General features: G+C 36.9%; 2 protein-coding genes and 1 long non-coding RNA gene across 9 annotated transcripts; 2 read left to right on the top strand and 1 right to left on the bottom strand.

Moving 5' to 3' along the window:
- Positions 1–70,462: 70,462 nt before the first annotated feature.
- On the bottom strand, positions 70,463–92,843 carry LOC141585105 (uncharacterized). Of its 3 annotated transcripts, XR_012518415.1 has the most exons (3): positions 92,184–92,843; positions 80,684–83,254; positions 70,463–80,544 (listed from the first exon to the last, which is right to left on the bottom strand). It is a non-coding gene; the product is annotated as an uncharacterized LOC141585105 (long non-coding RNA). The 3 variants fall into 3 exon arrangements; XR_012518414.1 differs by having other exon boundaries at positions 70,463–83,254; XR_012518416.1 differs by having other exon boundaries at positions 70,463–80,890.
- Positions 92,844–93,373: 530 nt separating this feature from the next.
- Positions 93,374–201,410, top strand: CNOT2 (CCR4-NOT transcription complex subunit 2). Of its 5 annotated transcripts, XM_074402558.1 has the most exons (17): positions 93,374–93,472; positions 129,087–129,229; positions 144,319–144,376; positions 156,564–156,686; positions 165,179–165,245; positions 175,276–175,423; positions 176,141–176,323; positions 178,615–178,694; positions 181,186–181,311; positions 183,133–183,257; positions 184,197–184,317; positions 184,417–184,573; positions 188,480–188,541; positions 188,631–188,680; positions 190,495–190,595; positions 192,831–192,975; positions 200,259–201,410. In XM_074402558.1, the coding sequence occupies exons 3-17, from the start codon at positions 144,356–144,358 to the stop codon at positions 200,343–200,345; spliced, it is 1,596 nt and encodes a 531-aa protein (XP_074258659.1). In that variant the 5' UTR covers positions 93,374–93,472; positions 129,087–129,229; positions 144,319–144,355; the 3' UTR covers positions 200,346–201,410. The 5 variants fall into 5 exon arrangements, with proteins under 5 accessions (XP_074258659.1, XP_003927841.1, XP_074258660.1 ...); XM_003927792.4 differs by lacking the exon at positions 144,319–144,376; XM_074402557.1 differs by lacking the exons at positions 93,374–93,472; positions 144,319–144,376 and adding an exon at positions 93,730–94,174.
- Positions 201,411–213,793: 12,383 nt separating this feature from the next.
- KCNMB4 (potassium calcium-activated channel subfamily M regulatory beta subunit 4) lies at positions 213,794–287,944 on the top strand. Its single transcript, XM_003927794.4, has 3 exons — positions 213,794–214,200; positions 252,841–252,968; positions 284,762–287,944. Exons 1-3 carry the CDS (start codon positions 213,865–213,867, stop codon positions 284,928–284,930), a joined length of 633 nt encoding a protein of 210 aa, XP_003927843.1. The 5' UTR covers positions 213,794–213,864; the 3' UTR covers positions 284,931–287,944.
- Positions 287,945–288,358: the final 414 nt, after the last annotated feature.

Raw genomic sequence — 288,358 nt, 5'->3', positions numbered from 1 at the left:
GGCTGGGGAAGGGATAGAGGGACTTGGGGAAGTGACAGGTTGAATACTTTTTTTTTGTCTTTGTAAATCAGTGTCCTGCTTTTAGCCTCATAAAAGGAGGGCAGAGAGTTTTCCTTTATGCTCTTAATTGTCTTCAGCTCAACAATCCTTTATATTTTGGGGTGGCATATTCTGCCCTCCCACATTAGAATGCTCAAGTGAAAGAAGTTGTTAGTTTTGGGTTTTTTTTTTTTTTTCTATTTTGCAAAGATTTTCTTTTTCTTTTGCAGTCTATTGCTTATAAGAAAAGGCTGGAAATCATGATGGAATACGTACTCACTTAGAGGGATTCAATCAATTGTGGGTATGTTGGATAATATACAATAAACCAGAAGCCTAACCAGAAGCCATTTCCTCCTCTTTCTTGCTAACCATACCCTGATTTGATACCAGTAGCAATGTACTCAATACAGTAGACACTAGCACAGCTGCTGCAGGTAGCCAGCTGCAGAGACTCAGTATTCAGCTCCCATCCTGCTTGATCCTACTTCAAGAAAATTTTCCAGTCTCGAGGCATTTCTCTTTTTACTTCTTGCTTATTTGGCCTTTGTGGCAGCCAATGAAGGTTGACCGGTAAATAAGTGGTGACAAGGTATGTGACATTATAAGGAGGCTCTGAATCAATTGAGTTCCTTAAGGCTAATTTATAAATAGCCTCACCAGGCTGATTAACATTTAAACATTTCAAGGGAAAGCATTTCTTCAGTCGCTTTAGAAGACAGTTCACCAGGCTTATCAGTTTTAATGTCAAGATGTAGCATACTTATTTGGTTCCCCTAAGCAAAATTTCTCTCTGTAAAGTGGTGATATCTCACTTTCAAAATATTTTTAAGCTTGGGTGATGATGTGTTATCGATGAAAAACCTTATCTGATCTGATTTAATTAAATCGGAAGTCTCGTTCTATGGTTTAGGTATGCATCATCTTAGAATATGATCATTTTGGCTTGTTACTAATTTAGACTGTGTTGAGAACATCATTTTTGTTGTTAAAAGAACCTGCGTAATTTATTCTCTGAACTGATTACTTTCATTATCAGTTTCTTTACATTTCCTTTGGAAGCATTCTTTCAAACATCAAATCATAAAAGCCAGAACTAGAACTGGTATTCTGACTAACCTAAAATGCAATGATCCGTAGGCACAAAATAAGAAACAGTTTAAAATGCTGTTCCAGATAAATTTGAGATATAAAAGTATAATTTAAAAAACATAATGAAAGGGAAATACCTACCTCAGCTCCATCATTGGGAGACATGGCTGAAAAAGGAATCACAATGACACCAAATAAGAAACATAAAAGTCCTTTACTCTAAACCATAATTTCATAGAAAGAAGTGGAAATAGGCTCAAAAAGGCTGAGTGATTAACTTTAAATCACATGTCTTATCTTTGGTAGGAGATTAAACCTAGACATCCTAACTTCTAGTCCTGTATTGTTTTTTCTTTAAATTACCTCTAGTGGAGCTGATAACATCTGTTATGGCCATCTTTATAATGAATGTCAATGACCAGTCTAATTGGCCAGTTATCATTATTAAAGTGAGCAAGACCGTTAGAGAGGTTAATACTTCTATCTTATTGACTTCTGATTAATGAACTTCAACCCAGTCACAACTGCTCTGGTTTTTAGGCTCGGTTGTGTTAGCATAAGACTATCAGTCTTTCCAGTTTTCTCTTTCAATCCCCAGGGAAAAGAATTAATAGATATTAGCCTGGGGAACATGGCAAAACCCCGTTGTTACAAAAAAATCAAAAATTAGCTGGGCATGGTGGCATGCACCTGTAGTCCCAGCTACTTGGGAGGCTGAGGCAGAAGGATTGCTTGAGCCCAGGCAGTCAAGGCTACAGTGAGTTATATTTGTGTCACTGCACTCCAGCGGGGTGACAGAGACCCTGTCTCAAAAAAAAAAAAAAAAAAAAAAAAAAAAAGGATTAATAGGTTTTTAAAAAAAGAATTAATAGTTTAATTTTAATAAAAAAATTTACTATGTAGAATTGTGTAAGTATAGGGACCAAGGGAAAACTTCTCCCTTACCTTCTGAAGGTTCACTGAAAACTGACAAAAGTCAGAGTAATGGGAAAAAAGGCATACACATTTTTATTTTAACATTCATAGCATGGGGGATTTGAAAGACAATGATTACCCAATAACCCAACGGGGAACAAAAGCCTATTTACTTGCCCTTTTCCATAGCGGAGAGATACATGGACCTGAGAGGCAGGAGGTAGAGCTTTACAGGAAGAAAGTTTGTCTTAGTGTGCCAATAAAGTTATTCAGGTCATCTCTTGGAGCTTCCTTTCAAGGAACAGATAAAAAGTCTTTAGCCAGGTGTGAGGGCAGTGAGCCCAGGAGTTTGAGCCTATAGTGTACTATGATGGTGCCTATGAATAGTCACAGCACTCCAGACTAGGCAACACAGCAAGACCACTTCTCTTTAAAAAAAAAAAAAAAAAAAAAAAAAAAAAAAAAAAAAGTCTGTCTGGTGTGGTGATAACTGCCAGTCTCTTCTCTTCTCCACATGTTAATATTTCCTGGTATTTGATAAGAACCTTAGGGAGACTGTTTAGCACAATTGCTTTTTTTTTTTTAAAGACGCTTTTTTGGTCTGATAAGGAAATTTCATAGAGAGTCCCTCCCTGCATAGGCAAGGGGCAGGGCTGTGGGAGAACAAGACAAGGTTAGAAAGACCATGATACCAAGGCAGCTTCTAAGGTCTCTCGGTATGTCAAAGTGTCAGTCCTTGGGTATATTGCTTTCTGAGTCCCAACATTAGTTAATCAAAGAATGAGGAAATCTCACATTTGTAAAGCACCTCACAGATGATGAAGTGCCTCAAATATATCACAACACTATGAAATATTATTCTTGCTTTGCACATAAAGGACTTGTTAAACTGACTTGCACAGCCAGACTAGAAACCGGTTCTCTGTTCAAATCTAGTGCTCTTTCTTTGCAAATCACTTAAGAAATGATTAATCTTCCACTTGTGAATAATATCTGAGACAGGTTTCAGTTAATTTAGAAAGTATATTTTGCCAGGGTTGAGGACTCACACCCACGACACAGCCTCAGGAGGTCTTGACGACATGTGCCTAAGGTGGTCAGAGCACAGTTTAATTTTATACATTTTAGGGAGTCATGAGACATCAGTCAACATGTGTAAGATGAACATCGGTTCTGTCCGGAGGTGGGACAACTGAAAGCAGGGGAAGGGGCGTCCAGGTCATAGGTACATAAGAGACAAATGGTTGTGTTCTTCTGGGTTTCTGATTAGCCTTTTCAAATTAGGCAATCAGATATTCATTTATCTCAGGGAGCAGAGGGGTGACTTTGAATAGGATGGGAGGCAGGTTTGCCCTAACTAGTTCCCAGCTAGACTTTCCCCTTTAGCTTAATGTTTTGGGGGCCCCAATATTTATTTTCCTTTCATACACTATAATGGACACAATTAACTCATGTCCAGAAGGAAAATGTGTGAAGGCCAAATGTTTTTCTCATCTATTATTGTTCTAATACTTGAAAAAAAACAAACCTAAGCTAGGAAGGTTTGAACATTTAGAGATGGTTGTATTAATTCACAACAAACATACACTGAGCACCTACTATGCACCACACATTGTTAGGTATGAGGGAACAAGCCTGCTGCTAGGAATGATTTATAAACTATAAACACTAAGGTAGAGTGTTATTATTTTAAGAGAAAACTCACAAATTAGTTAGAGCCTATAAATCCTTGAATATTACTAGGCCAAGGCCTCAATGAAAGATTCAAAAATGCTTGGTTAAAAGGAATCTTCCCAGTCACCTATTTCAATAACCACTTCTTCAAGATAAGGAAATCTAGAAGGAAAATGTTAACTGACTGGCCAAACATCACTTCAAGCATCTGTTAGTGGCTGATAAAAGCCAGATACCTTTTTTAGAAAAGGTTAAAGTATCGGGACACAGGGAGAGAACTTGAGAATTTGGAGGGACTCAAGAATTCAAAGCTCTGTCAATGATTTGACTTGCCTACAGAAAGTAAACATAAAACACAAAGGAAACCTCTAGTTGTTCTTCAGTAACATAGCAACTCTGTGGTCCCCCCTCTCACCCCCAACTCCCTGCACACACCCTCTCTTGCCATTGCAGAAAGATGACCAAGATGACTGATGGTTTGTATACAAGAGACAGCAGTAATATAAGGCACATGATGTTACACAATAATTAGGCAAAATTAGAGTATTTACTTTTCAGCTATTTTGGGTTTTCTTACAAAAGTGAAAAATAGTAATGGGTTGATACAACCCCCTGGTAAAGCTCAAGTTATCACTTTCAACTGTTAAGCAGGATACTTTGAACTGGGAATTTTTAAAGTTGTTATTTTCACAGGACATTAGCATAATAAACACACATTACCTTCAGTCAATGAGCATCACCTTATGCAGAATTATACGTGAGATGTGATCAGTAAGTGAATGTTTTGCTATCAGTCCACTTATATCAAAAATTTCCTCATATTTCAAAACAATGTCAACTATCTGTCATTAACTTCTAGTGTAACAAGAACAGAAAACCAAACACCACATGTTTTCACTCATAGGTGGATCTTGAACAATGAGAATATGCAGACACAGGGAGGGGAACATCACACACCAGGGCCTATGAGTGGGTGAGGGCCAGGGGAGAAATAGCAGGGAGTAGGGGGACAGGGGAGGGCATTAGAAGAAATCCCTAATGTAGATGACAGCGTGATGGATGCAGCAAACCACCATAGCACGTGTATACCTATGTAACCCACCTGCATGTTCTGCACATGTATCCCAGAACTTAAAGTATAAGAAAAATAAATAAATAAATAAAATGGCACCAGTATATGCTAATAAAAAAAAATTCTAGTGTAAGAAATGAGGTAATTCATTAATGAGCACTGTTTGTCAAATGTCAGTCAACATTCTTTTCGATCAGTGGAACACTATCCTGTATAGAACCCTAGGGTATATGATGCTGTTAGTAATTGAGTATCCATTCACCTTAGTGAATGGCAAATCACAATGGCAGGCAAACAGATGTAAAATACTGGCCAACTCTACTGTTCTTTGAAAAAAAACCTGTCTCAAAATATCCTGCAAAGTGTTTACAGAAAGATAAAAGGAGAATGAGGATAAAGATAAAAGGCAAAGGAGAAAATCAGATCTAGAAGGATCTGTGATGATGTCGACTTCGGCTGCAGCACTGACTTGGCCGCTGCTCACTTAGTTTGTCTACCCTGGGCAGCAGAGTCCTGACTGTAAATGTTAATGGTATCTATCAAATTTGAGTATTTTACCTATAAAACTTTTGAGGATTCTTTTGCAAAAGGGCCAGTTTAAAAGAATAAAACCTCCTCTGTGTAGGTTTAACTAACAAGCATAAGTATACATACATAGCATTATAATTCAAGTATTAGAGGTAAGTATTAATGGCAAATTGCAAGTAACATAGAAATAGCAATACTACTTCAATGGTTATTAATGAAAAATAAATCTGAGTAATGAGGATGGACTACTCTTGTTAAAGTATAATTTTCAAAAAGTAAAACCATGACTCTCAAGCAAATATAAAATTATGAGAGAATCAGTAAGATGTTATGACAGGTTAAAAGCAGTTAAGTTAAGCAGCTGGATTATTTATGGGAAATTTAACAAACAAATGTCAGGGCAAGATTGCTGGGTTAGATATAAACTGATAATGACCAATAGGCCATAAATCTCTATAGTCATCTCTTTCAGCAGAAATTACCACCATCTCTACCTGACAAAGTCTCTAAGTTAATGAGTGACTTACTAAGTCTGAGCCTATAATTACAGTAGCATTGAGAAGAACAATACTTGGGTGGCCTTTTCTGCTGTTTCATATTGAAAGTCATGCTGCCACCATTTTGTTTTGTTTTTGTTTTTGCTTCATTTCCAAGTTTTGTGTAATTTTTCTAAGGTGTCTTTTCATTACTACATAACCATAATCTAAGTGAGTCCAAACAATTCCATAGATCAAGACTAATATTCAAACTGGACAAGAATTCTCATTCTCTCTGCCTGCCTTATTTAATAGTCATTAAAAGTATAACTTTCAAACCAAGCTACATGGATTTCATCAAGTATATTTTCTATTGCCCTAGGTTTTCTGTTCTTATTTAATTTTGCACAAATGTGGACTTGCACTAAGGAAATATTGGAGATGGGCCCATTATGTAAAAATATTCTTCATTACAGCTTCCTGAAAAATGTCTGAGAGTGCTTTCTTTAATTGTGTTTAGGATAACCCTATAGCTCTCACTAGCTTTAGATAGTGGGAAGAAAAACAGCATCTTTCAGACTAACATCTAACAGAAAGACTTTCTTCCATTACTCAAAACCCATCTCCTTTGGTTATTTCTTGCCTTTTACATGTTCCTATCTCTACTTACTTGCCTTTCTCTATATACAATCTGATAAAGAATTTTTCTAGAATTTTGATGGTAACTATTTTATAGCCTCTGTATTTGTCCGTTCTCACACTGCTATAAAAATACTACCTGAGACTGGGTAATTTATAAACAAAAGAGGTTTAATTGACTCATAGTTCTGCATGGCTTAAAAAGTAGAACTAATCCAAATCGCCAGCAACTAATGAATGGATAAATAAAATGTGGTGTATCCATACTAATACATGCTATAACAGGGATGAACTTTGGAAAATAAAAGAAATGGGTCACAAATGACCAAAATATATATACAATTCGATGTATATGAAATAGGCTAATCTATAACAACATGTTTAGTGGTTACCTAGGTCTGGGGAGTAGTGGGAGGCTAGAGAGTATGGGGTTTCTCTTCAGGTTGATGAAAATGTTCTACAATTGATTGTAGTGATAATTTTACAACTCTATGAATATATTAAAAACCATTGAATCATTTTTTATAAGGAAGATAAAGAGTATTATTAAATAAAACTATAAGCTCAATCTGAAATCCTTACTCAGCCCCCAAATAAAAGACTAGTGTAATTTTTAACATGACTTCAGAGAATTATCTTGTTAGGTAAATTTCTGTCTAAATTTCTGGTTATTCCTTATTGATCTTTTTCCAAGAAACGGAATTACTGCTTCAAAAGGTGTAAACTCTAGACTCAGATGCCAGATCATTCTCCCATCCCAGATCTCTTACCAGCTTTGTGATCTGGGTAATGAAGCCCTTGGTTTTCTCATTTGTAATGTGGGCATCATATTATGGAGCTGTTGAATAATAATACATAAAAAATTTAGCCCAGGCCTGTAACTCAATAATTGTAGCAACCAAGAGCACCATCGCCCCCCCACTTCATCATGCATTCCATCTATATGTCATCTCTTGACAGGCGTCTTCTTTGCCTATCCCCTTTAGCCCGGATATTCCCTACCAGAGTTCCCTGTTTGTTTTTTAAAGAACTTTTATAATTTGTAATTATTTATTTAATTTGTTTAACTTATAAGTGTTCTTAAATGCAAGAGATTTATAAAGGTGACCATTCCTTCATTACTTACTACGCTTTTGATAGATTACTAGATACACAAATTATAGGTGCCCATCACCTTTATTTTTCATCCAGGATTTAGATCTCCTCTGCATTTAACACAACCCACACCTTGAGCTAACTCAAAAATGCATCAGTATAGAAAATCCATATGTGTTCATTTGAAATGCACACTGTAGTAAATATCCTGGGTGTGGGGCTGACAGAGCTTGGTTTTGCAAAACATGTATTTAGTCAAATGATATCTACAGAATTACTTGATAAATCCACAAATCTGATAGCATTTGCCCTCACTATCCTTATTCAATCTAGGAATTCCAGCTCACTTCATCAAAATAAAACTAAGTGGACATTTTATCCTCATCATTTCTATCCTAATGAGAAATGTTCTTGTTTTATTTTGCATCCTAATTATTTTAAGTAGTCAAGCCCAGAGGCTCAAGATAAAGCTTATGGTTAAAAAAAAAAAAAAAAAAAAAAAAAGGGTGGGGGCGGGGAGTAGAGTCTGAAGGTAAAGTGGTTTAAATGCATGGTTTTGAGTTCTGGATTGAGGAGAAGCACTGGAGTAACGATGGGAATATTCAGAATGAACTCTTTCGAGGTTAAGTACATTTAAGAGAAAATCATAGGGATTCAAACCGGCATAAAACTATACACCTCAATCTAGCTTTTCTTTCTGGACTGCTTCCGTAAACTAAAGGAAGAGACTGTGATTTTTTTTTTTTTTCAAACCTCAATGCATTTTATTCCTATGATTTTTCTTTTTTTTTCTTTTTTTTTAATTGCATTTTAGGTTTTGGGGTACATGTGAAGAACATGCAAGATTGTTGCATAGGTACACAAAAGGCAATGTGGTTTGCTGTCTTCCGTCCCCTCACCTGTATTTGTCATTTCTCCCCATGCTATCTCTTCCCACCTCCCCACCCCCCGGCCCCTCCCCCATTTCCCCCCAACGGACCCCATTGTGTAGTGCTCCCCTCCCTGTGTCCATGTGTTCTCATTGTTCAACACCCGCCTATGAGTGAGAATATACGGTGTTTGATTTTCTGCTCTTGTGTCAGTTTGCTGAGAATGATGGTTTCCAGGTTCATCCATGTCCCTACAAAGGACGTGAACTCATCGTTTTTGATGGCTGCGTAATATTCCATGGTGTATATGTACCACATTTTCCCTATCCAGTCTATCATCGTTGGGCATTTGGGTTGGTTCCAGGTCTTTGCTATTGTCAACAGTGCTGCAATGAACATTCGTGTGCACGTGTCCTTGTAGTAGAATGATTTATAATCCTTTGGATATATACCCAGTAATGGGATTGCTGGGTCAAATGGGATTTCTATTTTTTTAGGTCCTTGAGGAATCCCCACACTGTCTTCCACAATGGTTGAATTAATTTACATTCCCACCAACAGTGTAAAAGTGTTCCTATTTCTCCACATCCTCTCCAGCATCTGTTGTTTCCCGATTTTTTAATGATCACCATTCTAAGTGGTGTGAGATGGTATCTCAATGTGGTTTTGATTTGCATTTCTCTGATGACCAGTGATGATGAGCATTTTTTTCATATGTTTGTTGGCCTCCTGTATGTCTTCTTTTGTAAAGTATCTGTTCATATCCTTCGCCCATTTCTGAATGGGCTTGTTTGCTTTTTTCTTGTAGATCTGCTTTAGTTCTTTGTAAATTCTGGATATCAGCCCCTTGTCAGATGGGTAGGCTGCAAAAATTTTTTCCCATTCTGTTGGTTGCCGATTCACTCTACTGACTGTTCTTTGCCGTGCAGAATGTGTGGAGTTTGATTAGGTCCCATTTGTCTATTTTGGCTTTTGTTGCCATTGCTTTTGGCGTTTTGGTCATGAAGTCCTTGCCTACACCTATGTCTTGAATGGTTTTGCCTAGATTTTCTTCTAGGGTTTTTATGGTGTTAGGTCTGATGTTTAAGTCTTTAATCCATCTGGAGTTAATTTTGGTGTAAGGTGTCAGGAAGGGGTCCTGTTTCTGCTTTCTGCACATGGCTAGCCAGTTTTCCCAACACCATTTATTAAACAGGGAGTCCTTTCCCCATTGCTTGTTTTTGTCAGGTTTGTCGAAGATCAGATGGTTGTGGGTATGTTGTATTTCCTGTGAGGCCTCTATTCTGTTCCATTTGTCTATATCTCTGTTTTGGTACCAGTACCATGCTGTTTTGATTACTGTAGCCTTGTAGTATAGTTTGAAGTCTGGTAGTGTGATGCCTCCTGCTTTGTTCTTTTTGCTTAGAATTGACTTGGCTATGCGGGCTCTCTTTTGGTTCCATATGAAGTTTAATGTGTTTTTTTCCAGTTCTGTGAAGAAGGTCATTGGTAGCTTGATGGGAATAGCGTTGAATCTGTAAATTACTTTGGGCAGTATGGCCATTTTCATGATGTTGATTCTTCCTAACCATGAACATGGAATGTTTCTCCATCTGTTTGTATCCTCTCTTATTTCGTTGAGCAATGGCTTGTAGTTCTCCTTGAAGAGGTCCTTTACGTTCCTTGTTAGTTGTATTCCTAGGTACTTTATTCTCTTTGTAGCAATTGTGAATGGCAGTTCGTTCTTGATTTGGCTCTCTTGAAGTCTATTACTGGTATATAGGAATGCTTGTGATTTTTGCACGATTATTTGTATCCTGAGACTTTGCTGAAGTTGTTTATCAGTTTCAGGAGACTTTGGGCTGAGATGACGGGGTCTTCCAGATATACAATCATGTCATCTGCAAATAGAGACAATTTGATTTCCTCCTTTCCAATATGGATACTCTTTATTTCTTTTTCTTGCCTGATTGCTCTGGCTAGAACTTCCAGTACTATATTGAATAGGAGTGGTGAGAGAGGGCATGCTTGTCTAGTGCCAGATTTCAAAGGAAATGCTTCCAGTTTTTGCCCATTCAGTATGATATTGGCTGTTGGTTTGTCGTAAATAGCTTTTATTGTTTTGAGATACATTCCATCAATACCTAGTTTATTGAGGGTTTTTAGCATAAAGCGTTGTTGAATTTTGTCAAAAGCCTTCTCTGCATCAATTGAGATAATCATGTGTTTTTTGTCTTTGGTTCTGTTTATGTGGTGAATTACGTTTATGGACTTGCGTATGTTGAACCAGCCTTGCATCCCCAGGATGAATCCTACTTGATCATGGTGGAGGAGCTTTTTGATATGCTGTTGCAATTGGTTTGCCAGTATTTTATTGAAGATTTTTGCATCTATGTTCATCATGGATATTGGCCTGAAATTTTCTTTTCTTGTTGAGTCTCTGCCGGGTTTTGGTATCAGGATGATGTTGGTCTCGTAAAATGATTTGGGAAGGATTCCCTCTTTTTGGATTGTCTGGAATAGTTTCAGAAGGAATGGTATCAGCTCCTCTTTGTATGTCTGGTAGAATTCAGCTGTGAACCCATCTGGACCTGGGCTTTTTTTGGGTGGTAAGCTCTTTATTGCTGGCTCGACTTCAGACCATGTTATTGGTCTATTCAGGGTTTCGGCTTCTTCCAGGTTTAGGCTTGGGAGGATGCAGGTGTCCAGGAATTTATCCATTTCTTCCAGGTTTACTAGTTTGTGTGCATAGAGTTGTTTGTAATAATCTCTGATGATGGTTTGGATTTCTGTGGAATCTGTGGTGATATCCCCTTTATCGTTTTTTATTGCATCAATTTGGTTATTCTCTCTTTTCTTTTTTATTAATCTGGCTAGTGGTCTGTCTATTTTGTTGATCTTTTCAAAAAACCAGCTCCTGGATTTATTGATTTTTTGAAGAGTTTTTTGTGTCTCTATTTCCTTCAGTTCTGCTCTGATCTTAGTTATTTCCTGTCTTCTGCTAGGTTTTGAGTTTTTTTGATCTTGCTCCTCTAGCTCTTTCAATTTTGATGATAGGGTGTCAATTTTAGATCTCTCCTTTCTTCTCATGTGGGCACTCATTGCTATATATTTTCCTCTAGAGACTGCTTTAAATGTGTCCCAGAGATTCTGATATGTTGTGTCTTCGTTCTCATTGGTTTCGAAGAACATCTTTATTTCTGCCTTCATTTCATTGTTTATCCAGTCAACATTCAAGAGCAAGTTGTTCAGTTTCCATGAAGCTGTGCGGTTCTGAGTTAGTTTCTGCATTCTGAGTTCTAACTCGATTGCACTGTGGTCTGAGAGACTGTTTGCTATGATTTCTGTTCTTTTGCATTTGCTGAGGAGTGATTTATTGCCAATTATGTGGTCAATTTTAGAGTAGGTGTGATGTGGTGCTGAGAAGAATGTATATTCTGTTGATTTGGGGTGGAGAGTTTTGTAAATGTTTATTAGGTTTGCTTGCTCCAGGTCTGAGTTCAGGTCCTGGATATCCTTGTTGATTTTCTGTCTGGTTGATCTGTCTAATATTGACAATGGGGTGTTAAAGTCTCCCACTATTATTGTGTGGGAGTCTAAGTCTCTTTGTAAGTAATTAAGAACTTGCCTTATGTATCTGGGTGCTCCTGTATTGGGTGCATATATATTTAGGATCATTAGCTCTTCTTGTTGCAGTGATCCTTTTACCATTATGTAATGTCCTTCTTTGTCTCTTTTGATCTTTGTTGCTTTAAAGTCTATTTTATCAGAGATGAGAATTGCAACTCCTGCTTTTTTTTTTTTTTTGCTCTCCATTTGCTTGGTAGATCTTCCTCCATCCCTTTATTTTGAGCCTTTGTGTATCCTTGCATGTAAGATGGGTTTCCTGGATACAGCACACTGATGAGTTTTGGCTTTTTATCCAATTTGCCAGTCTGTGTCTTTTGATTGGGGCATTTAGTCCATTGACATTTAGGGATAGTATTGCTATGTGTGAATTTGATACTGTCATTTTGATGCTACCTGGCTGTTTTGTTGGTTAGCTGATGCAGCTTCTTGATTGTGTTGATGCTTTTTTAACATTTGGTGTGTTTTTGGAGTGGCTGGTACTGGTTGTTCCTTTATATGTGTAGAGCCTCTTTCAGGAGTTCTTGTAGAGCAGGTTTGGTGGTGATGAAATCTCTGAGTGCTTGCTTGTTCACAAAGGATTTTATTTTTCCTTCGCTTATGAAGCTTAGTTTGGCTGGATAGGAGATTCTGGGTTGAAAGTTCTTTTCTTTAAGGATGTTGAATATTGGCCCCCAATCTCTTCTGGCTTGTAGGATTTCCGCTGAGAGATCTGCTGTGAGTCTAATGGGCTTCCCTTTGTGGGTAACCCGACCTTTCTCTCTGGCTGCCCTTAGCATTTTCTCTTTCATTTCAACCCTGGTGAATCTGACGATTATGTGCCTTGGGGTTGCTCTTCTTGAGGAATATCTTTGTGGTGTTCTCTGTATTTCCTGGATTTGAATATTGGTCTGCCTTGCTAGGTTGGGGAAGTTTTCCTGGATAATATCCTGAAGAGTATTTTCCAGCTTGGATTCATTCTCTTCATCACATTCAGGTACACCTATCAGACGTAGATTAGGTCTTTTCACATAGTCCCACATTTCTTGAAGATTTTGTTCATTCCTTTTTGTGCTTTTTTCTCTGTTCTTGCCTTCTCTTTTTATTTCATTGAGTTGATCTTCGACCTCTGATATCCTTTCTTCTGCTTGGTCAATTCGGCTGTTGAAGCTTGTGCATGCTTCACGAAGTTCTCGTGTTGTGTTTTTCAGCTCCTTCAATTCACTTATATTCCTCTCTATGCCGTCCATTCTCATTAGCAATTCGTCCAATCTTTTTTCAAGGTTCCTATTTTCTTTGCATTCGGTTAGAACATGTTCTTTTAGCTCACTGTAGTTTCTTACTACCCACCTTCTGAAGTCTGATTCTGTCATTTCATCACCCTCCTTCTCCATCCGGTCTGGTTCCCTTGCTGGTGAGGAGTTGTGATCCCTTTTAGGAGGAGAGGTGTTCTGGTTTCGGGAGTTTTCATCCTTTTTGTGCTGGTTTCTTCCCATTTTTGTGGGTTTATCCACCTGTTGTCTTTGTAATTACTGTCTTTCAGATTGGGTCTCCGAGTGAGCTTCTAGTTCGTGGATGCTGAAGTTACTTCTTTTTTTTTTTTTTTTTTTTAAGCTTTCCTTCTAACAGTCTGGCCCCTCTGCTGTAGGACTGCTGAGATCCTCTCCAGGCCCTGCTTGCCTGGGGATCACCTGCAGCAGCTGCAGAACAGTAAGGGTTGCTGCCAGTTTCCTCTTCTGCTATCTTTGTCCCAGAAGGATGCTCGCCTACTGTCAGTCCATTCTCTCCTTTATGAGGTGGGTCTTTGGATCTATGGGGGTCAGGGAGCTACTTGAGGAGACAGTCTATCTTTTATTGGGGCTTAAGTCCTGAGTTGTGAGCTCCGTTGTTCGTTCAGAGCTGCTGGGCAGGTATGTTTAGGTCTGCTGCAGCTGAACTCATAAAGCACTTTTTGTTGCCAGGTGCTCTGTCCCAGGGAGTTGGAGCTTTATGAGTTTCCATTGCACTACTGCCTTTTTTGATTTTTCTTTCAGGTCTGACCCCCCCAGCTAGCAGCAGGCCTAGCCACTGCCTGCCCGCAGGGGCTTTGCTGAGCTGCTGTGGGCTCCGCCCAGCTGCCCTGAGCTCTTCCCTGCAGTCCTGTTTATATGGGCGTAGTTAGAACTGTCTCGGCAACAGTGGCCCTGCCTCTGTTATGGGGGACTCTCTCTGTTGTGGCAGGTTGCCTCGGCAATGGTGGGTTGCCTCGGCAACGGCAGCCTGCCTCCATAGTGGTGGAGAGTCTCAGTAATGGCGGAAGACCCTCCCCCACGGAGCTGGACCCTTCCGGTTCAGCTGTGCTTGCTTTGAAGGGCTCAACCCAGAAGGTTTCCAATTACTGTTTTTGTTTTCACTGTTGTTGGGGGTGGAGGGGTGGGACCAACCGAGCCTGATCACCTGGCTCCCTGACTCAGAGTCTTTTCTTTTAAGTTGAAAGACCCCGCGTTCCAGTCGCTTGTTGAAAAGGCGCTGGGATCTCCCGTGCTGCGACTCACTGAGTCGGCTCGGCGCCGGCTCCTGGCAGATTTTTTGCCTAGGAATCTCCTGGCCTGGCTCGCTATTTCAGATGAATGGGCAACTCTGCTGTCTCAGGGCTCCGATCACCAGCTAAGAGGGCTCCCAGACCAGTGGCTTTTGTCCGGAGAACCGCAGCAACAGGGCGTGGTCACAGCAGCCGCGCGGGCGGAATCAGCCCCACGGGGGCCAAAACAGCCGCACCGGCTGGGACTGCAACGCTGGCGACCCCTCTGCCTGGGTATCTCCTGGGCTGTGGGCAATAAGAGTTCGTCTGGAAATGCGGCGTCCACTCACCCTCTGCACTTTCACTGGGAGCCGAAGTCCTGAGCTGTTCTTAGGTGGCCATCTTCACAGCATTCTCTGAGACTGTGTTTTATACTGTTGTTTCATTTGGTTACTCTTTGTATTCAACACATGTTTCCATTTTAAAAGTTAAACCTGAGAGCCAAATAGAAAAAAGGAACACACATTGAAATGTGAAACCATATCAGGCATAACTTCTACCTTATCAACTACCTAAAAATTATAACACATAGATGGTACAGGAAAAGCTATGCATTGGTTAAATCTCAAGTGATTATGATAAAATATCAAAAAGTTATAATATTACAAAGCCTATAAAGTAAATATTAGTCACTATCTGGCTTTGACCTAAAATAACTGAACCTAGAGAAAAATCATCTAGCAGATATACAAGCAATACTCTCTAAAGTTAATTCAAAGTCATTTTGCTTCTTCAGATTTATCTCCATTACGAAACAAAAAGGTCTTGGTGTTTCCAGGAATCTGTAGATTCAAAGAAAAAGGAACCCAGATTCTAGGCTGCAGAATTATAATTACAATGCTCTATTATTGACAAGAGATTGTAACCTCATCTCTCCAGGCCTCAGTTTTTTAATCTGTAAATTGAAGGAATTAAATTAGACTATACTAAGTATACTGTGAGCTCTAATGTCCTAGACATCAATGTTCCTAATGAACATCATAACGTTCAGAGCATCCCACCCACCTTAATACTTAATACAGAAAGCCTTTGATGAATACTCTCCTTCTCATCAATTCTATGTTTCCAAAATGGGTTTCTATTGACTGGGAATTGAGGGCACAAAACACAAACTTTTGTCTTCTTCACAATTTTGTCTAGGCATGGCCATTGTTTTTTCCATAGTCCTTATATGTTGCAATAGCATAGTGATTTTGGAATCAGGTAGGCCTGAGCTGAAATGTCAGCTTTACCAGTAACTAGCTTATGACCATCTTGAGCAAGTCACTTAATCTCTTGGAAATTTAGTTTCTTCATCAGTAAAGTAAGCATGTGAATAATATCTATTTCATAAGGTTTTAGTAGGATTAAACAAGATGACACATGAAAAAAAACCTTTGGATTTAAGGATCAACCTATTTGTGTGTGTGTGTGTGTATGTGTGTACATATATATATATATATATATATATATATATATATATATAGCTTTTGATGTGAAGCCTGCCACATAGTAATTGTTCAATTATTATTGACTGTCTCTTCCTATTTTAATGCGTGGATTTGTGTGGTTGGAGGGGCTTTGGCCTTGCACTTGAAGGTGAGCAGAGATTGGTGCAATAGAGTGGGTTAAAGAGAACGGGTTTGGAGGGGGCAAATGTAAAGTGCTAAATTTAAGCTTCAAACAGAAAATTTGTAGAACAGTGATTTTTAAAGTCTATTTATAAAGCAAAATCAAAGGATACTAAGGGTACTCTTATTTCTATTTATCAAATTGGTGACCAAATGCATGTCTGCAATTAAGAATTTCCAGATTAAGCTCAGTAAATTCCAAATTTGGATTCTTTCATTAAAAACTGCCTTCTGCAAATTAAAGAAAATGTTCAAAAATGTTACTTGTTAATAGCTGTGAGTGGTAAGAGTATAGACAACATTAATTTGTTCCTTTATATATACTTCATATATTTTTCAAGTTTTTATTTTCTAAAATAATAGTATTACTTTATAATAAAACATTAGTCATTAGAAATTTTGTAATAACTGGAGAAAAAAAGATGTGAATCTTTCATGGATATGTTTTTAGAACTTAGATTCTCCAGCAGCTATTTAGTATCTGCACATTGTTTCCTGTTAATAATGTATTCATTTAGCCCTCCTCTGTGTCTGCAGCATCAAAGCAGCTGCCTCAAGGACTGTGAAATTCTAAGATGATTTCGATACATCAAACACTCCCACTGGGATACAGTAGAAAGATCCAAGTTCGGAGTGAGGAGGGAAAGCAGTCAAAGAAACCAAGATTTTAAAAAATTTTATACACTTACATTATTATGCAGATACATACATTTACACAAACATACACATAAATACATACATAAACTTACATACACATATATACACACACTGCTCCTATATCATCGCTTTCTGTTGCTTTTTATACTGGATACGGTTTGATTATTGCTAATGATACCCAGCTGTGCCAATTCCTTGAGCTCTTTACCCATGTTTTACTTTCTCAGATCTAATTTTTTCTTGCCATTTAAATAGTCTTTCAAAATGAGGGCATTCTAACAGACCCTGATCTAGCATGTGGTTGGCAAATACCCAATGAGTTACAGGATGCTTAGCCAGATAATTCAGATACCACAGATGTGGCCTCTGCCTAAATGACCTTAAATGGACTCCAGGGCCTAGAGGCTAAAGGCGTGCTAAGAGACCAAATTAGAAGTCACAGTTGATGGGAAAGTGCATTAACCCCCAACTTATTCATCTAGGAATAGGCATATGTTCAGAATTATTAGCGGCTTTTAAAGAGGGCTAGCTTTATATATTTATTTCCCTTTAGAGTTAGAGAAGAAATTAGAAACCATGTAGTCCTGTCACCTCCTTTTCACATATGAAAAAATAGAGCCAGAGATGCTTAGTATTTCACAGAGAGCTTAGTATTTCACCATGCTTCCTAATACCTCGAATCTGATGTGAGTCTTTAGCTGTAAGCAATAGAAGCTTCCCTGGATAACCTAAGCAAAAATAATGATGCTGGAAGACTATGGGGTGCTCACAGAAGTAAAGCAAAGCCTGGAGTACCAAGATCAGAAAAAACAAAAACCAGTTAGCTTTGCTGGTCTCAGGAATAGCAACTGAAAGAGAGCCATCATTGAATAAGAGGTGTCAACTGTTGTTTTACCCTTATCTCTGCATAATTCCATTAAAGAGTTAAAGAATTAGGAATAAATAGTCAGATTGACCTACCTTGGCATTCATCCACACCCTGACCAGTGGAGGCAGGTGCTTTGATTCACGGACTCACCAAGTTTGCACTTAATAGGGGAAATAATTCCACAAAAGGACATTGGAATACTATTATACTATTACTCAAAAAGGAAGAATGGTTTTAAAATCCTGTGTCTACTACACTTATCTAGTGTTCATTTTACCCCATCAAACTGTCTTGTTTAGGTAGAGAAAATCATGTGTTTATAAATACCTTCCTCGTACTGCTTACGGATTTATAAATTTCTGACATTGGCAATTTACATATTCCTCTGACTTTGTTCTGTGTCACTTATTGACAAGCAAATACTCCTAAAGTAGTAAATGCATTTATAAATTAGGCATTTGAGAACGCTGTGTGTGTAAGATGATGGAAGAGAACAGTGAAGGGAGAAGTCAAGAATACCAGTGCCAAACATTGTCTTCATACATTTGTCTAGTCTAGACCCTGGTATGAGGCTGATAAAAGTTTGTATTTTTATTCTACTCCCTTTCAGCTAAATCCTCTATTTTGCAGAAATTAGCTGAGTAGCTGAAGATTAGTTATTTTCAACAAGGGCCCTTAGTCAAATGAGCCAATTTTTCAGTCTTCCTAAGAACTGTGAAAAGAACATAGAAAAATTCAGAGAAAAAGAAAATCCCTACCAATGCCCTTCTTTTCCCTCAGATATCCCCCTTGGAACAGGAGAAATAAAAATTGATTAGGCCGGGCGCGGTGGCTCAAGCCTGTAATCCCAGCACTTTGGGAGGCCGAGGCGGGTGGATCACGAGGTCGAGAGATCGAGACCATCCTGGTCAACATGGTGAAACCCCGTCTCTACTAAAAGTGCAAAAAATTAGCTGGGCATGGTGGCACGTGCCTGTAATCCCAGCTACTCAGGAGGCTGAGGCAGGAGAATTGCCTGAGCCCAGGAGGCGGAGGTTGCGGTGAGCCGAGATCGCGCCATTGCACTCCAGCCTGGGTAACAAGGGCGAAACTCTGTCTCAAAAAAAAAAAAAAAAAAAATTGATTAATATTTTCAACTTATCAGGAATAAGGCTTGCTTTCCAAAATTTCTGCACAGGGTCAAAAATTCACAGCAATGCTAATGTTCAGGACAGAAGGTGTGCAGGTGGGGTGGAGCAAGATAGCAAAATAGGAGCCTGTACTATTTGTCCCCCACTGCAGGAACATCAGATTTTAACAACTATCTGCATGCAGAAAAGAAGAGTCACAAGAACCAAAAACCAGGTGAGCAATCACAGTACCTAGCTGTAACTTCATATTGCTGAAAGACGCAGTGAGGAGGAGGGGAGAGACAGTCTTGAATCACTGATGCCACATCTCCCCCAGTATACAGCAACAGCCATGTGGCACAGGGACAGAATCTGTGCATTTGGAGTAGGGAATTATCTATCTCACAGTCAGAGCTTGAGTTTCCCAGCAAGCCTTCCAACTGTGGACCAAAGTGCTCTGAGTTCCTAGGTAAACTGAAAGGGAGTCTAGGGCACAAGGACTGCAATTTCTAGGCGAGTCCTCATGCTGGGCTGGGCTCAGAGCCAGTGGACTAGGGGGCTGAGGAAGTGCTTGTGCCAGCCCTGCCCCAATCCCAGCCAGCAGCAACAACTGTGCTGGCAGCAACCAAAGTGACTGACTCCTTTCAGCTTAAGGAGGGGAGAGTTAAGAGTAAAGAGGACTTTATCTTGCAACTTGGGTATCAGCTTAGCAACAGGAGCATAGAGCACTGGTCAGAGTCATAACACTCCCCATGCTAGACCTTGGCTCGTGGAAGACATTTCTAGACACATCCTGGGCCAAAAGAAAACCCACTGACTTGAACAGAAAAACACAGTCCTGGCAGGATTTATCATGTGCCCACTAAAGAGCCCCAGGGCCCTGAATAACCAGCAGCAGTAACCAGATAGTATACCATGGACCTTGGGCTCTGAAACATGCTGATTTCAGGTGTCTCCAAGCACATTCCCAGCTATGGTGGCTACAACGAAAGATTCCTTTTGCTTGAGAAAAGCAGAGAGAAAAGTAAAGGGGACTTTGTCTTGCACCAGTTGAACCACAGTGGGGTTTAACAAGCAGGCTCTTTGGGGTCCCCAAGTCCAGGTCTATGCTTTTGAACAGCATTTCTGGACCTGCCCTAGGCCAGAGAGGAGCCCATTGCCCTGAAAGGGGAGTCCCAGGCTTGGCAGCTTTCACTACAGCCTGAATGATGAGCCCTTGAGCTTTAAGTGAACATCAGTGATGGCTTGGAAGAACTTGCTGTGTGCCAGTGGTGGTGGTGGCCACCTGGAGAGGCTCCTGTACTTGTGGAAAGGGGAAGCAAGAATATGAAAGACTTTGTATTGTGGTTTGAGTGCTAGCTTAACCATAGCAGAGTAGAACACCAAGAAAATGTCTAAAGTTTTTTACTCCAATCCCTGGCTCCCAAACAGCATCTCTGGACTCACCCAGAGCCTAGGGAAACTTACGCCCTGTAGGGATGGATGTAAAATTGGCTACTTTAACCACCTGCTGGTTGTAGAGCCCTAGGGCCTTGAATAAACATGGAGCTTATTATCTCACCCCAGTTAAAGTGCCTTTTATCCAAAAGACAGACAATAACAAATGCTGGAGTTGACTCAGAGAGAAGGGAACACAGTACACTGTGGATGGGAATGTAAATTAGTACAACCACTATGGAGATCAGCTTAGAAGTTCCTCACAAAACTAAAAATAGACCTACCATATGATCCAACAATCGCACTGCTGGGTATATACCCAAAAGAAAGGAAATCTGTGCATCAAAGAGATATCTGCCCTCCCATGTGTGTTGTAGCACTGTTCACAATAGCCAAGATTTTGAAGCCACCTAACTGTCCATCAGCAGGTGACTGGATAAAGAAAATGTGGTACATACACACAATGGAGCACTATTCATCCATAAAAAAGAACGAGATCCAGTCATTTGCAACAACGTGGATGGAATGGGAGGTAATTGCATTAAGTGAAATAAGCTAGGCACAGAAAGACAAACATGTTCTCACTTATTTATGGGATCTAAAAATCAAAATGATTGAACTCATGGAGACAGAGAGTGGAAGAATGGTTACTAGAGTCTGGGAAGGGTGGTAGGCAATGGAGGGGGAGTGGGGATGGTTAATGGGTATGAAAAAATAGAATGAATAAGACTCAGTATTTGATAGTACAACAGAGTGACTATAGTCAATAATAAGTTAATTGTTCATTTTTAAATAACTAAATTAGTATAACTGGATTGTTTGTAACATAAAGGATAAATGTCTGAGGGGATGGATACCCCATTTTTCATGATGTGATAACTATACATTGCATGCCTGTATCAAAATATGTCATGAACCCCATAAATATACATACCATCTATGTACCCACAAAAGTTAAAAATCAGAACTTTTAAAAAAAATTGTATAGGTTCAGTTTTCCATTTTCATATAATTCTAAAGTAATTAGAAATAGGCTCTCTGTTTTCTTTTCCTGTCTTTCAAAATTTAAGTTTAAAATATAATTTCCAGAAGGAGAGAAATACTAACATTGCTTGACTATCACACATTAACTCTACACCATAGGCATCTTTATTGCCATTTTCTTTAGAGATATAAAAACAAAGTCTCAACTTGATTAAGTAACTTGTTAAATTTTAAATTGCAGAATAAGTCCTGCTCTAGAATTAATATGCGTGTTTAATCCTAACATTTGTATACTTTCTCCATTATGATATTATCCTACTCATCAAACCCACAGGAAAAACCTACAGTGCAGAAGATGAAAACTGAAAATTAATTTTTTATCATAGAATACTGAAAATATGTAGCATGGGAGTCTATCTTAATCTGTCAAAACATCCAGTTATCATACACGATCCATGGTTGTATCTGCATGTGTAATATTTAGTTAATCCACTATATTTTAGCCTCCTCATTGAGGGAGGGTGACATATCTGTTTTGTTTGCTCCTATATCTCCAGCGCCTAGAGTGAAACCTGGCACATAGAAAGAGTTCAATAAATACTGATGGAATGGATGTTCTTGGATGCTATAGTTCACTCACTATCTCATAGATTACTAAGCTTTTATACTGCTTTCTAATCTACAATTTTTTAAAAAATCAGTTAGCTATTCATTCAGCTTTTGATACACAGAAATAAAATCTAATTATTCATGATGCCATTTTGGAAGTTATTTTGTTGTGGCCAGGCACAATGGCTCATGCCTGTAATCCCAGCACTTTGGGAGGCCCAGATGGGCAGATCACCTTAGGTCGGGAGTTCAAGAACACAAGTCTTGCCAGGTTAAATCAAAGGCAGTAATTAAAGCTCAAAATTCTTGAATGAACTTAGAGAGATTCTGGCTAAATGAATCCAGCTTGGATTGAACTTGCGAAAGATCAGACTTTGGAAAAGGGGCATGAACTCAAATTGTTTCCAAATCTCCATTTGCCACCTCATGGAGAGTCAAAACATTTTTGGGATTTTCTGAGGACTCTGTGCTTGTGGTATATGTAACTCCTTGTGCAAGTATGTGAGGGGAATAAAAGTACCTGAATATGGAGGGGGTTGACTGGGGGATGGAATGGATGGAACAGATGGAGAGGGCGTAGGTGAAGCGGGAGTAGGCTGTGGATGTGATAGGCAAAAGGAAGGATCATCTAAGACATCAGAATCAGAAAGGAAATTCCTTGGAAGCCGTATATGACCATTTTTTAGTAATTTTGTATTTTAAGATAAAGCTAAAAAGACCTGAACATATGAGACCTCTGAATACAAAATAAAATTATACCCTTCTTTTTGAGAGTTTTGTGAGTTTAAATAGGACCAGTTTGAAAGAATGCAACCCAGGAGTGAGAAGGAATGAAATGAAGAATGAATTGAACCCATGTTAGGCTTTGATAAGGGACTGCAAGATCACTGAGGTATGCCCGAGGGATTTGGTCCTTCCTTCTCCCTTTGGCTCACTCTAATCAGGGGCATCCCACCACAGACAGAGAGCCTTCCCTTTCCTGGATGACCAGACCAGGTGTGCCCTTGTTTGAGTGGTCAGCTCAAACCTAACAGAAGGAGAACTCACTTGTAACTTGGGATCTGGCGCCTGTTATAAAGTTGAATCCAAAAGTGGGTCTGCAAGCAGTGGAGAGCGACCGCACAGAGTTGAGATCACTGTTGCTTCTTTCCAAGGCACAGTTTACAGAGTGTTAAGTGAAAGTGGATTTGCCACCCTAACAGGCAATAGTAAATTCGCTCTTTTGTCTTGGCCTTAGGGTAACACTGGGGAGCGCCCTTAGCCAGAACCCCTCAACTGCCAAAGAGTACTGAAACCAGTTCATTGGCAGTCTGAAAACAGAAAAGAGCCTTGGCTAGTCTCTCACCCCTAAGAGCAACCATGGACAGGTAACCCTTCTCTAGGGCTTCAGAATCCCACGAAGAGTAGCCTCGGCCAGGGATCATCAATTTCCAAGAGTAAAGAACCAGAGCATCGAGGGAAGCAGGGAGGAAAAAGCAGGGAAAAAAAGAATGGAGGAATCCCAGTAAAGTCTGCCCACGGGTCACCAAGATGCTGGGTGATGTGTCTGAGTCCTGGCACCAGGAAGTGGTCGACTCACAGGTTGGTAAAGAGAATTTACCAACAACAGCATAGGTTTGAAAAAGGAACATTCATTAGAAAGGAAGAATGCTCCAAAAGGGAACAGCGGACTGCCTCAGCAAGAGAACTAAGCACACCGTGGTAGAGTTTCCTTAGGGGTATTTAGGACCTTAGAAAGGGAGCTTAGGATTGTAAAATGAGTTTCGGCATGGCATTCCAGAGATGTATAGAAATGTTCGCTACTTATAAAAGTTGAAAGGGGCCTAGAACCAGATGCAACAGGTGGTCTTTGTTCCTTTCTAAGTTCCTCAGATAAGAAGTTTTTGTCTCCAGGACCTCTTCAGTAGTCAGCAGGTGATTTTCACTCTCCTCATGCCCCACACAAATCTCAAATGGTAATCTCCATTCTATCAAGGGAAGGGCCTAGTGGGAGATGGCTGGATCATGGGGGCAGTTCCCCCATACTGTACTCGTGATAGTGAGAGTTCTCACATGATCTGATGGAATCAAAGTGCCAGTTTCTCCTGTGCACTCTCTCTCTCCTGCAGCCTTGTGAAGAAAGTGCTAGCTTCTCCTCTACTTTCTGCCATGATTGTAAGTTTCCTGAGGCCTCCCCAGTCATGCAGAACTGTCAGTTAAACCTCTTTCATTTATAAATTACCTCTTTTATCTATAAATTATTTATATAAGTTTATAATTTATAAATTATAGCATCTTAATAGCAGTGTGAAAACAGACTAATATAATAGCCATATGTAGAAGAATAAAACTGAACCCATATTTCTCAGCATGTACAAAAATTAAAGGCTCTTGTCTTTGACTTGGAAAGCTCTGGATATAAACCTGACCTCTGTCACTTTACTATCTAGATGATGTGGAGTAAGTTATTTAACCTCTATGAATCAGAATACCTATGTCATAGGGCTACTGTGAGAATTAAATAATGTAATACATGTAAGGGATGGAGTATAGTAAGCACTCAGTAAATACAAACAAAAATAGTGGTAACAGGGAAAGGTGAATACAAGCGATGAAGGAACGTTTGAATCCCAAAGTCCTAAGGCAAGAGCACAGGGCATCTTCGAGGAATAACAAGAAAAAAAATAAGACCTGAGCAGAGATTTCATGGGGAAGAATAGTAGAAAGGAAGTTGGTAGGTTGATACAAAGGATATCATACTAAAGGTTTAGGGTTTTGTTTTTGTTTTTGTTTTTTAAGAGATGGAGTCTTGCTGTCGTCCAGGCTACAGTGCAGTGGCATAAGTTCAGCTCACTGCAACCTTCTCCTCCTGGGTTCAAACAATTCTCCTGTCTCAGCCTCCCAATTAGCTGGGACTACAGATGCACCCCAACACACCTGGCTAATTTTTGTCTTTTTAGTAGAAACCAGGTTTCACCGTATTGATCAGGCTGGTCTTGAACTCCTGACCTCAGGTTATCGACCCATCTCAGCCTCCCAAAGTGCTGGATTACAGGCGTGAGCTGCTACACCTGGCCAAGATTTAGATTTTATCCTATAATTTATGGGCAGTCTGAAAAATTATGAATGCAAAGAAATACTCTAATTATAATATGGAAGATTTATTTTGTTTTATTTTCTCAGGGATATATTAATAATGATATTTTCCTTTACATGGTTACTTTAAAAGATTTGCTGCTTCCCTAAAAGTAATTTTATCATTCCTTGGAAGTTAACATATTTTCTGTGGATACATCCATTTGTTAATAGAAGCAATGAAAATATTGGACATTGCAGTGAGTCTTACAGTGATGGAGGGGATACAGGCAGATAAATAAAAATAACAATACAACGTAATCATTAGTAGGGCAGGGTAAGTATCAGGTCTTACAGGAGCATAGAACACTAGAGAGGGCTTTTAAAAAGACACAGTAATTAATCTGAATATTAGTGAAGATGATTTTTAACAGTATGACCTAAAACATTACATGAGGAAGGCACATATACACTATATTAGCTCATTGGGAATAGTCGACTAGGTGAACAAAAGTGGTAGAGGAAAGGGAATTCCAGGAAGATGAAGTCGTGTGTGGCAAGGTACAGAGATATAAAACTCCAGAGAATGGCCAAGAAATTACAAGTAATTTGGTATACCTGAATTTCTAGAAAAAGAACCCACTGAATTACTTATTTTGATACTATAGTTTCATTCATCTCTTAAGGTTAATATGTTTTTCTAATTCCTGTCAAATAGCTTGATTTATTATTTATCTTTTATTCCTCACCACTAATTTTACAAAAATAAACTAAACCTTAAAGAAGATGAATAATTTTCATACACTCGCACGTATAATGATTGAGTTGGTACTCAAATCCAGGCCTGTCCAATTTCAAACCTCTTGATGGCAATGCTATATTACTACTTAATTCAGCAGCTCAGATAATTTTGTAAAAAAATTTACTTGAAAGGGATGGGAGTAACAAGAACTTGGTTTGGACTAGGGCAAGGACTAAAAAAAAGTTGCATTGTTAGGAATAATTTATATTTAAATTTGGAAGAAAATATACAACATTACATTATAAACAGGTTATTAATATAAAATCAATGCCAAAGAATTTTATACAAGCTTTTCTACTTTTTTATGTCAATAGATTTAATGAAGAAGGGACCCAGTTACACTGGAAAGAAATATGTCGATATTTGAGAATAAATGTTTCTTAATTTTAAAATGTTTATCATTTTTAAGTAAACAGTGCTATGGTTCAAATTCTGTACTTCTATCAATGTAGGTTTTTGCTTTTGTTTCCAGTGTTTCCTTGCATATCCATTAATATTTACTAAGTTAAAAAAAAATTCTAGCCAGGGTTAAGCCAGAATATTGAAGGCATAAGAAGTATTTCAGTGGACTAGTATACAATGGAGGTAGAGGAAATTAGATTGATTACTTGCCCTTCCCAAAAGGGAAGTAAGCTATAGTTAAAAGAGACAGAAAAACAAACTCTAGTCTTATCTTTAATCTCTAAGAATATGGGATGGAAAAGACAGCAGCAAGATTGTGTCTCCTTCTGCTAATAAAAGAGGTTTGAAGAGCGAGATAATGCAAAGGCATAAAAATCTGCCTATAATTTATCAGTTAGTAAGGTAGCTAGTGTTTCATAATTTTTAAAAATTGGTCTAGAGGTCTTTCTCAGGAGTGGCTATAATTCTAGCCCTATCCTAATGGGACTCTAGGGTAGGTGGTTGTAGATGTTTACAGTGTGCATTTTGTGGGATAGTTCTTTTTTTTTTTTCTGTGCAGAAGAATTTCCTTTTTTTAAAAAATTATACTTTAAGTTCTGGGGTATATGTGCAGATCATGCAGGACTGTTACATAGGTATACACATGCCATGGTGGTTTGCTGCATCTATCCCCCTGTCACCTACATTAGGTATTTCTCCTAATGTTATCCCTCCCCAATCACCCACCACCTGCTATCCCTCCCCTAGGCCCCCCACCTCCCAACAGGCCCTGGTGTGTGATGTTCCCTTTTCTGTGTCCGTGTGTTCTCATTGTTCAACACCCACTTATGAGTGAGAATATGCGGTGTTTGGTTTTCTGTTCTTGTGTCAGTTTGCTGAGAATGATGGTTTCCAGATTCATCCATGTCCCTGCAAAGGACAATGTACAGAAAGCTGAAGCTGGACCACTTCCTTACACCATATACAAAAATTAACTCCAGATGGATTAAATATTTAAACATAAGATCTAACACCATAAAAACCCTAGAAGAAAACCTAGGCAATATCATTCAGGACATAGGCATAGGCAAGGACTTCATGACTAAAACACCAGAAGCAATGGCAACAAAAGCCAAAATAGACAAATGGGATCTAATTAAGCTCCAGAGCTTCTGCACAGCAAAAGAAACAATCTAATTAGAGTGAACCGACAACCAACAGAATGGAAAAAATTTTTTGCAATCTCCCCATCTGACAAAGGGCTAATACCCAGAATCTACAAACAACTTAAACAAATTTACAAGAAAAAAACAACCCCATCAAAAAGTGGGAAAAGGACACTTTTCAAAAGAAGAAATTTATGCAGCCAACAAACATATGAAAAAATGCTCATCATCACTGGTGATTAGAGAAATGTAAATCAAAACCATATTGAGATGCCATCTCACACCAGTTAGAATGGCAACCGTTTAAAAATCTGGAGACAACAGATGCTGGAGAGGATGTGGAGAAATAGGAACACTTTTACACTGTTGGTGGGAATGCAAATTAGTTCAACCATTGTGGAAGACAGAGTGACAATTCCTCAAGGATCTAGAAATAGAAATACCATTTGACCCAGCAATCCCATTACTGAGTATATACCCAAAGGATTATAAATCATATTATAAAGACACATGCACATGTATGTTCATTGCAGCAGTGTTTACAATAGCAAAGACTTGGAACCAACCCAAATGTCCATCAATGATAGACTGGATAAAGAAAATATGGCACATATACGTCGTGGAATACTATGCAGCCACAGGATAGTTCTTTATCCTGGTTGACAGTCTAATGCCTAAGTGTCTAATCTGTGACCAGGTGTCCCTCTCATAGGAAATTTGTTTATACTGTGGCCCTTATGTGACCTGAGTCCATTTTTCCTACCAAGATAGCCATTCTCTAGGAGAGTCCTAACCTTTAGGAGAGTCTTCTGCTCTGTCTAGGACAGAAGCTAGATTCAGGTGTTTTGGTCAGGTGAGACACAAAGGAGGCAGCACAACAAAACACATAACAGAAAAAGTTTTATTACTTGCAGAGCCCCCAAGGGAAGAGGGCAGCATGCTTCACAGAGCCTGTTGGAAAGGGGGAAGCATCCAGGACATGTGTACTCAACCAACAGGTAAAGAACAAGAGAGAGAGAGAGAGAGGACCTATGGGACAAGCTTTCACTGGGGCCCAGGACATTACCCAAGCAGGTTTCCCAAGGGGAATTTTAATGGATGGATTTAAAGTAAGAAAGCATGAGTTCTGTGGGGGCACTCTGTCACTGAGAGGTGGTCACTGTGGTATATCTGCTGTCCATGCAAAGTGTGGGGGTCAGTGGGGTAGGTCATGTAGGTTGTATCTATCTACATGTTTCACAGGGAGGTGGTCACTAGGCGGCAATTGTGCAAGACAGATATCTGGATTGACTATATGGAGGAACTAGGATGAGGTGGGGAACTGAAAACTGGGTCAACGGTAACTAAGCCCTGCTTCTGCTATGAGAAAGTCCAATCCATATTCAAATGGATGCTTAGACACCACAAAACTATAGGAATTCACTACACATGTTTTTAAAATACCATAAAGACTCTATTCACAGTAGCAATAATAACTATAAAATATCGAGTAAATGAAACAAGAAATGTACAAAAATCTATTTTTTAGACTAGCACTTAAACACATAAAACATCCAACTAAATGAAGACATACGATGTTCCTGGATAGGAAGACACAATATTGTAAACAAAGCAATTCTGATTCAAATCTCCTCATTATTTTTTAAAAAATAAATCTTAATTAGCCTATTCCTAAAATTACAAAAAAAAAGTTTTATAAACATTAAGTTTTAAAAGGAATAATAATAGGGAAGATAATTTATTGTACTAGAAATCAAAACATACTGTGCAACTAGATTAAAACAGTAAGGTATAAACTAGCCTGCGACTAAACAAATACATCGAGGAAAAGAATAGAGTTTAGGGGAACAATTCTGAAGTACATGTCTACAATCCTACAAGATCTTTTAGAGATTCTCCAGCAAAATCGAGCCTCAGTTGTCTACAGTAGCAATCCACTTGTTTTGTTACCACACACTTTACTGACCTTTTTCCTTTTCCTGTCTCACTTTCTTCACTCCTTGCGTGCTTCTTAGAATCACCTCACAATCAGAATACCTACACTCAAGTCATTGTCTTAGACTCCACTTTGGAAAGAACCCAAACTAAGATAAGAAATACTTAAGTTTTTATTCTACATGCTTCTGTATAATATTAATTTTTCATCATGACAACATATGCATATAGGACTTGCATCATCCAAAAAATTTAATTAAGAAGTATTAGGCTTAACAAATTAAACCTTCGATTTCAGAGTATTGTTTTGGGATTTTATGTTTTGTTTCACTAAGGGAGGACCTCATAAATGGTCATCGGTGTCTACATACTCTTTCGTATCTTCCAAAATTTAGATTTAGAGTTCTACAAATATTTCCAGTTCATTTTGCTCTTCGTAGTCTTTCACGTTTAAAGGATAATAATGTAAAATCACAGAAAAAGATTCCCAAAATATAAATGTTAAAGATTCATAAATATATAACGGCATGTCATTTATAAATCTGCTATCCCTCAAGAAAAAGCACTTCAAGGGATTTATCTTTCCTGTGTCTAAAAATGTTGTGTTGTGCACTATAATACCATAACTAAAGTATGTTTGGAAACATTATCTCTGAAGAACACATAAATGTTAATCACCATAAGTACGGGGAAGTGTGCAGAGCTGGATATGTAATTCAGTGAATAACAGAATAGTCTCAACAATTGAGTTCAGAAAATGCTATTTATGTCTACTCTAAACTGAGACCTGTTTTTTAAACAGGAAGAAGGAAGTTGAGTGCCTATGCTGAAAGGCAGCACAAGCTTAGAATAGAAAGAGGATGGTCTAAAAGGGATATGACACCATGAAGAAAAACTGGAATTAAAAATAAAATCTCATCATATTGCTTGGGCAACAAAGAAAACCTTATTGGAGAAACTAGTATCATTCACATTCTAGTGTCATTGCTTGGATAAACCACACAAACCCCAGTGGGTCGGCAAATGGATAACTTTACCATAGTTGCTGATGATGGGGTAGTAGAAAAGGGATACTGATTAAGTGATGTACAACATAATCATAAGATGATGGGATTGTGAGTATGACGGAGGAAGACCTTTAATTAAATACTCATATCAGAAACTTACTTCTATTCATCAAACTCCATAGGAGCAAAAAGGGAGGGTACCTAAAATGAGATATAGCAGGCATTCTTTTTAACTCAAGAAGGACCTGTTTAGCAAAAAAACAAGTGTAGTCAGTAGCAAAGTAAATAGAATCAATAAATAAATGTAGATAGGTAATAGAAAATTTAAAGATACTGGTAACCAATATCTTCCTATCCTTCCAAATCTTAACAGGGAGGAGCTACATTAAAACCAGAGCTACATGGTATGCTAAAACTACATATGATTCCTTCATTAATGTGGGTTCTGCTACTCTCAATTATATCTTCGTAACATCCGAAGCAAAATGTCCCTTTTGACTACTAATGGCAGGTATTTGAAACACCAGTAATCAATAGATAAACAGTAGTCAAGATTTTGGTACCCAGAATGCCAGATAACCATACTTGGTGAGTAGCACAGAATGTAGAATTTCCTAAGGTCAGAATTTAGAGTTTGTGTTAAAAGAAAGCAAGAGTTTAGAAATAGTGAGAAGGGATTCTGAATTTATCTGTGCAGGTTCAATTGTATCAAAATATGCCTATTAGTTCAGAATAATACGTGAAGAATCCTTTCGCCAACAAAGAGTAGAACCAATCTTTCGATTCTGCTGATATATATACTTGAAGTGAAATAATTTTTAAAATGAGTGAAAGCTTAGTGTAATGTATTCTGGTATCTTTCAAGAGACCTCTTGAAGAAGTATTCAGTCAGCAACTTCAAGTTCAGAAGTTAAGAGCAAAATGACATGAAGCCCCCCAAAAAGATTTTTGGAACTTAGCTAGTTTCTTAATGATCTATTGCTGCATAATAAACTTAGTGGCTTAAAGTGACAAACATTTTATTTGCTCATAATTTATGGGTCAGAAATCTGAGCTGGGTTCAACTGGATGGTTTGTCTGCTAATCTCACACTGGGTCACTCATGCAGATGCTGTCATCTGGAGGTCACTTGGGACGCAGAGTCCAAGATAGCCTTACTCAAAAGTCTCCTGAGTGGTGACAGTGTTGACTGGGCTTCTTTCTCCATGTGGTCTCTCATCCTCAAGGAAACTGGCTGGGGCATCTTCATGTGGTGATGGTAGCATTCTAAGAGGACAAGAAAAAAGGTTTCCCAATGCCTAGGCTTAGAAGTCCCACAATATTACTTTTGTTGCATTCTACTGGTAAGGCAGGTCACAAAGCCAGTCCAGTTTTAAGGGTGCAGAGAAAGGATTTCACCTCTTGATGAGAGAAGTAGCAAAACCACAGTTGCAAAGAAATATATACGGATGGGAGGAATTATTTTAGCTGTCTTTGGAAACAATCTACCACACCTAGGGAGATGCTTTCTCCTTTAGGAGCAGGAACAGAGCAGAAAAGACCACAAGAGGCCTCCATACAAGAGGCTAACCAGTATATTGATAGCAGAATCTTAGAAACAACTGGACCACTGAGTATTTAAATACTAAAAGAATTAGGAGAAATACTTCCCAAGACAAACTGAAACTGTTCAGCAAAATGCTGTCAATTCTGAAATAGTATAGGGCTATAAAATAGACCATCCCTATTTAATAATCAGATCATTTCCTCGGTATTTACTATGTTTATCTGAAATTATTTTCTGCCAGATCTTCAGATGGCTTCTTCATATTAAGAATCAGCTCAGACTTTGCATCCTCAGGGAAACCTTCCCTAACTACCCTAATTAAAGTTAACTTCCCCCATCTTAACATCATATTTTCTTCACAGCAATATTACAATCTAAAATTACTTTAATATTTGTCTACTTATCTATGATCTTTTTCCTTCACTAGAAGATAAGCTCCATGATATTTGGGATTCTAGTCACATGTTTAACATAGTAATATCAGCTAGTGATTAGTGTTTGAAAAGGTAGCAAGGTGAGGACAAGATTTTGGTAATGTCTTTTCCACTACTAATCCAAGTTTAGCTAATGTTTTAATTTCTGCAGTAAAGCACAAAGTAGATGACACTGTCTCATCACCCCCAGGCTGAGATTACCATGATTTTCCTGTATAAACATGTCTTTAATTCTGGAATCTGTAACTTCCCAGTAAGTTATAGATTCCAGGTCTTTGGAATGTGTTTAATTCATCTCAATTTTTTTTTTCATTTCTAAAACTGAAAAAAATGCCTCATTATTATGTAAATTATGAGATTCCATTTGTGAAATGAGTAGAACAGTATCTGGTATAGTGAAGGTACGCAATAAACGGTAGTTACAGCTATTACTGTCCACAGTTCAATCATTAATTATTGGGCTCACACGTATCTCAAACTCAACGAATATTCCACTAATTTTTGCTTTAAATTACCAACTCCAGTCTCCTCTTTCTGAAGAATTCTGTGACTCCTCAGAAGGTCCTAGAAAATATCCAATCATTGATATTTACAATTTTCCCATGTCCAAAGCAGAAATAAACACTACTGACATACAGAAGCAGATAACGATGTTCTTTTCAAATGTGGCCGTACAGTATCAGATAAGATGTTCTTGCCTGCTGAGCAGTCTTTCTGATTTTCTTAGTCTTCAGACATTGTAGTCATCATTTACCCCTTCTCCACAAAACCCAGGCCCTCCTTCATCTAAGCTTATGTTTCCGCATGGTAATCTCCCCGCTTTCTCTATTCTTTACAATTCCATGTTTTAGCAATAGGTAGCTTCTCTTAGTAATGGTGCCTTTTATACTATCCATGCCTCAGATATTTTGTCATCTTTTATTAATGTTACTATAATGATTTCTAGTCACTCATTTTTTTGATAGACACAGCATGAAATCTTTTTCATTAAGTTAAATTTGCATTAATATAATGGCTTCGTGAATCTGAAATCTGCAATGGCATCTTGAATCTGGAAAACCTGCTGTGTTAGTCCTGGGAGAGTCTTTTCCTTGGATACAGGAACATCGTTTGCTGAAATCACAGACTTCTTTTTGTCCTCCTGTTAAAACACTTCCTGTGTATTCTTGCTGATGTTTTAGATACCATCTCACAGGTAAGAATGGGATGTAATATGGACTTGTCATCTTCCTCATCATTGATTGGTCACTTCAGGATCCCTAGAGCACTATCTTGGAATCACTGAGTCATCTCACTATGTTAATGTCTTCTAAGCGGTTTTTAATTTTTAAGCTATTCTCAGTTTCTTTTTCTTCTTTATTATATCTCTGTGAAGAGGCAATTAATAAATAATTAGGCTTGGTTATATCATAATTGACCTAACTAGTTGATATAAACAGCTAGTGGCAAATTTAATGTTATAAGCCATTTTCTTGAGTCCTCATCCAGACTCAACAAACCATCCTCAGGAAAAGATATGGAATCTTGTTGACTTTTTCAGAGGAAAGCTTCATTAACTTAAGAAAAGTGAGGTAGAGCAGCTACCAAAGCAAATTCTGATTTTTTTTTCCTCTTAGTAAAGAAAATAGTAAATCTGACATAAGGATTTTTAGAAATATGTAATAACAGTGTACCGTGATGGCCAATAAAAGATCCCTACCAATAACATTACAGTTTAAATTAAACATTGAAGAAATTAAGTGACTTTGGTGTCTTAATGAAAAACATGGTCTGGTTTGGAAACTTGAGGTATTTCATAAACTATACATTTACATAGAAGAGTTTTAGAAACTCAGGAGTATGAAAACTGTATGACCTGCCTCTCATTAATTTTGGTAAAATACAGGGGTAAGGGGCAGTATTTAAGTTTTCTTCCAGCTCAGATATAGTAGTATTTTGTCTCATGGCATATTCTTTTTAAGAAAAACAATATTTTTCGTTACAAGCCCTGAAGAAGAAGACTTGAAATTGGCTACAAATTTATGTGGGAGATGCAAAAAAAGTTTCTAAGGAAGGTCCATTTGTTCTGTTGAGCACTTTAGTGGGTTTTAACAGGCCATAATGTTCCTCAAGTTGAATTCGGGCATAGGGGACATAGAGAACTAAATTATTCTGCTACTAAAGAGTAAGAGGAGCTGAGATTTTGCTCCTTAGAAAAGAGGACAGAAACTGAGAAGAATAAGAAAAGTACAGGAAGCTGACCTCAAGTTCAGTTTTTATTTTACTGTGATATGAAATGAATCCCTGAATATTACCAGCCTTCAGTAAAAATATCTACATATATATGGTGTGAGTGTGAATGTTTTTAATGACCTTATTAAGGAAAAATCCCAAAATCCAGAACTGGGCTAACATGCTATGAAACATAGGTTACATCAACAGGGTGTTGTATGATCTGTAAAGTAGACTGAGTAAATAAAATTAAAAAAAAACAGCCCAGAGCCAGAAATGACTATGAGATCACAAGCCCACAAGAAATTCATGTAAGTCTTAAGAAAAATTTTGTAAGTCTGCAATCCACAGGATAATGTTAGATTAAGTCAATCTCAACCATGTCTAACGTGGCCTCAAAGAACTAAGGTAATATGTGAATTACACAAGTCATGTTTGAGTGGTTTCACTAAAGAAAACAATATTGTGTATGCTTATAATATGGAATACTACTTTTAAATTAAGTTCCAAAAATAAGATTCCTATACACAAGAAACTATTAATGTATAATGAATCCATCTTTTCCTTTTATTCCTTTAGATAACTGTTGAGAAATCTTTTTTTTAAAAAGTATGCTCAAGAAAACTATTATGCATTTAGGCACATTAATGGATAATTTTATCAGTCAAATCTGAATATTCAACATGCCCTGGCAATCCTTTTAGTTGTCCTTGGTAAGTTTCTATTTCCAATCCTTACAGCTGTTTCCAAATCTTCATTTGTATCTTCAAGCCTTCTGATTCCCCACTATCCACCCTTATTTTTGGCAGATAACTTAGGTTCTTAATTAATAAAGAAAGGTGAAGGCATTAAATATCATGTTCCTAAACTTTTTGCCCACCCCCACGAATATACTTGCATCTACATAGATTTAATTTCATTTTAGGATTAGTGGATTAGTTGTCTATCCTTACATGCAGGGCCAGTCCCTCTGGCTGTGTCCTTGATCCCAGATTCTCTTACCTCTTCTAGACTTTTACCTCTCTCTTTCACCATGTGAAATTTTCTTTCTTTACTAGCAGCATGTTCTCAGATGATAATTAGTTTCTCTCATGTTAAAAAATCAACTCCTAATTCATATTCCTCCTAATGCTATCAACTATTTTCTCTTCTCATTCAGACTTCCAGGCATAGTCTATATTTTTGTCTTCACTTTCTTATAGCACATTTGTTCTCAATTCAGTTTAAGCTAGAGGCATCACATTACTGGATTTTGAACTATACAATAAAACTTCAGTAACCAAAACAGCATGGTACTGGTACAAAAACAGACATATAGACCAATGGAATAGAATGAAGAAATAAAGCTGCACACATACAGGCATCTGATCTTCAACAAAGAGAACAAAAGTAAGCAATGGGAAAAGTACTCCATATTCAATATATTTGTCCATTATAAACATTGTTAAAGTGTTGTCTTTAATTAACTACACACTAACACTTGTAAAACCATTCTTGCTTATAAACCATTTTTTGAAATTTGTCCATTTCCTAGTGGCTGAATTTTAGGACTTTCTTCTTTTAAATGGCCTTTCTCACATAATTTGTTTGCTACTTACAATAACAGAATTGATATATACCACAAGAGAGCAATCCCACTTCTATAGAAATGTTGTACTGTAATCAAAAATTATTGGATTTGGGCTGCTTGACATTCATTTATCCATCTAGAAGCAATCGTATTTCCTTTTGGGAAATAATTTCCAACCTTATGAACACAACCTGGGACTGGCATTCCCCTAACCAGTGGATCTCCCTGTATACCAAATTACGTCAGATAATTCTCTTTTTTCAGAATATAATTTTAAAATTTGGGGGCCTTTTTATTATAAAACACAGATACAGAAAAACACACAAATATATGGTTTAGTGAATTATTACAATGCAAATAGTCTTTCAACTACCATCTACATTAAGACAAAGGACTTCTTCAGCCACTTCAGATCCCCCTTCATTTAGCTCATCCCAAAGACTGTTCCCTCCTTATAAAAATCATCATCATCCTGAATTTTATAGGTTTCTTTCACAAAGACAATCATAACCACAGGCCTGAGGATATTGGTATTTTAGGGTTTGGGGACATCTTATAATCTAATTCTGTTGTAAGTTAACTCCAGATAGTTTTGCTATCTAGCTGCTTCCTCTAATTTTATGCAAGAATTCAAGGATATTCAAAAACTCTGCAGCCACCTCAACACCTTTGTCCCAGAATTCCTGAAGTTGGAATCTTGAGTAGATGAATAAAGTTACGGAAAACAGTTGAACACATAGTGGAGATGTTTTAACTAAACTTTTGCTGATAAAACTTTACTGTAGTTTTTGTTCACTGATGCCCAGAGTTGCTTTGGTTCTTAATATCCTTCTGACAAATATCTTTTCACTTAAGTTAGCTAGAGAGTTTCTTTTGTTTGAAAACAAATGAACCCAAACTATATTTAAAAATTTAAGTCAGTAGTAAACTTCTTGTTTCAGCTTGAACATTTAAAGATCTTAGAAGTTGTAACTGACATCTTTACAACAAGAATAATCTGAACAACTAAAAAATTAATGACTGTTCTTGAACCCATCATAGAACTAATGCTTTAGCTCAAACCACCACCCTGAAATCCGCAGAGGCAGGTTCTCTCAGAGAAATAGACCAACTGACACCTGCTTAACTTGGAACAGAAGCCACTGGAAACATAAATTCTTAGAAATTAATGAATGGATTATAAAATTGAAAAAATATCCAAATTGCAGCTCAGAGAGACAGGTATAGAGAAGTTTACAAACATAAAATAGAGAGTGAGAAGAGCTAAGGAGCATTCTGGGAAGAGATCATTCAAATAAGGAGAAGCGATATTTAAAGAAATAATAATTATAAAAAGCTGATGAAGGACATCAATTATCATATTTAAGAAGGTCAACAAATCCCCAACAATATAAATAAAAGAAATTCACACCTCAACATATAGAATGAAGTTGCAAAAAACAAAGACAGGACTAAAATATTAAAGCAACTAGAAAGAAATGATAGACCCAACAAAGGGGATACAATTAAAGTGACAGCTTAATATCTTAATAACAGCAGTGGCCCAGGTATGGTGTTATGCACCTGTAGTCCCAGCTATTCAGGAAGCTAAGGTGAGAGAATCGCTTGAGCCAGGGGGTTTGAGAGAAGAAAATGAAATGATATACAATGGAAAGATCTTCTGAGAAGGAAAATAAAAAAGATACTATCCAAAAAAATCGAAAACAGAAGTTATCACCGAAAGACTTTCACTGGGGTAACATGAAAAGAATGTGCTTCAAGAGGAAGCCAACTAATTCCTGTAGGATGTACTGAGATGCTCTTCTTAAGAAGGAATGTTGGAACTTCACTAGAACAAGACACTAATGATCCTCAGGACCACGTTGACAGAAAATTGTATTTATTTCTTCAAAACATAATTTTAGATTTGCATATATTTGATTTTGCCAACAGGTTAAAAATTCTGTCAGTAAGAACCTAGTATGCTTTCCAGGCAATATACTTATTTTTAAAAAGGTTTTTTAAAACATTACTAACAGGATGAATATAGTAGGAGAATATTTTATATTTCTGTAGTCCAAGAGACTTGCTTCTGGCTAACAAGTACATTTCTGGGAAAGCTTGCTCAATCTGAATCAGAAAGCAGAGAAAAGAAGCAGTCAGATCAGCAGGAAGAACAAATGTTGCAAATGGAAGAAAATATAGACAGATGGCTGAATCTGTGTTAGATCACACTGAACCATTGTGAAGGCAAGTAAGGACATTAATTGTTCAGAGCATGCACACAGTGCAATGAGAGGAAATTATTCATTATTTGCAGATGGATTTCTTGATACTCTGCAGAAAGACTACTAACATACCTGCATAATGCTATCCCCAGAGGAAATGAAAAGATTTGACATTTTCTCCCAAAATCTAAGTTTCACATTTACAGAGTCTTTATTGGACTATTTATCCTTATGCCTATTTTTATGGCTTTGTCATTGGTTTAAAGCTGAAAAACATTAGAAAAATTTGGGGTGATTTGCTTACTAAAAAGCCATATTACAAATTCTTATTATTTCAATTGGTGCCAAATAATACTTCAATAATTGTCATAAAAATGTGAGAGCTTTGTCTATCAATGGCAACAATAGTGAAGAAGACAGTAGTTTCTCTCACCCATGCTACATTAAAAATTAACTTTTCTACTTTTAACATCTTTCTCCCCATGAAGATTTTATCTCCAGAACCAAAATTACTATTTTTGGCTACATTTATCTCAGTTGGGTATCAATAGAACCCAGTATTATCTAACTAATTTATATTATAGTGTTTCTAACTAATATTTCTTTCAGGGTTGCACTTTTAAAAGAATTCTTCTTAACCAGAATAAAACACTTATTTATTGGTAGAATGTCCAGCAACTGGCAAATTTCTAAACATCTACTGAATCAAGATGGCATGTCAAGTCATTTAAAAAAGAACATATTTTGAGGATAATTGGCTAGCCATTTGGAAGAAAAGTGAAATTAGATCCCTACCTCAGGCCATAGACAAACACAATAAAAGATTAATGATTAATTATCATAAAGTTAAAAGTAAAAGTAAAAAATCAAAAGAAAATAGAAAATATTTTTATTATTCTTTATGCTAAGCCTTTCTTATGAAATAAAAATAAAAATTAAGAAAAATATTGAAACTTTGACTACCTAAAATTTCATAATTTTTATTTTAATTTATTTTAGAGAAAGAGTCTTGCTCTGTTGCCTAGGCTTGAGTGCAGTGGCGCAGTCATAGATCACTGCAACTTCTGTTTGTTTGTTATTTTAAGTTCCAGGATACATGTGCAGGATGTGCAGGTTTGTTACATAGGTAAATGTGTGCCATGGTGGTTTGCTGTACCTGTCAACCCATTGCCTAGGTATTAAGTCCAGCATTTTTCTTGATGCTCTCCCTCCCCTGGCCCCACCCCTCCCAGCAGGATCTAGTTCACTGCAACTTTGAACTCCTGGGTTTAAGTGATCCTCCTGCAATGGTCTCTCAAAGCTCTGGCATTATAGGCATGAGCCACTGCACCTGGCCTCTACATAAAATTTAAAATATCATTCCATAAGAAAAACCATATATAAAGTCAAAATGACAAACGAGAAATTGAAAAGATATTGCTAACATATATGATAGACAAGGAAAGCCAGTTAAGGCAGTGTTTAAGAGCACAGGCTCAGAAATGAGATTGCACAGGTTCAAATATTAACTATACCAAATTCTTAGTCTTTTGACCTTAGGCAAGTCATTTAACCTCCTTGGGCCTCAAGTTTCCTCATCTATAAGTAGGAGTTAATAATAAATCTATTTTCTTGGGTTAGCTGAGAGCTATTGTAATTGCCCATGAGCTATCAAAATTTAATTAAATCAATAAGATAAGCACAACTGATCCACTAGAATACCGAACATCAATAAAAACCTATCTATCCGTTTCATCTTATTTTCAGCTACTCCTTGGCACAAATCCTACATATTAAATTGTCCTGGTCCACATTCTCTTTAAATTGGCTGTGTATTTCTGTGATGGTTAATTTTGGATGACAACTTGACTGAATTAAGGGACCCCAGCTGGTAATAACTGGTAAAGCATTATTCCTAAGTATTTCTATGTAGCTGTTTCTGGAGGAGACTGGCATTTGAATCAGTGGACTGAGTAAGGAAGATCCACCCTCCCCCATGGAGGAGCACCATCCAATTGGTTGAGGGCCTGGATAGAACAAAAGGGCAGGAGAAAGCTGAATCTGCTCACTCTTCTGGAGCTGAGACTTCTCTTGCCCTAGCACATCAAAACTCCAGGTTCTCTGACCTTTGAACACTGGAACCCAGCATCCCCTGACCTCCTCAGGATCTCAGGACTTGGGACTTGGACTGAGCCATGCTACCAACTTCCCTGGTTCTCCAGCTTGTATATGGTATATCATGGAATTTCTCAGTCTCCAATATCATGTGAGCCAATTCTCATAATAACTCTCTTCTCTATCTAATTGATTACATTTATCTTTCTATCTCAATTTTTTTGTTTATCTGGAGAACCCTAATATAACTTCCTGTGGCGTACCTTTATGTCATTATCTCAGACTAAAATTCTCCTTGTAGTCGCTGGAAGTAAAATATTAATATCACCCATATTTTAAATTCAAACTCAAATCCTGCTTTTACTATAGAGTATTCTTTATTAGTCTGTCAGAATGTTGAATTCTCTCTCTCTCTCTGAATTTCTAAGGAGTCTATAATACTAGTTTCTACATATAATCAAATATTGTTTTGTTCTTTCAGTGTAGTATACGTACATATTTTATCTCCTACAGAAATTTGTAAATTTTCACAGGCAAGAATCTTCTTCTGCGTCTATAACCTCACAGTGCATATTAAGTACTTACTGTGAAAATGTCAAATATTTTTCTATGTGTTCCATAACATTGATCTGCTACAGGTCAATCAGTAAGAATGTATATAGAATTCCTATACCCATAATCTGTTCACCACCAACAACCCCCACCTGAAACCCTTCCCCTACATACACACTTAGAAAAAGAAACAAACGTTTCCCAAATGGCATATGGTTCCTTCTGTTACTTGCACTTAACTAATAAATACATGAGACATGATCTGTGCTACATTTTTAAAGGTTGCAGTGTAGGATATAGGCTGAAAGGGGGAATGGGTGGAAGAATTAAGGAGGCTATTTCAGTGATTAAGAGAGATGATGGTGGCTTGGGCAGGATGGTAGCAGAGGAGGTCAAGAGATAGGAGGTTGGGCGTGGTGGCTCACACCTGTAATCCCAGCACTTTGAGATGCCAAGGCGGGTGGACCACCTGAGGTCAGGAGTTTGAGACCAGCCTGGCCAACACGGAGAAACCCCGTCTCTACTAAAAATACAAAAATTATGTGTGGTGGTGCATTCCTGTAATGCCAGCTACTTGGGAGGCTGAGGCAGGAGAATCACTTGAACCTGGGAGGCAAAGGTTGCAGTGAGCCAAGATCACACCACTGCACCTACAGCCAACAGAGTGAGACTCTGTCTCAAAAAATAAAAAAAGAGAGAGATGGGATCAGATTCCAGATACATTTTGAAGGTAGAGGCAGTATATTTGCCTGCAGACTGGATATAGTGTGCTAAATAAAAGGCAAGGCCAAGATCCAGAATGTCAACTGCATAGCTGACTTCAGAAAATGACCAGTTCAAATCAGAGCAAAGGGATGAAGGGGTGAGGGCATAGGTTTCCAAATGAGATGGGCAAAATATCTCAGAGTGTTTGAAAATTATATTAGTAGGTATATAACAGATTTAGTAGAGCATATTTAAACATTAAGAGTAGACACATAGAAAATGAACCAATAAATAAACCAGGCAATTATTATTATACTATTTTTATACCCAGGAAAAAAATAAGTATAAAATCAAAGGTATATATACAAAGATTTATTTAGCTTTGCAGGGAACAAGATTTTTATAATGTTAATAACATAAACAGAGTAATTGATTGAGTAAAATACTGTAATTTAACTCTACTGGAAGGATGAGAGGAGGGGGGAAAGTAGAAAAACCTAATTCCTTATTTGCCATAACAGGAAGTCAATAGATAAAGTATAAAATTGTCAAATCAAGAAATAGGATTATAAGCATATTATTTAGACATGGAGGTAAATATAGAGGATACTGCGAAAAATAGTGAAAAATGGCAACTTACAGGGTAAGGCTAATTTTAAGATGCATAAGAATTACAGTTAACTGGAACCTCATCCTCAGAGATTCTGATCCAATCGGTTGGAGTGTGCCCCATGAATGTACATTTCTGAAACGCTCACTCCTAGACTGAGCAACATGGCAAAACCTTATCTCTACAAAAAAATACAAAAATTAGCCAGGCATGGTGGTGCACTAACACCAGGTGCACGTCTGTGGTCCCAGCTACTAGGGGACTGAGGCAGGAGGACTGCTTGAGCCTGGGAGGCAGAGGTTGTAGAGAGCCGAGATCATGCCACTGTGCTTCAACTTGGGTGACAAAGTGAGACTCCATCTGAAAAATTAAAAAAAAAAAAAAAAAAAAAAGCTCCCTGGTGATGCCAATGCTACTAGTCTTAGGTTCAAATGTAGAGAAAAACTGCCGTGGAAAGTAGAACTAAGGAGTGAGAAACAGTGAAACAGAAGACACCTGTTTTTTCATTATAATTATTTTAGTAGAGTGGTTCTCAAACCTGGGTGCTCATTGGAATCACCTGGGGAGCTTTGAAAACTACTGACATCTAGATCCCATCCCCAGATGTTGTAATGTAATCCATCTCCGGAGCAACCCGGTGTTGGTGGTTTTAATAGCTCTCCGGGTGATTTTCATGTGTGGCCAAGCTAGAGAACTTTTTAAGCATAATTTTAACTATGTGCATAAACTAATTTTTAACAGTAAAATAATTTTCTGTATAGTCTGTATGGGAGTGGGAAGACTGTCAGACGAAGAGCTGAAAGACATAGGATTATGTCTGATAATGATCATCTGCCCTGAGCCAGCTCTGTATCCTTGGGAAAGTCACCAAATCTATCTGGGCTTCAGTTTCCTCATGTGTAAAATTATGATGTTAGACTAGCTATTCTCAATGTTCTTTTCAACTTCACATTTTTATGTATAATTGCTATAATGCTGTATGCTATAAAAGTGTAGAGCAACAAAAATTCTCCATGTGATAGAGTGATTATTATTATTTAGGAAACTATATTATAAATATTTTTATTATTTTTAAGTATCTTTTTCATATATACATACAACTTTTCCCCATTGCCTATTTGTTTTACTCAGGATAATAATTAAATTACCCTGGAAAATAAACATGAAAACAGTTGAGATTAATTTATACTTGATTTCTCTAAAACATCATTTGCCAGATTGCATTCATGAAGAGGACAAAATAGTCCACCTTTGGGTTATTGTAATTTATTTTCTCAATAGTGATAATTAGCAGATTCTGACCCTTCTACTGGCCCCATATTTCTATCTACAAGGAGTATCCTTTTTCAAGATGTCTACCTCTAACTAATTTTAAGTGGGCAGTGTGTCATAAAAGTTCAGGCGTACGAAAGTACAGAAAGTTTTCACTTAACATTGTCAACAGCTTTTTGGAAACTGTGACTTTAAGCAAAACAGCATATAACAAAACCAATTTAACCATAAGCTAACTGGTATAAGTGAGAGTTAATTTCCTATAGCATATTTTGGTCATAAAAACATCACCAAACTTCTAAAGAAAAACAAAACACTTCTAATTTTAAGCATTAAATAAATGTGAGCTATGCATAAATGTTTAAATGATTAATAAAAACAAATAAGGTAATTACTTACCCAATTATTCCAGCTTAGATGGCTGGAGCCTATTCTGGCAGCTCAGGACACAAGGCAGGAACCAGCCTGGACAGGATGCCTTTTCATCACTGGGTTTACTTATACACACACAGACATACACACACACCCATACTAGGACCATGTAGACACTCCAATTCAACTAATATGTGCATCTTTGGAATGTGGGAGCAAACCAGATTACCCAGAGAAAACATGGCAAGAATTTAAAAACTCCACATAGACAGTGGCCTTGACTAGAATCAGTTTTTTCCTCTCATCAATGTTATAATGAAACCATGGTTGAAGAAAATGAGGTTATTCCAGGACCTACTGTAATTGATTGGAGTGTTGGCTAAACTCCTTGGTGACTCCTCATTACTGAAAGGTCTTACCCTGATTATCCTGGAGGCCTAGAATAATTGTGCTGTAAATTCTCAATCATGAACACTAACAAAGAGAGATTTGGCAAACGAGGATTGATATAAATAATCCAAGGGATTTTATATTAACTTTAGAATGTACCATGTAGAGAAAACTCCCAATTCGTCTTTAGAATTATGTTTTATTTAGAATAATTAAAATCAGTTTTCAATTATTGAATCAATAAAGATAACTGGTTTTACGCAAGTAGAGAAGGAAAACTGGTCTGAAACAACAAAAATTAGCTTCTCATAATTACAGATGGATTATCAAGAGTAAGGTGTTTATAAAAGTAAACATATTCATGCACATATGTGTTTGTCCATGACTTTGATTTCCTGCCTTTTAAGGAAATTTTTGCTCAGTTGGAAATCATAAGCCCTAGTGATCTAGTGCTGAAACAAAAGGTGAATTCTAAAATGAAATGAGGTCAGAGCTATGTGCCATGCTTTTCCAGGTAGTTAAAAATGAACTGAGAATTCACCATCTGGTGAGAGACATCTTGGGGAAGCAGCCACCTTCTGTTAGACATAAATGAAATGAAAGCTTGTTGAGCTATTTATTCTTAGGTAGTTGAGACTGTGTTTTGCTCCTCCACTGAAATTAGCTCAACTTTTGATCTCACACATTTAGAATGGATGTTCTTAGCTAACACTGAGACTAATCTAATCAATTAATTCGTGCCAACAGAGATGTTGTAGGGAATAGTCCCTTCTCTCAACCCCTAAGTTTGCCTTACCTAGGTAAATATGAACATATTATCAGAAGTTAAACCCTTCTAGTCTACCCAACTAAAAACACTAATTGATAAATTTCAGGTGACGTAGGAGAGAACTCAGCACTAAAGAGGAGAAAAATTTGTGGTCTAGTAGGATCTTGCAACTGCCCTGAAATCACAGCCTCTATGCACAAAGACTAGAAAATATACACTTACCTTTTAGTGCATGTGCTACTGAAGTGAGCACTACACTTACTCTTAGAAAGCAGTGTGTAAATAGAGTTATTGGCTCTGTTTCTTTACATAAAATCTTTGAGTGTTTTTACCTTTACATAAAATTTTAAGTGCAAAATCATTTTGAAAGAGATGTATAAATAATATTTTAAAGGTAACCTCAATGAATGAAAATAATGCCAAATCATATGTGTATAGCATTTACAAATACTTTCAAAGACTGAATTTTATTCTTCATAACAACCTTGTGAGATAGGTAAAGTAAGTAAAAGCCCTACTTTACAAATGAAGGAACTGAGATTCAAAAAGATTAAGTAGAGTACTAGAAATGGTATAGCTAGTATATAATGGGAAGAAAGGGAGGTGAAAGGGCCTATATTCAAGCAACTATAATAACCATTACCACCATTTACTGAACACCTACCATGTTCAGTGATTAAGTTAAGTATTTTAAGGATATTATTGCATTTATTAAAATATTATTTCTTTAAAAAAAGTCGGACAATTTCTTGCAAAAAAATTCAGTAAAACAACTTAAGGCAGACTATAATTTGTTGAACAGTTATTTGCTAGGCACTGCGTTAGGCACTTAATCTAGATTTTATCTAATTCTCACAATTACCCAAAGAGATGACTGTTATTTATTTCATTTTACACATAAAAATGTAAGGCACAGAGGAAATAAGTGACTTGACCAAGACTGCACAGCTGGTAAGTGATGGAACATACTACTATATGTCATGTGGTCACAAGTATTGGTTACATTGAATTATTTACTCTTAACTGTCATGAAAACTTACCTATCATAGATTTAACTACATAACTAGTATTTTAAACAATTATTTGTGTTTCTCATAATTTTACTTAAGCTCCTTGATATAGATAATCTTTCTCCTACCTTTGGATTAAAACTTAGGTAGACCGCATATTTTTTCTGGCCACTCTTGGGTAAAGTTCTCTGATCATGTTAAGTCACAAATACAGTCCGAGTACGGTAATTATAAGTGTACAATAATAGATAATTATCAAAACTCCAAAATTGTTTTAATGTTAAAATCTTTCTGCCTTTCGCAACATGGGTCAGAAGAAGCTGGACACAGGTAAGTTGGAAGTGAGTGCAGTCCTCTTTCCCGTCCCTGCTCTGCTTCCCCTAGTTTATTAACTATGGTTTTTGATTTTCTGTTTCCACCAGAGTGTAAGTTGAGATAGCGAGGGGAGATAAAAGGAATGAGAAAGTTTTTACACGACTGTTATTGTTGTAAGGTGGCTCCGTGCTCTCTGGGACTGAAAGACATATAATTTGACTTTTTAATCCCCCCATGGGACATTTTTATTGGCTCTTTGGAAATCTCTCTTGAGGGCCTCTCAACTTCCATTGTCTTGATCTGGCTGCTAATTACTCTCTCCTAGCTTCTAGAATCCTTCAGCCCACCTCTACTGCCTTCCTTCTGAGGTCGCATCACCCTTCTAAACAGCACCATTGAACAGAATCTAATACAAATGCAATACGAACTGAAACAGACTATCTCTAAAGCTAGCCATAACATTCTCTCCTCATCCCTTTGCTCTTTTGTAATGTGGTTTCCACTCTTCCCATAAAAAGATAAAGTCTATTTTCCTTTCTTTTGAAACCAGGACCATCCCAATCAAATGCAGCAAAAGCTATGCTTTATGACTTCCAGGCCTACATCTTGAGATCTTACAGCTTCTGTTTTTGCCCCTTTGGAGTCCTGAGTCATCATGCACATTAGTCCAACTACCCCACTGGAGAGAGAGGCTCAGCCAGATCCCAGGTGTTCCAGCCATACCAGCTGAGGCACCAGGTATGGAGTGGACATTTTAGATACCCCAGGAACACAGAGAGATCCAAGCTAACACTGCAGAGACAAACCAGCCCTGAGTCTACCCCAAATTGTAACATTGTGAGCACATAAATTATTGCTTTTATTTTAACCTTCTATATTTTGTGGTAGTGTTTTTTTGTTTGTTTGTTTTGGTTTCATTTTGGTTTTAGCGGTAGTGTGTAACTGATACAAAGGCTATCTGGTCTACAGTAAACACTTTGTATTCCTGATCACACATACTTTGGGAGGGCAGAAAACTCTCATTTTGGTGCTTATGTTGTTTGTCAACCCATCTCAAAAATTTTCTGAGTCAAACAGCAATCCAATGAAGTTAAACAGACACTTAACATGTTGACCCAGAAATGCCCCTCCTAACCCAAGAGAAGTTGAAGACATGTTCACATAAAGACCTATTTACAAATGCTTAAAATAGCTTTATTTGTAATTACCAAAAACTGGGAGAAAACCAAAAATTCATCAACTGGTGAATGGATAAACAAATTGTCATTCATCCACAAAACTACTGATACATGCAACAACATGGATGAGTCTCAAAAACAATATGTTAATTGATAGAAGAAAGCTATAAAAGCTACATATTATTTTTTAAAAATGTATTGTCATTCATGTGACATTCTGAAAAAGACAAAGCTAAATGAGCAAAAATCAAACCAGTGTAGGTTAGCATCTGGGAGTATGAGAAGGGTATTAACTTCAAATGGACACCAGAGAACTTCTGTGGGTAATGATGTGGTATTTTTTATATCACTGTATACATTTGTCAAAACTCATTCCTAACTTTAAAAGGTTTATTTTACTGTGTGTATATTATGCTGAATAAACCTGACTTAATAAATAAAATCTACTAATGCCCTTCAATCATGGTTAACACATATCAAGCTATATAAGTAGTCTTATGGAAGTCCCTGTCACCAGAATTGAGTACCAGGTCCCCCAATTCATTTGAGTGATAAAGGTTGGTAATTATAGTATAGTATAGCTCTCTCTAAATTAACCATCCTCAAAATCTCTTCAACCTTCCAAAAAGCCAAACATTTTGTGCTTTTTTTTTTTCCCCTAAGAGACAGGGTCTCACTCTGTTGCCCAGGCTGGGATACAGTGTGGCACAATCATAGTCCACTACAGTGGCTACAGGCACACACCAGCATGCCCAACTAACTTGATTGTTTTCCAAATTCTTTTTAGAGACAAAGTCTTGCAATTATTCAAGCTGGTATCTAACTCCTAGCCTCAAGTGATCTTCCCATCTTGGCCTCCCAGAGTGCTGGAATTATAGACGTGAGCCACTGCTCCTGGTCTTTCTATGCTCTTAATAAGGATGAGTCATCTAACATATTCTTGACTTATTTCCTTTGGAAACTTGCATCTGGATTATCATATCCTCTGGAATGTGCCCTCTGTTGTATCTTGGTGTCTCAATTGAAATGCGTGATATTTATATACATTATTATAAAATAATGCTACATAGAGAAACATGATTATTTTTATGCTCAGTTCCCAGGAAATAATTATCTACCCACATAGTTATCATTGAAAAACTCGTCGTTCTTTCCTAAAGATCTGAATTTCCATCTGTTATAATTTTCCTTCTGCCTGAAGAACTTCCTTTTGCATTTTTTGCAGTGTAGGTCTGCTAGCAATAAATTCTCTTGGTCTTCTTTTGTCTTTACTTTTCATTCTTTCCTCTTAGAAATCCACAGTGACCATATAACATATAACTACTATCCAGGCATGTTTCTACTCAGCTTTTATGAGGTTTCTGCGAATAAGTGACTATTTCAGCAATGGGTAAACACAGTCTAAACCAAAAAAACAAAACAAAATGCCCACTTAAAAATGTATTTTGATGCTCATCAAAGGTTTAGGGGGAAAGAAATCCTGCTCTACTTAACAGATTAAAAAAGGTTTCTAAATCCCCCTAAGACCACATTTCTGAGAGTAAAAGCTAACTTCCTCACTGATTTTTTAAAATTATGTTTTATATTTTGCAATTCTGGAGCAAGTTATCGACAGATGTGTTTTTAGGAGGATTTTCAGGACTTCAGTATTAATTATTAATGACCTTTTGCTGTTTACAAGTGTGTATGTGAAGGTGTGCGTTATATATTTAAGCCAAATTTAATGCACAATAATTTCTTGAGTAGGTAAATGATTGTCAACTATTTTATTTTACCTCTTTACAAAAATTTAAAATTCCCTCTAATGGGATGAGTTTTTCAATAATATTTAAAAATCAAGAAACCTCAAATCTAAAAAATAAGATTGAGGCTCTTTACTTATATGATGACTACCACTTTATAGATGAGAACACTGAGGCTTACAGATTTTATGTAACTTGCTTAAGATCACAAAGCTGGCCAGTTTTACAGGTAAGAATAAACTCTTATGTTTATCACATGACTAAGCAAGTATTCTTAACCTTTACCCCTCTGATTTCCTAACTTCTTTGACTTTACTTCCTAACAGTAAAAAGTATATATATATTGGTACATATGTTCTACTAGAATAACATTTTATAAATATATTATGAACATTTTTAAAAGATGCAAAAATTGAAACTATAAGGGGATAAGAAAACATAAATAGAAATAAAAGTACCAGTAGTTTTTTCACATAGATCATCTGTCACATGCCCAGTACTGAGTGTCCACTCTACAGAATATTGCTTAGATTCTCTAAAAATTATTTGATTTTTAAAATGAAATTATTATTCACAGCTTTTGCCAAATTTAGATGTACTATATTTGAACTTATGATTTCCTAGGCAGGTATATTCCAATCTAATTTAGCAGGGAGACAGTATAGAGTGAGAATAGCAGCTGGAAGAAATAGTAACAAAGAGCAGGGGAAGACAGAATAGTGGTGGAAGAACATTTGTAGACATTCAAACAGTAAGCAGTCTGTGTTTATGTACAAAATCAGGCTAATTAACAATTTAAAACTTAACAGGTTAGAGTCCTTTTTATAACAGAAATACACAATAGTTAGAAATATATACATTGTTTATATAGCATATAAATATTATGTATGTATATACAATTATATGAAAGACAGAAAGTTGGTCACATTATGACCAACAGCAGCCATTATGTTAAAATGAAAATATGGTTAGAAATAGCACAGGCGGCTGGGCGCGGTGGCTCACGCCTATAATCCCAGCACTTTGGGGGGCCGAGGCGGGTGGATCACGAAGTCAAGAGATCGAGACCATCCTGGTCAACATGGTGAAACCCCGTCTCTACTAAAAATACAAAAAATTAGCTGGGCATGGTGGTGCGTGCCTGTAATCCCAGCTACTCAGGAGGTTGAGGCAGGAAAATTGCTTGAACCCAGGAGGCGGAGGTTGTGGTGAGCCGAGATCGCGCCATTGCACTCCAGCCTGGGTAACAAGAGCCAAACTCCATCTCAAAAAAAAAGAAATAGCACAGGCATAGGGATGTTACCCCCCAAAAATCAACCAGTACTGAATCTATAATTATCTGTAGATTATATATTACTTTAAAGTGAATGAAGTTAAACCACATATTTAAACACAGAAAATCCATCAAGATTGTTTCACAATCTCCTGCTAGGTTTCTTGGTCATTTACGTCATCTGATTTTCATAAGATGACACAGATAAAACTTTGAAGAATGCAAACTCATAAAATTGTTTTACGTCTGAATAAATTTTTTGTTTCTTCTACTAACATTATTTTGTTATTCTTTGACACTCAATTATATTTTCCTTCATTCTTTTTGGATTATTTATCTTCTGGGAATGGTGTGGGGGAAAGGAGAAGGAAGAAATGGCACCTCTAATATCACAGGATCTTGAAATTTTATATAGCCTCCTACTCAGACTTTTCCTTCACTCTACTCAGACTGATCCGTAAACTCTAAGTTTACATATTTTAGGGTTTCTTTTCAAATTGAAACCAGAAAATTCAGACTCGAGGACTTGACATCTCTCTGGAAGAGAGACAGGTTCTCATAAAATGGTACAGTATACATCTATAAGAGCAGACTTCATGGGAATTTCCTAAGGAATTCCTAAGAAATACCAGCAAATATAATCATAATCATCTATCCCATTAACTAAAATCTCAGCCTTCAGTGTCTAAGCCCTGATATTTCATGACAAAGAGTAAGATATAAAATATCTTTTCTACAAGCCTGATATTTCCTGTTCTTATTGTATATCTTTCTTCTTATAAATAATGAGTGTTTTAAAGAACTAATTTGAAGTCCTTTGAGATGTGACTTACCATTTCTGCTCTAAATTTTCAAATGTTAATAGAAAATACTCTTTCTTTGGCACTCTTTGAAAGAAGCCAGTCTAAGGAAAAAGCAATTGTGACCATTGTTTTATTCTTTTAATGCACCTCCTGTGTTAAAGAAACAGGCCATGTGTTGACCATGCACGGAACATAACAATGAACATAATTTTGATCATGAAAACTAGGCATTGAAAATCACCTTCATTTCATTAAGCTTAAACTTAATTGTATCCATTGCAAGGATTCCAGGCAAACCTGTGTTCTGCAATGCTATATTTAGAGTGGACATATGCACCAGATATATTGCTTCTGCTTTTTCCAAGGTTGTAATAGCTACATGAAAAACTATATTTTTTAATACCTAAATTATTCCTGAGAAGAAAACTCTGTGCCAAAAAAAACCTAATAACTTTAATTCTTCCTATCAATGACATATAAACTTATTAAATTACTATTAATTAATAGGCATTTCGCATATTGCATGGTTTTTTTGAAATTTGTTTCTTCATACTTTCTTCACATTCATATAATATTAAACTTGCACCACAAACACCAACATATGCCATTTAAAACATGACCGAACTGGATACATCATTTATCTTATTATTCTGAGTAGATATAATGCAGCATATACTTATTTACTCATTTTTGTTTACACTCCAACCCCTTTCAGAAATAATTTAGACAGTCACATAAAAATTTTAGCACCTACGAAATAAAAAAAAATGAGAGCAAACAATTTTATATTTTGCCAGATACCAGGTAATCTTAGTTAATTGTGGAAGATACAAACAGTGGTAGATACTAAGTAAAGCTACATTTTGCTGTGGTTGATTGTATTTTAAAACTTTACCACATTGCTTTTAAAAAGCAATTTCTACTAAAGAATAGGATGTTAATGGGTATCTGAATCAGCAATATAAATTGGGTTAATAAATGCATCATGATATGGCTTAGCACAGTTTAGCTGCTAGAAATATTGACACATTGTTAGCTGCTTACAGGGTTTATTTTAATAGCAGCTGGCAATATTAATGATGTTAAAAAACAGTCATAAGGCCAAGCTGAGGCAGCTTAAAAGATTTGGCTCTCTCCACTCCATGCACAATTTTCATTAACCCTTAACATTACCAAAGTAACATACAATCTCAGTAAAAACATTTCTTACGTAAATCTTGCCTTAGCACTTTCTTTCAGATTGCTTCCACAAGCCCTTCTTACACAAAAACTTTGGAGCCACCATGAGCATTCTGGAAAATCAGAGGTTCAAATATGTCAGCCTAAGTTCAAATCTCTATTTACTGCCAAATCTCTGCTTTAAAAGAGTAACTAAAAGAAGAAAAGCACTTTGAAGTTAAAGAAAAAATAAAATTCTGGTAATTGAATTGTTGTGGGAGTGGAGAATGCATATTTAAATATTTGCTATAGACCAATATAAAGTCTAATAGGAGAGAGACATGAACTTAGCATAGATCCAAAAATCATTATTGAAGTAGGTCTAATATTGTGTTGGTGGTGTCTTTTTCAATAGCAACCTGTGTTTATGGTTTGAGTTGACTCAAGGTTTGAAGTTGTTATACATGTAAATACTTTGGTTGAAATTACCTCACTTCTGTCCTTGGTCCATACTTCTTTTCATTCTATTTATTCTTCCTGGGAATTTTTAATATTGTCATAATTTTAACTACATCCGTATCTTGTTAAATACCGAAATCTGGGAATTTAATAGAAACTCCACACACAAATGCGATTATTTCCTAGAATCTCTGCTAGCTATCCCACTCATTTCTTCAATCTTGATCTGTCCAAAACTAAACTCATGTTGTCTTCTCTACACCTATTCCTCCTCTTATAATTAGTCAATTGTTGATACCTCATCCATCTGATCATCGGTGTTAGAAACTTTTCATCTTTTCTACCCCTTACCTCCCTGTATCAATCAATCACCAAGTTTGGTGAATCTAACCTTCTAACCTCCTAAATATTTTTAAATTCTTTTGGCTTTTCTGGGCTACATTGGCAGAATTGTCTTGGGCCACACATAAAATACACTAACAATAGCTGATGAGCTTTAAAAAAATATCAAAAAAATAATGTTTTAAGAACTTATAGAATTTGTGTTGTGCTGCATTCAAAGCCGTCCTGGGCCACATGTGGTCCATAGGCCATGGGTTGGACAAGCTTGATTTAAACTCTTAATGATTCCCTAGAGATTTGTACACTACTTCCCAAAGTAATTCTCAGAATTCTGGCCCCAAAAGATTATCTTTGATAAGCGTTTCATGGTCAGAAACCGTATAGTATATTCCTATTTTGGAGATTCACAACATGCATTAGTATATTTAAATTTCCAAGAGACTCTACATTAAAGAAGTCTTGTTGATATGTTTTTCAAACTTTTTCCCACAGAATTTTCCTGCTGGGAATAAACTATTCCATCAAGCATCTGCTAAGGAAAGCTCTTATGAAGCTTTCCATGATCTGGCTTTGCCGGATTGTCAGCCATCATTCCCCTGACTCTACATGTCCCACTCTATTCTCTACTCCCAATGAAGCACTTTCTCAGCATTTGGCCCTAGGGGAAGCTGCTGCTCTCCCACCCACTTCTATTGTTCTTCAAACTTGTTTCAAAAGTCACTTCCTGCAGAAAACTTTTTCTGACCCCTCCTATGTGTTTCCATAGCCTTCTCCATGCTTGCCTCTTTTATTATTACACTTACCACATTGTTACTGAAAGTAACTATCTATTTAATGAATCTCTCTCTTTCTCTACTAAACCTCTTGAAGGAAGTGGTTACATTTCTTTCACCTTTGTACTTCCAGCATAAGCACATGCTATGGCCTGAATGTTTGTGCTTCTCCGATTCCTGTGTTGAAACTTAATCTCCAGTGCAACAGTTAAAGAGTGGGCCTTTGGGAGGTGATTAGGTCATGAGGGCTCTGTATTTATAAATGAGATTAGTGCCCATATAAGAGGCTTGAGGGAACCTGTCTGCTCCTTCTGGACATGAGAACTCAGTGAGAAGACCATCTCTGAAGCACAGAGTGAGCCCTCACATGGCAATACATCTACTGGCACTTTAATCTTGGACTTCCCAGCTTCCATAAGTGTGAACAATAAATTTCTGTTGTTTAGAAATTAACCAGTCTATGATATTTTTGTTATAACAGCCCAAATGAACTAAGTCACGTATATACTTAGCATTTAGTAAAAAATGAAATGAAATAAATAGTGCCTGGCTCATGCAGCAGGTACCCCTGATAAAATGCCACAGACATTAGTTATTAATAAGTGATAAAAGGTTTTTCTCAACCATAAGCAATTACTTGAAAATTTTTGAATATATAATCAATGCATCCAATTATGACTTTATGTGTAATGTATTCAATGAGTTCTTGTAATCACCACTGTGCCTTCACAGACATTGTGGTGCTCCTTTCACTTCTCTGATAGCACATACGATGTTGTTCTATAAATCTGAACAGTTGTGGCATTTCATTGAGTTGCTTTTTAAGCAAATATTTCAGATGGAGAGAACTGAGCAGGCAAAGGAAAGAGAATATCGTCAAGGATTCCCTAAATTGGTTCATAAAAGGATATAGTGAGGTAGATTAATGTTGACACAGTGCCCTCTGTCAAAACAGCCTGCTGGCAGAGGAAAATGATCACAAGCAGCATATGTGCTGGTTAGGGAAAAGAAAAGCAGTCCAGATGGCTGATTTTTAAGCAGCCAGACTTTTAGAAGAGAAAGGGGGAAAATTTGTATCAGGTCATTCCTAACTCTTCTCCTGGGAGATCATCTAAAGTTGCTGCTTTTAAGTTCCTGGGAATTCTGACGGATAAATACTCACTACCTCATTGTAAAGCTGTGAGCATCCGCTTAAAACTGGAGACTAGTTGGATGTTTACTAAAAAGTATGCTAAAGTATCCTTTATTCCTTTTGCTTCTTTTCCCTTTTATGTCTCACAGATCACTGATGATTTCTACTATACTTTTGCAGAACAATTAACCCTCTACTTACTGGTGACTTAGTGAGAGTTTGTGTATTTGGATCCCTTAATTTTTCTGGGTAAGTCAGCCTTTAATTTAAATATCTCTTTCAATCTTTAATGGATTCCTTCTACCATGAAATAGAGGTATCCGCTAAAAAGGGCACCTCAGTTACTCCCTCCAGCCGTGCAGGAAGGGCCAATTTCTTGTCCAGTGGCATATGATTTCTGAAAGAATCTCTTATTTTATAGCAATCACATGTGCTGAATATCATCATGCCATTACTTAAACAATTGAGAACAGACTGCTATGTGTCTTCATAAAGACACTTTGTGAGAATTTTAACCCTATGAATTCCAAAACTGTGAGATGATTAAAAAATATTGAACAGCACTGACTCTGGTCCCCTGGGGACATCAAGAGTACTCATAAAATTAGAGTCTCTCCTTGACTACCTGGCTATAGGTTGTTGCTGTGGTGTGATTGCTCTTTTCTAAACCTATATATCAGCAAGGCTTTATTAAGAAAAAATTCTGTTTTTTTCTTTATAAAGCAACAGAGAAAATCACAGTAGATAACAGAGGGCAGAACCAGGAACTCCTTTTTTTCTCTCTCTTCAATTCCATTACTTTTTTCCTTTAATTTAAATGAGACCCTGAGGATACTACCTATACCTTCACCTTGTACTCACAGTCCATTGTGTATGTAACTTATCCTTTTACATGTTTACTTTGATATTATCTCCAATTCTACAACCAAAATGTTTTTTTTTTTTTTTTTTTTTGAGACGGAGTTTCGCTCTTGTTACCCAGGCTGGAGTGCAATGGTGCGATCTCGGCTCACCGCAACCTCCGCCTCCTGGGTTCAAGCAATTCTCCAGCCTCAGCCTCCTGAGTAGCTGGGATTACAGGCACGTGCCACCATGCCCAGCTAATTTTTTGCACTTTTAGTAGAGACGGGGTTTCACCATGTTGACCAGGATGGTCTCGATCTCTCGACCTCGTGATCCACCCGCCTCGGCCTCCCAAAGTGCTGGGATTACAGGCTTGAGCCACCGCGCCCGGCCCAACCAAAATGTTTATATCTCCAAAATAATCATGGAAATCTTTCCATTCTGATTTTGAGATGGAAGATTTATCTAAATGTGTATTAAGTGCATAGTTATATCTTTTTGTTTAGGGTATTTTTTTTTCTCCATTCAAAATTGTAATCTTTCATGGTTTTGCAAACCGTTATAACTCCCTCCTCCCACCATTTAAAAGTCATTATCATTTTCTATCTCTAGAATTTCTGGCACCCATTTCCATTCCAAGCCATTAAGTGAAGTCCCAGTGTATCTTCCTGGCATGTATGTCTAAACTTGTATTTACTTTATTTTACTTCTCTGTTACTGTTCACATTAACAGTGCCTTCCAAATTAGCTCACCAATGGATTTCATTGTCTTGCTCTTTGCCTTCTTTGAGTCTAGATATGGAATAAAACGTCCAATAAAGTAAATGTGACCTTATTCTGACTCCTAAGACACTCAATCAGGCATCTTCACACAATAGACTCATTGTCTATGGCTAAGAAATATTGCCTAAATCAGTTCAAGTCAGATTTTAAATGATACACATCATACCATGTCAAAAAATGCCTAAGGGCTGGTGCAGTGGCTCATGCCTATAACCCCAGCACTTTGCAAAGCTGAGGAGGATGGATCACTTGTGGTCAGGAGTTTGAGATCAGCCTGGCTAACATAGTGACATTCTGTCCCTACTAAAAATACAAAAATTAGCCAGGCATGCACCTGTAGTCCCAGCTACTGAGGAGGCTGAGGCAGGAGAATCTCTTGAACCTAGGAGGCAGAGGCTGCAGTGGGCGAAGATCATGCCACTGCACTCCAGCCTCAGCAGCAGAGTGAAACTTTGTCTTAAAATGACAACAATAAATGCCTTAGGGCCCAAATAAGTAAAAACCTACATTACTTTCTTTTGTTCAACAATTTTAGGGGGAAAATTATTTAGTCTAGTTGACACAATCCACTTTTTATAAAAGACAACATGGCTTGCAATTCCATTCCATCTAATGTTTACACATTTTCTCCCAGTGGTTGATGTGAGACTTGCTGGGATTTTTCTTTTCTTTGCTTGCCTGTTTTTCACCTTGATTTGCTTCATGTTTTTACGGGCTTTGAAGGGGTAGATCTAATACCTGGACTAGGGGAAACTTTATAGTGTGGAAAATCCATTAGATCAGCTAACAGACCTGGGTTCTAATTCTTGTATGGCTTAGCTAGGTATAATCTTGGTTAAGTCAATCAAGTTATCAAGATTTTTTTTCACCTATACAATAAAGGCATTAGATTTGGATTTATTGCATCTGTACATGTTCTGAGTTTTTGAGTGCATTTTTAAAACTTACTTTCCTTTGGACTGGTCTCCTAAGAGAAGACTGAACAGGGGCTACCAATGCAAATTGACTTAGGGGCCTTTCAAAGATCTACCACAAAGCATTCACAAACCTCTGCCTTCTTCCTCGTCTGGCTTTAAATTCCATCTTAAAGAGTTGTCAACATGTATGAAAGTCAAGGAAGAAGAGGTACAGCCTCCAGAAGGCCCCGATTAACTATTATATATATTTTCCCTGGGGTTGGTTTACTTACCATGTCCGTTTACTGGGGGTTAATTTCTTCAACTACTGAAGTGACTCTAAAATTTGAAGGTATGCAAAATAATAAGCATATCTTGTATAGGTCAAGAACTTCAGACCTTACAAAAGATTTTGACTTCTATCTAAATGAAGGAACAAGCAGCCAAGAACATCTGACTGCTTAAAGCAAATGACACTTAAAGGGGCATACGGGCTTAACAGCTGCAAACACAGGTTCACTGAACGAATGAATAATTTTGAATGGTTCTTGCATCTCCTTTTGGTATTGTCTTTCCTTTTTCTTCTTTTTTCTTTCAGTTCTACCCACCTACCAACCCCACAAAGTGCCCAGTACCTCACCCTACTTATACACTTTCTAAGATACCTCACCATAGAATTCTGACTAGAATTAACCCTGCACAGTCAGCTCTATAACTGTAGAGCATTACCCAAACCACCAAAATATTCTTCATCAGATTGTCCTGAGTTTGATACAGTAATCCATGCTTATATGTCAATGGATGCTCCCCTCCCAGATCAAATAAGGAAAGTTTCATAGGAAGAGAGACAACAGAGCTTTAAACAAAAAGAGTTGACATACAAAAATTTTAAGGACCAAGGCAGCCAGTGAGGGAGATCCTTTGAGGCATTTGGGAATCTGTAGCAATCTTTAAATCATAACCGAATAGAAAAGAAGACCTACCAATAGAATAGGCTTACTATATTGAATAATATGTAAATTCATATACTTTTTACCATAACTTGCCTTCTTACCTTCTATCCTCCAAATTTGTCAAACTGAAGACATTAAAGTTGGTAAATATATTAGTCTTACTACTATGATTAACTAGTTTCAAAGATTCTGACCGGTGCTTATATAACATGACTCCCAGTACAGAATTTTCTCATTGTGCTGTTCTTCTGATTACAAAAGAACATATATTTGTGTAAATATTTAGAAAATATAGGAAAGTTTAAATAAGAAAAAGGCAGTAAATCAAAGGCATTATCAAACTAGCCAGAAAGAACCGTTATTAATATCTAGATATAGTTCTTCTCAGTCTTTCCCTAAAAACTGTAATAATTATATCTGTATAAATATCATACACATATAATACATAGTTGTCTCATTTAACCAATATCCTAAAAATAAACATGTTTATCTGTCCTACATATGTAACACGGTTTATGTAATAATTTTTCTGTTTTTAGACATTTAAATTATTTCAAACTTTTAATTATAAGAAACAGTGAGCAAAACATGATCAAAGAAATTTATTATCATCTCTACTTATTGCCATAAAAAAATCCTATAAGTACAATTTTTGGTAAAAGAATATAAATATTTCAAGACTTCTCATAGTTTATTAAAATTACACTCAAACAGCAGAAATGGTAAATATGTGGGTAACTATAAAAAATAACCAATATATGTATATGTTTCTTTTTTATTGAAAACACATAGGACTGTTTAAAGCAAAAAAGTATGACACTTCATGAATATTAATGAGTTTATAACAAATGTAGATGTAATATATATGACAATAGCACTAAGGAGAAGGGGTAAATGGAATTATGCTATTGTGAGTTTTCTATTTCATGTGGAATAATTCAATATAACTAGGTAGATAGGGATTAGCTAAATATCCATTTTGTAAACACTAGAGAAAGTAAAAAATAATGAAAAATGTAACTACAAAGTCAACACAAAAATTAAAATTGAATATGAAAAAGTATTTGATTAACATAGAAGAAAATGAGAAAAAAAAAGCAAAAAATTTGGTAAGACAAATGGATAATAAATGGCAAAGTGGCAGACCTTTAAATACAATCATCTCAATAAGCATATCAAATGCAAGTGAACACTCCAATCACAAAGCAGAAATTGTAAGACTGGATAAAAAGTAAGCACCAACTACATGATATCTACATGAGATGCACTTTAAATACAAATAGAATAAAAATTTTAAAGATAGAGGAAGATACACCATGCAACTAATAACCACAAGAGGGAAGGAATTGTTGTATTAGTATTAGACAAAATAGAGCTCAAGAAAATGAGTATTACTAGAAACAAAAAGAAATACTTCATAATGATAAAGGATCAATATATAAGTAAAATATGACAACTATGAATGTGTATATAATCCACAATGGATGGTGACTTCACAGTGAAGACTTATTTTAGGGAAGAAGGATTATGAATATGAATTTGGGTAGACAACTAGGCTTTTCTGCCACAGGCAGAAAATAAATAACACTTTATAGGATTGTTGTGAGGATTAAATGCCTGCCCACAGTAGGCACTAAATCATATGGGTTATTGTTGATGCTGTTACTATTATCTTGTGGTAGACTGCACCTATGAGCAAAAGCTCAGCTGAAATAAAGTTGTCCCTCTTTATAGGAAAAAGAATCCCTGAAGAAGGGATGAAGTAAGTACAATGTCCACTCAAATCTCATTTGGGGATCAGAGATATGAAAGTGGTCCCTGACTCCAAGAGAAGAAAAAAGTATTAGAGAGTTGGTGAGGTGGATGGGGCTTGCTTGGTAGGGGAGTAGGGGTGCTAAAGGGAATTTAGATCTGGGAAGAAACCAGACAGAGGACTTGGATAATAAAAATATTAATTTTTTCATATACCTCCTAGGCATTTGTATTTCTTTCTTTCTTTCTTTTTTCTTTTTCTTTTTTCTTTTGTTTTTTTTTTTTTTGAGACAGAGTTTCACTTTGTCACCCAGGCTGGAGTGCAATGGCGCCGTCTCAGCTCACCGCAACCTCAGCCTCCTGAGTTCAAGCAATTCTCCTGCCTCAGCCTCTCGAGTAGCTGGGATTACAGGCATAGGCGCATGCCATCATGCCCAGCTAATTTTTGTATTTTTAGTAGAGACTAGATTTCATCGTGTTAGCCAGGATGGTTTCGATTTCTTGACCTTGTGATCCTCCCACCTTGGCCCCACAAAGTGCTGAGATTACAAGCATGAGCCACTGCGCCCGGCTCATTTGCGTGTCTTCTTTTAAGAAATGGCTGTTCGAGTCCTTTTGCTGTTCTTTAATTGTTATTTGCTTTCTTGCTATTGATTTGAGTTCCTTATATAATTCAGATATTAATGCTTTATTTGAGGTATAGTTTGGAAATATTTTCTCCTATTCCATAGATTTTCTGTTCACTCCATTGTTTCCCTTGATGTTCCAAAGATTTCTGGTTTAATATAACCCTATTTTGGCTATTTTTGCTTTTGTTGCCTGTAATTTTGGTGTCATGTCAAAAAAATCAGTACCAAAACCAATACCAAGAATTTTTTTCCCCCATGTTTTCTTCCAATATTTTTACAGTTTCAGGTCTTACATTTAAGCTTTAATTCATTTTGACAGCCAAGTGTGGTGGCTCTTGCTTATAATCCCGGCACTTTGGGAGGCTGAGGTGGGGGATCATAAGGTCAGGAGTTCAAGACTAGCCTGGCCAATATGGTGAAACCCCGTTTCTACTAAAAATACAAAAAAATTAGCCAAGGGTGGTGGCCAGCACCTGTAGTCCCAACTCCTCCTTGGGAGGCTGAGACAGGAGAATCACCTGAACCCAGGAAGTGAAGGTTGCAGTGAGCTGAGATCAGCTGGGTGGCAGAGGGAGACTCCATCTCAAAAAAAAAAAAAAATCCATTTTGACTTGATTTTTGCATCTGCAATGAAATGAGTCCAAATTCATTTTTCTACATGTAAATATACAGTTTCCATACCACTACTGATTAAAAAGACTGTTTTTCCCCTGCTGTGCTTTCTTGGCATCTTTGTCAAAAATCAATTGACTATAAGTTCTTGGATTTATTCCTAAGATTTCTATTCTATTCAATTGACCTATGTGTTTTTATTCCTGAACCATGCTGTTTTGATTACTATCGTTTTGTAGTATATTTTGAAATTAGGCAGTATGATACCTCCAGCTTTGTTTTTGCTCAAGATTGCTTTGGCTATTTGTCATCTTTTATGGTGACTTATAAATTTTAGGATAGTTTTTCTCTCTGTAAAAAATGCCGTGAAAATTTTGAGAGTGATTGCATTGAATCCTTAGGTTTATAGTGTAGTATGGACATTTTAATGTTATTAATTCTTCCAATCCATGAACATAGACTATCTTTCCATTTATCTGTGTTTTTTTCAATTTCTTTCATCAATGTGTGAGAGTTTTCAATATACAAATCTTTTGCTTCCCTGGTTAAATGTATTTGAAGTATTTTTTATGTTATTGTGAATTTTCAGATAGTTCATTGCTAGTGTACAGAAATACAATGTATTTTTGTATGTTGATTTTGTATCATGCAGCTTACTGAATTCATTTATTAGCTGTAACAGTTCTTCGGTAAAGTCTTTAGGGTTTTCTATGTACAAGATCATGTTATCTGTAAACAGAGACTGTTTTACTTCTTCCTTTCCATTTTGAATGTTTTTTTATTTCTTTTTCTTGCCTAATTGCTCTAGCTAGGACTTCCAGTAATATGTTGAACAGAAGTGACAAGAGTGGGTTTTCTTGCCTTGTTCCTCATCTTAGAGGAAAAGCTTTTAGCTTTCCACCATAGAGTATGATACTGGCTCTAAGCTTGTGATGTATGGCCTTATTTATGTTCAGGCACATTTCTTCTATAGCTAATGTGTTGAGAATTTTTAATCATGAATGGATGTCAAATTTTGTCAGCTTTTTTGTTTTGCATCTATTGAACTGAACATATGATTGTCCTTCATTTGGTTATTGTGGTGTATCACATTCATTGATTTGCATGTGTTGAACAGCCCAGAGATATATCCCAATTGATTGTGGTGTAAGATCCCTTTAATGTATAATTGAATTCAATTTACTAGTATTTTGTTAAGGATTTTTGCATCTATGTTCATCAGGGATATTGGATTGTAATTTCTTAGAGTGTCCAACCATTTGGCTTTGGTGTCAGGGTAATGCTGTCCTCATGATATAAGTGGTCCCGCCTCTTGAATTTTTAAGGGTTTGAAAACAATTGGCATTAATTTTTTTTTAATGTTGGGTAGAATTCACCAATAAAGCCATCAGGTCCTGGGTTTTTCCTTTTGGGAGGTTTTTGAGTATTGATTCAAAAATGAATCATATGTCTGTTATCATATGTCTTTTCAGATTTTCTATTTTTTCATGATTCAGCCTCGATAATATATATGTTTCTAGAAAGGTATGTTTCTTCTAAGTTAATCCAATTGTTGGCATATAATTTTTTTTTTTTTTGAGACGGAGTTTCGCTCTTGTTACCTGGGCTGGAGTGCAATGGCTTGATCTCGGCTCTCCGCAACCTCCACCTCCTGGGTTCAGGCAATTCTCCTGCCTCAGCCTCCTGAGTAGCTGGGATTACAGGCACGCGCCACCATGCCCAGCTAATTTTTTGTATTATTTTTAGTAGAGACGGGGTTTCACCATGTTGACCAGGATGGTCTCGATCTCTTGACCTCGTGATCCACCCGCCTCGGCCTCCCAAAGTGCTGAGATTATAGGCGTGAGCCACCGCGCCCGGCCGGCATATAATTTTTATAGTTATCTCTTATCCCACATATTTCAGTAATATCAGTTATAATGTCTCCTCTTCCACTTAAAATTGTTGGCTTTGAGACAGAGTCTCACTACATTGTTCAGACTGGCCTAAAACTCCTGGGTTCAAGATATCATCCCACCCCAGCCTCCTGAGTAGGTGGGATTACAGCTGCACAACACTGTGCTGGCTTTTTTTTTTTTTTTTTTTTTTTCAATTTTTTCTCATTTATAATTTTGAGTCCTTGCTTTTTATTAGCCTAGCTGAAGTTTGTCAATTTTGCTTATATTTTCAAAACCTCAACTCTTAGTTTCCTTGATCTTTGGTATTATTTTTAGTCTCTGTTTCACTGATTTCTGTTTGGATTTGTATTATTTCTTTCCTTTTGCTAACTTTGGCCTTAATTCATTCTTCTTTTTCTAGTTCCTTCAGATATAAAGATAGGTTGTTTGAGATCTTTCTTAAGTAGGTGTTTATTGTTATAAACCTCCCTCTTAGGACTGCTTTTGTTGCGTCCAATAAGTTTTGTTATGTTGTACTTTTGTTTTCATGTGTCTCAAGGTATTTTTCATTTATTTCTCTCTTTTGTTTTTTGAGACGGAGTTTCACTCTTGTTGCCCAGGCTGGAGTGCGGTTGGCACAATCTCGGCTCACTGCAACCTCTGTCTCCCAGGTTCAGGCAATCCTCCTGCCTCAGCCTCCCGAGTAGCTGGGATTACAGACACCTGCCTCCATGCCTAATTTTTGTATTTTTATTAGAGATGAGGTTTCACTATGATGACCAGGCTGGTCTTGAACTCCTGACTTCAGGTGATCCACCCGCCACACCAGCCTCGCAAAGTGCTGGGATTACAGGTCCCTGGCCTTTTATTTCTTTTGAATATTTCTTTGACCTATTGGTTATTTTAATGTTTGTTGTCTAATTTACATATATTTGTGTATTTTCTAATTTCTTCCTGTTGTTGATTTCAAAACACTTTATAGCATTTCATAACATTGTGGTTGAAAAGATATATGATAATCATTTCAATCTTCTAAATTTGTTAAGACTTGTTTTATTTTATAGCGTAACATATGATCTATCCTTGAGAATACTTCATGTGCACTTAAAAAGAATGTGTATTGGGCTGGGCACAGTGGCTAACGCCTGTATGCGCTTTGGGAGGCTGAGGCAGATGGATCACGAGGTCAAGAGATTGAGACCATCCTGGTCAACATGGTGAAACCCCGTCTCTACTAAAAATACAAAAAATTAGCTGGGCATGCTGGCACGTGCCTGTAATCCCAGCAACTCAGGAGGCTGAGGCAGGAGAATCGCCTGAACCCAGGAGGCGGAGGTTGCGGTGAGCTGAGATCGCACCATTGCACTCCAGCCTGGGTAACAAGAGTGAAACTCTGTCTCGAAAAAAAAAAAAAAAAAAAAAAAAGAATGTGTATTTCTGCTGTTGAAGGAATGTCATGTATGTGTCTGTTAGATCCATTTGTTTATATTATACTGTATTTCAAGTCCACTGTTTTGTTACCAATTTTCTGTCTGGATGCTCTAAATCTATCCATTTTTGAAAGTGAGGTATTGAAGTGTTCTACTACTATCATATAGCTTTCTATTTCTCTGTTGAGTTGTTAATATTTGCTAAATATGTAGGTACACCAATGTTGGGTGCATAGTATTCATAATTGTTATATCTTTTTGATAAATTGATCTTTATTATTATATAATTTCTTTGTCCTTGTGAAAGTTTTTGACTTAAAGTATATTTTGTCTAATGTAAGTATAACCTCTGTTACTCAACCTTGGTGACCATTTCCATGGAATATCTTTTTCGATTCCTTCACTTTCAGCCTATGTGTGTCTCTAAAGCTTAAGTGAGTCTCTTGCAGGTAGCATATAATTGTATCTTGTTTTTCTTTTATCCATTCAGCCACTCTATAGCTGAAGAATTGAATCCACTTACAATTAATTATTGATAGGAAGAATTTATTATTGCCATTTTGTTAATCATTTTAACCTATTTTGTAGTTCCTTTGTTCCTTTCTCTCTTGCTGACTTCTTTTGTGATTTAACGATTTGTTTTTGTAGTGGTGTGCTTTGATTTTGTCTTGTTTATCTTTTGTGTATTTACTACAGACTTTTCTTATGTGTGGTTACCATAAGGCTTACATAAAACATCTTATAACAGTCTATTTTGATCTAATAACAATTTAACTTCAACCACATACAAAACTCGACACTTTTAACTTCTCCTCCTCTCCTATGTTCTTGGTGTCACAATTTGCATGTTTTATATAGTGTGTATCCACTAACAAGTTATTGTTGCTAAAATTTATTTTTAATACTCATTACTTTTAACTTTTATACTAGTTATTTATGCACTATCATTACCATCATTACTATTATTCTGTATTTGACTGTATTCTTACCTTTACAGTTTTTACTTCCATGTTTTTATGTTATTAGTGTCATTTTGCTTTTTTTATTTTTCATAGCTTCAGCTTCTAGAAAGTTAGTGTTATTTTGTTTCAGTTTGAACTTCCTTTAAAGTTTTTGTAAGGCGTGTCTAGTGGTGATGAACTCCCACAGCTTTTGTCTGAGAAAGTTTTTATTGCTCTTTCATTTCAGAAGGAAAGATTTACCAGAGGTAGTTTTCTTGGTTTTCAGGGGTTTTTTATTTCAGCACTTTAAATATATCTTTCCACTCTCTCAAGATCTGCAAGGCTTCTGGTGAGAAATTCACTGACGATCTTATGTGGGTTCCATTGCATGTGACAAGTATCTTTCCTTGTTGCTTTCAAAATAATCTCTGTCTTTGACTTGTGAGAATTTGATTACAAGGTATCTTGGGGTAGATCTCATTATATTGAAAACATTTGAGGTTCTTTGGGCCTCGTGAATCTGGACATTCATGTCCCTCTCCAGATTTGGAAAGTCTTCTGCTATTATTTCTTAAAATAAGCTTTCTCCTCCTTTTTTCCCTACTCCTTCCAGAACACCTTTATGCAAGTATTATTTTAAATGATAGTGTTTCCTAAGTCTCATAGGCTTTTTTCACTCTTTTATCATTCTTTTTCCTCTGCTCTAATTTCTTTTCTTTTCCTTTTTTTTTTTTTTTTGAGACGGAGTTTCACTCTTGTTACCCAGGCTGGAGTGCAATGGCGCGATCTTGGCTCACCGCAACCTCCGCCTCCTGGGTTCAGGCAATTCTCCTGCCTCAGCCTCCCGAGTAGCTGGGACTACAGGCGCACACCACCATGCCTAGCTAATTTTTGTATTTTTAGTAGAGACGGGGTTTCACCTTGTTGACCAGGATGGTTTTGATCTCTTGACCTCGTGATCCACTCACCTCAGCCTCCCAAAGTGCTGGGATTATAGGCCTGATATTGTTTAGTTGTCTAGCTGTGTTCTCTTGGAGCTTACTAAGTTTCTTGAAGACAATTATTTTCAGTTATTTGTCAGGCAGTTTGTAGATCTCTATTTCTGTAGGGTTAGTTACTTGTGCTTTATGTGATTTATTTTGTGGTGTCATATTTCCTTTATTATTTGTAATCCTTGTGGCCTAGTGTTATATTGGTGTTTGTCTATTTGAAGAAGTAGGAACCTCTTAACCAAGCACAGAAGTCCCAGCTACCCAGGAGGCTAAGGGAGGAGGATCACTTGAGTCCAGGAATTTGGGACAGCAGTGTGCTATGATTGTGCCTGTGAATAGCTACTATACTTCAGCCTGGGCAACAAAGTGAGACTCTGTATCTAAAAAATAAAATACAATTTTTAAAAAGGAGCAAGCACCTTTTCCCACCTTTACAGACTGGCTTTGGCAAGGAAAGTCCTTTACCAGTCAGACTATCCAGAGATTCTTGGTGAACCATTTAGTGGGGTCTGCTTGCAAGCTTGCTCTTGGAACGCTCAGGCTGGTTGATCTGGTGCCTATGTTCACTTAGATGAGCCTGGCTAATGGGTCCAGTGGAGCAGGCCTTGAACCTGAATCTATAGGTTAGGCCTGGATCTTGGGTCCGCAGAGGCCAGCCTGGTGCTGGACTCCACTGGGTTGGGCCTACAGATTGGGTTTGCATGGGTAGGCATGCATAGGTAGGCTGAAGCCTGTGTCTACAGGCTAGCCTAAAGCCTGAGTCCAGTGAGGAAAAACCTGTTGCTATGGGAGGCCTGGTGCCTGGGTCCATGGAGGTGGACCTGGTCTTGAGTTTACAGGAACTGAGCTGGCACTGGGGTTCAACGAGGTGGCCTGGCACCTGGGTCCCTGGTAGTGGGCCTGAAGGCTGAGTCCATGGGGACAATCTTTGGTCTTGGGTTGATGGGGTCCAGCCTGGAGCTTGGGTCTTTGGGGGCTGGCCTAGTATCAAAGCCCACTGGGGTGGGCCTAGAACCTAGACATTCTGGAGCATAGGGCCACAGGGGCAGTCTGGAGCCTGGGACCATGGGGACTGTCCTGGTGCTAGAATGGGACTGGAGCCCAAGTCTGCAAGGGCTGGGTTGGTGCAGTGGTAGGGCATTTCACCCACAAATATTTTAGCAAGAATTAACATATTACATCATCAGTATAGGTTACTTAGCAAAAGCCTAGGAAAATAGGACAGAAGGCTTGGTAGTTCTGTTGGACAAAGTATAACCTGGTCATCAAAAATAAGGACTCTGGAAAGAAAAATCAGACACCAAAGAGAATAAACTATATGATTCCACTTCTAGGAAATTCAAAAATTAACAAAGTTAATCCATGGTGAGAGATAACAGAATGTTATTTACATTTGGAGGACTTGTGTTTACCTTTGGAGCTTGTGTCCAAGGGGCTGGCCTAGAACCTAAGGCTGCAAGGGCCAGCCTGGATCTAGGTTGTGCCTGCAGCCTGTGACACATGAGCTGGTCTGGAGACTGGGACAGTTGGCCTGGAGATTGCTGGTACTAGGGTAGTCCTGGAGTCTGGGCTTACTGGAGTAGGCCTGCTTGCCAGGGTCTGAAGTGAAGGTGAGAGCTTGCTCCACACTGCTTTTCCCACATGAAGGGTATTTCTCTGCATGATGAGAAATACTGTTTTTGCCCAGGCTTGTGAAAAAAGTGACATGGTGTCTTTAATCTGTTTTGTGTTGCTATAATAAAATACCTGAGAGATTGGATAATTTATAAATAGCAAGTTTATTTTCTCATCATTCTGGAAGCTAAAAAGTCCAAGATAAGTTCCTGGTAGGTTTAGTTGTTTGGTGAGGGATGCTCTTTGCTTCCAAGATGGCACCTTATTGCTGCATCCTCTGGAGGGCAGTAATACTAGGTCTTCACATGGCAAAAGGTGGAAGGCAAAGAGGTATATACCGCACAAGGCACCTTTTATGAAGGCCTTAATCCTGAGGGAAGAAGCCCTCATGGCCTCTTAAAGGCCCCATCTCTTAATACCATCACATTGGCCATTAAATTTCAACACTTGAATTTTGAGGGAACACATTCAAACCATAGCACACAGGTAATGTAAAACTGTCTTTCCTATCGTCTTCAGAACATCTTTTCTTATTTTCATGCTACATCCAGGTGTTATAATCCCTCACTTGAATTTCTTAGTTCTTGTGAAGGTATTTTTTTAGTGTGGATAGTTGTTTAAATTGATGTTTCTATGAGGAAATGAGTAGTAGGAACTTCTCTTCCACCATTTTGCTGATGTCATTCTTCAACAAGTTCATTGAGCATTGATCTTTGAACATAATTGTTTTGTCAAACATTGTTTGAGTTAATTTACCAGTAGATGGCAGTCCAAAGTAAAGCTGTACATATTATTACTACCCAGCGCCTCCCACCCCACACCATTTTTTTAAATTGGCTATAAATTAATAAGTGATTATCAGTAAGAAGTCTTTCACATTTTTCCTTCTAATAAATTCTTCACACTCTACTTGGCAATTAGATAATTGTTGTTACAGAAGCATCCCTAGGCAATTTCATATGTGACATGCAAGAAATTCTAAGGAAAAGGGTAAAAGTAAAAAAATTATGTCTTCTTTTCCAACAACATTTATAACTGAGAAAAAGGTAAAAGTAAAAAAATTATGTCTTGCTTTCCAACAAAATTTATAACTGAGAAGAGGTGAAATGTAAAAAAAACAAAAGGAAGTGGGAAAGAAATTGCTGTTGTATTTTTCCAAATCCATTCAGAGTTCTGACAAACTTGAAGTTCATCAAAAACAATGTCATTAAGACTTTCTATTGCATCAGGTGGTTAGAGTATTCAATTTTCAATATATCTAATATATTAATTATTTTATGATAGTGATATGTACATATATAAAGCTTCATATATGAGACTTTATAAAGCACATTAATATAAATTAGCTTATTTCATATTTAATCTTCATACCAATCCTGTCAGACAGGGTAAATGTTTTCATGCATATATTGAAGTTGACTCAGAAAGATTAAATGATTTAAGTGAGGTAATTAGCTGGTAAGCTGCAGAGCAGTGACTAGAACCCAAAACTTTTGACAACTTCAATGTTCATTTTTCTATATGACATTAATGTTTCTTTTTATACATCTAAGATTTCTTCTGTGGTATTTCAATGTCAGTTATAGATACAGTATTTACATTTTAGAAATAAATTTTAAAGGTCCACAGTTAGTATACCAGTGCTATGATTTGAATATTGTGTCCCCTCCAAAATTCATGTTGAAACTCACTCCCCAGTGCAATAGAATTAAGATGTGCAATAGTATTAAGAAAATGCCTCCATTTTCATATGCCATTCTCCTTGTGTGTCTTTGTCTCTATCATGAGGGCTCTGACCTCATGAATGGGATTAGCACCCTTATAAAAGCGGTCAAGGTTGAAGGGAGCACTTTCTTGCCTTTCTGGTCTTTTGCTATGTGAGGGAAAAACCTTTGTTCCCCTTTTGCCCTTCCACTATGTAAGGACACCTAGATGGCGCCATCTATGAGAAATGGGCCTTGACCAGTCATCAAACCTGCTGGTGCCTTGATCTGTGACCTCAGCCTCTAGAACAGTGAGAAATAAATTTCTATTGTTTATAAATTACCAAGTGTCAGGTATTTTGTTATAGTAGGGCAAATGGACTAGGACACTCCCCTATCTCAATACCGTAAAACTTATACAGCCTTTCTTTGCCCAGAAGTATTTACACACTTTCAGTTTTCCCCCCTTTTATTTCACTTTTTGCTTTCCTTCTATGCATTCATTATAAGCATCTTTCCTAAAGTTGACAAATCATATAAAACTAAATTAGCTAGGCCCCTTTTGCCTAAAAGTCTCTCAGACTCTACTTAGAATTTTCATAATAGTCATTCTTCTCAGCTTAAGGTCAATTATAATACTAATAAGTTATCCCCCAGAAAAGTAACTGAAACCATTTTCATCCACTAGTATTTTAGCAAGAATTAGCGTATTACATCATCAACATAGGTTACTTAGCAAGAGCCTAGGAAAACAGAAGACTTGGTAATTTTGTTAGACAAAGTATAACATCATTAAAAATAAGGACTCTGGAAAGAAATGAGACACCGAAGAAAATATACTGTATGATTCAACTTCTAGAAAGTTCAAAAATAAACAAACTTAATCCATGTTGACAGATAACAGAATGTTGTTTATCTTTGGGGGATTATCTACTGTTAGAGAGGATGATTAAGGAGCTGTTCCATTTGGGAATGTTCTGGGTGATGATAATTACACAGGTATATAATATATCAGAATTCATCATACTAAATATTTAGAAGTTGTACACTTAAAATCATGTAAGCTATACCTTGGTTTTACATCAAAATTTGTTACAAGTGCAAGCTTTGAAGTCAGATCCGACCAACCCAGGGTCTGCCATTTATTAGTATTATGATCCCACACATGTTACTTAACCTCTCTAAGCCATAGAAATACCATCTGGAATATGAGGATGATAATAGTATATACCTCATGTGGTTGTTGCTTTAATTAAGAGACTGGCACACTTAGTGCTCAATACAGTTAGCAATCTGTACTACTAATATTATAAAGGGAAGGAGGAAAAGTAGAGACAAAAAAGAAAAGCCAAATTCCACATCTGAGACTGGATTACATGGAATATCACAAAGAGGGTACCTTGGAAGCTTGTGGGAAGAATGAAAGCATGGTGTATAAAGTTGAGAATAGAGTCAGTATAACCCGATGTTTAAATTATAGGCTCTTGAAGCTAGTACCTGAGTTTGAATCTAGGCTCTGCTACTTTCTAGGTCTGTGACTCTGTCCAAGTTCCTTAGCCTTTATATAGTAAGTTTGAATATTAATGCCTGCTTCATATAGTTTTTACAAAGAAGAACTTTGTGAGTGTATGAGTGTGAAGAAAAATAATGACTTTGTTTTAGCATTATTTAAAATATCAGAGGAACATTTGCCACTGAGATGGACTAACACCAGTGAGTTTGATTCCCAGTGATATCTTTATCTTGGCTGGGACAGTGTCATCATTTATTTTTCTGTTTAAAAGTCAGGTAATTCAAGAAGCCTTCCTATCTGTCCTAACACAAACTGGGTGGCTTAAAACAATGGAAACTTACTTTCGCACAGTTCTGGAGGCTAGAAGTCCAAAATAAAGATGTGGCAGAATCACGCTCTCCAAAGGCTCTAGAAAATCCTTTCTTGTCTCTTCTAGCTTTTAGTAGTTGTTGGCAATTTTTGGTATTCCTTGGCTTGTAGATGCATCACTCCAGTCTGCCTCCATTTTCATGTGGCATCCTCCTTGTGTGTCTTTGTCTATATTTCTCTTTTTATAAGGACACCAATCATTGGATTAGGGCCAATCCTAACTCAGTATGACCTCCTCTTAACTAATTATATTGGCAAAGACCTTACTTCTAATAAAGCCACATTCTGAGGTTCTGAGTGAACATGAATTTTGAGAAAACATTATTCAATCCAATGTGAGTAACTTTTGCCAAAAAGACCAAAATAAAGTAGTTCTCTAACATACCATAAGTATTGTTTATCAAAATACAGATTTTCAGCCAGGCACAATGGCTCACGCCTATAATCCCAGCAATGCTGGGAGGCCAAGGTGGGCAGACCACCTGAGGTTAGGAGTTTGAGACCAGCCTGACTAACATGGTGAAACCCCATCTCGACTAAAAATACAAAAATTAGCTGGGTGTAGTGGCAGGCACCTGTAATCCCAGCTACTAGGGAGGCTGAGACACGAGAATGGCTTGAACCCGGGAGGCAGAGGTGGCAGTGAGTTGAAATCACGCCATTGCACTCCAGCCTAAGTGACAATGAGAGACTCTGTCTAAAAAAACAAAAACAAAAACAATAAAAACAAGAAATACAGATTTTCTTTATAGACCAAACTGATTTTTTTTCACTTCCTTGTTATCTGTCTCTCTCAGACATATTCTAGACTTCCTGAAGGTAGGAATCAGTATAGTGCCTGGCATTTAGCTGAAGTTCAAAAATCATTTGATAGAATAAATTTATTGATTCTGGCTGGGAGAAATAAAGAAAGATAATTCAATATAACATAAAAAGTGAGTCATTGCCTCAGGAACTGTTCTCCCACTTTCAAATCACATTTTTTTTGTGTGATCAGTAGATAACCAAAATAAATCAGTTGATTATTTAAAAAGTAAGCCAATCAACCAAGTGTTCCAGCCACAACATGGGCTTTTAAATGACATTCTGAGTTATGAGATTTGTAAATTTTCCTTCAGAGGTTACATGGAGAGTTAAAGGAGGGACTGGGTAGGGAGCAAACAGAGCTACAACTCCCATCTTTCACTTGTACCCCAACTTCAATCATTTTCACTTGTTTTATGTAGCTTTCTGTGGGGGAAAAATAACTTTTTTTTTTAAACTTTGAAAATCACTAATCAGACCAGAAAACATCAGATTTTCTTCTCTTAAATATTTTGTCTAAGTAGATAGTCTCTTACAGTTAAAACAATTAATTACTATTTGGTGTTGTCCTCCTGATAATAAGAGCTAATTTATATCCTTACACTTATCTTGGACTATTTAGTGTTTTAAAAGTAAAGCAATCATTTGATTGGTGGTTGTTTTTTTTAAATTTTACATTTTAATTACCATAACTGCTTACAGTCAACAAGATAGATTGTCAATTTACTCTAATTCTTGGATTCCAACCGCTTAAGCAGCATAGTATGGTTAAAAAAGCATGGGATTTGAAGTTAGAAAGAACTGAGCTTGAAATTATCTTGGTCACTTCCTAAGTGTGATACTAGGTAAATCACTTCTCTTAGTTTCTTTGTTTGCAAAGTAAGGATAATATCTATTTCACAGCATTATTATGATAATTATATGCACAAATTATATAAAAGCACCTTACACACAGCAGGTATCAAATAAATGTTGGTTTCAAAATATTTTTCAAGGATATCCTATGGCATTTTCCTAATTTCAACTTTCTCATATTGAAGAAGTCTATTATTCTATTTACTACTTAGTAAAGTTAAATTTTTGCTGATAATGTTGCTTTCCATATATACCTAATTGAAAGTTAAATCAGTAAGTGGCTAAAGTTCTTTCTAAAATCATAATTCAAAAAGTTCAAATAATAGATTATTTATACCTCAAGGAATATATATTTCCAATCTCAGGTTACACATGACTTTTTGCAACTGGCATAAACCTCATGAGTAGGCATAATGCCCTATAAACAGATGGATCTGAATACTCAGGTGCCAGAAATCCAACATGGCCATAGCTGATGAAGAATGTTAAAATAGTGACAGTTCTTGCAATTGGTCATCTGTTCCTAGTAATAACTATGTCTATCAGAAAATAGAAGACAAATTCCAAAATACATGAATGTTTATTCAGTCATCAGTAGCAATTTATAAACAGGTCATATTCAAATATTTTTGGCACCCCTTAAAATCTATCAATATGCATCTAATATAATCTTCTCTTTCTGTGGTTATAGCTGAAAAAAAAAAAAAACCCATGTATACTATACCCAATGTGTAGTCTTTTTATTTCTCACCCCCCCACCCTTCCTCACTGGTCCCCAAAGTCCACCGTATTATTCTTACGCCTTTGTGTCCCCATAGCTTAGCTCCCACTTAAAAGAGCTACCGCTTATAAGTGAGAACATACGATGTTTGTTCTCACTGAGTTACTCCACTTAGAATAATAGTCTCCAACTCCATTCAGGCTGCTGCAAGTTCCATTATTTTGTTCCTTTTTATAGCTGAGTAGTATTCCAAAAAACTTGTCCATGTAACCAAACACAACCTGTTTTTTCCACAAAAACTACTGAAACAATAAAAAGAAAAAAGCAATTCTTTGATTAAAAATAAACACAATGAAAAAATAAATACAATGAAAAAAAGTTAAATAGGCAGAGATTCCTAAGTAATATAGTGACTATATTTTCAAAGATATCACAATGCAGATGTTCATTTTAGTGGTATTTCTAATAGAGATAAACTGGAAAGTGTATAAATGGTCAACAATAGAGGATTGGATAAATTTTTCTATCTATACAAAGGCTAACTTATGCTGTATCCAAACTGTATTATTCAGCCACCAATACTATGGTGTGGGAAAATATTTAATAGGAAATTATCATAACACATAAATACATATAATGGGTAACAAAATGGTTTTTGCATGAGCACATTTGAATAAATATAAGATACATAAACACATACATTTAGAAGTAAAAGACCATCAAATGTTAAGAGTGAGGTTATGAGCTCTGATTACACTTGAATAAATATAAGATACATACACACATACATTTAGAAGTAAAAGACTATCCATCAAATGTTGAGTGATTTTTACTTTGACTTTTCATCTACCTATATTTTTCAAACATTTTGCTATGAAAGTATACATCACAAATAATTATGAAAACAGTACTTTAATTAATAAGCTAAATGGATTTAAGGGTTCTTTATTCTACATTCAGAAGCTGACTGCTTCTCACCACCACCTCTGTTACTGCTCTGTTCCAAGTCATTATCTCCTTTTACCTGGAATATTGTTATAGCATCCTACCTGGCCTTCCTCCTGCTTCTGCTTCTTGCCCCACTTCAGTTAGATCTTCTTAATAAAACAGATCATGTCACTCCTCTACTTCAAGTCCTCCAAAGGCTTGCTTGCTATTTCACTTACAGTAAAAATCAAAGTTACGAAAATGGCTTACAGTGACCTATATGATTGGGACTTTGTACTCCTTTTCATTGGACTCCTCCTCTCACCTCATTACCTCTTTTACTTCGTCTCCTAGTGAGCTTCCACTTGCACACTACTTTCCAGCCTCACTGGTCTTCATGCTGGACCTTCAACATACCAAGGCTTTGCATGTGCAGTTCCCTTTGCATGAAATGCTGTTCTCTGGATATTCAATGGCTTGTACTCTTCTTCCTCCAGGTTTCTATGTAGTTGTCTTTTCAGACTTTCCTTTCATTGGATTTAGTATTACTGTATAATCCTCCACACTCCCATCCCTACCTAGACTCCTTATATTCCTTCTTTGCTTTATCTTTCTCCTATAGTACCTAACCACATCTAACATACCAAAATTTTATTTATAATTGTTTTTCTATTGCCTGTCTCACTCCCTCTAGGATTTAAGCCCTCTGAGGCGAAGATTAGGGTCTGTTTTGCTAACTGAGGTATCTCCATCTGTTAGTAGATTGCTAGAGAGAAGATAGTGTGAAAAGGGAATTCATTCAGTGATCCAGGTTCTCAAGGGCTACAGTAGCTTGTAAAGTCCAAGGGAATAATTTAGGAAGGGTGAAACAACTTCTGTATTTTTAATTTGTTTTACAACAAACTGTCACAGTGAAAATCATCATGCCTATTTATCAATCTCATCCACAGAAATTTTAGAAAACTTTTGTTTAGCTTTCTTAACTGTCATAAAGTTTTTAAGGAGAGAAGAACAATTAAATCTGTTATAATAGATTGGGTTGAAAGGTTCTTGGTTAAATTCTACTTTCCACATTATAAGAATATGTAAACTGAATAAGCTCAATTAAGCATACTGCAATTTTGTTGCCATACTTTTTAGGTTTTAAAGTCATAAGCTTGTCTGACAAATGTGAAATGGGTGTTTTTCCTGATTCTTTGTCTAATGATTATTAATGATCAGGCCAAGGAAGCAATTACTTGGCATAACACTAGGGTTCTCTTAGTAAGGCATATATTTTTTTCAATTAATGAGGCCAAAATAATGTTCTACTGAAACTACGATGCCATTCACATAGAAAATAAGACCTAAGTCCAGTGACTTTTTATATTTACAAGCTGGTGATTGCCACTTTAGCTATACAACTTTTCAGGTAATAGAACCTGAATGACCACAGACAGCGGAGGGATGGTGGAAAGCCCAACTCGTTTTCTGTATCTTGGGGAGGTAGACTAAATAAACCCTCTCCATTATAAATAGACTTCAATTTGAGTATAGCATAATTTTGTATACTATACTAGAAATATATATATTTAGATATAGATACATAGATAGGTAGATATCTAGATAAAGCGTAACTTTGAGCTTTACAAGTGTGGTGGAACAGTTGCTTTGGGAAGTAATCATTACGTTAACTGACAAGAACTGGATCTCTGTCCATGGAAAATGTCTATTTTTGAAGCTAAAACAGGCACAAGATAACACATATACTATTAGTACATGCCATTAAAAGTAACTGCAAAAACCACAATTCCTTTTGCACCAACCTAATAAGTGTCATATATGTAGCATAGAAAGTAAATTCAGAAGATGGAAGGAGACACTGTAGATAGGATTTGAAAGGAAGGGTTTTATGAAGAATATGTATAGTAGTGACTATCTATGTAAATAAAAGATAACCAAGTCATGTATTCAAGTAAATTATATTTATGAAGAAAAAAAGTAATTATTTTTTTTAAAGCAAATCAAACCGATTACTTCCAGGTTAGTAAAAGAAGTATATAAAGTGTGTAAGTTTATCTAACATTTATGATCTTTTTAGTAAAATATATTGTATCTAAAATTATGAAAAGTTACCTGTTATTTAACATTGATTCAAAAATTAAAACAGAACACAATTTGAAAATGGAAAGAAAATACAGCTACTATACTTAGATGCCTGGTTGTAATTATGTGGTTACTTTTTTTAAAAGTTGTGCTTTAAGAACATAAAGATTAGAAGATTTTACTTGCAGAATAATAAAAATATGTAGATTAATAAAATTAACTTTAAACACTTTTATAACAAACTCAGCAATATCTGGAAGACAGATGGAATGAAGCATATATAAATAAAATAAAAGAGTTGAAATTATTCTAATTTTACATAATAAACTAATTAAAGTCCATTTTTCTAACCACTCATACCAACCTATCATACTAGTTAGTTCTGCACTCAATTTATAGCATACAGTGAGTAATCTACCATGTCTTCCAACTTATCTTATTATTTTGGATTTCTAACATGTCTTCAAGAACACCATTACCTTTTAACTAGAAAGCATAAAGTTTATTTGTTGTGTGACCTACACATGCCTATATATAAAAATATATGTTTTCTCATCATAAGTTAGTTTTCAATGCCTTTAAACATGCTAGTTCTTGTCTGGGTGTGGTGGCTGATGCATGTAATCCCAGCACTTTGGGAAACTGAGGTAAGCGGATCATTTGAGGTCAGGAGTTCAAGAGCAGCCTGGCCAATATGGTGAAACCCCTATTTTTACTAAAAATACAAAAAATTAGCTGGGCGTGGTGGTGCACGCATGTAATTCCAGCTACGAGGGGAGGTTGAGTCAGGAGAATCGTTTGAACCTGGGAGATGAAGGTTGCAGTGAGCTGAGATTATGCCACAGCACTCCAGCCTGGGCAACACAGCAAGACTCCATCTCAAAAAAAAAAAAAAAAAAAAAAAAGGTAGTTCCTCATACTTTCAGATGATAAAAATTTAAAATCATATATATGTCATATATATGTATAAGTCATGTGTGTGTGTGCGCGTGCGTGCGCGTGTGTATAGTAGTGACTATCTATGTAAATAAAAGATAACCAAGTCATGTATTCAAGTAAATTATATACAATGATGGTATATCATAGCTACTCTATTTTTTATAAGTTAAAATAATAATAAGAGTTGAAAAAAGACAGTAACTTTTTTGGAGGCAAAAGGGTATGTATGTATGTATGTATGTATGAGTCAAGGAGAGCTATTCTCTCAGACAGGCACTTGGCTAACTCCCTCAGGTTCCTGTTGTTTGCTCAGGTCTAATCTAATTGAGGCCCACCCTGCTAGCTTACTTACTACTGGAACCTGTTCTTCTCCAAGTAATTATTATCTTCCTTTCTCTGGTCTACCTATCCCACTACAGCACAAATCACCTTCTAACATAGTACATAATGTGCTTATTGTGTTTTTTACTTATTGTCTGTATTTTTCTGCTAGAATGCAATCTTCAGGTGGCCAGGAATAATTAGTTATTCAATAATATATAGCAAAAACCTAGAATAAAGCCTCCAAGTACAGCAATTACTCAATAAAGATCTGTTGAATAAAAATGAAACAAGACCAGAAGCAACATTCAGATTTTATGAAGATATAATTGTACATAACAATATGCTACTTTTTGTAAAGGCAAGTTAATTGTACTTCTTGGATAGGGGTTTTCAAAATAAACAAAAAATACTGTCCTTAAGGAATATTAAATTCACAGCCTGACATTTAAATTACATAAACATCAACATGCACTTGAGGCAACCTCATTTCCTGCACATCTTTTGCTTGTGTAACCTGCTCAGAGATGTCTTCACTGCGCACTTTATCTAAGAGAGCACACTATCCCCTGGTCATTCTCTAGCTTTTATCTTGCTTATTTCCCTTGATAGTTCTAATCAGCAATTATTTTGAATATTTATTGTTTATTGTTTATCTCCTCCATGAAAAGAGGAACCTTATCTGCCTTCCTTACTGCTCTACTTTCCCTGTGTTTGGATGAATGCCTGGTACATAGTAAATACTTGTCAGCATGAAGGTACTGGGAATTTGCATGCACTCACGTTGTCCTTCATATAAAAGGATCTAATTGTTTGTATCCAGATCTGAAGTTGAAAAGCAATCACTTGTATTATTCCCTCACCAATAAAACAAACAAATGAAAAACAGTTTTTCATGCTTCACACTGTACAGAGTGAAATGGTTAAAAGGTTTAACTAACTATATGCTAGATGTTATTGCACCAAATATCAATGAAATTTAATATTCACCTAGAAGATTAAATCTTAAATCATATTAAATACAAGTTTTAGATTTACTCTGTGCTTTTTTTCTGGGTGAAATTATATTCATTTAATTGATTAGTAGTGAAGGTACTGATCTAAAATTCTGTGAAATTCTGTTTGATTTTAAAACTTCAGCAAGGCCAGTGCTAAAAGTAAAGCAGTAATTCAGATTCAGTTACTCTTTAATCCCACTTTTCTGTTTAAAATCTAAGACTGAGTAACAATATCTAGATTGAATGACATAGGTGCCTGTCTCTCTAATGGGTGGCAAATGCAAAAAGGAGCAAAATTTTTAAGAATAGCATTTTGCAAAGGATGTTGCTTACCTAGTCTGTTCTGTCTGAGCACCAGAATCTTCACCAAAACTGTTAATTGTAGATATGCCTTTAAAATTCTTCCCAGGATGTTTTGATTGCAGAACTTTATGAAGTTCCCCAAAGAAGTTAATAAAGACAGACCAAAAGTACATTTTGAAATGAACTATATAATGTAAGCATACATGTTATTAAGTATTTGTCTGGTTTACTAAAAAATCCTGCTCCTTTTTGCATTTGCTACCCATTACAAAGACAGGCAGCTCTATCATTCAAGCCTGTTATTGTTACCCACAGGCAAATAGAAAAAAGAGGAATGGCTCCTTTTATGATATCCTAGATATCCTATATAGATTCTCTGATTTTTCAGTTATTTAAAGGTAGTAGAACAATCACAATGTAATTTTTTTTTTAGTCTGATCTTATTTATTTTTGTTACTCACAATATAATATTAAAGAATCATGTTGTTGGCCTGGGCGCAGTGGCTCACGCCTGTAATCCCAGCACTTTGGGAGGCCAGGACGGGCGGATCACCTGAGATCAGGAGTTCGAGACCATCCTGACCAACACGGAGCAACCTAGCCTCTAAAAAAAAAAAAAGAAAAAGAAATCATGTTGTTAACTTTAAAGCTTCAATCTCCAGCTCAATTCAAAGCTCTTTTCATTTTTCTCCCTCACCCTCTCCCCAGCCCAAGTACAGAGAAAGGGGCGATTATTTTCTTACCTAACTGGATGAGGATGCAATCCTCATTAACTGGATTTTGATGACCTCTGTGTGACAGTATCAAAAAGCTAGATCTATCATCAGGCTTCTTTGAGGGAGCCCGCAGGGGCGTTCCATTATGTAGTTTCCTGATGTTGGTTATCTGGATCCAGTTTACTGAACCTCTTTAATTTCTCTCGATGCAGATTCCCTCTTGCTGAGGCCAGCCTGCATAGTGACAAAATGGTTGAAGCTCACCTACTTTCCCTGGTGTTCAAACCACCCATGAGCATCTCCATTATTCTTGACATACTGAATGATGTGCACGAAGGTCACTTTCTTGCCTTCTGGGCCTCTCTTAGTCTATCATCTCTTGCAAATTCTCTTTCCTCTACTCATATAGGTCCAGGAACTCAGCAAGTCCTTGGGCCAAGCAAATACCCAACAGAGAAAAGAAATATGTTTCTTCTTATTTTGGTAATGCCAATCTTTAGATGTGATTCTCTTCAGGCAATCCCAACTCCCATTACATACTGGGAAGAGTCCTGTCCACAAACTGATTCTCCAAGGGGCCTCTTTATTTTCTCTCAGGCCTACCATTTCTTTAATGATGGGTGAGTAGTAGTGGTGGTGGTGAGGTAGTGGTGGTGGTGACAGGTATGGTTGTGACACTACTTGGCTAATACTATGGGGTTATTCAAAGTTACTTTAACTTAGAATGTGAAGTATTTATGCATTTTATTCTCAGTTTTGGTACATAATCATAATCATGGGGCAATGGGAAAACTCCCAATCAGTATTATAAATACATCAATAAAAAAGATTCTGCTGTACCTATTATGATATTAAGTGTTAGCCAGTCCTTGCCTAACGTACTGGCAAAAACCTCAGTCCTAAAAGGATAAGATAAATATCTTATTTGGTCCTGTTAAAAACATCTGTGATATCAAATTTATATCCTGTGTCAACTTTTTTAGGGGAGGTTTCACTAGACTGCCCAGTCTGGTCTCAAACTCCTGTACTCAAGTGATTCTCCTGCCTAGGCCTCCCAAAGTGCTGGGATTATAGGCTTGAGCACCCATGCCTGGCCTTGTGTCAATTTCTCATAACAAAGTTGTGGTAGGGAATTCTCAATCCCTATGTACAGGAATTCAGCCTTTAAAGTACAGTATCTTCATCAAATGTAGTTAGATAGCTTGTGGTTTTATGAGATATTAATTAAAATCTTCAATAAAAAAGAACTAAGTTACTTAGGTATTCAGAATTCGGCCTTTAAATACAGTATCTTCTTTAAATATAGTTAGATAGCTTGTGGTTTTATGAGATATTAATTAAAATCTTCAATAAAAAAGAACTAAGTTACTTAGGTACACATATATTAGCACATTAACATACGAACAGGCTGGGCACAGTGGCTCACACCTGTAATTCCAGTACTTTGGGAGGCCAAGGTGGGAGGATCTCTTGAATCCAGGAGTTTGAGACCAGCCTGGGCACCATAGTGAGACCCTGACACTACAAAAACAATTTTTAAAGTTAGCTGGATGTGCTGGTCCATGCCTGTAGTCCCATCTACTCTGAAGGCTGCGGTAGGAGGATCACTTGAACCCTGGAGTTGGAGGCTGCAGTGAGCTCTGATTGTACCATACTGTACTCTAGGCTGGGCAACAGAGTGAGACCCTGTCTCAAAAAAAAAAGAAAGAAAAGAAAAAAAAAAACAAATTTGGCAATAATGAAACCTCGTAATTCAGAGCGTCACAATGAAATCTTTTTCTTTTTAACAGAATACTTGCCAGTATCTTATGAAACTAGTGCACTAAGGATTTCCTTTCCTTTTTCCTTTTCCCTTTGCTTTTTTCTTTCCTTTCCCCCTTCTCCCTCCTTCATTCCCTTTTTGTAATTTTTGTTTATACAATAAACTAGGCAAAGTTATACCAATTCTTTAACTTAATTAAAGAAGTGTAATAGCTCTCTCTTGCTCCTGCTCTGCCATATTGAGATGCCTGTTCACCTTTGACTTCAACCATGATTGTAAGCTTCCTGAAGCCCTCATCAGAAGCCAGGCAGATTCTGGTGCGTGCTTCCTGCATAGCCTGCAGAACTGTGATCCAATTAGATCTTTTTTTTCTTATAAATTAAAAAAAAATGTATAATAAATACGTCTGTTGTTGTTGGTTCATTCAAAACAGATTTTGTCTTCCCTCTGCTACTATCATAAGAGGTGTTTTTTGTTTTGAGTAAGATTCCAAGATTCCCTGGTTTTTAGCAGGAAGAGATTAGTTTCCAGGATAAGGCTTTCAAAAAGGTCTTCCTTACTAAGTATTTAGAATTCTTGTGTTTTATGATATCTTTTTGTGCTACATTATCACCTGTTTCCTCAGTGGCAGCTGCTGAATTTGTAAAAGATCAATTGGCTGTTTCTTTGGATTTTGCCATTTAACTGTTATATGCTCACTTACATGGGTTATGTTTATGAAGAGTTGTTTCCTAATTGCAGTTTGCTTCATTAGAAGAAAAGAGGTTTGGGGATAATATTCCCCAGATCTCTTCACCCAAGTTATGGCGGCTGTAGCAACTTTTATAACCTAAAAGCTAACAGAAAACGAATCTTACTCTTACTGATGAAGTAGTGTTTTACAAAATACGGTGTTTACTTCTATATTAGGCAGTGTTTTAAAAAATCTAATTATGACTATCGATTCTAACTACTTTAGAGTTGGGCATCATATTAAAAATGTAATGTTGGGCCAGTGTGCTGGCTCACGCCTGTAATCCCAACACTTTGGGAGGCCAAGGCGGACGGATCACGAGGTCAAGAGATGGAGACCATCCTGGCGAACACAGTAAAACCCCGTCTCTACTAAAAATACAAACATTAGCTGGGCGTGGTGGCATGCACCTGTAGTCCCAGCTACTCGGGAGGCTGAGGCAGGAGAATCACTTGCACTGAAGAGGTGGAGGTTGCAGTGAGCTGAGATTGTGCTATTGCACTCCCACCTGGGCAACAGAATGAGACTCTATCAGAAAAAAAAAAAAAAAAATTTTAAGAACGATTGTAAATATTTGGTAACTATCTTCTAGTAAACAATATCTTTAAAAAGTAATGAGTCTTTTAAAACCCTCTTAGTAATTGTGAAAGGGATGCCATGACATAAACTCAAGATTAGTTAACATGTTTATTTTTTAAAGTGATTTAAAAATATTTTTATGGCAGCAAAATAAAACAGGATTACTAGTTGATACTCATTTAGGCATATGTTTTACCTCCCTACCTTACCTGATTTATTTTTCAGTTTTCAAGCAGAAAGTATTTAACTCAACTATCTAGCACATTTATATTTGTTGTTGTTTTTTAAATGGCTATCTAAACAGTCTATTATTTTCTTGCATTTTCCCTTTCAGATGCCTCATTAGTAATTATTCTTTTTATTTAAAATTCTTAGATTACATGTGGTTTTCCATGTAAAGCTATTATCGTCATCATCATCATGATTGCAACTATTTATTAAGTGGTTGGTTCATTCCATACACTACGCTAAACATTTGCTTATGTCATCTGATAAAATTTTTACGAAATCCTGAAAGGCATTAGTCATATTTCTATGTACAATTTTTAGGAAGCAAAACTGAGGTTTGCAGAAGTAATTTTTAAAATATTGCATTTTTTTCCAAGGGCACTCAATCTTGCATGTTTCAGGCAGATAAAATTTCAGATCTTAGCTATTCAAAACCCTTATGCTCATAACCTTGCTTCTTAAATCTCTGCTGGCCCACTAACACATTCTTTAGTATTTGTGAGTTCTCACAAAAAATCTTTAGTTTTGTACTTTTATTTCAAACATAATCTAAAAATTAACATGACTCTATTTTGGATTAAAAAAACACCATTATATAAATAAATACTTTGACTTGAATGCCCATGTTTTTGTTTGCTTATAATGGAGTTGGAGCCAGACTATATAACTTAAAATTGCCCTGGACTACAGTAAAGAATAAGTAAATTAATGATCCATTTATGCCAGGTAAAGGTCAAATATTATAATTGCTTGCTTCTAGAACAAAGGTTTCAAAAAGTTATAACAGAGAAAACTGTTAGGAAAATTGAGTTACTACATAACAACATAAGTATCTTAAATTCAAATAAACTGTGCTGTATTTCCAATGATGATTTAGACTCAGCAAAAAACTTTTCAATAATGTAGTTAACTTAAAATATTTAGTTTCCTAATTTTTTCTAGTTTATAGATAAAATAGAGTTTAAAACATAAGTTTACTCCTGGTTTTATATTTGTACACATTAGGGTAATTTTATAAGAAAAATAGTTTATCACATTGAGTATCCACAAAAATTCATGAAAGGCACTCCTATAGTACTCCAGATTGAGAAACAGTAGTGTATAACCACTTACAACCAAGAGGCCCTCTCCCAAGAATATAATATCATCTGTGAGGCTGGTGCATAATAGGAACTCAATAGCTAGTTGAATCAGAATTTTCATCATCTACCTAGGTTGTCCATATTTATTCATTTGATTAATGTGTAACATTAAAAAAATATATCCTGTGGCCAAACTATGTCAGAGTTATTATTTTTTTTTCTAAGATGAAGTTTCGCTCTTGTTGCCGAGGCTGGAGTGCAATGGCCTGGTTTCAGCTCTGGGCAACCTCCACCTCCATTTCTTCATCTGTAAAATGCAAGTATCACCTATCTCATAGAAATGTTATACAGATTGAGTGAAATCATGTAATTATGGTGCTTGCCATTCAGCAGATGCTAAACTAAGTGGTAACTATAATTATTTTCAGGCCAATTTTGACTCTTATCTCTAAGAGGTTTTCTTATGCTGTTGTTAGAGGTTTTCTTATGTTGACTGGTTATAGCCACTTTTTAGATTCCAAGGATCTTACATTCTTTTCACTGGTTATCTCATTTTCTTGGCTTTTCCTTTTAGGCTACCTATTTTTATAGATGATAGTGACCCAGGAAAGCACTGGAGGGGTAAAAACATCTTTAATGTTCAGGTCAGAATATGAAGAGGCTTTAATACTGCCGTGATCAATTCCAAAGGTGATGAGTAATAGAAATTCAATATATGGACAAGGATATTTAAAGAAATATATATATATTTTTAAAAAACCCCCAAAATACTGGGAAAATGTGGTTCATGAGTTTAAATGATATCTGCTACATACATGTAGCATACAAGAAAATGAAAAAAATTATATTATACCAACATCACATAGTTTTCTTGAGAACTAAATGAAAAGGTAATAAGGCTACAATAAGATTATATATCGATCTACCTTCTGCATTTTTCAGTTTTCATCTGTTTCCCAGCACAGAGGTCCTAAAACTCTTCTAGATAGGGGCACTAGGGCAATCTTTTGTTCTATTCAGTCTTTGACCCTTGGTTCCTGACACAGAGTTCCTAAACCCCTTGGAATTTCCTGGATGATAGGAGAATCTTTTGTTCTCATGAGGTGACTCTTGATGGGCTCTTGGATAGCCTCAGGATGGGGGCTGGTTGCCGGGGAAGCTAACCTTGTGATTAGGGAATTAGAATTTTCAGCTGACTCCTCACCTCCAGGGACAGGAGAAGTGGCTAAAGGTTATTTGCTCACTAGTAACCAATAATGTAACCAATCATGCCTACATAATGAAGTATCCATAAAAACCCAAAAGGACAGGCATGGTTCAGAGCGCTTCCAGATAGCTGAACACTTGGAGGTTGCCGGAAGCTGGGCTGCTTGGAGAGGGCATGGAATTGCCAAACCTCTTCTCCCTACCTATGGATAGGGCAAGGTATGGGAGGTGTGCAGATTCCTCTTCCATCCAGCTGTTCACCTGTATCCTTTGTATTATCCTTTATAATAAAAATGGGTAAATGCAAGTAAAGTGTTTCTCTGACTTCTGTGAGCCACTCTAATGAACTAGTGGAACCTGAGGAAGGGGTCATGGGAATATTGATTTATAGCTTGGTCAGGAATATAGGTGACAACCTACTACTTGCCGCTGGCACTTGAAGTGGTGGGAGGCAGTCTTGCGGAACTGAGCCCTCAATCTGTGGGATCTGATGTTGCCTCCAGGTAGAGGGTGTCAGAACTGAATAGAATTGATACCCAGCTGCTGTCTGCTAGAGAACTGATGGTTTGGTGTGGGCAGGGGTGGGGAGGGGCCACTACCCCATCCCATCTTGTTACAGAAGTATTATTGTATTGAGCAGTATGCAAGAACAGGGAGAAAGTTTGGTTTTTCCTGTCTCTTAGAGACAAAACATAGTGCCTGGCACTTAACTGAGATTCAGGTATATTTGAATAATGAATGGCAAATGAATACTGAGTCAGAACATCTTATTAAGATGAGTAGGCATTTATTCTGTTATTCTCAAAAGTGGTAATATTAAAAACATACTTTATGTTCATATCTGAAATACAATTAAATAATTCTAAGGAGCTATCCAGCTTTCATTTTCATTGTCACTTTGGCATTTCAAGCATCAAATATTGCTTGAAATATTTCAGCATAAACATATTCTGGTCGTATGTTTGATATAGTGTCACTATAGTCATCATAACAAGATTTCACAAAAGGCTGAAGAGAAGTTTTAATAAAGATCCTCAGTCAATATAAAATGCTCCTGTAACTAACAGTAGCTGAGATAAAAATAATGGAAAGATAGTTACTTTTGCAAGGCTGACTTAACACGTCGTGCATATTGTTAGATGATCTTTGTGAGACTTACAAATTATACAACATTTGTATTTTAAAACTTTTTCTTTGTTCTTAACAGTGTATCATGTCAATAAAAACTCCCTTTGCATCATTTTAAATGGCTGAATACTGTTAACCATATGGATGTTGCTTAGTTAACCAATCTCCTAATAAATGATGCAGTAAAGAACACTCTTGCAATTAACTTCTTAAACACATCCTTATTTGCTTGTAATACTTTTTTTTTTTTTTTTTTTGAGATGGAGTCTCACCTGTCACCTAGGCTTGAGTGGAGTGCCATAATCTCAGCTCACTACAACCTCTGCCTCCTGGCTTCAAGTGATTCTCCTGCCTCAGCCTCCCAAATAGCTGGAACTACAGGCACCTGCCAGCAGGCCCAGCTAATTTTTGTATTTTTAGTAGAGACAGGGTCTTGCCATTTTGGCTAGGCTGGTCTTGAACTCTTGCCCTCAGGTGATCCACCCCCCCACCCCCACCCCCGCCTCTGCCCTGAGACTTCCAAAGTGCAGGCATTAGAGGTGTGAGCCACCATGCTGTCTTTTGTTTTGTTTTAGAGGGAGTCTTTTTTTTTTTTTTTTTGAGACGGAGTTTCACTCTTGTTACCCAGGCTGAAGTGCAATGGCACGATCTCGGCTCACCGCAACCTCCGTCTCCTGGGTTCAGGCAATTCTCCTGCCTCAGCCTCCTGAGTAGGTGGGATTATAGGCACTTGCCACCATGCCCAGCTAATGTTTTGTATTTTTAGTAGAGACAAGGTTTCACCTTTGACCAGGATGGTCTCGACCGACCTCTTGACCTCGTGATCCACCCGCCTCAGCCTCCCAAAGTGCTGGGATTACAGGCTTGAGCTACCGCACCCGGCAGTTAAGAGTCTTGCTCTGTCACCCAGGCTGGAGTGCGGTGGCACCATCTTGGCTCACTGCAACCTCTGCCTTCCGGATTCAAGCAATTCTCTTGCCTCAGCCTCCCAAATAGTTGGGACTACAGGTGTGCACCACTACACCCAGCTATTTTTTTTTTTTGTATTTAGTAGAGATGGGGTTTCACCACGTTGGCCAGGCTGTTCTCAAACTCCTGGCCTCAGGTGATCCTCCCGCCTTGGCCTTCCCCACTGCACCCAGCCTGCTTATGACACATGTCTAAAAGAAATGCACATGCTCAAGGCCTTTGATAGATTAGCCAAACTGTACTCTAGAAAAGTGCTGCCAACATAAACTCTCAGCAATATAAGCAGCCCTGTTTCTCTGAACCCTTGCCAGTATTATCAAGAAATAATCACTTGTTAAAATAATGCCTGAAGACTAAATTAATGTTTAACATATTTTGTTACTTGTAAGTTGGGCTTACAATTAAGCTTTAAACTTTTATAATATTACCACTCAAAGCTTAAGATTCTTATATGCATTTCAGATGAAGAAACTGAGGTCTAGTAAGTTATAAATCAGAGTCCTTTTAGTGTGATTTTTTTTTGCCCTGTATATATCGCAGTGTTCTTTTTTAATTTGCCAGTCTACTTCACCAATTAAGCTTTTTTTTTTTGTAATAGCCTTACAGATTTCCCAGAAAAAGGTACACATCTTCATTATTAAGCTGGAGGCTAGGAATATCCTATTAGTTTAGCACCGTTTTTCCTGTTTCCTAGATTGGATTTTACAAATTTTGTGTTAAGGAAATCTTCTGACATTTACTCATTTATTATTAAAAAAAGCCTAGCTAATCTTGGATAAGAATTTTGTTCATTCATTTACTAAATTAACAGCACTTATCTAATGACCATCATGTATGAGGGATAAAGCAGTGAACAAAAAGGTATAGTTTATGTTTTTATAGGGTGAAGGGAGACAGAAAATAAACAATGAATAAAAAAGATAGCCAAGTGCAGTGGCTCACGCCTGTAATCCCAGCACTTTGGGAGGCCAAGGCAGGCGGATCACAAGGTCAGGAGATCGAGACCATCCTGGTCAACATGGTGAAACCCCATCTCTACTAAAAAACAAAAAATTAGCTAGGTGTGGTGGTACGCGCCTGTAGTCCCAGCTACTCGGGAAGCTGAGGCAGGGAAATCGCTTGAACCTGGGAGGTATTGGTTGCAGTGAGCTGAGATTGCGCCACTGCACTCCAGTCTGGAAACAGAGCAAGACTCCATCTCAAAAAAAAAAAAAAGATAATAAATTATAAATACTATTAAGAAAATGGAGGGTCACGTGACTGATGGAGACTAAATGGGAAAGGGAGGAGCTATTTTAGATAGGGTGGCTAGGGAAGGGCTGTCAGAAATACTTGGGTTAACCTGAAGGATGAGAATGAGTCAGCCATATACAAGACAGAAAAACCACATCCCAGGCAGAGAAAGAATAAACAAAGAAAGCAAGCGCAAAGGCCCTGAGGCACAGTATCAGGTAAGATGAAATTCAGTTGAGAACAAGAGACCCAAAAATAGTGGCTTTAATAAGATAGACATTTACAAGTGCAGGGCTGGCATGGTGCTCTGATCTACAAAGTCCTCAGGGATCCTGGTTTCCACCAGTTTGGCTTTGCCATCTCTAGAATTAAAGAACTTGCATGAGACACAAATTGGCAGCTAGAGCTCCAAGCCATCACATCTGTATTCCAGGGTACAGGATAAAGGAAAAGCATCATTGAAGGTATACACCAACTATCTCTTAAGGACGTTTTTACAAGTGTGTCACATGATATATTGCTTATATCCCATCAGCCAGCCCTATTACATGGCTACAAGGAAGGCTGGAAAATATAGTCTTTGTTCATGGCATCCATGTCTATTACTATGAATAAAATGGAGAAATTTTGGGGGACAACTACCAGGCTCTGCTACAGACTAGAAAGAGCTCTCAGTACACGACAGAAAGGAGGCGTCAGAAGGGTGAGAACAACTTCCTGTGCTGCTTCCCGGGAAGTTGAAGAGAGCAAGAGCCAGATTACGCAGTGTTGAAGGCCAGGATAAGGAATTTAGATTTCATTCTGCGTGCATAGGGAAGCTACTGGAGGGCTTTTTTTTTTTTTTTTTTTTTTTTGAGACGGAGTCTCACTCTGTCACCAGGCTGGAGTTCAGTGGCTCGTTCTCGGCTCACCGCAACTTCTACCTCCCAGATTCATGCGATTCTCCTGCCTCAGCCTCCTGAGTAATTGGGACTACATGTGCACACCACTATGCCCAGCTAATTTTTTTTTGTATTTTTAGTAGAAACGGTGTTTCACTATGTTGGCCAGGATGATCTCAATCTCCTGACCTTGTGATCCGCCCACCTCCGGCTCCCAAAGTGCTGGGATTACAGGCGCGAGCCACCACACCTGGCCACTATTGGAGGGTTTTAAACAACAGAGTGAGTGACATACCTAGTAACATTTTTTTTAAAGGATCACTTTGGTTGGTATTCAGAGAATGTTTTGAATGGGAAAATTTTCATTAGAGTACAGAGAGAAAGTGAAGGCAGCTACTATGGATATTGCTGTCGTCCAGCAAGAGACAATGGTGGCTCTCAAAGGTTGCAGTAGTGGAGGTGATAAGTAGCTTAATTCAGAATATAATTGTGAGGAAGAATGGATGTTACTGTTTGATGAGTTGTAGGAGTGTGAAGAATCACAGAAAATTCCAAGTTTTATGTCTAAGCAAGTAAGTGAATGGTGGTACTATTTATGAAAATCAGGAATACTAAAGGAGCAACAGATTTAGAGAGTGAACAAAGGGAATTCAAATGTTTTAGAGACATTAGAGAAGCCTGTTCTTTTTATCCCTTGCTATGACAAAATTTTCAGTACTATCCATACTTTTCTAAAAATAGGTGGCCTCCTTCTTCTACAAGTTATACACAAACTCATTCTTCCCTTAATAGGAAATTTTTTCCCTCAAAGTCTGTAATTTTTACACAAAGTGTACAAAGAATTTAACATAATGCATATTTTGAAAAGACACATGACATGTACCTATTAGTGTGGACTACTTTTCAGGTAAAAGTAAGAATATCTATCAAAGTGTAGTTAAAAGAAAACCAAACTACCAAATGGGCAAACTTGATTAACATTACCAACAAAGATGAAGTTTTTGATGCAACACGACAATTTAAAAAATATACCATTTATTGAGTTCTTACTAGAAAGTCACAAATATTAGCCTTTAACAAATGCTAGCTCATTAAATACCTAGAATACCCTCTTAACGGAGGTATTAAACAAATTTTAACAACTTTATAATAGATCTGGCACAAATAATGGGATGATTAAAGGCTTGTTCAAATTTTAACGAATTTATAATAGATTTGGCACAAATAATGGGACAATTAAAGGCTTGTTCTTCAACATGGCTTAAAGTGAATTCATCCTAAACAAATAGTACTCAGTAAGAAATACTGAAGTAATAGTTACCAGTGTATTTTCTCCTAACCCGCACATTAATTATGAATGTTGTTCTAGCTCTTCCAGTAAAATACTCAAGGTAATAAAACTCTCAAATCAGACTTATACCCTCTGGAAGTCATTCCATAGAAGGATATCCAATCTTTTAACACACCATCTTATGTTTGTAGATGTTAACATGTGAGGAAGAGAAAGCAGGAGGAGGAAGGAACTATTTGGGGAGAAATAGACGGGGAGAAAGGAAGGAAAAGACACAAATGTGTTGTTCCTCCTCAAATTTTCCTGAAGGGGAAAAAAACAGTGACATAGAATGTTTGATGAAATGAATAACTAAGCATAACATTTTACATCTACACCAGCACCATTCGGAGTTGAAATAAATCCAATGTCTGCTGATATGTCAAAACACCTTACCTTCAAAAACATGACGGTTTTACAGTATGCTTGTGTTTCTTGCTATTTCTTGCTTTTGACCTTCAATGATAAATTTAAATTGGATTACAGTGATTCTTTTGTGAGGAAAAGGTGACTTTTTAAAATCAAGTGAAGTAGAAATTTTATTTCAAATTAACGACTTTACATTAATTACTCAAATAGAAAGGAATAATTATCACATTATGAAACTACACAATTCCAAAACACACATGCAGAGGCTCTTTTTAAGTACAAAATGTCTAGTAACTACAAAAAAAGGTGAAGAGCTTACAGATATACAAAGGAATAAAGGGGAATTATTGCAACGAAAACAAGTTTAATTTTACTTTGAACGACAACGGTTTTTCTGAAAGGCAGATATTTCACTCCTTGAAGTTTCCACCCAAGCCACAATAATTTCAAACGGTCTTGCGGATGCCCAAGATGGTCACTTAGGTTTATGTGGCGAGAGCGGGGAATGAGAGCCAGAGAAAGTGAGTGCTATAAACCTAATTTGGCTAGAGCAAGTTCACAGGACAGTGCATTAAAAACCTGCTCTCCATTATGTACTTCCTCCTATCAGGTTGAAAAAAAAAAAAAAGGTGGGGATGATGAGTAAATACAGCAGTGGTTTCATCAGAGGGGAACTCACTACTCAGGAGGTGACGGTGACGTGCTGCCGGTCCCCAAAGTCCGCGTACACTCTCCGGAGGCTGCGGCAGCTGAGCGGGGAAACCCGGACGCGGTCAGACTCGCTCCAGGTGGCGGGAGTGCAGACCGGAGGAGGCGACGGACGTGCGGGGGCGGGGTGTCCAACACAAACACAAACACGAACACGCTCGGCGTCTCCGGGGAGGGCGGACCCACGCCACCTTACCGTTCATCGCCCCTGGACCCCGCGGTTCCCCTCGGACCCAGGGCCAGTGTCCTGTGCGAAGCAACCTGGCCCCAGGCGAACGGAAACGGCCGCAATCGCCCCGCTCTCAGTAACCGCTGCAGCGGAGCAGCGAACCTCCCTGTGAATCGGTGGGAGACAGGACGGAGCAGCAGGGAGGGCCGTGGAGGAGTGAAGCGCCTCTCCCCACCTTGCTACAAGCGCGCTGGAAGCGGCCTACCCAACCCACCGCTGTCAGCTTTGCAATCGCCGCTCCCACCTTCCGCCGCCGCCTGGAGGGAAGCCGGAGCTACGGGGGTCACGGCGGCGGTCAGAGGGTAAAGGTCTTGCTCCCAGCAGCCTCCGCGGTGGATACGTCGCCATCTTGGATCCGCGGGACAAGAAAATTCATGCGGTGAGTTTTTGGTAAATTTTCGGAAGTCTGGCAGCGGGGCGCGCGGCGGGGGCGGCGGATTCGGGGCTCCCGCAAGGCTGGGGAATGTCCCGGGGCCGGTCCGGTCGCGCCTGGGGTCCGCCGGTAGCGTCCCGGCCCGCCGCTTCCCGTTGCTTTTGTCTCGGCTCCAATCGAGAGAGGGAGAGCGGAGCGGGCGGGGAGGGGGGGGGTGGCGGCGGTGGAGGGAGGGAGGGGGTGTGTATGAGGATGGTGGTGGACGGGACGTAAAGCGTCGCTGTACTCGGGCTGCTGCAGCAGCAGCTTCAGATCTTAGGCCCGGTCCCATCCGCGAGTGGCGGGGCTTTCCCAGACTCCACTCCCCCGGGCTCCCGCCAGCGCGAGGAGCCTCTGCCGCCGCGCTGCTTCCTGGGGAAGAAGAGAAGGCGGCAGTGGCCGTGGCCGAGGAGCTCGAGCCCCCTTTAGACGGCTCTGCCGCCTTCCCAGCAGCTGGTGCTGTCTCTGGTTCTTTACGTTCTCTCAATACACGTATATGATCTGCCAATTATGTGTATTTCTGTTAGTGTATGTGTAAGTGTCAGATGGGGGACACTGGACTGGCTAACGGGTGTTTGGAGCCTGCAGGCCCTGGGATACCGAAGGCTGTGCATGGTGGAGGGAGAAGGAATGCAACTGCGATGCTGCCTTTGCCACCGCACCGGGAAGGTGAAGCTTCCGTAGTGTCGTACACTGGGTCCGGATGGTCCTTGGGTGGATGGTCCTTGGGTGGCGGAGGAACCACAGACGCTTCTGTCTGTGAAGTTGCAAGCCCTAGGTTTCTACTTCCGTAGGGGCCTCTCCACCTTTTGCTGTCGTAGGTCTCGCTTAAAAGTTTAACAGAAGAAAAGAGTCGGGTTAAAAGAGGCCTTTGTAGTTGCTAGTTGAGGCACTGTTGTCTGTCCGGGAGAAAGCTGATAACTCTTGGTAACTGTGGTCCTTAGCAAAATCTAATTGTAGTTTTCTTTTATACAAAGTATTTCCAAGGTTTTAGACTTTGTATTTATTCCAGGCCTGTAGATACGGTATTACCACCACAAAAGTCTTACATAAGGGTACCACCCTCTCAGAAGGAACCTAAACATCAACTTCCTTCGACTCCTTGGAGACATCTTCACTTTTCAACATCCGGAAGACTGAGTGCAACATATTTTGTTTCATTTTCATAAAACTCTTGGTCAGAGAATCCCACTCCTTTTAAAATCATTTGAGCAGTTCCTCATGATTAAGTACACTGATTTGAACCCTTAGATTCTTGGCAGAATGGTAAAAAGTAGTGAGTTAAAGAGGGAGGTCATACTTGAATTTAAGGTTCAAAATTGAACACAGTTTGTGTCATGCTTGCTAATAGGAATTTTTAGAGCTCAGAATCATAAGTGTAATTCTTGATTTGCCTTTTGAAGCAATATAAGTGCAGAGGATAAAGTATGGGGTGGGGGATGAGATAGAAATTTTAAAGTATCCATTTATATACAAGCTTTATGTTGAGTTTGGGAATACTTGGTATAATCGACAACAGTTCTTTCCAAACGTCAATGAATACATCTCTTACAATTTTGTAAGGTAACTATCGCAGATTGAAAGGGTTAACTAGGAATCATGGTGGACTGAAATGGTTAAGTGTTTATATCCTAGTTCATTGAAATGTTTTATAATGGACCAAGATAATTAGTAAGCTCTGTATGTTGAATTTGTTTAGATTGTAGTTATTTTGTAATATTAAATCTAAAGAAAAATACAAAATACACTTAAAGACAAAACACTTTCCACTCTACTCACTTATTTCTTGACTTTGTAAGATCCATATTTAATCGTAAAAAAACAAGGAACTTTTCTCGTATTTTGAGAGCTTGAATTGTAATAATTTTTGTGAATACTTTGTGTTTTAGAGAGGAAGTGAGAAACTCTACTACACTTTTTTGCATCTTGATTAGTCCATCAATACAAATAAGTTAATGTAAACATTTGTGGGCAGGAATCCTTTTCTAAGTATACAATGTGGAGATATCTATAACCTAATCTGATCCAAAGGCATGAGAATTGCCTGTTTGTTTAACCAACCAACAAGTACAGCCTATACAATTTTTCAGTTTCTATAATACTTATTTTATATGGTGGAAAAAATGAGGGCAAAATGCATGTGTGTGAGTGATTTATATCCCTTTTGTCAGAGAAGTACCTGATCTTGAAGATAAAACTTAGAATGTGGCTTATCTTATGATGCTGGCCAAAAAAAAAAAAAAAAACTCAGAATGATATAACTTCCTGTATACCTCCCTACAAGAACTAATCACCTTTGTTTTGCCTTATAACTTTGGATATTTAACTTTCTGATTTTTTAGAGATGCTTTATGGTTATAACCTGAAAATTCTTTGTTCAAAAGTAAATAAAAATTTCAGGTGTATGAATAGATATTATTAGAAGTTCTTCTAACCCAATTCTCATTTGTATTCCTTTATTAGACATTGGTATTAAAAGTACCTATATTTTGAAAGACCATTGCAGAATTGTTTACAACCTGTATAAGTTTTAGTTTTATTTTTTCTAGTGACAGACTTAATTAATAAGATTTTCTGATAATATAAAGAAAATGTATGCCTCACATGTATATATGAAATAATGAGTAAGCATTAATAGGCAAGTGAAAAGAATTTAGTTTATGATTTATTTTCTTGCTCTTTAAAAGCAGTATTAAATAGCTGATTTTTAGTTAAAATTTGTAACTGTAGAAAGTTCATTCTGTTAGGATCACATATTTGAAAGCAAACTAACAGTACCATGTGCTTTTTTGAATAGGTGTTTGAGGACAATTTATGCAAATAGTGATATCTTTTCCTGAGATCTCAGGAAAAGATACTACCAAACATTTATGTTATTTGTTACCTGGATCTGTAGTAGATTTTGTAAGACAAAGAGGTAAAAGATCTAAGGTACCAGGTAGGGGAGTTCACGGGCAGAGTTAATATGACTTGTACTGTAATGTTTGAGTGGAATTACATAGCGTTAATTAAGGGATCTAGTGCTATGGTAGAACTTACTCTGCTTGATGACACATGTTACTGTTCTTCCTAAGAGTATTTTCTACCTATGATACTTAAAGGGATTGAATTTCACTGTGACTTACACTAGATATTTTGAAAAGAGCTATACTAAAATTGATATTTATGTCATTGTAGAAAGTTTGTCTTGAAGTGGAATGAAAATTAGGGTTTTATTTCTTTAGTTTTTATGTTTGACATCCTTTGATTTCTATTTTAAAATTCAACTCTTGTGACAAATCATGCTGATGTGGTTTGTTCATTTATTTACTTTGCCTATACTGTTATGAATGCCCTGGAAATAGAATTCATACTGTGTTTTCTTACAGCTTGTTCTCTGAAATACACATGCAAATCTGTTGGTATCTGTTGGTGTATCACTTGGGGGGGGGTGTGCTGCATTGTAAAGTAATACAACAGTTTACAGTATTTGCTTTTTGTCAAGAGCTCATGACATATAATATGGAAATACAAAAAAAGTGATTTAGGAAAAAAGGGAATGTTTTCCTTTTCTGGGCACTTTAGTGTTTTATATATGCTTAGACTCAGGATCTAAGTCCACTTAGATATGGTTAGCTATTTTGGACCTATTTGCCACTTAACCATGAAAATTTTTCCTTTTCTTATTTTTATTTGTGTATGTTATTGGATGTATGTGTGGGGGTTGTGTGTGCTTATTTTAGTTATCTGTCACTTCTCTGTTGTTTGATGAACTTCTTCCATACTCCTCTTTGATATCTCTTTCTTTATAAATCTTTCCTGACTCCCCAAATCCTTCTGCTGTATTGCTTTTTATTATTCAAACTGCTATTATAGAATGTCATACTGTATTGTAATTCAGTGTCCATCTGGACTGTGAGCACCTGAGAGGTAGGGCTTTGCCTTGTTTATGTTTACATTTCTAATGCTTTCTATAGTGTGTAATACCTAGTAGATCCTCAATACGCATCTATTAAACTGAACTCTTGCCAGATTGTGATTTGACAGTGCTGTTAGAGTGCTGTTTCACATTGCACAGATCTGAAGCAACAGATTGGAAAAGTGGTGGGGAGAATGGCAATCTATTCCTTCACTTCCTTGAATCCTTTTTTACAGTTTTGCTTCTTAATTACAAGTGGAAAAATAGATAACTAACTTCTTAGAGAACTGTGTGTAGAGTTAGTGTGGAATTAAGGGAAGGATGTTAATAATAGAGTGGTTAATATCCTGTTTTGCTTCTGGCAGGATGTTCAGGTCTGTATTTCTCACTGTATTTTGTATGGTTATGGCCATTATTTGAAGGAGGTATTTTGTATTTGTCTTTACAAGGTATCATAACATGTTTACCAGTACTTACCTGTGAGTTCCTATTAGATTTGGGTTTTCTGAAGTTAGATTTAGTTTTTCTCACCGTTCCTCTTAATGCGTGGCCCATCAGTAGAAAGCAGGATTTCTGTAGTTTGAATACTGTTGTTGTCCTTATGGAAAATCTTATTGGAGGTCCAAATTTTAAAAAGCTCTGAAAGTTGATCATTTGTGTTTTTCTTTTGTTTTTCTTTCTTTCTTTCTTTCTTTTTTTTTTTTTAGAATAAGTGAGGTGAGAAAATATCAACTAGAATTATACCTGTGAATCTGATTTTCTTAATCTAATTTTCCCACATTTCCATATGGAAATATTCACATGTTTAATTGCAGGTGTTGCCATTGGCAGGTGTTACATCACATAGGATACATATACTATTTTATTTTTCTGAAATCTGAAACTGTAATTTTGAGAAACGCCTGGCTTTTAAAGGTTTAGAGATGGTGAGCCAATTTTGTGCCCACTTTAGAGATACAGAAATCAGAATAGGATAGATGACTCCCAGAATTATATTTTAGTAGATATGCTAATGTTGATAATGATTTTAGGAATATTATGTCTTAATTGCCTCTCTATGTTCCAGAGACTTTTTAAAGACTAAGAGCTACTAAAGATAGAGAGTGTATACTTTTTAAGAGGGAATTTGATCCAATACTCAGGACACCAATGCTTTCTCTGCCTTTTCTGAATGGAAAATGTCTTTCCTTATATGTGAGAAGATGAAAATGCACACTTAGTGAGTTTTTACTATGCCAATGAATGATAAAATGAGAGAGAAAATTATATGTCCTGGCAATTTAGGTAACTGTGAGTAGAGCTGCTTGTTTTTCAGACATACTAATATACTACTTTTCCATTTGCATATTCGGATGTTGAAACAAGTCTAGTTTGTATTAGCATCTGGACAAAATGTAATGACTGATTATGTAACACAGTGTGTTTGGTAGAGGAACATTTGGTTTTGTGTCATATCTGGCAAGAATGTGCTTTTGTGTTACTTTCTACGTTGTAAATTATGCTTATCTTGCATACAAATTTTATGTTTAGTTTTCTGCTTGTAAGAATCATTCATAGGTCAGTAAAATAATAATAGTAAGTATACTATGTCATTCCAAGCACCTGATTACTTTTGGCTTTGCTACTTAATATTTTTAAAATGTTTTACAGCTTGCAGAGAGGGCTTTTATATACATTATATTAATTATATATATATTATTTAAAATAAGTTTAAAACTTAATATGTTTATAAACAGACCAAACTATTTTGGTCAATATGAAAATTATAAGTTGGGAATTATGAAGCCCATTCTCATCTTCAGACTGGACTCATAGTCTAGTTTCTTTTCCATTTATTTTAGTGCTACTTTATAGAGAAAATCCTGATTTATTAAGTCAAGTAGGTATTAATGGAAGATTTGTTTTCATTTGCATCTGATCATCTTGCAGATCCTGGATATTTAATCAAATTGATACAGAAGTTTGAAAGAAGCAACAGTCGGAAATTTTTGTTTCAAGCTTGACTTTCTGGCAGTATCCAACAGCTGCTCATATTTTTAAAAATTATGAGCATTCACTGAGAAACATTAAAAACTCAGAAGTGAGAATACTATATTATACTGAGAATAGGTAATAAATCATTGATGCCACATTTTACATATTATTGCACCATTATTCTGAGGTGAGCATGTGCTGAACAGTTTGCTGCACAAAGTAATGCTTTAGGGGTGTAGTTTTTATGGGACTGAGCATTTCTGGCCTGAAATTAGAAAAGAAAAATTGGAACCATAACCTTTTAAATCTATGCTTGCTTATGAGAAATTCTAGGTATATTTATATTACGCACGCTTTGAGCTCAACTTTATTTGAGGTCTGCAGCAAAACCTGACAGCTGAGATTGTCTTTAAAGTGTTTAAGTTTGGTATACAATGCACTTAAATGTGTATATCACTCATCTTAAAATGGATGTATGTGCGTAAAAAGATTGTAATCCAACGCTTGAATTTGTGAAGCACAAATTAATGAAACACTAAGGTGTTTCAGAGCATAGTTTGAAAACCCCAATGCTTGATCACTAAAGTCCCTTGCAACAGTAAAATTCTGTGTATTTTAAAAATTAAGGCTTTTTCTATTCCCTGTACATGCAAAATTCATAGAATTTAGCTGTTTTTTCAGTAGTATTTGGATAGAAATTGTTTATTAAATTAAATTTAAAGTGTAGGCTCTGCTGGTTATATGTTAGTTAGCACTCTAGATGTTTTCAAGTAAATCTTTTCACTATTTAGTTTCTGCTTGGCATTGTTATAGGTGTTGGATATATGATGGTGATCAAGACAAGTCTCCATCTTCATTAATCTAACATTCTGGAGGAGGAGACAGACAGTAAACAAATAAATAAACATAATTTGAGGTAGTGATAACTGTTATGAAAAAATAAAAGAGGATAAAGGTACAGCAATTGATTAGAAATGAAAAAAAAAAAAAAAGATTAAGTAGGATGATGGAAGACTTCCTTGGAGGTGTCATTTGAGCAGAAACTGAAAAAGGAGAAAGCTATGCAAAAATGTTGTTGAATGATTTTCCAGGCAGAAGGAATAGAAGGTCCTGAGATAGGGTCAAGTTTTGCATGTTTGAAGATAAGAAATTTCATAAACAATGCCTTCTGTATAAATAGGAGTAAGGTCTAAAGGAGAAAAGATGATTAAAGCATAATAATCTGTGTCTTTCAACTTCTGAAAATATTGTGGCAGACACAGTAATCTGTAATAAGTTTTATAAAGAGCAATAGGGAAGAGGGGTTATTTTTTATTAAGGTGCCTTGAAAGTGTTTTCTACATCAGATGAATTGCAGGGGTTGGGGAGTGGTCTGTCTGGAATACTGGAAAATTACATAGGTAAGCAAACTGAAAACTTTCCTTAATTCCTGTGTTTATGTAGAATAATAAAACCTATACTTTTCTTAGAAATTAATTAGTAGTCATTTTCTTAATTAGATTTCCTTGTACGGTACAATAAATGTTATTTTTGCTGTGCACTATTATAGTTGTACTGCATAATTCCACAAGTTAAATTTTTGTCCTACTGTAGAAACATTCTAGAGTGTAGTAACCTTGTTTCAGGGAGTTAATGAGTTGGCTTCAAGGAGGTGATATGTGAACTGGGTTCGGAAGGGTGATTTGGAGTTAACTAGGTGGGGTAAGATAGGGAATCAGCATTGGAAACGTACAAATTCTGGGAAAATATGCTGGATTTGGAGAATGGTGCTGGTAATCCTCCATAGCTCTTGATGGAATTCTGGGACCTCATAGGAGAAGTCAGTAGAGGGAATGAAGTAGCCACAGTATGAGAGGTCTTACCTTTTACGTGATGAGGGAACCATGAACCTTTGGGGGAAAAAAAATAACAACAGAAGCTAGTGAGATTGATAAACAGATTTGTGCTTCAGGGAAAGATTTATATTCCACAGTCGATTTATAATTAAAATTATAAGCTTAATGGTGTAGTATATTTGTGACATTTTCGAAAGTTTCTGTTTAGCAAAGTGAGTACTTTGTATTCATATAAGCAGGATTTTTATTTGTTAAGAACTGTATGACTTTGAAACTCTGTAGTTTGTTTCTTTTAGAGAACTTGTTTGTCATACCTATAAAGGAATGCCTACTGTTGAAGGTTTTTCCATTACTGGGATATAATTTGTTTCATAAGTTTTGGGGCAAAGTTTGAGTATTACCATCTGATTTAATGTGTAGGTATGAGATTTAACATTACTTGGATAAACTGGAATAATACCAAGAAAATCTAAATCAGTGATAAAATCACTATGTAGGAGCTGATATTTATGTTATATTACTAGAAATGCTTATTTTACAGTGCTGTGATATGTGTTTGTGTGTTACTGAAATACTATATGTAGCACTTGCTTATATTAGTGTGCTAGCATTTGTTAATTCTGACATGTAAGAACAAATCCTGAATGAATGTTTTTAAATAAAAAGAATTGCTTCTCTGAGAATGTAGTTTCAGCAAATTGTTACTTTGTTTTATTTCTGTTTTTGTTTTTGTTTTGAGACAGGTCTTGCTTTGTCACCCAGACTGGAATGCAGTAGCATGATCATGGTGCACTGCAGTCCTGACCTCCTGGGCTTAACTAAACCTCCCACCTGAGCCTCCTGTGTAGCTGGGACTACAGGCCCGTACCACCATGCTCAGCTAATTGTTGTATCTTTTGTAGAGGCAGGGTTCCTCCATGTTGCCCAGGGTAGTCTTGAGCTCCTGTGCACAAGCCATCTGCCTGCTTCATTTTACCAAAGTGCTGGGATTACTGGCCTAAATTAATTGCTTTTATTGTGTGCATCATATACTGTTTTGTCATAGCAGAAGTTAATGGTTCAACTATGGTGATTTAGAGCTGCCCACATTGCCTAATTATTGATTTAGTTCACTTTTGACTGAGTAAAATGGAGCTGATCTATCTGCTGTTAAAGAGAGTTATATTATGCTGGAATTTTACATGATATTCATAATGTCTGGAGCTAATCAGTCTGAAATGGAATCACCATTCTACTGTTTTCAATTAGCTATGTGACTTATCCTCCCTGTACTTCAGTTTCCTCATTTGAAAAATATAGATAAAAAGAAAAATGTAGGTAATAACAGTACTTACCCAGTAGGATTGATGTACAGATTAAAGGTTTTTGTGGGTTTTTTGTTTTCCTCTTGAAGTGGGACTTGTTAGGTTAAAGAGGAGCTTCTGGTCAGGCGCGGTGGCTCACACCTGTAATCCCTGCACTTTTTGGGGCTGAGGCGGGTGGATCACCCGAGGATTTGAGAATTCAAGACCAGCCTGGACAACATGGTAAAACCTCGTCTCTACTAAAAATACAAAAATTAGCTGGATGTGGTGGTGGGCGCCTATAATCACAGTTACTCGGGAGGCTGAGGCAGGAGAATTGCTTGAGCTTGGGAGGTGGAGGTTGCAGTGAGCCAAGATCGAGCCACTGTACTCCAGCCTGGGTGACAGAGCAAGGCTTCATCTCCAAAAAAAAAAAAAAAAAAAAAGAGGAGCTTCTGAGGCATACGAGAATTAGCCACAGTTTATTTCATAGAGTGCACTATACTCTTTTTTTGTATCAGGTTTGTAAATGTAAACAAGCATGCAGTCTTGCTCTTAGAGTCTAAACATGTTATTCCTACCAGGAATTTTGTTTAGATGACCTTCTGTGAAGTAAGATATGTATTATTTTGAGTAACATAAGTAAATCTTCACATTGCTCTATCTGCAGCACTTGGCAAAGTGCAGGGCACATAATAGGCATTTAATAATTGTTAAATGGAGTGAATCTTATGGGTTAAGATTCAGACAGACCAGTGTCTACTTTTTACAACCTGAGTAATATAGAATTAGTTACTTGTAGCAGTTTTTTGCTCTATGCCTGGTTTCTTCCTTTAAATGCATAAAATATCTTCTTGTAAGTGTATTTAGTGGGTTTAAATATCCTGTAAAAATGCTGACAGTCGGTATTTATTGGTGTTGGTTCCCATGCATTTTCCTTTATGTAGAACAAATACGTACCACAAAAATCTTGGAAGTTCAGAGGAAACACTTAGCACCTATCATTTATTTTTTAAAAGTTGAAAAATGTATCGTTGAGCACGTGTTCATCTTTAATGAAGAGATAATATATTATTTTGCAAAGACTTTTACATTTGGATTCAGAAGACGGGTTCCAGTCTGGGCTCTATGAATTTATTAGCTGTGAGCCTGGACAAATCAATTAGTATTGAAGAGCCTCAGCTATTTAATAATTTATACCTCCCAGTGTTGCTGATGACAACTGACATAATGAAAGCAAAAGTGATTATAGAGCATGTGAAAGTATGATAATTATTCCTGATTATTAGTTATTGTAATGAAACCAGTATAGTAGTCTCCCCTTAATTCAAGTGGAAATATGTTCTAAGAACCCAGTGAATGCCTGAAACCACAGATAGCAGTGAATCCTATATGCACTATTCCCCTCCCATACATACATACCCATGATAACGTTGAACTTGTAAATGAGGTACAAAAAGAGATGAACAACAATAGCTAATAATAAAATAGAACGATTATATACTGTAAAAAAGTGAATGTGATCTCTCAAAACACCTCTTGTACTGTACTTGTACTTGTGATCTGTGAGTCTGATAACTAAGATAGTTACTAACTTGACTAAGAGGTGGGTAGCATATGTAGCAAGGACATCATGTCACAGGTAGGGTGGAGTGGGATGGCACAAAATTTCATCACACTCCTCAGAATGGCGCTCAATTTAAAATGCATGGCCGGGCGCGGTGGCTCAAGCCTGTAATCCCAGCACTTTGGGAGGCCGAGGCGGGTGGATCATGAAGTCAAGAGATCGAGACCATCCTGGTCAACATGGTGAAACCCCGTCTCTACTAAAAATACAAAAATTAGCTGGGCATGGTGGTGCACGCCTGTAGTCCCAGCTACTCGGGAGGCTGAGGCAGGAGAATTGCTTGAACCCAGGAGACGGAGGTTGCGGTGAGCCGAGATCGCGCCATTGCACTCCAGCCTGGATAACAAGAGTGAAACTCCGTCTCCAAAAAAAAAAATGCATGAATTATTTTTGGAATTTTCTGTGTAATATTTGGACTGTGGTTCACCATGAATAACTGAAACTAAAGAAGAAACCACGGATAAGGGGATGACTACTGTAGTTTTTTAAGTTGTGTGATTGATTGAATGATTCATTTGTTTTTATCTTGTGATGCTGCTGCATTTGGGTGCTTTGCCCTTTATGCATTTTTATTTAAATAAATATCTGGCTTATTAGCCCAGTTGCAGTAGCTCACCCCTGTAATGCAGCACTTTGGGAGACCGAGGTGGGTGGATCACTTGAGGTTAGGAAGACCAGCCTGGCCAACATGGAGAAACCCTGTCTTTACTAAAAATACAAAAAATTAGCTGGTATGGTGGCACGTATCTCTAATTCCAGCTATTTGGAAGGCTGAGGCAGGAGAATCACTTTAACCCCAGAGGTGGAGGTTGCAGTGAGTCGAGATCATGCCACTTCTGCACCAACCTGGGTGACAGAGCAAGACTCCATCTCAAAAATCAAAACAATTTAAAAAAAAAAAACTGGCTTATTGAACTTTAGCAGAGGGGAGCTTGGAGAGATTGTGAGAGTGGTAAAAAATTATTATGCTATGTTCGTCTTAGCAGGCCAGTTAATTGAATATTTTTGCATGCTGAAGTCCTGATGATTTCTATATGTATTTATAGCAGGAAATCTACTTCATGTTAACTCTTGTTTCATTAGTGTAAAAGATAATCATAATCTTTGGGCTATTCACATATTTGTAACTGTATTTGTGTCCTTTTTCTTTGACATTGTTAGCCAAGCATGGACATCGTGTCGGTTTTTTGTGGACATCGTGTCTGTTTTTTGAAATTCATTTCTAATTTATAATTAGAGCATTGAGAATGTCAGTGCAATAGTTTGAAACTTGTGTATTCTTGTGCATATAATATGTATGAATAACTTACACTGTTCTTTCTCCCTTAAATCTGTAAAATCTCTTGGGTACTGAGCCTTTTGAAGCATTAAAAGTAAATACCATATAAGGCAAGCAGAATAGTACTAACTAGCTGCAGTAGCAAAGTAAAGAAAGTGAATCACAGAGTGATGAATTTGGAAAATGATTGTTGGGCATTGTAGGAAAAGGCATTGCTTTTACTGTCATCCTTGTAAAATCTAGTTACTGACATTAAGTATTTGTTGTTAGGTCTGCTGATTATTTAGTCTTATACTGTAATAAAGCTACTTGCAAGCAAAATACTTTTTGCTTCTAAAAACATACTAAAGCTCTAGAAACTGGAGTACAGCTATCCTAAATCCTCAGTTAGTTTGCTCCTCCATTAAAAAAAACTTATGTCTAGAACTTTTAATTTATAAAACTTTTATTTGTAATATAAAACATGAACTTGTAGAAGATATGCAGATTCTGGTCAAGATATGACTATAATTTCGATACTTTTAATAATGATTTACAGGCACAGCAGTATACTCAGGCATCAGATATTCAGTTAACTCTGTTATGTTTACTATTCTTGGAAGATTATTACCACACTTTAGAAAAGTTTTCAATATCTAAGAGTCTTTGCTTAATTCACTGGAATTAACTAAAAGGAATTAGGGAATTTATTCCTCAGAATAGTTTATATCCTAAACTATATGATTAAAAGGCTTTTATTTTTAATTGTATATGCGAACCTTGAACAAAAAACGTACATGCTGAAATGTCAAGACATGGCAGATATAGTTTTGCTTTTCTGTTACTTAACACTATTTCAAAATAGTTTCCGATTTATCAATTGGCTCAGAAAAAGAATATTTGAATTCCTTTGCTTTTGAACAAGTGATTCAAATTAATGATTTGCAAAGTTTTTATATACTTTGGGAACTTCAACTTGGAATTCTGAGGTAAATTTTTTTAAAGGGAAGATTCTTTTGCAATGGAAACAATTTCTCTATAACTTACCTGTTTTGTAATTTTGGATTGTTGTATATTGATATATATTATTACAGAATACCAAGGAAGTAATACTGTTATTTATTGGTTTTTAAATTCTTACATGAAGTGAATAAATTGTGAGGTACTCCTGAAGGAGACTTGTGGTAAAAAAAGTAATAATAGCATATGCTTATTATAGAAAAGGTAGAAAAGAAAGATTAGTGAAAGAAGAAAATAAAAACCAGTTCCAAGCCTACAACCTAGAGAACTGTTGTTAACGAGGCAAACATCGTCGTTTCCTTTGTATGTGTGTGTTTGTAGGCTCTACAGTCTCTCATTTTTCTGATTATTAAGGTAATATAGAGGGATGCGTAAATGCAGGAGAGAGTAATAAAGAGGGGGGAAAAGCCACTCAAGAGACATCCAAGTTTGCATTTTTGTGATGAAGAAATTGAAGTATACTTGCTAATTTGTAGCCTGTATTGAAAACAACAACAACAACAAATTGACACCAAAAGCATTTTCCAGTGCTACATATTTATCCAAAACAGGATTCTTAATGGCCAAAGCATAACTGATTTAGTGATTATGATTGAACATTTTATTTTGATGTTTTTACTTTTATAAATAGCACTGTGATGAGCATTCTTGTACCTGATTTGTTTGTACATTTATTTCTTTAGAAGAAATTTCTATAAGTACAGTCATTTCAGAGTATGTGAATTTTGGAGGTAAGCAGCTCCAATGCTTATCCAGTTGCTGTGTCCTTAGTCAAATTACTTTTCAAGCCTTAGTATTCTCTCTGTAAGAATAGGTATCATAGTGATACTTACCTCAGAGGTTAGAAGGAGTAAATGACAATATATGTATAGCATTTAGCACAGCTGATAGTATACAGTATACTCTCAGAGCGTCTTTCCCCAATACCCTTGTCTTAAGTAGACTCTTCTCTCCTAGCATATATTGTAATTAGCTATTATGCTAAAAAATTCTGCCTTTCATTCCACCACTAGATCATGAGTAGGGCCATGTTCAGTATTGTTTATTAATGCGTATTTGAACCTCATACAGGGCCTAACAAATGTAAATATGTTGGATGTATGGAAGGTTATCTTCCAAAACTTTTAATATTCATTTACTTTTTTTCTTAGAGCAGAGGTGTGCCAGTTTACATTCTTCTCCAGCTCTGTGTGAATTGCATGCTTTATAATTTACTGTCACTGATACAGAGTATGATTGTGTCAAAAAAAGTTGTAAATTTCAAAGTTATAAACAGAATTTAAAAAACATATTTTTTGACTTTTCTGAAGAGGGAATCTTTTATATTCACTTCCATTTTCACATGTTTTCTGTTTATGTTTTTCAATCTTACTAGTAAGAATAAAGACAAAATAAGAATAATACGTTACAGTCCTGTCTCTGGTCCCTTCCCAAGCATTATTTCATACTTCCTGGGGTAAAAAAGTAAATAATATTACAAAAATATGAGACAAGGCTAATATTTACAGAAGTACCATATCAAAATTGATCTCCAAGAGGTTTAAACTGGATAAACTTAAAGTGAAAAAGTTTAAAAGAATTTTTGCCTCATTTCATTTACTGTATCAACACTGAAAATGTAGGTTAAGATGTTATGTAGGCCAGGTGTGGTGGCTTATGCCTGTAATCCAAGCACTTTGGAGGCCAAGGCGGGTGGATCACCTGAGGTTGGGAGTTCAAGACCAGCCTGACCAACATGGTAAAACCCCGTCTTAAAGAAAAAAAAAAAAAAACGATGTTATGTTAAATGCTAAAATTAGATTGTATTTTCGCTAGTAACCTTATGTTTGTTGGAGGGCTTCAAAATCACTTTGATATCTGTGGATATATTTGAAAATAATGAGTATTTTGCTTGTGGGAAGTAGGCAAAGACAAGTAACATTTAGGTATTAGATTCTATTACTCATTTTTAAAATTAATTTGGCAGTATTTATGTAACTCCTATTATATGCCCCAAGTGCTGTTCCAAGAGAATATAGCAGTGTACAAAATAAACTCTATATAGATATAAATACGTATAGTCTGACAGATGCTTGGAGTGTGTAAGAGGTGCAGATTTAAATAGGCTGGTCAGGGAAGTCCTTTGCCACTGATTTCCCCTCAAGGAGTGAGCCTATGATGAGGGAGCAATCCTGTGCTTATCCAGGAGAAAGTGCTCTCAGGAAAGGACAACAACAAAAAACAAATAACCTGAGAGAGGCATATTCTTGATGTCTTAAGATTAAAAAATTGCAAAGAAGTCTTTGGCTAGAGTATAGTGGGAAAGGAAGAGAATGGTAGATAGGTACAAGAAAAGGTCAGCGGCAAATGAGGAAAGGCTTTGCTAAGCTACCATAAGGACAGTTTTACTTAGAGTAAAAGATACTTTGTATATATTCTTCACAGAGTAAAAGACACTTTGTATATATTCTTCACAGTTGTTGCAGGAGGTTACTCGATCATCCCCCCCCCCCCATGGATTTTACAGTTAAGAAAATAAGATTCTACTATATAACTGGTAATTAACTTCTTCAAGGTCATGTAAGCTGGTAATTAAGATCCGAAGTCAGGTCTTTGACTTCAGAACCTCCTGATTTTTTTCATTGCACTGTCCTTGTTCAAGCATACTTCCAGAGGCTTTCACTTTTACAGTGAAATTCAGACTGAGCCTAGTTTTTGTGTGGATCTAGGGTGAGTTTTCATGCAGGGCTCATTATTTTTTAATATCCACAGGAACTAATTCCATTCGTATTTTTAAATCAACTTTGTCAAGGAAGTTAACATATAATACAAGGCGCCCATTTAAGTGTTCTTTTTAAATGAGTTTTCACAATTTTTTACACCTGTTTAACTATCACCATCATTCAGATACAGAACATTCCCATCACCCCTGAAGTTCACTGATTCCAGGCAGACCCCAGTGATGGCCCAGGCAACCACAGATCTGCTTTCTGTCAGTATATTTGAGATTTTTATCTAGAGGTTTGAATAAATGGATTTGTAGGTACTATATTGTTTTGTGTGGTCTTTTTGCTCAGCATAATTTTATGACTTTTACGTGTGTCAGTTGTTCACTTCTGTTGGATATTATTTTATTGGCTAGTGCTTTTCTAACTGGTACTTGAAACTGGTACTTGAAACATGTTTGTTGAATGAATGCATATAATAAATATCATCTTCCCCCACAGTTTTGCTGCTTTTCTTTATTATGAGGATGCTAAAACCTCTCCTAGATTTTGTATGTTGCTAGACTTAAATTTATGTTTAGATTATTTGAAGAGATAATAGTGAAAAATGTACATGATTTAAAGCTCAGTATTTGTTAAAAAGACTGTTTCTCTGTTCATTTATCTTAGTACCCTTCTCTAAAATGACCAACTCTATATGTGAAGCTTCATTTCTGGACTCTCCATTCTGTTTTATTGATTGATAAGTCTATCCTTATACCAGTATGCCTTGATTACAGTCTGCAATTTTGAAAACAGGAATTTTTGAGAATCCTCTAACTCTGTTTTCTTTTTCGAGTATGTGCTCCATGAATTTCCATATGAATTTTAGGATTAGCTTGCTAATTTCTCCAAAGAAGCCAGGTGGAATTTTGATAGAATTGTGTTGAAACAGAACAATTTGGGGAGTATTACCATCTTAAGCCTTCTTATCTATGAACTTGGGATGTCTTTCTATTTATATGGTTATTTAATTATTATTATTATTTTTTATCAATGGAGAACTTGAGTAGATTTTTTTTTCTTTGAGATGGAGTCTTGCCCTGTTTGTTGCCCAGGCTGGAGTGCTGTGGTATGATCCTGGCTCACTGCAACCTCCGCCTCCTAGGTTCAAGCAATTCTCCTGCCTCAGCCTCCTGAGTACCTGGGACTACAGGCATGTGCCACTACACCCAGATAATTTTTGTATTTTTAATAGAGACAGGGCTTCACCACGTTGGCCAGGATGGTCTCAATCTCCTGACGTTGTGATCTGCCTGCCTTGGCCTTCCAAAGTTCCGGGATTATAGGCATAAGCCACTACGCCTGGCCGACTTTAATTTTCTTTTAAGAATGTTACGTAGTTTTTATGGTATGTTTTGTATTTCTTTTGTTAAACTTACTCCTGAGTATTTTATTCTCTTGGATGCTTCAGAAACGGAGTTATTTTCTTAATTTCGTTCTTGGGTTGTTCATTGTTTTTGTATGGAAATGCAATTAATTTTTGCATATTGATTTTGTACCCTGCAACCTTGCTCAACTTGTTTACTTTTGTAAAACATATCTATTAATAAAATCTTAAGTATTAAACTGCTATGTAATCTGTTTTATATTTTCAAGTCTTCGATTAGCTTACCTCGTATTAGTTGTTGTATTCATTATTGATGTGGAGTATTAAAGTCTCCCAACTACTGTTATTGATATTTCTCTCTTTGTCAGTTTTTGCTTCATTTTAGTGGCTGCTTTCGGATTTTCTTACATAGGAGATCATGTAATCTGCAGTTAGAGGTAGTTTCGCTTCTTCTTTTCCAATCTGGATGCATTCTATTTTAATTTTTTTTGCCTAATTTGGTGGCTAGAATCTTCAGTACCATGTTGAATAGAAATGACAGTTCTGTTTAGTGGACAACCTTGTATTATCCCTGATCTTAGAAGGAAAGCATTTAGACTTTTGTCATTAAGTATATTACTGTGGGTTTTTTTTTTTTCCTTTTCTTTTTTTTCCCATGGATACCTTTTATCAGTTTGAGGATGTTCCCTTCTATTTCTGGTTTGTGAGTGCTTTTATTATAAAGGGCTGTTAGATTTTTTTCAGATGCTTTTTTTGGTGCATCTTTTGAGATGATCATGTGGTGGTTTCTTCTAATGTGTTGTATTACACTGTTTTGTTTTTAGATGTTGAACAGTTCTAGAATTTCTGGGATAAATCCAACTGGTCATGTTGTATAATCCCTATTTTGCTGTATTTTGTTTTCTAGTATTTTGTTGGGGATTTTCGTGTCTATTTTCATAGGATATATAAGTCTGTAGTTTTCATTTCTTGAGATTTATTTGATGATGTTACCCGGATAATAATGGTATTGTAAAATGAGTTAGGGAATGTTCCAGGTTCCAAAACTCTTCTCTCTGTTGGGAGAGTTGATGAAGAATTGATACCAACTTTTCTTATAATTGTTACAGTTCACCAGTGAACCTGTCTGGGCTTGAGGTTTTTTTTTTTTGTTTTTTTTGTTTTTTTTTTTTTTAATTATTAGTGCAATCTCTTCACTTGTTATAGGTCTATTCAGATTGTCTGTTTCATCCTAAGTCAACTTGACTAGTCGGTGACTTTGTAAGAATTTGTTCCTTTCCTTTAGTTATTTAATTTGTTAGTATTCAGCTCTTATTATTCCTTCAATCCTTGCTATGCCTACCCTACAAAATTGGTAATAATGTACTCTGTTTTATTCCTGTTCTTGGTACTTTGCGTTTTCTTTTTCTTTTCTTGGTCAGTTTAGCTCAAAGTTTGTCAACCTGTTTATCTTTTTTTAGATAGTAAACTTTAAAAAGTATTTCGCATTTTCCTATTCTCTAGTTTACTTATATTGGCTCTCATCTTTATTATCTTTACTGTTTGCTTTTGGTTTAGTTTACTTATCTTTTTCTACATTTCTTTTTGAGTTGAGTCTCTCTCTGTTGCCCAGGCTGGAGTGCAGTGCCACAATCTCAGCCCACTGTAACCTCCACCTCCCAAGTTCAAGTGATTCTCCTGCCTCAGCCTCCAGGTGGCTGGGACCACAGGCGTGTGCCACCATGCCCAACTAATTTTTGTATTTTTAGTAGAGATGGGGTTTCACCATATTGGCCAGGGTGATCTCAAACTCCTGATCTCAGGTGATCTACCCATCTGGTCCTCCCAGAATACTGGGATTACAGGTGTGAAACACCTCACCTGATCCTTTTTCTAGTATTTTAAGGTGGAAGATTAGGCTGTTGGTTTGAGATCTTTTTTAAAAATGTAGGCATTTACAGCTGTAAATTTCACTGCAAGCATTGCTTTTAGTATATTATATAAGTTTTGGTATCTTGTATTTTTGAATTTATTTCTCCCAGAGTATTTTTTAGTTTGACTTGTGACTTTTTTTCTTTTATCCTTTGCTTATTTAGAAGAGTGTTATTTACTGTGTACTTGTGAACTTCACAGATTTTATTTTGTCATTATTTCTAATTTCATTCCATTGTGACTAGAGAACATACTTTGTATTATTTCAGTCCTTTTAAATTTATTAATACTTGTTTATGACCCAGCATCTTAGAGAATAGATGTCTGTTAGATCTAGTTTTATATTTTCAAGTCTCCTGTTGACTGACTTTGTATCTAGTTGTTGCATCCATTATTGAAATGGGGTATTAAAGTCTCCCAACTACTGTTGTTGAATTGGGTGTTTCTTTCTTCAATTCTTTCAGGTTTTACTTCATTTATTTTGGGGCTCTCTTCTTAGGTTCAGGTGTTTATAATTGATATATTTCTCTGATGATTGGCCCATTTATCGTAGTACTTTTTTTCTCTTTATCTTTAATAATTTTTAAAAGTTTATTTTGTCTGATGTTACATTTGCATTTTTAAAGTATCTACTATAGTAGATTGTTGGATTTTTTTTTTTGTAGTTTGTCAGTCTCTGCCTTTCAGTTGGATTATTTAATCATTTATATTTAATGTTGTTAATTATATAGTTGAATATGTCTGACATTTTGTTTCATTTTCTATGTGTTTCATGTCTTTTTTGTTTTTCTAGTCTTTCTTTACTGCTGTCTTTCATATTATATGACTTGCTTGTAGTATAACATTTTAATTTAATTCCTTTAATGACATTGTCACCATATTATTTCTTCTTCTGCTTCTTTTTTTTTTTTTTTTTTTTTTTTGTGACTGCCCTACTGCTTACTGTACACATCTTACCTTATTAGAAGCTACTTTGGGTTTGTCCTGACTTAATTCCAGCTAGATACAGAAATCTCACTCATAGAGTTCTGTTCTTTTTTTTTTTTTTTTTTTTTTTTTTTTGAGACAGGGAGTCTTGCTTTGTCACCCAGGCTGTAGTGCAGTAGTGTGATCTCGGCTCACTGCGGCCTCCACCTCCCAGCTTCAAGCAATTCTCCTGCCTCAGCCTCTAGAGTAGCTGGGATTACAGGCGCCTGCCACCATGCCCAGCTAAGTTTTGTATTTTTAGTAGAGACAGAGTTTTACCATGTTGGCTGGGCTGGTCTCGAATTTCTTATTGACGGTTTTTTCTTTCATCGTTTTGAATATGTCTTCCCACATCTTTCTGGCTAGCATTGTTTCTGATAAGAAGTTTGTTGTGACAAGGCACTTTTCTCTTGCTGCTTTCAAGAGTCTCTCTTTGTCATTGGCATCCGACATTTTGTACTATGATGTTTCTGGGCATGAATCCCTTTGTTTTCCCTACTTGGTGTTAATTGAGCTTCTTGGATGTATATAAACTAGTGTTTTTCTTCAATTTCAGAGGTTTTGGGCCATTATTTCCAGAAGTATTTTTCTGTTCCTTTCTCTTTCTCTTTTCTTCATATTCCCATTACACATATGTTGATTCACTTAATAGTGTCCTACACAATTTTTCCTGATGCTTTGTTCACATTTCCTTATCAATTTTTCTCTGAATTGCATAACCCTATCAGTCTGTCATCAAATTTGCATTCTCCTTGTTCTCCTGGTTCAGATATACTCTTCGAGTCCCTCTTGCGACTTTTTCAGTTCAGTCATTTTGCTTGTCAACTACATGATATCTTTTTTCCTTATCTCTTTTTTAAAGATAAGACATTGTCATTGTACCTTTCTTTACTTCTTTGATCATAGTTTCCTTAAATTATTGAACATATTTTTAATAACTGCTTTGAGGTCTTTATTAAGTCTAACATAACATGTTGGCTCTTATACAGGCAGTTTCTGTTGACTGCTTTTTTACCCTGTGTATGAATTACTTCTGTTTATTTGCATGTCATAATTTGCATACAAGAGGCTAGACATTGCAGCATCTCTGGACACTTCCTCTCCTTGTGGTTGTCGTTTGCTTATTTAATGCCTTGGGTGGGCTATTTCAATGAAGTTTTATATTTCTTGCAGTGTGCCTGATGTCACACACGAGAGAGTACAGCCTTGGACACGGGCACAGTTATACTGGGATGACAGTGATTTTAGTAGAGTTGTTTCCGATTGTCTCTTTCACTTATATATAGCTGTTAAAATCTCTGCTTCTGTTGGTGTCACACCCAGATATGATAGCCTTTACTAACTGCTGGTGACTGTTCTTTTGTTATTATCAGTTCTCTGTAGCATACATTGCTTTACAGTCAAAGCAAATTAAATTTTCGCCCCTTTGTAGATACATTTTTTAGGCTAATCTTTAGTGTTTGTTTTGAACCCAGGAGATCTCTTCCTAGCTGTCTGTCTTCCCAGTTCTCTTTGGTAGACTAGCTGACCTGTGTTTAACTTGTTCTTGTCTTAGAGCTACCAGCTTCCTTTTAGTTGCTTACTGCCCAAATCTCCATATTTTTTAGTGTACTCTTAGGCTTGAACTTCTCTACATTCTGTTCCAAATGGTCTTTTCTTTTTGGGAGGCTTTTAGAGTTCTCTGCTCTTAGGTCTACTGCTTCTCTGCAGCAGAATCTCTTAACCACCACTGGGCAGGGTGGTAGCCTCTAGTCTTTTTGGCTTACCTATCCCTGTGTATAAACTCTGTCTTATGAGTGAGATGGGTTGAAGGCAAATGGGGCCCCCAGTATTCTAGGCCTAAACATTCTATTCATGTTTAGGGTAGAACCTCTGCCTGTCTTTTGAGGCTGGTGGCAGAAAGTGAGGGAGTTGGGTATAAGAAATTCTGTTGGCTTGTCTGTCCTGGAGAGATACTCTAACCCTTGACTTGAAGCTAGGCAGGGACAGAGAGCCCTGTCTTCTTGACTACATTTGCCAGGAGTAGAAATTTCATTATGCTTAGCTGGCAGAGAGAAGAAAGGGCCAGTGTGGTTCAGGTACTCTAGAATTCTTGCTGTTTTTATTGAGATTTAGTAGATTATTTAAAATAAAATAGCTTTTCATTTGCTGTATTCCCTTGGAATACTCCCAGAGCACTGAGTTTTTTTGTTTTGTTTTGTTTTTTTCTTTTCAAGGAATTTTCTCCAATTATTGATTGAATTTTGACAATTGAGTCAGTCTTATTTTCTCTGGATAAACCATACTTGCTCAGAGATCTTTGGGTATTTTATTGAATTTGATTTGCTAATATTTTGTTGAGAATTTTTGCCTTTATGTTTATGAGGAATATTGGTCTTTAATTTTTTGTTTGTTTTTGTCTTGTTTTTAGTTTTGGTATCAGTAATGCCTCAAAAATGACTTAAGTATTTTGTGTCCTGTTTTCTGGAAAACATTATGTCAATTTGGTATTATTTCTTCTTTAAATATTTTGGTAGAGTTCACTAGTAAAACTATCTGACCTGGAGAGTTTGTTTGTTTGTTTGTTTGTTTGCTTCTTTCTTTCTTTCTTTCTTTCTTTTCAACTGTGAATTCATTTTTTTATGTAGGTATAAGACTTTTCAGGTTTTTTGGGTTTTTTTCTGAGTAAGTTTTAGTAGTTTGAAGTTTTTGAGGAATAGGTGCACTTCATCTAAGTCGCCGAATTAATTTTTATAGAGTTGTTCTGGCATTGTTATCCTTTTAATACCTATGGGTTCTGTATTTTCTCTGTTATTCCTGATATTGGTAGTTTCTGACTTTTTTCTTTGCCAGTCTGCGTTAGATGTGCATCAATTTTGGTGGTTTTCCTTTTAAAATTTAGATTTTCTGTTTTCTTTAGTTTTTTTTCTGTTTCTGTGTTTTTTCGTCTCATCTTTATGATTATGTTTGTTTACTTTTGGTTTGTTTTGTGCCCTTTTTAAAGATTTTTGAGGTGTAAGCTTAGATGATTGACTTGAGATCTTTTCAAAGATAAGCACTTGAGTACTTATAAATTTCCCCTTGAGTACTAATTTAGCTACATCCTACAAATTATATGTTTTATTTTATTTTCAATCAGTTCAAAATATTTCTAAATTTCGCTTTTAATACCTCTGTGATCATGGATTACTTAGATAGGCACAGTTTAATTTTTATGTATTTGGAAATATTTTCCAGTTTCTCATATCAATTTCTAGTGTAATTCTCTTATAGTCAGAGAACATCATTTGTATGAATTCAGTTCTTTTAAGAAGATGCAACTAAATTTGATGAATGTTTCATTCCCCTTTTAGGAATTTGTGATCTACTGTTGTGATGTTGTATTCTGTAAGTGTCAGTTACATCCAGTTGGTTAATGATGGTGTTCTGTTTTTCTGTATCCATTCTGACTTTTGTTTACTTACTTTATAATTACTGAAAGGAGTATTGAAATTTCCAAATGTAATGCTGGAATGGTCAGTTTCTCCTTTTAGCTGATCGGTTTTTGGTATTTTTAACTTGAAGCTCTGTTGTAAGTGCATGCACATTTAAGGGGTATTATTTCTTCCTGGTGAATTGGCCTTTTAATCATTATTTAATACATATTTTTAGCCCTGGTAATATTTTTTATTGCTCTGAAGTGTACTTATTCTGATATTAAGGTAGCCACTTCAGCTTCTCTTTGTTTACTTTTTGCATGGTATATCTTTTCACCTGTTTACTTGTTATTCTGTTTAAAGTATGTTTCCTGTAGACAGCATATGATGATTTTTTTTTTAACCATTTTGACAGTCTCATTCTTTTGGACTATCTAAATCTAAAGTAATTATTGATTTATGTGAATTTAGGTGAACCGTTTGCTTTTTTAAATTTTCTATTTGTTCCATTTGCTTTTTCATTCACGTGATAATTGTTCTTTCCTACCATCTTTTGGGTTATCTGACTACTTTTAATATTGCATTTTATTTATTGAGTTTTTTAGTATATTTCTTTATGTAGGTTTTTAGTTTTATATTTCTTTGTGGTAATTAGAGATTACAATGCACATTCTTAATTTTTTAGAATTTATTATGTTAGTTTCCTAGGGCTCCTATAGTAAATTGCCACAAACTCGGTGGTTTAAAATACCAGAAATGTATTCTCTCATGGTTCTGGAGGTTGGAAGCCCCAAATCTGAACGTGTATCATCAGAGCCATGAACCCTCTGAAGAATATAGGGAAGAATCCTTCCTTCTAGTTTTGGTGATTCCCAGCAATCCTTATGTTCCTTGGCTTATACCTGCATCACTCCAGTCTCTGTCACTGTTTTCACATGATTTTCTTTCTCTTCCCACTGCTTTTCTGTGTTCCTATATGTAAACCATTCCTTTCTTTTCAGAAAAAGACACAAGTCATTAGATTTAGGGCCTTCGTAAACCCAGTATGACTTTCTGTTAATTTGGTGAGATTGGTAATGACTCTGTTGCCAAATAAGTGAAATTCAGAGGTCCTGAGCGTTAAGTCTTGGACACATCTTTTTTGACTACACAACTAACTCCTCTGCACTTATATCACTTCAAGTGGAATGTGGAAACCTTCTCAGCATGTAGTTCCCTTAACTCATCCCCTTTTATGTTGTAGTTGTCATATATATTACATTTGTATACTTCAGATACTCCACACAGTGACGTCACTTGCTTTAAACTATCATGGATATTTTAAAGGATTTAAGAGGAAAAGAATAGTCTGTCACAGGGATTGCAAACTATGGCTGCAGGCCAAGTCTAGCCTGACATGTGCTTTTTGTAAATAAAGTTTTATTGGAATACAGCCACACTTGTTATATATTGTCTCTGGCTGCTTTTGCACTATCATGCAGAATTGATTCATTACAGTGGAGACTGTTAGGTTCATGAAACTTGAAATATATTCTATCTGACCCTTTACAAAGTATTTACTACCTTTACAAAAAAGTTTGCCAACTGCAGGTCTATCATGTATACACATATATTTTCCATTTTTTCCCCTTTCATTCATAAAATTCTAAGTTTTCTACTGGTATTATTTTCATTTTGTCCAAAGCATCTTCCTTAATTTATAGCAGGTCTGCTAGCAACGAATTCTCTTAGTTTCTTTTATTCAAAAGTGTTTTTATTTCACCTTCATTTTTGAAGGATGCTTTTGATCCATAAAGAATTCTGGGTGGACAGTTTTTGTGGTAGCAGTTAGCTAGAGTAGCAGCAAGTGCCTTCTTTAGGTGGTCTGTGGACCTTCTGGTTTGCCGTAGTCTCTGCTACTTTCTCTTGTCTCTTTAACATTGATACCAACTGTCATTTGATATTTACTATTGTGCCTATGCGGTTGTTTTTCCTTATCAAAGGATTAGAAGGGAAGTTTAATTTATTAATTATTTTCTGAGACAGGATCTTGCTCTTTTGCCCAGGCTGAAGTGCAGTGGTGCAGTCAGAGCTCACTGCAGCCTTGAACTCCTGGACTTAAGTGATCCTCCCACCTTTGCCTCCCCAGTAGCTGGGACTACAGGGTGTGTGTGCCACCACGCTCAGCTTATTTAATATATATATATATTTTTTTTGTAGTGACGGGGTCTTGCTATGTTGCCTGGGCTGATCTCAAACTGGTGGGCTCAAGCGATTTTCCTATCTTGGCCTCCTAAAGTGTTGGGATTACAGGTGTGAGCCACCACACCCAGCCAGAAGTAAAATTTTTGCTGTACCCCTATTTCTATGTAGTGGGAAAACAAAATAATAAGTCCATGTTTCAAGAAATGTGGCAGAAACTAATTTTTAATGGCATTTGAAATATTTATATATGTCCAGTATGCAAAAAGAATCATACCTGTTTGTTTTCAGACTAGTCTTTTTAAACATTTGAGTTGGCATTTTATGCTGCAACATATATATTTTCAAAATGCTTTAACATCTCACCCATCATTTTCTTTTTCAAACTAGCTCTTTTTCCTGTATAATTTATGTCTTTCCCTAATAACTTTTTGGCATGTATTTTCAGTGTCTTTGCCCTGTCTTGCTTCCTTATAGCCAAGTCACATCAAAGTTGATTTAGCCTTGGGTTGTGAATCAGAAATTCTGGATTCTGTTTTCTCTCTCTCTGTCACTAATTAGCTGTATGTGTGAGACCTTGAACAAGGTTATGACTACCAGACCACAATGTATCTCTGAAACAAGGTGTTTCAACTGAATTAATTTTGCTCTGAGGCTTTTTTTTTTTTTTTTTTTTTTTGACGCTTTACAGTACTGTGCTAAGTTAATGTCTGCTAGCAACCTTGTTCGTGCTGTGATATTCTCATCCAGTGGTCGTTAATATTTTTTGTTCCATGAACCTTTTTGGCTCTCTGATGAAGAATGTGGACCCCTTCTCAATAATGTTTTACGTGTACAAAATTAAATACATATGCTTATGAGGGCACTGGTAATACTGGAGTACAGTTATAAAAATATTGACTAAACAAATTCAGTGGCAGGCATATCAACACGACGTCTAGTGGTATATGGTATTAATAACTTTTAGACTTGCAATGATTATAAATGATAATTTGAGATTTGAAGCAACTAAAGTGATATGAAAATATCTATGGCTTCTAGTGGTAACAGAAATCATCACAGGTGCCTCTAGTACCTCTATGGCTTGTTACCTACATTTTACATTGAGGAAATACTAAATTTCATTTAGAGGTTTGTAAAATAAAGATCTAACTTTTTTACCCCAGCTAAGTTCACGTACCCTTTGCATTCAGTCAAAAGACTGAAGATTATAGAACCTGGTTAAGAATTCTTTCTTTTCCAGCCCAGGAGACATTTAGCTTAGTGTCTACTATGTATTAGGTGAACATAAGTTATGTGTAATACATATGAAATACATTCCTTAGTGAAAAAGTATTGCTAATAAAGGTTTGAGTATTATTCCATTTGTGACCTTGTGTTAATTGTAATTAGTGCTTTATAAATCCATAGAGAACAATTGGCAAACACAGAGTTATTTACTACATGGCATATAGTAGGGCTCAGTATTTTTGGAAGCAAGTTAGAAGAGTCTCTGATTATTAGTATCAATGATTTTTGACCGTTTTATTATTTAATACTAGTTTCAAAATCTGGTAAATTTCTTTGTGAAATAATTTGTTTAGTTACTTAGTATTTCTTAACAAGGAATATTGTATCTCCTATAAATGACAAGCTGCTATAGTTATCCTTAGTATAACACATGATAAGGTGGAACTTGGTGTTTAGATAAATAAAGCAAACAATACCTTTGTCTGCACTGCCTGAAAATTTTGAATTGAACAGTTTTTCAAATACTCCCAATTCAGTAGCAGTGAAACAACACATACTGAGGTAGAAGTTCATTATACTAATAGTATGGTACCACGGTCTTAGATTAGACTCATATGGCTTCTTCTTTGAGTCTAGGTTTACTCTAATTTTAATGTCTTTCCTAGAAATGTAAGTCTTAAGTTTTTATAGGGCTTTTTAGCTGCCTTCCTCCTCCTCATAGCCATGTGTTACATAAAGACAGTATATACAAAAATAAGTTTGTAACCGATATTCTTAAACCTCCATTTAACTGACCTGCTCTTTTAAACAAACCATTATTTTAGATTCTTACAGTCCTGAGTATTCTGAGCCTAGTAAACTACTTGGTTTACCCTTGTACCCTTTTCTCCACCAGGTTAGTTACATGCCTAACAAGAATCCGTTTTTATGCCAGTGTTAACATAATTTTTACTTTAAATTTGATCTAAGCAAATGAAACAGGAACATAGAAAAACAGAACTGTTGTTTTAAGGAAAAGCACGGTAAATGCTTTGGAAGGACATTATACAAAGTTCTTTATAGATTGCTAAAGGATTAAGTGTGAATAAGCCCAGAAGTTTAGGAAGCTTTTGGTTCAAGTGACTAAACAGTATGGAAAACTATTTTCTCACTTATCTGGAGGAATGGAAGCTTTTGTATGGTTGGTTAATGCAGTGGTTTAATAATTAATACCAGGGTCAGATTCTTTGTATTTGTTCTGCTATTGTGAGTGTCAGCTTGTCCACAGGCTAACTTATGGTTACAAGATGGATATAGTGCTTTAATTGTGCTATTCTGATAAAACAACACCTATTCGAGGAAAGAGGGTCTGTTTTTTCCTCCTTTCCTAAAATCCTACCATCAGTTTTTCCCTTATGTCTCACTAGCCAGGATTGGTTCAAATGCCCTTTCATAAATCAGTCTTTTTTTTTTTTTTTTTCCTTGGAGACAGGATCTCTGTCGCTTAGGCTGGAGTGTAGTGGCACCATCTTGGCCCACTGCAGCCTCTGCCTCTGGGTTCAAACGATTCTCCTGCCTGAGCAGCTGGGATTACAGCTGCCCACTGCCCCACCATGCCTGGCTAATTTTTGTATTTTTAATAGAGATGGGGTCTTGCCATGTTGGCCAGGCTGGTCTTGAACTCCTGGCCTCGGGTGATCCACCTACCTTGGCCTCCTAGTGTGCTGGGATTACAGGCAGGAGCTACCTTGCCCAACCAGCATTTACCCTTGAACCATATGGAAAAGTTTGAATATTTGGACAACTGTGATGGTCTCAGATAGAAGAGCTTTTAGAGGGTCAACCAGGAGTGTTTGCTGTGGTGAGACAGCTGTTTAAAAACTAGAAAATATTTGTAAAATTTCAGAGAGATTTTGCTATTTAATTGTCTTTAAGGTCTTGTTCAACTTTAAACAGAATTGAAACTGGACATCTGATGCATTATAGATGTGCATTATACAAAAAAAGATCATGTGAAAAGTTAATTACTAATCCTACATTCAAAGAAAAAGTTTGTTCTGCATCAGACTATCAAAGGGAAATAAATGCACATTTATGTTTTAAAAGTATTTGATTTGGCAGGAACCAACTTTTAAAATTAACCTTTTGGTTGCTAGTCCTTTTTGACCTAGACAAGATGCTTCTGCTGCAGTCCTTGTAAGGAAAATGATGTTTTCATAAAATTAAAGTTAGTGAAGGATTTGGTATTTTGTGTGTGTGTGTGTGGTTCATTTATTCAGTAAAATCTATCTGTTATTTGCTTATAGCCATTACTGGAAAAAAAATCTATTATGTGTCACTTATTGTAGGTAATTGTGATAACAGTGATAATAAGCTTAATAGACAAGGTTCTTCTGCTTAAGGAACTCAGACAGAAAACAAATGAGATCAAAATTCAGACAGTTGGGTGTTAATTGAAGGCCTTTCTGAAAAGAGATCATCAAGCAGACATGTTTTCAAGAACCAGTTTGGCATTTGGAGATTTGGGGTAAGATCATTGAAAAGGAGTAGCAAATGTAAAGGCCCTAAATTGAGAACTAACTGGATGTGTTTGAGAAACGCGAGAAAAGGCAATATGGCTAGTACTTACTGAGATACCTTTTCTTACCTATCATAAATAATGACTGTATTGCTTATACTCTTAGTTCCCTTGCTTCTCTCATGCTTCTTAATACTCACGAGTTTTGGTTACGTCTACTTCTACCTATACTGTTCCTGTATCCCTGTACTTGTGTTGTGACTGGAGAACACCAACCTCCCATGGGTCCTTAGTGCTAGTTGACAATTCTACCTACTGTCATTCCTCTAATCCCTTCACTCTCCCTTTCTTAGAAGACCTTTTCCTCCCTACTCAGACCTGTAGCTTTTTCTCTCGTATTCTTAATGCTCACCTGACAACCTCAGTTCGTATTTTACTAGGAAAACAGAAGCAACTGAATGAGAACTTCCATAGCTTGTATTACTATGGCCTGCCTGAATCTATTCCTATTTACTATCTTACTTTTTTCTGTTCCTATTGATGATATATCTTTGTGCCTATCTAAGGCCACTCTTTCTTATTAATGCCATCCACATCTGCTCAAAGTCATCACTCCAGTAATTTCTCTACCCCATCTTGTATCATCAACATTTCTCTCTGTGCATAATTTTTCCTGTCATTAAAAAAATTTTTTTTCTCAATGCTGTGTTTTTTTCCAGCTCTTCCCATTTTTCACTTTTATGGCAAAACATCTTGAAAACGATGTCTGTACTTTGTCTCCAGTTTCTCTCTTCCTGTTCTCTTGTGAATCCAGTCTAGTTAATGCATTTATTTCTACTGTTTCACCAAAACTGTTCTTGTGAAGATTACCAGATAGGTGATCTCCATGCTGCTAAATCCAAAGAGTATTTCTCATTTTTTTTTTTAAATCAACAGCATTTTGAAACAGTTTATTACATTTTTCTTTGAACCACTTATTCCAGTTAACTTTTAGGATGTCTACCATACTCTTCTTTGGTTTTCATCTCCCTCACTGGCTGCTTTTTCTCTAAACCATGAGCTAGACCACACAGATATATTATTTTCATTTATAATATGAGGAAATTAAGTCTCACAGAAGCTAAGCAATGTGTGTAAATATATGTACATTTCAGGCAGCAAGAAGACTAGAAAGAGCCCCTATTGTCTGTATTTCAGACCCCAATTTTATTTAAGCTCAGATCAAATGAAGAGCTTTTAATTTTCAAACCTATGGTTCAGAAATTTTTGAACTTTTGTTGTTTAAGTTCAGCAGGATTCCCTTTATGGTATTCCCTTCATTTAAGACTTTTAAGCTTCAGTAGAAGAAAATTTCTATGTCTCGAAATGGTGGGCATTTTAGATAGACCTGATTTTCTACTTATAGTAAATTCTGTGTATCAGATGCCTAGAATCCTCCTTGGCATATGGGTAAGAAAACTATACAGTTGTGTTAAAAGTAATACCACTATAGAAAATAGAAGACACATACAACATTGTTATAAAACATTAAATTATGACATCCAAAGAGCAAATTTATTTCAATAGAATATTAAGTTGCATTTGTTTTTCTTTGTAGATAAAGGCACTTTTTCATTTTACATGTTAATTACAGATTTGTGAAACCTATATTACTAAAATACTCAGAGAAATTGTTTTTAAATTAATATGGCAATTTTCCCAGACCATGTATGATATTCTTGAGTTTTATTTTTATTTCACTGAAATTTTTAAGTTTTATTCATTTTTATTTCATCTGCCCATCAACTCAGAATTTTAAAAACATCCATGTGATAAAACAAAAAGTTAGTTCTTAAGGGCAAGGAAATAATTTTGTGACTACAGTTCTGCCTATTAAGAAAGCATTGCTTGATACAAGTTCTAGAATTTGAGGAATCCTGATTTTAAAGATAGTAGCTAAGTGCATTTTCTGCACATATTATTGAGCTCCAGTGAAATTGATCACATCTTATAGTTTGTCCTAATTAATAGCCACCCTAGAATATAATGTCTTTTGTTTAAAAAAACAAAAACAAAAAAAGCCTGTTCAGCTGGTTCAGCTGTCTTAACCTGACCAAATTCATGTTTTAACTTTGAGTGTAGTAATGACTACTAGATTACAGATATTTTAGATACTATTTTCACCCTCCAAAATATTTAGGCGTTGTTTAAATACTTTTGAGTAATGAAGTGGAGTGAGGGGAAAACTCATGGGAAAAGTTTGTTAAAAAGTTTAAGTAAAGGAAAAGTTAATCTGGATACATTTTTAAACATTCATCTAAGTCATTTTATTTTATAGCTTAGGGAACTAAGGCCTGAGAGAAGTAATTGATCTATTTTTTGTCTTTGTAATTTTGCGTTTTCCATAATGTCATATTAATGGAATTGTTCAGCATGTGGCCTTTGAGGTCTGGTGTCTTTCCTGTAGCAAAAATGCACTTAAGATTCATCCATCTTGCATGAATTAACAGCTGGCTCCTTTTTGTTGTTGATACTGTTCTGTTGTGTAGATAATCTGTTTATCCATTCACCTGCTAAAGGACATCACATCTTCACTGGAATGAAGTACGTCTTCATACATGTACTGGTTTTGGTGTGAACCTATTTTCAGTCCATACTGGTAGATACTTAGAGGCATAGTTGCTGAGTTGTGTGGTAAGCTTGTGTTTACCTTTATAAGAAACTGCCTAACCTTATTCTAATATGGCTGTATTTAACGTTCACTTTTGAAAGATATTTTAGCTGGGCTTAGAATTCTTTGTTGATAGTTTTCTTTTTCTTTTCTATGCTTTAAATATATGGAACCACTCTCTTGATTTGCATCGTTTCTGATGAGAAGTCTGATGTCATTCCTACCTTTGTTCCTCTGTGTTTTTCCCCCTGCTTTAAGATTCTTATTTATTGCCGTTTTGTAGCAATTTTACTCTGAAATGTTACGATCATGTGGTTTTGTTGTTGTTATTCTCTTTTGAGGTTGTTAAATTTGAATCTGTGAGTTTATAGTTCTCATGAAATAAAAAAATCAGTTCCGGTTTCCCCTCCTTGTGCTTCAGTCTCAAAACTCTACAGGCAGTGAGCTAGCTGGGTGTACTGTATTTGTTCCTTTTTCTTGATGATCTCTGTCCTGAGATACTGTTGTCTGATGTCTGGAAACCTTTGTTTCATATATTTTATGTAATTTTCTGGTTATTTAAGGTAGAAGGGTAAACATAGCCTCTTTTTTCATTCTGAAAGACATCCTTGCCTTATAGAAAATTTCATGGTCGTTTTGCAAATATTAGTCTTTTCTGAATTCTTGAATTTTTGTCATACTTAGTGGGAAAAAAGTGTATAAATCTTAATAAATTTTGGCACCTAGAGTGCATGCTCTCTCTCATGCTTGTTCCTTTGCACATACTGTGTCTGTCTTTGACTTATTGTACATCTTTTCATTTCCAATATAAAGGTTATCAAGTGATTGCTGAATATTTTTGTTTAATATAATACAGTGAAGATAGTGGTGACAAATGTTAACTTCTCATGTTTATTTGGAAGAAAATATAGGGCCTTAAGTCACTTTTGTCTTTTGTTAAAAGGAGTTAATGATTCTTAGTTCAGTATAGAATATTAGCTCCCATATTGATTAGAGTACATAGTGGCTATGGATTGAAACTCCAGGCCATGAAATATTTCCAGTTATCCCCAGAAGGACAAACAAAGCAAATAATAAACAGATTTTGCCTTTATATGAAAATCCATAATTCTTTAAAGTGAACTTGTATCTGGTAAATTTTTACAGATTAAATATGTAAAAATTATTACTTAGCATATAAAATTCAGTCCTTATTATCTTTTGTGTATAATTAGATTGTGTTAAAGATGTATACAGCATTAGGATATTGAAAGTTATCTTACGTGATTATAGATTTCTAACATTCTTTTGCTGAAATTAATATAATTGGAAGGTAATTCGTAGACCCTAAATATTATTTAAGAAGGAAAACATTTTATTCTATAAGTACTGAACTGAAATTTTGCATTATTATCTACTAAATTCAGAGTCACCATGTATATATTAATGTAATAAGGCAAGTAGTACTTTAAAATTTAATATTATACAACACTAATATTGAAACAGGGTTAATACTTAGGGGATGCATAATAAAATAATCTTGCTCTCTTTTTGTGATAATTGTGAAAATTTGAGTTGGAGCCAAATGCGCATCATATAACATTCCTGAATATCCAATTCACTTGGTAACTTTTCCTTATGAATAACCTCATTGCTTGCTAAATGATAAAGATTACATTTATAGTAGTAAGTATGCTTTTAAAACTTTACTCCTGTGTTATTTTTGAAAGAGAAATACTTAATTCCAAAGGTACTTACAAATATGGTAATGAATAATTACAGGTTTGTCACAGAGCCTGACATTTTGAAGTATTTCAGCTAAATGTACACTGTAAGGTAATCACACAAGTAAAAATACAGCTCCCGCTACCTTTGTGAACAAACATAAAAGAGGAGCCAGAAGACAGGTTTTTGTCACATGGGTTCTTTTTAAAACTTAAATTTAGTAATACTAATTTTTAATGATTTGTTTTTTTAAAAGAAAAACATGTTCTGCCCGTGTAAAAAGATTGCTTTTTAGAGATACTCCATATATATATATGTTCATGTGTGTTTGTTGGTTTTAATAATACTGATTCACTCATCTTGTAAATTACAGATTAGTTGTTATCTCCTCACAAAATGTTTGTCGACATTAAATAATTGCTGTGAATTTGAATATAATCTTTAGTGGCTGGCAAGATTATTAGTTCAGTAGGTATACATACTACTTCCTAGGGGCAATGTTTAACAAAATTTAGGTAAGAGATACCTGTACTGAGGGCCGGGCGCGGTGGCTCAAGCCTGTAATCCCAGCACTTTGGGAGGCCGAGGTGGGTGGATCACGAGGTCGAGAGATCGAGACCAACCTGGTCAACATGGTGAAACCCCGTCTCTACTAAAAATACAAAAAATTAGCTGGGCATGGTGGCGCATGCCTGTAATCCCAGCTACTCAGGAGGCTGAGGCAGGAGAATTGCCTGAACCCAGGAGGCGGAGGTTGCGGTGAGCCGAGATCGCGCCATTGCACTCCAGCCTGGGTAACAAGAGCGAAACTCCGTCTCAAAAAAAAAAAAAAAAGAGATACCTATATTGAAAATGTATACTTACAAAAATGTATACTTAGAAATTCTTTGTAGACTCACTTTTGAATATTTGAACTCTCATTTTCAATATTCATTTTAAAGATAGCATTTCTTGTGACTGTCACCTCAGCTTCAGTGGTTTTTTTTGGTGGGGGATGGGAGGTGGTACCTCGGGTGCATAGCAACTAGTCATTTTGGACTTACTTATCTCTCTGCAGTTTAAGAAATGAGCCCCGTTATTTTCTCCCCAATGTAAAAAATTGAATTTCCTGTTGGAGTATGCATGAAATTGGAGGACTGAAAGACAAAAGCATTAATGAAGTTAACATTTTTTGCTCTTCTTTTTGGAGTGAAGTTTAATCGAATATTGAGTTAGGTTTGCGTCTCTTAATCATGTTAAGCATGTATGTTGCGGGCCGGGCACGGTGGCTCACACCTGTAATCCCAGCACTTTGGGAGGCCAAGGCGGGTGGATCACAAGGTCAAGAGATCGAGACCATCCTGGTCAACATGGTGAAACCCCGTCTCTACTAAAAATACAAAAAATTAGCTGGGCATGGTGGCACGTGCCTGTTATCCCAGCTACTCAGGAGGCTGAGGCAGGAGAATTGCCTGAACCCAGGAGGCGGAGGTTGCGGTGAGCCGAGATCACACCATTGCACTCCAGCCTGGGTAACAAGAGCGAAACTCCGTCTCCAAAAAAAATACATATATGTGTGTATATATATATATGTTGCATTTCCGTTTGTTGCATGGGAATAATCCTACACAGAATGAATCAGAAGCTGTGTGAATAACTTATATTTCTATGTATCACCATATAAGCATTTGGAGGGGAAGGATTTGTAGTTGATTGAATCTGAATTTTATATTTTTGAGATAACTGCAGGAGATTCATGTAAAAGAAAAAATATGTCTGTTGTGGAAGGGGTAGACTTTTTTGTCCACTTCATTTTTATTCACTGTAAATTTATCCCTTGTATGTGATGTCTGGCAGACAGTCTTAATTGAAGAAAGTAGAAGTGGGAAGGAAGAATTTTTCATATTTAATAATTTCTGTTGCAAATAAAGTATGTTTGCCAGTCTAGCCCAGGAAAATGGTTAAGAGGAAGACTGGTTAGAGTATAGAACAATTACTTTTTGTTTTTTGTTTTCTGTGTATCATATTGAATATTTTTGCTGCTGTTGATGTATTTACATGTTAGTAATTTTGACGGCTTTTGGATAATTCCACTCTAGAGGGAGAACTGGTGGGCGGTCCTTCCTGTGACACGACCCTTGAGTGACAGTTCTATTTGATTGCCTCCGGTACTGTGAGGAAAGGACACGACTCTATGGTGAGGACTGATGGACATACATTATCTGAGAAAAGAAACTACCAGGTAAGACCAATCTTTTTTCTTTTTTTCTTTATTAGTCTTACAGCTACATTGAAACTGTTTAAATGTGTTACATACAATTGGAAGCACCAAATTGGATACACCTCAATTTGAAAATTTGGGTTTATAATTTTAAATTATGTACTGCATTTGATAGTTGAAATAGTTGGAAACACTTTACAAAATAAAGCATATTCATAATACATACTACTTTAGTGTCAAATCAGGTTTTCTGAGATACTTGTCAAAACTTAGATTATATGATAAACAATTTATGATTTCATGGCGGGATTCAGAGCTGGTAAAATCAAAGGCATTGATTGCATTTATCTGTATTATTCCTGGAAGACTAAACCTGAAGTCTTGTGCTGTGTTTTGGATAACAAAGTATATATATGAAAATGTAGACAAAATTGAATAGAGTATAGAAGAAATAAAAATGAGAAACCTAGGGTGCTCAGAGACCCAAATTGTACTGAATTTGTTGATAGTTTGCTGTCCTTAAAGTGCTGGATTCTTGCCGGGCGCCGTGGCTCAAGCCTGTAATCCCAGCACTTTGGGAGGCCGAGGCGGGTGGATCACGAGGTCAAGAGATCGAGACCATCCTGGTTAACATGGTGAAACCCCGTCTCTACTAAAAATACAAAAAATTAGCTGGGCATGGTGGCACGTGCCTGTAATCCCAGCTACTCAGGAGGCTGAGGCAGGAGAATTGCCTGAACCCAGGAGGCAGAGGTTGCGGTGAGCCGAGAGCGCGCCATTGCCCTCCAGCCTGGGCAACAAGAGCGAAACTCCGTCTCAAAAAAAAAAAAATGCTGGATTCTTGTTTTCTCATTAAATAAGGTGGTTAATAATTTCCATTCCTTAATCATTGTGTGGGAATGCTGAAAGAATAGTTGAAATACAACATTTCTATTTCTGAGCTTTAAAAAGAAGGTGAATTTTAAAGATTGTGTTATTAAACAGTGACTTGAAGAAAACAAACACATTTGAATTTAACTTTTTAAAGGAAATATTTTTTATTCATTTGATAGTGATTTGTTAATCACATTTATTTAGTGATCCAGAATACAGAATACTTTAAAGCTTGAGTAGAAATAAACTTTTAGACTTCTTGCATAGATATGTGTCCAACCTCCCAACCTCCCACGCTCCCTTTTGCTCATCAGTTAATTCTCTCGAGGTTGCAAAGGCAACTGGTGTGATAGTAGCAGCTTTGGTTAACTATTTATTTGCTAACCATTTGTTTTAGCCCAGTAATCTTTTCTTCCCTCAAATTGGAAAAGTGTGCGGTGGAGCAAATTGTAAATTACGTCTTTTTGGTGTACAGTACAACAGAGAACCTTTGATTATAAGATCTAGGTTCTGGTGTAGGCACTGTTCCTAATTAAAAATAATGTCATATCTAACCTTTCTAGAGTTTCTCCTAACTTAGTATCTAAAATTTCTTGCCAGATCTTTATAATTTTAATAAGCCAGAAAAAAAACTGAGGCTATCCTGAATCAGTTTTCTCTGTAACCTTTCTTCTGAGCTGTCCTCATAGACTTGACCAATGTAGGCTGCTAATTATTTGTACTCAGGTACAAATAATGAGCAGGCTATATTGGTCAGTAGCTCCTGCTTCCCAACCACTTCCAATGACCTTGACTTAAACAAGATTTTAATTGGTCACACTTCTTGGACTTCTGCATCTTTTGGTAGGTTCTACCAAATTATTTTAAGAATTTTGTGATTCTGAATTATGTGGCTTTTCAGTGCTCATAATCCAGTTTGCAAAGTGTGAATGTAGAATTTTTATGTGATTATACACTATAGTTAATTTGTTTCATGGAACCATATTAATATAGAATCCCAAAATTTATACTTAAGAAAGAAAGCAGAATTATGTTTTGCACATGAAGAGATTTGCTTATTTTTGCTCATTCTACACTAAAAGTACTCCATTATTCCAGTCACATTATTTACAAATAACCCAGGTTTTTGAGCATACCTAGAAAACACATTTTTGTTTAGGGTTTTGCAGCCTCAAAATATTTTTCCTTTTCTCTCTTCATTTATGGATACATAATTGTACATATTTATGGGGTAGGTATATGTGGTATTTTGTTACATGTGTAGAATGTGCGTATAAAAATTATGGGAAATTCAAAGGAATGTTCGTCACGAAAGTACCAATTGTATTTGTACTGGTAGTAAGTACTAAGAGTTTTTATATTCTTACTGTAGTCATCATCATACAAAACAAAATTCTCTTTCTATACATGCACTTCTCAGAGCAGGATTTGAAAATAAAATAATTTTACAATCTAGCTTTAAACAGCTGTTTCCAAGGATACTTCAATATGCATTTAGCATCACTAAGTAAAAACAAAAGAGAAAAGGGACAGAGAAGGATAAATTCTAATGTTCTGTAGCAGAGTAGGGTGACTGTAGTTAACAAGATATTGTATATTTCAGAATAGCTAGAAGAGAGGACTTAAATGTTCTGAATTGATGGAAAATTATTTTGGATTCTTAAAAGTTCTATTTTGGAGGAAATTTATTTTTCATGGATAAAGTAGTATTTCTTTGTGTCTATGCTTATAGCCATTTTCATTTATTCCTGAAGGCTTTTGCTTTTGGGAGGCACTTAATGTTTTATATTTATTTGAACATCCTGTTAATAGGCCAATATTCCAGAGTTTAACTAGAATTTTTGTAACATTTTTCCAGGTCTCATCTCCTTACAGACCTGATTAAATAAAGCCTTAGGAATTTAGTTTAGGAAGGTGCCTTCCCTCAGCTCCGTGCTAAAGATAGTGACTTTAAATGGGCATGGTTTGAAGTATTGATTTTTATGGTGGTATCTACTTTGTGTGTTTTCTTTCTTAAGGTAAATTTAAGCCCAGTGAGGTATTTGGAATTTGAATACAGTAGTTGAAGTTTATTTGCAGAGATAGACGGGCATATTATTTCAGATAAAAAAAAAAGTATATGGCTCATGATTCATTTTTGGATTGTCAATCTTTTTTCAAGGAAATGCAACTTCAGATTTTATAAGCATTTTCTTATCTTCCTCTAATTTAGGCTGACTTACCCTACCTCTGAACATGCACAAATATAAACCTCTTAATTACCAGTTTAACTAATCAGTAGCTTTCCCTTTTTTATGTAATGTATTCAAGCTTCTAAATATTACATACAGTCTTTTCACATTCTGGCCTCCTTACATACATTTACCTTTCCAGTATCTCTCCTGTTACTCTTTGTAGTGGATTTTACCATTTAGTAATACAAAACTGCTTTTAATCTCCCAACCATGCAGTTTTATCCCCAGAGAGTTTACTTATATTGGTTGTTTTTATGTAATGCCTCACCTTTCTTCATGTGATTGAAGAATTAAGTGTCAGTTTTTCCAGATACTGGAGCCCTATGGTGGGCTCAATGGTCCTTTCCCTTTCTTTCATAGCCTTTCTATTTCTAGTTTAGTGTTTACCATAATACATTGTAGTTGTGTTTATTTGTCCTTGTCTTCCTGTAGACTTGTGTTGTCCAATGCCATAGGCACTAGTTACAATTAGCTGTTTAAATTTAAACTCATTTAAATTAAATAAAAGTTCATCGGTCACATTAGCCACATTTCAGATGCTCAGTGGCTACAGGCTGCTAATGGCTGCTATACCAAACAGTGCAAATACAGAACATTTCCAACATTGCAAAAAATCTTATTAGATAGTACTGCTGTATCTAAAAAGCTCCTTGAAAACTGGGACTGTATCTATTTTAGTACTGCCAATACCTAGCGTGTTGCCTGGTATGTAGATAGGTGTTTAATGCATGTTGTTGTAATAAAATTAAACAAAAGAGTGAAAGAAGGGAAAGGAAGAAATGGAAAGTGTACTGGGTAACGTACCAGTGTAAGTGGTATGAGAAAATAGAGGTATTTGCAAGATTTTTAGATGTTACTTTGAATGGAACTTTTCAGTATGAGGTCATTGGTCACATCATATGCTAGCTAATTTAGCTCATTATCTACAAACTGGATGTAATGCATCCTAGTCCATATGTTTCTAAAGAATGATTCATAATCTAAATCAGGTGTCCCCAGACTTTTTACTGGCCAGGGGGCCAGTTCACTGTCCCTCAGACCGTTGGAGGGCCGCCACATACTGTGCTCCTCTCACTGAAGACCAATGAAAGAGGTGCCCCTTCCTGAAGTGCTGCGGGGTGGGGGTGGGGCCGGATAAATGGCCTCAGGGGGCCACATGCAGGCCGTAGTTTGGGGGATGCCTGATCTAAATCATTGTATTTTTGTGGAATATAGTATGTCAGAGAACTTTAACAGTGATTGTATTGCCATTTCCTTCCCCAGCATTAACTATCTTACTTACTTTTTATTAACTTTAAAAATCACAAATGCTCGTTACAAAAATGTTGAAGAAAAATATGGAATATAAAATACATTGTGAAAGTTTGTCTTGACAGCTTTACTCTTAACAGGTTGTTGTGTACCTTTTCAGATCTTTCCTCATGACTACATAGTGTATATGTGATTCATTGTCTTTGTTTTTAACAAATGTGGATTTTTCTGTGTTGTGCTTAATGGAGTTGTTTCTGCTTCCCATTCTTTCCTCTGCCCTCTGCCTCAGAAGTAATCACTAGTTTTAATTTTGTGTTTCATTTTTTATATTTTTATAATTTTATTGCATATCTGTGTTTCAGTATATTGAGATACATCTTTTTTATGTATGTGTGGCAATTTTTTTGGAAAGTAGTGCCCCTTATTTTATTTTGAGTCGGAAGAATCACAGTGAATTTCCACCCACTCAAGACCCTAAACAGTTTCCTAGAATTAGCTAAAGCACTCAACGCCTACTTTACAATTTCTGCATAATACAAAGTATTTCTGCATAATACAAAGTATTTAAAATACAAGCTACTTAATATAAGCAGAAACAAATGAACCAGTAAGTATATTTCCATTTAGTATGTACTGTATGCAGATCATAATTTTTCTTTTATACTGTAATAAAATTATAAGTAAGCATTTAAGTATATATAAGTAGCACATTATTTAACATTTTTATCTCTCTGAAGTCAGGATGCATCTTATAGCTGATAATGATGACTTAGAGTCATAGTTGTGACAAACAGTACCAGCACCAGAGCATCTTACAATCTATGATATGTGGTATGTTAAAGATATATAATGAATATAAAAAACACTTAGTAAAGTAAAATAATAGCTGAGTGTAGTGATAATGCACCTGTATTCCTAGCTACTGGAGAGGCTGAGGTGGAAGATGGCTTGAGCCCCAGAATTTGAGGAAGCAGTGAGCTATCATCACACCACTGCACTCCAGACTGTGGCAGAGCAAGACCCTGTCAGTCAGTTGGTCAGTTGATCAGTCGATTGATGGATTGATAGCTAGGTGGAATTTTATTAAATTAATATTTAACAATTGAAATTTGTCAGATCTGGTGCCCAGAGAAGAAAAATAGAGTTTTCCAGTTATTGCTGCTTGGTTTTGGGTGAAGATGAATAAGAGTGATCTAATGAAAGAATGAGTTTAAAAAAAAAAAAAGCCTGAATCCAATGAATTGGTTCAATTTTCTCTTCTTTGCTCTTGAAAGTCTTGAAACCAGATGGCTGTGACATGTTATCACTAGCCAGAGATAAAGTAAAGGGGTAGAAACTACTCACATGAACTACTTTTTATGTGCCTTTCACTGCATTTATACAGCTGCTTAAGATGAAATTGCTCTTAATAATTTCATTTTTGATTGTGAAAGTTCTGTTCATATCATGATCTTGTGATCAGCAACTGAAATCATTTTGACTGCATCATCTAATTTTTTTTTTTTTTGAGACAGGGTCTCACTCTGTCGCCCAGGCTGGAGTACAGTGGCACCATTTCCACTCACTGCAACCTCTGCCACCCGGATTCAAGCAATTTTTGTGCCTCAGCCTCCCAAGTAGTTAGAACTACCTACATGCACCACCACGTCCTGCTTATTTTTGTATTTTTCTGTAGAGACAGGGTTTCACCATTTTGGCCACACATTGTTGAACTTCTGACCTCAGGTGATCTGCCTACCTTAACTTCCCCAAAGTGTTGGGATTACAGGCATGAGCCACTGTGCCTGGCCTAATCTAAATTTTTTAAAATAAAATTTGACCTTTTGTTTCTGGCATTCGTGGCTTTTTTGTCCTCTTTCTCAGGCCAACCAGTCAAATCAAGTTTAATGAATTCCCAAGTTCCTTATTGGTTGGCTCATTGCTATGTGTGATGCTAAGTGTAAACCCTTCTTTGAATTCATTATACATTCTGATACTTCTTTTATTAACATCTGAAATGGTCAAATAAGGTGACATTTGTTTTCCAAAAAGTTAAGTTTCACCAAGACACTGGTTTATAGCACCTTAGTGAATTGGTAATTTTTTCATAGTGCCGTTGGGCTAAAAGAAACTCTGCTAAGTAAGTAATTAGGTCCAAATCATTCACATGATTATCCGATAGATAGTGCTGTATTTCCTAAGAAGATATCATCTAGTGGCACCCCTGTTTGTTCTCTCTCGTGTTCCTTTTGGCAACTTATGCCTTTACATATGAAATACAAAGTGTTCTCTTTCAGAAAAATACTTTATGTTTAAGAGGTTTGTCTTACGCATATGAAATGTGTACTCATTAAATAAAAAAATAAAACATTAATGCAGATATTTCTGTGAATCAGAAAATACAGAAGCAAGCAAAGTTATCTTTTAACATATAACTTTAGGTCTTGCTTGGAGTCTAGGATAATAGCACTGATGGTGGCAGGTTAGTTTTTGTTTTGTTTTTTTTTTTTTGTAATCTTTCTGAATTTCCATATAAAAATAGAATCAGCTAGACAGCAAAACTAAAACTCGTGAAAACATTTATAACAAAACTTGTTGACAGTGTCCCCATGAACACAAAAATACAAGCAGGTGAGAACTAAGAAAAAGACTTAACAGTTGCCAGTTTTTATGCATAAAGAAGAGACATATTGGGATGTCTGATGGACACAGTAGAAGTACCCAGAGTAGTCAACAGATATTCACTGGTAAATACAATTAGCCAGTTTGAAATTGGGATAGTTTTTGTCTACTTCGTAAGTTGAGTGTAAGGGATCCAGGGTAAGGCTAAAGTGATTGGAGCAGCTTAGCTCTGTGACCTCCTGAGAGTGACCCACCAGTGTGTCCTTCTAGGATTCCACTGAGGAGAGGAATTAATACTGAGCAGGAAAGGGACAACAGAAACATGGGAGAGGGGAACAGAACCAGGAAATCTCAGTAAATGAGCCATCATATTTTCAAACACTACTTGAAAATAACAGAAGAGAGACCGGGCGTGGTGGCTTACCCTGTAATCCCAGCACTTTCAGAGGCCGAGGTGGGCAGATCACAAGGTCAAGAGATCGAGACTGTCCTGGCCAACATGGTGAAACCTCGTCTCTACTAAAAATACAAAAATTAGCCAGGTGTGGTGGCATGTGCCTGTGGTCCCAGATACTCAGGAGGCTGAGGCAGAAGAATCGTTTGAACCCAGGAAGTGGAGGTTGCAGTGAGCTGAGATTGCGCCACTGTATTCCATCCAACCTGGTGACAGAGCAAGACTCCATCTCAGAAAAAAGAAAGAAAATAATAGAACTTTATGAAATTAGAGAAGTTTATCTGAAGAAAGCAGTATTCTAAAAATTCGGGAAGATTAAATTCATAAGAGGTCTTCTAGAAATATGTTTGGGAGTGTTTATACCCATTTTGAGCCCCATCAGCAGTCCTTATCTTCATCTGACATTTGATAATTTCATAATTAAAATTTTTTGCCATCTATTGAGGTTGTGTTTGAGATATATTTGTTCTTCATAGCCTTTTAAAAAAGATTTTTTGTTGCCGGGCGCGGTGGCTCAAGCCTATAATCCCAGCACTTTGGGAGACTGAGGCGGGTGGATCACGAGGTCAAGAGATCGAGACCATCCTGCTCAACATGGTGAAACCCCGTCTCTACTAAAAATACAAAAAAAAATTAGCTGGGCATGGTGGCGCGTGCCTGTAATCCCAGCTACTCAGGAGGCTGAGGCAGGAGAATTGCCTGAACCCAGGAGGCGGAGGTTGCGGTGAGCCGAGATCGCGCCATTGCACTCCAGCCTGGGTAACAAGAGCGAAACTCCATCTCAAAAAAAAAAGAAAAAAAAAAAAAGGATTTTTTTGTTTCATCTTCCATGTTTAATCTACCTGAAATTAATTTTTGTACATTGTGTTAGGAGTACACTCCTTTTCCCTGCACCTAAATTACCATATTTGCATTGTGCACAAATTTGTTCTTCCCTTATTAACTAGAAGTTTCTTTATATGCATCGGTTCTTTATGCCTCTGTTACTTAGATGTCTTTATGCCTGTACCAATACCATGTTATCTTAAATACTAAAGCTTTGTGTTAAATCTTCATGTTTGTCTGTCAGCCTTTTTCTTCATAAGAGTCTTGACTTGGCCTTTTGCTGTATGACAAATTTAGAATGTTCATGAAAATGCTCCCCTCCAACAACAACAAAAAGGTATTGAGTTTTTAAGTGGAACTGCATTGACTTTAATTTTCTTTGGAGAAGAATTGATAAGTTTATGATGTTTTTCCTAACCCTGAATTTATATATTGAGTTCCTTATGTATTTTCTCTCAAAGTTTTCTATTTTTTTTTCATAGGGACTTCAGTCTGGTTTATGACTAAGTACTTCTGTTGCTTTTCTTAGTTGTAAATTTAAAAAATAGCTTTAGGTGTCATTGAAATACAGTTGACTTTTAAAGTAGATTTTTGTATCTTATCAAAGTTGCTAAACGCTTTAATTTTTGTAATTTATCTGTAGGCTTTTTGGGGGGTTCGTATAAGTAAACACATCATTTGGAAATGATAGTTTTGAAATTGTCACCAGTTTTGAAGTTGTTGTCATTAAATAATGTTTGATACAGGATTTTTTAAATAGGTAGATACACTTTATCAGGGTAAATAAACTGTTCATAATGCTACCTTATATATGTTTTCCTCTGTGGCATCTTTTTTCTTCTTAAGATTGTTTACTGTGTGCCTTTTCCCCTTATTTGGTCAGACTTACTAGTGATTTGTCAGTTTTAATAGGAGTCAAATTTTAGCCTTTTAAATTTATTTCTGAAATTTAATTTTGTTTTTTATTCGTCAGTGCTCTTTAATGCCTTTTTCCACTTCTTGGGTTTGTTACACTGTTCTTTAATCTTCTGTTTTTAATTTTCCAGGTAATTAACTTACCAGGTTTGTCTACTTATCTTTTTCTTGCTGATTTCTCATGTAATTCCGTTTTGGTTCAAGAATGTGGCCCATATATACAATTATTTGTTTATGTGTTTGAACAAAATGTGTATTAACCAAATTGGCAGGTGTGTTGCTTTCTCTCTAGTAGATCATTTGTTAATCTTATGATGTATATCTTATGTATTCATATAATCATTTATCCCTTTGTTTAGATCTAGATTCCAATGCCTTATTTTTTAATTATTTTATTCATTTTTGTGTTTAGCATGTGATAAATCCAACAATTGGAAATTGCCGCAGATTTTACTAATGTTTTCGTTTCTGCTGGCTCTCATTTACTGTGCCTTGTTTCCTTGTGTGTGTATTAAGCTATCATTTCATGTTTCTTAGAACTCTGGGAATTCGTTGAGGGCTAAGTAGAAGGGGATATTTCTCCCAAGGTGATTTTCACTTGTTTTTGCTAAGCGCCTAAGGTACTATTAATCCAGAACCAATAACAAAATATTAACTTGAGGTTGTAGTCCACACAGGTAATGTGAATTCATGCTCGTCTGTGGCTATACATTTTAAGAGCATTCCTTCACCATTTTTTGCTTACCATAAATACCAGGAACAGCAAGATTTTTTGCTGTCCTCCTTACAAAGGGGTTATTACAGTTATGGTGTAGCCTTTTAAGGTACCTAATTATAAAAAGATTTTTTAAATGGCTTCTTATTTGGAGATACAGGCTTGTGGCTTCTCTGGAATTCTAGCTTTTACTCTTGTCGAAGGGTGCTGAATTTCCCTTTCTCCCTTTCAGGTTCAGCTGTACAATTAAAAATACAACCTCTGTTAGTGTTTACTTTGTTCATTGCTATATCCTCACCTGAGAATAATGTCTAGCATGTAGTAAGCACTGTTGATTGGTTAAGTTAATATTTTATGGAGCAATTTTAGTTGTTATTGAGTGGAGCATTTTGGGTTCTTAGTAGTCTGTTGCACTACCAAACAACATCTGTTTTAATTCTTTAGATCTCAGCTTGAAATCTTACTTCCTAAGGAAAATATTTTCTGCTTAGACTTCTGTTATATTTTCTCATTGTTCATGGGAATTTTAGGGGTAGTGGTAATGTTATTTTTGCCTTTTGTGCATAATTGAATAGGTTTGTGGGTTCTTTTCTTCCCATCTTTTCCTTTCTACTTGTTATCCCTTTCTTCTCTCCCTTTCCTTTTTTTATTCCCTCCCTTGCCCTGCTTTCTTTATTTTCTTGCTCACTTCTCTTCCTTTTTCTTCCTTCCCTTCTTTTTTCATATATTTTTTTTCTACCTGAAGGATTAAATTATTTTTCTGGTAGTGATGAATTCTTTTAGGTTTGTTTGAAAAGTCTTTATTTCACCTTTATTTCAAATAAATTTTCACTGAGTGTGAATTTCAAAGTTGACAGGTTTTTTGCTTTTAGAATTGTTTAAATGGTGCTTCGCTATCTCTTCTAAAAAAAGTCTACTGTCATTCTTATCTTTAGTCTTTTGTATATAATGTACCTTTTTCTCTCTGGCTAAAACACAGATTTTTAGATTTGTTACTTAATTTTACGCAGCTTGTTTATGGTCTGTGTTGGTTTAATTTTTTTCATGAGTCTTATGTTTGGAATTTGTTGAGCTTCTTGAATGTGTATGTTTATACAAATTTAGGAATTTTTTTCATCCATTATTTATTTGAATTTATTTTCTGTCTTCACTGTCCTTTGGGGACTCCAATTACATGTATATTGCATTGCCTGGAGTTGTCCCGTAGCTTACTGATGCTTTGTTCATTTTTTTTTCTTTTTTTTCCTTACCATATTTTAGTTAGGATCGTTTTTACTTCTGTGTTTTTAAGTTTGCTAATCTTTTCTTCAGTATGCCAATTACTCTGTCTTCTTTTACCTATAAAATATAACTCTTTGAGTATCGTTGTCTACTAATTATATTACTCATTTTTACTAATAGAGACTTTCTGTTTCTGTTCAGTGTTGTTGTTTTTTTTTTCCTCCCCATTATCTGTTCTCTTTTACTGCTTCTTTGCATGGCTAGTGATTTTTGCTTGGATGCCAATCTTTGGAAACTTTATCTTATTGAGTACTATGTAATATTTTTATTTCTGTTAATATTCTTTAGATTTCTCGTGGTTGCAGTTAAGTTACTTGTAATAGAAGCCGTTTGATCCTTTTGAGACATCCCCCCCTTTTTAAGGTCTTGTTTAACAGAACCACAGTAGCCTTTAGTTGAGGGTTAATTTTCCTCCAACTACTTAAGCAGTTCTTTTTTGAATTATGTGAACTATGTTTTTCTACTCTGGGTAGTAAGAATGTAAGTGTTACCCAGCCCTGTCTGAACCCTGGGGATTGTTTTCTCTTTATTTCAGTTGACTCTTTTTTTCTTTTTTTCTTTTAGGCTTCTGGTAGTTTTCTTACATGCATGTGATAGTCAGTACTTAGCTGAAGACTCAGAGGGACCCTCTGTACATCTCCAGAGCTCTTTCTCTGTGCTGTTGTCTCTCATCTAGTACCCTAGCCTATTCATTCTGGTTGCTTTTAAATACCCAGACTCTCTCTTCTACTTCCTCAATTCACAAAGATTGCTGAGATCCACCAACCTGGAATCCCTCTCTCTTATTGCAGATTGAAAAGTTTTTCAGTCTTAAAAGCAAGGGTAGTTGTGTCCTCACTGGTTGTTTCTCTTGTCTCAAGGATTATTGTCCTGCACGGCCTGATACCCTCTGTCTAAAATCCATTGTTTAATATATTCTGTCCATTTTCAAGTTGTTTTAGGTGAGTTAATGCCACAACTAATACTACCACTACTGTATCTTAGTTGGAAGTGAAAGTCTTAAGATTTCATTTTTTAAAAATTTTTTCATATTAAAAAATTTTTAGACAAGGTCTCACTATGTTGCCCAGGTTTGTCTTAAATTCCTGGTCCCAAATGATCCTCCCTCCTCAGCCTCTCGAGATGCTGGGATTATAGGTATTGGAGCCACTGCACCCTTATTTCATTTTTTAAAATTGTATTTTGGTTGAGAAGATGAATGAAAACCATTCCTGATAAGGAGAAAGCTTTCATGTCAGTATTCAGACAACATTTGAATGCCGTCTTTCTGCTGTTTAAAATACTGAATGGTGTGCAATATAAATGAATCTCAGACCTTTTCTCAGCACTTAAGGTCATTTAGAAAAAAATGTAAAACAGTACAGGTAAGTAAAGGAATTCCAGTTCTTATGTAGAATTGTCATAGCAGTGATTCAATTTAACTTAAAACAAAAGTTGAACTGTTTCCCTTGAAGTTCCTGATTCCCTTAAGATTCCCTAGAATCCAGTAGGCCCATAGATACAGTCAGTGGTCATTCATTTTCTCAGCTGTGAAGTAAAAATTTTACTAATTGGCATTTCTCACTTTAAAAAAATCTGTCTTGTAAAACACAAAATAGTATATTATCTCTGTGTTGTTTTATCTGGATCAGTAAATTAAAGAATATCATAAATGTGCTAGTGAAAATAGAAGATGTTTTCACAAAAATAGAAGAGGCCCTTATTAGGGCCAGAAATGCTAAGGGCACAAATTTTACACCTATTCTTTTCTACTAAGGCACTTAAAGGGACTGTGATAAAGCTAAAACAAACGTGGTTGGCAGAGTGAAGAGCCTTTAGTTTGAGCTGTAGTTTTCACCTTCTACCTGAATCACTTGGGTTGATTTATGTAAAGTCTTTGACACTGTGTTAGTAGTTAAGTGTGAAATCTTTAAAAGATGATTGGTTTGCTTTGTTAAAGCATTTCCATTAAATAGAGAAGGAAAATAGAAAATTACTATTAAAACATCACAGTAACAGGTACTGCAAGTAATATTCATGTGTGAATGCTACAATGTGTGGACAGAAATGTAAAGACAGAGAGGTATTTGCGTGTTCTCACAGTATTTCTCCAAAAAATTTCTTATTTAAGAGAAAACTAGTAGTTTACAGTGGAGAAAACTTGGAGGTGTACCACTTTAACCATGATCAAGGTTAAATTCACCTGTAGTAAGACATATTAACATCATATGCACTCATATATTGGAATATATGCATCATATATGAGGCACTTGAGAAGACTACATTTACTCTGGTGATGTGGCTTTTAGAATGCATAACTTCAATCTAATTATGAGAAAACATCTGACAAACCCAAATTGTGGGACATTCTGCAGTGTATATGACATAACATCAGTATTGTGAAAGATGAGGAAAGACTGGGATAAGTCTCAGATCGGAGAAGACTAAGGAAATGTAAAATTACATGTAAGGGGTTGGAGGACAAAGTATTGTAATTTTAAGTAGACAAGGAATTCCTTACTGAGATGACTCCCTACCTGAAATAGGAAGCCATCTGGATGTCTAGAGGAAGAGCATTCCTGGAGGATAAGAAATACAAGGGCCTGGAGACAGGAGTATGTCCAATGTGTTTGAGGAACAGCAAAGAGGCTAGTATGGCAGGAGCACATGAAGTGAGGGGAGAATGCTAACAGAGGAGATGAGAGAGAACAGAGAGTAAGGTCATGAAGGCCTTGGAGGCCTTGGTAATGGTGCAGGAGTCCATTGTAAATGTGTTTCACCTCTATTCCCTTTGATTTCTGATGTTTTTTTATTCTGAACATCAAGAGGATAAAATATATAACAGTGTAAAATGTAATATTTAACATCATAGCACTGTGTGCAGTAGATGCTTACTCAATGATTATTGAATTAGTGTACATGGTAAGATGTTTAGAAGCATTTTAAAGATCATAATGTTCCTTTGCTAAAGGAATACTTTTCATTTTTCATTAGTTTCTGTAACATAAAGTAGGATTCTGATACCTCTTTATATTTTTAAAATGTAAAGGTTTTAAAATAATTTGTCACCTTCAATAATAATCTATTTATGCTATTGAATAGATGAATGTCTTAAATAAGCTGTATTTTTTATTTTAGTATTTATAAGAGTCCATTTTTCTCTGAATAATAACTCACTTTTTATATTTTCAAGTAAGGACTCACATTTCTGTAAAAGTAAATAGATTTCATATCTTGTTTAAATCCTTTATTCAGATTGTTTTGTTTTAAAATCTTAAAATCTTTCTCTTTATCATCTCATTTGATTGAAATCTCAGGTTTTTCTAATGGAGGGGTCTTTATTTGTTTTTATCAGCCTGGAACAGTTAAGAAATTCACTTTTCCCAAGGAAAGAACTTATATCAGTTATGTTTAGTTTTTAAGGTTCATTGGTCCACCTTTAGGAATTTGAAGTACATCTGTATAGTAGAACTTTAATTCTGCTTGTTGATGGTGTTAATGTGTATGAGAGCCTTAGATTTAATGTTGAGTACTCAAGAGAGCAAGAGAGTGGACAAGAAGCGGATAGGCACAATTTATTTGAACATGCTGTCTTACATGTTTTCATGATGGCTGGGTAAGCTCTGTCTTTGCATTTTCTGGGAAAGTGTGCAAGTTTATAATAAGCACTGCTGTTTTTTTTTAAGTTAGTACTTTGAATTAGTCTGAAAGATAATTCTGGGTTTGGGGAATAATGAAGAGGTGGACAGGGAGTCATAATGTTGAAACTGGACATTCAGATCTTTATAGCATGATTTCCTTATTTTTCAAAGAGCAGAAGAATCCCATCGTTTCTCATGTTCTGGTTGGACTCCTTTCTTATTGTTTGCTGGAGTTTGAACTTCAGAGCTGTGGTGTCAACCCTGCTGTAATATCTCAGGGGAGTGCCTAGTGTGGGGCTGGTGCCATGGTTCACCCTCCAACCTTTCCTTCTTCACTTCAGCCTCCAGCTCTGAGCTTTCCAATCCCCAGAGTAGCAAATGTTGAAAGAAGTTGCACAGGTAAGTATGTGGTGGGGAAAGCTGGGGGAAAAATAGTGCTGTCATCAGTATTTTGAGGGTGGATGTTGGCCATTTTATCAATGAGTCATTTTGTTAGTTTAGAAATATGTTTGTTTTAATTTATTTTTCTCATAAAACTCAAATTATCAAATAAAAATACAGTGTTGAAGAAATAATTTTAATTCTTATTAGATGTGAAATAGGAAAAAACCTTAAACTCAATAAACTATTGATATTATAATGCAAAGGAAATTTCTTAAATTTTTTAAAACTTTATATTCTCCACAGTGTATATAGCAGGTCCAGAAGACCCATGTTCAAAAAAGAAGCTAAAGATAAAGTGGAGGAAGGCATAAGTCCATAGACTGTAATTTTGCTGTATGTAACTTGGTCTCAGAAGGAGGCAAGTTTTAGTTTTCTTCCACTAGCTTGAGATGTGCTGTTTTTTTCCTGAGGTATTAGGCAGGTAGATATGTTTTAATTTTTACAGGAATAGAAACTTTAAACATCTTTTTCTTTGAAGTCTTGACAGGAGGACTAGAAAATTTCTAGGTTTGAAGTTAACAAGAATAAGTATAGAAGCAGTGAAGGTACGATATCTGGTATATAATTCAGCAAGTATTTGTTGAACAAATGAATTAATTGGTCAGATCCTGTGTCCTGTGCACATGTGCGTGTGTGTGTGTGTGTGTGTGTGTGTGTGTGTGTGTGTGTGTGTGTGAGAGAGAGAGAGAGAAAGAGAGAGAGAGAGCGGGGTGGCGGGGGGGAGAGGAGAGAGAGAGATATGCCAGCACTCCTGGCATTTTCTCCTTTTCTGCTTTGCACATAAAACCATGATCTAAATATTACAGATTTAATTTTGTAGTGATGTATCTCTGGGTCTTCACTACCTGACTTCCTTTTGAGCCTCTTCTCAGAAAGCCTCCAAAACTTGTATCTTTAGTTCTCCTACATCTATCCCATATAATTTATATTCATCTGATTAATAGACTTTTGCACATACAAGACATTCACATTAAACTTCAAAAAAGCAGACTCTTTAAGATGGCCCATAGTTGCTAAATTTCTTCAGAGAAAGTATTTTAGGCTTAAAAAGAGTTTGGGGCTTTAGTGTATTTGGCATTTCAGGTCTCAAAAACAGGTCTTGAAAATACAGACTTCCCAGCAATTTATCTCCCCTTTTTTCATGAGGTTTTTAAGATTACTGGGAGCTCTATACAAACACATCTCCCTCAGCAAAGTAGATCCCATTTTTTTTCAATATGTATTTATATTCCCTTCCTATTTCCCTCTTTATTAGACCCATCTTTGCCCACCCTCTTTTAAGGATTTGTTTAAAATATTCTCATTAGAATATTTTCTGTCTTTATGCAAGACGGTTTGTTTTGTATTCTAAATATAGAGATTTTCTACTGTTATATGTCCTTCCATTTCTGTTTTATAGTTTTACATCCTAACATTTAAGGATAAAGTGCTACTTTAATTTTAGGCTCCATTGTGTGAGTTCTCGACTCTAACTTCTTACCGAAGAGGTACTAATTTATTTTGGTTCTTTAGTTTGGTTTATGTGTACTTTTTTCTTGTGGATTAGCACTTTTCGAATAATTAGAATTTTGGTTTTAGGATGATGCACTTACCTTTTAAAGCTTATTCATTGATAATTCAAATGTGAATCTATCTAAAGCATATTGGTGCAGCACATTTTAAGATTCTAAAAAACCACAAAATCTGTTTGTTCTTGTTGAAACATGGGGAACATATTCTCCCTAGATCAGAGTCAAACTTGTGGAGGCATTTGTAGCATTTTGGTAACACCCTCTAGAGAATTTGTAGACTTTGGGGGTGCATATTATGGGATAATGTACATGGCTTTTGGGAATATTATCTGAATACAGCAGCTTCAGACACCAGATTTTGGTTTTTGGTTTTGGAAAGAGTGATGTGTTTTTCATTCTCCCTTCCCCCCACCAACACACACACACACACACACACACACACACACACACACACACACACACCCTCCCCCCCATCTTTCTCTTAGATATAGGCCATCTTGTTTTATTGGATGACCCCCCCCCCACCAAATACACAGAAATTTGCTAAATATTTCTGTAAACCTTGGAAAGGACTCTGCTAGGATATTTATCTACTCTCCAAAATAGTGATTGTGGAAATGTTTGTATAGGTCCCTAGTTTTCTGCTAAAGCCTGTTTCCAATCAGTCATAGATTTGTGTGTGTGTGTTTCTACATGTTAACTATCTTTGGTATTCATTAAGGCTTTTATTGCTTATTTATGGGCATTCTGCTTTGGCGAAAGCTATAAAATGAGTTGCTTTTATTTATTTCCATGCTATTGATTTGATGATTTGTAATTCTAAACTTTAAAATTTATCTTACTATTCACTTTTCTTAGATCCATCCTAAGCAGGTTTATGAACTTTTCCTTATACATATATCATGTTAAAAATATGAAAACATAGTATTCTAGAACTAGGAAGACTTTAATTTGTTTCTGACATGAAGAGAGAGTTAATTCTTTCTGTAAAGATTTTCAGGTATTAATGTCTTTGTTCTTTGAGAAGCTAGAATTTTTTTGTGCAGTGTAAATGTCTTTTAATTAAGCCCCCCCTTTTTTTGTTTACTGTTTTTCAAGAATTAAATAAAGTTAGAATTATAATAGTTGTGAAGCAGGGTAAGCAGTTTAAAATCCTATCGCAAAAAATAATACTAAAACAAAAATAATCTTTGTTAACAAATATTTCCAGGTTGTAACAATATAATGTTTGATATACAAATATTCTGCTTCCATAGAATTTGGGCAGTCTTTGAGATTTTTAGCTGTCATGTTTTGCCTCTAAAGGGCAATTATAAAAACACTAGATTATCTTCAGGTATTAGGACTCCTCATCATCGGTTTCAGATGCTGATTGGCTAACCTTGATAAAAGGCTGATAAGTGTTAATGGCATTTGGCTGTGATTTTTATTAAGTTTCTGCCTATTTTATAGACAAGAACTTGTGCATATTTGTACATTGTTTGTTGACACTGAATGTAGAATTGGAAGAAAAATTAAGAATTCAAATTGTAAATTACTCAAATCCCCATTAGGAAAAGTGCCTGGGACGGGAACACTTTCCCCCCCTTCTCAGCTACTATATAACTTTCAGTTAGCACTTTTCATCTTGTATAATGCAAGCTGAGTACAAACTCTTGTAGCCTGGAGTGAAAATTTGGTACTCAGTGTGAAGCAGTGAATGAGACAATGATTTTGTCATGTAACACCTGTATCAACATGCTAGTAGTAAAACTCCTCCCCACATGAGAGAATCTACAATAAAAAGTTGCTACTAGGGATTGGTTTTTAACACAAGTTCTATATGTGTTGTACATGTGTAGTGCTATAATGTCTACATTAGAACCAACTGTTAAAACGAAATTAAGAGTTTAGTTGTAATTATCCTAATTCCTTGAAGGACAAAATTGTGTTCACTATACTTAAGTACCTAAAAATGTTAGTACTTTGGGAACATGGAAACCAAAGTACTAACTTACTTAGTACTTTGTAAAAAACCCATGGGAACTTGGATTTTTTTTTTTTTTTTTTTTTTTTTTTGGAGACACCTTTACTCCAGCCTCTGTCGCACAGGCTGGAATGAAGTGGCGTGATCTTGGCACATTGGAACCTCCACCTCTCAGGTTCAAGCGATTCTCCTGTCTCAGCCTCCAAGAAGGTCAGACCACAGATGTGTACCACCACACTCAGCTAATTTTTGTATTTAGTGGATGTGAGGTTTCTAAATTTGTGATTTAGTAGAGATGGGGTTTTGCCGTGTTGGCCAGGCTAGTCTCAAATTCCTGTCCTCAGGTGATCCACTCACCTTAGCCTCCCAAAGTGCTGGGATTACAGGCACAAGCTGCTGGCAGATAATAATTTTTTGTTGGTATAATAGTATTTATTTTAAGCATAACTTCATTCTCAATGCAACTTTCTGTAAAATACATGTGATTAGTCTCACAGAGACTGGCTTTTATTTCACATGTCTATAGTCAGTCCATTCTTGTTCTTGTGCTAAGGTGATCTTTTTGACACACATAAATATTCAAATTGTGGTATACCCTACTTACCATTGTTCACAACATAAGGACCTTCCTCCTCCAACTGGTTTTTATTTGCCCCTTACTGCTTTTTCCTTTACAAGTTCAAGAATAAAACACACATTATCAGTTGTATGTTTGAGAGTCAATGTATTATCATGGTTAAAAGGGGGAACTCTAGCAAATTATCTGGGTTCAAAACCCATCTCTGCATTTATCAGTTACATAACCTTTGGCAAGTTAACCTAATTTCTCTGGTCTTTATCTACAAAATAGGGATAGTTAATTGTTCTCGCTTTATAGCATTATCTTGATAATTATATAAATAAATTTTAAAGCATTTAGGATATTGCCTGGCACATAGTAAGTGACCAGTAATTTCTTATTTTATAGTTGTAGTTATGATCAAGTGTTTTCAGTGACTGTATAAACAAGAGTCCTAATTTAGTGTGAAAGTTTCAAAGAATGGAAGAAAGGGCATTTTAAGTAGCATGTCAGCATGTGCAACAGCCCTGACATGGAGAGCAAGTTGTGTTCTGAGTAACTGAAGGTGTGGCAAGAGTTTGGTGGTGTCAGGGGACTTAGGGAGAGAGGTCAGAGGTTACAAAAGGTCTTAAAAGCTTTATTGATTTGGGAGTGCTGTTGAGGAATTTTTATCAGCAAGTTCATGAAGATAAGAAATTTTTACTTTAAAAAGTAACTTTGATGTGGGAGAATAGAATTGAGGGGAAGAATTGATTAATAAAGAACCTGTTTGGAGGTTATTGGAGTGGCTTGTTTTAGTGTATTAGTCTGTTCTCATGCTGCTAATAAAGACATACCCAAGACTGGATAATTTATGAAGGAAAGAGGTTTAGTTGACTTACAGTTCCACATGGCTGGGGAGGACTCACAATCGTGGCAGAAGGCGAATGAGGAGCAAAGTCACATCTTTATTTATATATGTGTGTGTGTGTGTGTGTGTGTGTGTATATATATATATATATATATATATATATATATATATGATTATATATTCTTTATTGTGTTTTAGGTTTGGGGGTACATGTGAAGACATGCAGCATTGTTGCATAGGTACATACATGGCAATGTGATTTACTGCCTTCCTCCCCATCACCTATATCTGATGTTTCTCCCCATGTTATCCTTCCCCAACTCCCTGCCCCCTACCCCCGTCCTTCCCCTAGTTCCCCCCAAGAGACCCCAGTGTGTGATGCTCCCCTCCCTGTGTCCATGTGTTCTCATTGTTCAACACCCACCTATTAGTGAGAACATGCTGTGTTTGATTTTCTGTTCTTGTGTCATTTTGCTGAGAATAATGGTTTCCAGGTTCATCCATGTCCCTCCAAAGGACGTGAACTTACCGTTTTTTTATGGCTATGTAGTATTCCATGGTGTATATGTGCCACATTTTCCCTGTCCAGTGCCTATCATCGATGGGCATTTGGATTGGTTCCAAGTTTTTGCTGTTGTAAACAGTGCTGCAGTGAACATTCATGTGCATGTGTCCTTATAAAAGAAAGACCCAATTTATAATCCTTTGGATATATATACCCAGTAATGAGATTGCTGGGTCAAATGGAATTTCTATTTCTAGGTTCTTGAGGAATTGCCACACTGTCTTCCACAATGGTTGAACTAATTTACACTCCCACCAACAGTGTAAAAGTGTTCCTATTTCTCTACATCCTGTCCAGCGTCTGTTGTCTCCAGATTTTTTAATGATCGCCATTGTAACTGGCATGAGATGGTATCTCAGTGTAGTTTTGATTTGCATTTCTCTAATGACCAGTGATGATGAGCATTTTTTCATGTTTGTTGGCCTCATGTATATCTTCTTTTGTAAAGTGTCTGTTCATATCCTTTGCCCATTTTTGAATGGGCTTGTTTTTTTTCTTGTAAATCTGTTTTAGTTCTTTGTAGATTCTGAATATGAGCCCTTTGTCAGATGGGTAGATTGCAAAAAATTTTTCCTATTCTGTTGGTTGCCAGTTCACTCTAATGATTGTTTCCTTTGCTGTGCAGAAGCTTTGGAGTTGAATTAGATCCCATTTGTCTATTTTGGCTTTTGTTTCCAATGCCTTTGGTGTTTTAGTCATGAAGTCCTTGCCTGTGCCTATGTCCCGGATGGTTTTGCCTACGTTTTCTTCTAGGGTTTTTATGGTGTTTGGTCTTATTAAGTCTTTAATCCATCTGGAGTTAATTTTAGTGTAAAGTGTTAGGAAGAGGTCTAGTTTCTGCTTTCTGCACATGGCTAGCCAGTTTTCCCAACACCATTTATTAAACAGACAACCTTTCCCCATTGCTTGTTTTTGTGAGGTTTATCAAAGATCACATGGTTGCAGATGTGTGGTGTGGCCTCCAAGGCCTCTGTTCTGTTCCATTGGTCTATATCTCTGTTTTGGTACCAGTACCATGCTGTTTTGATTACTGTAGCCTTGTAGTATAGTCACATCTTATATCGTGGCAGGCAAGAGTGAGCATGTGCAGGGCAACTCCTCTGTATAAAACCATCAGATCTCGTGAGACTTATTCACTATCACAAGAATAGCACAGAAGAAACCTGCCCCCATGATTCAGTCACCTCCCCACAGATTCCCCCCATGACACATGGTGATTATATCAATTCAAGATGAGATTTGGGTGCAGACACAGAGCCAAACCATAATAGGAAATAACAGTAGAAATGGAAAGATATTAATGATGTAAATAATTTCAATAAATATATAGGATTGGTTTGATCAGCTTAAATTTTAACTGTTGAAGATCACAAAGGTTACAGACAACATTTTTCAGAGTTAAAGTGACATTTTTCAGAGATTACCATGAACAGTAACAACTGTGAATAGCCAAAATTAAGCAGAAACCTAAGATTTATGTTGGGTTCTAAGATAATTAGTGCTGCAAAATCATGTTGAGGTGATTATCTCAGGGATCTTGAGCTGTATCTCTATGGCTTTGTCTCTTATTTCATCGGTTCCCTAATGGCCTTTCATCTTGCCTGAGTCAGGGACCACTTGACCTGTCTTCTCTGAAGTTGTTGGTTAGATTGTCTGAAGTTTGAGGGTTTTTTTGTAAAGTTCTATGATTATTCTCATTTACTACATTTGGCTTTGAAATACTGTATTTGAATGTTGAGAATGTCATTCCTTAGGAATTTATAGCTAGTCCAAACTAAATAATGAAGGAGGAATATACTGAGAAAATTCAGCCAACATAAATGCCTCCATCGTGTCTTCCAGTTTAATTCTTTCTCTGTTATATTCCGAGGCCAGTTCTTTTTGGGGATTCGGTTTGGTAAAAAGGATTAGCTTACTTATCTCTGTTTTTATTTTATTTTATTTTATTTTAAAGACAGAGTCTCACGGTGTTGGCCAGCATAGAGTGCAGTCACAGGGTGATCTTGGCTCACTGCAACCTCCACCTCCTTTGGTTCAAACAATTCTCCCACCTCAGCCTCCTAAGTAGCTGGGATTATAGGTGCACACCACAATGCTTAGCTAATTTTTTTTTTTTTTTTTTTTTTTTTTAATTTTTAGTAGAGACAGGGCTTCACCATGTTGGCCAGGCTGGTCTTGAACTCCTGACCTCAAGTGATCTGCCTGCCTCAGCCTCCCAAAGTACTGGGATTATAGGTGTGAGCCACCATGCCTGACTTCTGTGTACTTTTTAGAATATGCTGCTTAGTTCTTATGAAATCTAAGGAAAGATTAAATGTCTTGATTAAATGTTTTAGGTCTGTATTCAAAAAAGGTTTAAGAAGCATTGCTTTTGCTACATACACATATTCTTTCTTGGTAAAATTTCAATTTGTGTTGCTTCTTGTTCTTAAAAAGTCTGATGTGAGGTGGTCATCATCAAAAAAGTGGTCACTTAACAAAGTAGATACAAGCCCTTGACTTGTTTGCTTAAGTAAACCTGACAAATTGTAAACACCAAAGGTTCTAATGATGTATATCTAATGTAAGATGAAGTCTGATTCAATTTTAAACTATAGCCGTATGTCACTTAAAAATGGGAGTACATTCTGTGAAATGTATCAGGCAATTTTGTTTTATGAACCACACGGACCTTACTTACACAAACCTGGATGATATAGCCTCTTGCTCCCAGGCAGCAAACCTGTGCAGCATATTACTATATGAATTCTGTAGGCAGTTGTAACACATTGGTGTTTGCGTGTCTAAACATACCTAAATACAGAAAGGGTTAAGTAAAAATAAGATATAAAATGCTTTTTTAAAAAAGCTTACACCTATATATGGCATTTATCATAAGTGGTGCTTACGAAACTGGAAGTTGTTCTGGGTAATTCAGTGAGTAAGTGGTATGTGAATGTGAAGGCCTAGGGCATTACAATATACTACTGTGTGGTCATCGGAAGCACTGTACACTTAGGCTAAACTAAATTTATTTAAAAATTTTCATTCTCGAATAATCTTGCTTACTGTAACATTTTTACTTTATAACATTTTAAATTTTTTGAAATCTTTTAGACTCTTAACATTTGACTTAAACATGTGCAGCTGTACAAAATATTTTCTTCCTTTATATTCATACTCAGCTTTTTTGTTTGAAAATTTTTATTTTTTTTACTTTTTAAATGGTTTTGTTTTGTTAAAAACTAAGATACACACTCATATATTTGCTTAGGTCTATCAAGACATCACTAGACAATAGGAATTTTTCAGCTTGTTTATAATCTTATGGGACCACAGTTGTATATATGGTCCATCATTGACTAAAATGTCATTATGCAGCACATGACTGTTGTTTTTAGAAATTTTTGTTTAGCAGATTGACTTTTTAGCATACGTTATAACTAGTAATTTCAATGTATTATTGACATATCCTCTTTGAAATTTACAGAAATTGATTTTTATATACCCTAACTTCTCTTCCAGGAGAAAGATGTATATAGTTTAACCCTGTCGTGTCATCCATCCGTCCATCCACTCATACTAGTTCTTCCTCAGAGTATATCTTTTATCCAACTACTTCTCACCACCTGACTATTAGGCCGTCATTATCTATCCCTGGCCTCCTAATGCATTTTCCTGCTTCCAATTTTATACCCTCGTTAGCCCATTCCTCATGGAGTAGCTAGGACATTTTTTTAAAAATATGCCAAATTAAGTTACTCTTAAGCTTCCCCTAAATCCTCTCTTGGTTTCCCAGCTAACAATAAAATCCAGATTCTCTCAGGCTTGCAAGGTACTATATAGTCTAGCTCCAAGTCTCTCTGATACCAGTTTCTACCCTTCACCACTAAGTTGATGCTGCTTGAGCCACACTAGTGAGGAACTTACTGACCTTCTGAACTGAATGCTTTTCCTTCAGGCATTTGCCTCATTAGTTACTTCTCTGCTTGTTTTCATCCCAGTTTTACGCTCCCTGATTATTTTAAAATACTTCTACCCTGTTCTGTCATTCCGTGTAGAATAAAGGATAGGCACTTTAAAATTAAGTAAATCTAGCTTTATGAAAACCTTGTGTTGTCTTTTTATCTTGTGATTTTTGTCATGGATTAGAATTCTTTATCTCATCCCAGCACCCATCTCTGGATGGGAACTTCCATTCGTGGGGGAGAGTAAAACACTCATTTCTCTCTTCCTCTCTCCTTCCCTCCCCTCCCCACTCTGTTTTTGTGGAGGTGTTGTTTTTTAATTATTTCCTGAAGTCATGTAAGAATAATTAGTATTGTCATTGATACGTAATTCTGTGTTGAAGCACACAAAACAAATGAAGTGTGGCATGTTTTCTTACACACACACACACAGAGAGAGAGAGAGAGAGAGGGGGGAGAGAGACTTTCGAGACAATCTGGTATTGACGGACGGAAAGGGAACGTTTCTTTATTTTCTTTTGCCTGGAACATTTTATATGTTAAATTTTGCCTTCAAACCAAACCTTTTTACAAGGTAGTAAGCGTGAAAGTTTTAATTCTATACAATTAGAATTCTAGGAGTCTGTAATTGGTCTTGATGATAAGTGTTACACAAACATTGTAAAAGAAGAGTTTACTTTGTATCCATTTGAGCTTATTTATATGTATAAAATTTGATGAGAGATGCCTTGGTATTCACCTGAAACTTTATTGAATTATGTACTTTTATGCGTTTTTCATGTTTATTCTTAGAATTAGAGCTTAGTAGTGAAAGTTCTGTAAAGATAATTAAATGTATCTTTAACTTTCACGAAAAAACCTTCTAAAATCTTAGGTGTGTTGAATCTTAATTTGCAAGCTATAAACTGATTTTTTGCCACTGTTTGCTTTTTGAAATTACTCACTAAAAAACATTATTTTCTCCCTAGTAGGGACTACTTAGGGAGCTGGTGGGTAGGCATGTGGGATCCTGAAATAGCCTTCAGAGTTTACAGAATAACATTCTGAGATTCGCCAGGAGTCTGCTTCCCAAAAAAGATTAAGTACCTATGTTCTAATAAATTATTAGACCCTTAAAAAATATCTTTGTAAATTTCACACCTCGAGTGATTGCTCACCCAAAACCATATAGCAAAGTAATAGTTAGGGTTTCTTTAGACTTTATTTATACCTGAGTGAATTGGTTTTTAGACCTCATTAAGAAAGTCAAATAGTTGTTTCTCAGGTATTTAACAGGGAACTTAAAATGTATAACAAAACTTAAACAGCGTGGGTGCTTTCAGCAGAGCTATACATAAAGCTTGGCCTTTGAAGTCTGCAACCTAGTTAACCATGTCTACTGATACATAATAGTGACTACAGCATTTTTTGAAATGAGACATGGAAATTGTTCACTTATTTACAATGGGAGAAAATATTCTTAGTCATAATGAATGTACAAGACAGATACCAAATTTGAGATGAGTTTTCTCCAAAAATGTACTTGTGAAAAGACATAGTCACCTTGTATTCATGTCTTTACAATCTCTCCTCTCTTACTGACATTTGCTTTGCTTTGATTTTCAAAGTACTGTTAAGAGAAAGGCACATTGACCGTAAATAACTTTAGTCAGTTAATAGTTTTGGTAATTTTATAGAGGTCGCATTTTTAAAATAATTACAAATAAAAATTAGAACAGATTTCAATAATTATGGTTGGCCATTCATACCCACGGGTTCTACATCTATGGGTCAACCAGCCACAGACTGAAAATATTTGGGGAAAAATAATGGATAGTTTTATCTGCAGTAAACATGTACAGACTGGTTTTTTTTTTTTTGTAATTGTTGTAATTATTTCCTGAACAATACAATGACTATTTATATAACATTTACATTGTATTAGATGTCATAAGTAATCTAAAGTATATGAAAGAATAGGTGTAGGTTATGTGCAAATAGTATATCATTTTACATGAGAAAATTGAGCATCCATGGATTTTTCTTTATCCACGAATGAGGGAAGGGGTGCTAGAACCATTTCACCACCAGATAACAAGGGACAACAGTTTATGTTGGTGGTGTGGACTCAAAATTGCTAGGATTGGATGTTGTAAAGACTGGAAAAACAAACGAATAAGTAGGTATCATTGAAATATAACTTTAAACCAGTACGATCAATGAAAAATTGTATTCCTCTTATATGAGTGGGTACTTGCTTGAGATAAAATTTTAGTTTGCCACTGTACACTGATTCAAAAAATGGTATATTTCAATAAACTTAGATTGTAAGGAAAGGTGAATGCTTGGGAAAACAGATAACTGAGAAAATAGGGTGATGACAAATACACAGATATGGAAGATACATGTGAATATTTTGAATAACTAAACCTAAACTTAATTTTTAAAAAATCTGTGTATGCGAAAATTATATTTGGGGTTGCCGTTTTTGAAGAGTAAGTGATACTTAGTTTTTTAAAAGGAAGTGGAATTATTAAGATAGGCTTTATGTCATTCTCCTACTTTTAGGGCCTGGAAATGAACATCTAACACTTTATTGTTATAATCAGATTTATAACTTTTATCACATGCCCCATTAGCCATTAGTTGATCAATTTCTGTATCTTAGCAGCGTTCCTTTCATGTTCTATTTTCCACATAGGAGTAAGGTAAAACTGAACATTTTCCAAAATAGTACTCTTGATAAAAGTAATATTTTTGTTTAGGTGACAAACAGCATGTTTGGTGCTTCAAGAAAGAAGTTTGTAGAGGGGGTCGACAGTGACTACCATGACGAAAACATGTACTACAGCCAGTCTTCTATGTTTCCACATCGGTCAGAAAAAGATGTAAGTTAATCAGTTACGTTGTATTTTTTCCTCAGCGTAACTCTGTGTCTGGGTTCCTGAAAAACAGCGTATCAAGTGCAGAATAGTCTGGTTGGGTGACTATGTTTTAGGCACAGTGCTAGTCCCTTGAAATATAAAGACTATGAACTTATATTCTAATGGGGAAAATAAATATCCCGTGATTTTCAAATTGGGGTACAGTAATACTTTGGTAGAAGTACTCAAAGACATGGAGTAAACATGGTATAACTTCTAGATCATTGATATTTTGTTTGTTCAATGTGGGAAATAACTTGTTTGATATTAAAACAAATGCAGATATAGAATAGAAAGCAGATTCATGCAGACTTGAAGATCTAATGGCAAACTGCAATAAAACTTTATGCTTACTGTGTCATCTAGCTGTAATTCCAGACCTCAGGTGTATTTCTCCTCTGTTCAGCCATAGGGATTCTGCAATAGGAAAAATTTGGAGGAACTGTATTCAGAATGTGTTGTATGATATAGATGTATGAATTTAATACTTTGGAAGGCTAATAGTTCAATAATTTCATTTGGGATAAAAGGATTTAGAATGCAGCCAAGTCGCAATTAGCAAATATATGAAGTATTTTCAAATGAATGTAATTATTAAAATTCTGTTACGCTACTTTTAATTATACACTATACACTGTAGTCACATCAGGTCTTTTCTTATACTTTTGTACATCTGCCCAACTTTTACCTTTCACATCTTTATAAACTTTCTATGCCTAATCTCCTTATGTATAAAGCAATCTACTCTAGCTACTAACCTAATGAGATTTTTACTGATGTTTGAAGCATTTATAAAGTTCTAAGATATGTAATAAATGCCCTCATTTTTCTTTGATCATTAGTAAATCACTTCCTTTGTCTCTGCAAAATTTCCCAAATTGGCTTAACCTACTAGGTTTTATTTAGGACTTTTGTTTTTCTGTTTTGATATTTTTCTTTTTTATTTTTATTTTGATGTTTTTGTGTCATTTTGGAAACAATCGATGGCATTGTTGGGCTTTTTTCAACTAATGTCTTTTGTGGCTTTGTTGAATTAGTGTGTAAATTAATAGCGTATGGAATAATGTCATGTAATATTCTGTTATCTTTCTGCCCTTTTAGCTATACGCCATGTAGTGTAACTTACAACTGAAATAGTCTTTACATAGGTTTCTATTTTAAGTGTTGACCTCGTAAATAAAGAATTTGGGATGTATTTTTGGTAGTATCACTGCCAAAACAAAAAAACTACAACTTTTGTATGTTGGTATAATTATATAATGAAAGTTAAGTTTGCTTGTAAAATGTTAATAAAATACTTATTACTAATGAAACGTATTCTAATTAGGAAGATAGGAAGTTCTCAGATTGAAATCTAAAATAAAATATATAAAGAGAATGAATGACAAAGAGATATATGTCTTCTCAAAAGTAGAAATACTATATGTCCAAACTTTAAAATCAGAATTAGTATATATACTTACATACTCACATGTGTTTGCCACCATTCTAATCTAGTTAGTTGCCACGAAAGTAACAGAATAGTTTGTGCCACAAAACATTTTTTTAAAAAACGTAATTAAGAACATCATGTGGCATAGGAATTAAGAACTTGGACTTCAGAGCAATACAAATGTCTGTTTGGATCCTGACTTTGCCTGTGAGCAAGAACTTTTCCAAGTTTCAGTTTCCTTTTTTGTAAAAAAGGGGAGTAATAACATATTAGCTCCCTCATAAATTGGCTGCTGTTGCTCTTTTTTAAGATTACAAAATAGCACAGGGAAATCATACAAATTTTTGAAAATACACTTGAAGAGAAGAAGAAAAATTACCTATAATGCTATCAATTGGAAATAATTTATTGCTAAAATTCTAATTTTATGCTTTAAATATTTTAAATGAACAATACATGGGTTTTAAAATCTACAGTGTCATACAGGCATATTTTCCATCAAAAAGTTTTTACCAGTTTTTACTCTGATCACCACTCTCCATGCCAATAAGAATACCAGCAATTGTCTTTAAGTCTTTGCTAACAGACAAGCTTACTGTTTTCATGTTAATATAGTATAACATTGTTAACTTCACGCACACATACGCAATGTGATGTGTCTTTTCCACATAGTTGTTGGTCATTTGTATTTCTTCTTTTGTGTGCCTTTCTTGTGCCTTTTGATATCTTAAGTCTTCTTTGCATTCTCCGTATATTGAGGATAATAACCTCTTGTCATTCGTTACAAATATTTACCCAGTTTTTATCTTGAATTTAATTCATGGTATTTGTAGTATACATATATTTATCATTTTTATTAAATGTGATCCATCAGTCTTACTTTTAAATGGCTTCTGTTTTTGAGGTCATACTTAGGAAGGCATTTCTCAATTACTTTCTTATAGTATTTTTATGTTGTGTTCTTCACCTATAATTTATGTCCATGGGAAATGTGTTTTGGTTTGACCTGTGAATGGTAGAGTTCCAAATACTTTTTTTCTTCAAGGTTATCCAGTTGCCCCAACACCGTTTATACTTTAAATGATGGGTCAGAAAACTGTCCCTTAAAGAACCAGATAGTAACTGTTTTACGCTTTGTTGACCAAGAAGCAAAATCAAGGATATACATAAAACCAAAACCTATTATGTGTAATAGGGCTTTATATAACCATCTGTAATGTAAAATCTGTTCTTAGTTTATGTACCTTACAAAAACAGGCAGTGTGTTGGATTTGTTCTGCAGGCAATAATTTGCCCACCCCTGGGTTAGAGCATTCATTTATGGCTAATTAAAATATCCCTTTATTATACGTACTGGTGTCTCATACATTCTGGGGCCTATTTCTGAACTCTTGTTCTGCTTACTGAACTGGTTCTGTGTCAGAACTACAACGTAATTGAATTGCAGTAGCTTTGTAGACCATTTTAATATCTTGGGTGAGACTCTTCCACATCCTTTTTAAAAAAAAAACAAAAAAACGGGTTTTGATTGTTGCACATTAATATCAATATAGGTGGTTTTTCAGAAGGATATCTCTCTCTTTAATCTTCTTCTTTATGCCTTTTAATAGGTTGGGTTTTGCAGTTGCCATTTTCATTGCATTTTTCAGATTGGTTTTTACTGATGTATGGAATACTTTGTGTATTTATTTTTATAATAAACTGCCACGTAAAACTCTTGTATTAGTTTTTGGTGATTGAGAATATAGGCCCTGGAAATCCTACCACTGAGTTTTTATCTCAGCTGCCTGATTTGTGGCTGTGTGTCTTAGGATATCAGTCTCTGTGTGTCTCAGTTTTCTCATCTGTAAAATAGGAACAATAGTACATGGCTCATGAAGGATTTTTTTTTTTTTAAGTGGGAGAATAGCCGGTATTTGTGAGGAGGCCACTGAAGTGACTGCTCTAGAAATACAATTAAGACAGACCGTAGAAAAGAGGTTAGCAGTGGAATAGTCGGTATTTGTGAGGAGGGCACTGAAATGACTGCTGTAGAAGTACAACTAAGACAGACTAGAAAACAGGTTAGCAATGAATATTAAAAACCTTTAAAATGTAAACATTCCTTGAGTCAGTCATGTCTTTCCATAAATTTGTACTTCAGCTATAACCTGATGTTAACACAGTATATAATACAATGCCATATTTTTTAAATAAAAAATTTGAGTCTCAAGTGTTTAATACTAAGGAATTAACTACATTGAGTATTACAGTATTTTTCAAATGTTCCTTATGTGAGTGTAAGAATATTTTAGTGAAAATTATTTGAAATACCTAGTAAACACATTGTCAGTTATCTGATTTGTAAGCTACCAGGTACTGTGACTTATGACTGTTTTATTTTTCTGCCTGCCTCCTCCCTTGCCCCTTTCCCCTTTCCCCTTTTGTTCTTTTTTTAATGTATTACCTTTTCATAGTCCTTCTTTTTTTGTGCCTGTTTGTTAGATTTCATTAGTTTCATTTTTTAAGTCATCCGTTATCCAATTTTAAAGGTTCCTTAGCTTCTGTCTGGATCTGGAACTCTATGTGTGTGCAATGCATATGCTTTCTTCCTTTTACTTTGTCTCTTTTTCTCTTTGTAGATATGATACAGTTAAAAGTCATAATTCATTTGTAGTTTTGTCCTGGAATAATAACACAGTGCTAGGAATTATGTTATAGCTCAGAGTATATTATACTGTGACTTTTTAAAATAATATTTTAAAACTTAAATATCATTTTTTAAATTGCTGTCGTGGTCAGGGAAGTTTTATTTAACAAAATTTTTTGTTGTATTTCCTTGAAGTAATTTGTGGATTTTTTTTGACATTCTGTACGTTAAATGATAAAGGAGCTTTGTGGTGGGTTAGGGAAATAACCGGAACCACATTACTGTTTCTGCTTCTTGCTTCCTGGTTTTTATTTTTGTTGTTTGACTGCAGTGTGTATTGTAGATTCTGAGAGATGTGGAAGACCTGATTATTTTAGACTGTAACTTCTTGTTTTCAGCATTCTATTAATCTTTTTTCTACCTTTTGCCACTCTTAAGAACACAAGTTCTACATCTTACTTTACCTGGAATTTGTGAAGATAAACTTCTTTCTTTAGTCCCTTGGGCAAAAAATTGTTTAAATTAAAGATATTATTTAATAAATTTCCCAGAGTCTGAATGCCCCCTCTCACTCCTAATGAGAGTTCTGCAACTGTGAGGGGAAGATTAAATTATTAGTAGCTGCTGCTACCATTTATTGAGCACATACTATATGCCATGTCTTATTTCGTTTAACCTTCACTTCAACTCTATGAGGAAGGTAGTTATTTTCATTTTCTAGAAAAGAAACCAAGTATTGGCTGTTCGGGTAAGTGGCAGAACTAGGATTCAGACCCGGATTATTTCTGACTCCAAAGCTACTGTAATCTGTTTCTTTATCTAAAGTTTTATGTTTTTCTGAGAAATTTACCTTTATATTATTAATTTTCAGAATTAAAAAATATATGAATTTTGTTTTCTGTTAACAGAAGTTACTGTTGTCAGAGTATATTTCTTGTGCATTTTCTATACTCAAAAAGCATTTCTGTGACATTTACATTTCTTCACTGTGTGTTAAATCCATTTTTAGCACTGGTTTATTTCATGAAATATTGCCTTCAGAATTTAAAAGTACAAATTATTAGGGATATACTTTATAATAAATAAATATTTTCACTTTTGACGTATTTTAAGGCAGTATTTTAACATATGTCTGTATAGCTGATGCTTATTTTACATAAATATGTTCAAGCTTATAAACTTTCAAATTTAACATTAAACTACTTTTATATTCCTGTAAAGCTGTGTTTACTAAACAACTTCATGTAGTGGCACATAGAGAAAATTATATTTAGTATTACACACTATGGTAAGTGAATCACCCTATGACTCTCAGTCTCAAGTAATTGACCTAGGGACCCACCACTTCTACCTTCATGCTCTGCCTCCCCTCTTTACTTAGTTCCTCCTGCCATTCTGAGAGGGCAGATACCCAGGCATATCTGTAACTCATGAATGTATAATTAGTGTTAGAAAGTAGACTAAAATGTGTGTTGTCTGGAGTTATTTCAATAAACATAAATATCTGAGGAAGAAAAGTTTTAAGTGTTTTGACAGTGTTCACATTATGGATTGTTCTAAGTCATGCATTTATGTTGGCCAACGTCTTACATTTGCAGCCTTTCGAAACAACTGTACTTTTTCATTTATAGTTTATAATGACAGAAAATCATGATTCTTTAGAATTTTATATAAACCCTTTACCTCCTTTTTTATTTTTGATGGTTGATTTGTATTAATATTAGGAAAACCAGATGTTAAATCAAGCATTATTTGGAATAAAGAAGGCCACTACATAATCATAAGAGAAAACTTACTAAAAAGGACAAAATGGCCAGGCACAGTGGCTCTTGTTTATAATTCCAGCCCTTTGGTAGGCTGAGGCAGGTGGATCATGAGGTCAAGAGATTGAGACCATCCTGGCCAACCATTGTGAAACCCCATTGCTCCTACAAATCCAAAAATCAGCTGGGCGCAGTGGTGCACCCCTGTAGTCCTAGCTGCTTGGGAGGCTGAGGCAGGAGAATTGCTTGAACCAGGGAGGTGGAGGTTGCAGTGAGCTGAAATCGTGCCACCTCACTCCATCCTGGCGAAAGAGTGAGACGCCATCTCAAAAAAGAAAAAGGATAATACTGCCTTTTTTTTTTTTTTTAAATTCTTAATTTTTTTAAATTTTAATTTGAGTTCCAGGATACATGTGCAGAACGTGCAAATTAGTTACATAGGTATACATTTGCCATAAACCGTTTACCTTCTGTCATCAACTAAAGCTTTATTATATATTCTTGTTCTTGAAATTTGGAAATGAACTTTTAATATACTTACAAAATATTTCCGGTTAATGCAGTAAGAGTAATCTGTAGTACCTAAGGAAAGAGCTTATCAGGAATCTTTTGATCTATTGGGTTATACTCGAGAAAGAATATGTAGTTTAATTGTATAGATAAAGAATGTTTATGAACAGTGAGAACACATGGACACAGGGAGGGGAGCATCAGACACTGGTGTCTGTTGCAGGGGGACTGAGGAGGGACAGTAGGAGTGGGGAGGGATAACATGGGGAGAAATGCCAGATATAGGTGATGGAGGGATGGAGGCAGCAAACCACCTTGCCATGTGTGTACCTATGATGTCCTGCATGATCTGCACATGTACCCCAGAACCTAAAGTACAATTAAAAAATAAATAAGAATGTTAATTGTCTAGGTTGCACATCCTCTGAATTTGAGAGGGAATATTTATAAGGTTTGATGCTCTTTTAGAAAAATCACCACTGTTTTATTACTTTTTTTTTTTATTTTTTTTTAGAGTGGTGTATAACTCAGCCCTACCTCAGGAGTATCTAGTGTTTATCATTGGTTTAAAACTACAGTTGTACAAAAAATTTTGTAAACTTCAGTATAATTATATAATTAAAACAACTTAGAATTTTGACATGAAAATAGTATGAAATGTATATTGTAAAACCTCTATCATTTAAGTGTTTCACTTCTCAGCACCACAAGACAGGGTGAGAAAACAAAACAAAAAAATACATGTTTCACTTCTTGATTTTTCTAGTTGTGGTTAGTGTCAGCATGATTTTGCATCCCTGGAACCCACAGAGCAGCCTCTGATAGTTCTCTCTTTTGTGAGTCTCCATTCACCTCCTTTTCCCATTATACTATACCCAACTAGTCAACAGGACATAAAATAACTTACTTCTACCACCAGAATGCCTCCATTTGTAGTGTCACTTCTGCTGCTGTTGTTTAGTATCTCAGCATATCCCATTTCTGCTCTTAGAATCTTCCCAAAGCCCATATTGATTGTCACATTCTTGCTTAATATTATTTTTCTTTTTATTGCTATAGTGGTAGCCATTCTTCTATGACATTTATTTCCCATTCTTCTATGCCCAAACAGGGATGAGCTTCATCTCCTAATCGAGGTGAACGTTACCTCCTTTCAGAGTTATCCTGTCACCACTGTTTGTTTTCTAATCATACTACAAACCTTTATTTTTCTTAACAACTAGACACCAGATTTTTTTTTGTTCAATTTTTAATTTTTGTTAAAATTTTCAGTAGTTTTGGGGGTACAAGTGTTTTTTTTATTACATGATTAAATTTTATTAACACTTACTGCCTATTCTTAAAGGAAGACCCCCTCACTGTATGTACCTAAATGTTACGGCTCTATAAAAGTATTCCTGATACCTTTGTGTAGCTTAATTTCCTCCAGTGATGTTTCATGTTTCCTTTAGAGCATTTACCACACTGCACTTTAAAATACAATGAATTGTGTAATTTGTTCTCTTTCCCCACTAGATTGTAAGCGCCTTTATGACATGGCTCACGTCTTATATAAGATGTTTTGATGGTTGTCTAATATAAGACGGGAGATACACAAATTGCACACACATATTTTCACTTACTCAGCTTAAGTATTTACTTGAATATATAGCACTGCTACATTCATTTCTATGAGGATATATAAAATGAATGTATGTTCTGTGATATATCTTCAAATTTACATCTGCAAGGAAACAAACATTGATAAAGTAAATTCAAAGGCATTGTACAAGTGCCATGAAGTTCCTATCGCTAATGAATATATAAATTATATACCATGTTTATATAATTTTAGTTTCTTAACTTGTTAAGTGAAATAGTAGTGCTGCTGTAGTTCAAGTTAGTGTGACTTTTATAAAACTTATAGTATTAAAAATTAATTTCATTCACACAGTTTGGTTTTATCCAATTGTGATATTCTCTTAAGAAACATGGAATCTGTTAGAAAATGTTTATTTTGTTTTTCTGAAAAATGAGAAAAACAAGTTAAGATTTTCACTTTCATGGTATGATTTACAGATTTGTAGCCTATAAATGAAATACCTGTTTTCTTTATGCTCTAATATAATTAATTTGTTTCTAGATGCTGGCATCACCATCTACGTCAGGTCAGCTGTCTCAGTTTGGGGCAAGTTTATACGGGCAACAAAGTAAGAATTTTGTATTTATTCTGGGATACTTTATTTAAATAGAAAAATAAGTAATTACCAAATAAAGAACAACCAGTGCTTCCTTTGTGGGTTTATTGTATGATTTAAAAGGAAAGATGTTTAATTTTCAGAATTTTATTTTACTTACACAGCAAAACCTCATAATTTCAGACCATATTGATCCTAAGTTTGCTATTACTTGGATACAGCGTAGTTTGAAATTCATTTCAACATCCTTTAAATCTATATTTTTTGTAGTATTTTTGAAGAAGAATTTGCCAAACAAACTAAAAATGTATATTCTCTGTGTTTTTAATTAAAGGAAGTTAAAAGCTTTTTTTAGTTTATTTGGTTAGGTACCGTGTGTGTGTGCGCACGTTTACTAAGTAAGCTCATTAATTAGCGGTTTGTAAAGTGTTCTTTGTTTCACAAATATTTCTTAAATTATCTTCTTTTGCTTTAGCTCAGTCTGGATATAGAAACTAGATTTTTTGACTCACAGTTCAATGCTTTTTCCATTATGCAAGATTCTGTTTTTTTAAGGTGTTGTAATACTTGTAAAGCGCTTAGCACAGAGCCTAGTGCATAGTAAGTGCTCAATAAATGTCAGCTATTATTATCACATAAAATTTTTATAAAACTAAACTATAAAATATCTTCATATTTTCTCAAATTAATTTTCCAAATTGTTGCATATTAGAATGATTTTTATCGTCTCTGTTAATGTCAGATCTGTGGATCTCCCATTTCCATTAATGTCATCTCTGTTAATAGAAGGGAATTAAAGGGTAAATTTCCATCTGGCATTATAGGATAATTGAATAGCTGAAGAAGACATCTGATGACTGACTTAACCAGTTTCAAATAAAAATCAATAATTTGATTTGGAACTCTCCCAGTATAATGAAAAGCAAAGTTTTGATAGGTATCAGAATAGTTTGTCATACCACTTTACCCTTCAAATTGATTTGAAGTGGGAGGATGAAACTTATTTTGTATACAACCATGGTTTCCATTTACTTTTTTCTGTCTCTCCTTTGTGGCTTTTCTCTTTTGCTGTGGAACACAATTTTGTTAATATAGAATTAGTAGATAAAAGTTATTAACTCTATATTAACAGTTTCTCTAATTAAACCAAGAAACATTTTCAAAGCCTGCTGCATAAAAAAAAATGTTGTTTCTCTACAAATATTTATCCTAATTGTTGAAGGACAATTATTAGCTAATAGTTTGTTCCGGGTACCCTGTGTTTTAGTATGGCTTTTACGCTTCTGGTAACCCTTACTATAGAAGTATCTAGCTATTTTAAAGCTACCTTTTATTTTTTTAGAGCAGCTGCAAAGAGCTTACTTTATCTTTTGGAAGACCACCGTTTATCACAACAGAAAGTAGATATGGATTGGAGAAAAATTGTATTCGAGAAACTAAGGTTATTTTATAAAGGACAATGGCAATTATTATAGTTACAATTAGCTATCTGGACTTTTAAAAATTCTAATCTAATTTTTTTAACCTACAAATGTGAAATTGTAACTGGGCTAGATATGGAATGGGTAAGGTTTGAAATAATTGTATCATTGGCATTCTAGACGTTTATGCTTTTGTTTTTAAGGACATACAAAGATTAATACACAAGCAAATTTATTTTCATTTGAAAAAGAATTTTTAAGGTACTTATTCATTTCAAAAGAAGCCAGGTATGGCAGACATTTTCTCTTGGAGTTCAGTGTATTAAATAGCTATATTCCTATAACATTGCTGAAGCAACATTTTGAATGTATGGCTTACTCTTTTAAAATGACATTTTATGTATTAGATAGAGTACAGAAAAATTGAACCTTAGATCAACTGAAACTGAAATGTTTCCGTTTGGGGTGTAATTATTTCTTTTCAAGATACAGATCTAGAAGCTATAGCTAGTGGAAAAAAGAAAAGTCTACGGGTTGCCAATTTCTGACTGTTAGGAAAGACCCGAGAGGCCAAATAGGTCATTTGGCTGGTAGATAGTCTGAACAAACACCTTTTAAGACAGCAGAACACAAGCTACCATGTGGGGCTTGAGGGTTACGGTTTTATTAATTTAAGTCAGAATGGTAAAACTTAAGGGACTGACTTGGATGAAGGATTGAGAGAAAAGGTGTTAGAGGGGTGGGTGTAGATTAGAGATATTATTCTTACAGCAACTTATTGGTAATTGCACGTTGAGATTGGTGTAACTAAAATTTCTTTTGTTTCCCAAGTGCATTGAGTCCCACTATTAACTCTGTTAAGTTGACAAAGTAATTGTAATTTGTGCCACTAAAGTGTGAGATCTACTGTCTGTTGTGTGTTCTTGGTGGTTAGAAAGGTTAAGGGTGGAAGAGATACAGAAGGAAAAGTACTCTCTCTAGAAGTAAGACTGACCAAGATTAAACAAGAAAGGGAATTCCTCTTGGAATAGATACAGAACTGCTTAAACTTAGATTTGGCTAGATTTGGGTGGAAGTGATTATGCAGTGCCCTGAGGTACTGCATATAGACTTACATGGTCTTTGGTTCTAATATAGTGTGATTGTATCCAAATATGTAAGGAACTTTTCATCCAAGAGTTCATGTGAATACTGTGCATGGAATGATAACTATAGGAACCAGTGAACATACTCTTGTATTCAAGTTGTATACTGTTTCCTATTTGTTTTATTTGAGTGTATGTGTAAGCTTTTAGGTACGTTAAGTCCTCACTTAACTGATAAATGTTTTTCAAACTGCGACTTGAAGCAAAACTACATATGACAAAACCAGTTGTTTTTGTTCTCATCAACATTACAGTGGAATGATGTTGAATGAAACAACGCTATTGAAGGACCTGCTGTTTGTTGTTTTGCCTAAAATCGCAGTTTCTAAGAATGATCAGTGGCATTAAGTGAGGACTTACTGTATACTTTATAGGCTGAAAGACCCATGAACTCCCAGAAGCTGTCTCCTAGATTAGAATGAACAGGAAACAAGGAATTAATTTCTCCTGGATAGTCAATGCATTGGAATTAAGTCGTTGATAATTGCAGTTACCTTTTCTTACTTACCAACAGGATCTAGGGCCTTGCAAAATTGGAGAAAAAGGAAACTGTCATTTCCATATAGTGCTTTCTGTGTGCATATTATCTTACAGGCACGTGGCTTAGCTAAATATCTGGGTGAATTCATTATACAAATTTGTATCTGAATTCCCAGAGAACCCAGGCATCTAGTTGGAAGAGGAACTAAATCTGTCTTTCTACGCGCTGGACTCCTAGCTTGAGAACAGTGACATAGTCTCATGCTTCCAACAGACATTTCTTTGGCCACCTGTTTTAAGAACACCTATGTGAAGTCTGCTTGCTTCATAGAGAATCGGAGCATAGGTGGGGTGGTTCAGAAGTGATGCTATCCACTATGTAAATAGGCATATGACATTTGGTTGCTGTAGGAAATTGTAGGACCATTGAAAAGATACTAAATGCTTGGTGAGAAGTACAGAGTGCTTTGGGCTTTCTTGCTCTCTTGAACATGTGTTTTATAGTTGTGGAAGATAGGTCATGTTTATAAGTAAAATATTAAATAACAGCCTATGATGCTAACATAAATTAAAAGATACCATGTGAATGGTGTAGACAGACTTTTAGGGAGCAAAATCTGTCTATGCCATTCTCCTTAGGGAGAACAACAACAACAACAAAAAAGTAAGCTATAGTGGTATGGAAAAACTTCAAAAAGTAGGAACTAAAGTTGACAAATACTTATTGGGTCCCTACCGTACATGTTGTGCCATGCTAGATACTGCAGATGTGTGGTGTGGTAGAAGAGATCATCCTAATTTATGCCATCTCTGCATAGTGTACCTACTGCTGTGGTGTTGCTGCATTATTTATTGCATGTCTTCATTGCCTTTGTATCCTCAGTGCTCTGCACATGACAAGCACTCAGTAAATGTTGAATGCATGATGAACAAGGTGCAGTCTCACATAATCTAATAGGATAAGTACGCAAGTGATTTTACTACATAGTAGAGTAAGAAGTTGAGGGTTATTTGGATATTTCATTTGAAATAGGGCACATTGAGGATGGTATGCCTGTAGACCATTTGGATATTTCAAAGGCGGAAGTAATCACCTATCTTGGAAAATGATCGAGGAAAGACTTTTCTGATGAGATTATATTTGAGATTAGCATTGAACGGACTGTGAGGAAAGTTGTTTTAGCAATGAGAATAACATCCACAGCATGGGATAGATTTAGGAATGGCATACTTTATCAGGGCGGGAAACCTGTTAGGCTGTTACATTAATTTCAGCAATAAGTACAATCTTCATATTTCTGAGAGATTTATCTTAAATCACTGCTACCTTCCAAGTTCAAGAACACAGCTATGGAATAATATTTTCCTTCATAAAACATCTGTTTTCTGGTGAAAACCATCACTTCATTAGACTATCTCATTTTATCTTCACTTTTGGTATCACCTGTTGGCTTTCCTTGCATAGTTATGATACACACACACACACACACACACACACACACACACACACACAGCTAATATTTATTGAGAATTATTTACTGTATGTCGGATGCTATTTTAAGTATTTATGTGAATTAACTCATTTAACCTTCTCAACAGCTCTGTAGAGGTTAAGGAATTTGCTCAAGGTTACACAGAATAGTAAGTAGTAGAGCCAGGATTATATTACTTTGTAAGAGAAACCATGTAAACATGAGCTGAAAACATCAGTTTCTTTTAAACCTGAATGCCATGACCCTAGAAAGCCATTGTACATAGTAGAAACTACCATTGTTAAATCCAGATGCCAAGAGTCTGTTGAACTAAGACATTATGATAGAATTTATTCATTCTAATAATTATGTATTTATTGGATGCCTACAGTGGATGAGGTATTATTCCAAGATACAAGTAAGAATATGGCAAATAACACATTTCCTGTTTTTATGGAGAGAGAGAGAGAGAATGAGAATATGTTACTACTACTGCAGAAATCCAGGCAAAAAATAGTAGGATAACTTGGCCTACTGGAGGTGTTGCGAAGTGGTCAGATTTGGGATATTTTGTAGATAGAGCTAATGGGACTTGATGATGTAGGAGCGAAAGAAAGAGATCAAGAATGATTTCTAAAGTTTCAGACCTGCAAACCTTTATGAATGAGTGCCACTAATTTAGAACAGAAATTTAGATTGAGGAAAAGTAGAGTGTACTTGGAGATCCACACAGCTGTTCCACAGGTAAAGATTCTGTGGCACTCCTCTAAAGATCCAGCCAGTCTCAGCTTATTCAAGCACAGCAGCAACTTCTCATAAGTGTTGAAACCACTTAGCTCCATACATGTTTCCTGTCTCATACTTTCTTAGCACCAAGAACGCAAAGCCTGTTCTTCCTCCAGGTATATAACTTGTCCGTATTTTCATACATCTTGTGATTCTCTCAGACTGAACTATTGTAATATTTATACCCACCTGACTCCCCACAGGGGCCACCACCAAATACCTGGCTAAGTCTCATACGTCAGGTTTAATTCATATACTATCTTCCGTCTCCTCCAGGAAACTTTTTCTGGTCCCAGACCCACTCTATTCGTAAGTCTGAGTTAGTGTGGTCCCTCCTACAAGCACTCAAACATTTTATATCTCCTGCATGTAAACACCTTGGCCATAGCACTTATTTATTTTTTTTGTATTTCTAGAACAAGAGGAGTGAAAGTATTCTTAATAAGGAGATAGATATGAGTAGTAAAGGACAGATTTGAGGAAAGGAATAGGGAAAGAAGAAAGAAGATTATAAATCAGATATATAGTATGTAAACAGTAAAATTTCAGTTAAGGTTAGAAAAATCTTTGGGTCTTGACAGAATTTTAATACCATAGAACAGTCGTTCTCAACCCTGAATGCACCCATAGATAAACCTGTGGAAATTAAAAAATGCCACTGCCATGCTTGCCCAAAATCACAATCACAATTGAAAGGAGACCCAGACATTAAAGTTCTCTGAATGATGCATACATTATTAACTACCATTAAAAAGTGGAAAATGATATTGGTTGCAAAAAGGCATTGAAACAGGAGTCAAGAAATTGCATCATTATCTTTATGCCTCATTACTTGTGATCTTGAGCAAGTCACTTAATGCCTTAGTGTGAGTTCTTTATCTGTAACGTACTTGGGTAATCTCTGGAGTCTTCTATTCTAAAATCCTTTGAATTTAATGAAGGAAATTGCATAAGGAAATAATTTTATAGAGATGATTAGCCAGGTAAATGCAAGACAGGTTGAAGGTAAGAAGCCATTGAGATAAAGAATGCTGTCCTTTTTAGACTGGGCATGCCAATCAGTTTCTGGAGGAAGCTGGCTGCTTTGCAGATGGAAAAGGGGACACTTTAAGGCATCAATTAAGGACTACTCTCTCCTGCCCCCGTAAAGATTTTAGGGGACTTCATTTAAGTATGAGTATTCAGGGATTTGGTTGCTGTGATTTTATTTTTTCATATAGCATTAATATTGTTTATCTCTAGCAAAAGATTCAATCAAGGATGACGTATTTTGCCATAAGTGTTGAAGGGAGATGCTCTTAATCAGTTTGTGCAGTGGAAATAATGGAATAATTTCTTAGATCATATTCTGTGTTTCTGAAAAAATTATCAATAAAGATTTCTTTTATTTGGCTGTTTAGCATCCTGCCAGATAAGAGGAAGGAAACTGTTTAGAATGTGTTGATATAGTCTTCCTAGTATTGTATTATTCATTACTATCAATTGTTATATTGAAAGAAAAATTTGACTCAGAATTATAACCTTTTAAACTTTTAAAAAATGTTTTTTATTCTTTGTCTGTAAAAAGGGGTAACTTTCTTTATAAGATGATTATAAGAAGGAAGTGAGATGAAGTACTATCTACTTATGTTGATAAATGCCCAAGAAATTTTAATTTTACTGTCCTCCCAGTCACCTGCTCATACACAAACTCATTTATACATATTGACATTTTTACCTGTTTCAGTTTTATGCCAAGAAAAACTCTTTGAGTTCTTTCCATTTTTCTTTTTTTTTTCCTTTTTTTCGGCTGTATGTTTTATTCTTGGCATAATATTTTAGAGATGCTTTTTGTGATTGTTTCTAATTATGCACATGAGACATTCGATTTTTTTCCCCGACCCTATTTAGCTGTGATAGTTTGACTCAAGCATCTCAAAGTTAATGACTTAGTATATTTAGTTTCCTAAAAACAAATCTTTATATTTACCTATCCAGTGCCATTAATTCTTTATGTTTTAATTTTTCAAATAAATTTAAAGTACTCAGTAATTAAGTATTCAGGGGTTGATGATCCAATTTGATGTACTCTTTTTGGATCTTTTTATACTGCTTCAACAAAACGATACTTAGGCTTTTTGAATTTATTAGCTGTTTTTGTGAAGATTAATTTTAGAAAGCTAAAATTAAACATTGAAAGTAAGTTACTTTATTCCATACAGTGTCTGTCCAGTTTTAGCACTATAAATCAGTTCAACGATGCCGATCCGTAATTGACCAAATAGCCTTACCATTCTTGTTTTCTTCTCCAGTTTGTTTGTTTGTTTGTTTGTTTTTGCCAGTGTTCAGATAACTTCCAATCTCTAAAGTATTTCTGAAATTATTAATTTGTATGATACACCATAGAACAACACATGTATGTGGAGACTTGAAGGAGTCAGATTTCAGAGAGCCTTTTGTAGGGCTTAATGATTATTAAAAGGGGTCCGGAAGGGCACTAGATTTTTAGAAAGTATATGTTTATGGTGGTGAATGTGTAGAGAGGGTGAAAAAGTAAAGGAAAAGGAAAACAGGAAGAAAGAAAACTGATAGGTATGAAGATGAGAGAGAAAGAAAATGGAGGGAAGAGAGCAAGACGTGAACATTAGCGAAAAGATTGAGGGAAACATAGTCAAAAGGGAAAAAGAAAGCAGGGGGAAAATATGTTAGAGGTGTTGCAATTAGTATCGACTCACAGGGGTGCTAATCGAGAGTTGAGAGAATTGTGTTGGGCTCCAGTAATGCTGCTATTAAAGAACATTAGGAGCTAAGAGATCTAAATTCTAGTCCTAGTTCCTTGTGTTGCCATGGAGAACTCAGTTAACTCATCAGGCTAAGGTTCCTTACCTGTCTGTAAAATGGGAACATTGAACTAGGTGATCTTTAAGATCCCTTCCAGCTCTAAAATTGCATGACATATCTTGGTGTTCAATAACTGTGGGAAACACACTCCTCAGGAAAATTGCAGCTCTAGCTGACTTCAGGACAGCATGTTTAGGGAGTAGGATGGATGTAAGCTCCCTCAGGGTAGGGGCCTTTTCTGTTGTGTTCACTGCTGTATCTCCGGCAGCTAGCACAGTGCTTGTTGTATAGTAGGCATTCATTAACTGTTTGTTGAATGAATAATGTGAAAAGTATCATGTTGGTGGCTTGTTATGAATACACCTAGAAAGCTTCAAAGAAAAATGGTGTGCTTATTTCTTCTGAAAATCTTAAGCAGGCTGATTTTTAATCTCTTATTCTGCCTATTTTGTCCCAGATTCAGAGAAAGTGGCTACAGGTAGTGGTATTCTCATAGTCACAAAACTTAGAGTGACTATAGACATACATAACAGTGTACATGTAATCTAGGCCAGTTCCCTTCAAGTATCTTACAGAAATGCACAACCAAGCTTGGGTCTTCATGGAAGCTGAGTGAAAAGAATATATATAAAATATATTAGCTATATTGAATTAGATTGATTGGATTCACTCCATGGAGAGGCAGTTAGGCTACTAAGCTGAGATATAGGCTGTCAAATTCAAGATAACGATCAGCGAGATCTTTACTAACCACTGCTATCCCTAGGTTAGAAGGTGAAACATTATTATGCCAAAAGATAAAATCACCTTAAATCCCTAGCACTGAAGTCGTCTATTTGCTGATTAGCTCTCTGTCTATCTTATCAATTTTATTTACTCTCCAGTTCAGAATAAGTTTGGTTGATGAAGCAGACTAGAAATAGAAAGCTCTAAAAAGCATGGATCAGGAAGATGGAGGAAAGGAGGAGGCATTCGTAGACAGATAGGACAGCATAAGTGATAGCTGTACTTCTTGACTTTGAAGCATAAAAGGAGAAAAAATAAACGTATAGAACATTAGCTATTTATGAAAATTGTCGATTATTAAATATATTTCCTATGATCTGAATAAAAAGGAAATATACATTTTAAAAATAAGTTTCTCCAAAGTGGTTATTTTTGTTTTGTTTTGTTTTGTTTTGTATCTGAATGGTAAAACTGTCAGTAGTCTTTAAAAATAAATAAATAAACCTATTATAATGTATAGTCCATCCCTGAATCTGGCTCCAGGGGTAATAGATAAATACAGAGCCATTATATTTGGACATATTTTTAAATGTTTTAAAATTTTGTCTTTTATAGCTACGTCAGTTTGAGTTTTTTTAACCATTGCTGGCATTTTGTCAGGTTTGTAAAAATAGTAATGTTGAGAAATATGTTTAAATAGTAAAGTGGCTTTTTCTAAAATGTATTTTTAAAGGATCATATAAAATTAAAGCTACTTCAGCAAAGCGGGGTTAAGTATCTTTCTGTATACATCAGTTATGAATAAAGAGATAAAAACACGATTGTAAAATTTCATAATGGCCTCTTTTATATAAAAATGTACATCTGTGCAAATAGGCCTTTAAGAAATTTTAGATCAATATCCATTCATAATATTGTAACTTGTTAGTCATTGACATACTTTATAATGAAATCAAAATATGAAAAAATATAGGAATATGAAAGAAATATCTATTCATAATATTAAATTTCAGACCAGAACATATTTTTTGTTAAAATCAGAGCTTATTTGGAGTGAATCGAATATATCCATTTAGAATTTGCGTATTATGCTAGGGTCATTAAAAGTGTCTTAAATTGCCAACTCCAGAAGATGGATAACAATTTCATTCCTGATGGCAATGAATTTCCTTCTTCTGAATTTTTTTATTAGGTGCACTAGGCCTTCCAATGAGGGGGATGAGCAACAATACCCCTCAATTAAATCGCAGCTTATCACAAGGCACTCAGTTACCGAGCCACGTCACGCCAACAACAGGGGTACCAACAATGTCACTTCACACGCCTCCATCTCCAAGCAGGTATTTATTGATGGACCAGAATATTTTCCAAAATGTGTCTTGGTAGAGTAAGCAAACTTTTAATTTTTTAATAAGGTAATTAATTATTTGATTTTCTGGTTCAGTGCCTTTCACTGAGGAAGAAAATACCTATGTTCATTTTATTTCTGTGCAAATTGTTAAGTATAGTACACGTGGTATTTATACTACAGCTTGTATACTGGTTGTCAGTGGGGTGGATATAAAGTGTCATTCACTTCCTGGGGAGCTTTTTCAAAAGGCACCTTTCTTCCTGAAAGGAATATGTGCAATTTAAAATTCCTCACCAGATATTTGTGATCATTGCCTCATCACACATCTATTGCTCTAATGACCATAAAGTAAAACAGGTGACATAGAATATGCATTTAGTATGCAGAGGATAGAATGATACGCCTGTGAAATGAAATTATGCTAAATATGTGTGTGAAGTGCATTTGTATTTTATGTCATAGTCACACCAATAGTTCTCTCATCTTAGATACCACCTTATATCAGTTGCACTATAATTTGCCCTTTCTTGTTTGTTTACTTTGATTTTTCTTTGCAAAGAGGTAGAATGACTAAAGAATTAATAAAAATTAAAACTGCAATTTGAAAGCATGTTTGAGATCTAGGATAGGACCAATTGATTATTTATAGAGAATTTTAATGAGTAATTATGGAGAGCTTATTTAGTATAATGGACTTCTTTTTCAGGGGTATTTTGCCTATGAATCCTAGGAATATGATGAACCACTCCCAGGTTGGTCAGGGCATTGGAATTCCTAGCAGGACAAATAGCATGAGCAGTTCAGGGTTAGGTAGCCCCAACAGAAGCTCGCCAAGCATAATATGTATGCCAAAGCAGCAGCCTTCTCGACAGCCTTTTACTGTGAACAGGTAAGATGTTTATTGATAATGTGTATAATTGTCTTTCTGGGTATCCTCAGATTTGCCTTTTCATATTTTTACTTTGTTCTTGAGATGTGGCTTCTCTCTAATAAGTGTGTTTCATCATGCGTTTATGTCCAAAGATTACTCATCACAAAGTGATACGTTTTCTTGAAAATCAGTTTGATTTTGGAAAGCACATTAAAACTTTGTTGTTGTTGTTGTTGTTGTTGTTGTTGTTGTTGTTGTTAGAAAAGGATTGTTCTTGGATCGCCACCAGGCAAAGTTTAGTTGATATATTCTTTGTTTATAAAATGAGTTGATTACCTGTGTGGTAAGAGTTCTAGGCTTATGAATAGAACTGGAGATGTGTTTGACTATTACTACTTTGCTTTAGTTATACTTTGAATACCTTCTTAAGTAAGATTTGGTTTTGTGCTTTGGAGACTTACCGACCAAAGACTTTTAAAATCACATCTATAGTATTTGAAAACTGTGTGATGTTTAGGGATTCAAAACAAAAGGTTGGGTTTTTGTACTTTTTCAGTTCTTTTTGCACTGTCTGTTGCATATACTTTGCAAATAAGAAGAGTTACTCATTTTTTTAGGATTTTTCAAGCTGTTTGTATGAGAATTATGTCTGAAATGTAAGACTTTCCTGCAAAAGTAGTATTTAAGCTTAATTGCCTACGTGTATATATGTATTTATAAATGGAGAAATGTAGGGACAAAAATGACCTTGATCTAGTTGTTTTCATCATACGTATTTGATTCATTTTCCTCTATCTAGTAAAATCTTAATTAAAATAGGTTTAGCACATTTACTGTTTAATCTTTATTCCATAAACTCCAGTTTTTGCTTTTATTTAGATATTTATAATTTTATTGCTCTTTTAAAGTTACTTGTGAAGGGTTTTCAAAGTGAAAGTTTATCAAAATTCTCATCTACTTGATAGCTTTCTAACCTTTTATCTTTATCATATCTTTGTACATTCTCATAATATTGGTCATTGAATGTATATATCAATTTTTACCTTTCTATATTTTTCACATTTTGTTACTAAAATATACTTTGCTTAAATTGTCAACGTAACATGGATCTCTAAAACCCTGCTTATTTCTACTATTGACAAATTGTATTTATTATAAAATGTTTTCATCTCTGAGCACTTATTCCATGTTTGATGGTACCTGTAATAGCATCAGCAATTCTAATATGCTATTAAACAAAAATTTCCATTGACTTTCTGGCTCTTCTCTAGAGTGTTTGTTGTTTTGTCAGCTGCGTGTTTTATCAAAAAATCATTTTGCTATAGCTTTGTAGATTTAGTCAAAACCCAAAAACCCTGTCATCTTCAAACAGATTAACCCTGCTTATAACAGTGATACACTAAGTGCCTTTTATTGGAAGAATATTTGACATCAAAAATATGTGGTTTCATTGTAGAATCTACATTAACAATTCATATTGACACTCTTAATTATTTGGCCTTGCTCTAAGTTCAGCCTCATTTGTTTTTTTTCTTCACATGCTTAGTCTTGTACAAAAAAGGAAGGCAGGCATTTGTAACTATTTGCAAAATACAGTTGTGCGTTAAATTCAAAATTTGGAACAGAATAGACTGTGTTTTCGTTTAAGTATATGAAAGGTAAACTTTAGATAAGAATGATATATTTTTGAACAGTGAATTTAATTTTAAAAAGCACCATTCAATTCAGGTTAACTACATATTTATTGAGTATCTATTATATCTTCCTGAACACTGAAGGGCAGAGGACACAGAGAGGACTTTGACATGGGAGGAGTATGACATAAACTCCTCTGTCCGTGAGGGTTTTATATTCTAGTTAGGAACGAAGGACACTATATGAGAGAAGATCTATTATGAAAAGCAACAGTTTCAAGCTCACCAATAAAGAAGAAAAACAACTAGTTAGCAAGAATAATCTTAACACTAACCTGCATATTTTTCAGGTTAGGTAATTCAGCTATCCAGTAAGTTGGCTTTTCAAGTACACAAAATGGTGCCCTGAATCTGTTTTTCTGAAGGTTCATATATAAATTCTTGAGTTTTTGTTTTTTAACTAATCTGCTTAAAATGTTCTGGTTCTCATTTGTTCATGGAAGGACTTTAGAGAAGTTTTCAAGTAAAGATAATAGACTCAGAAAAATAATATTAGTATTGGTTTTGAAACATTGTTATTTTATATGAGGAGACCAAAAATATACACTTTTGTTTTTCTTCATCTGAAAGTTAGTGTTCTTACTGTATATCTAAAACTATTTTCTATGTACCCAGTATGTCTGGATTTGGAATGAACAGGAATCAGGCATTTGGAATGAATAACTCCTTATCAAGTAACATTTTTAATGGAACAGGTAAGCTTATTCTGGAGCTAGTACCCTACAAAAAATATGATAGATTTATGAAATATAAAGCAATTCAACATACTGGTCTTTAAATACTGTAGGATTTTTTATTGTGTTAGATGGTAGATTTTAATTCAGTGAGAAATAGGAATAGGTTTTAATACAGTGAATAGTTGAGAGATCTGTAAATATATATATTTTTTTACTTGGCATGGTAACACCTAGAGAGAGCCTGCACATTAACTTAGTTCGTATTTATGCCTCCAAATCTTTTGCTTCAAAGCTTTTACTATCCTCAGTCCTGCCACTGTGAGAACTGTAGCTTAGACTAGGTTGGGTGGTATGACATTCTGGCTATAGAGATTCAGATTGAAGAGAACCTTTAAAATTGTATGGATCACTTGTATTTTTTCTTAGTTTTAATAATACTAATTTTGGCATTTAACCTTTATGAATTATTGATCCAGTTTTATGTATAAAATTTAGTTACGTGGAAAACCAACTCTGATATTGATAATAAAACAATTCCTGCAGTCTTTTGGTTTATTTCTTTTATCAACTGCTTCAGATAGAAGAGAACAGGAAGCTTTGTTGCTATTTTGCTTTAGGTTTTACCCTCTCCACCCTACAGACCCTTTCCTGACAAAGGAAATAAAGGATGTTATGATCATAGGAGCAAAAATGAACAGCATTATTGGGAGAGAATTAAATGTAAAGGAAGTGGAAGGTAAAAGATTTGCTCACTGAAATGGAGCGTATGTAGAGGCGAGAGAAGATTTAATAAGGAAATGTCATTTGTAGCTATGAGCTTTTAATTTCTAAATGTTAATGTATGCTCAGCAGCATAGATTAATCACAGAAGATTAAAAGCTTTGATAAACCAAATTTTAGCATTTGTATTATAAAATTTTAGCATTTGTATATGGTAGTTTGTGTTCAAGATACAGCATGAAATATTATATTCCATTGTTTCTAAAATGTACATTTCTTCATACTTTAATGTCTTTGAAATCAGGTTGCATCTGCATATCATAATTTAATTGCAGTTTTTTTCCTAAATGTGACACAAGTAACAGTAAAGATGTCTGCCAGTGCCATCTTATATTCTGCATTATGGTTTTAAACAGTGCTGTAAGACTTGAGAATTATTTTTTAAATTCTATTTTCACTAAGCATATTTTATGCTAGGAAAATTCCATCTTGGAGGACCTAAATAAAGATATGTATTAAAAGTTAATATATATTCAAAATGTATAATTGATTTATAATCAAAGAATTTAAGAAATATAGAAACAGGATATAAATTTTTTATTGTCCTTCAGTGGTTGTTGTTCGTTTTTTTTTTTGTTTTTGTTTTTTTTTTTTCCCAAAATTCTTAAACTGCAGAAACAAATTTATAAACTGCAGTTTTTATATACAATAGGATATTGTATACAATAAATAATTTATCCTTTACCCTTGTAATTTGAAATTGTCACCTGTCTTTGAATGTTAATAGATTAATGATGTCTGTTGTTTTTCTGTCAGCGAAGTAATCTTGAGATAACAGTTACTGTTTGAGATTCTTTCCATTGTGAAATTTGGAGAAAACTAAAAATTAATTGGGAAATGGCAAAATAAATTGAAAAGGCTGAAACAAAAATTAAAGAAAAGCTATAGCGCAGGCTAAAAGGAAGGTAGAAAGTTTTCTTCAAAAATTAAGAATGCAAGGTTATAAGAATACTAAAAAGTTAAGAAACTGAGGTGATTAAAATAGACAAAGTAGACAAGTTGGGTTAAATTTTAATTTATAAAGGAAGCCGGCTGATTGTTTTAATTAAAATGAACTAAAAAACAATTAATTTATTTTGTATATATTTATTGAGCGCCTACTGTGTAATAGGTAATATAAACTTCTGGGCTTTGTATTATATTTCTATATTTCCTACCCATTTACTGTATATGAGAATGAACCCCACTGCCACCCTACTTGTTCCCCACCCTCAAAACACACACGTTCATACATGAAAGCAATCACATACAGGTGGAAGTCCTCAGGGCCTCTGCTTCACTGCCTGTGCCTTAGCTATCTTTTTGGCCATTTGCAGGAGGTACTATCATTGTTACCATTTGTGTTTAACTGAAGCTTCATGCATTCTAGATACAACTTCCATCTGAGCGTAATGAAAAGACCAGTTATACAGTAACAGTCGCCCTCTTGTTAGCTAACAAGCTATAATTTTAGGTTACCATATTCCACTTTTTATTCTCTTTGTTATATCTCTAGGATTTGGGGTTTTTATTATGCTGATTGCATATTGCTTTGCTAAATTGTTCATGAAATTCTTTGACATGAGTTCAGTCTGTAACTGTCTTTTGAGCACCAGTGTACACCTAGTACAGTGCTGTGCATTATTTAGGAAGAAGGCACAGTCATTTTGAATTATATTATAGTTGGTTTTTATAATCTCTTAAAAAATATTTGTAGAATCAATAACCAATGTTCTTTCTTATTATTTAGATGGAAGTGAAAATGTGACAGGATTGGACCTTTCAGATTTCCCAGCATTAGCAGACCGAAACAGAAGGGAAGGAAGCGGTAACCCAACTCCATTAATAAACCCCTTGGCTGGAAGAGCTCCTTATGGTAATTAAGCTTTTTAATGATGGCCAATGGGAAGTTGCCATTGTGTATGCCCACACACATGCATTTACATGTACATATACTTATGCTTGTATGTGTACACATATATGTTTGCATTTTCTAATCAAGTTAGTCTAATTTTTTTCAGAAGTGATATATTAAAAGTGATTTTTCTTTCCAGAATACCATGGTAGCAAAGTTAAATGGGAAAACTTTGTACAGAAACCCAAGAGGAACTCCTCATTTGTATTCAGAAGTTGTTTTCTTCTGTTATCCCTGTCTTAGTTTACCTTAAGTGATTTATTTTGTGGTCTGCCTTTTCTCTTGTTAATTGATCACACATTTTTCAAAAGAATATATTCCTGGTGATTAATAATGACTGACTACATTGAAGATGTTTTTCTGAGCCAGGATTTCTCAGCCTCCACACTATTGACATTTGGGCCAGGTAATTCTTTGTAGAGAGGAGATGTTGGGGGGCTATTGTGTTTATATAGCATATTAAGCATCATTCCTGGCCTCAGCCTACAAGATGCCGGTAGCACCCTCTGTTTCCACCCTCCACAACCCCTACTGTGACAGACAATATTTTCAGACATTGACAGATGTCCTCTGCGGGAAAAAAAATTGCCCCTTTTGAAAACCACTTCTCATGTGTCATGTATAGCTTATGCAAACTCTTGGTCTCTCCATTAGTATTCTTCATCACCCTTTTCACCATCTCTAATAGATAAGAGATTTGGCTAATCAAGGATAAACAGAAATAAAGGAGGGGAAACATATGCAATAACAATTTAGACAAAATTCTATGACAGCAATGTAGCTATACTGTTTTTATCACATATTTTTTTTCTTTTGGGAAAGCCTGATAGAGACCAGTAACGAAACAGTGAATTTAGAAGAATCAGTTTATCAGTTAGTCTAAGATAGAGTTAATATTTGATCACATTTTCAACCAAGAAGGATATCTGTGCCATTCAGATAGGAATACAAGTAACAATATATGAAGAAGGGAAAAATTTATTGTTTATATTCGAAAGTTTCCAAATTAGTGTCCCCAAAGTAAGAAAAAATGATCTGCCCTGGAAGTTGAGTACCTAGCTACTTGATTCTCAGTTCAGACTCTAATGTTTTTAACCTTTCCTCATAGGTCCATTTTTTCATCCCTTTAATCATTCCCGTTGCTCTCCTTGGACCATCTCTAGTTTCTCCATATCGTTCTTGAATTGTGGAGCCCAAAACTGGATATTGTTCTCCAATAAGGGCCTGACTAATGCCAAGTATAGTGGGAGGATTATTTCCCAGTTCTTGCATGTTTTACATCTATAACATGGAGTCCAAGAAAATCTGAAATAATATGGAGTTGTTTTATAAGTGATTGCAATTTGCTCACTCTGTAAGTCACTTTCTAGTAGAATACTGACATATTCTTGTAAATTTTATTTTGTTCATTTGTATTTGACAGTTAATCTGGTATTTATAATATCTAGTCAAATATTGAAGTAAAATGAGCTTTTAAACCAAAACTGTTAACAATGATTCCAATATCAAATTATATTTTTAAGCACCTATGTATGACATTAGATTTACAGGATTACCATTGATTTCCCTTGTATTATTTTGTATGTTGACTCATTAATCAGTAAATGAAAATTTAGTTCTTCATTGTTACCCTGGATACTAATTTTTGAAATATGCTTTCATAGCATTTAAAAAAAACAAAAAACCTTTTGGTGTCTAAACATGAGGAAAGTTAACTTTATAATCTGTAGCAAAATACCATAAATATCAATTGCAATTCTCCGGATTATTTTCATTACGTAGTTGGAATGGTAACAAAACCAGCAAATGAACAATCCCAGGATTTCTCAATACACAATGAAGATTTTCCAGCATTACCAGGCTCCAGCTATAAAGATCCAACATCAAGTAATGATGACAGTAAATCTGTAAGTAACTGAGAATTGTGTATGTGAGTGATGTAGTTTTTTCCCTTCAGATTTCTCTTATATTAACAGTTACTTACTAAATACTATTACACAACTGCTTTATCTTGATATCTATAATAATCTAACTTCTGAAGAATGTGGAAAAGCTTTATAACTTAGAAGATAGCCTATTTTTTTCCTATTTCATATAGGTTTGCAAATTTCTGTTGAACTTCTCAGAGTTAATTTAGACTTTTATTGTAGTCCCTGTCAGCTGGATCCCATGAAGTTTGATAATATAGCCTTCTAAGGAGCTGTGTTTTTCTTGAGTAAGTTTTCTCCTTGAAGAATTTATACACATTTTTATACCTGTGTTGATTCAACCAACTCAGCTTCTTCTTTCTGACTTAACAGATATGTTTATTTCTTCCACATTTCACTGAAAATAGCTTTTCTTTGTGTGTGATGGGAGTTTATATATTATTAAAATAATTGATAAAGAAGATTGTTTGGTAAGAATTAAAATAAGTATAAAGTTTTAAAGCTTATATGTTCTAACTTATCTTGGAGGTAGCTTTGGTGATTTTAGGTAATGTACTATATTTAGTTTCTCTTTTACATGAAAGCATTGAGGAGGGTAACTTCAAGTGTATCCCAAAGCATAAAGACCTGAGAAAGAGATAGATTTTTTTTTTTCTGTCACTGAAGATCTGAAATAAATAAGAACATTTTCCCTTGATTTCTTTTTCTTTAAATACTCAAATGTGGATGATATAGGATTTATTTGTATACCATGGAACAATGATGGAAACAGTTTTCTATAGAACTTGAAAAACAGGTAATAATTTACTATGGATTTAAATGTAATAAAGAATGAATAGCAAGGTATTAATTAATATATGAATTTGAATTTGTATGCTTAACAAATTTTAATGTCACATTTGATTTTTTTCATGCTAGAATTTGAATACATCTGGCAAGACAACTTCAAGTACAGATGGACCCAAATTCCCTGGAGATAAAAGTTCAACAACACAAAATAATAACCAGCAGAAAAAAGGGATCCAGGTGTTACCTGATGGTGGGACTCTAGAAATATGTCAAAGATATTATAGAATGCTTTTTTTTTTTTTTTAAACTTTTCCTCGAAAATAAAAGCAACCGTGTTTTTCCTTCCTAGGTCGGGTTACTAACATTCCTCAAGGGATGGTGACGGACCAATTTGGAATGATTGGCCTGTTAACATTTATCAGGGCAGCAGAGACAGACCCAGGAATGGTACATCTTGCATTAGGAAGTGACTTAACAACATTAGGCCTCAATCTGAATTCTCCTGAGTAAGTTTTTTTTCTGTATTTCCATGTCTGTGTATAATACCTCCCTTCAGACTTCCAGTTTTGTTTTGTTTTGGAGACAGTCTCACTGTATCACCAGGCTGGAGTGCAGTGGTACAATTCTGGCTCACTGCAACTTGCATTTTCTGGTTTCAAGCAATTCTCCTGCCTCAGCCTCCAGAGTAGCTGGGACTACAGGCACGCACCACCACATCCGGCTAATTTTTTTTGAATTTTTAGTAGGGATGGGGTTTCACCATGTTGGCCAGGATGGTCTCAATCTCTTGACCTCATGATCCGCCTGTCTTGGCCTCCTGAAGTGCTGGGATTACAGGCGTGAGCCACCATGCCCGGCCCAGACTTCCAGTTTGTAATATCACATCATCAGGTTCTCTCACCTACTGCTATTCATTGTAATCTGCTGATTCTCTGGGTCATTTCCTCTCATATTAGCTCTTAAATCACTGTCACTCTGCAGTATTCCTTTTATAATTTGGCAGTTTATATATGTATGTGTGTGTGTGTATATGTATGTCCTGAAATCTCAGCTCTTTGAATTTCTTTCCTCCAGGAACTTTTGTCTTGTAGTATACTTCAGCAAATCCTTTAGTTATCCTTTTGACCTAGTCATTATTAGTAACTGTAATCTCTCAATTTTAAAATCTGTCCTCTTGTGCTGATTTCCATTTTCTATTTTCTGTTTCTCTTCTTCTACTACTGTGACTTTTATGATCATTTGACTCCATTGGGACCTTCAATCTATGGATTCTTCCGTGTTTTAACTGTTCTTCCATATCCCTCTCTGTCTTCCCCTGTGATCATCTCCCTTCTCACCCAAGAAATTCTGTGGTCAGTCATAATTATTCATTTACATATCCCATAGCTACTTTGCCATTTTCTCATGTTGTTATTCTTGGATGGCAAAATCTACAATACTGGTTGTTAATGCCTGTATCATTCCTGGCGTGTGTATCCCATTGTGTAGCTACAGAGTCCTGCTAGAGAAAAACACATGACATTACTGCATGGTCTTTCTTTATATTCATGCCCAGGAATGTGAAAGGTAGGCTCTTAATTATACCAGGGATAATTACACCTTGCATGCTTAGTCCATTTACTCTTTTGCTCCCTTATGCAACTATTGTATACTTCTGCACCTCCTAATACTTTTTCTCCTTGTTCTTACTATCAAATGATGACCTTGCTTTTTCACTTTTACTGTACTAAGAAAGATGGAAGCAATCAGAAGAGCACATTTAGCACAGTCCAACCACCAAATCTAACTACGTACAGCCATCTGCATCTATATTATTCTTGTCTTCCACCCTATTACCATAATTGACCCATGTGTTCTACTTAAAACTTCTGTTGAAAACTCAGAAACATGACTCTTAACAGATTTTGACACTTTGTTGGGTCATTTTCATCAACATAGAAATACACTGTTACTTCTCCCATCTTAAAAGAAAATCTTTCTTTGATCGAAGCTCCTCTGTAAGTTTCTTTCCTATTTCTTGATACCCCTTTAAAGCAAAACTTTTCAAAGGGTCATCTCCATTTCTTCACTTTGATCTTCTTCCATTCTCTGGTAAGCCCATTTCAATCAGGATTTTGTCCCTGCCACTTCATTAAAGCTACTTTTATCAAGGTTACCAAATAGCTTCTATGCTATTAAAATCAGTGGTCACTTGGAGGATTTCTTGCTCCTTGATACACATTCTTATACTTGAAGTTGAGAACACCATTCTTAACCTGATCCTCACTGGTTGATCTTTTTCAGTTTCCTTTGCCGGTACCTCTTCCTTTTCTTCTTGACCTCTTTGTGTTATTCCTCTTCTCTACATTTACATCCTTGATGATCTTTTCTAGTCTTATATTCTTAAATACCATGTATATTGAGGAATCCCAAACAGAGATTTCCATTCCATACTTCTGAGTTGGAGATTTCTACATTCAATTGCCAATTAAATATTTCTTACATGATCACGTCCCAACCTGTTCTGTCTACAGGCTTTCCAGTCTGTCAGTGGTAACTCTGTAGTTCCAGAAGCTTGACATATTATTCTTAACTCCTCTTTCTTTTATACCCCACAATAGTCTTTTCCCAAAATATATAAGAATCTGATCAAAGCTCACTACTTTTTTTTTTTGAGACTGTCGCCAGGCTGGAGTGCAGTGGCGCAATCTCGGCTCACTGCAGCCTCCGCCTCCTGAGTTCAAGCAGTTCTTCCGCTTCAGCCTCCTGAGTAGCTGGCACCACAGGCGCGTGCCACCATGCCCGGCTAATTTTTGTATTTTTAGTAAAGACAGGGTTTCACCATGGCCAGGATGGTCTCGATCTCTTGACCTCATGATCTGCCTGCCTCGGCCTCCCAAAGTGCTGGGATTACAGGCGTGAGCCACCGCACCCATCCGGCTCACTACTTTTAACTGCTACCATGCTTGTTTGAATTATTCTCTTACCTGAATACTCCATTAGCCAGTCAGTGGATGTCCCTGATTATTCTTATACCCCTGCCCATACATTCTCTTCATATAGCAGCCAATTCAATCCTTTTTTAATAACTTACTCCTCTGCTCAATAGAGTTTGTGGTTTCATTATGGTTAAAATCCCCAAATCTTTTTCTTTTCTTTTCTTTTTTTTTTGAGACGAAGTCTCGCTCTTGTTGCCTAAGGTGTAGTGCAATGGTGCAATCTTGGATCACTATAACCTCCGCCTCCCAGGTCCAAGCAATTCTCCTGCCTCAGCCTCCTGGGTAGCTGGGATTACAGGTGTATGCCACCACACGCGGCTAATTTTTGTATTTTGTTAGAGATGGGGTTTCACCATGTTAGCCAGGCTGATCTCAAACTCCTCACCTCAAGTGATCTGCCTGCCTTGGCCTCCCAAAGTGCAGGAATTACAGATGCAAGACACTGCACCTGGCTAGAAACCCCAAATTTTTACAGGCCTACAAGTTCTTACATGGTTATTGTCTGTCCCCCTACTCCACCTCAACAGCTTTTCCCTTTGTTCACTGTATTTCAGCTTCACTAGCCACCTTGTTGTACCTCAGACATGTTAGCCACGTCCCTTCCTTAGTTGCTCTGGCAGTTCCCTCTGACTAGAAGAGTCTTCTGCCAGATAATTAATATGACTCTCTCCCTCATATTCTTTAAATCTTCAGATCTGGCTTAATGAAACCTAACTGACCACCCTATTTAATAATTATACATCCAGTCTCCCCTCCCAGTTCCCCTCTAACATGGGCCATTGTTTACTTATTTATTCTGTTCATTGTTTTTGTCTGCCTCCCTCCAGCCCATCATCCTCAACCAGAAAGTTTCATGTTGTCAGTGATCTTTGTTCACTGATGTATCTTAAGCATCTAGAACAGTGCCAGGTTTGTAATAGGCACTCAGTAAATATTTGATGAATTTAAACTTTTGCAAATACTCCTTGTTTTTCTTGCCGCATAAATAAATGGGAAAGTAATTTAATTTGGGGGCATGGTATTGAAGAATTTAAAGCATCTTGAGTTGAAGTCAAGTAAAGGTAGAAAATATTTAATCATATGTTTTGTATATTGCGATATGTTGTGTTATTTATACTCCATTGCAAGAATAGTGAGGGAAAGAGTCCTGTCATTTTTCTCTCTTTCTCTCCCCTCTCTCCCCCCTCCCCCCTCCCCCCTCCCCCCTCCCCCCTCCCCCCTCCCCCCACTCCCTCCCTTGCTCTCCGGCTTCTTCCCCCCCCCACCCTTTCTTCATTTGCTTCTGTGTAAGTCAGTAAACCCAAGTAAGGGAACTAGAAGTTAAGATGCTCATTTTACATTTGGACTCTGTTTTTCCTGATTTTCCTGAATTAAAATTAGAAATCTGTTTTTCTGCTTTGGATTTCAAAATGTTTTCTTCTCCCCCTTATTCAGAAATCTCTACCCCAAATTTGCATCACCCTGGGCATCTTCACCTTGTCGACCTCAAGACATAGGTAGGAGAATCCATTTGTGTTTAGACCTTTTAAAAACATATTTACAACTGAGAATCAGTTAATAAGGCTTTTTTCATTTTATTATCTAGACTTCCATGTTCCATCTGAGTACTTAACGAACATTCACATTAGGGATAAGGTGAGTGTAGTTTATTATTCTACTCAGTCAGCATGAATTTACCTATTTTTCACGTTTTTCAGTTCAGACAGCGTTCTGTTTTTGAAATAATTAGTAATGGCCTCAGGAATATGCTTTCATATGTCCATGTTAACTTGTTAAATGATAAATGTTAGGACTGGTTAAAAAAAAATGAAAATTCTTATATTTAACAATAGGTTACAACCTAACTGCAGTTGATGGGAATAAGCTAGCTTGGAACATTTGATAAATTTCCTTCTGATAATCTTATTTTATGACCTTACCAGTAAAAAGATTTTCTTTATAAGTATTACAGATACAGTGATTTTAATGAGATGGTCTGTATTTTTAAAAACTGTTTATGACCTTTGATTTTTCTCTGTAGTTTTTCATTTCCATTTTTTAAATTACTTAAAATTCTAATTCTAAAGTAATTGTTAACAACAGATTGCAGCTTAATATCTTTTTTCAATCTAAGAAAAAAAATGGTGGCACTTTTTGCTTTAGAAGAACTGAGAATTTGTTTCTATTACAAAAAAAAAAAGGGCACAATCATACCTGAATTTTAGCCTTGGGAGACAACATAATTTAGAGAAATATATTTTTGTTATATATTTGTGTGTAAATATATATGTATGTGTGTATGTATGACAGCATTCTGAGTGTGCCTTACAGTTCTGTGGTCAAGTGGATGTTGATGTTGTGGACAGGCAAGTAAAGGGATACCTTTCTCAATGTCTTTTAATACTTGAGTAAATGGGAGGCAAGAAGTAAAAGAGGTCTCCTATTTTCTATTTGTGGATTGTGCGACTTGCTCCCACCTCCACTGTAGAGCTCTTTCACTCCAATTACCTAAGAGTTCCAGACCTTTTCTTATGCCAATTTGAGAAATACTAATTTAGGAGAATCTGTCACATTGGGGCTGCTGCCTGAATAGGGATAACATGAATAGAAAGAAAAATTACATTCAGAGAATGTATAATAACCAAATAAATGTTTAGGTATAGGATCAAATAAGATAAAAATGTTGTTTTGGGACACTTTTAAGGTATATTTTAATGTGAAAATTTCAGACTATTGAGCCTCACCTGTGCTTTAGTTTGGTAGGCAGTTATGTTTCTACCTTGTGGAGAGAAATGTAAAGCAGTCATGTTTCAGGCATCTATTTAAACAAACTAAAAAGCCATCTCTGTGATTTTTGTATTCACCATCTGTGATTTGCTGAAAACATGCAACTAACTGACTTGTCAATCACTGTCAGATATAGATTCAGTTAACATTTTTTATAATATTCAACACTCTACAAGGTGTTTTCATGTACTTTTACTCATTTTATTTGTTTTCTTAATAACCCTCATAGGTGTCATTGTCCACATTTGACAAGTATAGCTAATAAATGTTAAATTCTAGGACATGGTCATATTAATGAGTAATAAAACCAGGACTTGAATACAAGTCCTAGATCTCTGAGCACAATGTTATTGTTAGTATTGTTGCCCCATTGAGTATTAAATCCTTGTAGTGATACAGTTAACATTTTATCTTGCTTGGAAGTTTTTAATTAGCTTTTTTTCCAATCAGCATATCGAATAGATGCACCAGAAATAATTGTTTAAATGACTTGAGTCATTTAAATGAGAAAATTCCCTTTTAGAATAATAACTACCTGTCTGTGTAATCATGTAATAATTGTTATCTTCTACAAAGTGGGGAGTTTCTGTTTATCTCTCCATTTATACTTTAGTAGTAGCAACTATATGTTAGGATTTGCAGATTTGTTTTATATTTCAGAATAAGTTATTTTTCTTTTTCAGCTGGCTGCAATAAAACTTGGCCGATACGGTGAAGACCTTCTCTTCTATCTCTATTATATGAATGGAGGAGACGTATTACAACTTTTAGCTGCAGTGGAGCTGTATGTTCAAAATATTTTAATCACCTTTATATTATATTAGATCTTGACTATGAAAACATCTTTCTTTAAGTGATGATGGCTATCTTTAAGTGGAACTATTTCTCCATCAATAAATTTATTTTTACATTTATAAAAGTGAACTTAATTTAGATTAAAACCACATCTTATCATGGCTTTATAATCTGTATACATAAAAAGAATTTCAAACTTAATGCTGAAGCTGGGTACAGTGGCTCACACTTGTAATCCCAGCACTTTGGGAGGCTGAGGTGGACAGATCACTGGAGCCCAGAAGTTGGAGACAGCCTGGGCAGTATAGCAATACTACATCTCTACAAAAAATAAGAAAAAATATTAGCTAGGTGTGGTGGCACACACTTACATAGTCCTAGCTACTTGGGAAGCTACAGCAGGAGGATTGCTTAAGCCCAGGAGTTTTAAGATTACAGTGAGCTATGATTGTGCCATTGCACTCTAGCATGGCTGACGGTACAAGACCCTGTCTCTAAAAATAATTAATTAATAAATGCCAGATTTATAAGAAGGCAAAACTGACTTAACTCACGGGTTTGGTGAATCTAATTTTTGTAAATATGTGAATTATATGATCTAATTCAAGACTGTATATATTAATAGATACTGAATTTCATCATTTTATAAACATTACTTATAGGTAAGGCACTGTGCATATTTGTTATGTGTTTTGAAATGCTGATTAAATAAGGTCCACATTTTCATTGTCAGCAGCCTGTTGGCCAATTTAAACAAATAATTAATGTGAAGAAATTGGCTCGTTGATACTTTTTCCCTGAGCAGATCTGTATTTACCTGATGCTCTAAAAATAAGTTTTCCGTCATTACTCAGATGTACAATTGGTAACACATTTTGTTATCAATAGACCATACTCTTTAACATATTTACTATAGAGTATACTATTAGTAATTACGACCTTTTATGATTGGGAGACCTTTTCTCCGATAGCATTCCTAATATAGCATTTGTATAAATGGCTTTGGATCAAAATATAAAAGTCACTATGTTGATAATGAATTGTTTTACTTCACAACTGAGAGGAGTTTTCCCTTCATTTTTGTGAGAATAGAGATTATTACCTGTTCCTTTTAATTGTTTAGTAGTAAAGAAATTCATTCAGTCACTCATTCATCTATCACTGGCAGTTCTGTTATTATATCTTATTTATGTCTTAAAAACTACCTCATTATGTTGGTAGGAAGGCATTTCTTTACATGGTGGTTTATTTTGTGGGACATGACCTCCTCTGGATGTTACTTCCTCAGTTTACAAGTAGTGCAAATTCTCATTGATTCATGTATGAATTGTAATAATTTCCTCTTAGCTTTTGAGAATTTACAATCAATGAAATTTAAATAAAAAATACAGTAATATATTTAGTATAATTTTTCAAAATAGTTTATTTTCAAGATACTTACAGAATTATGTGGAATTTACATAAATAGACTTTGTACTTAGTTCCTTATCAAATAATGCAAATAGTTGGAGATACCTCAATTTCTTTTGAGTGTTAAGAGCAAGAAAGGACCTTAGTGAAGTTTTTGTAATACATTGTGTCTTTATTTGGCCTGCCTGTGTTTTTATTACATTGCTTATAAAACTTTTTAAATCCTTGTTTGTGTAAAAAGTTTCTTTAGTTAATAAAGATGTATATATAATTAGTGTGCCTTCTGGACAAGTTAAGAATTAATGTTTCTATATTTCAATAGGGTTGTATTTTATTTTATTTTACTTTATTTTATTTTATTTTATTTTTTTGAGACGGAGTTTCGCTCTTGTTACCCAGGCTGGAGTGCAGTGGCGTAATCTTGGCTCACCACAACTTCTGCCTCCTGGGTTCAGACAGTTCTCTTGCTTCAGCCTCCTGAGTAGCTGGGATTACAGGCATGCGCCACCATCTCAGCTAATTTTTTGTATTTTTAGCAGAGACGGGGCTTCACCATGTTGACCAGGATGGTCTTGATCTCTTGACCGCGTGATCTACCCGCCTTGGCCTCCCGAAGTGCTGAGATTACAGGCGTGAGCCACCGCGACCGGCTCGGGTTGTATTTTAATAACATAATAAATGAGTAGGAAGCATTCATATTTATATATTTTATGTGTAATTTTTTTTTTTCCTGAGGAAAGCTTTATAAAATGTAGGACTTGTTTGATGTAAGCCACAGGAAAAAGTTAATTATCTTTTCTTTTAAAAATTGAAGTTTTAACCGTGATTGGAGATACCACAAAGAAGAACGAGTATGGATTACCAGGGCACCCGGCATGGAGCCAACAATGAAAACCAATACCTATGAGAGGGGAACATATTACTTCTTTGACTGTCTTAACTGGAGGAAAGTAGCTAAGGTATATTTTTTTCCATGTGCAAGTGTATAAATCTAGACTTGAAGAAATAAATGTCCTCTCTTATCTGTTTATACGTACCATTATATCCATTTCTAATAATATGCCACATATTTGCCAGTTCTTTTGTTCCATCATCTTGGTGTCCCAAAACAGTCCATTTCACTGAGAGTTCGATTATTGGATTTGTTAAGAGATTTGTAATTTTACACAAGCCTTGGTAATGTTTGAAATATTTTTTGTGTCTACTGCATTGTAAAATAAAGATATTTCTTGCAACCTCAGTCATATATTTTTATATTTTTGTAACTAAGCAAGGATGAGATTTTCCTAAAAGCAGTATATAAACAGGCTTTTTACACTTAAGCTAATTGCAGGAAATACATCTCAATCTTTATTTGCAAGTCATTTTAAGAAAGAAAATTACAAGTATTTAACCATGACTATTTCTACGACTATTTTGCTAAATATTGGGGAGAAGTAGACTATGGATAAATGTTATTTTATTTTGGTTTTCCAACTTTTCCTCACTTAAATGCCTTTTAACTATCCCATGTGCAAAATTTTCATCAGTGTCAATGTGTATTTCACACAGGTTTTTAGTACCTTGTGTTTATTTAGTCTGCCTAGTAGAGAATATAACCCACATTACCTGATTTTATAACTCCATGATTTTTCTGATACATTTTTCATCAGTGATCCTTAGGATTGAAAATTAAAGAGTTAAATTTGTCTTAAATAAATTTAAACAGAAGAAAAATGTTTCTGACAATTAGTTCTTTGGACAGTTTTTTAGCAGTTGATTTGTTTTTTTCCTCGTTTATAGTTTTGAATCTGTTTTACTAATATAATTTTTAAAAAGGTAAAACATTTTGAGAAGACAAGGTAAAATACTTACCAGATATTTATCATGAAAAATTACACATCCCAAGATTTTATGTAAAACTCAAAAAAAGAAATAAAAACAGATGACCCCTAATAGACAACACCAAAATAAGATCCACATAAGAAATTAAATCTTATTTTTTTTAGATGTTTCTCAGTGGTAAATGTCATTACTTCTCAGACCAGGTCCACATACAGTATTTTGTATTTGAGTTATTTTAACAGTTCCAATTTATGTGAATATCATGTTTTCAAAAGGCATGTTTATGAGTTAACCTTTTAGTTAAATAATCACATTAATTAAAAAGAGTACCTGAGACATTTTATATGGTACCTGCTCTTTAAGATACATAGTATAGTCTATAGTAGAAAGCTATAGCCTTTGTATCATGGATTTGAATTTAATTCCTGTTGCTGTTATTTATGCTTTGACCTTCTACAGTTTTCTTTTTCATGCCTGTTTCTTTTATAAAATCGAGATGAGATTTTCCTCTAAGTTTTCATGAAGATTAAATTAGATTTCACACGCACACGCACACACACACACACACACACACACACAGACACACACACTATGGTACTTGGCACTTGTTGGATATTTGATACACGGTGGTGGTGGTAGTTGTAGTTTACTGCTGTTGTTTTTATTGTCGTTATTATAGCTTACTACTGTTTTTGCAAGGATGAAAAAATCAGAGCTGATTGTTTATTAGGTTAGGTCACTGGTTCTGAAACTATAGCTTGCATTAGAATTACCTCAAAAACTTGTTAAAACACAGATTTCTGGACCATACCTCTATTGTTTATGATTTAGTGAGTCTGTGGGTGAGAATTTGCATTTCTAACAAGCTCCTAAGTGACACCAGTGATGACAGTGGTCCTGGTCCATAATTAAAGAACCTGTGGATTAGGTGATCCTACAGGATACCCCTGCCCCCCCCCCCAAAAAAAAAAAAAATCTTTGGAGGAAGAAAAAAAGTTTATTAGGAAATAACTGAAGTTTTCTCCATTCAATTGAAATACTTTTGCTCAATATTACTGTAAATTATTCCAAACTTGCATATGTAAAAAGGGGTGGATATTTGCAATAAAATAGCTACATAATTTTAGTTAAATTTTAGTTAGATTTATTTGTGAGGAAATCAACTTACGTGAGAAAATCAGCTTTCCAGGATTAAGTTCTCCTCATAAAGTTCAATATTCAGAAAACAATGTAAACATTAATATGGAATCCCTTTAATTTCCAGCAAAAGCGATTCCTCTATCAAGTAAGTAAATGCCATTTTAAAGAAAATTGTGTCGATCTAAATATGGATTTACATATTTAACATATATATAAACCATAATTTTGCTCAGTTTTGGCTATCTCATTTACAATTAAGCTTTTGTCTTTATCTTTAAACTTTTTAACTGTGACATGAAAAATGTGAGAGATGACATCATTAAGTTACTCCCTCAGATCTCTTTGAAGGTAACAGTTTGTTGGTCCTTGCACTGACATGCTTTAAAATTATTTTCAAAGTAATGAAAATAGGCAGAATTGATGGTATTAAGAAGATATTCATAAGCAGCTTACTCCTGGTTATATGAAAATAGAAATTCACACACTTAAAACTTTGAAGTTCCGTTATAGTCACAGAATAAATTATTCAAAAAAAATTTCTAAAGGATGTGTTTGTTAAGTGCTTTCCCAGAATATTGATTAGGAATTAAGAAATCTTGGACCTGTTCATAAGTATGTTTATTAACAGCCTTCATTAAGTTATAGAAAATCTAGTAATATGTCATGTCCCAAGTTAGCTGGAGTCCCCATTTGTAAAGTGGGTGTGCCTTACTGTTCACAGTTAAAGAACATATATTAAAGAACATGTTTTAAATAACCTCAACGCATTATAAGAAGCCTACAGTATGAATTAATATCTTTAATAATTGCTGGTTGTTACGGTGTTGTTGAAAGGTACTGAACTGGCCTACATCATAATCCAGAAGTCCTTTCATAATATTATGTGTCCATTCATAATATTTTGTATGAGCATTTTTCCCTAAATCACTTACTATTTCAGATAATTGTAGTATTAAATATGGGATCAGATAATCTAAACCAGTAGTATTTCTTACCTCCTAAAAATTTTGTGACCCTCAGTTCTAGAATCCAATCCATTATTTATTTACAGAATTTTCTATAAATCAATAATATATACATTAAAATGTTGACATTGGGTAGGGACTGTGGCTTATGCCCGTAATCCCAGCACTTTGAGAGGATGAAGCAGGAGTTCAAGGCCACTTGAACCACTTGAGACCAGGAGTTCAGGGTTGCAGTGATCTGTGATTGCATCACTATACTACAGCCTGGGCAACATAGCAAGACTGTCTCTACCAAATGAGAGAGAGAGAGAGAGAGAGAGAGAGAAACATAGCCAGGTATGGTGGTGTGCTCCTGTAGTCCTAGCTACTTGGGAGGCTGAAGTGGGAGGATTGCTTGAGCCCAGGAGTTCAGGGTTGCAGTGATCTGTGATTGCATCACTATACTACAGCCTAGGTGACAGAACCAGATCCTATCACTAGTTTTTTTAAATTTAACATTATATTTTGCTTGTTCTTTCCTTTTAGATACTCATAACTTTTTTTTTTTTTTTTTTGGGGAGACGGAGTTTCGCTCTTGTTACCCAGGCTGGAGTGCAATGGCGCGATCTCGGCTCACCGCAACCTCCGCCTCCTGGGTTCAGGCAATTCTCCTGCCTCAGCCTCCTGAGTAGCTGGGATTATAGGCACGTGCCACCATGCCCAGCTAATTTTTTGTATTTTTAGTAGAGACGGGGTTTCACCATGTTGACCAGGATGGTCTCGATCTCTTGACTTCATGATCCACCCACCTCGGCCTCCCAAAGTGCTGGGATTACAGGCTTGAGCCACCGCGCCCGGCCAGATACTCATAACTTCTTAGCAGGCCATGTTGTCCTGTGTCTTTTTGCTATAATTACTCATACTCAACTAATGTTAAATTTCCAGTGATTCAGATAGTGTTTACAATCTTCATGCATAAAATTTTTAAAGTAATTTCTTCCACAGTGAATTTTTAGGTGATAGAGGCTGCCTTATTATCAGTAGCTTTCTCAAAGACTTAGAATTTAAGAGGTTTTTTGGCCTAATTTGACCGCATGGATCCATGAGGATTTCTAACAGTTAAGATTTTTTTATGTGACAGTCTGATGTAAATGTGATTTTTCATTAATTTCACTTTTACATATTAGTAAGTTTTTATACTTTAGTAATATATACTTCAAAGATTATTTCTAATAACTGTATTTAAGATAGTTTGCTGCTTCCTAAAATTCAAGTTAGTATGGATTTACTATACAGATTGAGCATTCTGATTTAAAAATCTAAAACCGGAATACTCTAAAATCTGTAACATGTGAGTGCCAGTGTGGTGTCACAAGTGGAAAATTCTGTACCTGATACCTTTGCTTTCTGATGGTTCAGTGTACAGTGTACACAAACCTCATTATTTATGCACAAATAAAATTACTTTAGGCTATGTGGATAAGGTATATATAAAACATAAGTGAATTTCATGTTTAGACTTGGGTCCCATCCCCATCTCATTTTAGATGTGTAAATATTCCAAAATTTGAAACACTTTCATTCCCAGGTACCTCATATAAGAGATACTCAACATGTAGTTAAGAGAAAGCTGACATTTCTTGAGAATTTGAGAAAACATATCTATGGTGTATGTTTCTCTACATAACTAGATCTGTGAATACATCAGTTTTTTTGTAATATTATTTGATTATATAAAAACATTGCATTCAGTTTTGCTTCAATTGAACAAGTAACCTTTGGAGAATACAAGTAACCTTTGGAGAATACATAGCCTAATTTTATTAATTAGAAGAACTGAGGTATTAAAAAGTTGCCTAAAAATTATTGGGAACTCTTTCTAGCCTTTCCAATCATTATGTTATAATTTAGAAATCCTTTTTTTCCACTAGAAGCAAATACATAAATACACCCTCTCTAATGTATTATTTGATATTAGAAAAATTAAGTGTTCTGTTCCTGAGACAAAGGAAGAGAGCTTATGTTTATTAATTTATCATATGTTAATTACATACCCACTAGGGGCTTAGCACTATTCCAAGTTGTAGATAGTAGTATACATAGAAGAGACTTGCTTCTACAGAATGTACAAAGATATGCATGTATGTAGTATGTGTGTATATATAACATAAACATGCAAGTGGTGTTACCAGTAATCAAATTAAAGTAACCTTTATATATTTTTAAAAGAATAAAAATATGTGGAAAACAAGATTGAAAAACATGGAAGGCAAAATTTGATCTATATAATTTCCAAATTTCTGATAGAGTGAAGATTTTAAAAATTTTATCCAAGTTATTTATGCTTCTTAGGTTTAAACTGATTATTTTTCTAGGGGGAAAAATGTACACTGATAAAGTTAATCTAGTTTAAATTCCTAGTAATACAATGTAGTTCACCAGTGTGAAAAATCTTAGTTAACTTATTCAGTGGAACTTCTTATTTTGTCAAAATTACAAATAGACTTTTTTCCCTGTAACTACACATTTCGAAAATAAAAATGCCCATTTTAATTTCAGAAGAATGATAAGAGTATATTTTCTTCTTCACAAATTCAGATACTCAACTTGAACAAAGCAATAAAATTACTTTAATTCCTAGCTAGGGCTGGGGAGAGGGAAAATAGTGACTACACAGTGCATTAGGGCAGGATGTTGTGGTTATGGTGGTGATTCTGCTGTTTGGTAATTTTTACTGATAAGTAAATAACCTCTGTGCCTTAGTTACTGTACCAGTCACGTGAAGTCAGCCTTTTTGGGTAAAAGTCGCCATGGTGTACCTTCTTTATAAACTTGTCAGGGGACTGATTTTTTTTTTTTTTCCTTTTTCTTTATACCAAGAGAAAAGGGGACTGAATTTTTTCAGCATTTCTGGATTGCCACGTAATGAAGTAAATGAATCTGTTTTGGATCTTGAACTAAAAAGATTAAAAACGATATGTTATACTACAAAAGACACAGGTTTTTTTGTCACATGGGTCTGGATCCTAATCCTAGGTGTTGCACTCACTGTATGACTTGGCCAAGTTACTTGTAAACCTCATTTTCTTCAGGTACAAAGTGAAAATAATTCTGTTTTACAAAATTATTACAAAGATTAGAATAAAATTAGCTATATCTCTAATTTGTCACATATTAGGCTTTCAATAAACTCTGCCTGTTAGGTCTGTAATATCTTTAAATTTGTTTAAATTTATTATCTTTAAATTTTAAATACTTGGTATTCCATCTTAAAATTTGACCATTATAACCTGTAGGTTTTCATTTTAATTTAATAATGGAAATATCCATCATGGAATCAGTTTGAAACCAGACAGATAAGGTAAAATATATTAACTGCAGTTGCTAATGTCACTTGTTGGCTTAATCTTTAAAACATAATGCCTATTAAGCTTCATAATTCTTTAAGCTTGATTGTGCGATAATTTGTGCTAATTCAGATTATAGAATTGATAAGAGGCTTTTAGAGCCTCTTGCTTTTTGGGCTTGCAGCAGAGGTATTTTTTGTTGTTTGCATTTTTTTTCTAATATACATAGTTATTTTCTGCATTTCTATTCTTGATCTTGGGTGGGAAGTATCATGAAGAAATTATTTCACCATTCTTAAATTTTAAGACTCATGAAGTTAATATCATTTTGAAAGTTTGATTAAAATGAGCTGCTATCTAGTTCTAGTCTTCAAATATTGCTACAGTAGAACTATTGTGTAGTTTTAGATGGCAGTTGATTTACCTTTGAGTCAGAGTTTTCGGTTTGTGAAATGGGAAGTCTGTTGATGCGTGAGTTTTAATTTAAGTTCATTGCTTTCCCCAGATTTTAATGAGGTAAGAATAACTTTATGTGTTTGCTTTTTTTAAAATGTAAGTATAATACAGACAAACTGGAAAATTATTTCTAAACTTTTTTCATGGACAAAATAAATTTTTAGGTTTTTATATTTTATTGAAGGGTTTTATTTTAAATGTCCTGTAATTTCCAGTGAGTTAGAGATACAGTAATTGCCCTCTCTTTTTTTAAGTTAAAAACAATACACAACATTTCAGTGTCAAATGTTCGTTAGTAGTCTCTTCACTTACACACAGAAAATGTCTGTATTTTTGTACTCATCAGTTAGAAACTAGAGCACATTATTTTTCTTCAAGCTGTAGTTTATGTAGAGGGAAAAGTTGGCATATTTGTGTTGATGTTGATTCATATATATTGGGTATTTTATTTGTATATTAAAATATATTTTGACAATAATTTGAGATGAAAAGGGAAAGATACCATCTAAATTCTCAAATTTGTTTTTATAGGAGTTCCATCTGGAATATGACAAATTAGAAGAACGGCCTCACCTGCCATCCACCTTCAACTACAACCCTGCTCAGCAAGCCTTCTAAAAAAAAAAAAAGACTTCCCTTTTCTTGGGGTATGGCTGTCTCAGCACAATACTCAACATAACTGCAGAACTGATGTGGCTCAGGCACCCTGGTTTTAATTCCTTGAGGATCTGGCAATTGGCTTAAGCAAAGGGTCACCATTTGAGGTCCTGCCTTACTAATTATGTGCTGCCCAACAACTAAATTTGTAATTTGTTTTTCTCTAGTTTGAGCAGGGTCTGAATTTTTTTCATTTATTTCCTTTTTTGCCAGCAGACAGACTTGAGTCTGTAAAGACAAGCAGATACACTGACAGAAGTTTACCATATAGTTTCTAAAATGTAAAAAGGAAAACCTACAAAAGACTCAACACAATTAGACCACAAAATTTGCATTGTTCATTGTAGCACTATTGGTAATAAAATAACAAATGTTTGTGCATTTTTATGTGAAGATCCTTCTCGTATTTCATTTGGAAAGATGAGCAAGGTCTGCTTCCTTCATTTTACTTCCCCTTCTGTTTTTGAAAGGCAGTTTCGCCAAGCTTAATGCAAGAATATCTGACTGTTTAGAAGAAAGATATTGCCACAATCTCTGGATGGTTTTCCAGGGTTGTGTTATTACTGAGCTTCATCTTTCCAGAATGAGCAAAACACTGTCCAGTCTTTGTTACGATTTTGTAATAAATGTGTACATTTTTTTTAAATTTTTGGACATCACATGAATAAAGGTATGTATGTACGAATGTGTATATATTATATATATGACATCTATTTTGGAAAATGTTTGCCCTGCTGTACCTCATTTTTAGGAGGTGTGCATGGATGCAATATATGAAAATGGGACATTCTGGAACTGCTGGTCAGGGGACTTTGTCGCCTTGTGCACTAAAAGGGCCAGATTTTCAGCAGCCAAGGACATCCATACCCAAGTGAATGTGATGGGACTTAAAGAAGTGAACTGAGACAATTCACTCTGGCTGTTCGAACAGCAGCGTTTCATAGGAAGAGAAAAAAGATCAATCTTGTATTTTCTGACCACATAAAGGCTTCTTCTCTTTGTAATAAAGTAGAAAAGCTCTCCTCACTGCAGTGTTGGCTTTGATTTGAAATTGTGAAGTTATTTCTTCAACATGAAAAATACAGAAAACTGAAGTTTTACAGATATCAGACTGAATGGTGTGATTCAAATGTCTTCTAGCTTCCAACAAGTAATATAATGGAAATAATAGTGAATCATTTCACTTGTAGATTAAAAACATAGACAGTATTAATCAGAGAAAATATTTTTAAATGGATTGTGGCAGCATTAGAAATAAAATATCCTGAATACTCTTCGAACCCAACCATAGGACCTCTGTGAAAAATTTAGGAGAAATTTCTTGATAGACCTTTGAGATTTATCTTTAAGAAGTAATGTGCAAATTAAGGTAAGCTGTAAGATGGGAATGGGTAGACTTGACCTAAGCTTTATTATTTATTTACAAATTGACAGATTCTTTTCCCATCTTAATACAAATACTGTATTTAAAAAATCTGAAGATTGAAGCTACCACAGCAGAACTAGAGAGTAGGAAAAAAGGCAATGCATTTTTAACCTATTTTTCTATGAAGAGTAAAAGTCTGTTGACATTAACCAAATCATTTGAAAATGAAGCATTTATGACACTGCTGTGCTTGTGTATCAGGAATATAAAGTGGCTTAAAATTTATGTTTTTCTATGCATTTTGAGATATGAAAAACTGACATTTAAAAAAAAAAAAAACCAGCATTTCTTATCTTTCAGAATTAAACCAAAGCGTCTCCTCAGTAGGAAAGATAGCACTATGTAATTATTTTATCTATTGTGCAAAAACCCTCAGAGAACACTATACCTTACTTGACATAAACCAGAATCAAATCATAGAAATCATTCTAAAAAAAAGATTACATTTTTTTTCTAGTAATTCACTTTGTAAAATAAAATGTAACTTTTCCTACCCAACCACAAAAAAACAAGTGGGAAGAAAAATATGGAAGGGGATCTTTATTCTGATAAATATAAACAACAATATAGATAGTAGTCTCAGATGAAGCATGATCATGGCTGGTACTGATGAACAACTCAGAAAAATTAGATAGCTTGTATCAAGTGGTTCGTTATCTTGGCTCTTAATTTTTTCTCTTTTTTTGTTAATTACCATATACAGAGTTTTAAATGCACACTTTTCCATTTTTGTGAGTTCTTTTTATCCTAAATCATCCAAATGAAGAAACTCTTGCATGTTAATCAGTTTTTTAGAACTTGTTAATATCAGAAATTACCATGCTATGGACTTCAAAGTATAAGTCACTCTATTTGAAATATTTAAAACACTACTTTAAACTTCTAAAATATAACACAGTTATAATAGTCCTTGATTTTATAACTTGTGGTTATACATGTACAGAAATTGACAACCCTCAATTATATTTCACATTTTCTTTCAAAGCTTTAATTCTGTTAATTTCGCCCTATATAGCTAGTGAAATAGATGTGTACACTATGTTAAATAATTTTTTTAGATTAAACTATGATTGGCTTTCTGGGAATAAAAGCTATTTAATTTCAAAGGGAAATCCTTTATTTGGTTTCAAATATAATTATTTGGGTGGTACTATAATTTATATGCTAAAGCTCTATTTTCAGAGACTTCACAAATTGTTTTCTTTAGATATAATACATTTTAAGAACTGAAAGTTGATCTAAATTTTTAAAGCATATATAAAGCCAGCCACATAACTAGTCTGTTTCTTTTTGACACTGAAATTGGGACATAGCAGGTGCTTGAAAAATACTAGTTGATTGATAAAAGTTGGTATTTCAATTTGAAAATAAAGTGTATAAAGCATTGGGCTTTCAGATAATTTACTCAATTATGTTTTGCTATAAATTCATTTTCACAAGAATCTTTTTAAGCATTTTAAATAAATTTTAAATATTTCAAATTTTTCCACTCTACAGCCTCTCTAGTTGATGAATCATCTTCTATTCACAAGCCATAGATCTTCCGCTTTGTTATATCCATTGCTCATAAAATATGTGGCATCTGAACATGGCTGTAAAGGAGGACTCGTTTCATTTAACTTAGAGTTAATAGCTCAATTTTGCAAAAAGTTGCTGAAAACCTAAGTGTGTGCGTGTGTGTGTGTGTGTGTGTGTGTGTGTGTGTGTAAACAGGATTGTATAGTGTTAACCATGGTTTGTCTATATAGTTAATAAAGAAGATCTGGAAATACCTACTAACTAGGTTCCACTAAGATAGTTTTTGGAGAATGAGCTAAGCCAGGCATTGAGATACCTTTACTTTGTAAAAGCTGGATCCTAATGGCAAGGTCACAAGGCTGTCTTCTTGCCACTGGCATTACCAGTGATTTAAGAGTATATCATGAATGCATGACAGATATGGAAGATGAAGCAAATAAACACATTGAAGGTCAAAATTAGGACCTAAATCTAACCCAATAGTGTGGTGTGTTGAGTTGAATCAAATAGGATACATTCAATCAAGAAAGTGACTTGGTTTTGCACTTTGGTTGTTAATAAAGGATGGTGGAATATAATATTTGAGTGGTTTATATATTGATCAATAAGAATTGTGATCCTGTTGCCAAAAATATGAATGTAATATTTAGCCACATTAAGAAAAGTATAGCATTCAGAAAAAAATCGGAAGCCCACTGTATTGGAAGTAATCATGCGTCTGAAATGTCATGTTCTGTTTAAATGCCGTATTATAAAAGCTGCCGTGCCTGGGAAAGGCAGAAGGGGAGGGAGATGTAGCATGCCTTCTAGCTGCCCAGCAAATGCTGTGGTTTTATATACATTGTTGTGTTTTGTCTGAAGAATAGCATCATGAGGTGGATTTTAGTATTCCCATTTTAGAGTAAATTTTAAATATACAAAACAAATAAAATTTTGGAAACATGGTATCTGTCTTCAAGTATCAAATTCAAGAGCTGTCAATGAAAAGCAATTAAGCTCATTCTTGTCACTTGAGCATAATTAGGACAAATAAGATTTCAGTGCAATTTTTTTTTTTTTTTTTTTTTTTTTTTTTTTGAGAAGCCGTTTCGCTCTTGTTACCCAGGCTGGAGTGCAATGGCGCGATCTCGGCTCACCGCAACCTCCGCCTCCTGGGTTCAGGCAATTCTCCTGCCTCAGCCTCCTGAGTAGCTGGGATGACAGGCACGCGCCACCATGCCCCGCTAATTTTTTGTATTTTTAGTAGAGATGGGGTTTCACCATGTTGACCAGGATGGTCTCGATCTCTTGACCTCATGATCCACCCGCCTCGGCCTCCCAAAGTGCTGGGATGACAGGCTTGATTCAGTGCAATCTTAAAAAGTAACTCAATTAAGATTTTATAATCAGTTGCTTTGTTGTAAGACATTAGATTTAACTTCACAGAACATAACCTAGGAAAGAGTGACTGGACAGTGTTCTGTACATAAGGTAAGGAGTTGAATGTCTTAATGTTCCTGTGGCTCACTGAAAAAGTATTAAAGTGAGGTAATTACTGTATTACAGCAAATCTAATTGCCATCAATTGTGATAAGGTACACCATTTTATGTACCACTAAGAAAAAGTTCACACTATGACAAGCCACCAATTATAAAATGTATATTATGTGAGGGAAAAACATGCATCTTAGAATTGAGATGTAGGGCTTGGAGAAGAGACAGCTAAGGAATAGCTAAAGGGAGGCATGACAGTTATCAACAAATACAGGAACCGGAACAGAACAAGTCTCAAACCAATAAGGAGTAGTTGAATGAAACAGACTTTTTTCTATATTAAGGCAGTACACAGTACTAGCTGCTTCATGAAGTAAGGATTCAGTCAATGTGCAAGCAGAGACTGACAACTGACAGGACTGCCTTTTTAAATAAAAACTTGAATTTGATTACTTCCAGGCCTCTTTTCAGCTCTTTAAGGTGTTGATACCCTTTTCTTGATTGGAAGTCAGAGACTGTCATCAGAGCTAAAAGGTATATACTTAAAGCATTGACCTTTAAGTACGTAAGACTGTGCTACTGTGTGAATCATGGATAAAATCACTGCCGTATCTTTGGAAAGAAATTTTAAAAATTACAAAAGGCAACTTTATTGCACTTACCTGTAGTGTTTGCTTTTGATGCTAGGAGGAGGAATGTAAAACATTAATAAAGCACAACAAATAGTAATCATATATATGTATGTATTCACCAGACTCAAGTGTATATTTTAGTTACATATTTGAAAGAGGGAAAAGACAGTTTTTAAGTTTTGACGTAAATGTTTAGCCTGAAATTATACATTGCATATGTGCAATCTCCTGTGTACAAGTAGTAAGTAGAATAAAATCTTTCTGATGAAGTCGCAGTAAATCTTGGGATAATCCTGTGTATCGAGGTCGTTCACTTACTTTTTCCTATAATATCCAATATTCTAGGGCAGAAATCATGTTACTACAATAGTATTTGTTAGCAGAACAGGAGGAAAGCTGAATCCTTATATATAAATATAAAACAGCAAAATGCTTTTTATCTCACTTATTTCCGGGTAATATTTCTGCTGATCTTAGATTTCTTCTTCAGTTAATATGCATAAAAACTGGTAATGGCAGTTAGATGCTTATCAGTTATATGTGCATTAATTCAAAGTTTAAAGCCAACCAGTCGTGTAAATACTGTGACAAGATTTTAGTGACATGTCTCTCTATCATAAGAATTCAAGATTTATAGTGATTTTTAAACAGCAAGTCATTTCCATGTTATTCTTGAAAATGTCAAAATTCACAAGGTCATAATTGTCATAAGTTCCTATCTTGAAAATTCAAATTATTGCATAGTCAAAAAGCGTACGATAACCAGTTGACATGTGCTAAAATACTTTGGTTAAGCTATCTTCTATACAGCAAAACCAATTTGTCGTTCTTTTCGAGATTCATCTTAGTTTTCATTTCTAGGCCTGAAAGGCCATAACATACCACAAACATGTTTTGACATCTTTCTTAGAGAAGATGAAATAAAACTGGCTTTATACCAAAAGTTAGTTCCTTTAAACAATAATTGAAGGCCCTAGCTGAGAAAAACAAATCTTTACTATGAATCAGAGCTGGTCTGTAATTTGTATGTGTTTCCTGAAATGTAATGTTTTTGTGATTCGCATTTATTTTTGGCCTAAGTGACATTTTGACCACATAATTTAATATTAAAACTTAAATGCCTTTTTCTTCCAGGCCAAACTATTTCCTAGTGCATAATGAAGATAATTTTGATGATAATACATGAGTTCCTCAAACATTTTGGAAGAAATGCTTCAAATTTCAAGGGTGGTATGATGTCCACAAATTGCTGAGTCTGCTTGATTCTTTTTAGAGTCAGGCCTCTTGATACTAATTTATAATGAGAAAACTATTTTAAATTAAACATTTATTCTTCAAAATTATACATCTGAATGAGAAAACATTACATGAGGGAATGATATAAATAGTTTCATCTTCTTATGTATAAAAATAAAGATTTGGGGCAGCCAGAATGTTTCAAAGCTACCTTTAAATCTGTTACATACTGAACATTTATTTTAAGATGGAGTTTTAATTACCATATGCAACAGTGCATGAAAAATGGGCTGTCTTTGAGTTAATTATTTCCCCTCTTAACAGAAAGATATGTTTGTTTTTATTTTGAATGTTTTAAGTAATAATTATTGTCTTCAAGTGGCTAATATTCTTCAAATACAACATGGTGTCCCATTATTGCATGAATTTTATCTCAGTTTTTAAAAATGCAAGTCATGATACTCCTCTGCTCAAAAAGTTATTTCCAGATTTCCCTTTTTTATCTAAAGTTTTGTATAATTTTTTTCAGTTCACTCTAAATAATATAGATCTAAAATTTGAATATTAGTTGACTTGTATGTCACTATTAGGAATCCAGATTCCCTACATTTGCAATGACATTGTCAATGAACAACAAAATCCATTATACTAGAAGTGTTTGTAAACTGGGTATCATCGAAAAGAAGATTTTCGAATGTTAAAGTGGGGCATCCTTTCCAACTTTGACTTACCTATTTTTCTTAGCATTTTGGACTAAGGATAAAACCTTAGCTTCCTAAATCATATCTAAAGAGAATACTAAGGAAACGGGAAGATGCGCATAACAAAGAGCCCAGGAGGGACGTAATAGCTGTCTTCTCATTTCTGAAGTAGTGTCATTTGTAAGGCTTTATTCTTAAAAATATCTTTATCCTACATAACGCCCGCCAGAGGGCAGAATAAAGACCATTACCTGGCTGATATGGCAAGGCAAATTTCAATCTATGATCATAAAGTAGCACTTTATAATTTTTCAAAAGCTCCAGAAATCATTAGGAGTTAATGATTTTTCCATCACTGGAAGTATCCAAGCAAAGGCAAAAAAATTTTACTATTATTAGAAGTATTCGATGCTTTTGAGTCTGCAGAAGATAGGATTTCCTTTACCCTGTAACAATTGCACACCTAATTATTTCTTATATTTACTTCTACCTTGAATTTTGCTTGAATTTTTAACAAGCCACTAGAAACCTAGCTTAATCTCTCTGTTCCACATAAAACAGTATTACTACTATTTGCTAAGCATCCGAAGAAGCTATTTTCAACACAAATGTGATTCCGCGTAAAATTAAGCAGAGGGACCAGATTATCAGTTCCTTCAGCCTCTACTCACTGTCCCCTTCATAATCAGATTTTACAGTAGAGATTTTGATTAAGCCAACTATATTTACATGTAAGTATATAAACACATTTTAAATTCATTTGCAAATGCTTTTTGTGTTACCTACACTTCATTTTTGTTAAATAAATTTCTTAGAAGTGGCATAGTATAGTAGAAAAATGATGTACCTTATAATGTTTTAAGTAATTTATTATCTTCAAGTGGTTAATATTTCTTAAATATACAATGCCATAATAAAATGCAAGTATAAAAATCCCCTGGCCCTGTCACAATGTGTGCAGTTTTGCAAAAAATTACCTAATCTCTGAATGTTGTTCCCTCTTCTCATGGGAAGGTTAAATTAGGGCATTTATAAATAACCTAGCTTATATTTGGTGTTTCATCGATATAGGTCCATTTCTCTAAAGACAAACACTCTTCCTGTTAGCCATCATGCTAGACCAGACATGCTCTCCATGTTTTGGGATTCTGCTAAAAGACCTTTTAACTTCACTAGATAATGTTATATACCAATACCCAATTTTCTAAAGTCCATGGCAAAACAAAAATTGGGTATTAGATATTAGAATACTAAAACTATCTTCTAGACCAACCCTTTTATATGACAGGGAGCAAAATAATACTAAATTATCGATATGGTTTAAATGTGTCCCCCAAATTTAATGTGTTAGAACATATTCCCCCAGTTCATAGTTTGATGGTATTTGGAGATGGGGCCTTTGGGAGGTAATTAGGATTAAATAAGATCATCAGGGTGTGGGGCCTGATAGGACTGGTAGCTTTATATGCACAGTGGCCTGAGCCGATAGGCACTCTTGCTCTCTTGCTATGCAACTGTCTCTGTCATCTTAAAGCACACAAGGACCTCTCCAGATACTACTGTCATCCTCTCGGACTTCCCAGCATCCAGAACTGTAAGAAGTAGTTTCTTTATAAATTACCCAGTCTCAGGTACTCAGTTATAGCAAAAAAATAGACTACGAGGATTATTTACTGTTAAAGCTGGGACCAAAACCTCTTGGCTTCTACATTTTAAGTTCCAAAGCTAATTTCCCTTTTACTACATACCTGTGTGTATCTCTCCCATAAAGAGTCACTGCAGTTAACATGAAATACTCACAGGTGAGATTTTGGGAACTTTAGACAGCACTACCAGTATGGTATTAAAAATCTGCTAACCTATCTAGAATGTAAATTTTAATGGATTGATTATCTATGTTTTGCTTTCCACAATTGCAAACATAAAGGCTATACACACACATAAATTTGAACTTTTTAAAAAATACCTTAATTACTATTACAAGCAAAATGCAGTCTGGGAGCTTCTTGGTTAATGTTGAACTAGGCAATACTTAAAATCCCTTCCTGTTCTAATTTACTGTGACTAGAAATAGAAAGTAGTAGGCCGGTTGCGTTGGGCTCACGCCTGTAATCCCAACACTTTGGGAGGCTGAGGTGGGCAGATCACGAGGTCAGGAGATCGAGACCATCCTGGCCAACATGGTGAAACCCTGTCTCTACTAAAAATACAAAAATTAGCTGGGCGTGGTGGCGCATGCTTGTAATCACAACTACTCAGGAGGCTGAGGCAGGAGAATTGCTAAAACCTGGGAGACGGAAGATTGCAGCGGGCTGAGATCGTGCCACTGCACTCCAGCCTGGCGACAGAGCAAGACTCTGTCTTTAAAAAAAAAAAAAAAAAAAAAAAAGTAGTGTTCTTAGTAATAATTATTTACTCTTTTTTTTTTTTTTTGAGACGGAGTTTCGCTCTTATTACCCAGGCTGGAGTGCAATGGCGCGATCTCGGCTCACCGCAACCTCTGCCTCCTGGGTTCAGGCAATTCTCCTGCCTCAGCCTCCTGAGTAGCTGGAATTACAGGCAGGTGCCACCATGCCCAGCTCATTTTTTGTATTTTTAGTAGAGACGGGGTTTCACCATGTTGACCAGGATGGTCTCGATCTCTTGACCTTGTGATCCACCCGCCTCGGCCTCCCAAAGTGCTGGGATTACAGGCTTGAGCCACAGCGCTTGGCCTATTTACTCATTTTAATACCTGAAGTTTATGGTTAGGAAAGAATTATTAGAAAAAATAGTGACCACATAGGAAATGTATTTTGAATTTAAAATTCTGAGGCTAATAACAAATATTTAACACTCATATGGAACATGGCAAGGAAGTTAATTTCTTGGTATCGTCAAGCTGAACTCAATTTCCTATGACATTAACAAAATCTATAGCTGCTGAATCAAGAAAATATAAAATTGTTTTATGTGGTTTTCTTTGCTAAGCCGCTCATACTTTCATAATGTGTAGTATCTATCTTAGTTAAAAAGGTCTGAACTCTAAAATGTAAATTTTAATGGAAAAGAAGGTGATTATACATTATTTTCCTCACCTGTGTATCTTAGCTTTTCAGGTGTTTAGTAGCAGTTACCAAAAAAAGTCATGATGTGCCAATTTTTGAAACAATTTTCCCACCTGCTCTAAATTGCCTTCTATTCCTCAGATACAAAAGCCTCCTTTATAATTCTTCTTAGAATCTTTTAATAAAAAGTGTATATATATGATATTGTATATTGCAACTTTAGCATCAGCCACAGGATTTTTTGAATATTGATCATGAGAACAAGTTATAAATAACAATGGCTTTAATGCCCTTGTTTAAATAGACATTAATTTTTCTTTAAATTGAACTTTATCAAGACCTGGCCATGATCCTACTGGAAAAAATACTTCAGACAATGATGTACATCAAATAAGTCAGTCTGGTTCTTAGTATTACATTGTTAATCTTAATTGGTGGCCCACTATTCAAAGAAAGGACAAGCTGCTTTTTCTGTGCTGCTTCCATCTTCCACAGGCAACAGAGATTCTAAGTGACCTCAAAGCTTAGCTGAGCTTTCCTGGGGTTCTTACTACTATTCTGACTTAGAAAGTGGTAACCGGTATTCTGAAACAGGGGCTGACATATCCAATCTTCCTTAGGAATGTGATAAAGCAACTCCGTTTCAAGTAAATAAAACTAATAAACATCTCCAGTGTTTCCTAAAGAATAAAATAGAAATTGGTTTAATTTGTGAAGTCTTGGTATGTTTGACTTTCAATAAACATGTGAAGATAACGTGTTCAGAGAAAACAAGTTAAAAATGGAAAACAGGAGAAAAATGAAGAACAGAATACACAAGTTTCTTCAAATACTTTAAGAATAATTGCCAGGAAGGAAATTTACTAAATGCAGAAATAAAAGAAAATGGATTTTAAAACTAAGAATTTCGTTAAAATAAGGTAGAATTTTTCTGATTTTGTTCCCTTGACTCACACCACTGTACTTCAATTTTGAGGCAGAGGTTTCCATTCACAGAACACTTTGAGTTGTGGAATCATTGAAAAATGAATCATATTCATTAAATTATTGGTGGTCCCCAACTGCTGTGCATTAAGGAATTAATTCTGCTTCAAGTTTCAGTTCTTCATGATACTGAGCTACAATAATTGGATCTTGTTATTTGCTCATTATTGCCTCAGATCTTAGACATGGTTTTAGCTTCCTTGGAAAAGATTGTAACAATAGAAAAAATATTTTTTCTATATTCTTTATTTTTCCTGTAATAGGAAAAAGATTCAGATAGAAGATTTGTGATTTTGGGTTACGCTATTTCAACTAGTAAACTCACTTTTCCTCTTAAGTAATCACTTACAGTTGTCCTTATGTTATCAAAAAAAAGAATACAGTTCCTAGGTTTAAATTTTAAAAAGAAAATCTCTCTCAAAACTTGAAAGATACTAAAGAACAAAGCATCTTCATAATTAAGAAGTTTTTCAAACCCTATATCTTAATTTATTGGGAAAAAGACACTTAGGATCTTCCTGTAATTAATTTGCCCATTGCTTAGAAATACTTGTTACCTGTCATAATGTAGTGCTTAAAAATATCGTATCAGAACTGCAGTCAAAAGGTACTCAATACCAGTTAAGTAACATTTGAAGTTCAGGAAAGAGAAGTCAAGAATTCCATGATTCCATTTCCGTATTCATCAGGAACATAATTAAGAGTTTATTCATTTGAGACTTACAAACTAAAAAAAGGTTTACGTATATGTATAGTTTGCAAGGAAGTGAATATTCTGATTTTATTCTTCGAAATGTAGATATAAATAGTTCTCCAGCTTGATTTTATGTAAAAGTGTGGTTTGGGAAAAGGTAATTCTAACTTTAAAAAAGGTCGCGAAATAGAGGCTGAAGCATAGTTGGCGTAATTGGGGGTGGAGGGAGCAGCGGCAAGAATTAAGAGCAGAACGCAGGTCTAGAGAACCTGTCCCAAAGTGGGTCTGCACGCCGCTGTCGCCTTGAACAGCGCTCCTGGGAAGCTCATTTATATAAATCCTGGGGTGGGTCAGGGGTGGCAAGACTCCTAAGGAGGGAAACGATAGAAACGATTCTGTTCGTGGGAGCTCCGAAGCAAGGGCACTGTTCAGACGGGAAAACTATTTCCTTCCAGGCTGCAAGCCTCTCCACCCCTTTCCTTTGGTCTCTACTTAGCCCCAGCCATGGGGGCAAATCAAGTTGGAGTCGAGCCGACTGCCGGAGACCTAAGTTGCCCCAAGGGCTATCGAGGACCTAGGCAGCAAGTTTCCTTGGTCCAGCCTCCTGCCCCCAGGCACGTTGCCTCCACAGCAAACTCCACCTGACTCAGCCTGTTTAAATCCAATCCTGCAGCCCTTCCAGCCAGAGTAGGGCCAGGGGGCGCGGGTCTGCGCCTAGACCGTTAGGAGGCCGGGGTCCGGGGGCCGGACGGGGACCGCGCTCGCTGTGGCTGCTGCGCCGGCTGCGTGGGCGCGGCTGGGTCACGCCTCCGGCACTGCCACGCGCCAACCCGCCCGCGGCGTGGGAACGGTTGGGTCGTCCCCGAGGGCCTCCCAGCGCACGCTGCTAGCCCAGGACTTTCACCTGGATCCGCCCGGCCCCGGACGCCCGTGTCCTCCCACACCGCCACCCACGTCCGCTTCCCGGGGTGCGCCCGGAGCCTGGCCGCTCTCCCTGCAGGTGACCAGTCCCCGTCTGGAGTTCAAGATTCCCGCCGCTCCAGTTGAACTCCACCCTCCCCTCTGATTATTATTATTTTTTGAACTCTCCCTCCGGTTAAGCTATATTGGTCTTAATCTTTCATCTCGGACGTCCCTTTAAGGAGGTTGAGCGAAGATTCCGATCGCAAGCCGCAGCTGTGGCCTGTGCCCGCCAGCCCCTCGCCCACAGGAGACGCCCCCGGGGGAGGCGGAGCTGGGCGGGGCGGGGCGGGAGGGCCCGGGTCGGCGGCGGGCGGGGCGGGGCGGAGCCTCCTCCTGTACGGGGGAGCCCCTGGGCTCGCCCCAGCTCAGGCACTCCTACCCTTGGGGCAGCTGCCGGGCGAGTCCGCGGAGAAGCGGCCAGCGGGCGATGGAGAAAGAGAGACACCCGACGAGAGGAGGCGGGGTGGGGGAGGCGGGGAGAGTGCGGGGGCGGAGGCTGGCAGGGGGCGCTGGAAGCTGGAGCGTTCCGAGCGCTCCCCGCGCCCGAGGGTGCAGGAGGCTCTGAAGCGGCGGCTGCACCGCGGGGCCCGGGCGGCGGCTGGGGGGCGGGGGGGCGCTGCCGCCGCCGGGGGCGTCGCCGGCCTCGGCCCCTTTGTTCTCGCGCGCTCCCCCTCGCCGCCCACTCCCCTGCTGTCGCGCGGCGGCGGCGGTGGCGGCTGCGGCTCCTCCCGCCCGAGGCAGTCGGGCTCGGCGCCGGGGGCGGGAGGGGGCGGGGGGAGCGCGCCAGCCGCGGAGAGTGGGGGGCGATGGCGAAGCTCCGGGTGGCTTACGAGTACACGGAAGCCGAGGACAAGAGCATCCGGCTCGGCTTGTTTCTCATCATCTCCGGCGTCGTGTCGCTCTTCATCTTCGGCTTCTGCTGGCTCAGTCCCGCGCTGCAGAATCTGCAAGCCACGGCGGCCAACTGCACGGTGCTGTCGGTGCAGCAGATAGGCGAGGTGTTCGAGTGCACCTTCACCTGTGGCGCCGACTGCAGGGGCACCTCGCAGTACCCCTGCGTCCAGGTCTACGTGAACAACTCCGAGTCCAACTCCAGGGCGCTGCTGCACAGCGACGAGCACCAGCTCCTGACCAACCCCAAGGTAAGAACGCCCCGCGCACCCAGGGGCTCCCGGGAGGGAGGTTTGGGGGCAGCGTCGGTGTCAGACCCGGCGCGGGGAGGGTTCGGCGTGTGCTCGCATTGCTAGGAGGTGACCAGGTGGCGCAGGCTGTGCTCAAACCAGGAATTAATACATCAAGGAGCCTCAGGGCTCTTCTCTTTCGGGTGGGTTTACGCGCGGCGACCAGTGGTACCCAGAGGCTCATTTTAACACCTTTGTTGCCTGGTGTCAGGTTTTGAGGCCTCGACCCAGTCTGGGTCCTGCGCCTACCGGACCGGGTTTGGAGAAGTGCAAGGAGCCTAGAAAGTTAACTTTTCCTGCATTTTAAGCCAGTGGTTAGCGGGGATCCACCCACTCGAGCACACAGTCAAGGTCCGAGCTTCAGCTGGTCGCATCTGGAACTCAGCTGGAATGACCTTCCTTGAAAGGTCGAGGGGACCCTCTAGGTTGTGAGAGAAAGTTCCTTAGCTTTTTGCTCTACACAGACATTTTTAGCTTGGGGTTCAAAGATAAGCTTTTGTGGCTTCACAAACGACCTGGAATCAAATGTGAAATGTTGCGGGTCCATTTTGGGAAGTACAGAGGGCTCCTAGTTTTCATGAAATAGATTCTCAAAAGAGTCACCAGGGAGCCTGGTGTCCCTTTGTGTTTAGGGACAGTCAGAAATCGCCTGGAGAACAGTAAAACTTACTGAAAATAGAAAACCTTCAGTGAAATGTACCTAATATGACTTCTCTGACAACTTCTTTTGGTCTGGAAAGCAAGCAAGAAGAAAAAGAAAAAAAAAAAAAAAAAAAGATAAAACCTGGTTAGGACTCCCGGGATGGAGAGCAGGGAGAGGAAGTCTCAGAAAACTGTTCCCAGTGGAGAAAAACAACTTATAAAAAGCAGTGTCCTTAGCCTGTGAACTAATTGAGCTTTGTAGTGCACCTGGTTCTGGTTCTCTTTTTTTCTTCCCTTGATCTTTTCTACTCTCCTTGTTGCTTAACTATCAAAGTAAAGGTATGTGTCTTTTAAAAAGTTACTGACATTTTTCATTTTTTTGAGGGATCAAGCAGAAAACCAGTCCAGAAGGGAATTAATCTTGTGTACACAGGAAAACTTTCTGTTAACTGTAACAAGATATATTTGTATTAATCCAATAGAAAAAAATCTATATTAATATTGTAATAGTATTTAAAACAAGGTTACCATCACTCTGAAGTAAAATTTGTGATCTTACCTCCTGAACAGTAAATTCTTGAATTTAAGAAAATTTTAAAACATTATTTTTAAAAATATGGATGATGACTCCTCTCAAAAAAAATGCTCCTGTTGACAAATGAATATTCATTTACCTTAAAAAATATCAATAATACATAAGCAGTTACTATAGGACTAAGGATATAGAATTTAGAGTATAATGTTAGAGATCTTGAAGAGGTGATAACGTCCAAAGACAGACGTTGTAAGCTGATCCTCTTAATGCTCAGGAATTTAAAAAGAAATCTCAGGGTTTTAGAAACATCACTTTGTTGTTTTTTAGAATTAAGTCAATAATAGAATTAAGTCAAAGATAGGTACCAACCGATAGTAATGATTTAGAATTGTATGATAGTTCATCATTTAGAAGTTGTTATAGTTGGAGAAACATTGCTAATTATTTTAAGATAGTGGTTCAACACTAATAAATTTCATATCTATATCTATATATACATAGATGTGCACACATGCACACACATCAGTAAATGGCTAATATCAAAACATTGACAAATTATAATTTATTACAAAAAGACTTGCACAATTTTCAGGCAGTTTGAAGAAGGATTTGGCAGAAAAAGTAAATTGAAATCATTGGGACATTGATTTTTTAAATTGCTTCGAACAATTACAATGCTTTATGCATACTAAGATTTCTCCTCTCTCTTTTCTTTCTCTCTCTCACCTGAAAATAATCATTTTTTTCAATGCCAGTTCAGATCTTGGCAACAGTTGTTTTGAAAAAGTACCTGAACAAAATACATTTTATAAAGTAAAGTATTCAGGAACTGACAGAACTGGAGAAGGATATATTTATGTTACAGAAGTCATGGACAACATACTATCAATTTAGTCAAGGTTTTCTCAGCCAAACCAAATTATCCCTCTTCATCCAGATTATAATTATGTTGTAGCATTTATAGACCATAAGCTTGTTCTTTAGCATCACCTTTCTATTTTTGACTAAATAATGCTCAATTTAGAAATTCTTATAAGCAGTGTGATGGAGAAATTTAATGTAATAAAAACATTATGCCAGACTCACGTACATAAGCAGAATGTTTCCACAGTGTCCCTGCAATTAGACAATACCCGTTGTCCATTCCTGTTGCATCTTGGCTGCCTAGATCTTTTTTGGTTTTTTTTTTTTTTGGCCTTACTTTACCTCTTTATTGAAGGCCTAGGTTTCCTCTCTGTTTCTTTGTAGAATGTCTAGATTCCCAACAGTATCTTGAACAACCCAACCACTTTTAACCTTTTCTTCATCACCCACCAACACAAGAAACCACTTAGAAAATCACTTCTTACAAAAATAGAGTAAGGACTTTTTCCTCTCCCTTGAGTTTGCAGCATTAATTACAGTAAGAGGCAGGAGAGGGAAAGAATACATTGCAAATATAGAATTTCTTAAGCCATAAACTGCTAAAGAAGATACTGTGAGTAAATTTGATCTTTGACTAATAATTTCTTTAAAATACCTTGAGTTCCCACTAAATTTATCTTTTGAATCATGTCCTTATTGTCTAAAGCGATCACTATATCCAGTCTTGAAACAGATTATTTAAGCCAACAAATTATCCACAGGGAGATGATCTCTGTGGATTAACCATAACAAAATCTAAATTTGGGGTCAGCTTCCTCTTGCTACTATTTCTGTCACCGCACTATCTTTTCGTGACTCACAGTTGTATCTGCTAGGAGCTTTGGTTCTTACCTATGGCTGTACATTAGAGTTACCAGGGGAACTTTAAAAAGAAGTTCTTTTTGCTGGGTCCAACCCTCCAAGATTCTGATTTGGTCTTGGGTGGGGCCTGGGGCATTGGTGTTTTTTTTGTTGTTGTTGTTTTTTCTTTTCTTTTTTTTGAGACGGAGTTTCGTTCTTGTTACCCAGGCCGGAGTGCAGTGGCGCGATCTCGGCTCACTGCAACCTTTGCCTCCTGGGTTCGAGCAGTTCTCCTGCCTCAGCCTCCTGAGTAGCTGGGATTACAGGCACGTGCCACCATGCCCAGCTAATTTTTGTATTTTTAGTAGAGACGGGGTTTCACCATGTTGACCAGGATGGTCTCGATTTCTTGACCTCGTGATCCACCCACCTCGGCCTCCCAAAGTGCTGGGATTATAGGCGTGAGCCACCGCGCCTGGCCTGGTGTTTTTTAAAAGTTCTGCAATGATTCTGATATGAAGACAAGATTCAAAAACCACTGTCTTAGAAAATGTTCTCATCTGCTATGCAGGAAACACAACCTGAGAGCCAAAAAGGATTCACTATGATAAACATTTGTGTTTTCACGTTAAAAGATACTGTTGGTGCTACTGCATTTAGGGAGTTGGTATAAAAAGAGAGGGACTCAAGGAAATTCTGAAGGAAAAGTATCATATAAAATTATTGTATAAAGATTAATTTAAAACTAATTAGTTTAAATGAAATAAACTTAATTCCAGACATTTGCATTTGTGTAATTATATACATTGGATGACAAAAGAAGATGAATTTTTAAAACTGCCCTCTTGTTTTTGAGATAAGAGAGAGTGGGTGATTAGAGATAATGTGGTTATTTATTTATTTATTTATTTATTTTGAGATGGAACCTCTCTCTGTTCTGGAGTGCAGTGGGATGATCTCAGCTCACTGCAACTTCCACTTCCTGGGTTCAAGCAATTCTCCTGTGTCAGCCACCCAAGTAGCTCGGATTACAGGCATGTGCTACCACGCCCAGCTAATTTTTGTATTTTTAGTAGTGACAGGGTGTCAACATGTTGGCCAGGTTGTTCTTGAACTTCTGACCTCAAGTGATCCGCTTGCCCCAACCTCCCAAAGTGCTGGGGATACAGGCGTGAGCCACCACGCCTGGCCTATGTGTTTATTTTTATTTTGAGTTTTTTTTCCCTTCCTCAAATAATAAAAACCTAGAAACAAAAGATAAAAAGCCTCCTTCTAAGAAACTGCTACTCGGAAAGTGAGAGAAATGCAGTAAGGAGAAGAAAAACTTTAGGTGGGACTGAACAAGGCTTTAGGCTTTAAGTATATCTGCTGAAGCTGGATGTACCTAACTAGAGGACATCATGGCTCGCAGTCAACTTGGGGCTGTCCACCTCCGCTCGTGTACCCTGTCCCAGGGCACTGTCTGTAGAGGCCTGCCTGGAGTTCGTTTCTGAGCTCCTTCCTGGAACATTCAGTTTGATACATTTTGTGCTCTAGAGACATCCATCGTATCAGAACTGCATGATAAAAGGCTAAGCAGAATTGTGATGACTTCTTTGTAACCTTTATTTCTCTTGAAAAAGTGGCTTTTTGTGGTTATTTTTCCTTTGGAGATTATGTTATATAATATTTGATACATACATGAAATTCAATTTAGGAAATCCTTTTTTTGGGCATCTATTATAATGATCAAAGAACTGGGCAAGAAACAAGAGGGCATACAAAGATGAATTTGTTCATTTAACAAATATTCATTAAGTGCCTATCCTGAGCTATGTGTGCATCCAGGTGCTGAAACCAAAATAAGATCAAAACAGAGTTTCTCATGGAACTTGTATTCTGCTGGGGAGTAACAGACAAATACATTTATAATGTCATATCATGTAATGATAGGTGGATAAAGAAAATTCAGGCAGGGTAAGAGTATGGACAGTGACAGAAATAAGTGAAGGGCTCTTCTTTTGGGCAGAGTGGTCAGGGAAGGCTGCTCTGATAAAGTGTCATTTGCACAGAGACCCAAAGAACATGAGGGGATGAGCAGAGGTAGAAAGGATCTAAGTAGTGAATCATGTGGCTGTCTGGAGACAGAGTGTCCACCAGCCGAGGAAACAGCAAATGCAAAGCCCCTGAGACAAGTGTCTGTGTGAGGAACTGTGAGGGCAAAAGTGAGGTTGGACCACAGTGAACAAGGTGGATGGTGGGAAATGAGGTTAGGGTCTTAACATGATAGGGACTCTGGATTTTATTCCAAGCATGATGGGAAGCTATGTGACATTGAGTGGGGCTGAGACTTAAAAAATGCAAATGATTCCTGTCACTGCTGAGTTGAAAGTAAAATTTATGTGTATGTGTATATGTGCGCATGCATGCATGTTGACTTGTGCAGAGTGAGAGGTGCAGAGGTAAGATTGGAAACAAAGTCCAGTAGGACAGGCAAAAGAAGGTGTTGGCTTAGATCAGTAGGTAGCATTGGTAAAATTTACTCATGAATTGGATATGGGAAATGAGGGAAAGAGGAGTTGAGGATGGCTCCAAAGTTTGTGTCAAGCACAACTGGGTGAATGGTGGTGCTTTTAGTAATGGGGAAAATAAAGGAACAGTAGGTTTGAAGGCATGTGGATGAAAATCAATGGTTCAGTTTTGCATGTGGCTAACGTACCTTAAAAATGAGGATGAATCCATGAGTCTGTTGTCAAGGAAATTATTACCTGGCAGAGGAGATAAGAACACAAATAACTATCAAACAAGGCAGAACATCAAGTTCTAGAGAGAGGTACAAACATTATGATATGAACATCCAGAGGGAAAGACGGGGAAAGCTTCATGGAGAAAGAAGAATTTGGTATGAGTGAGGATGAACAGAGTTTCATCTTGGTGGTGAGGAAAGGTGGGGTGAAATGAAGAGAGAATCAAAGAAAGTAAAGTGCAAGAAACAAAGCTATGAGCTGTGTGAGTGCAGGGTGTGTTGGAGGATCTGCAGATGGACTGGTGTGCCTGGAACACAGGGCACATAGAGTGAGGTCTTGGGGGTAAGGCAGGAGAGTAAATTGGGGCCCACAGTGTAGAAGACCCAGACAGCCAGAATGGGTTTGCTAGACACTGGGAAGCCATGGTAGGAAGAATAATGTCTCCCCTCAACAACATCCACATCCTAACCCTCAAAAACTATAATTGTCTTATGTCACATAGCAAAGAGAAATTAAAGATAGAGTTAAGGTTGCCAATCAGTTGATATTTAAAATAGGGAGATTATCCTTAATTATCTAGAAAATCTCAGTAAATACAAGGTACTTAAAGTAGAAGACAGAGGCAGAAGGTCTCAGTGATGGAATGTGAGAAAGATCCAACCAGCCATTGCTAGCTTTGAATACAGAAGCAGGCCATGAGCTAAGAAAAGCATGTAGACTCTTTCTCCAAGGAAGTGGTAAAAGGCATGAAAACGGATTTTTCGCTAGGCCTTCTGTGATGATGATCACATTGGGGTCACCACCTGAGACGTTGATCAGCACTTGGTGGGGGTCTGTCCTGCAAACCCTGACTCCACAGTAGGTGAATAAATACATTCAAATGCAGACTACAGTGAACGAGTGGACTAGGGGGTCATGCACTTCCCACAGAGGGAGATTGCAGCTACACGACCCTCCACTAGCTGTTCCTTCTCGCTTTTATTCAGTATAGATTTAATGACAGAGGTTCTAGTCAAGACACTTGTGAATAATTAACATGGTTAAAAGAGTTTTTTTTATGAACGATAAAAGGTTTGGTTCTGGGGGCCAGAGCAAACACCACTAGTGGGTAATCTCCATGGTGGTCTCTCCCTAAGAGGACCATCCAGCACGAAGTGTACATGAGTAAACAAGCTAGTTAGAGTAGAGACAAAGGATTGTGGAGTAAACAGATTTAACTGGGGAAGCTTCTGTTATCCCTAATCTTTACCCTATGACATAATGCTTTAAGGTAAGAACCGGCTGCCTTCAGCCAGTTCCATTATTACAAGTTATGAAAACCTTTCCGCCTTCCAAAAGGTTTGAGACTATATCTTAAAACTTTCCCTAAAGTTTCCCTTAATATTTTGCCAGCTATCTTGAGTGAATCCCAACAGCTTTCAGAATGCAGCCTGGCATCTTGGTTTTAGCCCGGTAAGATACCTTCTAGACTTCTGACTTGCTGAATTATAAGAAAATAAATTTGTGCCATTTTAAGCCACTAAGTTTGTGTTAAAGCAGCAATAGGAAACTAATACAGAAGTCCAGGAGGTTTTTTGAGTAGGTGACTATTATGATTAGATATTTAAAGGTGTGGTCAGAATGTCTCTTTAGAAACAATCTAATTTGGGCCGGTATGGTGGCTATTACTATATAATCCCAGCCACTCGGAAGGTTGAGGCCTGTACAACTTAGTAAGATCCCATCTCTTAAAAAGTATAAAGGAAATTGGCTGATCATTGTGGTGCACACCTGTAGTCCCAGCTACTCTGGAGGCTTAGGAGGGAGGATTGCTTGAGCCTAGGAGAACAAAACTGCAGTGAGCTAAATTTATTTTAAGTATATGCTTTAGCACTTAGGCCTCAGTGACAGAACAAGACTCCATTTCTAAAACAAAAACAATCTAATCTGCAGGATGCTAGGATCTATCTGTCTGATATTACTTACCATAATCTATCTCTAACCCCCATTTGTGGATATCATTTATGAAGATCTCAATTATATTTGTAAGGCCCTCAAACGTTATGCATAAAAATAGAATCAGAAACTAAAAATCAAAAGAGATTTGTGTTGTTACAATACATATTAGTTATAATTTGGTTACAATACATTTATTTGATCACAAACTTGCCTCATTATAAAGCTTTTCATGAGTTGATACATTTTATTTATTTAAAATGTTTTGGGCACTTATTTATGCCTGAAGATGTCAAGTTTTATTTCCTTTGGGTTTGAATTTTTTTTCAGTCTTTAGCAGAATTCCATATTCAGTTTAGTTCCTAGATCAGCAGTACATTTATATTTCAATTACCATAATTACTCACAGTAAAATACTGAACAGAATAGTTTTTAACATTGCATATGTTTCCAGCCATTTCTCATGCTGTGCCTTAGGTATTCTCTATAACACATAAATTAATGTGTAAAAATTTGTAGTTATGAGTGGTAGTAATAGCCTCTTCTATTTTTTTTTTTTTTTTTTTTTAGACAGAGTTTCGCTCTTGTTACCCAGGCTGGAGTGCAATGGCGCGATCTCTGCTCACCGCAACCTCTGCCTCCTGGGTTCAGGCAATTCTCCTGCCTCAGCCTCCTGAGTAGCTGGGATTACAGGCACGCGCCACCATGCCCAGCTAATTTTTTTGTATTTTTAGTAGAGACGGGGTTTCACCATGTTGACCAGGATGGTCTCGATCTCTTGACCTTGTGATCCACCCACCTCGGCCTCCCAAAGTGCTGGGATTACAGGCTTGAGCCACCGCGCCCGGCCCTTCTATTCTTTTAAAATAACCGGTATAATAATTGCAAATCATTGTGTTTATTAAATTATTTACTTCTGTGGCCACTTTTATAAATAAACTAAGATACTTTTATTTTAAGTATGTATGTTTTCCTGAGTAGTGTAATCCAACAGATTAGGTTACTGAATGGTCTCTTTATACTGAAGCACATGTGAAAAAATACCTAGACTTGCTTTATCTTCATGTGACTTATGTAGTAGATCAAATGGACATTGAAACCTTATCTAATTTCCAGTTTTACTAGTTTTAATCTAAATATATTGCAGCAGCATATGTTAGATTTTATTGGAGAAAACTAAATCCTAGAAACTAGAAGTATAATCCATTTTATTATTTGTAATAAATATATTTATGATAGTCTTGATCAAACAATTTTATTTACAAGTAGATCTAAAGAACTGAAAACCAGACAATAATACTGTTTAGTGAGTGCTGAATTTGTTTGTAATTCCTATTTTAATTACCTTTTGTTTTAAAAATGGTAACAGAATTCATCACTATTTCTTCCAAACCCACTTCTATTCTGGAATTTTTTGTTTCTGTTAATTGTATCATCATTCTCTGGTATTAATATTTTTTATAAATTTGACTGCCACTGTCTTATTCAGTGCTATCTTTTGCTTTGATTCCTATGTCTCTTCATTGAGCTTATGGCTAGTTTGTTTTTTCCTCCAAACTAGTGGTTTTCAGAGTGTGGTCAGTGGACGGGCAGCATCAGAATTATCTGTGAACTTGTTAGAGATGCACATTCTGGCTGAGTGTGGTGACTCACACATGTAATTCCAATACTCTGGGAGGCTGAGGCAGGAGGATTGCTTGAGACCAGGAGTTCAAGACCAGCCTGGGCAACATAGCCAAGACCCCATCTCTAAAAAGTAAAAAATTAGCCAGACATGATGACACACACCTGTAGTCTAATCAGGAGGCTAAGGCTACTTGCTTGAGCCCAGGAGGTCAACCACTGCAGTCCAGCCTGGGGAACAGAGCAAGACCCCATCTCAAAAAGGAAAAGAAATGCACATTCTCGGTCTCATCCTCAACCCACTGAATCAAAAACTCCACCTGAGTTTCAGATTTAGTAGTTGTATGTTGAAGTTCAACAATATATAGGGATGGTTACTCTGATTTTATGTTTACATGTATATAAAAAATATATATATATATATGATTTACACAATAGAAGTACATAACTAACTACCAGGCAACCAGGTGGGGAAAATGACAGAATATAAAGTAAGCAGTCCAAAAAGAAGGCAGCAAAAGAGAGAAGACAGCTAGGTGTGGTGGCATGTCCCTGTAGTCCCAGCTATTCTAGAGGCTGAGGTGGAAGGATTGCTTGAGCTCAGAAGTTTGAGACCTGTCTCGGCAATGTTGCAAGAACCCCCACTCCTTCTCTCTCTCTCTCTCTCTCTCTCTCAAAAAAAAAAAAAAATTGTTGGGAACTATGCAGAAAGGAAAGAGAAGAGAGAGAGAGAGAGGAGTGTAGGCAGACAAAACAAATTTTGAAATAATTATGTATTAAATTTAAACCTGAATATATAAGTAATTACATTAAATGTAAGTGGACTACTTTAATTAAAAGACAGAGATTGTCAGACTGGAAAAATCAAACTCAGATATATGCTGTTTTCAAGAGTACCACATAGAATATAAGGGCACAGAAAGGTTGAAAGTAAAAATACACACCATTGAAATATCAACCAAAGGCTGGGCATGGTGGCTCATGTCTGTAATATCAGCACTTTGGGAGGCCATGGTGAGTGAATCACTTGAGGTCAAGAGTTGAAGACCAGCCTGGCCAACATGGTAAACCCTGTCTCTACTAAAAATATAAAAATTAGCTGGGTGAGGTGGCTCATGTCAGTAATCCCACCTACTCAGGAATCTGAGGCAGGAGAATTGTTTGAACCTGTGAGGTGGAGGCTACTGTGAGCCGAGATTATGCCACTATACTCCAGCCTGGGCAACAGAATGAGACTCTGTCTCAAGAAAAAGAGAAAGAAAAAAGAATACCAATCAAAAAAGAAAACTGCAGTATTTATGCTATATGAAGCATAGACATTGACACACAAAAAAATCTGTTGCTAGAAATAAAAAAGATCATTTTATAATTAAATTTATCAGCTATTGAATGGAGTACTTTAACAGGAACCTAATAACAAGGACTTGAATAAAGCAGATACTAATTTTTTTTTTTTATTATTATGTTTTAAGTTCTGGGGTACATGTGCTGATCATGCAGGTTTGTTACATAGGTATACACATGCCTTGGTGGTGGTTTTCTGCATCCATTGCCCCATCATCTACATTGCGTATTTCACCAAATGCTATCCCTCCCCAATACTCCCACCCACTGCGGTTCCTCTCCTAGCCCCCCAACCCCCAGGCCCCAGTGTGTGATGTTCCCCTCTCTGTGTCCATGTGTTCTCGTTGTTCAACACCCACTTATGAGTGAGAACATGCAGTGTTTAGTTTTCTGTTCTTGTGTCAGTTTGCTGAGAATGATGGTTTCCAGTTTCATCCATCTCCCTGCAAAGGACATGAACTCATCCTTTTTGTGGCTGCATAGTATTCCATGGTGTATATGTGCAATGTTTTCTTTATCCAGTCTATCATTAATGAGCATTTGGGTTAGTTTCAAGTCTTTGCTATTGTGAACAGTGCTGCAATAAACATACGTGTGCATGTGTCTTTATAGTAGAATGATTTATAATTCTTTAGGTATGTATCCAGTAATGGGATTGCTGATTCAAATGGTATTTCTATCTATAGATCCTTGAGGAATTGCCACACTGTCTTCCACAATGGTTGAATTAATTACATTCCCACCAACAGTGTTAAAGCGTTCCTTTTTCTCCACATCCTCTCCAGCATCTGTTGTCTCCTGATTTTTTAATGATCACCATTCTAACTGATGTGAGGTGGTATCTCAGTGTGGTACTAGTTTTCTTTTCTTTTGTTTCTTGTGTAAATGTCTGAGATTGTAGGCTGTCCATGATGCTGCACCATACCCAGGGTCCCACTATCTTGTTGCTTTACCATCCTTCACAGTGTTTTTCCTAACTTGAATCATTTCTGCTTACTAGGCAATATGACAGGAGAAAGAGAAAATAGAGGGTATACAGCTTCCTTTTTAAAAAATTGAGATAGAAGTCACATAAAATCTTTGACTTCTTAGTGTGCACGGTTTTTAGTAATTCACAGAGTTGTTTAACCATCGCCACTATCTAATTTCAGAATATTTTCATCACTCCCAAAAGAAAGCCTATACATATTGATTCTCATTCCTTATTCCCCCAACTTGGTCATGATATTTAATTCTTTTTGTAGATTTCTGGATTTTGTTTGCTAATATTTTGTTGAGGATTTTTGCATTTATATTTATAAGGGATATTTGTCTGTACTTTTCTTACGATGTCTTTGTCTGATTTTGGTATCATAGTAATAGAATGAGCTGGGAAGTGTTCCCTCATCTGTTTTTTGTTTTTTTTGTTTTTTTTTTTTTTTTTGGAAGAGTTCGTCATTATACACCATGATCAAGCGGGATTTATTCTAAGAATGCAAGTTTGGTTCAACATGGTAAAACATATCAATGTAAGATTACTAGCATAAAGGACAAGAAAACCATAATTATCGCAATATATGGAGAAAAAACATTGACAAAATTCAACAATCCTTTCATGCTAAAAAAAAAAAAAAAGACAACAATAACAAATTAGGCATAGAAGGGAACTTACTTAACCTAAAAAAGGAAATCTATGAAAAACCCACAGCTAATATTATACTTAGTGATGAAACATTGAAAGCTTTACTTCTACGATCAAGAAGACGACAAGGATGTCCACTCTTGCCACTTTTGTTCAACACTGTAGTGAGAATTCTAGCCAGGGCAGTTAAGCAAGAAAAGCAAGAAAAAGAAATAAAAGGCAACCAGGTTGGAAAGGAAGAAATAAAACTGTTTTCAGAAATCACATGATCTTATGTATAGTAACTCCTAAAGACCTCCCCTAAAATTTATTAGAGCTAATAAATGAATTCAGCAAAATTGCAGGATACAGTATCAGTATACAAAAATTATATTTTTATGAACTAGGAATGAACAATCCAAAAACAAAATTAAGAACACAATTCTGGCTGGATACGATGACTCATACCTGTAATCCCAGCACTTTTGGAGGCCAAAGCAAGAGGATCCCTTAGCTCAAGAGTTCAAGATCACCCTAGGCAACATGGCGAAACCCCATCTCTACAATTTTTAAAAAGTCAGTGTCATGGCATGTGCCTATAGTCCCAGAAACTTGGAAGGCTGAACTGGGAGTATCTCTTGATCCTGGGAAGTTAAGGCTGCAGTGAGCTTTGATCATGCCACTGGACTCTAGCCTGGGTAACAAAAAAGAAAAGAAGAAAAGAAAAACAGAAGACAATTCCATTTCTAATGACATCAAAATAAAATACCTTGGAATACATTTTATAAATTTAACAAAAGTGTAAGACTTATAACCTGAAGACTACAAAGCACTACTGAGAGAAATTGCAGACTTAGATAAATGGAAAGACATCCTTTGTTCATGGATTGGAAGACCTAATATTGTTAAGATAGCAATATTCCTCAAGTTCAGGCATCCCCAAACTACAGCCCGTGGACCGCATGTGGCCCCCTGAGGCCATTTATCTGGCACCCCACCCCCCCGCCACACTTCAGGAAGGGGCACCTCTTTCATTGGTGGTCAGTGAGAGGAACATAGTATGTGGCGGCTCTCCAACGGTCTGAGGGACAGTCAACTGGCCCCCTGTGTAAAAAGTTTGGGGATGCCTGCTCAAGTTGATCTACAGATTCATTACAATCTCTAGCAAAACCCCAGCTGGATTTTTTTTTTCTTTTTGCATAAATTGACAAGCTGATTCTAAAATTCATGTGGAAATGCAAGAGAACCATAATAAACAAAACCATCATGATAAAAGAGAACAAAATGGAAAGGTTCATATTTCCTGAGGTACGCTGGAGATATTGCAGATTTGGTTCTAGACCACTTCAGTAAAGCCAATATTACAATAAAAGAGTCACACAATTTTTTTTGTTTCCCAGTACAAATAAAAATTACATTTACACTATACTATATTCATGTACAGTACCATTATGTCTTAAAAATGTACATACCTTAATTTGAAAATGTTTTATTCCTAAAATGCTAATGGTCATCTGAGCCTCTAGAAAGTCATAATCATTTTGTTGGTGGAAGTGCTTGCCTTGATGTTGATAGCTGCTGACTAATCAGGGTGGTAGTTGCTGAAGATTGAGGTGGCTGTGGAAATTACTTAAAATAAGACAGTGAAGTTTCCTGCATCAACTGACTCTTCCACAAAATATTCTTCTGTTGCATGTGATGGTATTTAATAGCATTTTACTCACAGAACTTCTTTCAGAATTGGAATCAATCCTCTCAAATTCTTCCACTGCTTTGTCAACTCAGTTTAGGTAATACCTAGGTTCATTGTTGTCATTTCAACAATGTTGACAGCATCTTCACCAGAAGTGGAGTCTATCTCAAGAAACCACTTTCTTTGCTCATCCAAATGAAGCCTCACTTGTTCAGATTTCATTATGAGATTACAGCAATTCAAGCTATACTTCTAATTCTAGTACTAGTAGAATAGCAGCAATTCAAGCTATACTTCTAATTCTAGTAGAATATCTTCAGGCTCTGCTTCCCCGCTCCCAAAGAAGGAGTCTCGCCCTGTTGCCCAGGCTGGAGTACAGTGGTGCGGTCGCAGCTCACTGCAACCTCCACCTATGAGTTCAAGTGATTCTCCTGCCTCAGCCTCCAGAGTAGCTGAGATTATAGGCCTGTACCGCCATGTCCAGCTAATTTTTGTGTGTGTGTATTGTTCATAGAGACAGGTTTTCATCATGTTGGTCAGGCTGGTCTCAAACTCCTGACCTCAAATTATCTGCCTGCCTTGGCCTCCCAAAGTGCTAGGATTACAAGCATGAGCCACCATGCCCGGCCTTCAAACTCCATTTCCAATTCTAGTTCTTTCCTATTTCCACCACATCTGCAGTTATTTTCTCCATTGATGTCTTTAACACCACAAATCGTCCATGAGGGTTGGAATCAACTTCTTCCAAACTCCAATAATGTTGATATTTTAACCTCCTTTCATGATTTGCTAATGTTCAAAATGGCATCAAAGTGTTTAATCCCTTCCAGAATTTTTTTCATTTACTTTGCCCAGACCCATCAGAAGAATTACTATTGATGGTAGCTATAGCTTTATGAAGTGTTTTTAAAATTTTATTTATTTATTTTTGAGATGGAGTCTTACTCTGTCGCACAGGCTGGAGTGTAATGGCATAATCTCAGCTCACTGCACCCTCCACCTCCTGGGTTCAGGTTCTCCTGCCTGAGCCTCCTGAGTAGCTGGGACTACAGGTGCATGCCACTACACCTGGCTAATTTTTATATTTTAGTAGAGATTGGGTTTTGGTATGTTGGCCAGGCTGGTCTTGAACTCCTGACCTCAAATGCTTCACCCTTCTCAGCCTCCCAAAGTGCTGGGATTTTAGGTGTGAGCCACTGCACCCAGCCGAAAGTGTATTTTTTAAATAATAAGATGTGAAAGTTAAACTTACTCCTTGATCCATAGGCTCCAGAATGAATGTTATGTTATCAGGCATGGAAACAACATTAATCTCCTTGTACATCTCCATCAGAGCTCTTCATTGATGAAGTGCGCTGTCAATGAGCAGTAATATTTTGAAAGGAGGTTTTTTTCCTAAACAGTAGGTCTCAACAGTGGGCTTTAAATATTCAGTAAACCATGCTGTAAACTGATGTCCTATCATCCAGACTTCCTTGTTTCATTTCTAAAGCACAGGCAGAGTAGACTTAGCATAAATTTTAAGGGCCCTAGGATTTTTGGAATGGTAAATAAGCATTGGCTTCAGCTTAAAGTCACCAGCTACACTAGCCCCCAGCAAGTCAACCTGTTCTTTGAAGCTTTGAAGCCAGGACTTTCTAGCTATCAAAGTCCTAGATCTTCTTCCATTAGAGGGCTGTTTCATCCATGTTGAAAATCTGTTGTTTAGTGTAGCCACCTTTATAAATTATCTTAGCTAGATCTTCTAGATAACTTGCAGCTTCTACATGAGCACTTGCTGTTTCACTTGGCTCTTTTTTTTCTCTTTTCTTTTTGAGACAAGGTCTGGCGCTGTCATCCAGGCTGGAGTGTAGTGGTATAATCTTAGCTCACTACAACCTCTACCCCAAGCTCAAGCCATCCTCCCGCCTCAGCCTCCGAAGTAGCTGGGACTACAAATACAGCCCACCACACCCGGCTAATGTTTGTATTTTTTTAGAGGTGAGGTTTGGTCATGTTGCCAAGGCTAGTCTTGAATTTGCTCAAGCAATCTGCCGTCCTCTCCCTTCAAAGTGCTGAAATTACAGGCATGAGCCACCATGCCCGGCCCATTTTGCACTTTTATGTTATGAAAATGGCTTCTTTTCAGGCCGGGCGTGGTGGCTCAAGCCTGTAATCCCAGCACTTTGGGAGGCTGAGGCGGGTGGATCACAAGGTCAAGAGTTCGAGACCATCCTGGTCAACATGGTGAAACCCCGTCTTTACTAAAAAAAATACAAAAAAATTAGCTGGGCATGGCGGCGTGTGCCTGTAATCCCAGCTACTCAGGAGGCTGAGGCAGGAGAATTGCCTGAACCCAGGAGGCGGAGGTTGCGGTGAGCCGAGATCACGCCATTGCACTCCAGCCTGGGTAATAAGAGCGAAACTCTGTCTCAAAAAAAAAAAAAAAAAAGAAAAGAAAAGAAAATGGCTTCTTTTCTTAAACCTCATGAACCAATCTCTGCCAGCTTCAGTCTTTTCTTTTGTAGTTTCCTCACTTCTGTCAGCCTTCATAAAATTAAAGAGTTAGAGCGTTGCTCTGGATTGGGCTTTGGCTTAAAGAAATGTTGTGGCTGGTTTGATCCTCTGTGTAGACCTCTAAACCTTTCTGCATATTAGCAGTAAGTCTGTTTCACTTTCTTATCATTCATGTGTTCACTAGAGTAGCACTTTGAATTTTTTTGCGGAAACTTTTTCTCCGCATTCCAACTTGGCTGTCTGGCAGAAGTGGCCTACCTTTCAGCCTGTCTTAGCTTTTGACGTGTCTTCCTCACTAAGCTTAATCATTTCTAGTTTTTAATATAGAGTGAGGGATGATGACTCTTCCTTCCACTTGAACATTTAGAGGCCATTATAGAGATATTAATTGGCCTGATTTCAATATTGTTTTTTTTTTTCAGGAATAGAGAGGCCCCAGAGAGGTAGAGAGATGGGGGAACAGGTGGTTGGTGGAGCACTTACAACACTCACACATTCATCGATTAACTTTGCCCTCATATGGGCATGGTTTATGGCATCCCCAAAGCAATTATAATAGTAACATCAAAGATTACTGATCACAGATCACCACAGCAGATATAATCATCATGAAAAAGTTTGAAATACTGTGAGAATTACCAAAATGTAGCACGGAGACATGAAGTGAGTGCCTGCTGTTGGGAAAAAAAAAATGGTTCCAATGGACTTGTTCTCAGGGTTGCCACAAACCTTCCATTTGTAAAAGAATGCAATATCTGCAAAATGCAATAAAGCAAAGTGCAGTAAAACGAAGTATGCCTATACAACAAAGCCACAGTACTCAGGACTGTGTGATACAGAATAAGGATGGACTTACCAACCTATGGAATAGAACTGAGAGTCCAGAAGAAAGCTATACATTGTGGACAGATTTTTGACAAGAGTGTCAAGAGCATTCAATAGGGAAGGAGCAGGCTTTTCAGCCACGGGTGCTAGAACAACTGAATATCTACATGTAAAGGAATGAAGTTGAACTCTGATTGCACATTAAAATAATGGATCAGAGACCTAAATGCAAGTGCTAAAACTTTAATGCTTGAATATGATACCAAAAGCATAAGCAATTAAAGGACAAAGAGATAAATTGGACTTAATTAATATTAGAAACTTTTGTGCTTCAAAGGGCACCATCAATAAAATGAAAAGACAACCATTAAAGAAAATATTTGCAAATAATGTATCTGATAAGGGTCTAGTACCAAGAAAATATAAAGAGTTCAACAAGACAAATAATCCAATTCCAAAGTGGGCAAAGGACGTGAATAGTTATTTTTCCAAAGAAGGTATACAAATGGCCAATGAACACATGAAAAAATGTTTGACAATTTTAGTCATTAGGGAAATGCACATCAAAACCGCAATGAGATACCACTGCGGATACAGTAGAAGGCCTATAAAAATGACAATAAGAAGTGTTGTCAAAGTATGAATAAATTGGAATCCTCATACAAGAATGTAAGAATGAAAAAGATACAGCCACTTTGGAACAGTTCCCAAAGAGTTAAACAGTAACCATATGATCCGGCAGCTTTTTGCTAGTTAAATATCCAAGAGAAATGGAAACATGTCCGTGCAGAAACTTTGTACATGACTCTTCATAGCAGCATTATTCATAATAGCTGAAAGGTGGAAACAAACCAAACGTCCATCAATGGATGAATGGATAAATGAAATATCCTAATCCATACAATGGAAAATTACTTGGCTGTAAAAAGAATGAAATGTTAATACAATATGGATGAACTTTGAAAATATGGTCAGTATAGGAAGCCAGCTACAATAAAGTGGCCATGTTATATGAATCCATTTACATGAAATGTCCAGAATAAGGAAGGAAATCTATAGAGACTGAAAGTGGATTAGTGGTTGCCTAAAGCTAGAAGGCATGGGAGGATTGGGAATGACAGCTAAAGGGTACAAGGGTCTTTTTGGTGTGATGAAAACATTCTAAAATTGATTGTGATGATTGTTGCATACCTCTGTGCAATCTACTAAAAAACATTAAATTGTACACTTTAAATGGGTGAATTGGATGGTATGTGAATTATATTTCAATAGATCTCTTGCCCTAAAAATAATAATGAATGATTGCTTTGCCAATTTTGGTATTTCAAATAACTTACAAAGCAATGTATTATTCAGTAAGTGATGTTAAAACTGCCTGTTATTTTTTAGAAATAGATTTTAAAATATTAATTTTCTAAATAATAAACTTGTTAGGAAAATATTAGGAATTATCAAAAAATTATTTGGAAAATAGTTATAGATTTAATTAAAATTTTAGTTTTGATGGAATAAAATTTTAAAGGAACAAAAATAAATTATGAAAGTACTGAATAAAATTTGGGTAGATCTTTATAAATATTTTATACATTAATATTGTATATATGGGATAGGCAAAGCTTTTCTAAACATAGCAAGGACAGAAATCATAAAGGAATACATTGTTTTATTTAATGACATAGTAAAGAAATACTTACACATATTTTTTAAACATTAAAATTGAAGGAAAAATGATAAATTTGGGCAAATGTTTGTAACATGGTAGAAAAATGATTCAAAAGTCAACATACAAAGAACTCTTAGCAATAAAAGATCATCTCTTCAGTAAAATTCTAGCCATGAACATGCACAGGCAATTCAGTGAAGAATTACAAATAAAAACATGAAAAATATGTGTTATCTCACTAATAATAAAAAAAAATGCAGTCGTTCATTGTCTAAGGTGATTTTGTCCTGCGAACATCATAGTGTACTTACACAAAACCTAGAAAGTACAGCCTATACTCAGCCTATATGATACAGCCTGTTGCTCCTCGGCTACAAACCTGTACATGTGACTGTACTGAATACTGTAGGCAATTGTAACACAATGGTAAATATTTGTGTATCTAAACATAGAAAAGGTACAGTAAAAATACAGTATTATCTCATGAGACAGCCATCTATATGCAGTCCATCATTGACTGAAATGTCATTATTCAGCACAAGACTGTACTAATCAAATCATAATTATGTAAAGTGATGGACATGTTAATTAGATTGTGGCAATTATTTCACAATGTACACGTACACGAAAACGTCACTTTATACACCTTAAATATGTACAATTTTTGTCAAGTATATTTTAATAAAGGTAAGGGGAAAAATATTAATGCAATGTTGAGATACCTTTTCTGCCTATCAAGTTGGCACGTATTACATTGGTAACAATATGGAGATGTGGGCATTCTTGTGCACGGCTGGTGGCAACATATTGCAGGAGTAATTGCATGTCAAATTGGGAATGCATATCAAGATCCTGAAAACTACATGTATTAGGTTCTTAGGGCTGCCATAACAAAGTACCACTAATTGGTACACTAATTGGGTGGCTTAACGCAACAGACATTTATTTGTTCACAGTTCTGAAGGCTTGAAGTCCAAAATCAAACAGGTCCATGCTCCCCTGAAGGCTCTAGAAAAACACCCTTCCTTGCCTCTTCCTAGGGATGGTTGCTGCTTGCAATCCTTGGCATTCCTTGGCCTGCAGTGCGTCACTCCAATTGCTGCCTCTGTCTTCACGGGGCCTTCTTCCCTCTGTGTGTGTCTCTGTATCCCTCTCTTCTTTCTCTTATAAAAACACCAGTACAGCCAGGTGCGGTGTCTCACACCTGTAACCTCAGCACTTTGGGAGGCCAAGGAGGGTGGATCACTTGAAGCCAGGAGTTTGAGATCAGCCAGGTCAACGTGGTGAAACCTTGTCTCTACTAAAAACGTAAAAATTACCTGGACTTGGTGGCATGCGCCTGTAATCCCAGCTACTCAGGAGGCTGAGGCAGGAGAATGGCTTGAACCCGGGTGTGGGCGGGTGGGCGCAGAGCTTGAGATCAAGTGACTGCACTCCAGCCTGGGTGACAGGGCAAGACTCCGTTTCAAAACAAACAAACAAAAAACACCAGTCATTGCATTTCGGATCTACTCTAATCTGCTGTAACCTCATCTTAACTAATTACATCTGCAAGACCCTATTGTGTTCATGTAAATTTAAAATTTTTACATGAAAAAAGACTATACCCAAAGATCAAAGATAAATGCAATATGGAAAAATGCACACCATTAATACTATTTTTGACCAACTGTAGCTTCTAAATTTCTCCAATAAAGATGGCTTGTTTTTAATGAGAGAAACCCAGAACTGTTACTTTAAAATAAATGCTCTGTGGAACACAGAGACTAAATATTACAACGGAGAGGATTGATATATTGAAGATAAAACTACCTTCTTACAAAACCATGCTGTTTTACTTAAATGGCCATCTCTCCCATCCCAACTTAAGTCACCACAATAATGAATGACTAAAAAGGCCTTTCTCACAGTCCCCGTTGGGGGAACATCTCACGCTTCACTAACAGAGGTCTAGGACAGAGCTGGGCACATAGACATTTGAGAAGCTACCTGGTATAATGGAAAAGGCCAGGCTAGGTATAGTGGCTCATGCCTGTAATTCCAACACTTTCAGAAGCAATGTGAAAAGCTAACTTGAGAGGAGTTGGAGACCAACCTGAACAACATAGTGAAACTCTAATAAAATATATATTTTTTTAATTCGCCAGGCATGGTGGTGCATACCTGTAGTCCCAGCAAGATGGTAGGATTGCTTGAGCCCAGGAGTATAAGGTTACAGTGAGCCATGACTGCCACTGTATTTCACCCTAAGCAACAGGGTGAGACCCTGTCTCAAAAAAAAAAAAAAAAAGAAAAGAAAAGAAAAAAAAGGCTCATGTGTCTGAATCTAGATGATGCTTGCTTCTTTAAAGGTGAACATCTATAAGTCAGTCACTTAACCTCTTGATCAAGAAACCTTCGCAAGCTGAGGACTATAGATTATATATATAATGCAAATATTATTGATAAATGTTTCTGGAATAAATACATATTGGTTTTTGTGTTTGTAGTTACTGATGTGTCAAGCAGGGAGAATTTCACAGATGAGGACAGAGTTTAGGGACTTTGTCACACGTTTTAGAATTGTTAGTTCAACAAATGTTTATTGAGTATCGGCCATGTTGCAGGCACTATCCTAAGTGCTGTGAATGCAGTCAGTGATAAACAAAACCCATGCTGGGTTGGAGCTTTCTTTCTGGTGCAGTCTCTGGAGGACATCACACAGTGTTGTGATGGGTGCATTTACTCTTAGATTTGAGATAGAGTCTACGTCTTTAATCTGTTGAGCTGTCTTTCATCTAGCTTTGTCTCCCATGTTCCTGTGATGTACTGAATATTTTCTTCTGGTTAATGTCAAACATCTTTCCCTTCAGTGTTTTTCAATGAACTTTTATTTGATTTTTGCATAAGAGTTGGTTAGAAAATTAACAGCACAAATTTATGGCCTTGAAATTTTTCTGGGTTTCAAAATTCCCGTTGAAGATCTGCTGAGCATATTCAATGAGTGCAGCATTGTTTTATTTTTGGAAAGATAAATTCAGTTATGAATCCTCAGCAAGTTTAATCGCCAAAGAAATGTTCTTCAAAAATACAAAATCAGAAACAGAAATGAGGAAATAACCACAAATACAGGAAAAGTTAAATGAACTTCAAGTGAATACTTTGATCAATCCTATGCCAGTAAATTTGAACTCATAGGATGAGATGATGATTCTCTAGGATAATATGAACTTCCCAAATAAAACAATCTAGTAGAAATTTCTAAAATGTAGACCTATTATCATAGAGGAAATGGAGAAAACTCTCAAAGAACTACAACGGTAAATGTTTCCAGGTCATCTCTATGAAAACAGATAACTTTAATCCTACTTTAAACCATGCCAGAGGACGCAGAAATAAGGAAAACTTCCAAATTATTTTTATAATTTTACGAGTACATTGAAACAAAACCTGTAATAACATATATACAACAGACGAAAATTATAGGACAGCTTCTTGGCGAGGTGCGGTGGCTCACGCCTGTAATCCCAGCACTTTGGGAGACCAAGGAGGGTGGATCACGAGGTCAAGAGATTGAGCCCATCCTGGCCAAAATGGTAAAAACCGCATCTCTACTAAAACTCCAAAAATTAGTCGGGTGTGGTGGCACTCGCCTATAGTCCCAGCTACTCGGGAGGCTGAGGCAGGAGAATCACTTGAACCCAGGAGGTGGGGTTTGCAGTGAGCCGAGATTGTGCCTCTGCACTCCAGCCTGGTGACAGAGTGAGACTGCGTCCCAAAAAAAAAAAAAAAAAAAAGAGAGAAAGAAAAAAAGAAAGAGAAAATTATATAGGACAGCTTCTCTTAAGAATATTTACTTAAAATCCAAAATGAAATAACAATACTAATCTTAGTGATGGAAGTATCATGGGTTTCTAAATTTTATTTTTGCTTGTTTCCATTTTCTGAAAACCTTTTTCAGACAGTCATATCTCATCTTGTAAGTATGAGACAATGTGATAGTGGAGATCTTGTTTCAGAGATTACAATATATGTCTTTATAGATAATGGGTGTGTCTTTGAAGTGAGTCTTATATAAATTTCCACAGATTGATTTCATAAAAATTGCATTTTTAATGTAGCAGATGTACTATAAATAAAGACAGGAAAAATGAGGTGGGAAATTGGGATTGTGACAATATTTTTTGTAGTGCTATGTAAAGACTCTTAAACATCAGTGAAAAAATGATCAAGATAGGCAAAGATCATGGGTGGTCAGTTTGCAGAAAAGAAATGCTCACTTAAAAATGTACATTAAAATAGGAAGCTCTGGCTGGGCGCGGTGGCTCAAGCCTGTAATCCCAGCACTTGGGGAGGCCAAGGCGGGTGGATCACAAGGTCAAGAGATTGAGACCATCCTGGTCAACATGGTGAAACCCCGTCTCTACTAAAAATACAAAACATTAGCTGGGTGTGGTGGCGCATGCCTGTAATCCCAGCTACTCAGGAGGCTGAGGCAGGAGAATTGCCTGAACCCAGGAAGCAGAGGTTGTGGTGAGCCGAGATCGTGCCATTGCACTCCAGCCTGCGTAACAAGAGTGAAACTCCGTCTCAAAAAAAAAAAAAAAAGAGCTTCTTTCACCATCAGAAAAGTTTAATTTGGGCCATTTTTTTTCTTTTCTTTTTTTAAGGAGATGGGGAAAGGTGCTCTCATTAACTTCTGGTGGAAGGGCAATTCATCCCATTTCTTTGGAATACCATAATTACAATTTTTGAAAATAAATACCAGCTTTTATTCTTGTTCTCATAGGTTTGCATAGATGCTGGTACAAGGAAGTTTGTTGCTGTTTTGTTTATAATTGCAAAAGACTAGAAACTGCTATAATGTTTTTCATTAGAGGACCAATTGGTGCTCTAATGAATTTTGGCACAACTATGCAGTGAGTATGCAAAAGAATGAGACCTCTGTCTGCAGACATGAGAGCACTAAGATATTTTGGTTAGTGAAAGAACAAAGCATACACAGAGGAGTGTGCTGCCATTCTTGCTAAGAGAGAGCATAGAGATTATCTGGAAGAATGCGCAATGACTTAAGCATAACTGCCTGGGGTAAGGGTCAGTCAGAGGGAGACATTTTATTTTTTTTTTATTTTTTAATTTTTTTCAAGGGTCACTATTTTTTTTTTATTGCATTTTAGGTTTTGGGGTACATGTGATGAACATGCAAGATTGTTGCATAGGTACACACATGGCAGTGTGGTTTGCTGCCTTCCGTCCCCTCACCTGTATCTGACATTTCATTTTGAAACGTTTCCCAGTGTTTGCATTTCTACCTTGTGTGTGTCTATTATGCTTTATTTTATTATTTTTTTTGAGGGGAACAAAGTTTATTGCTTTCTTAAGCTTTTACCATATATTTCCAAATTATACTAAATAAATAATAAAAATGTATAATTCCAACAGCTGTGTGTGTGAGAGCCTATTTTTGTAGATACTTATGTGCACAGGATATGGGCTATGATTTTTCTATTTTATTTTATTTTTTATTGCATTTTCGGTTTTAGGGTACATGTGAAGAACATGCAAGATTGTTGCATAGGTATACACGTGGCAGTACCATTTGCTGCCTTCCTCCCCCTCACCTATATCTGGCATTTCTCCCCATGCCATGCCCCCCCAACTCTCCACCCCACCGTCCCTCTCCCATTTCCCCCCAACAGACCCCAGTGTGTAGTGCTCCCCTCCCTCTGTCCATGTGTTCTTGTTGTTCAATACCCGCCTATTAGTGAGAATATGCGGTGTTTGATTTACTGCTCCTGTGTCAGTTTGCTGAGAATGATGGCTTCCAGATTCATCCATGTCCCTACAAAGGACACAAACTCATCGTTTTTGATGGCTGCATAATATTCCATGGTGTATATGTACCACATTTTCCCTATCCAGTCTATCATCGATGGCCATTTGGGTTGGTTCCAGGTCTTTGCTATTGTAAACAGTGCTGCAATGAACATTCGTGTGCATGTGTCCTTATAGTAGAATGATCTATAATCCTTTGGATATATACCCAGTAATGAGATTGCTGGGCCAAGTGGAATTTCTATTTCTAGGTCCTTGAGGAATCGCCACACTGTCTTCCACAATGGTTGAACTAATTTACACTCCCACCAACAGTGTAAAAGTGTTCCTGTTTCTCCACATCCTCTCCAGGGCTATGATTTTTCATTTTTAGCAGTTTAATTTTGCCAGCACCTTTGGTATCTAATTTTATGAACATTTCATCACGTGTTTGTGGGCCATTTTGTTTCCTCATTTGTGACTCACTTCTTTGTTTTTTTCAAGTTTTTTCAGTGTGTGTGTGTCTGTGTGTGTGTGTGTGTGATGGAGTTTTTCTCTTGTTGCCCAGGTTGGAATGTGGTGGCACAGTCTCAGCTCACTGCAACCTCCATTTCCTGGCTTTAAGCAATTCTCCTGCTTCAGCCTCCCAAATAGCTGGGATTACAGGCATGTACCACCATGCCCAGCTAATTTTGTAGTTTTTTTTAATAGAGGCTGGATGTTGGTCAAACTCCTGACCTCAAGTGATTCACCCCCATTGGCCTCCCAAAGTCCTTGGATTTACAATCATGAACTACTGTGCCTGGCATTTTTTTTTAAAAATTGTTTTAATTTTTGTTGATACATAGTAGATATATATATGTTTATGGGGTACATGAGATGAGTTTTGATGCAGGTATGCAATGTGACATAAGCACATTATGGGGAATCTATCCCCTCAAGCATTTATCCTTTGAGTTACAAAGAATCCAGTTATACTCTTCAAGTTATTTTGAAATGTACAATTAAGTTATTATTGACTGTAATCACTGTACTGTGCTATCAAATAGTAGGTCTTATTCTTTTTATTTTTTTGTACTCATTAACCATTCCCACCTCCCCGACAGCCCTCCACTACCCTTCCTAGCTTCTAGTAACCATCCTTGTGTTCTCTCCATCTATGAGTTCAATTGTTTTGATTTTTAGATCTCTCAAATAAGTGAAAACGTGATCATTGTCTTTCTGTGCTTCCCTTATTTTACTTAATGTACCATCCATGATGTTGCAAATGACGGGATCTCATTCTTTTTTATAATTCAGTAGTACTCCACTGCATATATGTACCTTCTTTTCTTTATCCATGCATCTGCTGATGGACACGCAGGTTGCTTCCAAATCTTGCCTATTGTAAACAGTGCTGCAACAAACACAGGAGTGCAGACATCTCTTTGATATACTGATTTCTTTTCTTTTGGATATATACCCAGCAGTGGGATTGCTGAATCGGAAGGTAGCTAAATTTTTAGTTTTTTGAGTAACTAAACTGTTCCCTTTAGTGGTTGCACTAATTTACATTCCCACCAACAGTGCACAAGGGTTCCCTTTTCTCCACATCCTTGCCAGCATTTGTTATTGCCTGTTTTTTGCATAAAAACCATTTTAACGGGGGTGAGATGATGATGATATCTCATTGTAGCTTTGATTTGCATTTCTCTGATCAATGACAATGACATTAAGTACCTTTTCATATGCCTGTTTTCCATTTGTATGTCTTGATTACTAATTTTTAATTAAAATAGCACTGTGACTTTAGATGCTATTTGACCACTCTGTGCCTTAGTTCCCTTACCTGTAAAATGAGGATTATAATATAATTGTACCTGTCTCCTTGGGTTTTGAGAAATAATGAGTTAATATGTGGAAAGCTCCTAGGATAGTTCCTTGCATATTTGGCAAGCCTTCATTGAATGTTTGCTTTTGTTATTAAGAACATAGTTTTGAAAATCAAATTGCAGTATACTTTTATTTGAGGGTAAGGGGTAGTACTCCACTGCTCCAAATCCTTGTGCCACCCAGAGATAACTGTTTTTAACTATTTTTAGGTGTTTTTTTTTTTTCTGGTATTTACCTCTGTGTTTCTAAACAATAGGTTTTCTGATGTATACAGCTGAGATACTGTTTATTGACTATGATGGAATGTAGGTATTTAGCTTTCTTATACCACACCATTCCACACTATTTTCCTCTTTATTCTTTATATAACTATGATTCTATCATAATTTTGGGGTAAGTTAATATTGAGTGCTCAACTTACTTTAACTGTGTAAAGTACTGTTCACTCCTATAACTTTTTATTTTCCTAAAGCTAAGAATCATCCCCCTTTTTTATTTTCTTACCTTCCTGTGTACTTTTTTCTTATTTTTCCAACATTCTCCTACAGAATTGTAAAACCCATTTGAATACTGTTTTTCATATGGCCATTCTCAATAGGAAGTGATTTAGTTCCACATTTCTCACTCTTTTTAAAAATTTCTTGGCCAGGCATGGTGGCTCACTCCTGTAATCCCAGCACTTTGGGAGGCTGAGGCGGGCAGATCCCTTGAGCCCAGGAGTTTGAAACCAGCCTGGGCAACATAGTGAGAACCTGTCTCTACAAAAAATACAAAAATTAGCTGGGCATGGTGGCATGTGCCTGTAGTCCCAACTACTTGAGGGGCTGAGGCAGAAGGATCACTTGTGCCTGTGAGGTTAAGGCTGCAGTGAACCAAGATCACACCAATGCACTCCAGCCTGGGTGACAGAGTGAGACCCTGTGTCAAAAAAACAAGATCAAATAAAAATTTCTTGGGACACTCTTGCTGGACCCCATCTGCCTACTTCCCGTACTGAACTGGATGTACTTTAGGCCTGCTGCATCTGTCCTTTATTGGTTACCTTGTTTTCTTGATCCTAAACCTTCCTCTTTCTTAATTTATTCCTTTGTTTTGGTGGAGGACATCCTCAAATAGACTTCTGAGAATGAGTGACTAGGAAGTAGAATTTGTAGATCTATGTGTGTATTAGAGTTCTGTTTCTGAGAATTTAACACACTGTAAATCATGGTACTTGAATTATTTGTTAACCAGTATCCATAAAATACTGTAAGACTGTACCTCCATCATTTCTTTCAAGAGAAATAAACAATCAGATGTTCTGACCAAAGCTATGCTCAATGAGCTCAAATTGGATCATCCATCAAAACTGATCATAGGCTTTAAGTACCTCCTGGCATACTGCAGAGTTTTCTTTGGGGTCTCTACATCCCAGTATGAGGAAAACAGACCTAGATTAACAACTGCATATGAGCACAAGTTGGGGCAGTTGGTGGTATAAAAAGAGAAGGTGCCTTAGGAATGCGAGCCATCTGCTTCTGAAACTTATTTGCCAACAAGTCCTGCTTTGAGTCAAAATAGCCCAGCATACAGTGGGTAAAATGGTAACTTAATGTTGCGTGTTCAGACATTCAGACCCTACTGAGACCAAGTAACAAACCACTGGTTTCTCAAAAGGAGAATAGTCATTTGCCAAAGAAAGCATGCATTTGCTTTATACCATCAGGGCTGTCTCTGGGGTCCATGTATCCCTGATCTGTCACAGACTCTTGTTTATTACTGGAGCTGCTGAGCCATAGAGATGAATTGAGACAGTTTTCTGCTCTGTAGCCTAGAGCAGGTTTCCCTGCTCTGATTGCCACTGAAAGCTGGCAGGTTCTGAGTTGCTCAATATAGGGATCGATCAGAGAAGCAATCCTAAATGTCAGTATATGTTTCCTCCAAAATATGAAAAAGCTTTACTTTCAAGATCTGTAGGAACAATCAGAGAGTTCATGAACTCCCTGGGCCTACTGCGACACTAACTTGGACCAAAACTTCATTTTCCCCTGACCCCCATGAGCTGTCATTCTAAGCACAGGTATACTTGGAGCCCCCAGGGATTAGAGTTAGCATAGAGCCAGTGTTCAACAGTATTCTGAATGTCTGCCCTTTCCACTCTGTACAGTTACTCTGCTACATGTCAGCATACTCTGCTGGGAAAGGCTAGGAGATTTTCAGTAGGTACAATTTGAGGTGCTACTGCAAGGTCTTTCAGTATAACCAGCCCCCTCACCCTTCCTCTGAGGAGCTCTGGGCCTGGGATTGGCTGAGGAGTCCTGCCGTACATCACAGTGTCTCATAGACTTCATTCCATCAAACCTCAAGTATTTTCAGGTATGTAAATCAAGAAGAACCTTAGAAGGTTGTCCACTTATTTTAATCCTAGATGTCCTATGATCTCTTAGTCATTGTCAAAGATCCCTGTGGCTCAAATCACTTATTATTCACAAATTATTTTATTTATTTATTATTATTATTTATTTAGATCACCCAGGCTGGAGTACAGTGGCATAATCATAATTCACTGTAACCTCAAACTCTAGGGCTCAAGCTGTCCTCACCTCTCAGTCTCCTCACTAGCTAGGACTAAGGCATATACCAGTACACGCAGCTAATTTTTTAAAAATATGTTCTGTAGCCAGAGGGTCTTGCTATGTTGCCCTATAGTCTTGAACTCCTGGGTTCAAGCATTCCTCCTGCCTTGGCCTTCTAAGGCTCTGGGATTACAGTTGAAAGCCACCATGCCCAGCCTATATTCACAAATTCTGTGGGTCAGAAAATGAGACAGGGCACAGAAAAGAATATAGTTGCTCTCTAATCCATGATATCAGAGGTCCAATTTGGAAAATTTCATGGCTGGAGGCTGGAGTCATCAGCAGGCTCATTTATGTATCAGGCAATCGTCGATCCTGGATGTTGCCTGAGGACCTCAGTTCCTCTCCACCTAGGCCTCTGATGTGATCTCACTATATGGGCTAATTTGGGCTTCTTTGTAGAATACTGTCAAAGACCGAGGACCAGCATTCTCGAGAGAGATGCAAGCAGGAGCTTTATCATCTTTTCTGATCTAACCTGGAAGTCATACTGAATCATTGCTGTAATCACAGGTCCATTTACGTGTGCTAAGGAAGCGAAGATAGATCCCTACCTCTCAGTCAAGGAATGCCAACATCACATTGTAAGAATGTGTGAAATGGGATATATATTAATGCAGTTCTCTTTACAAAATATATTCTGCTACAAATAGGAAGCACCAATTCATTATCATCACCATACTGGTTCTAGAGGACTTAACATGGATGGGGTTTGTTGATCCCCTTCATGCAGAAATGATGGTTATAATATTTCATTGAATATCTATCCATACATATGCACTTTGAATTTGTGTACCTTACAGTACACAGTATAGCCACAAATAGTGCCATCAGTGAAGCCCATCTGAATGTATGCATGAACATTTAAGAAAGTTTCATTTCAGTCTCATAAGAGTATTGACCATCTCCATTAGAGTAATGCAAATCGAAACCACAATGAGTATACCATCTCATGCCAGTTAGAATGGCAGTCATTAAAAAGTCAGGAAACAACAGATGCTGGAGAGGATGTGGAGAAATAAGAATGCTTTTACACTTTTGGTGGGAGTGTAAATTAGTTCAACCATGGTGGAAGACAGTATGGCAATTCCAGCAAGGATCTAGAACCAGAAATACTATTTGACTCAGCAATCCCATTACTGGGTATACTCAAAGGATTATAAATCATTCTACTATAAATACACAGGCACATGTATGTTTATTGCAGCACTGTTCACAATAGCAAAGACTTGGAACCAACCCAGATGCTCATCAATGATAAATTGGATAAAGAAAATGTGGCACGTATATACCATGGAATACTATGCAGCCATAAAAAAGATGGGTTTGTATCCTTTTCGGGGACAGGGATGAAGCTGGAAACCATCATTCTCAGCAAACTAGCATAGGAATGGAAAACCAAACACTGCGTATTCTCACTCATAAGTGGAAATTGAACAATGAGAACACGTGAACATAGGGAGGGGAGCATAACACACTGGGGCCTGTTGGGGGATGGGAATCTAGGGGAGAAATAGCATTAGGAAAAATACCTAATGTAAATGACAGGTTGATGGGTGCAGCAAACCACCATAGTATGTGTATCCCTATGTAACAAACCTGCACATTCTGCACATATATCCCAGAACTTACAGTATAATAAAAAAATTTGACCATGTGCAGTGGCTCACTCCTGTAATTCCAGCACTTTGGGAGGCCAAGGCGGGTAGATCACCTGAGGTTGGGAGTTCAAGTCCAGCCTGACCAACATGGAGAAACCCCGTCTCTATTTAAAAAAAAAAAAAAAGTAAAAAAAATTTTTTTAAAAAGCATTGACTTTTTAAAAATCTTCAAGGATTTTAAATGATGATTATAAGTCATTAAACAATTGTTTATAGGCACTGTCATGCTTGTAATAATTACTAATAACTATTGAACTTTTTCCAGATTAAAATTTCTTGTTTTAAGTGTGATTACTTCTATTTAGATTAACCTTCTATTTTTGGCAAAGACAGTGTGTTTTCTTTCTTTCTTTTTTTTTGTTTTTTTTTGTTGTTTTTTTTTTTTTTTTTTTTTTTTAGACAGAGTCTCACTCTGTCTCCCAGGCTGGAGTGCAGTGGTGCAATCTTAGCACACTGCAACCTCTGCTGCTCAGGTTCAAGCGATTGTCCTGCCTCAGCCTCCTGAGTAGCTGGGATTACAGGCGCCTGCCACCGCGCCTGGCTAATGTTTGTAGTTTTAGTACAGATTGGGTTTCACTATCTTGGCCAGGCTGGTCTTAAATGCCTGACCTCATGATTCACCTGCCTCGGCCTCTCAAAGTGCTGGAATTACAAGTGTGAGCCACCACACCTGGCCATGTTTTTATATTCTAATTCCAAAACTAAATCAACTATTTTGAAGATGGAATGCCGTGCCAGACTTTTCAGTCTTAATAATATAACCAACCTTAGCAGTCTGCCTGAATGCAGCAGTGAATATTATTAAATTATAAAAATCCAGATGTTACATCAACATACCATAGTAAATTCTAACTAAAAAAGCTATGCATTGAAAAGTGAATATATGCTCCAGGAGGTAGTGAGCAATTTTTTTACAGAAGGATTTAAGGAGAGAGGAGCAATTCTTCAGTGAATAGTAGGTCAGATAATTTGGGCATTCTCCAACACCATCTCCTATGCCCCTTATACTCCAAGCACATTAGATGACTCAGTCTTACTGGAACATCTGTACACAGCATCCGTACATTCCATTTCTTCTTGGGATGTCACCTTCCCAACCCATTCTCTGACAAGCAAATTCCTGTTCAACCATAAAGACATAAATCAAAAGTCATCTCTTCTGTGAGGCCTTCTCTTATACTCTGGAGGCCAAAATATTCATGTCTTCTTTTGTAGTCACAAAGCACTTTGTAAATATGCTACTATTACTACTCTGCTTGCTTCGGGGGAGGTGGAGAGGGAGAGAGAGGGAGAAAGGAGTGAGTAATATCTAATCTTTGTTTCCTATCCAGTACTCGACAATCAAGAATAGTTTATTGCATAAATTACCAATTCTAAAAATCTGTCATTCCAAGGCAGGAGAGCTGTTAAAAATGCAGATTCCTAGTCTTAATGAATCACACTTTCAGGAGGGTGGATCTTTTTGACAAGCAGTTCAAGTGATCTGTGGAACAGACTTTGACCATCTCTGCCCTAGGCTGGCCACCACTCTTTCCGCCCAGCCTACTCTCTCCTAAGAGCTCATTTTAGCTTCTCCTATTCCTAGTTAACCTTGCCTTTCACATTTTCTAAGCCATTTATTTGACTCTGAATTCTTCCATAAGATTACATTTATTTAGCTTTCAGATAAGGATATACATTGCAGACCACCTGCCCTAGAATTTAGTTTTTTAGCTGACATATAATTTCATATATTTGTTCAATTAACCTACATTCATCAGGACCCTGTACATATGTATGTCTGTGTGTCCACCCATGCACATATACACGCACTACATTTGAAACATTCTGGAGTTTGTTTGTTTATTTTTGAGATAGGATCTCGCTCTCTTTTCCTGACTGGAGTAGAGTGGCACAATGGCTCACTGCAGCCCTGACTTCCTGGTCTCAAGCAATCCTCCCACTTCAGCCTTTTGAGTAGCTGTGTCTACAGGTGTGCACTACCATGCCTGGCTAATTATTTAATATTTATAGAGATGGGATCTCCCTTCGTTGCCCAATCTGGTCTTGAACTCCTGAGCTTAAGTGATCGTCCTGCCTCATCTTCCCAACATGTTGGGATGACAGGCTTGAGCCACTGTACCTGACCAGGGATTATGATAGAAAATACAATTAAACCTGTGTTCTAGTAGGTAATGTTTTAAGAATTCATTTTCTAACCAAATTTATTTGGAAATTATTTAATTGGCTACATGCATTCTAGTATTACGTCTTTCAGCACTACCCTCCCTAACCAAATGAAGTCAAGAAAGAAACTGGGGAAACAAATTTCCTCATTTCTGCTTCTTAAATAATCCCTAACATAGAACCCAGTCCCTAATATTTAACTAAGTAGATCACAAGATTTATGCAATATTCTTTAAATGACTCAGTAACAGAAGAAAGTTAATTCTGCCTACTCTGCCCAAATGATTGAAATGCAATCCTCTCAAGACACTTACACAAAGAACCTACTCAAGAACAATTCTATTAAAATATAAATCCTATTGTGGTAGACTGAAAAAAAAGCTATTATAAATCTTGATAAACCCTAACACAAGATAATGGAAAACTAAGTTATAATAAGTATGTCATCAAAAATTCCATGTCATGTGATAATAGTGTCTTTTCTTAATAAACTTATTGGAAGACTTTATGTTATTCTACTCAGGATAACCCACTCAGTTTCATGAACTTTGTTCATGAATGCAAAGTCAAAAAATCTTTTTCTAAAATTTTTTTTAAAGAAAGTTATTTCATCTAAGTTCAGGCAGCGAACAACATGGGTCCTAGTGCAGGTTCTTTGCGCAGTAATGATATTGGAAGTCTGGACATTCTGCCTTTGCAAATGAAAAACAAAATAGGTCGGAACTATATGAAGAAATTTCTCTAAGGAAATGCTATTGTCCTCCATGACCGAAGGCATTGTATCTATAAATTCACCTAAGTGAAATTGCATCCATGGCACCAGAAACCAACCTGGAAGCCAAATTGAGACAGGAGGGAACAAGCAAAGACTTACAGTGCATTCCTTTGAGGATGTACCAGGAAAACAAAGGACTGCAACAGACTTGCCTTAACCCATCCACTCTCAGGAGGACTACACCAATTCCATTCCAACAGAAAGATTACACTGGTTCTCCAAGAGAGGGATGCAGAGGGCAAGAGATTTCCTTATCCCAAATCAGAAGCTGCAAAGAGAGAAGACTAGGAGTCCCTAAAGATGGAGATATGGAAAGCAGTAGTTAGGACCCCTCTGCGGTCTGAATCCCAGCTTTTCCATTTGCCATTGGGACCTTGAGAAAGTTTTCTTTTTCTTTCTTTCTTTCTTTCTTTCTTTTTTTTTTTTAAAGACAGAGTCTCACTCTGTCACCCAGGCTGGAGTGCAGGTGTCAAAGTCTCAGCTCACTGCAGACTCCACCTCCGGGTTCAAGGGATTCTGGTACCTCAGCCTCCTGAGTAGCTGGAATTACAGGTGTGTGCCACCACGCCCTGCTAATTTTTGTATTTGCAGTAGAGATGGGGTTTCACCATGTTGGCTAGGCTGGTCTCAAACTCCTGAGCTCAGGTGATCTGCCCGCTTCAACCTCCCAAAGTGTTGGGATTATAGGCGTGAGCCGTGCCATCCAGCCAAGAAAGTTTTCTTAAATCCCTCTGTCCCTCAGTTTTCTCATCCAAAAATGGAGGTAATTATGATATTTGCTTGTTTGAATTAATATAGCACTTGACATATAGTCAATAAATGTTAGCTGTGATGATAATGTTCCATGTAGGTTGTTATATGTGGTCCTCCCCAAATGAGAGACATTCATAGTGGAACTATTATGAAGCCTAGAAAACCACCAGGCTTGAACAACCTAGAAAGAAAAGTCATTGCCGGGCGCGGTGGCTCAAGCCTGTAATCCCAGCACTTTGGGAGGCCGAGGCGGGTGGATCACGAGGTCGAAAGATCGAGACCATCCTGGTCAACATGGTGAAACCCCGTCTCTACTAAAAATACAAAAAACTAGCTGGGCGTGGTGGTGCGTGCCTGTAATCCCAGCTACTTAGGAGGCTGAGGCAGGAGAATTGCCTGAGCCCAGGAGGCGGAGGTTGCGGTGAGCCGAGAACGCGCCATTGCACTCCAGCCTGGGTAACAAGAGCGAAACTCCGTCTCAAAAAAAAAAAAAAAAAAAAAAAAAAAAAAAAAAAAAGAAAAGTCATTTATATGACTGAATACTAGAGTTCTTTTTCTAGAACCCTGGTCTGGTCATTTCTATCTTATGTAAAAGTTTTGACAGTCTACAATAATCCACTAAGTGAACTGAGAAGGAATCTAGGGAGGATCTGAGTTAGGCTTCACAGTAACTGAAGAATAAAGATTTAAGGAAACGGAGCCATAATGATTTTTAAGAATTTGATGTTTGCTTTAAAAAGTTTAGTTTTTTAGACCAGGTGTGATGGTTCATACCTGTAATCCCAGCACTCCAAGAGGCCGGGTGGGACCATTGAGCCCAGGAGTTTGAGACCAGCCTGGACAACAAAGGGAGACAGACACCTTCTCTACAAAAGACTAGTTCGGTGTAGTGGAGTGTACCTAGTAGTCCCAGCTGCTCAAGAGGCTAGGCAGGAGGATCACTTGAGCCCCAAGAGTTCAAGACTGCAGTTAGCTATGATCTAGCCACTGCACTCAAGCCTGGGTCACAGAACAAGACCCTGTCTCTTAAAAAAAAAAATTATTTCCAGGCAATATTAGTTTTAAAAAGTTCCTAGAGTATTCTAATTACTGATCACTTAATCTATATCACTTTTTAGAAAGAATGCAGTGCCTAAAAAGAATACTCAAATTTTGATCTCAGGTTCTTTTCTCTAGTGTAAAAAAGTACTTTCCATCCAAAATCCTTCCACACAACCTCAGACTTTCCAAACAAGAAAGAATTTTTTAAAAATCTCACATGAAACTTCAGCGTATCTCATACAAAACTTTACACACTCAGTGAAAGTTTTTTCTGACCCTTTAAGAAGCATGTTGATGTAATTCTTCTGGTCAAATCTTAGTTTATCATTTGAGAGAGACATTTATTTTAAACCCATTTCTCCCAAAAAACTAAATAGCAAAGAATTCAAAGCGAGTTAACTTGCAGATATTTAAAATCTGTTTTGATTATGTTGGGTTGTTAATTGTTCTTTTCTAACGCACTTAGTGTATCTCTTGTGTCAAGTATGCCCATTGCAAAAAGGGCTCTGATGAATTTTTCGGCTTTCACACTTCACAGTTTCTCCCTCCACATTGGGAAATTTCTCCTGCCTGGAAGAGCACAATAACTTGGCACCTACTCACACTTTATAAACTAATCGACTGCAGTGTAGAAAAAAATATTTTACTAGAAGGAAACAAAATATCCAACATATTAGAGAAAGTAAGCAATAGGAAAATCATGGTCCTCTTGTGAACATTTTTCTAATGTAAAGCACTGGCCCCTATGGAAGGACCTACCACACTCGTCTTTGCTGGCTGGAATGCTGGCTTAGTCAGGGTTCCCAGCCATCTCCCCAGTGGGCAGGATCTCTTCTGGGAAAAACACTGTGACAATGTTTGTAGTCCTGCCTTCTGCTGGGTTCTTTTTTGGTGTACCTCCAAGAATAGAATCATAGATATGTAGAGCTAGAAATTATTTTGGAGATTTTGTATATTTGAAAAAATGAAGTCCAGAAAAAGGAAGTAATTTACCCAAGGGCTAACACCTAACTGATAATAGGACTGGAGCCCTATCTAATGGTCTCCATTGCTTCCAAGCCCAACTGCTGCTTTGGAAGAACTCAGAATCCATATTTCACAGACATTTTTAGCTTTGTATTACCATTATTAATAGAAATAGAACTACGTGTGCAGAGGATAAACATTCAATGATTCAGTCATTAAAATAACATTTGCATAACATGTTGTGAATGTGTTATATATAATAGACAGTAACCAAATTTACTAAAATTTATAATGTGTTTATATATTTTAAAAATGTTTAAACACTGTGAAAATAATATAATCTTGAATAAAATTATATCCATGTTATTAACTAATTCAATAAACATTTTTGCAATTTCACCATTAGCAGACATAGCCGTAAGTGTGAAAATATAGAAAAGACAGAAAAACAGTTCTTGTTCTCACCTTGCCAGCAAATTGGGAAGGCTGACATAAAACAGACAAGTATGATACTGTGTGTTTCCAGCTGTGATATCACGTGGCGTGAGTCCCATGGCAGCACAAGTGAGGGACACTTCACTGTGGTGGAAGAAAAAGAATGCTCCCTCAAATAGGTAACACCAAACTTGAATCTTTAAAAAGGGAGATTTAGGAACAAAGGGCATTAAAAGGAGAGAGAACAGCCTGTGCCAAACAAGTAGGTTGACAGCACGTGGCAGATTTGGAGAGCAAGAACATCCATATGGCTGCATCTCAAAATTAAATGAGGGTGAGGACAGGCAGGGACCAGATCATGAAGAGCTTTGTGCATCGTGATAAAACATTTCAGTTTTACCAGAAAATAATGAGAAGGTGTTGAAAAATTGTATGCTGTAAATTAAACAATGTGACTGAAATTATACTATAAAGCTTATGTTGTGTTTGGTTTGGTTTTTCCCTACTCCTTAATATCAGATGCCTTAGTAAAATACCTAAGAGTAGAATGTGATAAGACTCTAGAATCTGATTCTTGTATACAGCTTACGAAAATCTCACTGTCTGCATCTGTAAAATGGAAATAATTAAAAGGTTGTAAAAACTACACAAGTTAAGTCCTGTTAATCATTTATTACAGTGTCTTCTGTATTGTAAACACTCAATAAATAGAAGCTGGCATCATTTTCATCATCAGTGTAAAAAAGCTGAATTCCAGAAAGTGGATTGGAATGCCAAGAGTTGATTTTAACACCTGGACTTAAGAGCAGTTGTCTGATTCTGCTTAATCTATATTGCTTAGAGTAATAGAACCCCTTTAAGAGAACTACTTTGTCAGAGACACGGCTAGGAAAAGACATTGGTTAACAAAATACATTGATTATGTATTTGAAAGGAAATTTTCCCCGGATTTTGTTGTCCAAGAGAATGTAAGAAAAGAAAACGAGTTTCAGCAGTTTGGAGCAGCATCCTGAGAAGAGCTGTGTGCTTGATTTATTAGTTACAGGTGAAAGAGGGAAATGTCAGGGTTCATAGATAGGAATTGGGAACAAAAATAAATTTATTTTTGCCTCCCTCTGTTGTCAGGCAGGCCCCCAAAAGAGAAAGCATATTATGCTTTTAATTTGCTATGACATTGTAACTAATTGTTTATAAAGTACGCTTATACCAAAATGGCTGAAGCTTATTTTTTGCTGTATTTTTGTATTTGGAATATTTTCTGTCCTTGTGCCAAATTGGAAATTTGAAATATAGTTTAGCAATTTCAGTTTGGCTGTATTTAAAAATTAGGCAGTTTCTAAATTAGACTTATTGTGTGTATAATGCCATCTTTCTATTAAAAATGACTCTATTTCAGCCAGGCGTGGTGACTCATGCCTGTAATCCCAGCACTTTGGTTGACCAAGGTGGGCAGATCACGAGATCAGGAGATTGAGACCTGGCCAGCATGGTAAAACCCCATCTCTACTAAAACACAAAAAGTTAGCCAGGCATGGTGGCATGCACCTGTAGTCCCAGCCACTCAGGAGGCTGAGGCAGGGGAATCGCTTGAACCTGGGAGGTGGAGGTTGCAGTGAGCTGAGATCTTGCCACTGCACTCTAGCCTGGCAACAGAGCAAGACTCCCTCTAAAAAAAAAAGGACTATATTTTAATATTCCACAAAATAATAGGTTTACTTTCTGTATTCTGTTTTGTTAGTGCTCCTATATCCCTCCCTGTAAGAGAGAGAATCAGAAGAATTTGGAAAGTGTCATGAATTGGCAACAGTACTGGAAAGATGAGATTGGTTCCCAGCCATTTATTTGCTATTTTAATCAACATCAAAGGTAAGTCAATATTTAAATGTACATATTAAAATTGTTTGTAGTCTCTGCAACTTATTACACTGATATATCATAGATTACGCACCCACTTGACAGCATGGAGATAGGCTCAGCTCTTCCTAGCATGTAGTTACGGAAACGCGTATAAAGAATCTGCAGGACAGAGAGAAAGACTTGTGTTGTACATCTTACCCTCTGAATACACTACAGAGTGATAGTGCCTTTAGGTAGGAACATTACTTTGCATTCCCTAAGAATTACAGACTGATGCTTGTGAGCTAAACAATGTGCAGATTTGTCAGCACTTTTAAACTGCATCAAATCTTTCCTTTCCTTTTCCTTTCTATTCTGATGAAGTGTCACTATCAAGAGTTCACACCATTAAACCTTTTACTTGACTTAGGGAGTACTCAGTGTATACCATATAAACCATGTAAAGATGGTTTCTTGTACTAGAACACTTTGGTACCTGATCAGATTAATCAGCAATTTATTCATCTAACATTTATTGAGTATTCACAACTCCTTGCTGCACATCTCCACTTGGATGTTCCAGGGTTACTGCAAACTTCACTTCCTCCCGTAATCACTGTCTTAGAAAATGGCATGACCATTCACTCATCTACCCAATCCAGAAACCTTTGAGTAATTCTTAGTTCACTTTTCTCCTATGTCAACATCATGGATTTTTGTTTGTTTGTTTGTTTGTTTGTTTTTAGACAGAGTCTCACTCTGTCACCCAGGCTGGAGTGCAGTGGCGAGATCTCGGTTCATTGCAGCCTGTCCTTTCCGGGTTCAAGCGATTCTTCTGCCACAGCCTCCTGAGTACCTGGGACTACAGGCACGCACCACCACGCCTGGCTAATTCTTGTATTTTTAGTAGAGCCAGGATTTCACCATGTTGTTGACCAGGCTGGTATCTAACTCCTGGCCTCAAGTGATCTGCCTGCCTCAGCCTCACAAAGTGTTGGGATTACAGGCGTGAGCCACTGTGTCCAACCCATCATGTTGATTTTTACCTTTATCATGACTCCTCTCTGCCTCCCCACTATCACTGTCTTAATTTGCATCCAGGTTTCTCAGCTCCATTAATGCAATAGTCTTCTAACAAGTCTTTGGCCTTCACTGTGGACCCACTCCAAGCCACTCTCCACAGTACTGCCAGGATAATCTTTCTAACACATGAGTCTAATCAGGTTACTCTGCATAGTTTTCAGAATAAAGCTCAAATATCTTGGCATGGCATATGTCAGATAGCTATTGCTACGTAACAAATCACCCTAAACGTGGTGGCTTACTACAGCAATAACACATTATTTTTTATGATTCTGTGGGTTGGCTGTGTTCATCTGCAGTTGGATGATGGCTGAAATAGCTATGCGGTCCAAGATGGCCTCCTCCATCCCTCATATGCCTAGCAGTCAGTGCTGGCTGTCAGCTGGGGCCTTGTATCCTCACCACCTGGCCTCTCATTCTTCAGTAGGCAAGATCGCCTTCCTTACAAGGTGGCAGCCTCAGACAGCATTTCAAGAGAGGCAGACCTCAGCTCTGCAGTTTGAATAATGTCACTTCTGACACATTCTGTTGGTCAAAGCAAGTCATGAAGCCAGCCTCATTCATGAGGTGCTGAAGTAGGCTTTGCCTCTTGATAGTAGGAGCTGCAAAACAATAGGGTTTCTCAAGATCTCATCTCAGACTGTCACTTTTCCAACCTCATCTCCCTTCTCATGCTTCTTGGTGGCCATACTGGAAATTCCTCAGATATCAACTTCTCTTCCTTGATCCCCAGATTTTGATTTAGCTCTGTATCAGTTGAGATGCGATTTGTTGCAGGTAATCAGAATTTTGACTCAAAGCATCATAAAAAATTAGGAAATGTATTATTGTATACATCAAGAAATGCAAGGCTAGGCATGGTGGTTCATGCCTTTAATCCCAATACTTTGGGAGGCTGAGGTGGGAGGATCACTTGAGCCTAGGATTTCATGGCCACTCTGGGCAACATAGGGAGACCCTATCTCTACCAAAAAAAAAAAAAAGATTTAAATTAGCCAGGCATGCATGGTGGTGTGCACCTGTAGTCCCAGCTACTTGGGAAGCTAACATGGGAAAATTGCTTGGGCCCTACGAAGCCTTGGGAGGTTGAGGCTGCAGTGAGCCATGATCACGCCACTGCATGTCAGCCTTGGTGACAGAATGAGACCCTGCTTCAAAAAAAAAAAAAAAAAAAAAAGTAAAGAAAAGAAAAAGAAAATGAAAGAGAATTGCACTGGTGGATGAATGTCAGGGTTGCAGGATTGTTTGGTGCAATGGCTTATTGGTATCACCAAAAACTCAGCTCCTTTTCAAATCTCAGTTTGGCCTCAAGGTGGCTCTTTTCACAGTTATAATCTAGTTGCTTCCGTTCCAGATGTCACAGTCAGATGTAGCAGTGTCCAAAGAGAAAAAGCCTGTCTTTCTTGATACATTTTTCTTGTGATTTGAAACCTTTCCCTATCTTCGCACAGGCAACCTTCCCTCATGTTTCCTTGTTCACAGTGAGTTCCTTTGCCTACACCGAAACCAATCACAAGAAAAACAAGCAGAATCTACCCCTGACTTGGGGCTAGTGTTATGTCTCTTAAGTCATGTGAAGAAATGGTATACCCCTGAGTAGGTTTGGGAAGGAAGAAGAAAGGGAACATTTCTGGCTGTTGTGGAACAGCCAGAAATGCCAGCAAAAAGGTGCGTCTCCCATAGTCCATAGTTTTTTTTTTTTTTTTTTCCCCCCCAGGAAACGTTTCTGAGTCATAATATTCCATAGTCTTCTATGTACAGCTCTGTCCCAGAGGCTTACAATGGTTGCTTCACATAACTAGCCCAGAGGAGCTTTTTATTTTATTTTATTCATTTTTGTTTTGTTTGAGACGGAGTCTTACTCTGTTGCTCAGGCTGGAGTGCATTGGCGTGATCTTGGCTCACTGCAACCTCCGCTTCTCAGGTTCAAGTGATTTTCTTGCTTTAGCTTCCCCACTAGCTGGGATTACAGGTGCCTGCAACAATGCCCAGCTAAGGTTTGTATTATTTATTAGAGATGGGGTTTCGCCATGTTAGCCAGGCTGGTCTTGAACTCCTGACTTCACGTGATCCACCCATCTCGCCCTCCTAAAGTACTGGGATTATAGGTGGGAGCCACTGTGCCCAGCTAGAGGAGCTTTAAAAAGCAAAATTTACCAAAGATGAATTAATTAGAATCTTTGGTGGTTGAACCTGGGCATTAGCATTTTGTAAAATCAATGCTAGGAATTCTAATCTATAACCAGAAACTAGAGCCACTGCTTTTCCCTTTCAGTTATCACCCATTACTGGAATCGTTTGCATGCCTCTTTTCCTAACCAGATGGCACACTTGTTAAGGGTGTGGGCCACTCTTCTTTGTTTATGTATCTCTAATACCTAGCACAGTGCCTGGTTTTCAGGTAATAAATATTTGGTGAGTGAATGAATAAGTGAGTGTGATGTGTCAAATTAAAAGGAGGGTTATTTGCTTCCAAGGAATTAGGATTTATTGGTGAAAGCAGATGTACGTGCAAACAGAAATATGCTTACATCAGCTAGAAATAGACGGGGGAAGACTTAACACGGAGGTGGCTACAATAAAGAAATCAAAGCTTGACAATGTAAGGTACCTTAGGTAAACAAGTCATCTAATATGGAGTAACGAATTTGCAAGCTGGAAAGGTAGCGTGGGGTTCGATTTCTAATGGGTCATTAGTGTCAAACTATAGGGATGGTCTTTGTCATATAGGCAATAAAAATTTGCGAAAAGTTTTTTTTTTTTTAATCAAAGACTGACATGAGTAGACCTTTGGAGTTAGAAAGTAACTGGTGTGAGTGTTGAAAGTATACTGGCTGGGGAAGATGGTTTAAAGGCAGAAAGAAAGAAGAGTACTGAGTGAAAAAACATTTTTTTTTTTTTTTTTTTTTTGAGACGGAGTTTCGCTCTTGTTGCCCGGGCTGGAGTGCAATGGCGCGATCTCGGCTCACCGCAATCTCTGCCTCCTGGGTTCAGGCAATTCTCCTGCCTCAGCCTCCTGAGTAGCTGGGATTACAGGCATGTGCCACCATGCTCAGCTAATTTTTTGTATTTTTTAGTAGAGACAGGGTTTTACCATGTTGACCAGGATGGTCTCGATCTCTTGACCTCGTGATCCACCCATCTCGGCCTCCCAAAGTGCTGGGATTACAGGCTTGAGCCACTGTGCCTGGCCCGAAAAAACATTTTTGAATGGTTACTATGTGCCTGCCATTGTGAATGACATTTTATTTAGAATACTGAATTTCTAAATACTAGCCCCATTAACAGATAAGTAAACTGCATGTTTAAAAAAAAGTTAATTGGCCGGGTGCAGTGGCTCAAGCTTGTAATCCCAGCACTTTGGGAGGCCGAGGCAGGTGGATCATGAGGTCAAGAGATCGAGACCATCCTGGTTAACATGGTGAAACCCCGTCTCTACTAAAAATACAAAAAATTAGCTGGGCATGGTGGCACGTGCCTGTAATCCCAGCTACTCAGGAGGCTGAGGCAGGAGAATTGCCTGAACCCAGGAGGCGGAGGTTGCGGTGAGCCGAGATCGCGCCATTGCACTCCAGCCTGGGTAACAAGAGTGAAACTCCGTCTCAAAAAAAAAAAAAAAGTTAATTAACTTGTCCAATGCACACGACTATTAAGTGCAAAAATTGGAATCTAGTTTGTCTGATTCCCAAAGCTCCCGTCAACCATCAGCTGAGTCTTCATAAGAGACTCTGAGGGCATAAATGGGAATCATGGTAGTGAAAGTGGCTAACAGGGATTGTAGTAGTAAGACTTTTTAGAGTTAGAATCAACAGAACTTAATGACAATGTAAGCGATGAGGAAAAAGAAGGCGTCAAACTTGACTGAGTGCTGGAAAAGGACAGTGTAGCTCCGAGTATGCTGACTTTGAGTGATTCTTAAAATATCCAGAAGATGCTTTGAAAGAGTTAGAAACACAGACTTGCAGCTCAGGAGCAGGAGGTCAGAAGCAGTGCTGTTCAGATGTGGGGATTGTGGTGCACAAGCTGTAGTTAAAGTGAAGACATAGAGTGCATATTGGGAACACATACAGCGGGAAGGGAAATGTTGACAGAATCTTAGGATCGTCTACATTTAAGTTATAGGCAGAAGGAGATGAAGGAGGAGTGGCTGGAGGGTGAGAGTGAGACATAAAAAAAAGAATGTCTTGAAGGGAGAGTATTTTAAGGAGAAGATAGTCAAGAAGAATGTAATTTACATACAGTCTTTGATGAGTACAGACTACTCATTCAAGAAGTTTGCCATGGACTGCATCAAACTAAAAAGCTCATATAACAAAGAAAACACTCAGCAGAGTGAAAAGGCAACCTACAGAATGGGAGAAGCTATCTGCAAACTATATATCTGCTAAAGAGTTAATTTCCAAAATATATAAGGAACTCCTACAACTCAATAGTAAAAGAAACTAATAACCTGATTAAAAAATGGCCTAAGGGCTTAAATAGATATTTCTCAAAAATAGACATCTAAATGACTGACAGGTATATGAAACATTGCTGAACCTCACTAATCAACAGAGAAATACAAATCAAAGCCACAGTGAAATGTCACCTCACACTTGTTAGAATGGCTATTAACAAAAAACAAAAGACAGGCATTGGTGAGGATGTGGAGAAATTGGAACCCTTGCATATTGTTGGTGGAAATGCAAAATGGTGCAGCTGCTATGGAAGATAGTGTGATGCTCCTCAAAAAATTAACAGTAGAACTACCATATGATCCAGCAATCCCACTCCGGGCTATTCTTCCAAAAGACTTGAAATCAGGATCTTGAAGAGATATCAGCAGTCCTCCTTTTACCACAGCAATATTCACAATAGCCAAGATGTGGAAACAGCCTAAATGCCCATCAGCAGATGAATGGATCAAGAATATGTGAAGCCTGGTGCGGTGGTGCATACCTGTGGTCTCAGCTGTGGGAGGCTGAGGCGGGAGGATTGCTTGATGCCAGGCGTCCAAGTCCAGCCTGGGCAACATAGCGAGATCCCATCGCAAAAAAAAGAAAAAAAAATAGAAAGAAAATATGGTGTATACATACAATGGAAGTGTTGAGCCTTTAAAAAGAAAGAAACTCTGCAGCATGTGACCACATGGATGAACCTGGAAGACGTTATCCTAAGTGAAATAAGCCAGACACAGAAAGGCAAATACTATGAGTCCACTCATATGAAGTATCTAAAATAGTCAAATTCATAGATTAAAAAAGTGGAATGGTGGTAGTTATCAGGGGCTGGGAGGAGGGGGTAATGGGAGTTACTAATCAGTGAACGTAGTTTCAGTCAAGTAAGATGAATAGCTCTACAGATCTGTGCAACACTGTACTATCGCCAACAGCAATGTAATGTACACTTAAAAATTGAGGAGGGTATATCTCATGTTGAGTATTCTTACCACAATAAAATAGGAAAGTTTCCTGTGACTGGAAAAAACCCTGGGGAGGAGGTGAGTAACTGAGGAGTGGCTACAGAGAAGGAAGCCTGCTGCAGATGAAAACTGTTGGAGGGAGAGAGAAAAATGGAATGTATATCGTAAAGTAAAAATGGAACATGCCCTGAGGAAAACGAGTTAGAATGAAATAAAATGGTGAAGGAGTAGGCAGATTTCTTTTTCTGTGAGGTGGGATGGTTTGAGCCTGAACCCACCGCTGTATGGGTCAGGTGCTTCCTCGAAGCTTCCTGCCCTGGACTGGGAACTGGTTTCAAAATGTTCCTGAGCTTGAGCTTGAGCTTGCAGTTGGAGATGCATAGGGTGCCCCTTCCACGTGCGTCCTGACTAGCCGGTGACCATGTTGATGAACGTCCTCTCACTCCCGCCTTGGGAACTGTGTGTTGTGAGGGCTGCCTTTCCCTGACAGGGTTGCCTCCTGTTAGGGCATGAATTTTGAATATCCTCAGTACCAGTCAAGAAGGACTCTTCCTCCAGACGTGTGAGGTCTACGTAAAAAGAGCTAAACCAAATTATATACTAAAAGTATAAAAGTATTTTTCTGGGCCAGGCATGGTGGCTCACACCTGTAGTCCCAGTGCTTTGGGAGGTTGAGGTGGGTGGATCACGAGATCAAGAGATCGAGACCATCATGACCAACATTGTGAAACCCCGTCTGTACTAAAAATACAAAAAGCAGCTGGACGTGGTGGTGCATGCCTGTAGTCCCAGCTTCTGGGGACGCTGAGGCAGGAGAATCGCTTGAACCCAGGAGGTGGAAGTTGTAGTGAGCCGAGATTCTGCCACTGCACTCCAGCCTGGTGACAGGGTGAGACTGTCTCAAAAAAAAAAAAAAAAAAGTATTTTTCTGCACTCTTACGACAATTCTGACACCAAACATGTGGGGTTTTCCCACACTAAGCAGTTCAGTTCCCTGGTGACACTTGCTGGTGTCCTATAATTCAGTTCACTTCTGGAATTGGTATCAGATCACACAGATTAAACAGGCGTCCCCAAACTATGGCCCGCGGGCCGCATGCAGCCCCCTGAGGCCATTTATCCAGCCCCCCGCCGCACTTCAGGAAGGGGCACCTCTTTCATTGGTGGTCAGTGAGAGGAGCACAGTATGTGGCGGCCCTCCAACGGTCTGAGGGACAGTGAACTGGCCCCCTGTGTAAGAAGTTTGGGGACGCCTGGATTAAAGGGTCCAGTCCCACAAGGTGACCCCCACTTCACATGTCAACCCCTGTCCCAGGTATCCACCTGTACTTCTGAAAGACCTTCTCTAAGTCAAGGGTTCCCACATCCTCCCTCCTTGCATTCGATAATTTGCTAGAATGGCTCACAGAATACTTTACTTACTATTACCGGTTTATTATGAAGGACACAGCTCACGAACTGCCAAACAGAAGAGATGCATTGAGCAAGGTGCCCTTTCCCGCCACCACCTTCCCAGCACCTTTACGAATGCACCAACCCTGGAGCTCTGGAGTTGTTAGGGTGTTTATGGCTATTACGTAGGCATGATTGATTACATCATTGGCCCTTGGTGATTGAGCTGATCTCTAGCCACCTCTCCCTTGCCTGGAGAAAGGTGGCTAGAGAGAAGTGGTGCTGAATTCTGATCCTCTGTTCACATGGTTGGTTCTTCTGGCAACTGGTCCCCATCCTCCAAGAGTCACCTTATCAGCATAAACTTCGCATGGTGGAAGGGGGCTTACTATGAATAACGGAGATTCTCCTCTCACCCTGGCTACTCAGGAAATTACAAGGGTTTTAGAAGTTCTGTGCCAGGAGCCGGGGCAGAGACCAAATACAAATTTCTTATTATGTCACCTATAGCAGTTGTGTTAACTTTAGTACAGTAAATTTAAGCTCATTATACCTCCTTCAGAACGGATACACATTCCCTATCCATCATCTCACTGTCCCGTTCCCAAACTGTGGGGGCGTACATAGAAGAGGGGGCGGTCTATCACAGCCCAGCAGCACTCAAGACAGGATTTTTAAGCGACTCTGGGAAGGCAGGCGTTCCAAGTTTGGCTCTTTTACCATGACATATGTGAGAGGAAGCAGGAGTGCTGTTCGGAGGTGTGAAAAATGGCAGCTCCCTGGTGCCATCCACTCTTAGTATACTTTTTACTACTGTTAAATATGAAGTTAAAATAGACTTACTGTATGGACTCCCAGATGCTCTTGATAGGATGAACTTTTTAAAGTAACCTTTAGATTTCGCTCAAACGCAGGAAATTAGGGAGAATAGTGAAGTTTCACTTTCAAGAAAAGGGTGTTATTTAAAAAATCTAAGACAAAGATTACAGGAGTCTTAGCTTTCGGCTGGTGAAGCCTTGTTGAGGCAAGCTGTATTCCAGTGCTGAGTCTCCAGCGGCCGAAGCAGCCACGAAGCAGCGGGGCCTGCCATGGGCAGTCATCTCCGTGCGGCCATCCCTGTCTACACCCAGGAAGGATTCTGCAGAGGTGCCACTGGGTGAATTTATGCCAAGGGCTGAATCCATTTGCGACCTTCCCGTGTAACCTTCCCGCTTTTTGCCTCCCTTAACCTTCAGGCTCAGTCTCCTCCCAATACGTGTAGATTTGTTTTTGCACTTTTTAATTCAGATAATTACACACAGTTCTGCTCCCTATATCATTTTTTCATTTTTTCCCCTCAGTCTTTCCCTGGTTTATCCCTTCTCAGTAAAACCCAACTTATATCCCCTTAATGAGTATGCTTTGAAACCCCCTTTTCATTGCCAGAAAACTTCTCTGTATTCTCAATCTTTTTATACAATTTTCTTTCTTTATCTTTGCCTTAACTGGCTTCATCTTGAAAAGGGCATGTCTCTTTGAAAATAGCTATTCATTCCTCAATTCCCTTTGGGTCTAAAGGCCAAAAGGAGTGATCGGTCTTTATTTTTTATCTTTTGCTCTGATTGGAGAGCACAGTGTTTTTCCTTATAGGTTTGCTTTTTACTGCTTTGTTTTATACCTCTGAATGGAGAGTACACAGAGCAGGCTTACACACGCACAGGTCAAATGAACAAATTCGGCCACACCACCTGTACCGTCTCTTGAATTCACTTCCTCCACCACTGGCTTGGTGCCGGCTCTCACCTAGCTTGTTGGAGTCATCCTCAACTGGTCTGTCAGCTTTGGTCTTTCCCTTGGCTGTCGTCCACACCATGCTAGTTTTTGTTTTGCTTTGTTTAAGCCTCTTTTCGATATTTTCACAGTCCTTGATTATCAATTTTTCTGCCTTCTCATCTGTAGGATAAAGGCTATGCTCTTCCAATTCCAGCTTCAACTTCTGCCATTGAATTACGTGCCAGTCAAGGAAAACCAAAGATAAAACAAGAAAACAACAACACAATAGCACGCATAGTCCTAGCCTTCATGGAGCCTATAGTCTGTAGTCCCAACATTAGTATAATTACAAAGTGGGGTCGTGCTGTGAAGGGGAAGCTCTGGGTGCTGCTATGAGATATTACGGCATGATAGGGAATTTCAAAGACCTTTCTGAGTACATCAAAATTAGGTTAAGACCAGAGCATGTTCAAGAATTAGGTAAAAAGCGAGGGGTAGAATATTTGAGAATGAGGTACCACCATGTACCAATGTTCTGCAGCAAGAAAGAGCTTGCTCGTTCTAAGTACTGGAAGGCCTGTGTGTCAAGAGACCTGTGAATGGGCGGGAGAGTAGAGCAAGAACTTGCCGGGCTTATATTTCTCTTAAGATATAGTGAGCAGCCAATCACTGGTTTTAAGCACAGTGGTAATATGGTCTGCTTTACGTATTTTACCTTTTATTCCAGCTGCATCAGTCACCTCAAGTCACTCTGTTTCCCCTGCACCTTGGTGCCTTCGCTCCTGTCTCTCTCCCCTCACCTAGGGGCACCTTCACCTTTTTCACTTGGGAAGTAGCATGGCACAGTAGTCCCAGAATGAGCTCTGGAACCAGGTGCTTTCTAGTAGTTTCATCTTAGATATGTAACTTTAATCTGTCTGTGCCTCAGTTTCCTTTGTAGAACGGGGAATATAACATCAAGGAGATGGCATGTGCCTCACCCATAATAATTCCTATAAAAGTGTTTGCTATTGTTTTTATTACAATTACTAAGATTCACCTCAAGTGTCACTGTGTAACCTTCTCCCGTCTTTTCAGGTATAATTCATTGCTTCCTCTTCTGCACTCCCAACTGCCATGATTACTTGTATCACACTGTTAGAGAGTTAGTTGTATAGGTACTTTTCTGCCGTTATAGATTATGAATTCCTTAAGGGCAGCAGCCATGTGACATCAAGCATGGGGATTTACATTTCTCCGCTACCACTGATTGATTCTACGACTTTGGATAATTGCACGGCTTCTCCATCTTGGTTTCCTCGCCTATTAAAGGGGGGTAGTAGTAGCCATCTTAAGGGCTTTTGTTTTGGTTTTGTAAAAAGCATTTGCACAATAGTGAGTGCCTAATAGACGCATGTGCTTTTCTTTCCTGCCTCTGCACATTTCTAACAACTAAGTTAGAAACAAAGTTGGGTTTGGTTATTCACTAATTGGAGGCTGAGGTGTTGAATGAATAAATAATGGGGGCTTTATGAATGAGCAAAACAGCAGAACACAAAGGAAGAAAGAGATTCTGTTGTTAAACAAAATAAATATGTTGTACTCTTGTTGCTAGCAGATCTATCCCAATTTTAAGTTCATTCAAAGTGTGTTTATCCCGTAGCATATGTTTGTAAATCCAGTTTACCTTTAGCATTTTAAAGAAAGATAAACATAATGGCCTGAGCTCAAATTGAGTAGAGGTTTCTGCAGAACACAGTTTAAAGCCATTAAAATAGAAGATTAAAAGCATCTGATCAGAAAAAGACTGCTCACTTACTTAGAGCTTAGTTTTCTTATCTATAAAATTTGATAGACTGATAGATTAAATGATCTCTAAAATTTCTTCAAACACTCAAATTCTGTGGTTTTATGATTCCCTGGTTCTGAAGACTTGTACAGAATTACAGCTTAAGATGCTAGATAAAATCCTAATGGTGAAAGGGAGAGGAAAGTAGTAAAGAACTAAGTGGTTAACAGTCTGGAGCCATTTAATGGAGAGGCAGACAGCCCTGCTACCTCAGCGGTAATTGAGTTTCATAATGATGACACTGAGCCATCAAAAAAGGTTAAATGTGGTTCAACCTGCTCTCCTTAAAAGGCAAGGAAATGTGTAACGCATTTTCAGGAAGATTTTTGCCAATAACATTTTATTTGTTTTTATTCAACTTAAAATTTAAGCTTCAATGATTTGGAAAATTCACTTTTGTGAATGCCTGCTTCCTCTCCTTGAAGCAAGCCCGTTTCAGGGGCTGCAGAGATCTTCCTGTCACCACAGAATAGCTTATCACTCTTGTGTCATGGTTGTTACTCTTTTCATAATTTAATGTCCTAAATTTTACACATAAAAATGCCACCATCTCAAGCTGGGAACATTGGCACATGCCTGTAGTCCCATCTCCTTGGGAGGCTGAGGTGGGAGGATCATTTGAATCCAGGAGTTTCAGGCTAGCCCGGGCAGCATAGTGAGACCTTGTCTTAAAAAAAGAAAAAAAAGAAAGTGATAGATGAACTTAAGAGGTTAAAATCGATAATATTGTGCCTTTATGTCATACTAAGGGGTTTAAATTTATCCTAAGAGCAGTGGAGGAGTGACAGTCACATTTAAGTTTTAGAAAGACAGGTCTAGTGGCAGCATGGAGGGTAGATTGATAGAAGCCAAAATTGGAGGACCCATGAACAATTTGGAGACTGTTGCATCAGTCTAGACAAGGGGTGGCAAGAGCTTGGACAAAGGTAGACTTAGTGGAGGAAGAAAAGGAGAAATGGACACAGGACTTGAAGGAAGTGGAGTCTGCAGATTTAGAGAAGTACATGATGCTCGATAGGGAATGAGGTTAAGCACTGGATGGAATTGGATCCAGTTCCGGCTTTCAGTTGTGGGTAACTGTTTGGGAAGCACCATTAACTGGAAGGTTCTGGAAAAGCGTTTGCTTTCCTGATGTAAGTACTCCTGCTTCCTGCTTTCTGATGCCAGGACAGCAAAAGCCATCATGCAACTTTGAGGTGATAAACAGGAGGGTGGACATCGACACATTAATGAGACTGGAGCAAAAAGAGCTGGCTTCCTGGCATGCTTGCGGAGTAGCTGCCCCCACCCTGACCGTGCCACCTCAGGATTTCTTGTTACGTGAGACAGACAACACTTGCATGCTTAGGAATAGGCTTCTGTATATGTTTATAACCAATAGAGTGAAAACTGATTGGTCAGTTGTAGTTTATTTTCCTGATGTCTTTGCATTCTAAAAACAGATTGAGCTCTAAAAACATATGCAGCTCAAAAAAAGATTTCTTTTAATATATTTATATGTTAAATTTAATTGTACCATGGGCTTCTCAGTTTTTCTTTTGGTTTTTTAATAGAACAAATTACTAAAGAAAAAACTTCATTTTTACTAGCAGACCTCAGTAATACAAAGGGGGAAAATGTGCATCGAAAGATGAGACCTAAAATTTGGAACAGATTTCAGAGGAGAATTTTGTTGACATTGGAATAAATTACTAAATACTGTGTTGGATATTTGGTAAAAAATACTTATTTTTGTTTTCTACTCTGAGAAGTATTTTTTACAATCTATCATTATAGAAGAGACTGGTTCTATGACTATTTTTTACAGGAACATATTGGCTTTTTCTTTAGACATTAAATCCAATAATATATCCTGAGTCTTAAAAAACAAAACAGTAAATCTGGAATCTTACTGAAACTGAGTCTTTTCCATATACATTTGTGTCTGTCTCCATATTAAGAGATTACATCAGAATTAAAGTCTTTCTTTGGTCCCAAAATCTGTACTTTTTTAAAGAAGCAGTGATTGCTGTGGCTTCTCCAGTATGCTGTGGAATATATATGGAAGTTATTCCAGTGTTTTTTCTCAGTCTGACATCTAAACGGCTGTACATAACTTAAAATCTGAATTTGAGAGTCTGTTTTCTAATGGTTAATCAAAGTGTTTCCATGCTTGCAAATTCATCTTCTAACAGCTTTTATCATCGTGGCATTAAAGTTAAGAATTTGATGTTATTAAATCACTTTTCATTTAAGATATTTTATGCAGCCTTCAAACAAAGCCCCGAGGGAATTTGGGAGGAAAAATACAGGAACCGTAGGACAAGTAGGTCATAGAGTGCAGCATCATCAGATGGTGGAATGCAGGGCAGGGCTGTGCGTCAGGAGACTTCATTTCTATCCATAGCTCTCTTTGTGACTTAGCGATTGACCTTGGGCTACTTATCAGGGAGCTCTTGCCTCAGTTTCATCCTAGATAAAATGGGCTAGAAATCACCCAAAACATATGTAGAATGTATTGTGGAGTTCACAGACTCATAGACTGTCAAATCTGGGAGACACATTTCAGTCATTTGCTCCAACCCAAAATGAATCCCCACCACATAATAATAATAATAATAATAATAACATTATTATTATTTTTGAGATGGAGTTTCGCTCTTGTTACCCAGGCTGGAGTGCAATGGCGCAATCTCGGCTCACTGCAACCTCCGCCTCCTGGGTTTAGGCAATTCTCCTGCCTCAGCTTCCCGAGTAGCTGGGATTACAGGCACGCGCCACCATGCCCAGCTAATGTTTTGTATTTTTAGTAGAGACAGGGTTTCACCGTGTTGACCAGGATGGTCTCGATCTCTTGACCTCGTGATCCACCCGCCTCGGTCTCCCAAAGTGCTGGGATTATAGGCTTGAGCCACCGCGCCCAGCCCCACATAATTTTTTGAAGTGTTGTCTGCTCTCTACTTGAGTGACTCTTGCGACAGTGGACATCACCTCCTCCTGAAGAAGCCCACTCCATTTTTAAACATTTTTAGTTGTCAAGAAGTGAATCCTGGGAAATACCTAAAATAGGCAAATTCATTGAGACAGAAAGTACATTAAGGGACTGGGGGAAGAGGAAAGCAGGGAGCTATTTCTCAATGACTAGGGAGTTTCTGTTTGGTGAGATTTAAGTTTTGGAAATAAATGATGTGAATCTAATTAATGCCACTAATTTGTGAGTCTAATGCTACTAAAGTGTACACTTTACCAGAATTTCTAAAAATGCACCTTGGTTAGTTCTGTAATCACAGTGTGGAGGTAGACCATATTGTCCAAGTTTTACGGTAGAGGCAACAGAAACTTTATGTACTATCACATGGCCAGGAAGAAGCAGTGTAAGGATCTACACCTGAGTACTTAACCTTCAGACTGGATGTCACCAAGTTCATTCCGCACTCACTATTGGGAACAGATTTGTCCTCGTTGTTTGGGATGCTTTTCTTTCCGTCCCCTGAGCTGGCCAGTTGTTAGAGCAAGGCAGAACCTTTCCACCACCCTTGTTAAATCCAGAGACTAAAACTCAGTTAACGACATGCATGAGCTTTTTTTAGCCACCACAGCACGCTGTTGATTCGTACAGAGCTTATACTTAATTAAACTTGCTCCCCCAACATTTGATTGATACATGCTGCTCCTTATTGAAGCAGGTTCCCCCGTTCCTAAACTAGTGAGATTTGTGTTGCATTTAAATACACAAGAATTTAAAATGTATCCCTATGTGACTATATCTTGTTACTTTGGGCTGATTGTTCCAGTCTCATGGTTATTTTGACTCTTGATTCTGGTACCCATTATGTTTGTTATTTCTTCCACCATAATGCTATCTTAATTGTAAGTCAAAATGACTTCGGTTTTCTCATCCAAGTTGTTGACAAAAATGCTGAAGGACTAGGACATAGACGTGTTTCACTGCTGATTTTCCTCTGGCCTTTCGTAATAGGCAACACCTGTTTACTTTTTACATATGAACTCATTGAATCTGCATGACACCCCTACAAGATGGTATTACCACAATCCTTACTTGATACATGAGGGAAGTGGAGCGCAGAGAGGTTAATCAATGTGACCAGATCACACAGCTAGCAAGTAATAGAGCCAGGATTCAAACCTCTTTATTAAGCTTCCAGGCTCTGTTTTCTTAACTATTCTGCTCTAGTGCTGCTAACATCAGTCAGAATTCTCATCCATATTGGGATAAGATAACATAAGGGACTGTATTAAATCCAATTAATAAGTTTGCAATTATAACATTTTTTAAAGTGTACTGTTGGTGGCAGAATAGTCTGAAATGCCAGGCGAAAGCATTTGTGCTGTTATCTTCTACCAAGAAGTTCTTTCTCCATTTGTTCACCAAACTCTAAACTCCTGCTCTTTCATGTCTGCTGAAAAGATATTTTCTCAGGAAAACTTCAGTTCTCCTTCTTTATTATTGCCTCTTTACTTTATACAAATGCCCACTGCGTTGTGAAATGGATTTAAACAATAAGCCAACCACAAACATTTATGAGCACCTAGAGCACATGCCGAGCATTAGTCTGGGTACTGGGAATATAAACATGGGAAAATGGTGTTCCTGCTCTTGGGTTTACAGCTGACTAATGAGAGTCAACACACAAGCATGGCCCTGGTCCCTGCCATGTCACAGGTGTTCCGCAAATATCACATGGCTGAATGGAAGAGAGCTGAGTACCAAGAAAGTCTTTTAAAACACCCAAATAGGCATCTCTGAACTTGTTTTGCTTTAGATTAAGAGATGACTATTTTTGACCATCATGGCTGTTTCCTAAAGGAAACCATTGGATCCCCAGCCTTTCCTGGTGTGTTTCAGTGAGCTTAGGCTAAATTGGGCTGTGGTTACAGCCTGAAAAATCTCAGAAGCTTATAATAACCAATGCTTTTTTGCTGTCCATGTCTGTCTTGGGTCATGTGCAGCTCTGCTCAATGTCATTTTCACTGTGGGACCCAGATGAAGGAGGGGCACCTATCTGGGACATTAATGCTAGAATCAAGGTGAAAAAAATAGAAAACAAGTTTCCCTAGGAATACCTGTGTCTATAATTTTTAGTGATTTTCAAATTCTTTACCATGTTTATTCCACCAATCTGATAGTTATTTACATGTATTTTCTTGACTTTTGAATATCACATGCTACCAGGATTAAGTTAAGCTGCTGGTACATCTAAGAGAAACTTTAAGATTAACTGATAGGGTCTTTTTCATTACTCAAGTTTTAAAATTCTGTTATTGAACTGTAAGTCACCACTTTAATTGTCATGCATGTTTCTGTATAGTATTTTCTCCAAACATATTTGTAAGCAATTCATCATTTAGGAAAAGAGCCTCGAAATTAATTTAGCTAATTTTACTTTGCAAAAGCATTTCAAGATTTGTTTAATGCATTTAAACTGAGAGAGAGAATTGCTTGACAAACTACAACAAAACTGAGCGTAAAGCTATTATTCATGTATTCTTTACTGTATAATTTAGGGGTTAGGATGAATGATTCATTGCTAGCCTTGATAAAAATATTAGCCTATTTCTGTCTTCCTACATGCGGTAGTAATATATATATATTATTGCTGCTAATATATATATATATGTATGCTGCTAATTATTCAATTGAAAAATAACTGGTATGTAATACATTTTAATGAAATAGGCTTTTAACAATTGGGACTCTTAGAATGATGATACTGTAACAGGAGGTAGTGCTTTCTTCAGAAAGACGTGCAACGGACTTTCCCTCCACCCAGGATACATTTTTCAGATCCTTTCTCCAGATCTGCCAAAATAATGGTACAATACTGATACTAGAGGTATAGAAAAATAAACTGTGGTGATGGGCTGATTTTTCTTCACTGAGGATCTAATTACAGGGAATTGGACTTAACCTAATCAGACTTGAATGGCAATTTCCTGAGAGTAAATTAGGGAACAAATTACTGTGAGATGAATTGCAGAATCTTTTTCAGAGGTTTGGAGAAAAACAGAATGTCTGCTCACCTGTTTGGACCCATTTTATATTGGCTTAACCAGGCACTGGCAGCAGTTCCTAGCACCATTTCGGGTCTGAAATGGTAACGTGTATGGGAGCAGCAGCATTGGGGGCTTCTCAAGGAGGGCGAAGCACCTGAACAGGGATGGGGCAGATGAGTTGAAGGAACAGGAACTGCTAGTGACAGCTATGCAAACATGGGGGTTGGCTGGGCTATATAGAGATCATTAAAAAATGAAGCTGGAAGAAAAGCAGTAATGACAAAAGGGTAGGAAATGTGATCATTTGCACTTGGAAATTGTCTGAAAATAGTTGGCACAGTCTGTAAAAACACAAGCAAATACACATACCTGTTTATGCAAATACAACCATGATATTTGCAATTTCAAACAAATACATGTGGCCTTTGGAAAAAAACCTCCATGAAATCTAAAATCTTGTTGCCTGCCCACCCCCCCCATCCCCCAACGCCACCTTAATTTGCTTAACTGACACTCTATAGCACTGGATTTTCACTTTCTTCTTTGAAACCTTTTCTCATTCCACTAACATTTACTGAGCTCTCACTTTGAACTTAGCAGGGTGTGATGCTCTTTTTTTTTTTTTTTTTTGAGATGGAGTTTCGCTCTTGTTACCCAGGCTGGAGTGCAATGGCGCGATCTCGGCTCACCGCAACCTCCGCCTCCTGGGTTCAGGCAATTCTCCTGCCTCAGCCTCCTGAGTAGCTGGGATTACAGGCACGCGCCACCATGCCCAGCTAATTTTTTGTATTTTTAGTAGAGACGGGGTTTCACCGTGTTGACCAGGATGGTCTCAATCTCTTGACCTTGTGATCCACCCGCCTCGGCCTCCCAAAGTGCTGGGATTACAGGCTTGAACCACCACGCCCGGCGGGTGTGATGCCCTTATAGGTGCAGGAATACTGGGAAAAAGTTCAGGTCCTTGGGAGTTGAGCAGACTCACTGATGCCGCCAACCATTCTTTTTTTTTTTTTTTTTTTAATTGAGACGGAGTTTCCCTCTTGTTGCCCAGGCTGGAGTGCAATAGCACGATCTTGGCTCATCGCAACCTCCGCCTCCTGGGTTCAGGCAATTCTCCTGCCTCAGCCTCCTGAGTAGCTGGGATTACAGGCATGCGCCACCATGCCCAGCTAATTTTTTGTATTTTTAGTAGAGACGGGGTTTCACCATGTTGACCAGGATGGTCTCGATCTCTTGACCTGGTGATCCACCCGCCTCGGCCTCCCAAAGTGCTGGGATTACAGGCTTGAGCCACCGCGCCCGGCGCCACCGACCATTCTTAATGGGGGCATTTGTGTTGAGCCATGGGTGACTCAGCTAGCCTCACTTCAGTTTTCCTATCTAAAAAGCCCTTGCCATCTTGATTTTATATCAAAATTCATGGAGAAAATGTTTCTTGACTTCCTTTTAAATGCCATATTTCATCTGTGCACATTATACTCAGGATTATTGAGATGGTAAGAAGATACATTGACATTCGGGGGGGATTCCTTACCCACCTCATTTCCTTGAGAACCAAATTCTAAAGCTCTTGCCAGCCTTACAGACGCCCAATGGAATCCCTGCTCATGTGCATATTTTGGGTGCATCTGTGTGTTTGTCATTTTCTCCCTGGAAACGGTTTCTCACACCCACGTTGCAAGTGTGTGATCTGTGATTCTATCTCCTGCTCCTTTTCTGTGTCCTCTTTGCCTGGAGCGAGGGCTGAGAACATGATTCAGCTTAGGGAAATGATACAAAATGTGGCTGTTAAAGTGATCTTTCAAAAAGGAGCTTTTTATATGTGTGCAGTCACTATGCTTAGTGTAGCCTATGACTTCATTCACCTGAAACAATGAAGCAGCTTCTAGGATTTTAGAATTATGGTCTTGGAAAAACATGGAAGACACCTGCTTTCAGGCTCTTGAATATAATCTTAATTCATTTAAAAGATTTTGAAGATTTTGAGAGCGAGGCGCATGCTAACTTTGCTCAGTGATTAATCCTTCCTGTGTTTGTTGCCATCTTGATTTTATATAAAAAATCACGAGGAAAATGTTTCTTGACCTCCTTTTAAATACCACGTTTCATCTGTGCATATTATACCTAGGATTGTTGAGATGGCAAGAAGATACATTGATATTTGGGGGGATTCCTTACCCCCCTCATCTCCATGAGAAACAAATTCTTAATCTCTTACCAGCCTTACAGACGCCCAATGAAATCCCTGCTCATATGCATACTTTGGGTGAATCAGTGATTTTTGCTCACTGTGACTCATCCTTCCAGTGTTTGTAGCCTTTCTTATAAAGAGAACTTCTATTTCTTGGATTTTTTGTTTTTGTTTTTGAGACAGAGTGTCGCTCTTTTGCCAGATTGGAGTCCACTGGCATGATCTTGGCTCACTGCAACCTCCACCTCCCTGGTTCAAGCAATTCTCCTGTCTCAGCCTCCCGAGTAGCTGGGACTACAGGCGCCTACCAACCACGCCCAGCCAATTATTGTAATTTTAGCAGAGATGGGGTTTCACCTTGTTGGCCAGGATGGTCCCGATCTCTTGACCTCATCATCTGCCCACCTCGGGCTCCCAAAGTGCTGGGATTATAGGCATGAACCACCACGCCCAGCTGAACATTTTTATTTCTACTTTGTTAATTTGGCTTCACAAAGTAAATAAAGGGCCCCTTTGTTTTGTCTTAATCGGTGAAGGGAATATGGGATGTCCTGGTATAATTAGTCCTGTGATTTCTAGTCCTGTCCAGCCCAGGTTTGCTTGAGAAATCCCTTGTGTAGCCCTGTGTTACCAGACATGCCATATCACAACAAGCACCTTTTGATGTTTAAGAATTAATTCATCTAAGGAACTGTAAAACAGAAAGATATTTTGAGAATCAGCATCCTAAATCAACATTTCCATTTTCTGAGGATGTTTCTTTAGGACTAGGCATCACTGAGATAGAAAATGTTTTGAGAGACTTTGGAAACAAAATGGCTCGCCCTTAAGTTTTCCCATTTCTGGTTGAAATCTGATTTAATAATACTGTATTACTCTTTAAATATGAGAGAAATCATTGTGGGGAAGAATGTGGGTTTTAAAGAATGGAACGGGTTGGGCCGGGCGCTGTGGCTCAAGCCTGTAATCCCAGCACTTTGGGAGGCCGAGGTGGGTGGATCATGAGGTCAAGAGATTGAGACCATCCTGGTCAACATGGTGAAACCCCGTCTCTACTAAAAATACAAAAATTAGCTGGGCATGGTGGCGCGTGCCTGTAATCCCAGCTACTCAGGAGGCTGAGGCAGGAGAATTGCCTGAACCCGGGGGGCGGAGGTTGCGGTGAGCCGAGATCGCGCCATTGCACTCCAGCCTGGGTAACAAGAGCGAAACTCCGTCTCCAAAAAAAAAAAAGAATAGAATGGGTTGGATAGAGAAATTGTAAAACTGTGTTTTTATAAAATAGAAGTGAAAGGATCAGAAATCAGCAGTATCAAAACAACATGAAGAACTGATCAGACTGTATACTTGTTAATTCTGAATTTCTCTATGTCGAAATTCCACCTCAATTTTAAAATTTGGAATTTAAAAACAAGACTCAAAGGCTAGTTAATGGACAGAAACTTTAGGAAAGTCAAACATGTATGGCATAGGATGGGGCCTAAAGTCAATATGGAGTTTAGAATTGCTAGTGACATTGTATCATAAAAGAGCTGCATTGAGACGCATCAAAAATCTGTGGGCACATTTGACAAAGAATAAAGTTGACAAGGAAATATCAGAGATGTATTACAAAGACAAAAAGAAAATTCTATGAAAAATAAGGAGGTAGTTCCTTAGGGAGGATGGATATTAAAATTGTAAGGGTTATCAGTGCTGTGGTTAGGAACGCCTGTAGTGGCGGAAGTAGTGGAGATCTAGCTAGGCAAAGGTGCGATGTAGGAAAATGTTGAAGGAAAGAGACGTGTTCCCTAATGTGTGCTCATCGTTGGGCAGGTGTGTTTTATATGTAAATGCCTGTCATAAAAAGACAAACACTAAAAAAAGGATGAAAAAAGTAAACCTTTTTTTAATAACTCAAGATTGTAGAGTTGAGTTCTAAAATAGAAATAATAGAAAACAGTTTATTCCCCATGTTATTTTTAAATACTTTTGTTGATGATTTAATTCTGAATGACTAACTGGGAAAAGGGATAGAAAGCCTGTGCTAGTGAGGAACTGATTACAGTATAGGAGAGCAGTTTATGGTAGTGTGGCTTTCTGAATAGTAGCCCCCAAAGATCTCCACACCTTAATCCCCATGGATTTATGTTATTTTACTTTGCTACCTTTTGTTACCTTGTATGATAAAAGGGACTTTGCAGATGTGATGAAGGATTTTGAGATGGGGAAATTATACTGGATTGCCTGGGTGTGCCCCAAATGCAATCGTAGGGTACTTAGGGAGATGAGATTGGAGAGAGTAGTAGAGGATGGGATGAGGCAAGCAAGAGATTAGGGTGATGCCAGGGAAGGGGCCGCAAGCCAAAGAATGCAGGAAAGGAAGCTGGGACAGGCGAGGAAACAGATTCTCTCCTAGAACCTCCAGAAGGAACACAGCCCTGCTAACACCTTCATTTTAGTCTAGTGAAACAGATTTCAAACCTCTGACCTCCAGAACTATAAAAGACTAAATCTGTGTTGCTTTAAGCTACTAGAGCAGCCACGGGAAATAAATACAGGCAGTAATTTGCAGATAGTTCTAAGTGTAATTGACTTTTACAATGAATATGTATGAGCTTTCCTTCGACTTTCAGCTTTGAAAATACCACACATTTTAAAATATTCTGATTCTGTATCATATTCTTTGGGTTGTCAAATTCATTTCTTCGAGATTGGAAAAATTAGACTGGAACTAGATTTTAGGTCACCTGTGCTGTGTGGGGTTTTGTCGAAAAATGCTTCCCAGCTGGGTGTGGTGGCTCATACCTGTAATCCCAGAGCTTCGGGTTGCCAAAGTTGGAGGATGAAGCTCTTGAGTCCAGGAGTTCAAGACTGGCCTGGGCAGCATAATGAGAACCAGTCTCTACAAAAAATTGTAAAAATTACCTGAACATGATGGTGTGCGCTTGTAGTCCCAGCTACTAGGGAGGATGAGATGAGAGGATTGCTTGAGCCCAGGAGGTTGAGCACTTCAGCCTGGGTGAAAGAGTGAGACCTTGTCTCAAAAAATTAAAAAAAAAAAAAAAAAAAAAAAAAAAAACCCACTTTTCATGTACATACCCTCATTTGATCTTCTTAACATGGGTTTTATTTCTCATTTTACAAATGAGGAAACTCCAAGGTTTTGTTTTTTGTTTTTTGTTTTTAAATGAAGGTATTCTTCTAGAGCATTCCTGGTTTGTTTTTATACAATGAAGGTTCTGATCCATCTGGATTTTTTGTATGTGTGGGAATAAAATGGGGAGCCACTGTTGGTTTTCTCCAAATGGCCTGTATTGTCCCAACACAATTTTTTGAATAAATAATTTATCTTATATGGATTTTAAATGACTTTGAACTTTCACATCAAATCTGGAACTACAAAGTAGGTTAACAAGGTGAGAGCTATTAGAAGAATAATCTGTCTCAAACAGAAGAATGTAGATGCCTTCTTTTCTCCAGTTATTTCTGCTTAAACCTTAAGTTTAAACATTTTGGGCAGAAAACACTTATAGTCCTCTATGAAATAAATAACTTACTTGGTAACTCAGAGAAACCACAGACCAAATTACTCTGAAGAACAGTAATTCTTAAAGGAAAGCTTACAGGAATTTCTGGAACAAAGCTGTCATCTAGTTTTCGAAATCTTGCACTTCTGATGAAATCAATGAATTGAGAGTCCTACTCTTGGTGTGTAGATAACCTGTAACTGATCCATGTTCCTGAGCAGCTCAAGGAGATAGATGGAAGAGGAAAAGGATTTAATGTAAATTTAATGCAGTTACTTAGATCTGATCTTAGAGAATATCTAACTAGGTTGAATATTCTCTTTCCATTGTATTTTCAATGGAAGAACAATAAAGGATTTCTAATTAATAAAGCCTTTTTATGCCACGCTGACTTTAGAATGAAATTCATTGATTTGCTTTTTAAAAAAAGACAGAAAGTCATAAGCATCCTTCTGATTTGCAGGTCGTGACAATTACCCCTCTTTTTTTCTGAGAGCTCAGGATCCTTAATAGGTTTCCGATCTTAAGGTTTTAAGAATCACACTGGGAAAACCAACAGATGGATAAAAAATAATTACCACACAGTGTGAGTAAAATCTTTTAAAAAGTGTGTTACTCTGGGAGCACAGAGCAGCGATGGTTTCCCCAGGCCTCTATTTTGGAAGACTTGGTTAAGACAATTACTTGACTGGGCTGTGTCTGAAGAGACAATCATCTTAATCAGTAGGAAAACATTTGCCAAACCCAGCTACCATAAGAATTTAATGGTGTTAAATGATAGTTTGTGGGATAAGTTGGGGATATAACTGCTGTTTGTAGTCCTCATGATGGGCCTAGTGTTAATGAATTATTTTTTTCCTTGCTGTACCTGAGATGCATATATTGGAACTTAAAGTAATCATTTTCTTCTCAAACCTATTCTGTTTCTTAACTTTGCTGCTTTTAAACCTTCCTGTGCCTAACCTTTACGGGGCTAGAACGCTTGACTCTTAGGGCCAAAGGTGGCTGAGGGGCCATAGAGGCATCTACACCAAAAGGAATTTTAATTTAATCCAAGAAATTGCCTGACTTGAACATAAAAGTGTTAGATTGAAGAAGACATTTGGAAAAGATATGTTTTTGCCATCATTTACAAATCATTCTCTGAGTTGTGAGCCCCAGATTTGTAATGGTAATCATTATCATGACCACCCTGTATTGAGCACTCATTATTGTATGTCACACATACCTCGTTTACTTCTTGGGGGCATGGTAGATACTATCCACAGTTTACAGATGAGAAAATTAAGACTCAGGGGAGTTAGGTATTTTTTTCTGAAGACCACTTAGCAAGCCATAAAGTCCGTATTTAAACCCTGATCTGTCTAACTCAAGTTCACGTTCTGCGATGCTGTTCTATACTTACGAGGCTGTTTCGGTCTTTCCATCAGGCTGGACTTAAGTATAGTCTCTCCTCTGTAATTCAACACTTTATTGCTCTGAAATAACATACCTGCCAGTTTTCTGGATAGCCTGCCAAAACTGAATGTAAAATTTTCTCTCCAAAAACTGCAAGTCTGGGGCTTGATTTGATTTTCTCCATGAAGAATAGGCAAGCTTGATGAGCAGTTAACTCTTGTACAGTTAAACATTACTACTTAAAATTAGCTGACTTTGAGAAAATAGCTCAGGAAAATGTAAGGCTGTTTATAACATTTATAGATCTATAATCAGCCTTTCATTCACAGATAGGAAGCATCTGTGGAGCTAACCATGATCTTGATATAATATCTCCCTAGCCTTTTTTTTTTTTTTTTGAAACAAGATCTTAATGTGTTGCCCAGGCTGGAGTGCCGGGGCACAGCCTTGGCTCACTACAGGCTTGCTGCTGCCCCAACCTCCTAGGCTCAAGCGATACTCCCACCTCAGTCTCCAAATAGCTGAGACTACAGGCATATGCCACCACGCCCACTCTTTTTATGTTTTGTAGAGACAGGGTCTCTCTATGTTGCCCAGGCTAGTCTTGATCTGGGCTCAAGCAGTCCTCCCTCTTTGGCCTCCCAAAGCGCTGGGATTACAGGTGGGAACCACCATGTATGACCTCCCATGCTTTTAAAAACCCTTTTCTCAATATCATTGCTAGACCACAGTGAACAAAAATTGGCTCATGATACTTTACGGAACAAAACAAACAAACAAACAAAAAACTTTTCTATTACTCTTTCAGGTTTAGTGACTGGGGCCTGTGAATTAAACTGACAAAAGATAAATTAACCAGAGAAGCAGCATACACATTTTATCAATGTATCAATGTTAATATTTTTATGAGCATTGGGCTTCACAGTAGTACGTAAGTGTTTAGACTGCGGTCTTATCTACCTAACTTAGAAGGGAAAAAAGAGAGGAAGAAAGATTTCCTATGGGAAGGACAAATCGGTTTTTAGAAGGAAAGTCAGTGATAATGTTTTTCTCTATGAGTATTAGTGGTCTTTCTGTTTTCCTCAGGGCCATCAAATTCCCCTGAAGAAGGGATTTACAGTAGCCTCAAATCTCAGAAGCTGCTGCTTTTTGTCAGATAAGGGAAGAGCCAGGAAAGCTTCGTTTAGCACTTGTTGAATCTAAAATGTCTTAAGCTTAAAATAATCTTTAAACCAATGCTGGAATTCTGATGGATCCCCACAATAGAGCAGTTCAACATAAAGAATACTGCAAAGGCTGGGTGCAGTGGCTCACGCCTGTAATCCTAGCACTTTGGGAGACCAAGGCCGGGGGATTGACTGAAGTCAGAAGTTCGAGACCACCCTGGCCAACATGGCAGAACCTTGTCTCTACTAAACATATGCAAATTAGCCAGGTGTGGTGGCGCACACCTGTAATCCCAGCTACTCAGGAGACTTAGGCAGGAGGAGGCAGCGGAGGCAGAGATTGCAGTGAGCTGAGATCACATGATGGCACTCCAGCCTGGGCAGCAAGAGCAAACTCTGTCTCCAAAAAAAAAAAGAGTACTACAAAGGATCTCTGTGTTCTGGTCTCTGTGATCCCACTGTAATATATGACATAACTTGGTATAGCTTTTAGGTTGCCTTCCTGTGATTGCATAGAAAGGCAAGTATGCTCTGCTCTTCTCTTGACAAGGTCTTATGATTGCATCAGACAACAACTAGACACGTTGGCTAATTACTATCAGTAAGGTCAGCTCAATTATGCCAGAACCAAGTTCAACACTTTTCTCAGTCAGTCTTTAACATCTTTCAGTAGAAAACATCTTTTGAAATCTTTTAAAAGTCATGAATCAATAGACCAAGTCATATATTTTCATGGGTTGAGTTTTAATACAATCTCTTTCTAGAAATTCCAATAGCATGGAGTTTTGCCCCCCGCCCAAAAAAAATTGAGTAATACCCACATCAAGGCTTTCTAGATTACATGTCAATGATCAGTAACTTCTGCCTGAAAAATCTATGACATAGTCACCTGTTTCACTTGTGGCATCTCATTTAAATATTTGTTTATACCCTTGAGATTCCTTTAGAGGACTTTCTGAGGCTGCCTGAAACCCAGCTTCAAGCAAAGTTATCTGGGAAAGATCACATGTCAGTTGTTCGTTGGTTTTCATTATAAAAAATTATTGTGCCACCTCCATATTGGGAATGTAACGTGATGAGACACCCTTACCCAGAAACACAGAACACTTCAGGCACCTCAGTGATTTGAGTCTTGAATGATTTGCTCTTTAGCCATTGTCAAAAAAGGCTGATATATTTGATAAGTAAAAAGCATTTTTAGCAGGGTGCAATGGTTCATGCCTGTAATCCCAGCACTTTGGGAGGCTAATGCAGGCAGATTGCTTGAGCTCAGAAGTTCGAGACCAGCTTGGGCAACACAGTGAAACCCCATTTCTACAAAAAATACAAAAATTAGCCTGGTGTGGTGGCACGCGCCTGTAGTCCCAGCTGTTGAGGCTGAGGTGGGAAGATCGCTTGAGCCTGGGAGTCAGCGGCTGCAGTGAGCCGAGATTGGAGTGCTAGCCTGGGTGAGAACCTGTCTCAGAAAAAAAAAAGGTGGGGGGGGGTTTAATGAGTCCTTTAAAGATTGAGAAGATTTAGCGGTATAAAATAAAGTAGAAATGTGTGAGGGGAAAAAGGCAAGGCATTAGGGGTATGGTTGACACAAGAATGTCATATCATCTTGCTAAGATGAACCAAAATTTTAGCCTTCTAGTAGCCTACCTGAAAAGGAAAATTCTCTGCTCATAGAAGCAAGAAATACTTGTGAATACAAATCTAGAAAAAATTTCAATTTCCTGTAGTATCTCAGAGAAAACACTTCAAAGTGGATCATCTTGTCTCTTGGTTTGTTCTGTTAACATCATGTGATACCAGTAAATTATAAAGCAGTTCAGATTTTTACATGAATTGGTTAAGTTGAAATAATTTCCCATTCCATTGAAAAAAGTAGAAGACGACACTACCATTTTTCTCCGTTAGCCAACAGAACACACATTGTGGAATGGAAGAACTCCCACTTGGTGAGACAAAGTCAAAGGGAATATATTTTCTCTATTTAGCATGATATACATCAAATCTTTGTCTTTCTAAATCTCATTTGACTAGTACTGCTGCTAGCTTATAGGGTGCCTTTTTGCCAGTTAGAACCAAGGGCCCCCAGGCAAATCTAGCATCAAGATCTGTAGTTCCACCTTTTAATCTGCTCCCCATCCCTCAGTAGTTCTCCCTCCTGATAAGCTGTTCTTCTCTCTTATTCCAGGGTACCTTTATGCAGTGTGCATTCTGCACAAAAATAATAGAGATCATGAAAATGACCTGAACATAAGTATCAATTAGGCACTTTGGGAAATAGCTAGCTAAGTAGCATTGTGTTTCATATTTCTTTTTTTTTTTTTTTAACTATTAGAACTTTACACAATGCTTCTTAAACTGAAGTGTACATCAGAATCATCCAAGAGCTTCTCCAAAATGCAGATATCTGGATCCCACAAACTCAGATGTTGGTTATAATAAATAAGGGTTGAAAACCAGGAAACTGCAATTCAATAAGCACCGTTAAGTCATTCTAATTCGAGAAAAGCTGGCTTAAGGGTAAATAAATAGTACAATTTAAAAAATCTTCCGGACGGGGTTTCAGATCATGTCATTATTTTAAATCGTGTAATCCTGGGGAAACTAATCTTTCTTAAAGACTTAGTTTCTTCCATTATAAAGTGAAAAGTAAAAGTTACTTGAGCAGGGGGTCATTTCAAGGATCAAATGAGTCTGAATGTCCTACTATAGCACCTGGAGGGTAGAAAAGCATATCATAGATGCTGACTGTCATTATTATCACAACATATTTTCAAACCTTGACTCAGGCTGGTGCCAATGCTTAACGGAAGTTTTTCTGTGGGTTCCCACAGTGTTTACTCTTCTTTTATAACCTTGACTCAGGGCTTAAAAGTGCTTTTCATTAGTGTTTCTGCATACTCCAAGAGAAATATCTTGCTTACTTTTTGAAGTCCCTAGATATAGAGCAATTACCCTGTTTTTTGCTTACTGTCTGCATATTCTTGTAACCATCCTGGTTTTATTATATCAGATCTCATCGTGCCATTTATCCAGTTGGCCACATGTGGCAAACAGTGATTATTTAAAAAGAAATTTTAGTTTACCCCCTACCACAGAATTATGACAAATTGAATTCTAAGCCCAAACCCCTTTGCAGATAATTTTTGGTGGACTAATCTGAAAACTACATGCCTGATAAAATTGGAGGAAACTGAGGCAGGGGAGTGCCTTCAATCAAGGCATGACAAGCCCAGTTTGAATTAGCTAGACTTTAACAAGGACACGAAAAGCAATTTAGAGATAATCTCACTAAATCAAAAAACTGAATGATGAGCTTTGAGCATTACTGTGCAGAGAAACGTTTTTCCTGTTGAAGGAGGCTATCGGGCATCTGAGAGCTGTATGAAGTGGAAATGGACATGAATTATTTTTAAAGAAATGTGTACATTTATATAACATTTCCACATCAAAGAACACTTTCAAAGTGATTACAAATTCAGTATGACTAACTCAGAGGGACTGATGTTGTTTTGTCATTTAAGATATTGAAGTTTTACTCCAAGTGCTTTGGTAGGAGGTGGAACGCCAAGAAGTTTCTGAATAAAACAAATATCTGGGTTCAGCATTTGCTAGTTATTATTTTTCTCTCCTCTTTTTTTACTCACATTCTTTTTTGGTACATGTTCTTCAAACTGTGTTTCGGAAAATATGTATGATTCCCACCACTGTCATCTAGGCTATTTTTTTCTGGCTCAGTTGCACAATATTGTGGTAAAGGATTCAACATCAGTAAGAGTGACTGGAGTATGAATACAAAAGAGGATCCATGCCGAAACATTTTACTAGAAACTTAGTTGCAAAACATATTACGTATGGAAATTACAAGCACATTTATTAAAATAAAAAATCCAGGTCCCTCACCCAAAATCCTTTTTCTTTTTCTTTTGTTATTATTATTTTTTAACATCATAACCTTTTTTTTTTTTTTTTTTTTTTGGGAGGCTGGGTCTCACTTTGTTGCCCAAGCTGGAATACAGTGGCTTGATCATGGCACTCTGCAGCCTTGATCTCCTGGGCTCAAGAGATCCTCCTACCTCAGCCTCCCAAGTAACTAGGTCTACAGGCACCTAGTTTTTTATAGAGAGAGGGTTTTGCCATGTTGGCCAGGCTGGTCTTGAAATCCTGACCTCAGGCAATCTGTCCGCCTCTGCCTCCCAAAGTCCCAAAGTGCTGGGATTACAGGCATGAGCCACTGTGCCCAGCCATCTTAACCACTTACACTTCAGTGGTACTAAGTACAATTCACATTGTTGTGCACCCTTAGCCATTTGATGAAGAATTTAAGACTCATTTTTGTATCAGTAGATTCTGGAGGAGCATAATAGTCCTTCACAGAAAGAAGGAAAGAGCATCCTGAGAGACAGCTTTTACCTTCCCTCACACACTTAAGGAGAGGTTTCTGATAGCCATGAGCACTGTGCCTGGGAAGAGATTCATGGCAGTGCTGGGATGGGGATTTCAGACTCTTAAATATGATTCTGGCTGTCCTGTGTTCTGATTCTTTTTAGACCTCAGCCTTGATGTTTTTCGACTCCAAGCCTGAAGTTTCTTGAAATTTTGCATGAATAATAAGGCTGCAACAAGGGCAGGCTCCTCTTCCTCAGTAGCAGCATCTGTTTGTAGAACAGCAGCAATGACAATGTCATACCCCGAATGGGCCTATAGAAAAAAAGAATATGTACGTTAATATATATACAATGGTATATATTAATATAGTAATTAATTTAGTAATTCCAAAAAATGCACAGCTTCTGAAAGCTGGGATGCTTTTTGCCTAATTGTTAAAATGACTCTGCATTTACTTAATATAAATTTTAATTAAAATACTATGAAATAAAATATTAATAAAAATGTTGCATTATGTGCAAAATTCGAAATTTTACTTTGCATCAAAGGAAAAACTGCAAGGATTTTGACATTTCAAAGCCAGTCTGTGAAACTATTTCTGTTAATGGCACATGATAGCTCCACTTTAAGTAAAAAGAAATACCTAACACCCTTTGTCAATCTTCAGGGAAAATAGGTTCTGAATTTTGAAAGCTGTGACTGATGAATGATTTGCAGGAACGCATTTCTGTGTTAGATGCACTGCCCATGTGCTCTGAAGGCTTTGATGTTCTTGAGGGCAGTTGGACTCATTATTCTGCATTATCTTCATCTTTTTTTCTGGAGGAAACATAGCTCCTCTAGTGTAACAGAGCAAACCTTGTGGATGAAATGGAAATATCTTACAAAATGTAAACCTCTCATATTAAAAAGTTAAATTCCCAGGATCTCTCTAATGGCCAAAGATTAGCAATCATGGCGTGTGGAGTACATCTCATCTTTACTTTCTGCACATGGGACCAATGCAGGAATTGAAAATAGACCCTCACATTGATAAGATAGAAATCTATTGCTAGGACTTTGTGAGATATATCAAGGAAGTGGTCAGTGCTTCAAAATGATGGCCATGGCTAATTTCACCCAGAAGCATGGAAGAAGGCATTCATTCAGCCATTGTCTGCTTATTGATAAAAACCTCTGCTTTACATAGTGAGGCCGAGCTGCACTGCGGGTGACGCTGTCTGTCTTTTTGACTAAATTTAAGCAGTGCCTTTAACTGACTTTTTTTTTTTTTTTTTTTTTTTCCTGAATTAAGATCATTTGGGCCACACCGGTGAGCTGAGGTCTAGTTCAGATTTGTTGGAGAATGCTCACCCACCAGTAATTTTTTAACTGATTCAAACCCCTTGACCAGTGGACATTAGAGGACGAATGAGAAAGTGGAATACATTAAGTAACTTAGAGTGAAGAAAAATCATAAGGGATACACTTTTGACATTTTGTGACATGTAAATTATAATTAATGTGTAAATTTGTACCAATTGCTTGACTCAAGAGCTCGAAACTTTCTGTAATGGGTTTGAAGCACAAAATTACAGTGTGTATAGTCAGAGTGCAGCCTTGACTTTCAATAATGGTTATTCCCTTTGGGCTGGAAAGCAAGTTTGGCTTTAGGTTGCCGAGAGTTTTCAGTGCCATGCCAAGGCATTTGACTGCTCTTTCTTTCTCATTCTCTGCTGTCTTGCAGACCAGACGACGTGCTTCTGCATCGCACGCATGATGAGATTGTCCTCCTGCATTGCTTCCTCTGGCCCCTGGTGACATTTGTGGTGGGCGTTCTCATTGTGGTCCTGACCATCTGTGCCAAGAGCTTGGCGGTCAAGGCAGAAGCCATGAAGAAGCGCAAGTTCTCTTAAAGGGGGAGGAGGCTTACGGAAAGCAAAGCACAGAAGCTGCGCTCATTGGCACACGTCCACCTGCGGAACCGGTGTTTCCTGGCGCAGGAGATGGGCAGGGCCACGACGGGGCTCTGAGAGTCTCATCCCTCAGCAGCAGCAGAGACAGGCACAACTAGAGGACTGGAACCTCAAAGCTCGCATTCCTTCTGCTGTAGCAGTGGCTAAAGGGTCAAGCTCTTAGCTGTGTGGAGTAACTATTTCAGAAAACTCTATAAGAAGTTCATTTTCTTTCAAAAGTAACAGTATATTATTTGTACAGTGTAGTATACAAACCATTATGATTTATGCTACTTAAAAATATTAAAATAGAGTGGTCTGTGTAATTTTCTATTTCCTTTTTTATGCTTAGAACGCCAGGGTTAAAAAAAAAATGGTGAAGACATCTGGGTTTCATTTACTTCTGCTAGGTTAAACTTTTACTTGACAACAAGGATTCCTGCCGAAGTCTGAACCTTACTGTGTAACCCTCAGTTTCCACTATTAAAAGAGGACCTTTTGATGTCTGCTTGGAAAATGAATAGTGCACTAGAAACTCAGTGTCCAGTTTTCTCTGTGTGTCTTAAGCAAGGGATTCTAAAAGATTGGGAAAACATCCTCCAACACTTGCCTTTGCCTAACCATTTATTTTTCACCAGGTTACTTCTTGAGAGAGAGAGGTGATTCTGAAGGCTTCTATCTCAAAAAGCACTGGGCTTCTTTATTCTTCTGTTCTTGTTTTTGATGGATTTTTAAACATTTGTGTGCAATACAGTATACATGATGTGAAGGACACTCTTCAGCTTGGTGAAATGCTGTTTTCTTTCTTTTTTTCTGTAGGTCAGAAAACATCAAAATCAGTTCAAGCATTTTTTTTCTTTTTTTTCCTTGCCTTGATGTTATGATCATTAAAACAGAAGGATTACTGTCATTGTTCAGTTTGCTTGGACAAAACTGGAGATGCAACCTAGCTCACATCATTGCTACCAATGAGCTTTCTGTGCCTTTATCAAAAGTTTAGTGAGAAGACCATGTTTCTTTGAATCTGTTTATGAACTCAAATTCCAAGTATGAATCGCAGGTCTCAGTGAACATCAAACCTATTTATTTACTACATAGAATCAAACCTTTGTTTAGGTGAGATGTACATCGTTAGTGAAGGAACAGCTGGCAGCATAATTTCATTTTGTTTTCTTCTGATATTCTTCAGACATGCTTCTATTAGAATAAAGGTAAATTGGAATTTAAGGACAAGTTCCCCTCAGTTATTTCTATGGGGCTCTCATATATATATATATATATATATATATATATATATATATATATATATATAGAATGATGTTTTCCTGACTTACAATCCACATACCAATATTTTCTTAACCTTAGAATGTGAGTAACTGAAAATCACAGTCTGTGGAAAGGTGTTGAATTGAGTATACTCTTTTTCTATTTATTTTTATGTTTTGTTTTTTAACAGATGGGGGTCTTGCTGTGTTGCCCAGGCTGGAGTGCAGTAGCTATTCACAGGTGCGATCTTAGTGCACTGCAGCCTCAAACTCCTGGGCTCAAGCCATGTTCCTGCCTCAGCCTCCCAAGTATCTGGGGTTACTGGTGTGCATCACTATGCTTGGCTTCAATCATTTTTTTCCTAATTCAAAAGTTACAGTTTCACTGTGAAAAGGGCCTTGAACACACTATTGATGACATCTTTTGAGGCAACTCCAGTGCCTTGACTTCAATCCCCGTTTCTGCTTGCGGCGTCCCTGTTGTCTTAGCAACACTATCTGAAGCAGAGAGTAACAGGAACCCTGGGGATCCAAGAAACCGTCATCCCTGCATCACATGACGGGAGATGAAGTCTGCTTTATCCACTTCATCCAGCTGTCTATTATTAATTGATTACAAAGTAGATAAAAATAGTGAGTGCATGTATATACATTTGTGTTGAAAAAAGGAGAAGTTGATATATACTAATCTGAGTTTTCATTTATCAGTTTGATACTCATACATTTACATTAAACGCTTCCATTTAAGCCCCAAAAGTATATGCAGCCGTATTCTGTAGGTTGATTTTTGGAAAAGGGGAGAAGCACACCGAATTCATAAGGTGAGTGTAGTCTTAAGGTCCTACTTGCTTACAGTCAGTTAAATTTGAGGCACCTTATTTATGCTCGTTAAAGGTAAAATCCAAAGGAACAAGGAGAGGACATTTTAAGGTCATGAAATGTAAATAAGCTTACCTTTTTAATGGTTTCATCCTCCTTTTGTATAAATCAGAAAATGTTTTAAATTGCTGTAACAAAGAGACCCCAAAATATGACGGTTCATGTAAGATATAAGTTTATTTTTTCCTCACATAGCAATCCAGAAGTAGCTTCGTTTTGCAAAGGTATTGAAGGGATCTAGGATTCATCTGCCCAGCCTGTGAAAAAAAAGGAAGTTGGGAGCAAGGTATTTCCTTTTAAGGAAGTTCCACCCATCACTTCTGCCCACAGTCCATTCATGAGTACTTACTACATAGCTATACCTAGCTTCAAGCAAGACTGGGACATGTCTGTAACTAGATGGACGTGTGCCCTACTAAAACTCCAGGGATAGGGTTCTATTACTAAAACTAAGAGGAATGAATACTAGAAGTAAAGACAAAAATGATAGCAGTCAATGGCCTGTGCCATGATAATCTACTGAGCAGGCATGATGGAGAGCCCTTGCCCCAGCAGAAAGTGCGTTTCTTGGTGAAACCATGAATCTGCTATCTGGGAGAAACTCCTTTGTTGATTGTCTTCTGTGGCCCCTAGTTTGACCTCAGGAAATTCTTGCTCATCAGCTTCCTTGACCCCATCTGAAACTTTTGAGGGGCATCACAGCTTTTGCAGCCCCTGCTTGCTGGTGTGGATTTTTAGACCTAGATTGCCCTAGAGACTGAAAACATAGGCTTTTATAGGCCAGGGTTTTAGTTCATTTGACTGTAATAAAGACTTCAATGCCATTTTTAATGTTTGATTGCTGACATCTTTCAAGCCTCATCATTCCCTTTCCCCTTATGCTTCACATCTGGGCAAAGTGATGGAAGCATGGGTGCCTCCTCCTTTGGCCCCAGCAGGAAGTTCAGAGCACACAAGCCCTGGCATGCATGCAGGAAGCCTCACCCCAGCTGCATACTCTGAGAATGATAAAAACAAAGCCAGTTAAGCCCTCTTGGGATCCTGCCCTACCTCCCTGGAAAGTCTCAGTATGTGAGTAATAAACCTTTTATACCCGTTTCTTTTGTGTGTGTGTGTGTGTGTGTGTGTGTGTGTGCGCGCGCGCGCGTGGCATTATCAGCCTCAGCATCTGAACTGAATTCATGGTAACTTACTATGAATTTTGGGAGGTGGAAGTTCATCTGACATCTTAGAGTCATCGTAGCG

This window comes from Saimiri boliviensis, chromosome 7 (assembly GCF_048565385.1).
Source record: "Saimiri boliviensis isolate mSaiBol1 chromosome 7, mSaiBol1.pri, whole genome shotgun sequence".
NCBI classification, from domain to species: domain Eukaryota; kingdom Metazoa; phylum Chordata; class Mammalia; order Primates; family Cebidae; genus Saimiri; species Saimiri boliviensis.
Note: the sequence above shows the minus strand (reverse complement) of the source record. Positions and strands in the feature narration are given on the sequence as shown.

Excerpts from the sequence above, each read along its gene's own strand:
- CNOT2 (XM_003927792.4), top strand. The coding sequence starts at position 129,182 with ATGGTGAGGACTGATGGACATACATTATCTGAGAAAAGAAACTACCAG. Across the intron at positions 178,695-181,185 it reads TAACATTTTTAATGGAACAG|ATGGAAGTGAAAATGTGACA; the intron begins GTAAGCTTATTC and ends CTTATTATTTAG. Across the intron at positions 184,318-184,416 it reads GATCCAGGTGTTACCTGATG|GTCGGGTTACTAACATTCCT; the intron begins GTGGGACTCTAG and ends TTTCCTTCCTAG.
- KCNMB4 (XM_003927794.4), top strand. The coding sequence starts at position 213,865 with ATGGCGAAGCTCCGGGTGGCTTACGAGTACACGGAAGCCGAGGACAAG. Across the intron at positions 214,201-252,840 it reads AGCTCCTGACCAACCCCAAG|TGCTCCTATATCCCTCCCTG; the intron begins GTAAGAACGCCC and ends CTGTTTTGTTAG. Across the intron at positions 252,969-284,761 it reads TATTTTAATCAACATCAAAG|ACCAGACGACGTGCTTCTGC; the intron begins GTAAGTCAATAT and ends GCTGTCTTGCAG.